This window comes from Mus caroli, unplaced genomic scaffold (assembly GCF_978045245.1).
Source record: "Mus caroli unplaced genomic scaffold, Mus_caroli_1 scaffold_8, whole genome shotgun sequence".
NCBI lineage: Eukaryota > Metazoa > Chordata > Mammalia > Rodentia > Muridae > Mus > Mus caroli.
Window position 1 is genome coordinate 22394600 of NW_028227263.1, and position 267282 is coordinate 22661881.

The window sequence follows — 267282 nt, forward strand, 5'->3', positions numbered from 1 at the left end:
AGGACCCATGTCACAGGAACCTACGGTTATCTGAGTCATCGATGACCAGACATGTTGGCTATTTCACAACTCCTTTCAGCCAGGAATCTGCTGGACATTCAGCAGGTCACTAAGACATTAGTAACAATGGGCCATGTTCCTAGCATCTTCTTCATCTTTCCAACAGTAGTAAAGCAATAAAAATGGCATCCATTGATGAGGGCTTAATCCATGGCAGCCATTGATGAGGGCCTAATCTGAAGACCACCTTGTCTTACATTATATGTATGATTATGATTCTCCATTTCTCCTTTTTCATTCTTGTTTTTCCTGTGTCCTGTTACTCAAGTTAGATAATGTCTACAAAGGGAGAACTCAGGGCTTGAGGTAATAGCTCAGTGGTTGAAGGCATGCCAAGGTTCAGTCATTAGTACAGGAAAAAAAGAAAAGGAAAAGAGAAACTGAAGGGTCAATGAACATAAAGATGCAATATTTTCATGTGGGAAAAATCAAATAAAGCAATATAAATAATCTTTTCAATGTTAGATTGGTAGACTCTAGCAAGGATCAACCAATACTGAAACTGGGAAATGGGAATCAGCAGACTTTGAAACACAACCTTGCAATATTTACTAACTATGTGCACATACATATGCACAGGCCCAACAAATGTCAGATTTGGAAAGTTACAGAAATAAAACTCCCATGAGTTGGGGTAACAGCTAGTGGCTAAGCACTTAACCACCCAAGTGTGAGGGTCACAGTTCAGATCTCCATGCTGGCTAGCCACAGCAGCCTACCTGAAATCCCAGTGCTCAGAAGACAGGGGCATCTGTGGAGTAAGCTGACCAGCAGGATGGATGCACTGGCCAGCTTTAGCTCCAACTCAGAGAGCCTGCCTCAGCGAGTATGAGGGAGTGATGGAGGAAGGCTCCCAGTGTCAAGCCCTCCACATTTGCCTGCACACACATGCACCCACATCCATTCAAGCACACACATAAACACATACATTTATGCATGCAACTGATAGAACCTAGTGGGGAAACTCCCACTCAATTCCCGATTTGGTGTGCACCCAAAAAATTACGAAGGACCATCTTGATGTAATTACATGAGGTCGTTTAATGATGGAGCTCCGGACCGACAAGCATCCCACACAGGAGATAACGGATGTCGGCCCCGAGGCTCGGAAGCTAGGGGTGTGGAATTCAGCATAGCGACACACTATTGGCTTATTCAAGCATCAGCAGAAAAATTACATGTACATGCAGGGTGTCAGAGTTCTGTGAGTTGTTGACTCAGTTCAGATAGCCCTGTTATGTCTTCACATTCCTCTTTATCTTTAAGGTTAAGCTGTTCCCAGGTTTGTTTTTCTTTTTTCTTAGCCCCAGGCAGCCTCTAGGCTCACAAACAACCAGCAATTTCTGAGTACTTTATATGACTTACAGGTCTTGAAATTTCATCTTTCTTTCACAACCTGTGTGTAAAAGGATATTCTCTTGGACAGTGATGACATTGTTACTTATGTATTCTGTGTTTATAGAACAACATAGGGCACAGTTGGGGTGTGACAATTCTGAAAACAGTTGAACATGGCTATCTACTCCAGGAACCTGACTACTGTTGGTTCCTTAATGCCCCTGAGTTCCACTCGCCCTTTGAATCTTTGGACAGACTGTTTCTTCCACCTACATTGCTCCCTGACTCTGGCAAAAGCCTGTTCCTTTTCCAAGTCTCAACTATATTTAATAAATATTAACAGCTTTATTGAGCTCTCATGAGATACTGCACGCAACTATGATAACATTTTGATGAGAGAAGCATGAGGAGAGGTGTGGATCCAACATGCATCGGTTAATGAGAAAACAAATCTCAAAAAGAAGAAAAAGAAGGTAGATACAAGAGGATACACCCCAAACGCTGCAGGGTTCAGCAATGAGCAAAGTCGGCCATCATGTTAGCTTTGGGAGGTCACCAGGCTAAAAAGCACATAGACACTGTGTTACAGTGTGGACGCTGCCATGGTGTGTTCACTGTGTGATAGCTGGCAGTGCTGAGGCAGCAGGATTTCTGTGTGCGTTACACTTTAGTAAAAAGTTAAAAATAAACCAAGTCTGAATTTAGATATGTGTTGTTTCTATTTTGGTCATGTTGCTCTAGACATAAAGAAGGAGTCCAGAGGTGAATTTATAGCCCTACGGAATAGAATACAGAATTCAGTGTTGAAGCCATTGGAGGCAATATTTTATCGCTGTAAATAAGGAAATAATGCACAGTGAAAAACCATCTTTTAAGATCAGAAACCATAAGCCAGGTGTGGTGGCTCACACCTGCTAGTCCAACAGTCAAGAGGCTAATATACGAGAATCACCAAAAGTTTCCTCCTGGTATGGAGGGTCCGTTCCCTGCTCCCTCAAAAAAAAAAAAAAAAAAGAGTAGAAAACCAGGACCCTTTGTTACTGCAGCCATCAGACTGTTACCAATAGTAATGCTGGTTAATAGTCAGCAGTCCTGTCCAGGATGGACAGAGAGCGGTTGGCAAGAACCGACCTATTTACTCTTCATGCCTGTCCTGTGTGAGGTAAGCCAAAGTTCAAAGACTGTGACTCACTAAAGATCAGATGCAAACGCCAGGTCGGAACAACTTTGCTGCCCCTAAACAACTTACTTTGTTTACCCAAAGAAAGTCTTACTCTCAAACCCCTGGCAGGCCTTGAACTCATGACCTTCCTGCCTCTGTCTCCTAAGTGCTAGGATTACAAGTATGAGTCACTATGCCAGCTTCTAAATTCATTTTGTTCTCTTCCTTCTCCATAATCTCCAAGTTCTGCAGAAAACAGATGTAATGAGAAAAATCCACTTTTTCTCAAAAGCACCATTTAATATTTTAGCCCAGTAATAGAAGAAAAGGTTAGTTAGTGAGCTAAGGGATAAGAAAAGTTAGCAAACAGAAAAAAAAAAGTTAGGTTTTAAAGTTTTTTTTTCCAAAAGAGTAATTAATCATATTTTAAATTTTTTTCTCTCATATATTTTATCCTGACTGCAGGACATCCTCTCCTCCCAGTCACTCCCCACTCCCTGAACCCCATCCACTTCTCCATTTCCCTTCGAAAGAGCCCAGATCTCCAAACAGGGATATCAACCAAACATGGCATATCAATAAGACTAGGCACTTCCCCTTGTATTAAGGCTGGATGAAGCAACCCCGTGGGAGGATCCCAAAAGCAGGCAACAGAGTCAGAGACAGCCCACACCCACTAATATAAGTCCCACAAGAAGACCAAGCTACACAACTATAACATATATACAGAAGGCCTAGCTCGGGCTCCTGTGAGCCCCTATGAACCCAGGTTAGTTGATTCTGTGGATTTTCTGGGGGTTTCCTTAATCCCTCTGGTTCCTTTAGTACTTCCTCCCCTTCTTTCACAGGATTCTCCTAACTCCGCCTAATGTTTGGCTGTGCGTCTCTGCATCTGCATCTGTTTCCACCAGCTGCTGGATGGAGCCTCTGATGACGATTTCTGATGATGAGGCTCCTGTTGGCAAATATAGCAGAAGATCATTAGGAATCGTTTCATTGACTTTTTTTTCCTGGTCATGTTTGGTTCTATCCTGGGTGATTGAGCTACCCAGCCTCTGGTTTCTGACCCTCCAGGCAGTGTCACCAGTGGGCTTGGTCTCATGGTGTAGGTCTCAAGATCGACTGTCATTAGTTGACCATCTCCCCCCCCCCAATTTTTACACCCCCTTTACCACAGCGCATCTTGTAGGCAGGACAAATTGCAGGTCAAAGATTTTGAATCTGGGTTGGTGTTACAGGCTTTTTTGTTTAAAAATAATAGACTAAGGACCTATAAATTCATGAACAACACATAGACAACATTCCTGGCCTGTCTATCCTATGGACCATAGACCACAAACATCCCAAAGAGTTATAGATGTGACTCAACAAAAGGTTGAAAACTGGCTTAAAGCATTGCTAGTTTTTATTTTCAATTGCTTTAGTAACTTTGTTATCAGGTTTTGAGTATGGGTTTTGTAGATAACAACACAGGCTCTCACTGTCAAGGGCTAACTAACACAGGTTGGGGTATATTGTGGAAGGACTCCTTGCTGCTGTTGCTTGTCTTATTTTGTTTTGGTTTGGTTTTTCTGCTCTAAGGTCTGTGTGAGTTCAGGCTAGCTTCAAACCCATTTTGTAGCATAGGATGATCTTGAACTCTGGATTCTTTTGCCTCTGCATCCCAAATAGAGGGATTAGAGACAAGTGTTACTAAGCCCAGCTTTCTGTTGTTATTTTTCCCTTTAGTGTGTATGTGTAAGTGGTGTGCACACATGAATGCGTGCACGTGTGTGTGCTTGCTTGCATGCTTTGTGTGTGTGTGTGTGTGAGAGAGAGAGAGATCCCAAAGTTAACATTGGTTGTCCTCCTCCATCACTCTCACTTTATTTAATGAAGTGAGGTTTCTCAACTGAGCACAAAATTTGCTGATTGGTTAGTCTGGTTAGTCTATCTATCCGGCTTGCCTAGGGTAGACTCCTTGTCTCTATCTCCACACTGCTGGGGTTACAAGTGGCTGCCACACCTTTCTGACCTCACTTTTCTGACTTCATGTGCTTGTTCAGCAGACATGAACTCTGGCGAGCACTTTACCCATTGAACCATCTCCCCAGTCCTAGACTTGTTTTTAAACTGAAAGGTGAAAAGGCTCCCTGAATTTAAGAATCACTGCTTGGTATAAAAGCTGGGTGAGGTGGTGGTTGCCTATAAGTCCAGCACTTGGGAGGCAGAAACAGGACTGTAACAGCAGGGGCATTCTGAGCTACATGGGAAGTTCAAGGCTAGCCTGGGCTACATGAGACCCTGTTGCAACAATCAATCAATCAATCAATCAATCAATAAATAAATAAATAAATCAACAAACAAACTGAAATTGAGCTTAATCTTAGCATTCAGGAGTCAGAGGCAGGTGGATCTCTTTGAGTTCCAGGCTAATCTAGTCTACATAGCAAGTTCCAGGCCAATTAGGGCTACATAGTGAGACCCTGTCTCAAAAAATTTGAAATTGAGCCAGGTCTTATAGCACAAGGTTATAACCCCAGCTCTTGGGAAGTAGAGATAAGAGGATCCTAAGTTCAATGTCAGCCTTGGCTACAAAACAATTTCAATGTCAACCTGAGCTACAGGAAAGAAAGCCTAGAAGGAAAATAATCACAAACCCCAAACCAGGGCTGGTGAGAGGACTCATTAGATAAGGGCCCTGGCCAACAAGCTTGACAGCTTGGCCTTGGGACCTCACAGTGGATGGAGAGAACTGACCCCCAAGGTTATCCCCTGACCTCTGCATGCATGCAGACTCGTGCCCACAAACGAACTTTAAAAACAAGTAAATGTGAACCACACACATACAAAGGAAACTAAGGGCCTGAGTTTGACCCATCCGCCCAGAAGCTGGCTAGAGAAAAGCACTTCATCAAAGCAGAGAGAGCCAGCTGTGGAGAAGGAGCCAGCCATCCCAGCATAGATGCGGGAGGGGGAGGAGGCTGAAGCTAGCCAGGGCTCCAGAGTGCACACAAGTCCCAAAAACACAAAGCAAAAAGGGAGGAGGAGCATAAACAGAATAAAACAATTACACTTTTCTGGTTTTGTTTCTATTTTTCTGATTTGTTTCCTTTTTTCTTTTTTTTTTCTTTTTTTTCTTTTTTTTTTTTTTTTTTTTTTTTTTTGGACAGAGGAACATGGACAATTAAATGGAAATTTGAATTTCCGAACTAATGTGTCCAATTGTAGCATCTTCAAGCGGTGTTGCTTTTCCAGAAACACAGAAATGTCAAGTATAATGTCAAGCATTTGATTGGTTATTTAAAAACAAAACCATAGCATCATACATCTGCTCCCCCAACCCCCACCACACATGCCTTCCTTTCCCTACACCAAATACTCCCTACAATCTCCAGAAAGTCTGTTGTGTGTTAAAGTTCTCAGATGCACATCTGCATGTTGATGAGGAAATGATCACAGGTGCCTCCTGGTGCCCCTCCTTCCTTCTCCACCTCCCAGCGCCCTAAGCAAGGCCCCAGCACAGAACTGCATACACAGCACACCGATTGCCTGGCCCTTAGCCTTAAAGGGCATTATGCAACAGGCTACTTTTAGGAGTGTGTTTTTTGTGCTATAAACTGCCCGTGATTCATTGAAAATTAACAAAGACCAGGAAGGCACCTAGGAGGGTATAGGTGAGGGTGTGGGTGTCTGTGGGTGTGTGGACGTGTGTGCTGTTCACACTTAGGAAGAGACAGCTCTGCACTGTGGGAGACCTGCCTGTGCCTGTGCATGGATGATGTTCAACTGCCACTCTGGTGTCTTTCAACAAGATCCAGCAGTGTCTCCCAGTTACAAAAGTTTTTTTTTTTTTTTTTTTTTTTTTTAAGATAATCAAGAGAAGGCAGAAGGCACGTGTGTGGGTACATGCCTTTAGTTCCAGCACTTGAGGCAGAGGCAGAGGCAGGGGCAGGGGCAGGGGCAGGGGCAGGGGCAGGGGCAGGGGCAGGGGCAGGGGCAGGGGCAGGGGCAGGGGCAGGGGCAGGGGCAGGGGCAGGGGCAGGGGCAGGGGCAGGGGCAGGGGCAGGGGCAGAGGCAGAGGCAGAGGCAGAGGCAGAGGCAGAGGCAGAGGCAGAGGCAGAGGCAGAGGCAGGCAGATCTTTTCTCTATGAATTCAAGGCAAGCTTTGTCTACATAGTGAGTTCCAGAACATCCAGGGATACATAATGAGATTATATCTTGGAAAAAAAACCTAAATAAAACCATGTATTATTTTTATTTTTATTTTTAGGATGTGGATATAGCTTGATAGTAGATCTTTTACCTAACATACAAACGATCCTGGTTCCCAGGACTAGACACACACACACATATATATATACACCACACACTCACACAAGCATGCATACATTTATCTCATTGCATGCAGTAAAATACTTGTTTAGAATATAGAGAGCTGCCTCTTGCCGATGGCTTCTCTTTCTGATACCCACAGGCCAATGACTAAACCTCTCTCTGTTAGTAGTGCTGACGTCCCCACGCAGATCCCAGCATCCAGGGATGACCTCAGTGTTCACACAGAGATTGTTCCTGCTGGGCAATGGGGCCAGAAGATAGATCTAAGCTACACTGACACGTCCATCAAATCTTGAGAAAAGTTGAGGTTAGCATTTTGTTAAAGGCACAGAACAAAAAAGGAGCCCTTCTTCCCAGCCCCAGCTAGAATGGCTTATTTTATCATTATATGATATAAAATGCATCATTCTAACTTATTTGTTGTTTGTTTGTTTGTCTGTTTGTTTGTCTGAGAAAAAGTTTTGCTCTGCAGCGTAGGCCAGCCTAGAACTCAAGATGTAACTCAGGCTGACCTGGAACTCACCGATGCTTCTATCTCTACCTCTCAAAATTTGAGATTAAAGGAGTAAGCCAGAATACTGGTAGAAAAATATTTCTTTTTTTTTCTTTTTTTGTCTCTCTGTGTTTAAGATTTTAATTAATGAATTAATTAATTAATTAATTAATGGCTTGTTTGTTGGTGTGGCTCCATGCACATGCTTGAATGTACTATTGCACGCCTGTGGAAGTCCGTGGACAACAGGCTTGGCAGTAATTGCTTTCACCCACTGGGCACTCTTGCCAGCCTTCGTGGATGTATATTTTGAGCTAGGGTCTCATATAGTCCAAGTTAGCCTTGAACTCTCTACATAACCAAAGTTAGTCTTGAACTTCTGGTCCTCCTGGCTTCACCTCCCAAGGGCTATGGTTACAGGTGTAGGCCATCACAGCCAGTGGACATTTTAACCATCTTTAATGCTATGTTTGACAGCATTAAGGACATTTCCTCTTATACAACCATTGCCATTATCCACCTCCCCAAACCATCCCATGTTGTAAAACCTGAATCATGCAACACATTTAATATACCATCAAACAATTTCCCATTCTCCCCTGCAAGCCCCCAGAAGACACAGTTCTTTGTGTCTTTACAAACCCGACTGCTCTAAGTACCTCATCAAAATGGAATCGTATTTGTTCCCAGGGCTCATCCGTGCCTCAGGCCTCATAATTCCATTCTCTTTATGACCACTGTAATCCACTGTACCATATATGCTGAATACTGCCCTTGGGTGTCAGTCCCCTGCCTAAGCTTCCCTGGGGGTTACAGTTGGGCCCCACCACACCTGTTCATAATTGTGTTTGGTCTCTTTCTTCCAGTATAAATGGCTGTGATCCTTAGCAGTCTTGCCTTTTCTCTTACATTCTCTCTCCTGCTCCACCTCTGTGATGGGTATTGGTTAAGACCTAACTCATCCCTCCTTTCATAATAGCCTCTTGATTCTGCTTGGGGAAACCACCCTTCCTCCACCCTCAGGTCACATGGATTGGGTAGCACTCCCACCCATTGCCACCAATGTTCAGCTCCCTGAAACGATGTCTTCCCCAACCCTTTGAGGCATAGGACCTTGCTCTGCAGACATGTCAGCTCCCAGGTCACACTCACTGGTTCAGGGATTTCTGGTCAATGGAAAGTGCCCTCTCTCTGTGGCCTGCTGAGAGAGACGGTGCAGACCAGAAGCTTCTGGAAGATATCATCGTCTCTGTGACAGAAAAGCAGAAGAAGGATAGGGCTACTCAGGGGAAAACAGACTTGGTCGCCCGTATGCACCTTGGGTCTAACCATCTGTTCTGCTTGGGTCCCTTCCTTAAGTCGCTTCAAGCTGGGGGTTTCTTTTGGCAAAAAGAGAAAAAGGAAAACCTGTGCTTGCTGCCTCCACTCTTCTTCCAAAGCTACCACTGGCTTTTCAGACTTCGGAATTTCTAGGAGCCCTTGGGTCAGACACATCAGAGTGAGGAGGCATGCACCTGGTCTCCTGGACCACCGACATTGCTCATGGGTAAAGGGCAGGGCTACAGTTAGTCATCCTTCAGCACACCTATCTATCCAGGAAAGAGATGAGTAACTATCTCAGGAGTTTATAGACAGCACAGTCAACATAAATGATTGTTTTGTGAGGCAGAAGGTGAGAGCAAAAGCCACACTCAGAGAAACTGCCTTGGACTTAGTGACACCACCAGTGACCTGCCCCAGGGTCAACAGACAGGCCGGACATCCTTCTTTGTCACCCATTCAGGAATCTTGGCAATGTGAATCATTCTCCAGCATCCTTTCAGAGATGCAGATGTCCCCTGTGAGAATTAAGAAGCGGATGATCCACAAGTCTGTCCAGGGCCTTAGTAACTGAGACCAAGAAAGGAAGGACGAGTGGCAGGGTCCCACCAGAAGCCCAAGTAGTGCACACAGTAGTGTAGTGGCCTCTGACTGCAGAGGCAGTCACTGTAGGTGGGCCAAGATTTTACCAACAAGAATGGAAGTGATACTGGTTTTCAAGAAGAGCAGGACTCCAGGCAGCAATAAGGAGTGATGGGGAAAAGGGTCAAGGGTTTGTCTGAGTAACTGTGTAGTCAGTCTGGAGCCAGCTTGTTGAGAGCCAGACTCTGAAAGGAAGTAAAGAGCCACTGTGGAATGGGGTTGAAGGCTAAACTAGACAAGTCAGGGGGCAGTAGCTCAGTCAGTAAGATACTTGCAGTACAAGAAGGAGGTCCAGAGCTTGACACCCAGTGCCCCTATTTAAAACACAAAAGCAAAAACAACACCAAAATAAAGCTAGGCACAGCCTCTAATCCCAGTGCTAGGGAGGTGGAGATAGGAGGAACCCTGGAGCTCACCAGCTAGCTCATTTAAATCAACAAGTTCCAATTTCCTTGAGTGACCCTGCTTTCGTAAAGAAGGTGGAGATGCTGGAAAGACAATGACTCAGTGGCCAAAAGTGGTTGTTGTTCTTGCAGAGATCTGTTTCCCAGCATGCATATGGCAGCTCATGACCACATGTAACTCCAGTTCCACGGGGTCCCCAACCCGCTGTGGGTACCAGCATGTACATGGCACATGCATATACTCAGTCAAAACCCTCATACACATAAAATGAAAGTAAATTGTTAAAAAGAATAAAATGAAGAGAGACTAAGGAAGACACACTCAATGTTGACATCTGGTCTCTACACACACTCATGCACATGCATGATCACACACATAGATTCACAATGATTACACAAGTGTGTATGTCTGGGTGGGGGGGGGCGTGTACCTGGATGCCAACGGGTAATCTCTGCAGGAGGCAGGTTATCTAAGTATTAGTTTTATTTGATACAGGACAGAGTCAAGGTTCAAAGAAGTAAAGGGCAGACTATGTGGCCAGACCATGTACCTGTGAATAGTGGAGCTGGAAATGACCAAGTTGGCCCCCAAAGCCAGTACCTAGTACCTTTCAATTGTCTAACTGATGACACTTTTCAAAGGCCATTTTGCAATCCGCTTCCCTTGGAAGACCATTTATTTCCATCAGTACGGTGGGGGGAAGGGAAGGAGAGAGAGAGAGAAAAAGAGAGAGAGAGAGAGAGAGAGAGAGAGAGAGAACAGTAGTTCTCAATTTCATGATGCCCAGGAAATACAAACAACCCTATCAACCTGAATGAAAACAACAGAAGACCTTTGACGGATAAATGCTATCAGGCAAAGATAAGGCATGCGTTGTGTTTCAAGGACTTCTTGATTTAAAGCCAGCATGAATAATACTGTTTCTTGATAGCTGGTAAGTTTTTTTTTTTTTTAGATGAGTCCTTTTAGACTCAAGAATATGCGTAGAAATCACTGGCTTTGTAGATAGTGGCTAAACTTACCTATATAGTGGCAGAAAGCTGAGCTGTCCGTTTAAAAATAAATAAATAAAACAAAGTTGAAATTGAATCTTACCTTTCTTTAAATTCACTTTACATCCCGATCACAGCCCCTCTCCCTCCTATCTTCCCATTCCCACCCTTACAAATCCCTCTCCTTATTGCTCCCTCCCCTTCTCCTCAGAGTAGAGGAACCCCCCCTTGGGTACCACCCCACCCTCAAAATAAATGCTAAGTGGGCCAAAGGTCAGCCTGTGAGGGGAAGCATGGCAGCACTAAAATAAATCATGGAGGGCATCCTATAAAAGTGATGATTTGGCATGACCTGAGCATGTACACTCTCGTGACTGGAGCCTGAACACTCTCGTAAAGAAGTCCAAAGAAACCCATCAGTTCTCAGGAGATCCAAAACAGAACTTGTAAACCAGAAGAGTCATCATCAGAAACAAGGTCAAACACTGGGGAAAAGTACAGTCCGTAAAGGCTCAGCGTTGTGAAGAGATGACCTCAAGGAAAAGCAGTCTCCGTTTAATTAGCATCACAGTGAAAGCAGAAGGTGAGAGTTTTAGTGAAAATTGTTTCATGACATAAAGGCCACTTGGGAGTATTTGAGTAGTGTTTCTTTCAGGGGCTGGGGAGATGGCTCAAATACTGAAGCATTTGTCTCACACTCATGAGGACTTGAGTTCAGAGCCCCAGGACTCATGTAAAAAGCCAGGTGTACCAGGACTCATCCAGTGCTGAGGAGATGAGGACTGAAGGATCATGGGATTTTCCGGGCAACTAGTCTGACTGAGTCAGTCAGCGCCAAGGTCAATGAGAGACCGACCGTGTGTGTCTCAAAAGGTATGGTGGAGGATGATGGAGGAAACATCTGAGGAGGACCCCTGGCTCTCACATCCACTGATGCACATGTGTAGTGTGTGAACACACACACACACACACACACATACATACATATGGAGTTACAGGCTGTCGTGAGTCACCTGACATGGGTGCTAGAAAGGAACTCAACTAAACTTTTCTTCTGGAAAAGTAATGTGTATTCTTAACCACTAAGCCATCAAGAGAGAAAAAATTAACCAGTTGGACATTCTCTTCTCTTCTCTTCTCTTCTCTTCTCTTCTCTTCTCTTCTCTTCTCTTCTCTTCTCTTCTCTTCTCTTCTCTTCTCTTCTCTTCTCTTTTCCTTCCTTTTTGTTCCTCTTCCTCTTCCCTTTCCCTCCCTTCCTCTCTCCCTCCCTGCCTCCCTGCCTCCATCCCTCCTTCCCTTCTTGTGTCTTGTAGCCTAGACTGGCCTTGCTATGTTGTTGAAGATGACCTTAAAGTTCTGACCCTTCTGCCTCTGATTCCCAAATCCTAGGATTACAAACATGTACCACCATGCTCACTTTATGCAACTTGGTATTTAATGTAATTTTTACATGGTGATAGAAATACAGAAAATATATTTACAAACCTTAGCGGAAAACACATACTCATTAGGAGAGAGTTAAAGGAACATATGTGAGAGTGGAAGCCACCCATCCCCTATCACAGTGACTATTTCTCAATCCCCCGTGACAGCTTCAGAGATATCTGCTGCACTGCTGGGTGTGAAACAAAAAAAGCAAAGTTACTGAAATCAGCAACTGTTGACTGCATTCTGCTACTTCCCAATTAAGAAATGTCATACAAGGGACTGAAGAGATGGCTCAGTGACTGGGAGCCCTGGCTGTCATACAAGGGACTGAAGAGATGGCTCAGAGACTGGGAGCCCTGGCTTGTCATACAAGGGACTGAAGAGATGGCTCAGTGACTGGGAGCCCTGGCTGCCCTTGCAGAGACTCTGGATTCAGTTTCCAGCCCCCACCAGGAAGTTCCCAACTGTCTGTAACTCCAATTCCAGAGGCTCTAATGCCCTGTTCTGGCTTCTATGGGCACTGGATAAACATGTGTAGTTACATATATGCAAGCAAACATTCATACACATAAAACAAAAATAAGTATCTTTTTTTAAAAAACAAAGAAAAAGAGAGAGAGAGAAGGAAGGAAAGAAAGAAAGAAAGAAAGAAAGAAAGAAAGAAAGAAAGAAAGAAAGAAAGAAAGAAAGAAAGAAAGAAAGAAAGAAAGAAAGGAAGGAAGGAAGGAAGGAAGGAAGGAAGGAAGAAAGGAAGAAAGAAAGAAAGAAAGAAAGAAAGAAAGAGAAAGAAAGAAAGAAAGAAAGAAAGAAAGAAAGAAAGGAAGGAAGGAAGGAAGGAAGGAAGGAAGGAAGGAAGGAAGGAAGGAAGGAAGGAAGGAAGGAAAGAAAGAGTACACCGTTGAAGAAAATGAGTGGATGTAATGTGTGGATTGCCAAGATCATCCAAATATTCTGACGAATAAAAACATAACAGGAATGCAGGCTTTCTGTTCATTTTGATTTTGAGAAGGTCCTCTCTATGTAGTCCTGAGCATCTAGAAGCTCACTATTTAGACCAGACTAGCCCAGAACTCAGGGCTCCCCCTGAGTATGAGGATTAAAGGCATGAGCCATCACGCCTGGCCCTGAGTGCAGGGTTTAAAGACAAGCTGATTCTCATCCCATCAGGTTGACAGTATAGACTGGCCATCACAGTGGCCTAATATTAAAAATTAAGCTGACACTTCCTGTTTTCTTTTGGACCCCAGGACAAGGGGCTGAGGTGCATACTTTGCATATCAAAGCAGACCTGGCCTCCAGGTTCTCCCAGAATCCCTCAGACCCTACCTGGCATGCCCTGCCCCCAACCCTTCCTCCAAAGAGTCTTCCCTGTATAATCCAGACATTTTGGTCTCTTCTCTCTCCTTCTCTCTCTTCTCCTTTTCTCTCTCTGCACTCATACCTTCTCTCTCTCTCTCCCTCCCCCTTCTCCTCATGGAAACTTCCCTGTCTGAGAGTTCTGAATCTTGATCATGGGCAGCCAGTGGAGGCTCTCTTCTGCACTGGACAGAGCTTGAGCACTAGGAGTCCTCAAAGCATACACAGTGACACACTTCCTCCAACAAGGCCACACCTCCTAATAGTGCCACTTCCCATAGGCCAAGCATATTCAAACCACCACATCCCCTCTAAGAAGTCTTTAGATATTATGTCCACTCATCTGTATCACCACACAGCAGACACATCTCTTTATATTCTTGGGAAGGATGTTCTTAGGGAGGGTTGTAATAACTAACCCCCCTCAAAACCAGTCCTCCCACCACCACTTTTTACTGAAAGCCATTTTTTTTTTCATGCAATATATTCAGATTATGGCTTTACCTCCCTCAAATCCACCAAGAGTCTCCCCGTCTCCCCTCTCATTTGGAGTCACACCCTCCCTGTTTCTCCTTAGAAAACAGACAGGCATCTAAAGATTAGTAATAAAAAAGATAAAAGAAAAAGAAACTGGAATAGGACAAAACAAACAAATAAACAGAAAAAAGTAACCAAAGGAAAAACACAAGAGGCTGGGCAGTGGTGGCGGCACGCCTTTAATTCCAGCACTTGGGAGGCAGAGGCAGGCAGATTTCTGAGTTTGAGGCCAGCCTGGTCTACAGAGTGAGCTCCAGGACAGCCAGGGCTAACCCTGTCTCAAAATAAATAAATAAATAAATAAATAAATAAATAAATAAATAAATTAAATTAAATAAAAAGTACAAGAAACACACACAGACACAGGGATACACATAAGGATCCCATAAAAACAGAGAACCTGAAGCCATAGTACATACACAGAGAACCTGTAAAGTTAAAGGAAGAGGAGGAGGAGGAAGAGGAGGAGGAAGAGAAAGAGGAGCAGTCGTAGAAGGAGAAGAAGGAAGGAAGGAGGGAGGGAGGGAGAGAAGGAAGGAAGGAAGGAAGGAAGGAAGGAAGGAAGGAAGGAAGGAAGGAAGGAGGGAGGGAGGGAGGGAGGGAGGGAGGGAGGGAGGGAGGGAAGGAAGGAAGGAAGGAAGGAAGGAAGGAAGGAAGGAAGGAAGGAAGGAAGGAAGGAAGGAAGGAAGGAAGGAAGGAAGGAAAAAGAAAAGAAAATGAAAAATAACATCCTGCCAAAAAGTTATGAGAACAAAGAAGAGCTGGAGAGATGGCTCAGCGGTTAAGAACACCTGACTGCTCTTCCAAGGGTCTTGAGTTCAAATCCCAGCAACCACATGGTGGCTCACAATCATCCATAATGAGATCTGACACCCTCTTCTGGTGTGTCTGAAGACAGCTACAGTATACTTAGATATTATAATAAATAAATCTTTTGGCCAGAGCGAGCAGGGCTGACCTGAGTGAGCAACTTTCATTCCTAGCAACCACATGATGGCTCACAACCATCAGTACAGCCACAGTGTATCCATATACATAAAATAAATAAATAAATCAGAGAGAGAGAGAGAGAGAGAGAGAGAGAGAGAGAGAGAGAGAGAGAGAGAGAGAGAGAGAGAACAAAGAACCTCCCAAGATGCCACTGAGTTCTTTTTGTGTTGGCCATCTACTCATGGTCATGATGCTTACTCTTAAGAGTGGTTTACATCTCCAGTGAGACTCCCTTCAAGAAAACGTATTTCATTTTTGAGTGGTTTGAGCCAGTAGTAAGACCCCATCTAGTGCAGACCTGTGCAGGCCCTGAGCACGCTGCCACAGTCTCTGTGAGTTCATGTGTGTGTTGATCCTGCTGTGTTTAGAGAGCCTTATTTCCTTAGTGTGCTCCATGCCCTCTGGCTCCTACACTTTTTGTACCTCGTGTTTCCTGAGCCCTGAGGGGAGGGATTTGATGGAGACATCTCATTTACAACCGAGTATTTGAAGGTTTCTTGTTCTCTGTACATTGTCTGGCTATGGGTCTCTGTATTTGTTCCTATCTAGCACAGGAGGAACATTCTCTGATGATTGCTGAGTGGGACACTAATAATATGGATACAGCAGAGTGTAGTTAGGACTCTTTTATTTATGTTCTTTTAGAACAGTAGTATTTGGTTTCCCCCTAGGTCCCTGGCCCATCTGGCTTCAGGTTCCTGGCCATCAGAGCAGTGTCAGAGATGGTATGGTGGTCCAAGTGAGAATGGCCTACATAGGCTCATATATTTTAATGCTCAATCACCAAGGAGAAGAATTGTTTAAAAGGATTAGAAGGATTAGGAGAATTAGGATTGTTAGAGAAAATTTCACTGGGGGTGAGCTTTGAGGTTTCAAAAGCCCATGATGGGTCCAGAGTATCTCTGCCTGTGAATCAGGATGTAAATCTCTTAGCTTTAGGGCCATGTCTGCCTACAGGCCACCATGCTTCCTGCCATGATAATGAACTAACCCTGTGAAACTATAAGCAAGGTGCTAGTTAAATGCCTTCCTTTATAAGAGTTGCCTTGGTCATGATTTCTCTTCACAGCAATCAAACAGTGACTAAGACAAATGGGTTCCATCTCATGGAGTGGGCCTTAAATCCAATCAGATACTGGCTAGTTACTCTAACAAACGTTGTGCCACTATTGCATTAGCACATGACCCAGGAAGGTCATCACTGTAGAACAAAGGTTTGCGGCTGGGCTTGTGTTTACCTTTCTCCTTTGGTAGTGTGCTGAGTACCTTCCAGTACCATGAACACTAGTCAGTAGGGGTGAAGGCTCTAGGTAGATAGCAGCTTGATTTCTATATGTTCAATGAATTTTGTAGGTGTTGTCTTCAGCTATGGGGTCTTACTGTCAGCACGTGGAGAGCAACCAATAACTTTGGCAATAGTGTGGGTTGTTTGGAGATTTCCATGGGGCCCCTTTGACCAATAATTTAATTAGAGATAATCCATTCCTGTCACCGGAAAGCTTCATTTGGTGATAAGAAATGTCCACTTGGGGCTCCATCTCTCCCACTATTTAGCAGTTTCATTAAGATTGTGTGTGTGTCTGTGTGTGTGTATACATATATATATATGTGCATATATATACATATATATACACATGTATACATTTTAGGAAGATTCTACTGTATTAGATTTCCACACAAGGGTCAAATGACCCCTAGTTTTAGCTGACCCTCCCCATATCCCATCCCTTTTCTCCATATTTGACATCCCATTCCTGCCCCTTCACCTTATTCATCGATAACTATCCATTCTGTGTCCCCTTCATTACAGAGATCCATCCTGTAGGCATAATAATTTTTGTGCATTGTATAAAGGTTATCCCTGTGTCATTCAAATGCTGATTTTTCTGCCCTCATAACTTGTTTCAATCCAGACAGGCCATTGTAATACTTAGGTCAAGAATCTCCTGTCTCAAGTTTGTATAAAGAATGCTAATCATTTATTCTCTGCCTTGTCATTAAAAGCTGATCATCCAATGGCTGAGCATAAGAGAGAACAGGGTGGGACTTCCACCAGCCAGGGGAGGGAGAGAGAAAGACAGATTGAGCCACAAGGAGGGAGGAAAGTAGATATCATGAGAGATCAGCTGGAGCATGGAAGGCCCTAAATGCAAGTGTTATGGGGATTTGGGGTGGTAGGTAGCCAGATTAGTTTAGAGGATTAAAGGAGATCAAATGATTGTCCAGGTATTATAGTAAAGCTTGATTAAATAAATCTTGGTCTCTCTGTGTCTTTATTGGGGAATTAGCAAGGATAAAGAAAAAACAGCTGCTGTATTAATTTACTGCATACATTTGTATTAAATATTATTACTATTACACCAATCCTCCCCCTCTATTCCTTTATTCTATGCCTACCTAACCTCTGTGATTATATGGACTATAGTTTGCATACTGAAGACTTAAGAGCTAATTTCCACATATAAGCAAATACATGCCATAATTGCCTTCTGGGTCTAGGTTACCTCACTCAAGATCCTTTCATTCCTAACTCCACTCACTTACCTGGCAATTTCATGATTCCATGTTTTAATAGCTGAGTGGTATTTCATTGTGTAAATGTACCATTTTTTTCTCTATTGATCTGCTGATGGACATCTAGGCTATTACCAATGTGTGGCTATTATTAATAAAGCAGCAATGAACATGGCTGAGCAAGTGTCTCAGCACAGGATGAAATGCCCTTTGTGTACATGCCCAAGAGAGGTAGAGCTGAATCTTGGGATAAATGTATTTCCAGATTCCTGAGGAAGCACCACACTGACTTCCACAGTGGCTGTACAGGTTTCCACTCCCACTGGCAATGAATGGGTGTTCCATATACTCTTCATCCACTGTCATTTGTTTATTGATCATGGCAATTCTGATTGGTAGAAGACAAAAATCTTAAAAATAGTTTTGATTTGGACTTCTTTGATAACTAAGAATGGTGAGCACTTCTCTATGAGCTTCTCAGCCATTTGAGTTTCCTTTTGAGAGTCCTCTGCTTAGATCTATATCCCACTTTGAATTGGGTTGTTTGTTTTCTTGATGTCCAGTTCGTTTGTTTTGTTTGTTTTTTAGTTCTCTGTATATTTCAGACATGAGTCACCTATCAGATGTGCAGTTGGTAAAAAAAAGTATTTCCCTATGTTGTAGCGTGCTGTTTGGTCTGAATGACAGTGCCCTTTGCTCTACAGAAGGTTTTCAGCTTCATGAGGTCCCATTTATTAATTGCTGTTCTTAGTGCCTGTGCTGTCAGTGTACGGTTCAGGAAATCTTTTTTTCTGTGCCAATGAGTTCAAGCCTGTTCCCTACTTACTCTTCTGTCAGATCCAGGGTGTCTGGACCTATTTTGAGGTCTTTTATCCATTTGGAAATGAGTTTGTGCAGGGTGATGAGTATGGATATATTTGGATTCTTCTCCATGTAGCCATCCAGTTTAACCATCACTATTTGTTGAAAATGCTGTCTTTTCCAGTATGTATTTCTGATTTCTATATTTCAAAAAAATCAAGTGTCTATGGGTGTGTGGACTTATGTCTGTGTCTTTAATGATTTCAAATTAAATGTTTCTGTTGTGTTATGCCAACACCATGCTGTTTTTATTACTATAGATCTTTAGTACAAATTGAGACGGGGACAGGTGGTTCTTTTATTATTCGGGAGTGTTTTAGCTAGCCTGGTCGTGTGTGTGTGTGTGTGTGTGTGTGTGTGTGTGTTTCCATATGAAGCTGAAAATTGTCTTTTAAATCTCCATGAAGAATTGTGTTGGAATTTTGATTGTAGATTGCTTTTGATAGGATTTTCACTATATTAATCCTCAATCCATGAGCATGGGAGAGCTTTCATCTTCTAATATCCTCTTCAATTGTTTTATTCAGCATCTTAAAGTTTTGATCATACAAAGTCTTTCACTTGCTTGGTTATAGTTACCCAAGATATTTTTGATGGGATTGTGAAAGGTGTTTTCCTGATTTCTTTCTCAGTCTGCTTAGCATTTGTATATATGAAGACTACTGATTTTTATATGTTAATATTGTATTATGCTACTTTGCTAAAAGAGTTTGCCAGCTGTAGAAGTTTCCTACTGGAATTTTTGGGCCCACTTATATGTACTATCATACCATCTACAAATAAAGATACTTCAACTTCTTCCCTTCCTATCTTTATCCCCTTGATCTCCTTCAGTTGTCTTACCACTCTAGGATTTCTAGTAGTCACACACACATTCATAAATATATCCAATAATGGTTGCCCATGAATGGAAGGTCCAAGAATCCAAATTGTGTGGCTAGATGCCTCAGCTTGTCTTTAGTATACACTGGAATCCTGAAGAAGTAAACTAATGCCAGTGAAGGAATGCTCTTGCCTTCCTTTCCAAGTCGGCAAGGAAATAACACTACCTTCTTCAATATCCGATAGGCTTCTGGCAGAAGGCACGGCCCAGATTAGAGGTGAGTCTTCTACCTCAAAAGATCTTAAGGGATGGGACTTCAAATTATGTAAAAATCCTTCACAGGTGTGGCCCATTTCTTGGCTTTAGTTAACTTCAGATGTAGTCAAGTTGACAATCAAGAACAGCCATCACCAATAGGTATGGAGAGAGTGGACAATTTGTCTTGTTCCTGATTTTAGTGGAAATTCTTTAAGTTTGTGTCCAATTAGAATGATTTGGCTGAGGGCTTGCTGTGAATTGCCTTTTTTATTTTGTGCTATGTCCCTTGTATTCATAGTCTTTCCAGGACTCTTACCATGAAGTTCTGTTAGATTTTGTCAAAGGCCTTTTATGTATCTAATGAGATGATCATGTGGTTTTTATCTTTTAGTATCTTTATGTGGTGAATTCCATTTTTGACTTACACATGTTGATCTTGGCATCTCTGAGATGAAGCCTATTTGATCACGGGAATGATCTTTTTGATGTGTTCTTGGATTTAGTTTACAAGTATTTTACTGAGAATTTTTGGCATCTATGTTCATAAGGAAAATTGATCTGCAATTTTTTTTCTTGGTTGAGCCTTTATGTGGTTTAGGTATCAAAATAACTTTGACCTTAAAAAAAAAAAAAACTAGGTAATATTCAGTCTGTTTCTATTTTGTGGAATAATTTGAGGAGTATTGGCATTAATTCTTCTTTGACTATCTGGTAGAATTCTGTGCTAAAACCATCTGGTCCTGGGATTTTTTGTGGTCAGGAGACTTTTAATTACTGCTTCTATTTCACTGAGGGTAACAGGTCTACTTAACTTGCTTATTTGTTCTTGCTTTAACTTTGGTAGGTAGGAAATATCAAGATATATCCATTTCCTTTGGATTTTCCAATTTGGTGGAATACAAGTTTTTAGAGTATGTCTTTATGATTCTCTGGATTTCCTTCATGTCTGTTGTTATGCTGCCCTTGTTATCTCTAACTTAGTTAATTTGGCTTTGAGTTAGGCTTTCTTATTTTTCTCAAAGAACCAGTTTTGTTTTGTTGATTCTTTGTATTTTTGTTTCTATTTTATTGATTTTAGCCCTTATTTTGATAATTTCTTGTCATTTACTCCTTTGATGTGCTATTTATCCTTCTCATTTTAGAACTTTCATACATGCCATTAAATTACATGCGGTTGCTTTCATTATTTTACGTAGTCACTTAGTGCTATGAACTTGTTTCTTAGACGCACCTTCATCGTGCCCCATAAGTTTGGGTATGTTTTATTTTCACTTTCATTCCATTCTAAGAAGTTTTTAATTGCTTTCTTAATGTCTGTCTTGATCCATTTTTCATCCAATAGAGGGTTGTTCCATTTCCACGAGTTTGTAGGCTTTCTGTTGTTTCTGCTGTTATTAATCCATTTAAGCATAACATCCATATAAGGTGTTATTTCAGTTTTTTCGTATTTGTTGAGACTTGCTTTGTGTTAACATATGTGTTCAATTTGGGAGAAAATTCCATGATCTGCTGAGAAAGTATATTCTTCGTGTTTCGGTGAAATATTCTGTAAATATTTCTTAGATCCATTTGGTTTATGATGTCAGCTAGCTCCAGCATTTCTGTTTAGTTTTTGTCTGGACAACCTGTATATTTATGAGAGTTTGGTATCACTATGTGATGCTCAATATGTGATCTAGCTGTGGTAATTTTTTTTTTACGACTTTGAGTGTCCTAGTGCAAACACTAATGCATAGATCTTTAGGCTAGCTTAGTCTAAAGTCTAGACTAGCTTAATGCATAGACCTTTAGATGTCCTTTTTGTGGATTCTTCCTTTAACAAGTATGTAGTGTCCTTCCCTATCTCTTTTGATTAATTTTGGTTTGAAGTCTATTTTGTATTTAAATGGCTACACTGGCTTGTTGGTTTTTTTTTGGGGGGGGGGGTATGTGGTCATTTGCTTGGGATATCATTTTTCCATTCTTCTGCCCTACGGTGATAACTACCCTTGATGTTGAGGTGTGTTTCTTGGATGCATAGAAGGATGGTTCTTGTTTTTTTAATCAAGTCTGCCAGACTGTGTGGTTTTGGGGGGGAATTGAGACTATTGCTGTTGAGAATTATCAATGAGCAGTGTTTGTTGGTTCCCACTGCTCTGGTGTGCCCTCTTTTGACACAGACACACACACATACACACACAATTTTATTTGGCTAAGAAATCCATTTCTTTTACTTTGTCTTCAATGTTTGAGAGTCTCTTCCATTTCTTATATTCTATTGGTAAGGCTTGCCTGAAAGGTTCCTGTTGAGCTCCAAAGATTTTATTTCCAGATTTCCCTCAGTTTGGACCTTCTTTATTATTGAGTCAATTTCCACTTTTATGTCTTGAACATTTTTTTTTCCATTTCATTCTACTGTTTGATGGTGTTTTCACAGAGTTCATTAATGGATTTATTCATATCCTCTTTAAGGTCCCTGAGCATTATTTTGAAGTCCCTGTCTTGTGTTTTAGCTATAATGACATTTCTCCAGGCCTAGTGTAGTAGGGTTGCTGGGCTCTAGTGGAGACATATTGTTCTGGCTGTTATTGTGTTTTTTGCACTGCTGTCTAGTCATCTGGGTTTGGGATGATTGTAATTCTAGGTACTACTAGCTTATCTTGAGTTTGTTGGGTGGGAGCTTCCATTGCTTTTTCTGTTTCTTAGGAGAGTGTGATGGCTGTGGGTTGCCTGGTAGAAAATGCTTTTGAGATCCTGCCAGGAGTGACATTGGGAGTTCTGGGTAGAATGTCTTTCTAGGTATTGGGAGCTGACACTAAGGAATGGGGATGGGCTAGAACCAAAGTTTAAGAGGGTCTACAGGAAGGAGGAAAGCTGAGTATGCCACCAGTGTCTTCATCTTCATAGATCCTTGGGAATGGGAGAAGAGAGGAAGGAGAGATCAGAGCAGGTGGTCTGCTACAAATCTGGGAATAATACTGGGGGTTGGAATTGGAGAGGAGAGGGCTTTTAAAGTGCCAAATGGCCCAAATATGTGTGCTCTCGCAGGGCACTTGTGGCTCCCTTGCAGCTTCCCAGAGGAAACATGTACATGGGAAGCACACCCCTAATAGTCACGTGTAACTAACCGGGTCGCTCTGACAGTTACATTAGAAACATCCTTCACTTGCTCACCCTCACCTGGACCACCTCCAACTCTAACACAGTACCTCTTGCACTGCAGGGCTTGTTCATGTTTGTATGCTATCCCAGGAAGGATGGTGTCTTGTAGGCTTAGAGTGTTTATTTAAAATACCTACTTTTTTTGTTTTTGTTTTTTTGTTTTGTTTTGTTTTGAAGACAGGGTTTCTCTGTGTAGCCCTGGCTGTCCTGGAACTTACTCTGTAGACCAGTCTGGCCTCGAACTCAGAAATCCACCTGCCTCTGCCTCCCGAGTGCTGGGATTAGAGGCATGCGCCACCACGCCCGGCAAAATACCTACTTTTAATATTGGTTGTTAAATGCTTTAACCTCCCTTCTTGCCCACCACCCACCAGAGGTAGTGTGAAAGAAAGGTTATTAGAATACAGGGGAAGTAAATGTTTAGAAATTGTTCTTTTTGAACAAATCCCATCTGCTTTGTCAGGAAATCAGCAGTTTAGTTCACAGGTGTCAGCAGCAGAACCTTAATACACTTGAAAACTCTTCATGGATATACCAGCTGTCCAGTTCAGTGTCAGGATAGCAGCAGCAGCAGCTCACACCTAGCAGAAACAGCCAGACCTCAGCTGAGTCTGCAAGAGTTGGCAGGAGGATTAGGACCAGAAGGGACGCCAAGAGAAGTTTTTGGCCAAGCCTCTCTCAATGACTAAGCAGCTTTCTCATTTGGAGATTCCCTTTCTGTTCAGGCTGTCTCAGCAAACCTACTCCCACTAACGCACACTGCAAGAGGAGCACACCCCAAGTCTCCATGGAGTACTGCCCCAAGGTTCCCCACAGAGCTGCAGGGGGCTATGACCTCAGCTAAGAGCTGTGTCAGCTTCCCCGTGGCCGTCCCTGTTCAGGCAGTTCCAGTGCTGGGGGGCCCTGATCTGCAGCACGACTGTATTAATCTCATTAGTGCTGCTGGCTTCATCACAATCCCTCCCGGAGACTGGAAACAGCACACATTTATCTCCTTGTAGTTCTGGAGATCAGAAAGAGGAAATCAGTAACTTTAGGCCTAAGGTCAAGTTTTCTGTGGAGGTGGGGCAGGTGTGTGTGTGTGTGGGGGGGGGGGTCTCCTGGCCTTTTTAAAGATTTAATCCTTATTAGTTTTAGTGATACATGTACATGCACTCCCATTTGTGGGTGTATGCATGTGAGTGCAGAGGCCCACAGAGAACAGGCCTTAGAGACCCCTGGAATTGGAGTAATAGGAGCCACCCAATATGAGTTCTGGGAACTGGATTTGGGTTCTCTGCAAGAACAGTAAGTGCTTTTAACCTCTGAGCCATCTTTTCAGCCTCCTGGCCTTTTTAGTGTCTAGAAGTTGTTTTTATTGCTTATTCTTTGGCCTCCCACATCTTTGAAATCTACCTCTCCACAATCTCTGTTCTGTCGCTGCCCCTCGTCTGGCTTATGTGGACCTTGTGGTTGAATCAGAGCCCCAGACGATCTCTTGAGACCCTTACCTTAATCTCATTGACAAAATGCCTATTTGCACAAGTGACATATGGCCGGGTTTCAAGGAGTTAGGGTCCTTTAGGGAGGCATTATCCAACCTGCTAGAACGGAGGAGGCAAGTAAGCAGGCCAGCCTGGCAAAGGCGGCAGCAAGAGGAGCCTCCACAGAGGAGCTCCAGCATCCGTAGCAGGTCAAGGGCTAAGGGTCACAGCCTGTGAGGTGTTGCAATAAAGAGCACAGGGAGGAGTAAATTCCCAAATGGATTCTGACTCACGGGGTAAACCAAGGTCCAAGTTAAGACTCAGGATGCAGGATTTTAGCTGCCATGGATTTGAACCCTGGCCCACCCCAGAGAGCAAAGAATGTCACTGGACAGATGCAGCAGAGTCCGACACAAATGGCAAGTGAGATTTATTTAAACAATGATACTGACAGGAACAGGATCTGGTATGACCACCTTTGTAACCACAGGTTCCAGATGTGCAGCAGGACCAACAAAGGCCGTGAGGCTGCACATCTCTCAGGAGGCCCTGGCACTCCCTCAGCTAGAGCCTTCACCTTCCACCTCAGCACGAGCCTTCAGCAGATCAATAGGTTATCTCCCTCAAACCTAAGGGGGAAACAGAGATGCTGTCAGACGCTGTGGCAGAGTAAAAGAACCAGGGAGCGTGCACACTGGCCCCGGGCACCAGAACGACTCACTGCTGGACCTCACTCTCTTCCTGTGTGAGGCAAGATCGTAGAAGGAAGTGAAAAGTCAGGCCAGCTTTTGTTTATGGGTGGCTTAAAACAGATTTAGAAAGCATTTCATAACACTTTATGAGCTCTCTGCAGTAAATGTCCAAAATTTACTAACTGCTGAACTTTGAACAAACACAAAGAGGGTTCTTCACCTTGTGCTGACACACCAAAGATGCCTGACCTCAGAAGGTTTACTATCCCGACCTGGGTGTGGTGTGCACACCTGTAAACCCAGCACTCGGGAGGCTGAAGCACAAGAACCAGTTTGAGGTCAGCCTGCACTTCAGAGTGAGCCCACCCTGTTCCCAAAGCACAACAAAAACAACCACCCAAACAACAGTTAGCTTAAACTCATTAGCAACCTCTCTTTCCAAACGCTTGGGGGGGCTAAGTACATCTGACCTAGCCTTAGGATAGAATTTAATACACTCGTTACAGTTATGTTCATTGAGAAGGCTCCTGTCACACGATTACACTGAAAAGATGCAGGGCTCCGGCAGCACAAGGGCAGGGTGCAGGCCAGGAGTGTCCCACCCTTCTCATGGCTCCATCAAGTCAGGTGAAGCACAGCTGGAATTCTGGGAGGAATGCCAAGTTTAAGGTAAGGCTGCACTGACATGTCTTAAAACAATCAAAGAAAAATGGCAATTAATTTTTATAAATGTCAACAGATAACTAAACAGCAGTGTCTAGAGACCAGGAGAGGAGCACCACTGGAGGCCACCTGAGGCCAGGCCATGGGGCCTGCTGTGCTCTGCTTTTCCTAAGCTTCCCAAGTCCCAAGTACAACTTCCTTTATACTTAGGAGAGGTTCTGATATAAAACACAGCAATAAAGGGCTTTCCATCCAAACCACATTGGTGGGACTCCATGGGAAGTTAGGGGCCCAAGAAGGCTGTACAGTCACTGCCTGCCTGTCAGGGGTTCCTCAGGTCACATCTGTGGGAGGTACCAGGGACCTGGAATCTGATGTGGTCTCGCTGGACTATTCTGAAAAATCAGTCACTGGGAAGCAAAAACAACAGTGGCAAGAGTCTGCAGAAGCTGGGTCGAAACATGGAGAGTCAGGTGCCAAGGTGCCTGTCTAACCATGGTCTTCCCTGCCTCTGTCAGGGAACTACACCTTAACCCTAGACAAGGAGAGAGAAACTTCCCGGGAAGCTGAGCAGGTCCATTTATCTATCTATCTATCTATCTATCTATCTATCTATCTATCTATCTATCTATCTATCTTCATGTGTGTTTGTTTGTTTATTTATTTATTTACTTACTTACTTTTATGTGTTTTGCCTGCACATGTGTCTATGTGAGGGCAACAGATTATCTGAAACTGAAGCTACAGACAGTTGTGAGCTGCCATTTGGGGGCTAGGAATTGAACTCAGGACCTCTGGTAGAGCAGTCAGTGCTCTTAACCACTGAGCCATTTCTCCAGCCCCTGAGTGGGTCTTTTGGACACCAAATGATCCACATGTTAGTATCTAGTAAACCGGGCTCTGAGCTTGTGGAGGGTAAATAAATGCTGGTTATTTATATTACAATTATTACTTTAACTCCTCAAGGTTTTCAACTTTCCTAACTGCAGAAACCCCTTAGCTGGTGGGACAAGGGCTGGCTGGTTATTTGGGGAATTGCAGTTTAAAGGAGTCACCTAATCTGTGCTATTAAAACCTGAAGGAGGAAACCATGGCTTCTCTGGACACACTGTGTGCACGCATAGGCATTTCTCTAGTTCTCTGAACCTGACCTTCCAGGAGAGGAAGGCGACCCTGCCTTCAGGCCCAAGCGAGAGAAACCCGATTGATCTCTTACCCAGCTCCTGGCCGCCTCGGGTGGCCCAGCACAGGCAGTAATGGCGCATGAGCTGCTCCAGGAGCTCCATCTCATCCAGGAACTCGAGGGATTCTATTCTGTGCAGGAATCACAGAGTTAGAAAGGAAGCCGCTGACCCACAGTCCTGACGCCTTCATGACACTACATGGAAAGGAGCTGGGTACAAACTGTGCACGCTGTGGCTAAGACGAAGGGAGGGGTGACATGGCTCAGCAGTTAAGAGCACTGCTGCTCTTCCAGGGGATCCAGGTTCAATTTTCAGCACCCACCCAATGGAGACTCACACTGTCCTAACTCTAGTTCCAGGAAATCTGGTGCCCTCTCTGGCCTCTGGGGACAGGCACCAGGCACACACTGCATGTGTGCAAAACACTCATACGTGTGAAAATAAATATATTTTCAAAAAGAAGAAAGAGGGCTGGACTTTTAGTGCAGGGGAACAGCACACACTTGTGCAAGCTACAGACACATGCACTTCTTTCTTTTCTTGAAGAAAGAAGAAGGAGGGTAAGGAAGGAGTGGGGGGGGGCAAGGGAGGCTAAGAGGAGAAAGGAAGAGGAGGAAGGATTATTTATCTCAAAAGTCAAGACAAACAAACCAGAAAGATATGCTCATGGAAAAGGACCAATTTCTTTGCCCTATAAAGAGCTAAAACTTCAGTATGAAAAACTATTACAATAATTTAAAAGATGAAGAAGAAAGATCATTCCAATAGAAAAGAAAAACAAATATAAATAAAGACACAAGATAGTTGTCTTAGGGGTACATTGCTGTGATGAAACCGTATGACCGAAGCAAGGTGAGGAGGAAAAGGTCTATTCAGCTCACACTTGCACATCACTGTTCATCATCATGGTGAGTCAGGGCAGGAACCTGGAGGCAGAGCTGATGCAGAGCCACAGAGGGTGCTTCTGACTCAACTGCTTCCCAGGCCTTTCTCAGCCTGCCCCCACCCCTCCCCACCAACCCCACATCCATCAATCACTAATTAAGAAATGCTCTACAGCTGGATCTCTTGAAGGCACTTTCTCAGTTCCCTGCTCTCAGGCTGACATAAAAGTAGCCATCAGGATAGTTTTCAACTCTCAGACAGACTAAGGCTGAAAGCTGGACAGAGAAGAAAAGGCACGTTGTCAACTGCTAGTGAGATGACAAAGCAAGACTGCCTTCCTGGAGGGCACTTTGGCCTCTTTCACATGAAGAACATCCTCTGACCCCGCCTCTTAAGAATTTACCCTGTGTCACAGATACATGGCTAAGGACATGTCTACAGCACCACAGCTCCAGCCTAGGAACAAGCAAAAACTGAACTACAGAGGACCGTCTGAATGAACTAAAACAGGCTCATACATCAGGTCTCTAAGCCAAGCTAGGAACCAGTGCTTGTCTCTGTGGGTTAGCAGGGCAACACGGGGTAACTTCCAAGACTAGCGCTGAGCTTTACAGAAGCTGTTAGCACAGAATGTGTGCTTAGTATACAACCATTTGGGGGACATGGAGTAACCTGGAAGATGCAAGCAAAGCTAGAAAAGGGAGTTGTCTTAAGAGGTAGGTAGTAAACAAATGGGCAGTGAGCGACAGACAGGCTTCCCTTTGGTTTTTACTCTGTAATTCTTTGTTAATTTGAAAAATCAGATACATAGTATGACTTTACCAAAAAAGCATTTTAAATGTGAATAAATATATACAGAAACATGTACAAACAAAATGGCAATATTCCTTGTACTCTCTCCACAGGAATATGGTCACATTGTGAGGGAAACCGAGGCAAAAACAGAGTATCAGAATGACATACACAAGGGCCCACACCCCTCCTGTGTGCAACAGCCTCTGCTAGGAATCTCCGCAGGGCACTCTGTGTGTGCACGTGCATGTGTCTGTAGCTGTGTGCTCATCCCTATCACGGCCCGTGAGCCTAAGGACCACATCTGGAGGGAGAGCGACTCTCCACAATGTACTGTGCTTGCTTCCCAAGCACTCTTACTTAGAGGCATCCCACGTGGTTTGAGTAAGATAAACCTGAAGGCCCAGCTGTTAGGGGATTTGTGCCCAGGGCAGTGCTGCTGAGAAGTAGTGGAGCCTTTAAAGGACTTAGCAGGAGGAAGAGACTGGTGGCTTGTCCCCAAATAGAACTGTGAGGTTCTAGTCCCTTTTTCGTCCTCCCTTTTGTTGCAAAGTCATGAGGTCATGTAACTTTTGCTCTAACATGTTCCTGTCATCATCATGTGACCTCACAACAGGTCAAAAGTAATGAACGCTTCCCACCAGTCGCAAACTTGATGCCTCTAAAAGTCTGAGAAAAATAAATATTTTCACTTTATACAGCGCTGTCTCAAGAATTTGTTATTAGTAACAGAAAGCTAAGTAGTGTAGAAGATTGGTAAGACATGTAAGTACGACATGCTTTGCTGCTGCCACAGACCTGACTGCTGGACAGCCTTTGGAGTTGCTGTACTGGAGGAGTGCAGGAAGTGTAGAGAGGCAGGCCAGGGCGAGGCTGGGATGCTGGTAAAGAGCAGACATTAGGGCAATGCCAGGGAAGTTTATGGTGGAAAGGAACTGGACATGAGACCAGCCTTGTCACACTGTGACAAACAAACTGACTGCATCCTGTGTGGACTGAGATGAAAAAGAACAGACTGGTTTGTCTGGTGCAAAGCACGTGGTCCATAGCAGCAGGACTGTTCACAGTGAGACTCAGAGCCAAAGCACTAGAGTGGAAAGGTTGGAAAGAATGCAGCCCAGCCTGGAAAAAGACTGCTTTGCAGGCCGGGGTGGAGCTGCTTCCTGCTCTTCAAGTTGTCAGCACTCACTCACTCCAGAGGACACCTAAATCCCAGCACCCGAGCTGGGCAGCTCACAACTGCCTGTAAAAATAGCTCCAGGGGATCTATGTACTCGTCTGGCCTCACAAACACCCCCACAAGTGTAGCATATGTAACAGACACATACACAAAATTAAAAGTTTTTAAATGGTCAAGTTAATTTTTATTGTCAACCGGTCACAACTAAGAGTCGCCTGAGAAGAACGAACCTTAGAGAAATTGCCTAGATCAGATGGCCCTGTGGGCATGTCTATAGGACACTGTCTCCACTGCTCACTGACGTAGGAGGACCCAGACTACTATGAGAAGTACCACCCCTAGGCAGGTGGTCCTGGGCTACATAAGAAGGGGAGCTGAGCATGGACCCGTGATAGAATGAGCCAGTAAGCAACATCCCTCTGTGGTTTCTGCTTTAGTTCTTGAGTTGCTGCCTTGACTGCCTTCAAGGATGGATTACAACCTGGAAGTGTAAGCCAAATAAACTCTTTTTCTCTCCAAGTTGCTTTTGGTTTGAGCGTTTAATCACAGGAACAGAAAAATAACGAATACCAACACCAACCAACAAAGATATAGCCTGGACAGAAAAGAGACAGGATAGGTTGGCCCACGGTACAGTTACTAGAACCTGAATAAAGAAACCGTTTTCCAGGAATCACAGGAAGGACACTGCAGGACCACTCAGGTCCTTCCCAGATAGCACAGCCCCAATCAATTCAGGTGCAAACGCATCTCCTCTCGAAGACTTTCCAGATGACGATGGGCACCCTGCCTGCCGACAGTTGCCTGGCCATGAGAAGACAGTGTGCTCTGCTACATACATTAATACAGTCCCAAAGTGATGGCCAGCTAGCTGTGGGATGACTCTCCACACTGGGAAGCAAAACACCCCTTCTCTAAGTTGATTTCAGATGTGTCAGTGCAACAGATGCCGACTAACAGAACAGCCAGGGCAAATAAAGTTCCAGAAAAGAGAGTGCAGAGCCTAATGGAGCTTCCAGAATGGAACAGCGATCACTGACAGACTACAGCACAACTATGAGGCTGTTCACTAGCACGTGGGCCCCCAAGAACGGGAGTGCTCAGGGCCTGTTTTGATCCCATATCCCTCGTGCAGATAAAACCCGTGTGACACCCAGAGTTAAGAAACCTGTTCAGGGTAAACAGAGCAAAGCCCATCTCCTGTCTCTGTTAGGGTGACATGTTGCTGTCTGTAAAAGGCTATGGCTGCATGGGACAAAGGAATGCCTGGAAGAAAGTTACCCTCCCTGTGGCTGATGTTCACCACGGATTCCCCGATGACAGTCTAGAATGAAATTTGCCAAAGCAACTGCATTATAAACGCCAGACCAGGGAATGTTCAAAACATTGCCTTGATGTGTATCCAGTGGAAGCCAGCCTCACAAGAAAGCAGTTTCCACGAGAATCCAGAAAGCACCAGCCTACAAGACTACATTCCCAAGGTATCGCTGCCTAGATAACTGATACTTAGACACAAGAAAAAAGAAAAAGTTAAACTTTTTAAAATGTCAGTAAGTTCTGAGCAAGAGCAAGGTCAAAGGTTCTTGATGTTGTAATAGACCCCAAACTGTATGTAGCTCTGGGTCTCCAAAGGAAAGGGGAAAGGACAGAGAGAAAGCACAGAGTAAGAAATGAACGAAGTAGGCACCAACACAGATGATGTAACCTCGCACTGTTAATGGAGACACTAAAACAAATAAAACACAAGACCATTTTACAACTTCTTCAAAATTACCATAGTCCCAGTTAGTCTTCTGTACATTCATATGCAAGCCTATGTACATGTAAACAGGATGTGAAGACCTCAATATGTTGATACTACAAATATAAATATGATTCATTAAGCTTTAAAAGGGGAGTGTGACTTCTGTGACCACGGTGTACAGTATGACCTCACTGATTTAGAAGCCCGAAGTTTATGTATCAGTAAATATGTGTGTAGACACCATTGGAGAATAAGCCCAACTTGTTAATGAGCACTAAGTACAGTGTGGCTGCAGAAGACCAGCCCTCAGCATGAAATGGTGTTAGAACAGTGAATATAACTTTCTTTCATTACAAAGGAAGAGTCCGTTTAAAGGTGTCATCTAAACCCATTAAGGGATGCCATTTATAAAGATGACTTTCCTTGAAGTCATGGCAGCAGCATCTTCTCTCAAAGACAGGGATTACACAAAGACAGGGATTACATAGTTTCCACAGCAGAGGCGGCTCTGAAAAATTTCTGGGTGTAACTGCTTATTTAGGTTCGAATCATTTGCTTTGACAAAGGTGCTATCTCAGCCAGTGGCTAATGAGTTACTCTTACAAGCTCCTACCAATGTTTACCTTATTTCAAAATAAGTCTGGTTAAGGTTATCTTTGTGTTCACGTTAAAGAACAGTCAGCCTTTGACTCGCAATCGTCAGGAGCCTGGGCTCGGCACTCACATACCTGTTTACCTCTGCCCGAGGTAGCCCACTGTACAGCTCCATCATGTTCACTGCAGACGCTGTCTCCCACCCATTCAACAGCAGCCGTTCCTTCTGGAAGGGGTAGAGACACACGGAGGACTCAAATCGCTGTGAGAGGCGTCCTGCTTTTCATCTCTCTTCTCAGGTTTTCATGTTTTGTATGAACATACAATGTTTTCATAGGGAAATCCACCAGAGTGTAGAGACACCAAAGACATGCTCTTCCATCAACAACTGGTGTTTGTTTGGTTGGCCGAATGACTAGCTGCTGCTTTCAGAGTCTTGCCATGTAGACCAGGCTGGTTTTGGAACTTGCTAGTCTCAAACGTGATCTTTTTGCCTCAATCTACCAAGCAGTAGGATTACAGGTGTGCGCTTCTACATTCAGCTTAAGTAACATGCCATTTAGTAGTCATGTGACAAAGTTTACTTAAAGTGAAAGGTATCGGCCATTATCTCCAGCAAATAAATGATTGTTTTTAAAAAAGGGACTCCTACAGATTAATCAGATACACAGCTATGCTAACCATCTATAAAGTGTAGATCATGGAGAGATGCCAAATCAAACACACCACCTGTAAAACATGGCTTTAACCTGCCAGGGGAGACTGACGCTGGTCTGAGAGTCAGGCGTATGAGGAGCTATGCTGACTTGTGAGAAGGGAGCACGGTGACATGGTCCACACTAGGAGGTTCTTTGACAAGTATTTAGGATGAAACCATGACTAACCAGTATATGTCTAAAATACTCTTGACACCTCCAACAAACAACACTGTGGGCGAGACCATGAGCTATTTATTACCGGCAAAACAGTGATAATCACTGAAAAGGTATGGCTGCTTACTGCACTGTTCCTTCTACTTTTATGCTTGGGTGAAATTTTGTAAAATACTAAGTCAAGTGTACAAAAGATCTGCATAGCAAAAATAATGCACCGTAGGAAATGTTAACTTGTATTTTCATATCAAGGAGACAGGGAGGACTTGAGGCTTCCTACATAGGCACCCTCTGTGCCTGATCACAGACACAACAGGGCTTCTCGGGGTACACCTGCCACCGAGTGTCCTGCTTTGCTGGCTGAGGGAATGCTCTGACCTGTGACTCCAGTGATTTGCAGGTTTCCACTCCTGCCAGGTCACAACTTCGCCTCCGGAGGTTTTCAATCATGATCTGCCCAAACCGGTCGTCCATGTTGACCTGAGACGGGGAAAAGCTGGTTAGCCACAACCTTAAAGATCTGCCCTAAATAAGCAGAGCACAACGTCCGGTCAAGGCTGACATCTGGTAATACACACAGGAGCAGCCCGAGAAGGTGTGGGACACGTGACACAAAGCTGAGCTGGTGCACCCTACAAAGGGCAGCACACACACTTCCGTGCCCACCTAGTACAACAATCCTATTGCTGGCAGAGGCTCACATACATGTGCCAAGATGCAATGCTACCTGGAACTGGAAGAATATGGAAAGAGAGACCTATTAAGTTCCATCAATTCTATTACTTTCATAAAATGACATACCATACGGCTTCCATGACTTTAAGATACTCTCTTGAGAAGCAGAGTACAGGACTGAAGAGCACTCGCAGGTAAAGTCGCTTGTTGCCAAGCTTGACCACCTGAGTTCAATTCCCAGGACCCACACGGTAGAAGAGGACAACTCCCAACTCCCACAGGCTGTGTCTCCCCCCACCCCCAACATTCACCACATACATGCACAAACATATACAATAAATAAATGTAAAGAATAATTTTGTAAGAAGAAGCAAGGCTTAGAGAAATGAACAGAATGTTCCTACCTGTCTCCCCTGCATTTAAAAACATAAAACACATCAGGCAGCACTGTGTCCCTGACAGAAGACTAAGACCTAGGGTCAGAGAGAGATTTGCTTGTCTTGTTATATAACCAGTCTTATATTCCTGAGACTGTCTCTTGCCTAAATGGGCCTTAAACAGGTGTTTTTTCTGCCTCAGTCTCCAGAGAGCCAGAAGAAATGGTGTTACTGTGGGCAATCATAGCATAAACACCAATCCTCTGTCAGGTACAATTAACTTATGTACGTGCACATATGTTGGAAGACATGATGTCACTGTATGCTGTCATAGTACACACAGCAGTCCTTGTTCACATGCAAGCGAACACAAAGGAATCACTTTACCTATAAGACCCACCCCTGAGGCAGACTGTCAGCAATGCTATCCTCCCTCATTTGCGTCAGGACAGAAGGCGTCAGAAGAAGAGAGCACAATCTTCATTTTATGAATGACGGCTTGAATCCTGCCTTGACAACAGCTGTGACCCTGAGAAGACTGGACGGCTTAACTGTCAGGGGAGACTAACACCAGCCTTATGGATTTCTATGGTAACGAAACAAGCAAATACATGGAAAACTGACCCAGTGGTACCCAGCACAGAGTCCTCGGAAAGCACAGTGCACTGTTATCACGCAGTTACCAACATGGCTTTGTCGCTGTAAACAATTAACCAGGAAACCACACAGACAACTAATCTACACTGTTGATTCAAGTTAAACTCCTACTGACAAAGGGAGAATGGTGGGAGCTAAACCAGCTGACAGACAGCTGAGCTGGTGCCATCGAACCGGGCCTAGTCCCAGGCGTGCTCCTGAGTGAGAAGCCTTGAGTCTGAATCAACCTGGCATCTCCCAGAGTGTGCTAGATAAATGCTCTGGACAGAGCAGAGGCAAGGCCAGTGAAAGCACACACAGGACATATGGCAGTCACTCTCCATGCATGTATGCCATAGAAGCAGACCATGCCCTGGCTGCAATCGTATTAAGAGAGAAGCTGAGGGGCTGGCTTCCGTGGCCAATGCTCCTGGACACATGGCAGCAGTTGTAGATGGGAAGGAAGAAAGTCAGCTAACCAAGAACCAACGACTCCAGAACTGGAGAGGGAAAGGAAGAAGCAATTCCTAGTCTAGCCTAGACCTGTTTATACTTGTGTTGCTCTTACATACAATGAAATAAAAAGGAAATGATGAAGTGGACGAGGTAGGGCTATCCAGTGAGATCCCATTAAAAAGAGAGATTTTTTTTTAAAGCCAGTTACTGTGGTATGCATTTGGTATCCCAACACTTGGAAGTAGAATGATTACCCAGGGATGAGTCTAGCTTGGTTCTACATAGCAAGCTCCCAGCTAGAAATTCTGAAACTCTGTCTCAAAACTAAGTAAGTAAATAATGGCAACAGCTAGCATGCATTGTGTGTAGCATCTCAAGGATTTCTTCAACAGCAGAGAACTGTGGTAGAGATGCAGCTTCATGGTGAAGTCTTCTACGCAAGCATGAACATCTGAGTTCCATGCTCAGGACCAATTTCAAAAGCCAGTCTGGCCACCCGACACTATAATCCAGTACTTGGGGGTTAGAGACAGGAAGATCGCTAGAGCTATACGGCCATTCAACCTAGCCAATGAGCTGCAGGTTCCAGGTTCCATGAAAGAACCATTTCAAGGGAACGAGGCAGAGGGCAACAGGGGCCTCCACATGGTGGATATGGGTGTGTAACCTCGCCCGTATCCCCAGCAGTAAACAACTAGCGCTCAGAAGAATCTGAACAGCACACACTTACTAGCTGAGGGGCAGTGGCCCAGGTGTAAACATACACACTAACTCTTGTGTTCCTCACACTAGGAAGCAGGGGCATTACTACTCTCAGGCAAGGAAACAGAGGCACAGAGAGTATGTACCCACAGAAGACTGGGGCTCAAGCTGGATCCTTTCAAAGCTCCGAAAGGGCCTTTTCTGTAGCCACTGGAGCAATGTCAGTGATTACTGACTATAGGAATAGAGCACTTTATACTTACAGTCCTGTATACCAGACTTCTCTTACAAAATTAGGAGCTCTTGCCACGCTAGGTCGAATGCCCACATGAAACTCCTGTGGCTGGACCTAAGGAGTGGCCACTCCAGGCCCCTCAGTTCCCAACCTCCACACCATCACACAGTCAATGTCTTCTGTTCACCTTCCTGCCTGCCTGTCTATAAGGGCCTTGAAGCTTGCTCTTCCTTCTAATATGGCCGAAATTATTTCAAACCATGTTCTTCAAGTTTGTTAATAATATATGATAAAATAAAAATTTGAAAACTTTCCTGGAGAATCACGGTCCAAAATCTCTGCTAAAAGCTGGGGGTTAGTCGGGAAAGCAGGAGAACAGGGCTGCTAGAACAGACGGGTGAAGCACACGTGTGGCTGTAACAGAAGGAACTGAACAAGGACTGAGGCAAAGCTCCTCTGGAAGCCCACATGGAAGCCGCCTCTCAGGCAACTTACCTGCTCATAGTTTATGAACATGGCTGTCTCAAAGCTGCTGGCTGCCCACTTTAGGAGGTTGGCTGACTGCTCTGGAGTCATGTAAACCAGCACACATTCAGTTATCAGGAGTGTTGGCAATCTTAAGGAAAAACAAAGGAGGTAAATGTGTTTTCATCAAGATATCAACTTATGCAAACATCACAGAGCTGGTGTGTCATAGCCAAGAAATCCAGAATCAGCACGCGGCTTGATCCATGTCCAGTACAAGTGTCGAGACACAACTATGGAAAGGAGAACAAGGAGCTATGGTCTGTCTATCTTAGGAAAATAAGTTCCGGACATGGGGCAGACTGTAGAAAGGAAGACAGGTCTGCTGCTGCTGTGTGCCTACTGTCCATGGGCAACAGAACCCTGTAGTCTCTCCCATCACGAGAGATTATTCTCCTAGCCTGGAACTGGGGCTGTGTAGACCTCTGTTCTTGTCAAAGGGCAGCAGCAAACAGACAGTGTGGAGATCACACACACACTGAGCATGACCTGTTCCTACAATGGAATCCTGACAAAAATGAACGAACTCCAAAAAGCCAGGGAATGGGAAGAAAATGAACTGCCAGCTAGCCCATCTGCTGGTCACTCAAGTGGGACCTGGAGCTATCAGCAGTCTTGGCCAAGAAAGAACTGCAACTCACAGAATCCTTAGCAACATGTGAACTGTTTGAAACCTCTGAGCTGATATACACAGAGATTACTATGTTCATTAACAGAATCTAATCCCATTAAGTGAAGGTTTGCCATAAGGAGATGAAAAACAATGGCTAAGAGTATAATTCAGTGGTTCAGAGCTTGCCTAGCATGTATGAGGCCCTAGGTTCCAACCCAAAACCAAATACAAAATAATTGATTTAAAAAGCTGAGCACACTGTCATTTCAAATGGTTATATTCTTCGAGAAACTGTTAGTATGCATTGATCTACCAGATACAAAGTAACAATACTTTATGACACAGGAAAAACAATACATTTCTAGAGTTACCCAGGAAGTATAATTCTTTTTGTAATATATTTTGTACAATTCCACACACATATGCCTTGCATATTGGGTACCCTCACCCACTCTGTTACCCCTCCCCTTCCCCACTTCCAACAAATCTCTTTCACTTCACCTTTATTCATTTTGTTTTAAGTCCACCAAGATTCACTAGGGCCACCTGTGTGAGCATGGGTTTCGAGCTATCTGCTGGAACCTGATGTGCTCAGCAGCACAGCTACAACTATAAACAACCATCACTCCTTTTCCAAAATCCATCGATAGCCAGTAGTTGGGGTAAAGGGTAGGGCTCTGTGAGCCCCTCCTCCTTCCTTGACGGGTTGTTGAGAGAGGGAGTCAGTCCTGTGTGGAGCAGTGCAGGACACCAGCTGGTGTGAATCAATGGTGTGTCAGGTCTGGCGGGACAGCATTTCCTAGCCCTTTACCCTTTCGTCTGGCTCTTACACTCTTCCCAGCCCCTCATCTATAATGCATCCTACGCCTTAGCAGGGTGGTATGAGTGGCTTGTTTAGGGTGAGCCCACATCGTCACACTGCCAAACACTCCTTGTGTTTCTAGAACATCTCCACTTGCCTTTTCTAAGTTCATTCACATTCCTTCTCAGACTCCTTTGCGAGATCCTCATTTCCTCCCTTTACCCTAAATAACAAGATTCTCATGACTGACAATTTCTCTCAAATTAAGTGGCTTCCTTTTGTCTTTAACTTTAGATTATTGAACAAATAAACTACATGAACTCAGATGGTTAAAAAAAAAAAGAAGAAACTGATTTTAAAAAAAGAACATAGTGCATCTTTTAAATGTATTACAACAAAACGTGTAATAATGTCTATAAACTGAGATTAGAAGTTATTTGTAGCTTTTCCTCTAAGAACCATAAGCAATGACTAAAATTATAGAAATATAATAGCAGTTTAAGTCCTTCTGTTTGTTTTTTGAGACAGCCTCACTTTGAAGACCAGGCTGGTGATCAGTTCCTGAGGCTCCAGCCTAAGGCTGGCACTGCAGCATACACCACCACACTAAGGCTGGCACTGCAGCATACACCACCACACTAAGGCTGGCACTGCAGCATACACCACCACACTGAGGCTGGCACTGCAGCATACACCACCACACTAAGGCTGGCACTGCAGCATACACCACCACACTAAGGCTGGCACTGCAGCAATACACCACCACACTGAGGCTGGCACTGCAGCATACACTACCACACTAAGGCTAGCACTGCAGCATATACCACCACACTAAGGCTGGCACTGCAGACATATACCACCACACTGAGGCTGGCACTGCAGACATACACATCATACTAAGGTTGGCACTACAGTATATACTACCACACCTGGCCATTTCTCACACTTTTGTTTTCAGTACTAAGAATTAAAACTAGGGGTGTGTGTACACTAGGCAAGTACTCTATCTTTGGGCTATATCTCCAGTCCCATTTCTCAGATTTTTAAAAGTCAGTTATCATTGATATAAACTTGTAACATGGCTTGTTGGGTTCTGATATCCCAGTACTCAGAAGAGAAACTGTAGAAACACAGACATATGAAATCAGCTGCTCACAGTCACATCCTAGTACACTACCAGAACCCCTATTCGTACAGCGGGACACAGCACCTCTGCTCATAACTGCCATTGGTGAGAGAAAAATGGTGTCCACAACAGCCTAGCACCGACCTGATAGCACCAACCAGCCACTGTGTTCCCCTGGATTCCATTTTGGCCTTTTAAACAGTGAAATGATCTATACCTTCACTTGGCTAAGACACAACACCCATTGCTCATTACAATACTGGCCAGTCACCAGATATGTGCAGGGTGTGTACATGTGTGTGTGCGTGTGTGTGTGTGTGTGTGTGTGCTCGAGCCCGCGCGCACACATCAGATGCCTTCATCTCCTACTCTGACCGTATTGCTTCTCACAGAAGCAGAAGCTCATCGATTCGGCTGGCTGGCCAGTGGGCAACCAGGATCTACCTGTTTCCTCCCCAGCACACTGGTCCATCCATATATATATGTGCTGAAAGACCTCAGACCACTGAGCCATGTCCCCAGCTCCACCAGACATCTTAAACTCAGTGCAGCTGAATGACAGTGCAGAAGGGAAAAGAGCGAATCCAGGAGACAGAAGTAAGCCTGTACTGCAAACACGGTGAATATCAGAAAGCAAAACCACCTTTTTTCCAATTTGACAATACAACCTAAGTCTAAAACCTTCAGTTACATGGAACAGGGATAAAGCTCAGGCTAGGCTGGTATCCCATGGACTACTGCTAATACTCCAGCAGTGCACACACTAGACATGGCGGTGAATGCCTGCAATCTCAGCACTGGGGAGGTAGAGAAAGGAGGATCAGAAGTTCATGGTCACCCTTGGTGGCATACTAAGTTCAAGGCCACCCTAGAGTAAATAAAGACCATGTCACAAAACAAAGTAAGACAAACAAGAACAAAACCACATACTAGAAAGATTACAAAAAGTGAGAAAATGTGATATTACCATATCTCATCTAATAAGTTAATGACCAAAGAAAAACAGCCCCAAGCTTTAAAAAAAAATCCTTATTTATACTTATTTATGTGAATGTGTGAGGTGGTCAGAGGACAAGGTGTGGGAGTCAGCTCGCCTCTCCCACCGTATGAGGGTCCTAAGGATCAAACTCAGACTGCAGGCTCAGTGGCAGACATCACACAGTGCAAAGACAACCATTGTCATTTAAGCTATGACAGAAGGGAAAGGCTTCCCAGCAAAGTTTTGTAGTTTTAAGTTGTGCTGTTAGTGTTGTCAGCTTGACAGATTCTAGAATCATCATGGAAACAGGCATCTGATAATGCCTGTGGGGAATGACTTGACTGAGCTAAGCTTGGGTTCAGGGCTGCATAAGCAGAGACAGGGGGGTGAGACAAAGTGCATCCATCCCTCGGCTTCCTGACTGTGCGTGTGATGCCAGCCACGCAGGCAGCTGCTTCCAGCTCCTGCTGTCCTGACTTCCTGCTATCATAGACAATACCCTGATCTGTGAGATGAAACAAACACTCTCTCCCTTGAGTTGCTTTATTTGTGTTGTAGTATTTAATCACAGTGTAAAGAAACTAAGAAATACATTTGAGTTGTTTGAAATCTAAGTTAAAAATGGTTAGAGCCTAGAGACTGCCATATCCAGGGATCCATCCCATAATTAGCCTCCAAACGATGACACCATTGCATACACTAGCAAGTGTTTGCTGAAAGGGCCCTGATATAGCTGTCTCTTGTGAGACTAGGCCTGGGCCTAGCAAACACATAAGTGGATGCTCACAGTCAGCTATTGGATGGATCACAGGGCCCCCAATGGAGGAGCTAGAGAAAGTATCCAAGGAGCTAAAGGGATCTGCAACCCTATAAGTGGAACAACAGTATGAACTAACCAGTACCCCGGAGCTCTTGACTCTAGCTGCATATGTATCAAAAGATGGCCTAGTCGGCCATCACTGGAAAGAGAAGCCCATTGGACACGCAAACTTTATATGCCCCAGTACAGGGGAACGCCAGGGCCAAAAAATGGGAATGGATGGGTAGGGGGGTGGGGGGAGGGTATGGGGGACTTTTGGGATAGCATTGGAAATGTAATTGAGGAAAATACGTAATAAAAAAATGGTTAGAGCCAAATGTAATGGCACACATCCATGATCTAGCACAAGAGAGCCTGGGGTTACATGGGGAAGCCTGGCATCACAAAACAAAAACAAAAATGAAATATAAAACAAAGACCACTTAAAACTATTGGTGGTGGTAGTGGGGGTTCTAGACAGGATGTCTCTACATAGCCCCTGGCTTCCCTGGAACTTACTCTATAGAGCAGGCTGGTCTCAAACTCAGAGATGTGCCTGCCTCTGCCTCCCCAGTGCTGAGATTAAAGCCATGTGCCACCACCACCCAGCTACTTAAAACTATTTTTTTAAAAAAGATTTTATTTATTTATTTATTCTACGTATATGAGGACACTACTGCTCTCTTCAGACACACCAGAAGAGGGTATTGGATCCCATTACAGATGATTGTGAGCCACCATGTGGTTGTTGGGAATTGAACTCAGGATCTCTGGAAGAGCTCTTAACTGCTGAGCCAGCTCTCCAGCCCCTTAAAACTACATTTAAGGTACTCATTAACATTAAAAACATGATTCACATTTAAGGTACTCATTAACATTAAAAACACGATTAACTTTTAAGGTACTCATTAACATTAAAAACAGGATTAACATTTGATTTTTTTTTTTTTAAAGACAAGCTCTCACTTACTGTATGCTATGTAGCCCCAGCTGCCCTCCAACTCATAGTGACTCACCTGCCTCAGCCTCCCAAGTACTGGGATTGCCAGCATGAGCCATGAGGCTCAGTTCAGGATCACTACTTTTCAAAAACAGATGGAAAAGAAAGCACTGAAAAGATAAGGAAGCCACCTGGGAAATCAGCACAGCTCTCAAACTTGTTGTAACACTGCTCTTCACCTTTGGTATTAAGTTCCAAAAGGGAGGCCAATTTCCCCATCGTCAGCTCGCTCACGAGCCGGTAATTCCCTGCTCTGTCCCACCACTGCAGAAGCCACAGGTCCCTAGAGCTGAAGTCAGACTGAGGCGTGGCTTACTCCATAAGTGACCAGTGCACACTTCTTTCTGTTCTCCCACCCTCACACGCATTTCTTCATCAAATCTTCAAATCCATTTGGTGATACAGTATTTATCCCATTTCATAATGTAGAAAAGAACTAAGGACAAATAAATTTTAAAAATGTATTTTAAAGGACCATTGTCAAATAACTAGTTCATTAAAAGGTTGGCACTATGCTCCAGGCGCTATGCTTACAGGATAAGAGGGTACCACAGTAGTCTAGGAGCATCCGATTCCATCCCCTGTGACTCTCTCTAAGCACAAGCCTAAGGAAACCAGTGTCCTTGAATCAATACGTTATATTCAGCCGAAGGAGACTATGCTACATGCTACAATTGGAGATCCATGGAGTGGAAGACCCAGGCATGCCCTCAGACTTCCCCGACTGTGTTCTCTCTCCACTCTGAAACACACGAGAGCCAGCTCATAAAGAAAAGGTTACTTCAGCAGACAGTGTTTGTTAGAGGTTTCCATTCAAGACTGGTAGACCCTGTTGCTTTGAATTCATGCCCAGGCTCCAGGTGGCCAGGAACAAATAGCAGAATAGGGTACATACACTTCATAACCAGGGACAGAGAAAGGGACGACTATGGCTCCAATATCCTTCAGGAACCTGCACCCAATGTAATTCCTACCAAGTTCCCTTCCTAAAGGTCCCACCTCCTCTTAAAGGCACCATGGCCTGGGAACCAACAGTGCTCTCTGAATACTCAGTGAGACAAAGACAAACAAAGACCCCAGGATAGCACTACGTCATCAGAGCCATCTCTTGCATGGGAGTGGACCTACAAGTCCTACTGAGGAGAACAGTGCTGCTAAGTGAAGGTTGAATATGTCAAGAAGAGCTCCAATATGCAAGGACACTAGCTCCCACATTGGGCAGATGAGTTGGAAAGCCACGGAGACTCGGTGTTCCCCGTTCTCCCATCCATCTCCAGAGTTCACCACATTTCATATCCATTCCTACCCTCCTCCCACTTAGGTCCCCTCTGCTCGTTTCTTTAACCTTCCGCAATTGATGTTTTCCCTTGTTTAGTCTTTTAAACAACATTCCCTTCACCACAGCATCCCTTTAAATGTGCTGCTGGGTGCTAACTTCAGATGGTGACTACCCAATGTCATCCTCATCTGTGCAGTCTGACTTTGATTTGGTTCCAAGGCCACACACCACTCCCCTCTTCTCTACAAAGGGCAATCTCAGAAACTTGGCATGGAGGACCCTTCTTTTCACCCGTAAGCCATTTCTGCAATCTAAGTGTGTCCTTCTGAAAGCACAGTGATCCAGAGGTGTGGCTTTATGTACATGGTCTCACAGTGTGAGTGCTATTCTGCAACTTGATTTTTACTTTATCTGGATTTTGAGTTCTCTCCATGTGGACTTGAGTCATGTACTTTCTATTTCATTCATCCAGGTACCTTCTAGCGAGTCTTTCCAATTTCCTGCAGTGAACACCCACCTTCAGCATGAAGTACCTTCTCTGGAAAACACACTCTAAGTGGGACTTCTGCATCACACAGTACAACTCTGCTAGCTACTTCCCACTACTCCTCACCATGGCTTGTAGCCCGTCCACTCCCACTTGGTGAGTCACTGCAGCCTACTCCCTACCACCCACGTCCTCACCAACTTCATACAGTCAGACTGACACATTCCTGCCACTTTGGTCAGAGAATACCAGACTTTATCTGATGGCTATGGTGGTCTGACAGCCCTGTATGATGGGCATACCTTATACATCCTGACGTCCTGTGGCAGTCACTATCTATCTATCTTTGGCCACTTTTCATGAGTGTTGGTCACAGCTCTTTCTTTGCATGTTATTGTTATAGGCTCTCGCACACTTACTTTATTATATTAGGGCCAGAATTTTAAAAAGGAATCACTGGTGAAAAGCATACTTAAGGAAAGGACTGTTTAGAAATCTCAGAAAACTACATAAGTAGCAACGACACAATACAGCATAAAGAGACCTCGCATGAAACACAAACACATAAGGTTAAAAAAAAAATCTCACTGTGTATTCATGTTACATTTCTTTAGTTTCTCTTCCAGCTCAGAAAGGTCTCGGAGATCTGCTCCAATGATGGCATATCTTTTTGAATCCAGCATGTGACTATCTGCAAATGCAAAACATAAAATGCTCATTGCAACACAAGCCAATGACATCACTCTTTTAACGGACATGGCTTTTGTTTTTTAAAGGTTACTTTAAATCTTAAATCTTTTTATGTGTATGAGTGTTATGCCTGTATGTACAGCTGCATATTAATGCATGCCTGGGGTCCCCGAGGCTAGAGGAGTGCATCAGATCCCCTGGAACTGAAGCTGCAGGTGGCTGAGGCTCCATGCGGATGCTGGGAATCAAACCTAGGTCCTCGGGAAGAGTAGCAAGTGCTCTGACTGCAGAGCCATCTCTCTAACCTAGGTATGGCTTTTTCAAAATTAGAGTAACAAGGCTGATGAGAATGACTCAGCAGTTAACAGCACTGACTACATTTCCAAAGTTCCTGAGTTCAAATCCCAGAAACCACATGGTGGCTCACTCAACCATCTGTGATGAGATCTAATACCCTCTTCTGGCATGTCTAAAGACAGCAACAGTGTAATTACATATGATAATAAATAAATCTTAAAAAAAAATTAAAGTAACTTTAATACAAATATTGTGGTGCAATCCTAACACTTGGGGAGGCAGAGTCAGGTGGCTCTCTGTGAATTTAAGGCCAATCTGGTCAACATAGCAAGTTCCAGGACAGCCAGGGCTACAAAAGAAACCCTATCTCAAAAAACCAAACATAATAATAATAGTAGTAGTAATAATAATAATAATGATAATATTGAAACAGAAAAATCTAGGTTCAGTGAAAGTCCCTGCATTACTGCAATGAGGTGGAAAGCAATAGAAGAGGACTCCTTCCTCTTCTGGTCTCCTATGGGCACATGCACACACACACACACACACACACACACACACACACACACACACACACACTTGCACACGAATGCACACATAAATCACATGAGAGTGAAAATTAGCCCAAGTTACAACTTCTAACAATGTGGGTTTTTTTTTTTCTTTTATGCTTAAGCTCAAGTAACACACTTCTTTCTCACATGCAGGTACTTAAGAAAATAGGACCACTTAGTACCTATTTTACAAACTGTGTTTCCAACCTAATAACAGTATTGAAGATATCATTCTTTTTGTTTTGATTTGTTTTCTCAAGATGAGGTCTTAATATGTTGCTCAAACTGATTCCTCCAACCTCAGCTTGTCCATCTGGGACTACACACCTGAACCACTATGTCCAGCTGGGACTACACACCTGCACCACTATGTCCAGCTGGGACCACACACCTGCACCACTGTGTCCAACTGGGACCACACACCTGCACCACTATGTCCAACTGGGACTACACACCTGCACCACTATGTTCAGCTGGGACTACACACCTGCACCACTATGTCCAGCTCAGGGCACCATTTTCTATATTGTTTTCCTAGCAAGCCACTAAAAGAAAAACACAATCTCTCACTGCTGAACATATGAGATCACCAAGCAAAACACCTTGTATTTGGCCAATCCCTTACTATGGACACCTGGTATTGCCAAATTTTCTCCATCTGAGACACTGCAATGAACATCCCGATAGTACACTGATGAAATACCTGTCAGTCATTTCTTCAAGGCAGAGGATTGTGAGTGGAATTACGAAGTCAACGACTAGGCCTCCTTAACTACTGATACCCATTGGTGAGTGGCTCTCCAAACACTACACCATCTGTAATGTGTCATGTTTAAAAGAAAGTAGTTTATGTAGCAATACATTTTCAAGATGAGTAAGATCATGAATTTTCAGGCATGCCAGAGGTAAGATGGAATGGTATCTGCAGTGATTCTCAAGCTTCAGGACCCAGAGCCATGATTGTGTAGACCCTGCCACTGCCTCCTACATCTCTAGCATACTCCCAGGGACTCTGATGTTGTCAGTCTGGACACTATACTCATGGAACCATGGATTCGAACACAATGACACTGGCCTTCGAAGATCATCAGTGTAGTCGTGATGCCTCAGTGTGCCCTTACAAACTCTTTCAATTATCCAATGACTGGGATAATCCAATACCCTGGGAGTATGCTAGAGATGTAGGAGACTACAGTGGCAGGGTCTACACAATCGTGGCTCTGGGTCCTGAAGCTGAGAAGCACTGCAGTTTGTTTGTTTTAACAGGGCCTTGCTGTTTAACTCCGACTGGCCTTGCACTCACAGCAATTCTCCCACTGTTTGAGTGCCAAGATGACTGGTGTCTGTCACTGTGCCTGGACCAATTATTTCTCTACCGCAGGCCTTATTTACTATTTCCTCGGTGGTACAGAAAATGTAAGAAGGTGACAAGCAACAGTCATCCTGAGCCACTGCTACTGATTCAAGTTCTGGCTCTAAGACCCCTTACCAACAGGTGCAGAAAGTGGCAGAGTGCCTGCCTGCCTGCCTGCCTGCCATGTATAAAACCTTGTATTCAATCCCCAGGACTAAAGAAAAGCAGCACTATAGCATGGAAGCAGGCCCCCTTATCATCTTTATCGGTTCATTTGGCTGAAGAAAATACATTGAAAAGAAAAAAAAAAAAAACAAAAATAAAAACAAAACAAAACCCACCTTCTGGGAGTCCCTTAGATGTCAGGAAAGCAATAAAGGACAAACAGGGAACTCAGAGTCAGCCCCAGGGCACCACAACACTGTATCAAGAAAATAATATAAAGAATACAAAAGCACTTGTCTGGCTTATAACAGAAACAAACAATCCCCATGTGCCTGTGTGCCTTCTTAAAAGCAATACATTGATAGCAAGCAAGTTTTTAATGAGTTCTTCCCTTTCCAACAAAAACTTGAAGAACACAACAGAATCCTGAGGCATACAGTTCTCTAATATAATGGAAATAATATAATGCAGTGGTGGAAAGGGGCAACCAAGTGGTTTGGGAGAGACTTGTCTTACTAGGACCAGTATCAAACAGCAAACGTGCACAGGGACAGTAGCTGGGAATGCACGCAGTGATCTGAGGCTCTCAGGCCCAGCCTGTAACAAGGAGGCATTCCACACAACAGGCAGGAAGCCCTGGACAACATGACCTTGAGCCTTTGATGTGACAGAATCTGACGACTAGAACAGCATGCACTAGCACCATATACAGTTTCCCTAAGTCCAAGCTGTTCCAGCTGTTTAGATATACAAGGTCCATTTTCTGTCCTCAGAGAGAGCCTCTTTATTGTCACAGGGAGCACAATGGACCTACAGGAGACAAGGGCTCAGAGCAAGTTCCAAGGAAGTTTTATTATTATTCTGAGAAGACAGACACGTTTATGAAATCCAGCCCTGGCTAGGACCCTCAGATTGAGCTGAAAGCCCTGCCTCCTGAAGCCTCCCCAAGGTGATGGAAGGATTTCCCATAACCACAGAGACGCGCTCCTCCCCTCTAGGTTTCCTGGTAAGGAAACGTGGAGGAAGGTTTATAGGTTTTGTGCGATGTTTATTGAGGGCTTTCTGAAATAGCAGACAAATCCAGGTTTGGAAAGCCAATTAACATTGATTTAAAACCTGTATATTGGATAGTGGGGTGCAATCCTGGAATCCTAGCACTTGGAGGTAGAGGCAAGAGGCCTGAGAACTGAAGGACAGCCTCAGTTACATAGTAAGTTTGGGCCAACCTGGACTTCATGAGATTCTGTTGTTGGGGAAAAAAATGATAAATGACACCTGTGTGTTACTACAGGCAGTTCTGTACCCAGCATTCCTTTAGAGGACATGTTGCTAAGAGAACTGACCAAGGAGAAGTTTAACAACTAATACAAAGTAACAACGAAGAGCTGGCTAATACAGAGCCAAATGAGAGACAATTATGCAAATCCTCATTACATAAGCATAGCCATTCTTTAGTACAAGCAGTGGTTCTCAGCCAGAGCAACTTCACTAGAGAGCTTGGAGCAGTATCTAAAGCCTGTCATGACTGAGGGATGTACTGTGGAAGTATCCAAGATGAGCAGGGTCAGACCCTTAAACATCAATAATGAACACGAGACCCTTACATAGAGAGAAGCACAAGAACCCAAGATCTACTACTAAGTAGTAAATTGTTAAAAGCCCCTAAATAACAAATAGTCCCAGCTACTCAGAAGGCTGAGGCAAAAGAATTGCTTGAACCCTGGAATTTGACACCAACCTGGACAACATGGAGAGACCCACCTTAAACAAACCAAATTTTTACGTGGTCCTAAATATTCTGTGATTGAGGAATCACAGCACATTGTGATCTATGCAGATCACAAACTAAAACCCAAAAGCAAAACCTTCTTTGAATGGAAGAATTTCAACCATGGTCACATTTCAACTTGGCCACTGTCAACCTTATAGCTCTGGGTGAGTAACATAACCACATGACTACATTTCTCTTAACCATAAATGTAGACAATGCTGATCTCAAATGATTATATTTAGTATTGAAAATGTTAACCTGATGACCTTGAGGTGCATCGAGGTACCCTGGGTGGCACAGCCAACTCCCAGGGATGAAGCAGAATGTTTTGAGTTTCTGCAGGAAATGGATACTTAACATCAGACAAATAAAAGCAAAACACAGTTTCAACAGCACATCTCTTTGAATTCCTCCAATGTTACCATCCCCTCGGGAAGTTAAGCTCTCATACATAAAAAGCAAACCATGAATGTTGATGTAGACATAGGTGGTACCCAACCTGATTCCAAGGTGAAGTACACAGGTCTCATCAGTAATAGCAGTTAAAGACTGAAACAGTCACACATAACGAAGTGGTGTACATCTGGAATCCTACTACTTGGGAGGCTGAGGTCGAAGGAATCAAACTTTGAGGCAGCCTCGACTGTACAGCATGGCTAAATGTCTAAATGACTAAATACTGCTTGTCCAACTTGTCCATTGCCTTCAACTGACTAATAAATTGTTAAATTAATGCTTAAGTTTGAACCCAATTAATTAGTAAACTGACATGTGGGAGATGTCTTTTGGCCTAGAGTACTGTGGAGTTACTGAGACCTTCAAGGCACTGTTTTAAACAGATAGGGTCAGCCTGACCTAGCACAATACCTGGGGACACACAGGAGGCCTTTAGCAAACACAAGAGCCCAGATAAGAAGTTCTACCCAAATGAACTCAATTAAAGAGACAAGTCATGCTGTGAGCCAAACAGATGGCAGATGCTTTGGGCCACATGGTTTGCAGTGGTTTGTTACAGAGCAAAGGGTAACTGATAGAGGCTGTGGTCATCTGCCTTCTAAAGCTACAGTTCGGGGAAAGACATGAGCAAAGCAGAGGTCTAAAAATAACACTCACACACGTGTGCAGAGTGACTCAATAGTACTGGTATTTTTCAAGTAAGCATTTCAAAAAACACTTATCTGAATTGAACTCATCCAATCCAACCCATTATTCCTTCAATTAAAGACTAATTTATTATTTTTAAAGATTACAAACTGCTCTTTTTAGATAAGAAATTTTCCCAGAACACTTGAGTTTTGTTTTTTATTTTTATTTTGTTTTAAGGTAATAGGGACTCTGTCCCAGGAGGATTTCTTAATCACATGCAAGATTAATTTACCCATCTGCCCATTCATCTGATAATTTGTTGGCACTATGTACAGAGCACTGAGCCAATTCTCAGAATACAAGAATAACCAAGAATGTCGTGTGAACTAGGCATGGCATCGCCTGTGACCCCCAGCACTACGGAGAAGTGGGCAGAAGAAACCCAAGTTCTAGGCTAGCCCAAGCTACCTAGCAGGGTCCTGAAGAAAAAACAAAAACCAGCCGGCAATAAGCTCCTATCATCATGGGGCTCATTCTCCAACAGCAAAGATGAAAACCGAACCCAGCCAAGCAGGGTAACACATGGACAGTGTGTACAATGGGAGGTGGCTCTACATCACACATTTGCACATTGTTGATCAAAGTGATGCAAAGCTCAAGGGTGGTCATGACATCCTAACATGACACCAATTAACCAAGTACATAGATGACTGTTACAGAAAAGTGAATAGCCACAACAGGTCCAGTCGATCTCCACGGGAGACAAAGGCTGGCAGCCATACACACCTCTGTGGAAACTTTAGTAGACGCTAGTAACAGGGAATATAGCCGCACCATTGCAATTGTACACAGAAGGAGGTCTGTTGGGCCTGAAGACTACTGTGTTGATCAACCGAGAAGGCCACCCTCTGAATATGTTCTCTCACCCGTATGCCTATTAAAACCTTGACCTCTGAACACAATGGAAAATGTTGATAGAGATCTACAGACAGACAGACAGACAAAATACCCACCACAATCTGTAAAACTTAGTGCTGAGAGAATGTGTAAGAAACAGTTATAATTGCACAGGGCTCTGGGATATGGCTAAGTAGTAACGGGCATGACAGGCACGTAGAAGATCCTAGGTGACGGCAGGAGCTGAGCAGATTAGTATAAAAGAATGGACTGCATTTACAGTGAGAATGAATATTATAGTGAGAATATTACAGAATGAAGGGGCCCCTGCCTCAGACAACTAAGCGTGTTATGACCTTGACCGTACCCACCGCTCACAGGGCTCACAGGCTATACTTACCCATTTGAAGCGTGTCCTCTGGGTGTAACTCCATGATGGGTCTGAATAAAAGCGGCTTGCTTCTACAGGAAGACGGAAAAAAGGAGAAAAGGGAGTCAGCAAATACACCAGTGAACTTACTGCCAAAATGCAGCCGTCTGTCACTAACTGTGGACACAGGTCCAGGGTGTCTGCGGGGGTCTTTAGATCTGCACAGACATTAATTACCATTACACGTCCCTAACTGGTCATGATGCTGAAGTCATTTCTGATTCTGAAGCACTTTTGTTTCAGACTTCTGGATGAGGGAATTTTGGTATACTGCTAATGTCAGCACAAGGGCCACTTCAGAAATCTTTCACTTGACCTGCATTTGGCCCTTCGTGCACAGTAGCAGTTCTATCCACACAGGCAGCAGGTTAGGATAGTCATTCTGTCATCTGTCATTCAAATCACACACTGATCCTGAAATAATTCAATTTAAAAATAACTAAAAGACTAACACAAAGTTTCTAAGTGTTCCAGGATTTTCCAGCTACCTCCAATTTCTTGCTTGCTCTTAAACAAAATTGTACCTTATGATCCTGGCTGTTTTTTGTCATAGAGGTACAAAGAACTGACTCTTAAAGCCAACCCAGCAAATGAAAAACAGTCAGAAACTAGAGACCTGCATGGCTATGCGTGGCTATGCACAGGTAAAACCTGTTTTTCTTTCCAGGAAACCACTTTGAGCTTCAGTTTTACCCAGGGCCGTTCACTCCTAGGTCAGCCAGGGTAATAATGAGCTCAGCAGAACCACACAGTTCTGAGTCCCTGTTCACCATCTGAAATGCCTACTTAATATAAAATGTATTTAATATTTAGAAAAACTGCAAAACTCATTGTGGACCACAGAAAAGGCTGAAAAACGCTCCCCATGTGTAAGGATGCAGCAGCAAAACTGAAAGTTTTCATGTCTAGGGGATTTTACAACATAATAGTAAGGCTTTTATTTAAATATCTACTTATAGTGGGGCAGAAGTATTAAAACAAAAACAAACAAACAAACAAACAAACTCTTAAATCCTGACAGAGGGCTTTCAAAGCAGGGTTTTGATCTCAGTTCTAGCCAGGTGACCCTGAGTGAGTCAACTTGTCTGAGCAGAAGACTCCTCTCCAGAAGAGGGCTCTGGGGACTCAGCTCCCGAGTCCATGAGGACTGGGCCAGCCAAGAAAATATGAGACAGCAAGAGGCAGAGAAAAGCGCACCAGCCACAGCTCTGCAAGCCCTGAGAGGAGCCCTCGCCGCGCTTCACATACTCAGAGCAAAGGGAAATCACTGTGTTAATTCAGGGCCCCATGATAAAGCAGTAATCACCAAGAATTTTCAGAGTTTTCAGCTATGCTCTGCATAGGTCGATTTTTAGCATTCAGAGAAGTTAGACTAATGAATAAGGAGGGCCGTGCAGAGGATGCACTGACTGTTAAAGACTGCACTCATGCTGGACTCATGGTCCCAGAGCAAGAAAGGAAACAGAAAGGCAGCATTCTCTTCTGACACACCAAGAGCTGAGTCTCCAACTGGCATCCTGTTCCTCCAACAAAGCCACACTTACTTGATGGTGAGCAGCTTTCTTGTGACTATCATTGGAAAGTCGACTTCAAAATATTTATTTGGGAGAAGACCTTCATCCTGGAGAAAAACACACAGAATCATTCCTTAGCTCACAGACACTATATGCAGCAAGCACTAAGCACTTACCAAACTGCAATAGGGGTACTTAGGGATTTTAGGTCAGGAGGCTCATATGGTCAGAAATCTTCTAGTTTATTTTTATTTGTGTGTACGAATGTCTGCTGAGCCTGTGTGTATGTCTGCACAACATGTCTGTACCTGCTGCCCTCATCGGTCATGAAATCCTGTGGAATTAAAGATGGTTGTAAACTGCCATGTGGGTGCTGAGACTTGAACTTGTGTCCTCTGCAAGAACAAGTGCTCTTAATTGATAAGTGTACTGGCTAGTTTTGTGTCAACTTGACACAGCTGGAGTTATGACAGAGAAAGGAGCTTCAGTTGAGGAAATGCCTCCATGAAATCCAACTGTAAGGCATTTTCTCAATTAGTGATCAAGGGGGAAAGGCCCCTTGTGGGTGGGACCATCTCTGGGCTGGTAGTCTTGGTTCTATAAGAGAGCAGGCTGAGCAAGCCAGGGGGAGGCAAGCCAGTAAAGAACATCCCTCCATGGCCTCTGCATCAGCTCCTGCTTCCTGACCTGTTTGAGTTCCAGTCCTGACTTCCTTGGTGATAAACAGCAGTATGGAATTGTAAGCTGAATAAACCCTTTCCTCCCCAACTTGCTTCTTGGTCCTGATGTTTGTGCAGGAATAGAAATCCTGACTAAGACAATAAGCCATCTCTTCACCCTCAAAGGCATTTTTCAAATTTCTATGGTCTCAATAAGAATGTACCTGACGGGAGCAAGAATGAATACAGAGGCTGGGAAACAGCTCTGTTAGTGAAGTGCTTGTCTTAGGAGTGTGAGAATCTGAGTGTAATTCTAAAACTCAAGTAAAACTGCCAAGCATGGTGGTGTGAGTTTGTAATCCCAGGGCCCAGGAGACAGAGAGGAGGATCACTGGGGCTCTTTGGCCAGTTAGTCTAGCCTACTTGTTGGGCTCTAAGCCAATGAGAAACTCCGTCTCAAAGGAGCTGGATAATGCTCCTAAGGACCACACCCATGGTTGTCCTTTGGCCTCCATGTGTGTTTGAATACACATGTATATACATATACATATACATATACAAATACATATACATATACACACATATGTGTGTGTGTTTGTATGCACATATACATGTATCACTGCCACCCTGACTGATACACACACACACACACACACACACAAAACACATGCATTAGCAAAAGAATAGAAGCAGGAAAAACTAAGAGGTTTTGTATCTATCCAGGTAAGATCTGTAGAGCTTGAAGTGGGATAGTGGGGAGGAGCTGAGAGTTGTCTAAACACAGCACATACAGTGCCCAGGGTTTTAGGATCATTTTCTTGCTGTTAAAAGAAAGTCTGGTGAAGAGTGGCACTTGAGTCCCAGCTCAACCATTTATCTGAATGGGCCAAGAGGTCATCTCTTAAAAAGTGATAAAGAGCTGGAGAGATTCCAGGCATATATGTGGTGCACAGACACACATGTAGGCAAAGCGCCCATACAAATACATTTTAAACAATTTTAAGCAAAGATTCTGCTAACTCTCATGTGGTTGAAATGAGTTAATCCATGAAGAGCAAACTCTGAGAAGGGCCTGACTGTACCAAATTCTATGTCTATGCCTTTATTATTTATAAACACAGGCAGAAAGATGTGGGATCCGACATTAATTTCTCACTATGAACTACAGTAACAGGTGTGAAAATGTAGAGAGAAACATAAGACATGTGTGCACACCACACAACTCCACTCCTTTCTTCTGTGTTTCCTAGCATGGTGGGAGACTAGACCCCTCCCACTACTATTCGTCCTCACCTTTCTCCATCCAAATGGTGCTCCAATCATTCACTCACTCAACCCTGCTGACTGTTCTCAGATCTGTCCATTCCTCTTCAGCTGTGCCCTCTCACCCTGACTATAACAACACGGCTTCCTGGTCTTTCTACTGCACACTACACTACCTCCACAGCTCTTCATGCTGAGATTCAAGGGGAGCAAGGCCCATCCAGCCTTTCTCCTTCGTGCCTGTGCCATCCCCTGCCACCTACACTTATATTCCAGAAGAACAGACCTGTCTGCATACCTAAAAGGACGTGCAAGAGACCAGACATCCTGAATCTGGTGATGCCTTCTCGGGTGCCAGATGCAGTAAGGGAGAGGAGACTCCAGGACAGGGGATCCCTTCTTTCTGCCTTGAGCAACCGCAAACATGAGAACCAATCATGGAGACAGTTATAAGAGATAAAGACCAGGTGTGGAGGTATAAATGAGTCTGAGGGGCCAAACACAGCAAAGACAACCTCGTGGGGACAGAGCCACCACAACTGTATGCTCACAGAAAGTAATCCCTCTAACTAACATGGAGATAGGTGCAGCTCAGTAGTAGAGCACTTGCCTAACATGCAAGAAGCTCTGGGTTCCACCCTTAGTATCACAAAAACAAAACAAGAGCCCTCTACTCAAAGGACACACACGTTACAGGCCATCCGCAACTCTAACAGACAGCAACAATGGAAGCCCACGCATGCGGCCAGTCAGCTGTCTGTCCTCTCCCGCAGGATGCTGGCCTCTTTCAAGGGCTAGTCCAGGCACTTCCTCTCCTGAGCTGTCCAGCTTCCTTCCCAGTTGGGGGGAAATGACTATGGCATGTCATGCTTCACTCACTGAGGTTCTGACTCTCTGGACCATCAGCACTGCAAGCCTAAAGAGCTCCCAGCTAATGAGCTGGCACATAGGCCCCCTGAGTCAGGCTTAAACAGGGGCAGCCTGGTATGCACAGAAGCCACCATGGCTGACCAGTTCACACACTGCCAAGTCAATGCCTCTTCCTTCTACAGGGCTCAAGAGACATCAAGAAGCTGAGGTACTGCAAAGGGCTTCTTCACCTTTCAACCCATACTCCTTCTATCACAGGCCCAGCTTTCCTGTCTCGGTGAAACCCCAGCTATACAAAGGGTCTTGCTCCCGAGATCACACAGAAGGAACAGAAAGCCCATAGTAATGGCTTCAGTTCTGCAGATACAGAAACAGATCTCAGAAGACACTTGTCCCAGCCCCTCTTGCTTCATCTGTGAAACCCTCATAGACTCATGCTGATGTCTGTCACATAAAAGTCCTCACAAATGCTAGTCATCTTATCCTAGAGAATGTGAAGGTTCCTCAGGTAAAACAAAAGCTGGGAGCTCCGATGACCAAAGTCCTTATCAGGTAAACAGATTAGGGACCCAAAGATCTAAGCAGGTTGGATTATGTACATACATTCCTATCTCTCTTATTCTACACTTTCAAACAGTCTGGGGGAATGTACATACCCATTACTGCACATGGCTGACCTCACAGAGAAGTCAAGAAATCTGCACAAACTTACAAAGAGAACATGTAACATAGAGGACACGAAACAGTAAAAACCAAGCCACGGAGTCAAGGCAGAACACCAGCAGAATCCTATTTCCCCTCGTGAGCACCACCAGACCTGCCTCTCTGCCCCTAACAGGGCAGCCACAGACCCAGCGAGAACAACTACAACAGGCTTTATGTCACATCCTGTTCATCTCACACATCTCTGAATCTTACCCAGAATGACACTACGTGGTCAACTGATCTGAGTTCCTATCAAAATTAAACAATTCATAGATTTGTTCTCAGTGATTGTAGTAGAAAATTCCCCTTCCTAACATTTATCAACACATATAGAAGAAAATATATGAATTTTTAGTAGAATTTTTAGTGTAATGTAATTTGAAAAACACTCTATCTGGTCCCTGTTGAACAACACAAAGGGTTGAACGTGTGCAGAGGTAATGGCAGGAGGCGTCTAAGCAGGTGGAACTGGATGAGAAAATCTGCCACTGAATTTTTTAATGTTTTTTGTTTATTTTACTTATATGCATGTGTATATATCCAAGAGTGTGCATGCATGATCTCTTTAGTATGTGCATATATGTGGAGTCAGAGGACCACCTCAAGGGCCATTTCTCTCAGGTACATTCTACTTTTTACTTGAAGCAGGACATCCCATAAGCTTGGAAAGCCCCCAAGTAGTGCAGGCTAGCTGGCCCAAGGCTTCCAGGGACCCGCCTGTCTCTGCCCCCAGCTCACCAGTGCTGGGATCACAGGAGCAAACTACTAGGCCCAGTTTATTCCTATGGATCCTGGGGGCAGAACTCAGGTCTCTGTGCTTTACCAGCTGAGACAGTCCCCTCTTTAAATATATTTTAAAAATTTTAAACTAGGTAATCATCATCAAAAAAATTAAGCTGGAGCAACTGTAGGAGGAGAGCCTTTAATTACCTTTAATTTCCAGAAGGTGGTGTCCATCCCAGCCCCAAGGTTGAGAATTTGGCAATGGCATTCTGTCTTCCGGAGAAAAGCTTTAATAAGCTGACTGACACCATGAACTCGGGCAAAATATCCTTGAAGAGAGTTCCAGAGAAACAAGCTGTCACTCAGGGATGGCCTTCCCTCAGGACCCTTGCCATTCAAATCTCTCAGCATTGCTCACAGAGACTATCTGCAAAGATCCACCTTTCGAGGCCAAGAGCCCCCTACATTACCCACAGATGAATTAAGATAACATGGTCAGTTTTCACTGGGGCAAAAAGTAAGCCATGTTGCTGCCTTGACGAAATTACTTAAAAGCCTAACAGTTGTTACTAAACACTATAAACGGCACGAGAGTTTACCCTCATGCAGGCAGATAGCGAACGGCTAAAGATGCATGGTATTTTTGTTCCGTTTGGTGTTTTGGTTCTTTTGAGACGAGGTATTATTGTGTGGCCCAGATGGATTTAAAAATCACCATTTTCCTGCTTGAACCTTCAGAGTACTGGAAATAGAAGCATGCCCCACCATACTTTGCTTATAAAGAGGTTTTATTTGCGAGTGTGTGTTTACACACCTTTCAGTGCTAGGGACTGAACCCTTTGTACATGCTAAGCAAGCACTCTATGACTGAGTCACATCTGCAGCCATTAATAGGGTCTTATATAAATGGGAGAATTAGACAACAAAGTTTCAGCAATATCATTTTTATGATCGAACATTTTATAGTGTGCCATATTGGTGAGGAAGCTGGGAACTAGGCCCTTTCCTGTTCTTTGTAAAGAGCACACCCTGGAAGGCTCTCTAAGAATTAATCTGTAAACCTTCAGGGCCATGGGTTGAGATGGCAGGGAGGCAGGTAGCCACTTACCTCTGTTAATTTCGGGGGCCTTCCTCTCTTTAGACTGCCTTACAAGATGCTCGATGTACGGATCATGCCAGTAGCCAATGCTCACCGCAAACCTGGAAAAGTAGAAAAGGCAGGGAGTGAGCATGGAGTTTTCAGCCCTCGGGGCCACTGTCCAGTTCTTAACAACCAGAAAGGGTCTGGAAGAAACCAACGATTTCAAAGGCCGATATACACACATGGACTGCCTAACAGCCCTCTAAGACCCATCTAACATGGCCACACTCACGTGACACCACCCCACACACCTCTCATCACCTCTCATTTCCTCCCCAGGACCCTAAAGAAGCCAGCCTCAGCTCCCCCTCACAGGACCTGTGAGCATCTGTTCACTACGTAAACACTCAGGCCACGCACCTGGAGATTTTATCGAGTGTAACACAAAGTTTCCTAACTGCTATCCCAAACCCCACACTCCTTAATAACCAAGTCAAGACTTAAGGGTGCGTGCAGTACATCTCCAAGCTAGTTTAAGCTCCTAGAAGCAGACATTCCATCTTTTCTTTATATCTACCAATAAGACTTCTTTTTCTTATTTGGTTTTGATTTTGAGACAAGGTCTCACTTCATATCCTGGCTGGTCTCAGCACCTGAATTCGCCCTGCCCCACCCTCCCAAGGGCTGAGGTTACAGATGTGTGCTACCACTCTAAGTAACAAGGTTGACTCTACTTGCTATTGTGTACAAGCTTGTCTCTCACTGATGCCTGCACATGTGTGGATACCATGAGAAAGCTAAACAGTGCCTATAGCTCAGAGGTAGACCCAGTCAGGGTGGCACACACCTTTAATGCCAGCATTTGGGAGGGAAGGCAGATGGACCTCTGAGGACTCGAGGCCAACCTGATCTATAGAGTGAGCCAGGGCTATGTAGTGAAATCCTGTACCCGAAAGCCAAACATAAAACAAAGCAACACAGCTCAGCGGAAACATTCTTACCTAAGGTACTACATTCAATCCCAATACCACAAAATAAATAAAAACAAAACAAAAAAAAATTATAATAGTATAGTTTTCAATGATATGTGACTTGCTACTATCAAATTTAATTTGAACAGTGTGCAAATCTTCATTTTTTTAAATATAAAAAAAGAGCTCAAAATAGAAAATATCATGTATTACAAATAGGAAGCATGAAGAAGTTTGGGAATTTGTGTTGAGTTAGAGTCCTCGCTGTAGAGATCTGAGTTTTCAGGAAATTGTGCAGTGCCATCTAGTGGCAAAGGCGTATCTTCAGCTGAAGAACAGTTCTTTCCAATCCTTAGAGGGAAGGGGGAGGAAGGGAGTGTTCTCAACAGAGTTGCTAACCTCAGGTCCTCACCATTTGACAGGAGCCAGCTCAACCCCAGTAGGGGAGGAAGGAAAAGAAGACTACTTGAAGGAAGATGAGCATCAGAATCTGGGGTTCACAGCCATCCATTTGGGATTAACTAAGCAAACTGGTACACCAACACAAAGAAATGCCAACTGGTCTCCAGTGCCCAGAATCCATGACTTGGGGTAGGTCTTTTTAAAGAAAACAAAATGCCACTCTACTCTCTGAAGTTTCTTTCATCTGACTTGAACAAGAAGGCATCAAACAACAGTTTCAAACAGCAATTCAGGTCTACGTTCTATAGCCCTGGGTGTGGGGGGTTGGGAGGGCAACTGCCCAGCCTTGCCAACAAATGCCTACTGTATCTAACTGTACAGGTGACAGCAACCCTTACTGACAGACTCCATGACACACACACAAAGGATACACGGTATCTGACTCCACAGGAGAAAAATACGTGTCACAGAATTGAACGGTTGCCTTCCCCACGAGAGACACCTAAGCCTGACTATCAGGTAAACCTAAAAGGCAAGGAGTCACCCAGGAGAAATACCAGAAGCCCGTTCCTTACAAAGCACTTATAGTATCACAAAATAAAGAACTCTCAAAAATTAGGAAGAAATTCCTAGAGGTAAAAATGGATGAAAACACAGATTTGGGGGACAATTCACAAAAGAAATAAAAACTAACTAATAAACATAAAAACTCGGCCTTAATAACAATTCTTAAAGGCGAAAGAAAAGCTCAAATAAAGCACCATTTTTCTTGTCAAACTGGCACCAAATCTACTTCTGAGCAGAGCTTGGATTGGAGGACGAGGAAACAGTGCTCAAGCACGGCTGCCAGGTGGTGGCAGGCACAGCAGTGCCACAGGTGCGGCGCCAACAGGAATATAAAGCATGGGATACGTGCATACGCGACGAGCTGACAGTCCCACGTCATCCTAATAACCATGAATGGGTACAAAGACAATTCCATGTGCAAGATGTCCCAACTTTGTTAGGAACTAATCCACAGGTACCCAAGATGCCCCAATAGATACCAATCGCTTGAAATGCTATTAGCAGCAGTTAATACCACCACACCACCCATGATGCTAAGCATCAACTCTGCTTGCTGGTTCTACTATGCTTCTCTCTCTCTCTCTCTCTCTCTCTCTCTCTCTCTCTCTCTCTCTCTCTCTCAATCTGTGTGTGTGTGTGTGTGTGTGTGTGTAGATATGTACATAACACATAGATTTGATTGCAAAGACTGTTCTCAGTACCAAGCTTCCAGCCTGGGTGTGAACTGCTTGTAGTCTCCAAAGCCTCTTACTGCCTCCAATTGTAATTTTATTGCTGCCCTTTCACGTCTTTCAGTTTCCCTTTTACTGTCCATGGCCTGAGCGTTTCTTCTTGCTTTATGAATGGAAAGCAGAAGCAGCCTCTTCCGGGTCACAGGCCGCCCCTAACTAAGCATTTACTGAGGTCTGAGTGGATCTGCTGACCTAACTTGTTGAAGCACGCAAGAAACCCACCCCAAATGTGGGAGACGCCACGCCTCTGGCTGGGGGCCTGGACAGAATTAGAGGAGGGAAAGGAAGAGCTATGTGAGCACCTGTGTTCCCCTCTCTGCTTCCTGGTCTGCCAGGGCCAGAGCATTTCTCCTCCATCACAGGCTCCTGCCACCAGGACGTTTCTGCTCAGGCTTCTGGAGCAAAGAAATGATGGCCTGAATGTACCCTCCCAACACTGGGAGCCGCCCTTACGTTATCTACACTAGGCAATCTGGTCACAGCAATGGAAAAGGAGTCCGTGCACTGTTGAAAGCAGTCACTGAACACCGAGAAATGGTACCAACACTCAGAGCAGGGTGCAACAAGAGCTCACCCAGAAAGGTCCCTTGGTCCAATGTCTCCAACTTACCAAACCATGAGTCAGTACTCATGGATGCTATGACAGTCTATCTCCATTGTCAATTTGATCGGATCAACACTGAAGCAACTCTCTCTGTAAGGGAGTTTCTAGCCTGGGTTAACTGATGCGTAGGCAGCACAAGTCTGTGGCTGGAATTTTAAACTGGATAAAAAGCACCAGTGTCCATCTCTCTGCTGCCCGCCTGGCTCCTGTCCTGATGGACTCATTTCCCTCTATGCCACTGTTCACTGCACTTTTACAGTAAGCTTTATAACTAAGGTTAGTGTGAGATACCAAGCACTGTAAGCTTTCCAATTTTGACCTTTTCAAAACACTTTGAATCTTTTTTTCCCTTTATATTTCCATATATATTTCAGAATGAACCTGTTATTTCTTCAAAAAAAAAAAAAAAAAAAAAGAAAAGAAAAAAGATAGACTGAATTTAGACCAGAGTGCAATGACTCTATATATCAACTTGAATAGAACAGAAATCCATTTTTTGTTTTATTCTGTTTCTGAGGCAGGGACCCAGGCTGTCCCTAAACTCACTATATAGCTATAAATGGCCTTTTAAACTCTTAATCCTTCTGCCTCCGCTTCAGACATGCTGTGATTACAGGTGTGCACAACCCCATACTTGGCTCAGATGTCTTAGCAATGCCCTACCTCCAATGTGAGAAAGTACATCTACAATTAAACCTTTAATCTCACGAAGCAAAGCAGGTCTCTGTGTGGAGAGGTTTCATATCTCTCATTAGATTTATTCCTATCATGAGTAGTTTATCTTTTGCCCTATCACAAATGATATTCCAGTGTTTTATTTTCCTGTATGTAGATACATGCACACAGAACATGTTTGCCTAACAAAAGATTCTACCTAGGGGCTCAGAGGTTAAAAGCATTGACTGCTCTTCTGAAGGTCCTGAGTTCAAATCCCAGCAAGCACATGGTGGCTCACAACCATCTGTAATGAGATGTCCTCTTCTGGTACATCTGAAGACAGCTACAGTGTAGTTATTTATAATAATAATAAAATCTTTGGGCCAGAGCGAGCAGGGCAGGAGCAATCAGGGTTGACCGGAGCAAGTGGGGCTGACCAAAGGGAGCAGAGGTCCTAAATTCAATTCCCAGCAACCACATGATGGCTCACAACCAGCTGTACAGCTACAGTGTACTCATATACATGAAATAAATCAATAAACCTTAAAAAAGATTCTACCTAGAATCTTTAATGACCTCCAACAAATGAACATCAATAAAAACAGGCAAAAGATTTTAACACAGTAGGCAAAAGACCAAGGAACAGCAATGAATGCATGAAAACGAGTTTGATGGCCATTGGTCACCAGCAGAATGTAATTTAAAACCATAATAAGATGCATTTCACATACAGTGGCAATGCCACATGCGACTGGAGTTCTGCTGCATCACTGGAGGGCTTGTAAACACACAAACCAGGAGGGAGACCAGTGTGCCTGTTGAAGATGAACCCACCTATGACTGGGTTTGACAACTGTAACAAATTGGTAACTAACTCTGAGTCACCCATAATGCATCAGTGTGGCATGAAGAAGAGAAATAAAACGACTTCCCCTTGGAGTCCTTTGAGTCCAGGTTCAAATTCCCTACTTTGTTCTCCCTGTGTCTTCTGCCCTCTGTCTGTCTGTGGCATGAGTTTAAATCTGTGCCTGCCTGAAAGCTGTCTTGTAAATCCGTCCCTGGATCTGTGTGTTCTACATGTACCTGTGTCTTTGTGTATGAGTCTGTCCCTCACAAAGAGCTTTGTTCTGTATTTACTGAACAGCACAGAGTGCATCACGTGGGGAAGGGATGGGAGACTTGACAGAAATCTTTAACCAAGTTTTACAAGAGGTTAAGTCACTGGTTCCAATTGATCCCACCTGACCAGATAACAAACATTATCAACCAGCGTCCATCAACGGGTGCTTTCAACCTTTCTGCAGATCTTAGGGAACTGCTCTCAGCCTTTGTGTCTGCTGCTCTCAGCTAACAACGCCCGTGCATTCCTCCGGTCGGTCAGAGAAATGGAAGAGCACAGAACTGAAACCTGCAGCTATGCACTAGCTAGGGCTGTAAAAGCTGACTTTAAGAGAATCTAGGGCAAGTCAGGTTGATTGTTACATTGTTCTCCTAAAGGCAGGTTAAACAAACAGTTTGAGTACACAGTAGGCTATCAGTCTTAAGTGACCTCAAAGTGTATTGTTAACTCTGGCTGTGAGGTCTAGCCAAAGTTTCGGTAACTTAGAATGAATGCTTACATTACCTATCTCTTAAGATATTTTCAGAATATTGCATTGCTACCACGGGGCAACTACGAAACAAAAAGAACACAAGAGAAGTGAAAGACAGAAAAAAGTGCTGACCAAAGCCTATTTACAATGGCCCATACAGGAACAAGAACAAGTAAATGAACAAATCAGACAACAGATACAGGATTGGCCGACTTCTGACCAAATACTCAGCCAAGCTCCTGAGCCTACTTTGTTGACTACAGCTTAGCCATAGGCTTTAATTGCTAACAGCTTAAGGACCCATCTGTAGGATGACCCTAAGCCATCTTAGGGTAAATGTCTAAGAAAATCTGAGACTGCAAAAGGATGTTACTGTTTGTTCCAGGCAACACCTGAGCAGGGCCCTGTCTGTCTCCCAGCCCCTGAGGTAGGGCAAGAACCTAACTTCACCAACACTAGTTAGCATTATCGGGAGATTTTACATGAGCCACTCTTGTCTTCTAAGGATTTGTAAATTGTCAACACCCTAGCCCCATTGAGCTCCTGCACACTTCCGTTGTCTCACTCTTCAGCCTGTCATTTCTATTGAACAAGAAGTTCCGTTCAGTTTGCACTGGATTGAGTTGGAGTGGACTGCGGGAGCTTTACTGATTAAAATCCACTTTATTATCTGGGTCTGTGTATCTCTGTTGATATGCACATGAATAAACCTCAAAGAATACACTGGATACAAAAACATGCTGGAACAAACCTTTAATCCCAGTACTCCGTGAGTCTGAGGTCAGCCTAATCTGTACAGCAAATTCCAGCCAACCAGGGTTTCACAGTGAAACCCTATGTCAAAACAGAAAAAATAAATAATATGTATTATATGATTTATTAAAGAATGTAGAAGGGCTGGGAATACAGCTCTTATCTCCCTGACGGTGGCACACACCTTAAATCCAGCATTCGGGAGGCTGAGGCAGATGGATTTCTGTGAGTGTGAGGCCAGCATGGTCTATATAGAAAGCTCCAGGACAACATGACTACCTGGAGAGATCCTGTTTCAAAACAACAACAAAAAAAAAGAAGTTTACTCAGTAGGCTCTCCCAGAGGAGACTGCTCCCTCGATGGAAGGGGGCTCGAGGCATACAGCTTCTGTCAACATCTGCTTTCACTCTTCCTTTCCAAAGCATGGCCAATCAAACGAACCAGGAGAGCTCTATAAACGTCCCTTATCCGAAGAAACAAGGAATGGGACCCTGGATAAAAGACAACTACGGAACTTTTAAGTCCATGATTTCAGTCATCAAAATGAGCAAAAGCAACTTCAGCTGCAAAATGAGGTGGACGCCACTGGTGCACTACAGCACTGTGAGGCGGACGCCACTGGTGCACTACAGCACTGTGAGGTGGACGCCACTGGTGCACTACAGCGCATGAAGACTGAGTACACAGGCAAAGTGTGCTTAAGTCAGAGCGGTCAGTACAAAGGGGTAGAGTTAGCCCTGCACCTTTGTAACATAGATAATGTAACCTTTCTTCAAATCATAGAAGTGCAGAAAGAAACTGTTACAGTGTGGCCTTCCTTAAGGGTTAGTCAGAAAGTAAAGACTGCACTAGGTGGCTCACTTGAGAAAGTGCCGGCCATGCACAACAGGACCTGAGTTGAGAGTCCCCAGAGCCCATAGAGTCAGGCACACTGGTGTATGCCTGTGACTCCACCATGGTATAGGGCAGAGACAGGTGGATTCCTGCCACTCACTGGCCAGAGCTTAACTGACCAATGAGGTCCAGATTCCATGAGACTCCGTCTCAAAAGTAAAGATGGAGAGTGATCACGGAAAGACACCTGACATTCACATGCTTCCATAAATGCATGTGTGCACGCATATACAAACATACATGTGAACACACACACATGCACACAGCTAGCAAGTGTCAGACACAGTAGCCTAAACACTAATAACTTCCATTACTATGAAATACACCAAACAATTTAACCGAAATTTAAACACACATCAGCCTTACAGAAAATACTTCATCAAATGTTGAGGGAAGAGCTGGGCGGTGGTGGCGCACGCCTTTAATCCCAGCACTTGGGAGGCAGAGGCAGGCGGATTTCTGAGTTTGAGGCCAGCCTGGTCTACAGAGTGAGTTCCAGGACAGCCAGGGCTACACGAAGAAACCCTGTCTCAAAAAACAAAACAAAACAAAACAAAAATGTAGAGGGAAAATTTACAGTCCTTGGTGTTCAAAGTCTTACAAGTCAACAATAGGAATATAAATAACCAACAGTAAGGATGTGGCTCAGCACAGCACTTGCCTAGTACCAATCCAAGGCCCTGGGTTCAACCCCTACACTGTGAAAACAAAACCAAAAAAAAGCAGAAAACAGGAGAATGTCAACCCAGGAGAAAGATGAAGTGGCGAGCATCCATGTAAACCCAACAGCCAGCTTAAAAATGGACATCCTAACTGGTAACTGTGAATTAAAATAAGAGCTACTACCCGTTACAAATTAACAAGAGAGAATATTTTCTACCTGGTAGTTGATAAACAACTTAAGAAACTGAGAATATTCCATAATTCATAACATGTTCACTTTGGGTAGGAATGTAAACTCATCCAATCTCTCTCTGTATGACTCTGTCAACTTCACCGCAGGGGTCACCACTGGAAAACATATGGAGAAGTGGTGGTGGCCACAATATAATTTTATTCCTCCTTCCTATTTGTGATGGTTTGTATATTCTTGGGCCAGGGAATGGCACCATTTGGAGGTGTGGCCTTGTTGGAATAGGTGTGACCTGGTTGGTGTAGGTGTGTCACTGTGGGTGTGGGCTTAATACTCTCACTCTAAGTCAGTCTTCCACTAGCAGCCTTTGGATGAAGACGTAGAACTCTCAGCTCTGCCTGCACCATGCCTGCCTGGATACTGCCATGCTCCCACCTTGATGATAATGGATTGAACCTCTGAACCTGTAAGCCAGCCCCAATTAAATGTTGTTTTTATAAGACTTGCCTTGGTCATGGTGTCTGCTCACAGCAGTGAAACCCTAACTAAGACACTATTCTTTAAAAATTTGATGACTATGACTGTTTTGTCTGCATGTATGTCTGTATATTTATGCCCTAGTACACTGAGAGGCCAAAAAAGACTGTCAGATACCCGGGAACTGGAGTTAGAGGTGGTTATGAGCTGCCAGGTGGGTGCTGGACAACTGAGCCCAGGTCCTCTTGAAGAGCCACCAGTGGTCTTATCTGTGGAGCCATCTCCTGGCTACATAGTACGACTTAAATAGCAACACTAGAACAGTTTTAATACACTCGGAAGAAGATATACAGTAGAGTCCGCACAGACGCGGAGTAGAATGAGACAGACTGCTGTGAAACCACAGGGACAAAGTGTCCCCTGTGAGGGAGGGAATGCTTACCACTGTCCTTTTAAAGTTCTGGAGCTGGAGAGATGGCTTAGCTTCCAGAGGACCTGGGTTCAATTCCTAGCACCCACATGGCAGCTCACAACTATCTATAATTCCATTTCCAGAGATCTACATGCAGATACACATGCAGACAAAACACCAATGCATGTAAAATAAAAAAAAAATCATTAAAAAAATTTAAAACTTAAAAAATAAACAATTAAGCTTTGGAACCAGTGAGCTAGCTCAGCAGCTAAAGGTGCTTGCTGCCAAGTGCTTACATCCTGAGATCAATCCCCATGCAGAAAGGGAACTGACGCCCACAGATTATCCTATGTATTCAACTGTAACAATGTATGAATGCACATATACAAACAAGCAGACAAACAAATGTAAATTTAAAAAAGAAAACAGAAACTCAGTCTGGTAAGGTGCAAAAGGTGGCCTGGTAAGGTGTGTATGCATTCCCAGAGAGGCAGGAGGTAATAAACTTGAAGCCACCTGGGAGATAGAGAAATAAATCAGAAACAGGAAGGAAGAAAAGAAGGGAGGGAGGAAGGGAAGGAGGAAGGGAGGGAAGGAAGGAAAGAAAGAGGTGGATCGGTAGGCGGAAACATGGCATAATTTTCTTCATTTACAAGCAAGTTTAGAAGCTCATTTATTGACTAGAATGGTCCACTTCTACAATAGTTTATTTTCTCTTGAAATGGAAAGCAGAACCAGCTTTGAAAATATTTTAGATCAAAATCTCTACCTTGCTCTTTGGTGCACAGCTCTAAAGATATAATCAGTACACCAGAAAGGCTGGCGCCAAAGCCCTCAGGGCAAATCTAACTTTGCCTAGAAATGACCATATGGCCTGCTCCTGTGTCACTTGTGTTGAGAAATCATTACGTTCTATAATAGCTCAGAGGAATGTCAGTCTCAGGCCTGGTCTGGTTTCTGTAATACACTGACCACTCACAGGACTTCACCCATCAGGAATATAATCCTTAATGCCACTTGGATTCAGTTTCTCATTTGACAAATGTTCACTGTGTGTTTATAACGGGCACCCCTGCTCTGTGGTGAATCACTCTCCTGGAAGATACAAACATTAAGCAATGAGGTTTTGAATGATGTCTGAGCTGCTGACCACAAGAATACACTTGGGTGCTAGACAATTGACAGAGGCATGTGCCTGTGGGTATGGGGAACAGATCAAGTACTGAGTGAATGTGTCTGCTGATATGGGCGCAGCCATGTCATGCACCTTAATGCCTCAGACCCATGGTAACGGCAAGGCCTTCACCAGGTCAGGCTCGGAGTAACAGCTAAACCTTTTCCTAGTCCTCGTACAAATGCTGGCAGCGTGTGCAGAAAGTCTCAGCCGCTGCCTCCTCCTCCGGGGTGACTGCATCCTGAGACTCCTCTCCTACAGAGATCAGCTAACTTGACTTCTTGTTCAGCAGCACATAACAAAGCACATTGAGTGTCTGAGTCAGGGTTTCTATTCCTGAACAAACATCAGGACCAAGAAGCAAGTTGGGAGGAAAGGGTTTATTCAGCTTACTTATTCCATACTGCTGTTCATCACCAAGGAAGTCAGGACTGGAACTCAAGCAGGTCAGGAAGCAGGAGCTGATACAGAGGCCATGGGGGGGGATGTTTCTTACTGGCTTGCTTCCACTGGCTTGCTCAGCCTGCTCTCTTATAGAACCAAGACTACCAGCCCAGGGATGGCATCACCCATAAGGGGCCCTTCCCCCTTGATCACTAATTGAGAAAATGCCCCACAGCTGGATCTCTCTGTGATAACCCCAGCCTGTGTCAAGCTGACACATAAAACCAGCCAGTACACTGAGTTTCTAGGCTGCTGGTGCATCTCCTTCAGAAGCATGGCCCATCCAATTCCACCTTTTTCAGTATGTATCTGTACATGTCGTTTCTTCATTCCATTCACCCCAATCAGGTCAATCCCAAAGCCATGCAGGTCATGTTATGTATCGAGGTGTCTGAGGGAGCCCCATCCCACCTGAGCTAAGCCAAACAACCTAGAATAATCTTAAGAGTCCTCGGCCATCAGTCAGCACTTCTATCAGCCGCTCCACCTTCCACATCATGAATGGGATGGCTTTGCAGTCCTGCCCCATGACCACCCTGCCCTGAATACCAGCAGCTCTCGCTTAAGATATTCCTGGCGGTAACAGTCTTCGTCTCCCTGCTTCCATCCTTGCTTCCTACCGTCTGTTCTCAGCCTTTAAAAACCCAGGCTACTTCATTCTCCCCCTCAAAATCCTCTAATGGCTCCTAACTCATAAGAGAAAAGCTACAAGAGGAGGTGGAAAGTTGCCTGTGGTTAGGAGCACTTGGGCTCTTCCAGAGGACCCAGTTTTGATTCCCATCACTCACAACCATCTGTAACTCCAGTCCCACAGGATCCAATGCCCACTTCTGACCTTAGTGGTCACCTGGCGTGCATGTGGTACACATACATTCTGGCAAAGCACTCAGACACATACAATAATATTAAGGATCGATTAAGTTCCAAGAACCTATTATGCACAGCCTCTTCTCCCTCCCAATCACTCTGTATTGCTGCATATAAAACAAGTCCAGCAGGCGTGGGACCATTTCCGCTCTATTTTCTGCCTGGGATTCTGTTTCCTCAGATGTCTCCAGGGCGCACTCCCTCAGCTTCTGCAAGTGTTTGCTGCAGATGTATCTTCTCAGTGGGACCTTCTCTGACCTTTCCACCTTGAAATCATATCTGGCATGACACATATGTGGCTTGCTTCCTGTCTGGTTTCTAAGAGCTCCATTTGATTTGTTTACTTCTATAGCTAAAGTCTAGAACACCACTTCCATAAACAAAGCAGGCACTCAGGAAAGAATTCTGAGCCCGGCGTGGTGGCGCACACCTTTAATCCCAGCACTCGGGAGGCAGAGGCAGGGGGATTTCTGAGCTCGAGGCCAGCCTGGTCTACAAAGTGAGTTCCAGGACAGCCAGGACTACACAGAGAAACCCTGTCTCGGAAAAAAAAAAAATTCTGGGTGAATGTAAGTACAAGTCTATAAACTGACATGAAACCAACTAATCTGAAGCAGAGGGACCAGCATGCTTGATGGCTCTGAGGAAGGAGAGCTGAGAGGGAGGCCGAGTAGTAGGGTGAAGTGATACTGGGGACCTATATCAGAACAAGCAGGACCCTGCAAAACTGGGTAAGGCCATTGTCAACAGGAAACTATTAAACCATGGAGGGACACAATCCAGACAGCTTTTTACAACTTCCGGCTTCACTATGACTTAAGGAGTAGAAGAAAGAATGACTGAGGAAGCCCAGGAGGCAGAGGAGTGCCTTAACTCTGATCATACCTAACCTCACCTTGCACCAGGAAACCAGGAGCAAAGGTGGAAGGAAAGAAGGAAGTAGATTCCAGAAATACTTTAAGGGGAAAAACAATGGATCTAGGTAACAGACCACATAAGTGGAAGACTTGTAAGACCACGTCTCCCTGTTTTACCTGTGACCTAGTGACCGATGGAGTAGGGTCAGGAGAGGAAGACCGTGTCTGGGTAATCTTTAGCAGGCTAGGTTAGCAGTAGAGCATCTGAGGTCATTCTGAGACATCTGAGTAGGTATTTTTAATTAGGTGGCAATCCAATGGAGAGTGACCAGATCCTAAAAAGCCACCGTGGATCAAACATCACATTGTATGTAGAGTTGTACCTGTGGATAATAGGGATCTGGAAGATGTTCAAGTGACAGGACAATATTTGTGATTATTAAAAAAAAAAAAATTTACACGCCTTTAATCCCAGCACTTGGGAGGCAGAAACAGGCGGATTTCTGAGTTCGAGGCCAGCCTGGTCTACAGAGTGAGTTCCAGGACAGCCAGGACTATACAGAGAAACCCTGTCTCAAAACAAAACAAAACAAAACAAAAAAAACAAAAAAAGATTAAAAAATTTTTTTATAAAATGTAAAAAGTCACCCTGAGCAGAGTAAGGATCTGTATGAAGAGACTGAGTGAGGGGGAAGAGAACAGGGCTGGAGCAGAGAGAAAGCTCCCTTTCCACTGCCCATCTCCTGCACAGCCAGTAGAGGAGTGCTGCTAGACCCTGTCCGTCCACTACTTAACATCCCCGAGGATGACGCCGCCTTCTGCCTTCTATGGGTCTTGCCTTCATCCCTCTGCAGACTCTCCTGCTGCCCAGTGCCCACCTCTGTCAAGTTCCCCTAACACACTGCTCTGCCTCTGTCAATGTTTCTGGTCATGCCTGGCAGCCTCTGTGCATGTTGTGAAGATTCACTCTTCTACTGTGCACAGAAAGCAGCCTTGGCCTCTAGGAACTAGCTAGTTAGCATGAGCTAGCCCTTCGTTTGGGGGCAGCTGGCTTGGTACCTACAGTGAGGCCATGATGTTTTCCTGCTGGGTATAAACAATTTTGCAGAACACTAGCATAAGGCATTCTGCAGGAATGACAAGGGATGCAGATTATATGCACTGCTAAATTCTAAACACAGGTTAAAAACAAGATCCCTGTCTTAGCTTGCTTTCTATCTCTGTGATAAAGCACTATGACTACAGCAACTCAGGAAGGAAGGGGTTTATTTGGCTTACATGCCCTAATCACAGTCTAGCATGACTACAAGTCAGGGCAGGCACCAAAGCAGAAGCCCTGGCTTCCTGGCTTGCTCCCCATGGCTTACTCAGCCTGCTCTCTTAGACAACTCAGGGCCACCTTTCCCCCCCACCCCCCCCATGCCGCCCCCCAGGAAGTACTGTCACTTGGCCACAGTGGCCAGGGCCCTCCCACATTAATCATTAATCCAAAAAATGCTCCACAGACTTGTCTGCAAGTCACTCTCATGGAGACTTTTTCTCATTTGAAGTTCCCTCTCCCCAGATGACCTGAGCTTGTGTCAAACTGACAAACACTAAGTAGCACAGGCATTGTGTCACCCACAAAGATACCAAGCCCCCTCTCTTCTAGCTGACAAGTGACTGGGTTTCTATTGCCCCTTCAATCCTTCTCTAGACAAACATTCTAACTTCCTGAGTGTGCCTCGCCAACAGAGCTGCCTGGCCTCGGCTATTAGCGTTTGATCCACAGCACAGCTGTTTCATGGACCCTCCTACGAACAACCCAGCTGAAGCACACATCCTAAGATGTATTTTCTGCAACCTCTTATTGAGAGACTCCAGCTATTAAATCATCTTTTCTAGCTACAAGTGTGTTCTACCGGACAGAGACAAATGTCCTCCAGGAAAGGACTGTTAAGGTTCTTACAGGAACACAAATGCAGCTCCACTTGAAGGCTTCTGTGCCCTCTGTCAACAAGTATCCTGGATGGAAACAGAAGTCAAGTTTGCAAGTAGATAAAGTATGGAATTCAGTCCCAGCTGCTCACAGCGTAGGAGATATGAAGACAGGAGTTCAAGACCTGTCTAAGCTACACATTGAAACCTCATCTCAAAAACAAACAAACCAGGTGCTAGGGCAATGGCTTAGTAGGTAAACTGCTTTGACACACAAGCATAAGAATCCGAATTTTAACCCCTAGGACCTAGGATGAACATTAAAGCCTACCACGAGTGTCTGTAAGCCCAGCTTTCCTAGGAAACAAAGCAGTTCCTGGGCAAGTAAAGCAGATGACCTGGATTTAGATCCCCAGCACTCACGTAAAAAGCCAGAAACTGTGCAGCTGCCACCCCAGGCTGGGGGTAAGGCTGAGATAAGTAGACCCTGGAGCTCACTAGCAAGAGAATCTAGCTGAATCTGTGAGCTCTAGACTCAGTGAAAAACTCTTCCTTAAAAAAATAAGATAGAGTACAACAGCTTAAAACACTTGACACATGTGTGTGCATGCACCAGTACACGTGTATATGCACGCATGTGCATGTGTACAGACATATACACACAAACAGAATTAAAAAAAAAAAAAAAAAGTAAGAATGAGTTGTCCAGAGAAGCAGTTAGGGGTACAGACCAGGCTGGCAGACACAAATTCACAGTAGTATCAAGTTGCCCTACTGTGTGTCTACCACAAGTATTCTAGGAGGAAATAGAAACTAGAAGTTGTGCCATTTCTCTGAGATTCACCATACCCTGCTGGACCACACCTTCTTGCTATTGTCTACCCTCTGACTACTTACCTAATTTAAAGAGGTCTATTACCAAAGGACAAGACAGATGTGGGCAATGCCAACTCAATTGCTGAATGATGGACTATGAACTCTACGCTCTGACTGGACAGGAAAAGCCATGGTTCTGAGCAAGTCGACTGAATTCTAATAACTGACTAAGCAACTGCAAAGGAGGAAGATGGTTATGCACCAAGACGGAGACCTAGGGTACTATGGTGGGAAAGGGTGGTCACAAAGGAATGAGGGTATATAGGCAAACTGAGTGCTTACAGGACACTGAGTTTACTCAGGGGCTATGTCAAGAACTAAGGAGGGTGCTTGTTTCAGCAGCAGATAATCTAAAATTGCAGTGACACAGAGGTTAGCACGGTCTTTGTGCAAGGATGGTACAAAAATTTTACAGTGTTCCATATCTTGCATCAGTTCCTACAAAGGTTGTCTAACAGGGGCCAGCTGTGGGGTTTGGAAAGGGTACCCAAGGCCCATGCCTAGAAAGAAAGAAATAAGGAAGACCAGAGGAGGTGAAGCATACACGCAAGCCTTCAAGGAGCTGATTAACTCAGAAAGGGTAAACAACAGCCATTGGGGGAGGGGTCCTGCTGGATAGAACGAACCTCAAAAATGGGAAAAGGAAACAAAACAATTTGAAGAACACACATCTCAAACACCTGATCCTTGGGGATCCTACATATGAGAAAGAAGACGACTACAAGAAAAGGCCATTGTAGGGAAGCATCGAAGTTCAGGTACAGGGAAGGAAGGAATGGTCACAAGGAGGCTGATGAACTGGAGGGACTTACAGAATATGGAGCACCCATCTGAGAGGACACCGTGCAGGTGTGGTGGACCCTGGGTCACTGTAAACAAAGAGCAGAGTGACCCAGAGCACAGCATGGTGAGCGTAATGAGAAGACAAGGAGAGGAGGTGAGTCTGAGTCATGTTACTATAACAAAATAACGGAGCTCAGTACCTTAAAAAGCAAAGAGGTTCATCTGGCAAATGAGTCTGGTGACTAGAAGTTCAAACAGCAAGGCACCAACTTGACTGTGTCATGTTAGAGTGAAAACGTGGATGGGAGAGAAGACATATAAAAAGAGAGCAAGAGAACTTTTCGTGACAGCCCCCTCACAGCAATCAACCAAGTCTCAAAGAATGAAAATTCCCTCCCTCAAGAAACAATATCCAGGATTGGAGAGATGGCTCGACAGTTATGATCTCAGCACACACACAAAAAGCCAAGCCTGGCCTTGCACGTGCCTGTAATCCCAGTGTGGGGTGGGTCAACTGACAGGACAGGCAGGTTGTAAACCTAACGGAAAAATGGAAGCTCCAGGTTCTGCAAGAGACCCTGCCTTGGAGGAATAAGGTCTAATGAAAGGACACCTATGATATCCTTTTCCAGCCGCCACATGGGTGTGCACAGGATCATGAACCTACACACACACACACACACACACACCAACACTTAACCAACACACAAAATTCACACACATATATACCAAGAAAGAAAAAGAAAACAAAGAAATACATCAAACCTTTTTAAAGGCCTCCTCAACAGTTCTCACAGGCACCATCTACCAACAGTGACACATCAGGAACCAAGTAATTACAAACCTTATGTGTCAAAGCAGGCCCCGACTCTGATGACAGAAGAGTGGCAATGATAACCAGTTTGAAGCATCTGCTGCAGCCACTGCTGAAAACACTCCACACTCAATCCTCACCACAGCCTCCGAACACAGACAACCTCACCACTGTTCCAGGACTCTGTACCAATGGAGGGGGCAAACCAACACACAGTGACAGAACTGCAGGTACCCTGGGGACCAGTGGACTTCTTAAATGTTGTCTTATGGATTTGATGCTATAACTCACAGTGGCAGGAACCAGCCAGACCCACTGCTAATACAAGCTCAGCAACTTCAACCAGATAATATTCTGACGGGAAGGAAATCCAAACTACTACTAGTGAGCTATTGACAGCTTCACTTTGTAGTAATCCTGTAGTAACAACCGTGTATCAATTATCACACTTAATCCTCACATACGAAAGGCATGCTAACTTTATGATTCCCATTTTAAAAAAAGAAAGGAAGACTCAGCAGAGAAGGATAACTTGCTCATGTGCCCCACTGGCAAGCATCTAGTGATACCACAACCTTCGACAAGACTGAGAAGTTTTATGTGATACAATGAAGATGTTGGTCTCACAGGCAAGATGGCTTAGGAAGAAGGTGTTTGCAACCAAATGTGATGCTCTGAGTTCAATACCCAGGCCCGACAGGGTAAAAGAAGAGAAATGACCTGCCCTACACTGCCTGCTGACACATATATACAAAGTGAATAAATGTAATTTGAAAAAAAGTTGTTCAAGAATGCCTATTACAGTATCACAGAAACCAAGAGACACAGAATACTCACGTATAGCTTAAGGATTAATTTATAGGGCTGAAGAAATGGCTCTGTGGTTAATGGTTAAGATTAAGTACTGAACCCTAAGTTCAATTCCCAGCACATATAACTGCCTATAACCCCAACTCTAGAGGACCTGCCAACACAATGTGCACCCACGAAGACACAAATATACATCTGGCAGATGGTGGTGGCACACACCTTTAGTCCCAGCACCCAAGAGGCAGAGGCAGGCAGACCTCTGTGAATTGGAGGCCAGCTTGGTCTACAGAGCAAGTTCCAAGACAACCAGGGCTACACAGAGAAACCCTGTGTAGAAAAACAAAACAAGGAAAAAAAAAAAACCTCAACAACAACAAAACAAAAAACAGAAACAACAACAACAAAACCCAAACCAGATCCTCAGAGACAAGGATCCAGTGCAAAAAGCTCTGAATGCAAACCACAGCCTCCAGCCACACCCACTCGCTGCCCACTACTCTAAAGGATCTACTGATGGTGGATAGGAGAGAGCATCACTGAATCTTCAAAACCACTTAAGAGACCAGATCGCTGCCACCCGCCACGCCACACCTGCTTCTGTCTGTCTCTGTCTCTGTCTCTTTCTCACACACACTTTTACTGTGTGATGTACGCGGGCGCACCTGCACATGCAGATGTACACAGCTATGCATGCACATGCTCGGTCCTGAGGTTGATATCAGGTGTCTTCCTCTATCACTGTCCACCTTATATTTTGAAACAGGGTTTCTCATTGAACCTGGAACTTGCCAATTTCGCTAGACCAAGTTGGTCAGGGAGCTCCAGGGAACCCCTTGTTCCCAATCCCCAGGATGGGGGTTACAGGCATATGAGCTCAGATCACAATGGTTGCACAGCAAGCGCTTTCCCAACTAAGCTCTCTCCCTAGCCTCCCCAGCCCCTACTTCAGAGACAAGAAATCTAAGGCAAAAAAAAAAAAAAAAGTTACGGGGCTGGGGAGATGGCTCAGTGGGTAAGAACACTTTCTGTACAAGCCTGAGGACCTGAGTTGGATCCCCAGCACAATAAAAAAGAAGGGCGTGGCTTTTCACACACCTGCAACCCGTGATGGGGGCTGGGGGCAGGAAGAATGCTGAGGTCTCTAAGGTTTGCTCCTTACCTAACCAGTCTGGCTGAAAAGGTGAGAGATCCTATCTCAAGGGAACAAGGCAGAACGATAGAGCAGGACACTCAACATCCTCCTTTAGCATGCACAGGTATTCACCCATATATGCATGCCCCCACCACACACACACACACACACACACACACACACACACACATTAGGAACTTGCCCAAGTTTATATAGCTTGGGCAGTCTGGCTCCAGGACTGATGCTTAAAATCCCATTGCTTAGTTTCTAAGACCCTACAAAGAGTGCAACACTTCATCCCAAAACTTGTATTCCCCACACCATAACACCTCTCTGGCCCCCAGCCCACGCCTCTCTCCAGGGCATTGTCCTAATTGTCCCAAAGCCCACACTCCTCCCTAGTTCTGAACATTATCCTACTTCCTTGTCTCAGGCTTTTTCTTGCCGGTTTAAACATCCCTGGATAAATTTCAAACTCTAAAGACACTGCTGCATCTCCAAGAGCCCAACACTGAAGTATGAGTTTACTGCTCCTCCCAATGAGGCTGTGAGTCTAGTATGTCAACACCATGTCTGTTTTGCTCCTTTAAGTATTTGCAATCACTGAAAGCAAACCCTACTAATTAGCTCAAAGTAAGGCACAGTGTACTATCCCAATAGCTTTGTTGCAGGAATGAAGGACATGCAAGCTTTGTGTTTTCTTGTGCACTGACAAGACCCACCACCACCTACTATAACTCCATAAAGACTGTGGCCTATGTATAGTGCTGATTCTACAAACACAGCGGGCGCTGGGACCTGCAATCTACCCCTCCCTCATAGACTTGAGTTTCAGGTGCACAATGGGGAATAATGACCAATTTCAACAGGATTGTAACCTACCAAGCAAAGTTCCATTTCTAACCCAGCAAAGCTGTAGTTATTACTTGCAACACACCCTGTCTTTCCTGAAGGCTAAGATCTAGCAAGCTTTGTTCAGCGACTTACTCCCTGTCGTGGTACCCCGGGTTCACACACATTCGTTAATTGTGACTTAAATGAACCCCTCCCTGCTCCGTGCACTTCCCAGGTGTGAAGCCAGGGCCGTTCCAGATGAGTGCGACAGCCCCATCCCAGTGTCCTAGCGTATGCCTTGGTCAGTGGCCCTCTAGCCACCTAGGCTCGGGACACCAGCTCCCATCCCAAACCCAGCGTCCCCAGGCACCTCTTGCAGAGAGAAGCATCTTCGCAGGTGCCGCGCACTCCCTCGTCGTCCAAGTCACAGCTCGACGAGCAGGAAGAGAACGAGGACTCCCTCGAGCTGGAAGCCATGTGCGTGGGATGTTCTGGGGTGCGGCACCCACCAGGGACATGGAAACGGGGAAACAAGCAGTGGGGAAAGAGGCAAGAAACAGGCACGGACTAAAGCTGCAAAGATAAGGCGCGATAGGCGGGCGCTGTTCAGTGACGACGCCCCCGCACCGCCCACCCACCTTTCAGCTGATTGGCTCCCGGGACATGACGTTTGTCAGACCAAGTTCCTCGTCTAGTCAGACCATTGGAGGATTCTTTAGGCTCCGCCCTCACAACCCGGAAGTTTCTAAAGAGCCCGGACATGGTGGTGGTGCCGCAATCCTTTCTGGGAAATGTAGTCTTAGTGGCTTCTTGTCGCTCAGTAACTTTTACAAATAGTCAATTCAGGACTGAAGGGCAGAGAGTCTACCCAAAAGAAGCAAGTTTAATGTATTAAATTTCTGTCTCCATTTAGATCATTCAACAATGTAACAAACTTCTAGTGGGGGAATCAACACTGTGTCAGGTCCTGTGCTAATCAATGCCTTTGAGATGTTAGGAAGTGACTAGGAACATAGCTTAGAGCGCTCGCCTGGGAGTAGGGTTCTCAGCAAGAAACGGAGGAAAAAGTTGTGAAAGAGAGAGTTGTGAAGAACAGAATGGAAAACTTTGTAACCATGAGAGTAAATTAGGGATGGGGTTACAAATTCCTTGAACTCTGTTTCAGAATCAACAGATGTAATCAAAATAGTCTGCGGGACTGAGGAACAAGTGAATAGTAATCAAGGTTTAGGTGACATGAATGGGGAAGGTGGGGGAAGAGAAACCAGTGAAAGGACAGAGGGAGTTCAGTTTCTCAAATGAGTAAATATGTTTCATAATTGTGCGTGTGCAGTGTACTTTACAGGTATTCCATAATGGATCACTATAAAACTCTAAATAAAATTGAAGGGTTATTTTCTATTTTGTTTGTTGTTTGGGAGAGAGGAAGGGATAAGCTCTAGCTTTATGAAGTCTAAATCATACCCATAAAAATTCTGTGGCGATAGGGCAGTGATAAACACTTGTCCACCCTTTCCAGGGTTTTGGGGTCTGAGCTCAGAAACACACACACACACAAAGAGAAACACACAAAGAGAGAGAGAGAGAGAGAGAGAGAGAGAGAGAGAGAGAGAGAGAGTTTGGGAAGCGAGAGCAATAGGATCCTTTGAGCCTAGTGTTGGAGGTCAGCTTGGATAATATAGCAAGACTATATTTCAAATTAAAAATAAAAAAACTAGATGAGTTCTCCTATAATGAAGCCTGGCTTTTAACTCAATGTGTAGCCAAAAATGGCCTTAAACTTCTAATTCAATGACCTTGAACTTCTGGTGCCTACACTTCTCCAGTGCTGGGATTGTAGGTATGTGTAACCACATGTAATTTGTAGACTATTGAGGCTCAAACCCTGAGTTTTGTGCAATCTAGAAAATATTCTACCAACTGAGCTAATACTGACTCAATTCCTTAAAGAGGAAAACAACAAATCAACATATATATGTTCATATAGTTTATTTTATTTATTATTCACTGGAGACACAGTAACCACTAATACTTCAGGGAGAGATGGGAAAGGAATAACTGGGGTTCTGAAATGTCGTTGAAGCTAATCTTGAGGGGTTATGATAAAATACCCTGACAAAAGCAACTTAAAGGGCAATATGCTTTATTTTGGCTTGCAGTTTATTTTAGTTATTTTTCTACGGTTGTGAAAAGATACCATGACCAAGGCAGCTTATATAAGAAATCATTTAATCAGGGGCTTGCTTACATTTTCAGAGGGCCACTTCATGACTATCAGAATGGTGAACAGGGCAGCACGTAGACAGGCTTGGATAATATAGCCTGAGAATTGGAGGTGGGTGGAGGAGAAGGGATGGAGGGAAAGAGAGTGAATGACAGAGAAGGGGGAGGGAGAGAGGGAGGGAAGAGGAAGAGGAAGAGGAGGGAGAGTAAGTGATAGAGAGGCAGGGGGTTTGAAACCCCAAAGCCCACCCCCAGTGACACAGTGTCTTCAACAAGGCCACACCTCTTAATCCTTCCCAGAACTGTTCTATCATTTATAGGCCGAGCATTCAAATACATGAGCCTATGGAGTTTCTTTTGTTAAAACCACCACATAGTTCCCGGGGGATAAATGTCAGGGAAGACATGAAAGTAGGTGAGGAAGACATGTTGGCAGGGCCAGGAGACTTACTGGTCACACTGAATCCATGATTAGTAAGCAGAAAGCAATGGGTGCATGCTGTGCCTCAGCTCCTTTTTTTTCCACTTATACACCCCAGGATCCTAGCCAGAGAATAGTGCCACCAGTAGTGCATGGGTCTTCCTCCTTCAAATAATATTATCAGGAAAATGATCTATAGGCATCCTCAGGAGCCCATCTCCCAAGAAACTCTAGATTCTGCCAAGCTGGCATTTAACACTAACCATCACAGGGAAATAACATATCTTTCCCTGAAGTAGTCCTCTGCAAAGCAACTCACAGGCTTAGCATCTCCATGTGGCACTCACTCTACACCCCCTGTGGATGTCCATAGGTAATAAATATGTCAACAGCAGGTTGTATGGGATGTCATCCCATAATGATCTGTCTCTCTGAATGGCCCTTCAGTCACAATTAGCTTTATCTTGGAAGGGACAGGCTACCCAGGGTACCTGAACAACTCGGACTGCCTTGAATAAGACCTGCCAACAAAAAACTCTAGACTTTCTCCAAAATAAAATCGACAGGTACTCCTGTTGCTATTATCAGAGACCCCTTCAGTGACTTAGTGGTAACAATTCATGTTTTCTGGAGTTTCCAGGTGACCCATGATGATTATAAGTTGTCTATGGGATTCTAATGCAACAAATCACTTCTTTGGCCATGCACCCCTGCCATTAGAGTGGTATGCAGTCCCAAGTTTTATTTGGAATGCCAACTCTAACTATATGAAAGTTCATCAAGTTTTAAACTTTGGGTCTGATTAATCTTTGTGCATGATGCTTTCATTTGTACATTTAAAAAATAATATTAATAAAATTAAAAACAAGGCACAAAAGTCAGCAAAACTGGCCAAACTCTGGGCAGCCACACGAGCATACATTTGGTGTGGTTTTTTCTTCTTCTAAAGAACATTTAATTGGGGCTGGCTTGCAAGTACAGAGATTCAGTCCAGTATCATCAAGGCAAGAACATGGCAGCATCTATTCATGTATGGTAAGAAAGGTCTGAGAGTCCTACCTCTTCATCTTAAGGCTGCTAATGGAAAACTAAATTTCAGGCAGCTAGGGTGAGGGTCTTATAGCCCACACACACACAGTGACACATCTACTCTAAAAGGGCCACACTTTCTAATAGTGCCACTCACTGGACTGAGCATATACAAACCATAACATTCCATTCCCTGGCCCCCCATAGGCTTGTTCAAACATATGAATCTATGGGGGCCATACCTAAACATAGCATAATGCAAAATACATTTTGTCCAACTTCCAAAGTCCCCATAGTCTATAGTAGTCTCAACAACATTAAAAGTCCAAAGTTCTAAGTCTCTTCTGAGATTCAACCAATAAATTAACTGTAATTTCCAAAGCAAGATAGGGAACCAGCTGGGCAAACTCTATACTCTGCATCTCCATGGCTGATGTCAAAGCAGTTTTCAGATCTCTAACTCCTTTTTCATCTGTGTTGCCTGCAACAGACTGCTTTCTCATGGCCTGGTTCCACTCCTTCTTTTCAGGAAGGAGTGTTGTTGCTTTCCTCAGCAGGTATCCCCCTGCTCCGGCATCTTTAATATCTTGGGAGCTCCAAGTCAACTTCATAGCTTCTTGTTCTAATGTCTGGAATCCATACATGATCTCCTGGGCTACTACAAAGGGCTGCCATCACTTTTCCAGCTCTGCCCTATGTAGCACTCTAAACGCAGTTTGACCCACTCTACTGCTGCTGCTGTTCTTGGTGATCATCCCATGGTACTGGCTTCTACAATATTGGGGTCTTCCACTACAACTAGTCTTCACCAATAACCTCTCATAGGCTCTCTTCATGGTGCCAAGCCTCAACTCCTTTGCCTGACCCCTTCAATCCAGGGCCATAAGCTGCAACTGAAGCTGCACTTTCACCAATGGCCTTCCATAGCCTCTCACAGTGCCAAGCCTCAGCTGTTCTTCATGACCCCTTCATGCTTTCGAAACCAGTGCCACCTGAGTGACTCTTACACATTACCAAGTCCAGCTGCAGCATAAGGTACAACCTTGGTTGGCTATCTCTGGAATACAGCTTCTTTGTGCTCTCAGAAAACACTACCCAGATTTCACCTCAGTGATGTTGGTCTCCTCTTTGTCACCACTAATTTCTTAGCTCCAGCTCCAGCTAACCAGCATCAATTGTTCCAGTAGTCTCCTTCTCCTCTGGACAATCAAGTAAGAGACTCACGACTGAAGCTGCTGAGTTTTCCTGCTTGCTGGAGCTGGAACATGGCCTCCTCATTCTATTACAATCACTGCACTTGATGGTTCTTAAATGGCAAGTTTGTTGCTCACAGTTTTAGAGCCTGGGAAGTTCCTGCTCCTGTTTGGTGTCTGATGAGCTAAGTTCTTGCTGCTCAGGCTGTGCTCAATCAGAGACACATTCTCTTCATTTGCAAGTGAAGTGTCCTGCTTGAACAATCAAATGATTGTTCTCTTCTTCCTTTTACGTTAGTTCCTATATCCAGATACTGAACATTTTCTACTTGAAAAACATCAGAATGTGTTTGAGTCTCGTCTCTTTTATGTAGCTGAATTATGATCTGTTCTACTTTGTTTTGTGACTTTTTTTTTTTTGAGAAAGGGTCTCATATAGTCCAGGCTGGTTTCTAATTCTGTATATAGCCAAGAATAACTGAATTCACAACCCTTCTCTTTCTACCTTCCAATTGTTAGATCTGTATTACTATAGCCAGTTTGTACAGTGCTGAGGATTGAGCCCAGGGCCCCTGGGATACTTGGCAAGCACTCTACCAACTGAGCTGCTTCTTGAATTTTCCCTGAAAAGAATTGGGAATAGGGAAGGTAGTTGTTTGCCAGTGCTGGTTTTTAAATTAACCCCTGCCCGTCTCTTAAAAACTGAAGCAGGAACATCTTATACTGCTTTTTAGGTTCAGGAGTTTTCACTGATGTTGCTCTTTCTCCTTAAGCAGATCTTTCTAACATGTGGCTGAGACTCAGTGGTTTGACACATGTTAGACACACTATGTTGACACATAGTTCTGTGACAACATGTAGCATTTTAGGTTTAGCCACAGGCTTACCCTGCTCTGTTGTTCCCTAAGGTGTTCCATCTTTTCCAGGTAGTTCATCTGTGGATTCGAGGAATCTTTTCTCATCCTATGCTTTAAGTGTTCTTGTTTTCTTTGGTGTATGTATTGCATTCCTTTGGAAACTCTGAACTTCCCTTAGGCTTTTCAGATTTCCCTTTTTCTTCCACCGAATCACTTTGGTCTATCACACAAGCCTGTACTTTCAAAGGTCTACATCTAAGACTTTGTTTCTTTTGAATGGAAACAGAGACACATCTTCCTGTGTCAAACTCTATGTTACTTTCTATAGGGAATACTTTATTTAAATCTTTAACTGCATCTTCAAGTTCTTCAATTTTGGGGCTTGACTCTTCTTTTTGTTTGTAGGTAGGCCAGTTTTAAAAAATTAAGTGTGTGTATGTGTGATGAGAGTAGGTCAGAGAGTAACTTGCTGCAGTCAGGTCTCTGCTTCTACCATGCGAGTCCCAGGGATGGAAGTCAGTTTGTGAAGTTTGGCAGCTAGAACCCAACTTGTGCTCTAGACTGGTGTTTAGCATGGTCTGAGGTTTAGAGATTGGTGACTTTAATTCCTGAGCCACTTGGCTGAAACATGATTTCTAACTCTTCTGTCTTTGGTTCGGTGTCACTGAGGTTTTCTGGATGCCTGTGGTTGACAATTAAGTTTGATGGTTGACAGTTCCCTGGCTTCTGTTCTGTTTAAGTTCTTTATGTTGGTAGATTTCACTTTCCACCTACTAGCTCTTCCTTCTACACGGCAAGTCTGAGCAACACTCCACAAGGATCAGCTTCACACTCACGTCTTAAAACTTTGACTTGTCCATGTTGTGACCAAATTGACATTAAAATCCACGTCATCCACTTGGTGAGCTAGCGTATGATTGGAACCAGAACTGAATGAAGTTTGTACAATGTTCCCCGATATGATGACAACATCTGTTTTGCATTGTTCTTTTACTGCTTCCTATAGCCCAGGCTGACCTGGAATTTGTGATCCTTCTGTGTCAGCCTCCTGAGTAGCTGGATTTTCAGGCCTATGTCACCACTGTCTAGTTTCATGGTAGCATCTGAATGTAGTGACTCAATGGCTGACTCAGGTTTGGCAAATGGTCTTGAAGTCCTGTCTGTCTTGCTTTAATAAATCTTGTTGGATGGGGTGCCACAAGCCTGTAATTCTAGCATTTGGCCGGTGGAGGCAGGAGGATCAGTAATTTAAGGCCATCCTCAGCTATGAGACTCCTCAAAAAAACCCCAAACCAAAACAAAGCCTTATCTCAACACTTCCCGTTGTAATTAATGTTGGTGACTTGCAGTTTGCTGCCTGACTCGAGGGTCCACACTTATGTTGTAATCGCTACAGATTTTTAAATTTCTTGCTCTTTGAGTTCAAGATGCATCCTGCATTAGTTATTTTGCTCTCTGTTGTAAGAAAATGCAGGACAAGAAGCAATGTGAGGGAGGAAGGATTTAACCCAGCTTCCAGTTCTAGGAAGGGATGTTTACCATGATGGGGAAGGCACTGCAATAGACAGTTTTTTGAGGCAGCTCGCAGCAAGACCACACTGCCTCCACGCTCAGAAAGCAGAAGACGACGAAAGCTCCTAACTCAGCTAGTTTTCTGCGGTCTGGGGCCACAGATGATGGAATGCTGTGGCCCACATTTAGAGTGGATCTTCCCACGTCAATTAACCAGATGTAGATACTTCTTCACAGACACACACAGAGATTTGTTTCTAAGGTGATTCTAGATTCTGTCACGTTGACACTTTAAACCATCACACAGCCTGTAAAGGATGCCTTAGCCCACAGGACACAGGGAATGTTGTGTATGTGGAGCCAAGGCTGCCAAGTCAGGAGGACATGGCTGCAGGTCATAAAACTAACTTGGTTCAGTTGGACGAAAGGGTTCAGCAATGCGAAATGATCCCACCAAGTTCCCCAGCCTGTTACTGTAGGGCTGGGAATCAGAACCTTGTGGTCATTTATGGCAACGGGGACTCAGAGGCCCATCAGTGCAGGGGCCTAGGGAAGACCAGTTTCCTTTGGCTGGGGAGTCTGGGGGTCCTCATCTGATTGACCCTACTCTTTTGGCCTTTCCCATGGACCAGTTCAAGTACTGAGGGCGCGGAGCTGGTTCACCCCATAATAGATCTGCTTCAGCTCACTCCTGCTAGGTTAGGATATACCCTGGTCTGACCCGCCGCTATAGGTTAGGTCCACTCGCTCAGCTTAACCTCATCTTCTTTCAGTTCGCCTTCACTTGACCGAGCATCACTCGGCTAGGACTACTATTCCACTCGGCTTGGCCGGACTCTTCTCCCCCCCCCCCCCAACCCCCTTCCCCGGCTGGCCTGGCTCCGGGTCCGACTGGACAAGACCCCATCCCTGTGTTCCGCCTTGCCGGACCGGACCAGGATCTGCGAGGCTCACTTGCGTTCTAGTTGTCACCACTAGAGTAGGTAGCTAAGTTTGACTCTGCTCCGCCCATCCCGCCCAGCTCTAATTAAGAACCGCTGTGTCCAGGTGCCGGGCTGGGTTAGTCTCCGCTCTTCTTAGCAGAGCCACGCTCGTCCGTCTCCGATTGGCTCAACTCCATCCCTCTCCGCTCACCGATTGGTTCGGCTCCACTCTTAAGTTCGCCCAGCTCTGCTCCGTCCAGCTACGCTTGACTTCTCTGGTTTCGGCCCGGCCGGACCAAGCTCGGCTCCACCTATCTAGTTTCGACCCTGTTCGGCTCCGCTCCACCCACCTCGGCGCGGCCTCAATGGTCCCCGCCCTGAACCACTTAACTCCACCCATATTGGGTCCGTCCGCACCTGTTCCACCTCTCTGGTTTCGGCCTCTTTCGGCTCCGCTCGGCCCCACTCGTGGTAGGGGCGGGCGGCGACGCTGGAAGTGACGCGGCGAGGGGCGGGGCCGAATTGTAGCCTCCGTCACCGCCTCCGGGGCCGGGAAGCGATGTAGGTAGGACCCGCCAGACGGTCCCCAGTTCTCCTCGGCCCGAGCCCCGCGGCCTGCCGCCGCCGCCGCCACCGCCGCCGCCATGAAGAAGCAATTCAACCGCATGAAGCAGCTGGCCAATCAGACTGTGGGCAGGCGAGTGCGCGGGGCGCGCCGGCGGGGGGCGCGCGGGGGGCGGGCCGGTCCTGCGCGCGAGGAGCCGGGGAGCGGGGAGAGCCGGGCGCGGCCGGGCCTTGGGCCCCGCGGGGCGGGGGTCTGCGCCTAGCTACGGCTTGGGCGCTGCCCATTGTCCTGGCCGGAGGAGCATCGTCCTCGGGAGACTCACGAGGGTCTTTACTCCTCCCTGTCCCCGCCAGCCGGAGCTCGCCGCCTGGTGCGAAAACTCCGTAAACTTGTGTGCCTCTCGCAGTGCCAGGCGCGCACTTTTGGGCTGGTGTTCTCAGGCTCTCCCCGCTGATCCGCTGTTGCAGCCTTCCTCCGAGAAGAGCTTGCTGGTCACTGGGAACCCAAGGGGTCTTAGGCTACTGTGGCTTGCCCAGTTAAGTTCAGCCCCCCTCCCCTCTGTGAACGAATCGAGAAATGCAGTCTCAAAATCCAGGGAATTTGCTGTGAGTTCTTGAGGTCTAGAGGTTTGGAAAGCGAAAAGGATGCCTTTTCTCATCTCACCTTGGATGTGGTATTTTCTGACAGTGAGTGCTTGACAAGAAACTGATTTTTTTTTAATGAAAGAATACAGGAGGGACAGTAGATGAGTAGGCTGTAGAACAGGAACGATTTGCGGTTTTTAGAGCTTTCAGGAGGCTGCTGTCATGTGCTGTGCTATCTGGAACAAATATTTCAAGGTCTTGAAGGGCGGATAGCTTTGCCGAACCAATTTGCTGGTTATTCTGCACGAAGATAGGTGGGTTTTTCACAGCTCTCGCTCTTACCCTCCTCCCTTAGCAGTTAAGGACAGTTTGGTTTGGTTGAAGCACGTGAGACACTTCTTTTTTTATGTGTACGAAAATACTTTTACTTCCTCTTGGGTTTTCTAAATTTGCTTTTTACAATGTTTCATTTCCCCCAACCTTTTGCTAAGTTTTATTATTGAGTTTCTTAAAAAAAAAAAAATAGAAGGGAAGAAAAAAATCCCTCTATCATGTAATCTTGGTATCCTCTATCCAGACTCAGTCCCTGCCCCTTAAACCCACACATGCCTAGTTTTTTGTTGCGTGTAGAGTTAGAGAAAGACGAGGGTCAAGGCAAGTAATCCTAATGGCATGAACAAGAAATATGATGAGAAATGATAATTTTCTTGTGAGTCTTGTACTCCTTGCAGATATGCATGGCAGAATCAAAACTTAGTGGCTGCCACAATGCCTTTGTTAGATTGTTATTGATTAGGTTTTGTCCTGTGTGGGACAAGGGAAAGTTGCCGGTTTTATGCAAAGTCTTGAGAGCTTTCTGCCTTGAAAGCTGGTTAGGGTTTTGTGGGCCCCTGCTTCTTAGCCTCTCTTCCTACTTTTACATTCTGGCCAGACTTGCCCACTTTCAGTTCCCACAGGAGGCCTATGTTTCTTATATGTTATCCTCTTCCTGGAATTCCCATAAGCCTTTCTTACCACACCTAGCTGATAGGTAACCTCTTTCTTGCTCTTCACTTCTCTCAGTCTCCATGTCCTTAGAAGATCCTTGATGTCTTGGATGGACACCGTCTTGATTCCATTCGCTACCTGCTTTCTATCATCAAACTGCCTCTTTACCTGGGTGTGTTGGCTATTTGAGCACCCAGAGAGTCTTTTCTATGAGTCTTTGATTCCCAGGGTCTGTGTGTGTGACTCCCATCCCAGGACAGATGACCTGTCAAAATTGTCAATTCTGGGACTCCAGCTTGTCCCACTTTGCCTGGTGCTGCGGAATTAAGTTTGGGAAAATATGAACAGGATGGAGTGGTAATGATTCATACTGGGACAGTAATTCTGGCCCTGACCTTTGACTCTGTTTGAAAGTCTTTATTGCTGGATGCCAGGGGAAGCTGCAGCTATTACAGAGCTGTAAGGGTGTGGTAGCCTTGAGACTAAAGTCAGAACATCTGTTTTTACTGGGGAGAAAATCTGTTGCTCTCATGTCGTTGATTTCCTAGATAACTCCCCCCCCCCCACTGTGTGTGTGTGTGTGCGGAGCACGAGTTTCCCCTATTTAAGTAACCCTAAGAGGGGAGGAAGAAAAATGGAGGATAGAACTGAGAATTATTATTCAGTGAGCCAGCTGGTTGGTACGCTCGCATCAGAAGCAGATCGTGGGTGTATTTGGGTAAAGAAGAATGCTTTTTTGGCACAGATTTCTCCCAACTGTGATCTGGATAGAGAAGGAGTTTATCTATGTAATGGACTACAGTTATCAGTTTGTGGAGTTCTAGGTGCTATCTTGCCGTGAGGAATTTCTATAGGATGGGATGCTCGTGAATAATTCCACCGAGAAGTTTCATGGACCTGGCATGGTTGAGGATTAGTAATGCCTAGAAAGAATGAGCTACCATGATGCACTTTGTGTGCAGAGGGTGGATGAGTCTGTGGGCAAGGCTTATGGGGTGGTCTCACAATGTGGACACCCTAATAAAGAGCAGTGGGGTGGATGTTTTTGTCACCTGCTCTTTGTTGAGTCTCATATTCAGTGAGCACTGAGTGAGGCTACACTGTACACCACTGTGCGCTATTAAAGAATCAAAGACCAATACAAACGAGATCTCTGCCCTGGAGCTTCTCACTAGATACACGGAGGAGATAGGCAAACCCCAAGTAATTATAAACATAAAATAAGCACTTCCAGAAGGATGGCAGTGCACGGAGGAGAACCTGCCTGCCACTGGGTGGAGATGCTCAGAACAGCTGCTCTTGGGAGGTGTGAGCAGAGCCTGTGCTCTCTTTCCCTCTCCACACTTCTTTCAGACTTGCTGATACGAATTAGGTCTCTTCTGGTGAAGAAAAAAAAAAAAAAAACGTAATTCAAGGTACCCGAGCAGAAAAGAATTTGTTGGCCTGTGAGCAGGAGTCTAAGCATAGGACTGCTTTTGTTTGAGACAATCTCACTGTATAGCCCAGAATTCCCAGTCCTCCTGCCCCAGCCTTCCCAGTGCTGGATCTGAGGGCATTCTGGATGGTTCACTCTTTAGACAAACCGTGTTCACAGATTTCCATTATCCTCAGTGCAAGTCTCAGAGGAAAAGAATACTGTGTGACTGTGGCCAAAGTCCCGGGATTGGCTCTTGTTTCTGGGTCACATGCCTTTCATGGGAAATGAAATGGACTCAACCCCACCCAAATAGAGAGTGGAGGAGTGCTGGTTCCCTACGGTAAACTGGGCACTATTAGCAGCAGAAGGAGAATGGGCAGACACCGATTAGGCAAGCAAAAAAAAAAACCCTGCTGAGCTTTTGCAGTCTGGCTGTGGAAAAGGAGAAGCGTTCTCTCACTCGTGGCTTCAGATAATCTAGAAAGGGCAGATGGTGCAGCAGGGAGTCGGGGTGATGGTGGGCAAGTGTTGTCTGGATAGAGGAGACTGGACAGGAGGATAAGAAGTGTGAAGTTAGGAACTGCTGTGGGTCAGGAGTACATCCCTGGCAGAGAGTCTGCCCTGACAGGAGTTGTTCTGAGTGCTTTCATTTGGCAAGTCAAGGTCCAGGGAAGGACCGCAGAGAACCTGAAGGGCCATGTTCTAATAATGGGTCCCAACCTCTGGAGTTTTCAGGAAGTTGCCTAAAATGTAAGTTTAAGGGAACATTAGCTGATATTTAACTCAAGCATGCACAGCAGTATTACAACATTACACTACACAAAAATTTTTGAGGCTAGATGTGGTCTGTGGCTGTGTTGGCAACTGCTTATCTGAGAGGACCTGGAAGTTTCCACTTCCTGATTCCTTCTTTACCTGTCCCCACGGTGCCATTGGTTCTCTGGCTCTGTGGAGAGCTCATTCTCACTGCTGAGATCTTTCATAGGGACACAGTAGTCATCTCATCTTTCTACAGTGGCGTCTTACCAAGGGCTGCGCCTCAGCACCTGGCCTGCTTCTCACCCACGGTGACTACCATTGATATTTTATGAAGAAGGACAAATGATTTGCCAGGCTGGCACATCTACTCGGTGACCCACACAGGACATGGTGTGGGCCTTCCGCCTCTGCAGCCCATATATTTCTAACCACAGAACTCTTCACCAGGAAAGGTGGCGTGTTTATGAACAAATGTCTTGAACATCTTCCGTGATCATTAAGCTGATGCACTTCTCATAAGGAACTCACAGCATTCTCCGGGCAGCTCTGGGGTGGTGCTGTTTATTCCTGATTGAACAATAAGGAAGCCAGAGATCAGAGAGGTCACAGAGCTGGAACATGACAGAGTTGTGGATCCAAACCAGGTTCTGACCTTGAAGCAGACATGTATGGTATTTAATTCATCTTTAGTGCTGCCTCCATCAAATCTTGGGAGCTGTGAGTTCGGTGTTACTGTAATAGTGGACTTGCTACCTGAGGCTGTGTTTCCTCAGGGGACCTGGGCGGTATCTAGATGCCTTTCAAAGCTTTGCTTAGGACAGGTGCTCTACCACAGAGCCACATTCCAGCCTTCTTGATGGTCATAATTTGGGTAGGTGGGGCGGGAGTTGCTGCTGGCATCTTTTGCTGACATGCATGCTGAACAGTGCCAACAACAAAGAATTATACATACAGCACCAGCCACATTTGTGCCGAGGTTTAGAATCCTGAGTTAGTCCTCTTTAAATCATATATTCTCTGGACATATGAGTGGTCACAGCCAAACATGCACTGTTGGCTTGCAGGTCACAGATGTATTCTTTTTGTATTATTCGATGCTTGTACATTTATTGTTACTTTAAAAATTTAGTACTTGTCATCTGAAAAATATGGACCTCATGCTTCTTCTAGAAGAATCTTAGAAATTCTGTCAGGATCTGATATCCCTGTCCAGTACAGGTCCTGAAGCAAGCCACAGCTTTCCCATTGGGGATGGTCATCGGCTCCCTGTGTGTGCAGTCCATGGCTAATGGGTTTTATCTCTTTATATCCCTTGCTGACCTCTTCCTGATCATCGAGATCTAAGGACTCTGTCTAGGAGCAGAGGTAGCTGTCCATTACAGCAGTAGGAGTTTGCAGTCGAAGTGCATGGCTGCCCGCTGATGTCACAGTACCATGATGTACCTCTGGTACCATGTTGTATAAAACTTCTCGTGAGGCAGCATTCATTACCTGGGCATGCCTGTCACATACCAGCTCTTTGCTTTGCCTGTGGGAACACTGTATAGTCCTCACTGACTTAACAAGCGTCTTCCCACACGTGGGGTTTGTGCTACCTTTCCCCAGAGATCTCTGAACAAAGCACCTGAGGAAAGCGAGGTCCCAAGCCCAGTGGCTTCCATCTAGCCTCTGATACAGCAGGCTAGGGAAAGGATCTCTATCTGAGCATCTTAGGCTTTCTGAGGCCACCTTGGGTGGGTGGCAGGTTGTAGAATTCTAGAATCTCAAACAGCTTATTTACAGGTATATAAAAATCCACACACACACCCCTACCCTGGTGCCAGAGAATTAAAAAACCAGCCACAGAAGGATGCAGTCACCTAGCATCATCTTTATTTATGAAGGTAACATGGGACACTGTTATGAATCATCTGGTGACAGAAGTTCTGGTGCTGGGGAGAGCCCTTCATGGTTTGTTGTTGTAAGGAAGGGTGCACCATGCCAGACTATGGAATATTTTGAATGCATCATTCTAACGTAGGTGGATACCATGGTAGCCAAGTAAAAATCCATTGAAACAAGTTATTGCACTCCATCTACTTACTGTTCATGTAATTTCCTGAAGGCAGAAAGACCCGTGGTTCCAGATGTGAAGCCCCTGAGATCTTTGTTTTGATGACAGGGTCTTGCTGTATAGGCCAGGGTGGCCTTGAACTCTGGTTCTTCCTGTCTAGCCTCCCATGTGCTTTGATGACAAGGATGTGTCAGCTCCAGATGAGTTTCAGAATTCAGAACTTTTCAGGTTCTAGAGAAGCAGTGTGTGTATTTGCCGGCGTTACAGGTAACCTGCAACTGAATCTGCCTAACAGCTTCACACCCAGCATGCTATTTCCGTGGCAAAACATGTGCATATAATTACCCCAAAGGATACATAAAAATGTAGCTATCCATGCACAGTGTGTTATTGCCATCACAGGCCAACTTTATAGTCAGTGGGCTTCAAGCTTATTTCTATATTTGTCCTTCCCACCCCCCAGTAACAAGGATTGTGGATCTATTTTCATTTTAGTAATGTACCTATATGATTGTCTATAAATCTTTTATTTGAAATAATGTCTCCCATACTCCAAGAGATTGAAACTATGTATGAGCAAGACTCTCACACTCAAGTGGCAGGACAGATAAAGAATTGAGGTGAGAGGCGGGTGTGAGGCTGGGGAGTGGTGGGGGCTGTTGAACACATCCATTTACAGGGGGGCTGCTTACAGCTCTAGCCACTTGTTGCCTTGGAGAGTATGCATATGGTTTAACCACACTCCCTGTTTTTAAAAGGAGAGACACACATACACACACATCCATATGTTGTGTAAGTGTATGTGCCTGTGCATGTCTATGTGCACCACATGCATGCATGCGTCTGTGGAGGTCAGAACAGGCAACAGATCCCCTGGAGCTGGAGTTACCGATGGCAGTGAGTCATCACGTGGGTTCTGGGAACTGAACCCAGGCCCTTTGCAAGAACAGCAAGTGTTGTAACCAGCTGAGCCATCTCTGCAGCCCCACAGCTCCCATGTCTAATGATGCTCCAGAAGGCTGATTTTCCTGCAAAGTTTTATGATACTTAAATGTTAGCAACAAAAATGAAAAAAAAAAAATCCATCCATGTAGGCCAAAGAAAACATATCTGCAAACTTTATCTGGCCTTGGGCTGTCTGCCTTGACCTCTAGCTCAGAGACTAATGCTCGTGGCATGACAGGTTGTTGCCTGTGGAGTTAGGATTAGGCTACTTCTTAAGATGCAGATGGCTAATTTGTTTTGTCATTATTTGTTTTGTTTTGTTTTGTTTTTTACATATGCTATTTTTTGCATACACAGTAGCTTATACTAAGAAGAAAAATAAGTTGGTAGGAATTTTATTTTAGAACTGCCTTACTTTCTAGCCAATTGGAGAGTTCCCTTTTAATCTACTACTACCAACTGAGCTTAAAGTTATTTACCTTAGAAAAGGAAATGGAAGCCTTCCTTTAAAAAGAGCGCTGGAGAGATGGCTCATACCTTAAGATTATTTGTGCTCTTCCAGAGGACTGGGTTCCCAGCATCAGAATGTCCACTCACAGCTGTCTGTAATTCAAGTTCCAGAGGGTCCAGGGCGGCCTTCTGGCCTTCAGAGGCACAGCACATACATGATGTACATGCATATGTTTAGGCAAAGCAGTCCTACACATAAAATAAAAATAGATAAATCTTTAAAGTCGGGGAGCCCCCTCCTGACTTTTTTGAGACAGGGTTTCTCTATGTCCTGGAACTCTGTATGTACACCAGAATGGCCTCAAACTCACAGAGATCAGCCTGCCTCTGCCTTCCAAGTGCTGGGACTAAAGGCTGGCCCCACCATTACCAACAAGAGGAGCCCTGTTCTTAAAAAGGATGACTTAAAGACGGTTGTGCTATGCTACTCATTCCTTCCCAGACCTTAATGGTTGTACGTTGCACACTCCTTGTATATTTGTTCCTGGACACCTACAGATGTGAAAATTCTCAAATGCTCAGGTCTCATATAAAATGTCATAGTGTGTGCACGTAGCCATTGAAGTTGTTCTGTATACTTTAAATCATCTCTAGGTCGCTTACCATAACTAATATATTGTAAATACTGTATAAGTGTTATGCTGTATATTTTAGGGAATACTGATAAAGGAAAAAATCTGTTCAGATCAGAAGCAATTTCCTCCCCAAATATTTCTTACGCAGGTTGGTTGAATCTGAGGATGGGAATACAGGGGAAGGCCAACTGTATAGGGACCAGGAAGCACTGTTGGTCTCTTCTCTTCCCAAACCACTCCCCTAGGTGATCTCAGCCCAGTAATTCTCGCCTCTTGGGAGATGGTTTGCAGTTTTATGCTCTGGTCCTGGCATGACTCCACTCCTAGGTGATACCCCCATCTTAGTCTTGAACATCTCTCACTAAGTGTGCTGCAGACATTGAACTCATGGCCTTCATCCTTAAATTTGCCTCATGTTCTTCACTTCCCTAAACCATGGATCACTAGACTTTTGCTTATGGTGTGAATCTTACCCATCTTGTTTTGTCAAAGGCTTTTTGCAACTAACACCATCACATACTACAGTAGTAGGGTTGAATAATTAGAAAGGTGACCTGGGTGGCCCATAGAACCCCAAGAGTTGACAGTGAGTTTGCTGGGCTAGGGATATAGCTCACTAGTGGAGTACTTGTGAGTTCTAGGGTTCTGTCCCCAACAACCATAAAACAGAACAAAAATTTATTTTCCTTTCCCATGGATGCAAATGTCACCAGCTGGGGTTCCCCCAGCCATTTTACAAGTCCTGTTTCTCCCCCACATTTTGAATCCTGCTGTCACCATCCCCAGCTTTCTCTTATCCTTTCATGTGCTGTCTGTTCTTGATGGACGTCCGTCTTTCCTGTCACCTTAGTCAGCCTCTCAGTTGTCACCTGGACGGAAGATTGTCTTACAGCTTGTTTTGCTCACGGAGCACAGCAGTGAATTGTGTGGAGTAGCGTGTTCTGGACTAATATGAGTCTAAGAGAAATTCTAGGAGATAGGACAGAGCTGTGGAAAACCTGTGTCAAATGAAGTGAGATCATGTTTGACGTGAAAGCAGTGTCCAGTCCCCTTTCCATCAGCTATAAGGGTTGGTGACCCTGGGTCACACCCTGTTGTTAATTGCAAGTTTGTGGTTGTATTGTTATTGGGTAGTAATTGTCCTAAGAAGTCTCTCTCTTCCACTCCCTTCCCACAGTTTTCCTTTTTAGGTGTCTGCCTTATCAGAGATGCCTTCTGGTCCATTTGATCTCTCCTTTAATGTTTCATTAGCATTTCTTCTCTAGTTTCTCACATTCTTTCACATGAGCTGGTCAGACATTTGCTTCATAGATGCTTGAACCCATAAGTCCTGGAGCACGTCAAGAGGGACTCAGGTGAACACAAATATTCATTCAGCAAACGTTGAGAGGTGCGTGGAGATTCTCCCAACTAATTGTCACCTGTCAGTGTAGACATTAGAAATTCACCAGCTTGGATTTCACACGGTCATCGGATACTTGCAGATATATGGGCTGAAGTGCAGCCAGACCTGGGGGAATACACCGAGTATTCCACTCATGGCACCTGGGACTGCTAGGATTCAAGGTGTTCTGTGTAGCACAGGGGTCTCTGACATGTGCTGGGGGGGGTGGGGGGGAGCAGGGGAATGTGTTCAGTTAGGGCTTCTCTAGATACAGAGAACATGGGCATCACATGACAAACTGCTGGAGCCACTAGGTGACAACAGAGTTACAACAGGACAGAAATAACCGTAGGGGACATGGCACTCTGTATTTCCTATCCTTTACTTTAATATCTTCTTCTGTTTATAAATCAGACAGACAGCCGGGTCTGCTTCTTAGGGGACAATCCTCTCCAGCCTTCTGAACAGGGCACAGCCCTCCAGCCTTCTTGGTGGGGACGGCCCTCTCCAGCACTTTCATTTTCAGGTCACTTGTATGGAGGATGGTGGTTGGCATGCACTATCAGCCAGTATAGAGTTTAGCTTGCAGAAATGTTAGAATTGGTGTGCCTAATTTTTTTTACTTGGTATTAACTGATAAGCATCTTTCCTCCAAAGAGAAATTTGGTTGCACATTGAAATTCTGTTGTGTTATTGTATTTATCATCCACTTATAATTTTTTTTATATTTTTTCATTAAAAATTCCTTGGTAATCATACATGAGTATAATGGATTTTGGGTCATTTTTACTCCCATTACCCTTCCTTATCTTTCTTCCTCTCCCGATGAACCCCCTCTTTTCAATAAGCCCCACCCCTACTTTCATGACTTTTGTTTATGACCCCTGAGTTTAGTTATGGAAAGGAAACAGGTAATAAAGAATGATACCCCTCCACTAGCAGCCATTAACTGCCCACAGTCCTTCAATGGTGGGGGGTGGGGACTCATAAACTGTTTTGAGCAGGTTTATATGTCTCTTATTCAGACCATTGTAGTGTTTGCATTTTGGGCATTAAGACTTACTAATGTACCAGTGGCATCCCCTGAATTCCCAGATATCAAGATTAAAATACAGTCGTTAACCACTACCACCCACTGCTAGAGACAGCAGTATTGGTGGCTTTTGCCTATTTGCAGCCTGTCATTAATTTTCTTTTCCAATTCGAAGAGATCAATCATGATTTCCATGATTTGCAGACTGCCACAATCAGATTTGGGGGTCCTGTGTGGAAGGAAGCTAAGAAAGTGAAGATGCTTTGGGCTTGAAGTCTGGGAGCAGGTGTGTCTCGGATGTGTTGGGAGAGTAGTTAGGAAGCTGTGGCACTAGGCTTAGAGGGGAGGCCAGACAGACCTAAGTGATGGCACCTAGGCTAAGGGGAACCAGGACTACAGTGACCAAGCTGCAGAAGAAGCCCAGGAAGAACTGAGGACGAGTCACGGTTGGCCGCTCATTGCTGAAATAGGCTACAGAGTGACTCTCCATTTGGGTTGTGTTTATAATACTCTCTCCTATGTGTTCTTGTGTCTTCCGCCTTCCCTCTGTGCTCCCACTGCTTCAGATCTGCAAACGTGTGAGTGCCAGTTCTGCACTGTCTCAGTAACTGATGGTTCTAGTCTGGTGTATAGATTTTTAATCAGCAATTATCCAGTCCTTTTTATGTGATCAGGTTTTTTTAATTTTAGGCTCCCCCCATTTTTGTTTAAAAGGGGTATTGAGATTGCTTTTTTTCTAACTTCAAGAGAAAACTTATAATTATGATTGTTTGGAGACTCATTCATTAAAATATTAATTGGGCCAGGTGAGGTGGCACATGCCAGAATCCCAGAACATGGGGGCCAGGAAAAGGAAGATGGTGAATTCCAGGCAGCCTAAGCTACATAGTGACAGCTTGATTGAAAAATAAGATAAATAAATTGGTAGTAATTATTTTTTAGGTACCTTCATGTTAGGCCCTATTAGTACAAAAGTAAATTAATTTATTTGCCATGAGTGCATGGTTTGGTTTGTCTGATTTAGTTATCTGTGGGGGAGCCTCAGGGAGATTTGGTAGATGCAGATCTTCTGGGGCCATAGGGAGATTGGGCACAGCATTTCTTTTTTTTTTTTTTTTTTTTTTTTTTTAAAGATTTATTTATTATATGTAAGTACACTGTAGCTGTCTTCAGACACTCCAGAAGAGGGCGCCAGATCTCGTTACGGATGGTTGTGAGCCACCATGTGGTTGCTGGGATTTGAACTCTGGACCTTTGGAAGAGCAGTCGGGTGCTCTTACCCACTGAGCCATCTCACCAGCCCCCACAGCATTTCTTTTTATGTACATCGATTTTTATGTGTCTCCCAAGTGTTTTCCTATTCTTGAGAACCTAACTACTTTTATTGGTTAACCTGGGTGATATTAATGTGTTGTGTATAGTTGACTAGTTACAACTGGTCATTTTACTATATTTTTGGTTTATTAGTGTGTGTGTGTGTGTGTGTGTGTGTATACACTATCTATGTCTGTTGTTCTACTTTTTTATTCTGTTTCATTCTTCCTCCTTTTTTCCTTTCTTCTCCTCTCTCCTCCCCTCCTTTTGGAAGCAGAGTTGCTGCTCCCCAGGCTGGCTTTGAGCTGCACTCCCTGCATGATCCTTGTGTCTCACTTTTCAGAGTGGTTGAGACCATAGAACATATCATTGTGCAGTGACCTCTTCCCATGATTTCTATTCTACTGTTCAGACTCCAAGATATGTGTTGCTGTATCCTTATTGGCGGTATTCTTGTGTGGCAGGCCTGTGAAGACCTGGCTGTTTAGAAACATGATGAGGAATGCTTGAATCCTGTCTTACTTGAGGTTTCTGTTGCTACAACAAAACACCACACACACACACACACACAAAAAAAAAGCAAGTCGGGGAGGAAAAGGTTTATTTAGCTTAGACTTCCACATCACAGATCATCATTGATGGAAGCCAGGACAGGGAACTCAGACAGGATAGGAACCTGGAGGTAGGAGCTGATGCACAGGCTATGGAGGGTGCTGCCTACTGGTTTGCTTATCATGGCTTGCTTGGCTGACTTTTTATGGAACCCAGGGCTACCAGCTCACAATGGACTGGGTGGGACTTCCCACATCAGTCACTATGAAAGTGCTGTATAGGCTTGCCCACACCTGATCTTATGAAGGAATTTTCTTAATTGAGATTTCCTCCTCTTTAGATGATCTTAGTTTGTGCTATGCTGACATGAAACTATCCAGCATAAATCCTGTCAAAATGCAAGTAAGTGTTATACTCTGGGTTACAGTGAAGTCTGTGCCTTAGTTAGGGTTTACTTCTGTGAACAGACACCATGACCAAGGCAACTCTTGTAAGGACAACATTTAATTGGGGCTGGCTTACAGGTTCAGAGGTTCAATCCATGATCATCAAGTCAGGAACATGGCAGCATCCAGGCAGGCATGGTGCAGGAGGAGCTGAGAGTTCTACATCTTCATCTGAAGGCTGCTAGCAGAATACCGACTTCCAGGGAGCTAGGATGAGGGTCTTAAGCCCACAACCACAGTGACATATCTACTCCAACAGGGCCACACCTTCTAATAGTGCCACTCCCTGGGCAGAGCATAAACAAACCAAACAGTCTACAAACAGTATTCCTCTCTATTCCGAAGCACAACATGTAGTGTGTCTCTTGAGTCTGTGTTATAAGGTTGGCAAGTGAGAATTTTTGCAGAAGAACGCAAACCGGTCCTTTAATGATACTTTCAGAGCTGATTGGTTTTGACCATTGGCCAACACGTTGACAGTCAGTTGCTTATACTGGAATGAGGTGTTTTCATGAGTATAATCTGAGAAGGAACATGGCAAATATGCTTCTCAAATGTTGCTTAGAGTTGAGGAGGAACCATTATAGTCTGGTGCTGAAACAGGTGAAGGTGAGGCTTGTAAACTAGGAGAAAGGACATCCTTCTTGAAGGTGACAGGATCTCAACCCTCGGAAGAGTGAAAATGGCAATGTGACCTGCTAGGGAGGCCAAGCTGGGCTGACAGGTTTGCCTCTTTTTTATTTTTATTTTTTTCCTTCTTGAACGTTCCTCACATCCCAGGTAATCCTCATCTGAGCTCTCTAGCAACCATTCCCTGATGGCTGCTTGGAATATGGAAGATAGGGAGGGTGACTGACTGTGTACTCCTTTTACTTGTGTATGTATAGGGATGGGGGTGGGAGGCAAGGCCTCCCTGGATAGCCCAGGATAGCCCAGGATTGACTATGTAGCCCATGATGGCCTAGAACTCATGACAGCCATTCTGCTTCAGCCTTCCAGGTGTTTGGATGGCCTCATAGTCAGCTGGGAACTATGCATTTCTTTTAGGAGTCCCATGGGTGAAGTCCATTTTACATGGGCCCTCGGTTCTGTGTGGCTGCCTGGCAGGTTGCTGGGTTTTTACTACTCTGACTCAGTTTCAGAGAAGGAACTGAAAGAGGCAATGGTAGGTGGATTATCGGCGGCAGTATGGGCATGTTGCTCTTAAGGAAGTGCTTAGCAAGTCAAGAGGCAGCAGACTTAATTGTAGGCTCTGACTCTTAAAGAATAGAAGCTTTGCTGAAGATTTTAGGTGGAGGTCATAACAGTCCTCGGGCCAGAACTCCTCCCTCTGTCCAAGAGGATCTGGCTGTAATTTCATAGGCTCTAGAGGCATCAAGGCCAAGGCCGAGAACACTGAGGTGAGGAGACCTCACTTCCAGTCTGGCAGCTCAGCAAATCCAGCAGTTCTCCACTAGAGCTCCATGCATGGCTACTCTCTAGAGAGATGCTAGCAGTGTTTGCGTGTGCTCTTTCACTACTCTTTAGAACACTCGCTTGCGTGTTAAATGTGAGCTCCCCAAGCAGAAGTGTTCTCTCAGGGATGAGAACTCATAGTCATCAAATTATTTCCTCACAGAATCAGCTTTCTATGCACTTAGTTGTTCTTAAAGGCCAGCCTGTGGGGTGTAGTGAGAGCCCAAAGAGCTGAGGCGCCACAGTGCTGATCTCACACCTTGCCAGTGAGCATACTCTCTTGCGCTGTCTATCTCCCTCTGTCGTATTCCCTCCCCTCTCTTCTCCCTCTTCTCTCTTCCTCCCTCCCTCCCTCCCTCTCTTCCTTTCCCTCCTTCCCTCTTCCTACCCTGCCTCCTTTTTCTCTCTCACCTCAGCTTGGTCAACCCCTGTGTTGTGCTCCAAAGGCTTCTGACACAGCAGTAAAACACACCCCGGTATGTTTAAGACATTGGCACATAGGAAAGAGGTATAAGACATCGAGGAAATAGCATATGACAACAGGTGAGTTAGCATCGTGGGCCAGTCAGGTTAGATATCACCTCACCATCATATGCCAAAGTAAATCCTAGCTGGATCAAGAGTTTTATACAGTGGCTGGGGTCAGTTCAGTGTTAGAACACTTACCTAGCATGCTTGAAGACACTGGTTCCATGTCCAGTATAAGAAAAAATACCATAAAAATTAATAGAAACAAAAGCAGCTTATCATAGAAAGTATTTGTGGCTTGGCATAGAAGTGCAGAGAAAGAGCAATAGATAACCTGAAGGTTTGAGCAATTAAATTTTGGGCAGAGCTCAAAACTGCCTAGGAGCTCAAGGCCTTAGGTTTGGTTCCTCGGCACCACAAAATAAGTAATCTTGTCTGTTGTGGTTTCATAACGAATGCTGTGTTGTATGCTATTTGGAAAAAAGCAGTTGCCACAACTGAGGGCTCTCACCCCAGTGTGTGAAGCTCTCACTTTGAAGAACACTGGCATGATGAGCAGATAAAACAACATTCATGACTGCACGCAGATGACTAGGACTGGATGAGACTCTTCTTTTTTCTTTCTTTTTTTGGTTGTTTGTTTCATTGAGATGGGATCTTGCTGTGTAGTTCTGGGTGGCCTGAAGTGAGTCTGTGTAGACCAGGCTGGCCTCAGACTCACAGCTCTGTCCACCTCTGCCTCCCCAGTGCTAGGATTAAAGGTGTGGCCACCGTGCCTGGCTGTGATTGTTTTTAGAAATGCAAAACTTTAAGATGCAATTTTTCACCTGCAAAATTGTGTGCAAGATAATGGTGTGCTGCTGTTGGAGGCTGGAAGGGTGTGCCGCACACTACTGCTGGGGATGGGAATGGATTTTTACAGTACTAGAAATGTCATGCTGCTCTGACCACAGTCTATCCCTTCTTTTTTTTTTTTTTTAAGGTCATGCTTTTTATTTTTCTTTGCTCAGATGGATTTTTCCACATGAAGGTGGGATTTCCTTTTTTTTTAATTTTTAATATTTTTATTACATATTTTCCTCAATTACATTTCCAATGCTATCCCAAAAGTCCCCCATAGCGCCCCCCACTTCCCTACCAACCCATTCCCATTCTTTTGGCCCTGGCATTCCCCTATATTGGGGCATATAAAGTTTGCAAGTCCAATGGGCCTCTCTTTCCAGTGATGGCCGACTAGGCCATCTTTCAATACATATGCAGCTAGAGACAAGAGCTCCGGGGTTCTGGTTAGTACATCATGTTGTTCCAACAATAGGGTTGCAGATCCCTTTAGCTCCTTGGGTACTTTCTCTAGCTTCTCCATTGGGAGCCCTGTGATACATCCAATAGCTGACTGTGAACATCCACTCCTGTGTTTGCTAGGCCCCGGCATCGTCTCACAAGAGACAGCTATATTTGGGTCCTTTCAGCAAAATCTTGCTAGTGTATGCAATGGTGTCAGCGTTTAGAAGCTGATTATGGGATGGATCCCTGGATACGGCAGTCTCTAAATGGTCCATCCTTTCATCACAGCTACGAACTTTGTCTCTGTAACTCCTTCCCTGGGTGTTTTGTTCCCAATTCTAAGAAGGTGCACAGTGTCCACACTTTGGTCTTCATTCTTCTTGAGTTTCATGCGTTTAGCAAATTGTATCTTATATCTTGGGTATCCTAAGTTTTGGGCTAACATCCACTTATCAGTGAATACATATTGTGTGAGTTCTTTTGTGATTGTGTTACTTCACTCAAGATGATGCCCTCCAGGTCCATCCATTTGGCTAGGAATTTCATAAATTCATTCTTTTTAATAGCTGAGTAGTACTCCATTGTGTAAATGTACCATAATTTCTGTATCCATTCCTCTGTTGAGGGACATCTGGGTTCTTTCCAGCTTCTGGCTATTATAAATAGGGCTGCTATGAACATAGTGGAGCATGTGTCCTTTTTACCAGTTGGGACATCTTCTGGATATATGCCCAGGAGAGGTATTGCTGGATCCTCCGGTAGTACTATGTCCAATTTTCTGAGGAACCGCCAGACTGATTTCCAGAGTGGTTGTACAAGCTTGCAATCCCACCAACAATGGAGGAGTGTTCCTATTTCTCCACATCCTCGCCAGCATCTGCTGTCACCTGAATTTTTGATCTTAGCCATTCTGACTGGTGTGAGGTAGAATCTCAGGGTTGTTTTGATGGGAATGGATTTTTACAGTACTAGAAATGTCATGCTGCTCTGACCACAGTCTATCCCTTCTTAGAGTCCCCTTCCTTCAGAGCGTCTGGTGTGACTGAGTCAGTCACGCCACTTCCTCTTGGACATCGCTTTCAAGACTTATTCCATCTGGCCCTTCCTTTCATCTCTCCTGCAAAATGCCTGACTTTGGCTTCTCTCTTGTACCTGGGATGTGGGGTTGTAGTGCAGAAAGAGTCCAGTTGTGCAGGTTGGCACTGCCAAACCTTACCACCTCCAACTCCTTTGGGCCTTAGTCCAGCTTTCCCATGGTTGGCTCTGGTTCTCAGTCCATCTTCCTGAGTACCTTTGCCAGACTTTCACTTTTATCATGGCAGGCATACCCCCTCCCCTTGATTACCTTCCCAGTTTTCAGAGAAGACTGGAGGTGCTTGCTTCTGCTGGTCTCGTGGTCTAGCTGACAGGCATTCTTTTTGGTTTCAGCAGGTGTGTCTTTATCCTTCCCCTCCCAGCCCTGACCACTCCTCTGCTCTGCCTGCCCTGCCCCCTCTCCTGCACCGAACTCTGTCTTCTCAGTTGATAACAGTTTTCTCCTCCCTTCTTGGTAATGACTTCTTGTCAGTGGCCTGCATCTTGACCTTTGATACCCATTTGGCTTATTTTTGTATCCACGGGACATAGCCTAGAGAAGGCACCCAAGAAATACTATTTTAATGAATGAATCCCAAACCAATTGAAGTTGAAATTTAAAATTTTTATTTATTTTGGTTTTTTGAGACAGGGTTACTCTGTGTACCCTTGTCTGTCCTGGAACTGACTTAATAGACCAGGCAGACCTATCCTCCTGCTTCTGGCTCCCAAGTGCTAGGATTAAAGGAGTGTGCCACCATGACCCCATTTACTTATTTATTTTTATTTCATGTGTATGACTATTGCCTGCACGTGTGTCATGTAGCATATATGTGCTGTTGCCCATGAAGGCCAGAAGATGGTGCCAGATCCTCTGGAACTGGAGTTACAGATGATTGTGGGCTGCCCTGTGCATGCTGGGAACCAAACCCAGGTCCTCTGGACAAGCACTCAGTGCCCTTAACTTCTGAGCCATCTCCCCGGCCCAGAAATGAAATCTTTCAATCAGTTTTCTAGGCACTAGAAAGGAAGTGATAGCAATGCTCACTTCTAGACAGGAAAAGGCATTGAAGTACGTTTTAAGGGTCGCAGCTATCTTCTCCGTCCCATGTACTATCCTTCATCCCAGCCTCAGCTCACATCCATTGCTGACTTCAACTCTCCTGCCATCTGCCACTCAGCCTTGGTTTCTTAACAGCTCTCTCCTGGCATCTTCCCTTCCTTCTGCAGGGATTCTTTCTCTGTCCCCTGCTGTGACTCTCCCTTGTCTGCATGGACGTGCCCAATGGCCTGTCTGCAGGTCCCCGGAACTCAGCATTTCCAGGGCTGGTCTCATTCACCCCATTAGATCTCTGAGATGCTTTCTCAGAATGAAGACTTCTGTGTCCAGCAGGTATTCAGTAGATGCTCTTAGTGGTTGTGTGAGGTTCCTATTTCCCACTTAAAAGGGCTGCTCATCACCATGGGGTCTGTTCCTGCTCAATCCATAGTTGCAGCATTTTCCTTCCCCCTCTGCAAAATGCAAACCTATTTGCTTAGGCCCTCTCCTTCTCACCCGAGTCTCCTCTTTTTTGTGGCTTTTGATATTTTCTTCCTTGGCCTCTATCTTAGTCAGGCTTTACTATTGCTGTGATGAAACACCATGACCAAAGCATCTTGGAGAGGAAAGGGTCTATTTGGCTTACACTTGCACATCACTGTTCATCATCAAAGGAAGTCAGGACAGAAACTCAAACAGGGCAGGAGCCTGGAGGCAGGAGCTAATACATGGAGGCCATGGAGGAGTGTTGCTTACTGGCTTGCTCAGCCTGCTTTCTTAAAGAACCCACCTGCCTAGGAGTGACACCACCCATAATGGAGTGGGCTCTCCCACACCAATCACTAATTCAGAAAATGTCCTATAGACTTGCCTGTGGCCCAGTCTTATGGACAGGGGAGCAGAGGCAGAGGCAGGTGGGTTTCTATATAGTGAGTTCCAGGACAGCCTTCTCTCAGACGACCCTAACTTGTGTCAAGATGACATAAAACCATCTGGCACAGCCTTTAATATGTGATCTCTCACTTCTTCCACACAGTTGCCTGGAGAACTTTCTGGAAGAACAGCTACAGTAATGATAGCTAATACTTGATTTTTACTAGATGTCAGCACTGTTTCAAGTTTAGTCAAGTAGCAGCCTGTTTAGACTCAGCAAACCCTGGGAAATGATTGTCTAGTCCCTTTCTACCAGTTAGATAGGAGCACAGGATGCGGACCTGGTACATCTGTTTTTTCCTGGTTTTAGGAAGCAGGCACTTTGCTCATCTCTCTCTTTGAATCTTTCAAGTCTGTAAGGTAGACATTCTTCCTGGCGTCATTTTCTAATAGACACAGGTACAGAGATACCAAGTAATTTGTTCATGGTTTCTCAGGTCTTTGGTGGTGGCTAGATTTGGCTCCAGGCTTAACTGTTAGACATTCCTCCATCCCAAGGAGCTAGTATATTCCTGGGAAGAGGCTTCCAGATAAATTTATGGGTGTTTTAGGTTCTTTCTTCAGGTTTCTGGATTAGTTGTAAACATTTGGAGTCTAGTGGGAAGAAGCCATGTTCCTACTCAGCATGATCAGGGACCAGAACTGTGCCAGAACACTTGAACAATTGCAAGAGAAAACTAATATCCCATTTGAACGGCATCCAGATAACTCATGGGGGAACGATACATTTTCCCAGTAATCCTGAAGGTGAAGCCCTCCAGGCCCTGCCTCTCTCTCCTCCCAGTTCATCAATTGACTTCATAAACTGATGTTAGTTTGTTTGTTTGGTAGGATCTCTGTGTAGCCTTGACTGTCCTGGAACTCACTACATAGAAATCCATCTGTCTCTGCTTCTGTCTCCCTAGGATTAAAAGTACACACCACCACTCCCAGCTACAAATTGATTTTTGACAGTCTTAGGCATATAATGACCACAGTGGCATGTAGCAGCTGCACAGCACATTGAAGTTCTGTCTTCACCTCCTGGTACATCTCTGAAACTCAGTGAGGAGCGAAATGAATGTCGGGCATTGGGAAACACACCACTTCAGTGGTTCTCAACCTTCCAAATGCTGGGGCCCTTTAATATACTTCATGTTGTGGTGACCCCAACCACACAGTTATCCCATTGCTACATCTTAACTGTAATTTTGCTACAGTTATGAATTGTAAAATGTAAGTATCTTTGTTTTTTGATGGTCTTAGGTGACCCCCAGAGAGTCTCAACCACAGGTTGAGAGCCACAGCATTAGTTTGACGTGATTGGCTACACAGGTTTAGTTTTTCTCCCCTGTTTAAATCCATTAAATGTTATGAGACATCTAAAAAGATGATTTATGTCTTTTTTTTTTTTTCTGTGCGTTGGTGTTGTTGCCTGCATGTGTCTGTATGAGGAAGTTGGATCCCCGGAACTGGAGTTATAGACAGTTGTGAGCTGCCTTGTGGGTGCTGGGAATTGAACCCTGGTCCTATGAAAGAACAGCCAGTGCTCTTAACCACTGAACCATCTCTCCAGCTCTGACTTTTTTTTTTAAGTCTTAGGGGGAAAAAAAAAAAGGAATGGAAGCCATTTAGCAAAAGTTCCAGGTGTGCCTATTAAGTGGGTCACTAGACAAGGTATCAAGTACAGTTTGCTCATTCATTCTCTGCTAGATCAGGACAGTAGGACATTAGAGTAAGCTTCAGAAATGCCATTATATCTAGCCTTTAACAGAAAGAGGGCAAACAGAATGCAGAGTTCACAGAAATTAAAATCTATCTCACTGTGACATGTTCAGAAGCAGAAGTCAAATGTGGTCAGAAAATAAAGCAAGTGTTTATATTTTCTGCTGTCCCAGGACCCAGGGCTCGAAATTTACACAATCCTACCAAACTGCGGGCTACAGCAATTACCTTGAGTAAGACACACTGGTTCTCTCCCAGACACACCTTTTGAACTGTAATGCTGAGGGCAGGGTTGCCTCCCCTTCTCTCAGGGATGTTTGGGAGTATGTGCAGACATTCTTTCTGTGACTGCAGTGGAGGAGGAGAGAATAGAACACATTGTCACTCATTGCTACGTGGGTAGAGGCCAGGATGCTATGAAATACTCCACAGTGCTCAGGTCAGCCCCCACAGGAAGGAATTACCTACATCAAAATGTCAGGAGAGTCAGGTTTGAGAAACATTAAAATCTTAAAGAATCTAGCCGGCTAGCAGCCCAAGTTCCTGTATCCCAGGACCTCGCTAGACACCAGAGAAGTCCCAGTTTTAAGGGTTGGAAAGCGGTAATCTTTCAGAAGCCATTCTATTCGGAAAGTCTCCTGAAAAGTAGACAGAAATCTTTAAACTCTTAAATTGTTCCTTGCGTATCTGCTTGAGTAGTGGGGCTGAAAGCCTGGTATCAGGTCTGCCAGCCTGGAGCAGGAATCCCCTCTAGATCTCGCCACTGGGTGGGTGGGTGCAGCTTCTTTGGAATCGGCTTGTGTCGTAAGAGCTCTTTGCTATTCTTCCCTAGGAGACTCCCTCCTGGCTTCTCTTCATCTGCCTTTTCCTCCCCACTTCTGGGGTAAATGGGGCCTCCTGGAGATGACCTTTTGGTCACTGTCTCTCTAAATACAACATTTTTTATCCAGTACTTCAGGATGCTGTTCTGTTGTCCCTTGGTCTTAGTGTTTCTGCAAGTCAGCCATGATTCTTTTTCTTGTTCCCGGTATGTCCTTTCCTCCTTCTGTTTACTTTTAAGATTTATTCCATGTCTTTGATTTCAACAACAGTTTTTCTTGATGAATATAGAGAAAATACTGATGTTTTTCTCTTATTATCCAGCTTGGGGTTCTATGGTCTTGTTGGATCTTTAGCTTAATATCATTCATTTAAAAGATCTGTCTACTTGTGCCTGTCTGTCTGTCTGGCTGGCTGCCTGCCTGCCTGCCTGTCTGTCTTGTGACCCTGTGTGGGTGGTTGGAGCGTTAAGAGATCATCAGGTGTTCTCTAGCACCCTCCACCTATCCCCAAGAGGCAGTTTCTCCCTGAGCCTGGCTTTGTGTTCCTCTGCTAAGCTGGAAGTCAGCAAGCCCCGGCAGTCCTCCTTTGCCTCCTCCCACTCAGAGCTGGGGTTACGAGCCTAAATGGGATACCCAACTTGTTACTTGGGTGCTAGCATCTGACCTCCACTGCTGGCGATTGGGTAGCAGGTGCTCTTACCTGCTGTGTAATAATTTGTTCATGGTTGCTCAGGTCTTTGTTGGTGGCTGAAATTGGCTCCAGGCATAACTCTTAGACATATATGCCCCTACCCTAAAGAGCCAGTACATTCCTGGAAGGGGTCTTCCAGATAAATTTGTGTGTGTTGTAGGTTCTATTTGCAGGGTTCTGTAGGAGTTGTAAGAGTCAGGGCCTGGTCTCTCCAGCCTCTGCTTGGTTTGTTTTTAGAGAATTCTTAGGTGTTGACTCTACACGCTCCTTCTGTCCCTGCTTCCTCATTTCCCCACCTGGGATTAATAGCGTGCCATGTTAGACTTTTGATTTGTATCCTTTAGATCCCGGGTCCTTTGTTCCACTTCTCCCCCCTGTGTTTTACTTGGGAGAATTCCTGGACATTTCCAGATCCCTCATCTGCTCGTGTGTGCTGTTTGTTTGTTTTTCGTTTTGCTAACCTCTTTTATACATTTGCCATATTGTTTTAAAGTTCCTGCATGTCAGCTTGAGCCAGTACCTTTGCTGTCTCAGAGTTCAGTTGGATTGGCTGTCATAATGACCCCTTCTGGGTTTTTACTAGTTGTTTGTGAGCAAATGTTTGAGGAAGGTGAGAATGGCATGCCCCTTCTGCTCGGCTGCTAGTGTGTTCACTTAGCTTGCAGTTGTTTGGGTCTTGGCTTTGTTGTTGCTTAACATAAGTTTCCTCTGGGCGGGTCTTATATACCATGGCTCTGCTGCCTTGCCCCGGAACTTAGCAGGCCTGTGTCCATGCATCAAGGGCTCTCTTAGCTCCCCTGTCCTTCTGAGGAGGACTACTGCCTGATACTCACTTTAAGGTCCAGAGACACACAGTGCTTCTCTCAGTTCCCATTGTTCTTCAGCAGGCTCTGTATTCCTTTGCCACAGTTGTCCTAGAGGAACTGATGTATGTTAACATTGCCCATCTACTCAGTGGTCTACTGCATCTACCTCTGCACAGGATAAGGCCAGGATAAGAGATTTCTCTGGATAGGACATTGTCTTGTTCTCTGACTTTGGCAGGCCCATATGTTAAACCTGAAAAGCATGAGAGAAAGACCAGTTCCATGTTTTTGAGTAAAATTTGAAGCAAGTTTTAATTAAATGCTAGCCAGGATGGTAGACTGTAGCCAAGACCATTCTGGAATTGCCAGCAAATGGTGAGGAGTCACATTTTGCAGAGGCTTATAAAGGCTACGTCTTTCCCACAAGGTCCAATCAGGGGCCAGCATACATCCTGACGTACTTCCTGCCTACATAACCTCCCATCTACATCTGATCAAGCACATGTGGTGCAGTTAGGTCAAACAAGCTTGTTTAGGGGAGTGAAAACCTAAAACATTCGCCGCCAGCATTTCAGTAAGTGTCTGTCCTTGGGCAAGGGGCTTACAGGGTAGAGGCACTTTTGTTTTATGGCTCTCTTAGCCATAAAATTAAAACTTAAAACATAACTTCTGCTTATATACACACCTCGGCTTAGGTACCAGCCGTGTCACTTTCACTATATCCAACATTAATATCTACAGCTCTCCGGTTAGATTAGATCTCAGAAGTCACTTCTTTCAGAAAGCCTTTTCCATATCCAGAATCTGTGTTCAAGGTTCTTCCTGTTTCTTAATTTTCTCTACAAGAGGTTTTTATTTTTCTGTACAGACAATTGAACCTAGGGCCTTGTATAAGCTAGGCAAGTACTCCTCCACTGTGCCACATCACCTGTTGTGCAAGTTAGTGAACTTGTCTGTGCCTAGGAGTCTCATCTGTGAGTTGGGTATAGTAGTAGTATCACTCCCAAGGCTACTCTGGGGCACAGTAGGTGAGTATATTAGATGGTTTATAGCAGGGTCTTTTAGACCCCACTGCTGAAACCTAGGCAGGTTATTTCCCTGTGCCTCAGTTTCCTCATCTATAGAGTGGGATAATAAAACCTTCATTACAGTGTTATTTTGGGTTTAGTGGAATTATTTCTGACAGAACACCTGGATCTCATAGAGCCCCAATAATGGGCTCAGTAGGCTGTGATGTCAGGGAACCCAGTGTGCTGCGACTGCCCTGGCGGAGTGCTCACTGCCTAGAAGAAAAGACTTCATTTTCCTCGATAGTCTGTCAGGACAGGGGCCATGTCTCTTACTCATGAAGCGCTCATAGAAGGAAACTAAACAAATAGTTACTCCGTGACTGAATCATGAGAAGGTTGTGTGGTTGAAGTCAGTGCCGCTGCATGGCCCCACTCAGTTTCCATTAATTATTCTGTAGATCCTTTTGAGAACAAGCCATGGGTTTGAAATGAGTTTTCTGTTTTCAGTGTCTGTAGCAGTATTCATCTACCGAGCACTACCCGACCTTTAGAAAAAGTGAGTAAGATTTATAGTGTTCCACACCCAGGGTCTTCCTGTTCACCCGCTCAGCACAGCCTCACCCAGTTTTCCAAGTGAACAGATTTTCCTTTCATTTTGTGAGCATGTTCCTCTTGGAACCTTCTGGGTTGCTTCTGATTTGTGGTCATTGTAGAAACCTGGATGAGCTCAGCTATTCAGGTTCTCAGTACTGCTCCTGTCTTGAAATGTTTGTGGAGACAGTCTGCATTTTCAAAGAAGGTTTGGGTATTCTCTTTTTGGCTGTCTAATTGAAGCATTCTTAGTGTGGGAATGATCGTGCAAATATAAAGAAAATGGGGGCTGGATGGTAAAGAGATGCATTTCTAGGGCCTATGATTAGTTTGTGGTGGCATCAGCAGCAGAATCTGTCATGAGAATACAAGAAGACTTTGTCTGGTGCTGAGGTTTTTTCTTGAGGCTCAGAGGCTGGTCACATTCTAGAGGTTGTCAACTCAGAAAGTAAGGATTGGCTGTAAAGGTTCCTATCATCCTATTAGTGTATTGAGAGTATCTTCATAAAAGATGATAATGTCACATGTTAAGTTTTTAAACTTTCTCTTGTCGTACTGGGGTAGCTATGAGGAGATTGTACGTGGTAAGCAAGTGCTCTGCCACCGAGCCACACCCCAAATCCTGACACCGTTCTGAATGATAACATCAGTCTAGTATTAAATGGGAAGCTCTCTTGATAGGCATTCTAGGTTCCCAAGGCTTTCAGTTTATAAACACTGGTCCTCCTCCCCACTGATCTTTCTGAAGGGTTTCCTGAGTGAGTAGTGTGTAGACAGTGATTTTGCTACACTAACTAGCCTGTTGAAATGGCCACTTACCATTAGCTTTGTGTCTCTGTTTTTGAATGTGCCGTGGCAGCTGAGAGGCCTGAGTCAGTCCCTACCTCTGTTCTTGTATACCACAGTCAGAGTTTTCATTTGAAAGCTCAACTCTGAGTCCTTATGGCAAAGATCTCATGGTATTCCTCAAAGATGGCAGGGATCTTAGCCAGGACCCTGCCCTGTCCTGCCTTGCTGAATCCAGACACTTCCAGGAGGCTTTGTCCATACCCTTTCCTAGACCCTAGATCTGAAGTTGCAGGATTGCTTGGGAAGCCTGTCCTGGCCACATAGATCATTACTCTCCTGTGAATAGGGTTGTTTGTGTAGTTTTCTGTCTTTTCCTATGAGCTTCTCAGGGGTGGGGTGTGACTCCCCTCTGCCTCTTTTTCCCTCTCCCCAGTTCTTGACATTTAGTGTACTCCATAAATAATGGGTGAACTAGTGGTGATCCAAGATCTTAGTGCCTTCAGGCAAGTTCATTCTGGGCCTGGTACTTGAGGTAGAGGCCGGCTCTGGTCCTGTGAGCACTCCTCTGGGAACTGCCTCCCGTAGCTGAGTGTTTTGCAGCTCCAGATGCTGAGCCTTTCATAGAATCCTGGAATCCCATCTCTCAGTGTCCTGTTTATTGTGTACCAGTAATTCTCCCTGGTGGCTCCTGTCCTACAGGTGTCATCACAGACTTGGTTTTCCTGGAAAGCTGTTCTGCCCCTGCCCTCTCTTGAAGGTTGTCCTTTGTGACCTTGAGGTTTCTTTGAACAGTACCTTATTCCCAAGAGAAACTAGAATGGCTTGTTAACTTGGGAAAGGTCATCTTTGAATAAGATGCGGTTTTTATCTGATGAGTGTTTGAATTTGTTGTACTTCGGAACAGCTCACACTCCCATAGACCATCACTGAATGCCCGTATCATTGTAAATGAGAGAAGTAATCACAAAGGTGGTGTTGGGGATGGAGAGATGATGGCTCAGTGATTAGGAGCACTGACTGCTTTTCCAGAGGTCCTGGGTTCAGTTCCCATGTGGTTACATGTTAGCACACAAGTTTCCTTAACTCCAGTTTCAGGGGATTCAGTGCCCAATTCTGGCTCTTCAGGAACCAGGCATACATGTGATGTACATGTATACATACATGCAGCCAAAATACACATATACATAAAATAAAAATAAATACATATGAAAAGATGAAAGAGTTGAATTTCTAAGTAACCAGTATGGTGGTATTACTATTTTTATTTCTGTTGGTAGTTATAATGACTTCCATTTTACACTGGAGTAGACACACAAAGTCCAGGGCATTTGGCTTTACAGACCTACTTCCTGGTTCCTGTCACACCCTAAATCCATCTCTTTCCCTGAAATGAAACTCAGGCTCTTATCACTGAGTGGCTTCTAGAAGCAAAGATGGCAAGAGTAGTTCCAACCATGAGTCACACATTTGAGATGTTCTCCAGGCAGCACTGAGCTGGGAAGAGTGCTCTCTGTCTAGTATGTGAGAGGCTTTACGCTAGCCTTGTACCTGCCAGCTGTTCGCTGCAGGTTCCCACTGCTCTGCCCTAGTGACTCTGCTGTCCCTAAGACTTCCACTACCATGTCGCCCCAGGCCAGCTGTGCTTAGGGATCAGCTGCAGAGCTTTTTCTGTAAAGGAATGGAGCAGGGGAGGCAGAAGGCTGTGGAGAAGATACCGGACACTGACCTCTGGCCTCCACATGTGCTCAAAAGTGCTATACACACATGCACATGCATACATGCCATAAACTTTTAATCATGTGCTGCCAACTCCCAGTGGTTCTGTGTTGGGTCCAGGCATGGAGATATTGAGTCATGTTTTCCTTAGGACAGGGGCACTGCTCAGAAGTGAATTGTGATTTCATCTTTGTGGGCCATTATGGAGTGTACTTACACATATAGATGATACACTTGCCGTGTGATATGGCCTGCTTTTCTGTTGTGCAGCATATAGTGGAGATTAAATAAATCCCAAGAGAAAATGATCAGAGCCAGACAGTCAGATGTAGGAAGCTATTGCCATAGTAAATAAAGAAGTACCTCTCTCGCTCTTGCTCTTGCTCTCTTTTTTAGGACAAGGTCTCTTTATTACATAGCCTTGGCTGTCCTGGAACTTACTGCATGGGCCAGGCTGGCCTCTAACTCATCAGTCCTCCTAACTCTGCCTCTGGGATTAAAGGTGCATGCCACCCGACTTGTGAAGTACATTCTAAAATAACAGTGAAAAGTGTAGCTGTGATGATTAGAGTTAATTACAACTCGACACATTTAGAATTACCTAGGAAGAGAATCTCAATGAGGAATTGTCAGCACTGGGTTGGCCTGTGAGCGTGTCTGTAGAGGATAGTCTTAAATTAATTGGTATGGGAAGACCCAGCTCAGTGAGGGCACCACCATTCCTTTGGCTTGGGATCCCTGGCTGTGTAAGAATGAAGAAACAGAGCTGAGTGTAGTCACATGAGCATGTGTGCATTCATTTCTCTCTGACTGTGGGTGTTATGTGATTGGCTGCCTTGAATCCCCCTAATGATGGACTGTAACCTGGGATTATAAACTAATATAAGTCTCTAATCTGCTCCCATTGAGTTGCTTTTGGTCAAGGTATTTTATCACAGCAACAGAAATGAAACTAGAACAAGTAGTAAATACGGAAAGTGGTAACCATTGTCTTTAATCATTATTTAGTACTAGATACCCTGAACATAATTGTCTGTGCTGTTTTCCTGTGGTGGGCAGCAAGGTTGTCTTTACAGCAGCATCTCTACAAATGTGTGAGAAATGCACCGTGCTCCCAGTGCACTGTCCTTTGCTGATGGAGTTTTTAGCTGCATCTTATGGGACTGCTTACCTGTGCATGAGTTTGGTCCATCAGTGATTACAGCGCCATTAGGGGACACTTGTTCTACATGTCCAACTCACTTCTAGTAGATTTTTCATCATCCCATGTAAGATCCCTCATTCCCTTTTACAGTGAAACCTGATAACCATTCCACTCAGCCAGCCATGCCAGAAGTGATAGCAACTCAGGCTCGGCTCACAGCCACTGTTTTTATCTTTAGTATTATTCTTTTCATCACTGTTCTTTGGGCCTGGAGTAGTTCACTAAAAACAGTAGGCCCCTCCCAGAGCTGCCATTTCCATCAGCTGAGCGACAAAGCTGCTTTGTGAGCTGAATTAGGAACTGAGTTATCATCTGGACCCTGACTTCTGTGCAACTCGCTTTCCAAAGGCAAGATGTAGTAGCACTGAGTTAACTTAGAGAGCATTTCAATTTGTGCTCTTTTGGCACTGTGTGTCTGTGTGTGTGTGTCTGTCTGTCTGTCTGTCTGTTCGTCTATCCGTGTAGATAGAACCTAAAGCCTCTCACATCTCTTATATGCTCGGCAGTTATTCAGCCACTGAGCCCCACCCAGACTGCTGGCGACTTTCTATGTGGTTTTCAGCTCTTCCTGGCCTCTTGTTGCCTTGCATAGCAATAAAAAGGTCCGCTTCCTGTAACTTCTCCCATAGGCCATGGTGTTCTATGCCTTTTCTGCCTTAACAGTAACTTGAATGTTCGGCTTTTGTTGTTGTTGTTGTTGATTTTACCTGTTTCTGATTTCAAAAAGAAACTTTGCAGTCTGAAACTCCTCCAGGTCCAAGCAGGTGAACACAGAGCACGTAAGTGGGCTAGGGGATGTGGGACTTCCGGAAGTCTGTACGAGGACGCCACTGAGAGAAGTGCAGTGTGCTGCTGGTGGAGAAGTTTCCTTGGACCCTGCCATAGGCAAAAAGTTTTGGTGGAGCTTTGAGACTTAGGCCACGTGGTTAGAGTAGGGCCAGCAAAAGATTCCACTTCATGTGCCAGAGGGAAAGGCCAGCCAGCAAGCAGAAGGCTGTGGGCATGCTCACGTATGTGAGAGAACGATAAAGTGTGACTGCTGGGCTTAGTCACTGACCAGGATTCAATAATCATCCAAAAAGATTGAGTTAAGATTGATAAGGCTTCATGTTTGTTAAAATAAAACTAAATAGATGAACTCCATCTTAGAGAAAGAAGCTGGATAAACTCTAGGTTTGGAGTTCAGAGTGTAGAATGCTTAGCTGTCTCTGCTTGTGCCGTTGCTTAAATACTGTATATGATCTTTTCCAGGACAAGCACCCTTTCCTTTCACATGTCTTGCATGGGAATCCCCTCCCCCCAGATGACCCCTTTAGAGGTCTGTGAACTCAGGACTTTGTAAACTATTCAGTGGAATGTGAAACAAATCGTTTGATGTACAAAGTATGAGAGGGGCCTTTATTTTTAAAAATCCAATTAAGTAGATTTCAGATTCCTTTTTAGCAGCTCAAGAAGACAACAGAGCTGGTGAGAGAAAATAGTAAGAGCTCACCCAGGCCTGCAGCTCTTTGGGTCTTGGAAGCATTTCTAACAGGATCACACAAACTTGAATTTCTAGGGACAGAGATCCCCTTCTAGTCTGTAAGCCTGCCTCTGTCACTTCCCTGTGGATACAGTCATGATGTGTGCAGTCTCCAGCTGGGGAGAACACTGGGGTTTCCTGACCAGCTGAGGCTTCCCTGTTTTGTTTCTAGGTAACTAGAATTAAAATCAGTTTATTAAAAATTATTTCAACTTTCTGTGTTGTTGTTACATATCAAGTGATGTGTGGGCAGGACTGTGATCTTACATGTGAGTATATAAACCGAAGGCAGCTGTGTGGTCTTAGACATAGGATGGCATTAGTGTTTGGCATCAGTGTTGATGCCCCATCTATATGCTTGTTTACCCCAGATACCGTAGCAAGGGTAGAATTATGAGCCTCTACACTGAAAAGGAAAAACTTTTAAAGGTGAAGTCTTGGGCCATAGTCAAATTCATCCCTGTGCTATCTATGGCTACTTCCAGTGGAGCTGAGCAACCAACCGTAGCACAGTGTAGGCTGCAAGCCTGGAACATTTCTTCCTTGGTCTTTCCAGAAGAAAACTAGCCGAACCTTCCTTATAGAGATCTGTGCTCATTTCAGTTCTGTCCTGAGGTTTGTTTATGAAGAGAGACCAAACTGAAGATAGTCTACTGTCTCTGTGTGTGCCTGAGGGATGGGGAGGGGGGAGGAGACACACACACTTTCTCATTGGTTCTGTCACCACTAACTATCCCTGAGATGTGCCTCTGCTTCAGGGCTGGATCGGCTCAGCCACCACCATTCAGTATAGTTAGTAGGCGCATCTTGAATATAATGCAAAATATTGAGAAAGGAAATGTGGTGGATACTCTCCTTATATACTAGTCCACAGAATGATGCTGAAAGGCTAGCTTTCGAGGTCTCTGCCGTGCCTGGTCAGAGCTGCTGATATGGACCAGGTTAGCATGCACTTTCCATAAAGACCCTGATAGTGAGTTCCTGGAGCTCTGATGATTGTTAGGGGTAGATCTTAGCTCTACCCCTAACAGTCGTTGGTAGTGGCAGTGCTAGGCCTGGCAGTACTCCAATAGACTTTATTTATAGACTGTGTTTGTTTATCCTAGCTTCATTTCTGAGACAGTGAGAAAACACCCTGACCAAAAGCAGCTTGGTGGAGGAAAAGGTTTAGTTAGTTTGACATTCCAGATGATAGTCTATCCTTGAGGAGAAGTTAAGCTGGGAGTTTAGTGGGTGATCATTCCAAATGCACAGTCTAGAGCAGGTAGAGACAGATGTCCCATGTTGTCTGCTCATTGCTGCCACTTTTGCTCTAAGCTTGTTTCTTCCTCGTATGTGGTCCAGGATCTCCTGCCTAGGGAATAGCACTGCCCACAACTGGCTGGGTTCTTCGGTATCAATCAACCAAAATAATCACCCACAGACAGGCCCACACATCAGCCTGATCCAGACAGTTCCTCAACTGAGGCTTTCTCGGGTGATTTCAAGTTGTGGCAAGTTAAAGTTTTAACAGTGACCATCACAAACATACACACGTGCACACACATGCATATGCATGCATGCATGTATGTATACACAAGTGTGAGCATGCACACACACACACACCTGATCGCACGCGCTGACATTTGAATTTCAAGTGCTATAAAACATTATTCCTCTTTTAAAAAACTATTTAAAAATTATAAAAACTCTCTTCTCTGACCGGCTTTGGCTTGCAGATGTAGTTTGCTGAACCCTTGGATAAACAAGGGTAAGGCTGCAGGATGAATTATGCTGGGTTTGAATCAGTCTCTGCCTCTGATAGTGTGGCCATAGGCAAGTTACCTTCCACAGCCTTACTTTGCTCATCTGGTAGAAGCTCCTACCTCATAGAGTTGATGTAAGAATTGAGGGAGAGACCAGCTGAGACAGCTCTTCTGTGCCTAAGATACACCAGCTGTCTTAGCTGTGGTGTCTCAGCTCTCAGTAGGGCTCTTACAGGTCTCCTACAGCCCTGGCAGAACGGTTTGTGATATGGGTGTTGATACCCTGGACCTGTCTTTAGTCATAGTCAAGTAGACTCCACAGAAAGGGAGGCTTGGGAAGCACTGCCTTAATTTCATGTAGTGGCCATCAGTGTGTTTAAACAGGTAGTGGCACATACAGGTATTTACAAGGTAGGCCATGAAAGCAGTGAGCTAGGCCTGAGGGTTCTGACCTATGAGGATGCTCCTCAGGTATGTCTGCCTGTCAGACCTGTGTGGATGATTCTATATTTGTGTGAATGTATCACTGAGGTCGGGTTCTTCAGCCTTGGCACTGTTCATATTTAGGACCTGAGGCTGGCAAAAGGATGCTTGCTATCCCTACAGGTGTTTTCAGAACTTGTGCATGTATGACTTTGTAGTGGCCAAGAGGGGAGCCAAGGCTCCACGTAGATAAAAGGAGCAGTGACACTGGGTTTTTAGGTAGCCATGGAAGGAGGGAGTCACTGATAGTCCTGATAGGAAGCTGTGGCTGGGAAGAAAGCACAGGGTGTACATTGCATGCTGCTGTCCTGCACAGTACAGGAAAGGACCAAGGAATGCGGGTGGCTTCCAGGAGCTGGGGAAGGAAGGAAGTGGATTCTCCTCCGAGTGTCCGGAAAAGAGCCTGGCAGTGCTGACCCTCAGTTTCTGCCCAGCGAGTGCTGCTTTGAACTTTCGACCTCTAGAATTGCAAGCTAATAATGCATTTGTATTCTCTAAACCCTCAGTGCGTGGCAGGGTGTTGAGCAGCAGTGGGAGCTAATGCCGCTGGACACTCAGCCCCTGGTCGGCACTGGTGAGGAGAAAACAAGTCCACACTAGATGTCCCTGGGCGGTTGGAGTGGTGGTAAGGGGACAGTCACCTCTGGTTGGGAATCACTAGTTTAGATTTCGAGGGACACAGGGAAGGATGTGTAAGTTGATAACAGTAGCTTCACCTGCAGTGTGGAGTGACAGGAGCGAGGGATGACTTTCCCTCCTCTCTAATCTAGGAGTTAAACGTCTATAGTAATATAGGTGCATTTACTCTTTTGGTTTTTGTTTTTGTTTTCTGATATATGATCTTACTGAGGCCGAGGCTGGATGACTTTGAACTCCTGACTTCCTGCCTCCCCCAGTGAGCACTAGATACAGGCCTACACTACCATACTCATTTCTTTCCTCCTCATTTTTAAACACATTCATTTTGAAAAATACTGCCCTAGTTGTGTGTTAGTGGCCGTGGGTTTTGCTGTGTCACAGCCGCTCTTCTGCCTCTTTACATTGGAATTGTTTTACTGTCTCTTTTGAAGTAAAAGTCAAGTTTTGGTGGCACCCGTCCGTCACACAGTGAGGATCTCCCCAGTCCCTGCTGCATGGCAGGTAAATTCTGCATTCGGTGCTCAGGAGGAGGGATGGCTGCTTGCTCTCAGATGCTAGAGTGCCTCAGTCTGGCCAGCAGTGGTCACTGACGGCAGCAACAGCTTACTATGATGGTGTGGACTTCTGGGTTTCTAGTCTGACCAGGAAGCCCTGGGGGTCCCGTGGCAGATGTTCTAGGCACCTGTTTATGTAGTAGTGATCATCTTGGAGACTGCATGGGCGTTTACAACAGTGGCATTTGTTGTGCAGGTGCCACCATGACAGTAGCTTTGCTGTAAGTCAACCCACGAGTCAGTCCATGGGAGGATTGTCAAACCAGCTAGAGCTTTCCCTTTGAGGCTACTGTGCACTACAAAACTCTGCTTTTCTAAGTTGAATGGTTCAGTTTGGAAGTACTAGGGGCTGGAGAGATGGCTCAGCGGTTAAAAACACTGGCTGTTCTTCCAGAGGTTCTGAGTTCAGCACCTACATGGTGGCTCACAACCAGTTTGGAAATACTTATGTTTTCTCCTTGCCCAGTAAGTAGGCTGAAAGAAACATAAGCGGATGGCTGAATGTCCCCAGACCTCGTCCAGGGACAGGGAAGCATGTGAAGGGAGCCACAGTGCTGCTCTGAGGACTTGAGAGTTCCAGGAAGACATCTTAGGGCTTTAGAAAAACTACAAGAAAAATCCTACCTGGGGAGGTGGTATGAGGTTGGGGTGGGATAGGGCTAAACAGATTAGAACACTTGATGAACAAGCTTGAGCTTGATTTGAATTCCTAGCACTCATGTAAGTATGTAACTCCTGCAACAGGGCACAGAGACCTACAGATTCCTGGAGTTTAACTGCCAGCCACCCCAACCAAAGCAGTGACCTCCAGGTTGAGTAAGAGACCCAATCTCAGAGTGATAGAGGACGCCTGCCTGATGGCCTTTCTGACTTCCATATATGTACGTGTACATGTGTGTGCACACATGCCTGCCTCTTTGTCTCTCTCTTCTCTTGCTTCCATATACATATATGTGTGCATAAATGCATATCTCTCTCTGTCTCTCTCAAATAAATAAATAAATAAATAAATAAATAAATAAATAAATGAAAGCAAATATTCTGTGTGGAGTAAGCCATATGTCAATGCTTTGAGGGACTGCAAAGTGGCCTGCATAGGAAACAACAAGCCCCAGAGTGACATGGCAAGTGGGCGGGTCCTTCCTGATGCTATTGTTCTCCTAATTAGGCACAGGAAACTTTGGAGTGTACTTTGAAGCACAGAACATTGGACACAAAGAGGCTCTAAGGGTACAGAGTTGAACTCTGTAGCAAGATGTCTGGCTCGAAACTCTTGCTTAGCAAATGTTTTACAAGTGGCTTGATTTCTACCATTGTTTTTTATTCCCACCTTTAGGTATCTTCATTCAATCCATTGTCCTAATCTTTGTTCTAACAAGTTGAAACTGGAGACAGCCAGTCAATTAACCGTCTACATTCACCTTGTGGAAAGCACTGTAGTCAATAACATACTACAGCTTAGGAACTTCAGCAAGCTTTTCTACTGGGTTTCCTCCCTTACAGAGTGTGTGCCTCGGCCGCTATTCTGAAGAACTGCCAGCCTTTCCTTGGTAGGAATTTTACACCTCTGGTAAAGATGAGTACTTTAAAAATAGTTACTAAAAATAGAAAGGAGACTGTTAGGAAATAGGAAGGAGCCATGAAGAGGGTGAGAGGCTCTATCTTGGGGTAGTATAAATAAAGTTTAAGTATCTTACACACACATGTGATGATGTTAGCAATAAACACAAGTGAGCAGCAGTTGAGCTTAAAAAGTGGTGAACCAAGCCGGGCGTGGTGGCACACGCCTTTAATCCCAGCACTCGGGAGGCAGAGGCAGGCGGATTTCTGAGTTCGAGGCCAGCCTGGTCTACAAAGTGAGTTCCAGGACAGCCAGGGCTATACAGAGAAACCCTGTCTCGAAAAAAAAACAAAAAAAAAACAAAAAAACAAACAAAAAAAAGTGGTGAACCATCACAGTGAAGAGGGCAGGCTGGGTCACTGGAACTGTATCTGGTGGTGAGGACAGTAGTAATTCTCAACACAGGCCAGCAGAGACTCTGTAGAAAGAGCTATCCATTTGCCAATTACAATTCATAACCGGAATTTAGCAGTTTAAAACAATGTTTCCTAGTTTGTAGCTAATTTTTAATAATTTCAGTATCCCCAGTATCTGATTAAGATCCACAGTGATTTATTTTCTAAAAGCAGTTATGTGAATGTAATAAGAAATATCCACAAAGGCAATACAGGCAGAATCTTTTTTTTTTTTTAATTTATTTATTTTTGGTTTTTCAAGACAGGGTTTCTCTGTATAGCTCTGGCTGTCCTGGAACTCACTCTATAGACCAGGCTGGCCTCGAACTCAGAAATCCACCTGCCTCTGCCTCCCAAGTGCTGGGATTAAAGGCGTGCGCCACCACTGCCCAGCCTGCAGATTCATTTTTAAACAGTATTCTATTAACAGTTTAATGTAATGTGGTTATTATATTTCATGGCTTCTAGTACCTTTACAGAGCAGATGTTTCTTAATTCAGTCATTCGTTTTAAATTTATTTTTATTTTATGTGTGTGAGTGTTTTTGCATGTATGTATATCTGTGTATCATGTGCATGCCTGGTACCTGAGAAGGTCAGAAAAGGGCATCGGATCCCTTGGAACTGGAGTTTTAGGTGGTTATGGGGGAACTGAACCCAGACCTCAGTTCTTAACCTCAGAGCCATCTCCACAGTCCCACCTCTAAATTTGAAGCAAATGATTAATTTAAAGCAAAAGTTAATTTGGGGAAGGATGCTAATATTTTAGATTTCCTTTCTATCTTGGATACTTTGAGAGTGTAAGTATTTTGATGCTCTTTTAGCTTTTGAAGAGATGAATAGTTACGCCATTTGCCTTAAGTAACAGGTAATTCTAACAATGTAAGGCTCATGGTGTAGAAATGTAAGTAACAGGCTGTTTTTACACTGTTGGGTGGGTGGGCTGTTGAGATGGCTCAGTCTTTAAAGCACTTGCCATGCAAGCAAGCATGAGGTCCTGAGGTCCTGAGTTTGATTTCCCCGTATGGAAAAAGCCAGTGTGGTGGCTCACACCCAGTGCTGTGGAGGTGGGGATGGCAGGCCAGCCAGTCTGGCAGAATTGGATAGCTCCCATCCCAGAAAATAAGGTAGAGGTCAAAGAGCACACCTGACCTCTACCTCTGCCCCCTCACATACAATTTGGGTGAGGGTTACAGTTTATTGATAAATTGTTTGTCTAATTGCAAAACCCTGAATCTGATCCATAACACAACACACACAGAGACACACATACACACACAGGATAGGCAGACAGACAGACGACAGTCAGTCTGTCTACATGCACTGTATACGTGTAGTTATAGTATGTTCCCTAGTAGCAGCTAGCAAGGAATTATAGCTATTTTTTTTTCTGACCACTACTAAATATCTATGTTTGTAAACAATATGTATAAGCTGTTATTCTTTGACTTGTAGAACGTCTCCCTACTTCTATTCCACCGTTCTTCCAATACAGTCATGGTATCATTTTTGGCTGTATTACTATTTGATATCTAAGTTATTAAAACTACTTATTTGCAGCTCAGTATAGAAGTGTGTTATGACTGTCTATGGACCTTTAGTTTTTAGTTTGGTTTTTTTTTTTTTAGGTTATTACTTGCTTTGAGTTTATATTTGCTTAATTTTACTTGTGGCTATTATATTACTGTGTTTACAAACTTACAAAAGGCCAGTATGATAGTATACCTCTATAGTTCAGCGCTTATGAGACGGAAGCAGAAGAACCAAAAACTCAGACTCATACTTAACTACATAATAAGGCCAGCCTGGCTACATGAGATTCTGTCTCAAAACAAAACAATGTAAACAACCGAAGATTTAAAAGGCAATAATCTGAACTGTTTGTGGTGGTTGCATTATATTTGTTTTCCTGGTTTTCTCCTTTCAGTCCTAGGAGTCGATTGTAGGCCTTACACATGCCGTGTTTTATTTCTGAGCTATATCCAGCCCTAATACTCTACCTCAAGGCACCCATAGGAGGTCTGTGAACAGGAATTGGGAGGAACTGCACAGTCAGTTCTCCTGGACCAGCTAAAGCATCCCTTGGAGCTACCTCTCATGCCCACAGTGGGACTGTAGAACACATTCCCTCTGCTTGTAGTGTGTTAAGTTTTCTCTGTCTTAAGCTGACAGGTTTGTTCTTCACCTTTGTTCTCTTCTTGTAGATTTATGAGGATGTTTAACAGGCCTTGGGACTAAGCAGCTTCAGAGTTGAAGTAGGTACAGACAGAAGCATATGAGGCCCTGTGCTGATTTCTGGGCCCTGATTAGACAGGAAAAAGAAAAGGTTATTCAATCCTCCAGGATGGACGGAGGGTTGTGACTCTCCATGAGAGGCGTGGAGGGCTCTGGGTGCCTTAATGTGTTTGTGAGTCCCTCAAGAGTAACCCCAGGCTTCCTTCTGGAGTGTGAGTTTCATCTCCTGGTCAGTGGGCCCCTGCCACACTTCCCTGGCTCACATGATCACCAGTGTTGGCACATCAGTGTCCACACTACTCAAGGCAAGACTAAGAGGGCAGTGTCAGCTGCTGCTGTGGAATTCTCTCACAGAGTTCCGAGTTCCACTTCTGCTGACTGGGGCCTTGGCTCCCCCAACCTCTGCTCCTCTCGGTTGAAGAGGCCTGGTCTGTGCTAGGATCTGGCGAGCTGGATCTGGTGAGTGAGCCATTCCCCTAGGTATCTCCAGTTTAACTGGGGCACTGTGTGACACCTGGTGTTGGCATTTTGTGTAGCAGTGCCATTTTGATAACCATGCCCCCACTGTAAGCGTAGGCTAGATGGCCAGACACTTCTCTCCCTTGCCCACAGGTGGTGCCGCGCTGAGCTGGGGTGTCCAGGTCATTCTAAGGGTCCCCTTCACTTTTTGGCCAAACAGCTTTTTCTTCTCTTGTATTAGTTCAGGGTTAAGATTACGCAGCCCTGCATTCTACCATAGTTTGTTAAAAAGTCATTTCTTCTAGGTGTGTGGCACATACCTTTAAACTCCCCCCCTCCCCCAGTATTTGGGAGGCAGAGGCAGGTGGATCTCAAAATTTGAGACCAATGTGGTCTACATAATAAGTTATAGGCCAGATAGTGTTACACAGTGAGATCCTGTCTTCAGGAGGTCCTCGGGTTCTAGTTCATTTGGGGCCTCTCCTAACTATTCAGCTTTTCTCTCTCCTTAAAACTCTCCTTGTTCATTTTTAATGGAAATTTGGTAGATATCACAAACAACTTCTCAAATCACTACTTGAACCACAAGTCCAAAATAACACTTGGGACTTTAGTAATTTAGGGTTTTATATGTCAATAAGTACCCTATGAACACAGAGAAAAGCATTCTCCACTTGTGACCACGTACTTGGCACTTGAGGACAGGGTGGGTTGTGAGATGGCTCAGTGGGTAACGTGCTTGCTATGAGATTGTGAGGACAGACCTCAGGTCCCCAGCACTCAGGTGAAAAAGCAGGGAAGTGTGGTGGCCTCACATGGGATCCTCAACACAAGATGGCTAGCTAGATTAGCGGGGTTGGTAAGCTCTGGCTTCAAGTGGCAGTCTCTGCTTCAGTGTATAAGATGGGGAGCAACTGAGGAAGACACCAGGCATCAACCTCTGGGTTTCACATGCATACCTACCTACATACATGTATGTGCACCTGTGCACATGTGAGAACACTCTTGGGAACATATACACACATGCACAAACACTCATACACATGCACACACACATGTACATACACACACATGCATGCATGCTGCATCCATGTTAAGCAAATAAGGAAGAAAGAGTTATTTTAGCTCCTGGCTCCAGAGGTTTTGATCCACGGTTGCTTGGCTCTGTCATTTTACACCGTGGTTGCACAGAATGTCATTGGAAAACAAATAAGCCTGGTCATTTCATGGTCCAAACCACAAGAGACAGGGAATCTCATCCAAGGGTATGCCGAATGACCTACCTTCTCCAACCCAGCCCGATCTACTGAAGGGCCACCTTCCTAATAATGGCAAACACCCTTTAGCAATTGGGTCTCTGGGCAGTTTTCTTCAGCTTTGTACTCCAGCAGCCTAGACTTGCCCTGCTTCCGATAGCTGGCCACATCCTGTTCTCTGTGAAGTTCAGCAAATCTAGTAGTTGATCTAAGCACTGCAAAGAGAAAGATGGGAAATACCTTTCTTTCCATTTAAAATTAAAGAAAGGAAAAAACAATTTAAAGAAAGGAATGTTTCCTGCTATGGTGTGATGCCTAAGTTTCACATATTTAGGGCCAGTTTTTCTCCATAAGTCTGGCTGTGAAAACTTAGCTGTGATCATTTCAGGATCTGAAGTTAAGCCTTCAGAAAGGAGTTGTTTCTCAAAGCATGGCCTGTGTAGACCTCTGTAATTCAGGATCGTACTCCATACACGGAGTCAGTCTAGAATGCTGTGTGGCCAGCCCTGGAGAAAGACTGTGAGTGACCCTGCATAGCAGGCTCCAGGCTGAGGGCCACTGTCCTGTACCATGGGCTCCTGTTTTAGCTGCTGTTCACCCTGTTTGTTTTCCTTTGGTTTTGCTTACATTCCCCTGTGATGTAAATCTCCTTTTGCCTGTATGGTTAAAAACTCCCCAGTTAGCCATTTGTAAGATTCACAGATGACTTCTGCACATCTAATTCTGAACTTCATGTTTCTTATAGAGCTGAGAAGACAGAAGTCCTCAGTGAAGATCTGCTACAGGTAACAAAATATATCTCCCCCTAACTAGGGATCCCATCCCAAGCTCCATGCGTGCTGGGCGAATGTTCTACAACGAGGCCTCACTGCATTGCCCAGGCTGGCCTTGAACTTGCTCTGTAGCCCTTCCAAGCCTTGAACTCACAGTCTTCCTGCTCTAGCCCTCCCTGAGCTGGACTTTCACATCTGTGCCTCTAGTTGTCTTAAAACAATAGCTCTAAAGATGTGGACTGAAAACAAATAGTAAATCTGGGGTTGGCCCCAACTCTGGTAAAGCGCCCTCTACCACACATGAGCTCTGGGTTCAGACCCCAACACGGGAGACCACACAGGACAGATATGGGCACTAGGGTGGGGCAGACACAGGAACCTTGGAGCTTGTAAGGCATTTCACTTCCTCTGTCCTTGGTGGAACAGCATAACTGAATTAGCATGGGTCTGTGTGGGGGAAAGAGACTCATGGGATGGGATTGTCAGAGGAAGGGGATCTGAAACTTTCTGTCACGTTATGTAGTACAGATGTCGCTAGTCCTGCTCTCAAGTGCCAGGTGCTGGCTGGGTGGGGTCTGGTCAGTCCCCAGCACCGTGGCCTGCTTACAGGCCCTGGGCAGGTTGGCACTCTGATACACTGCTGTGATGCTACCCTTGCTGAGACAGGTCCTGCCCACTGCTCAGAGGCCCCAGTGGCTCCAGCCTAGAGCTCTGACATCTCTCCTGCTCATGCAGTTTCTCCCTAACCCTGGGCTGCTTGGGTCTTTGGAAGCTTAGGCTTCTAGTAATGGGGCAAATGTCACACAACAACCCAGAGGCCTGGGACACTTTGTGGCCTCAGCTCAGACCTTGCTTCCTTTTCCTGCCAGGGCCACTCTGCTCCGTCTGTCATGAAGTTTCCCTGACTTTGGTCTTAGAGAAGACACTGGGCCTTTATATACTTCATCTCTGCTCGTGTCCCCACCCACTGCAAAAGGCTGAGGGAGAGCGAACCCGGCTGCACGGAGCCTTTGTTAAGCAGTGTGGCCGGCCGGCCTGCCTGCCTGCCTGCCTGCCTGCCTGCCTGCCTGCCTGCCTGCCTGCCTGCCTTGTGCTTTCTTAACCTATACAGCAGTCTGTCTAGTCAAGTGCAGCTCTAAAGACCAAAAGTTTGGCCCTAGGACTCTGTCCATTCCTTCCTGTGGAAAAGGGAGCTGGCATAAGTCAGAAAAGGGTTTCCCTCTATCGCAGCCTGCCAACTGTCTTGAGTTGCGTCAGCCACCTGCAGGCAGAATGTAGTCACTTTGGTTTCCATAGACAGATTTGTTCTAGATAAACAAACAGTGCAGTGTTGGAATTTAGCTTGCACACATCCTTTCGATAGCATCTATCTTTCTTTATTTATTTATTTATTCATTCATTCATTCATTTGCTTACTGTTGTGGTGCTGAAAACCAAACCCAGGCCTTTGCACATAGTAGGAAAGTGGTCTGCTGCCCCCGAGCTTCATCCAGCCTCATCTGTACTGTAACTCCCTCTCTGATCTTCACGGTGTCGAGCACAATATTAGTACCATGTGCATGGTCCTCATGCTGGGTTGTTTAGGGAACAGTAACGAAAAGTGTGCATGTAACGTGCTCTTACAAGTTACGGATGCCCGAAACCATGGATATGGGGGTGGTTGATCTGGGTTTTGGCGCTGGGGATTGAACCAAGAGCAGTCTAAGCTTGTATTCTGCTTTGAGCCACACATACAGTCCAGTATATTTTTAAAAGCTTTTTTTAATTTTTTTTTTTTTAAGGCAGGCAGATTCTAAGTTCAGGGCCAGCCTACAAAATAAAAAAAGATTTGTTAAGGAATTGCAGTCTTGACACTTCTTTGTTTGGGGCACATATTTTAAATTCACTTTCTTCCTGAATACTGTTTATGCACTTTAGCTTCAGCTAGGTTTTCATGTGTTTTATGCCACCTGCCCCAATACTTACATGATCACATTTAATCTTTGACTTTCTGAGATGAGACCCTTGTAGTTGGAGGAGAGCTGTCTATATTGCCTGTGGGGTGTGAAAGCCTTGCCCCCTCTGGGACACCCTAATTTGATGATGCAAACTTTTCTTTGCTGTTATAAGTGCCACCACAGATTTCTCTCCCTCTCCCTCTCCCTCTCCCTCTCCCTCTCCCTCTCCCTCTCCCTCTCCCTCTCCCTCTCCCTCTCCCTCTCCCTCTCCCTCTCCCTCTCCCTCTCCCTCTCCCTCTCCCTCTCCCTCTCCCTCTCCCTCTCCCTCTCTTCTCCTTGTTTCTAAAAACAACAACACTCCCTGCAACAGTGGTTCCTGGGGCTACCTCTACTGCCAGGGCTAACCCTGTGGCCTCCCTCGGGTTGAGTTAATCCCCAATGCCTCAGTTTCCACTAGACTCCAGTGAGGATGCTGCCAGTCTGCCCCATGGGGAGAGACAAATGGGAGAATGGACCAAATGGTGGTGAGTCCTGACAGTGGAGCCTGAGAGAAAGGTTTGTTTCATTCTGCTCTGGTCTCTACTGCAGGCCACCAGGTTCATGTTGCTGGCCTGTCTCTGAGGTGATGCTACCTCTCTCATCTCTCTCTGCCAGAGCTGCCTTTTATTTTACTGGCATAGTGTTGCACCAGGAGACTATGAACTGCAGCAGAGACCAGAATGTCTTTTCTGTTGCTTTTCTAGTATTAGGCATACTTGGTACTTGCCTAGCATAAGTCAAAAGTAGAGACCTTCTGATCCTGTGAGAGACACTGGGCCAGGCACTTCGGGGGCCAGTGAACAAAACAGACAGGGCTCTTGTCCTCCTGGAGCTGACGTGTTGATGAAAAGTCCCGGGATCCTGGGTAATCATTTGCTCTAATGGCACATGGAGACTGTTCTAGTTTTCTAATGCTCTGCAATGAGGCCACTGTAGATGGGGAAGTGCTCCCAAGTATCAACTTACCTGATGATCATAGTTCTGATGACTGGGGTTTGGATCTGAAGAGCCGCTCCTGTGTCCAGGTACCTTTGAGAAACAGGCACAAAGCAACTAAGGGTCAAAATGTATTCTGCTTTGAATTTGCTGATTTTTCATTAAAATAGAAAGCATCCCTGAGGGCTTGCTCTCACTCTTCATGAGTCATCAGAGCACACATTTTTGGCATTCCTTCCTGTAACAAGCAGCCCTCTTTGCCATAAACAGCTATATCTCAACAGCCTTATTTTGGGAGGCTATTCAAGATGTGTGGGTCCCTAGGCCAGTATTCCCTACTGCTGGGTATTCATTCTGCTGTGGGGGCCTCTCTAAAACAGAAACAAAAACCTACCCAAACTTAACATGGAAGAAGGTTTTTATGCTATCTTGTGCTACTTGTGACGTTGTTTGGGTTGTGCTGCGTGTATTTTGGGTCTGTTTCTCTGTGTGAGGAAGACCCAGTTGCCTGGGAGTTGCCTGGGCTTCTGCTGTCCCTCTTGACTTGTCCCATGTGCAGTAGGTAGGAGTTGGTTTGATTGGACCGGACCTTTGCCGGTGCTCTAGCCAGTGAGCTGACTGCCACTACTCTGCCTCATAGATACAGGCACAGTTGTCCCTTAGCCTGAACAGATTTCCCTTTGGAGGGGTCTAGACTATTCAGTGCAAGGAGCTTAGCTGTGTGCTCTCCTGGAGGTGACAGGTTGGGGAGTGGAGGGCTACTTGCTTCAAGTAGGCAGAGGCCAGAGCTGCCACTGAACACCGCAGTGTACAGGGTAACTCTTATAACCCAGACTGTCGAGTGTCAGCAGTGAGAACCGTGCTGTGAGTGACTAGATGCTGTCTGTCCACACCCAAGAGCTGAGCAGTTGCACTGCAGCTTGCTCCCTCCATGCTCTCACCACACATGGAAGAAGCTGGATTTCTTCTTAAGCCCTGAAAATGGCTCTTCTGTCTCTTCTTTGGCAGATTGAACGTCGCCTGGACACTGTGCGTTCAATGTGCCACCATTCACATAAGCGTTTGATAGCCTGCTTCCAAGGTCAGCATGGCACTGATGCCGAGAGGAGACATGTGAGTATCAGATTCGTCTCCGCCTCAGCCACATCACTAAGGCACATCCTGAAGCTAGGGTTTGCTGCTTTGTTAATCACCAGACAGCAAGTAAGAGCTAGTATGCAAATAGCTGTATCACCCTTTTGAGTTCCCACAGTTAACTACAGGGCACCTGACCACAAAGTTTTCCCTCCATTGCATAATAGTTAAGATTCTGCAGTTGTGTAAATCTAGTAGGCATTTGCATACACCTATGTGTCCAGGAATGCTTGCTTTGGTCTTTCCCTCTGAGACAGATGTCATTGATTCTGTCCCCACTGTTCCTGTTCTAGCCTGGCTTCTGCTCTGCTGACCTTCCACCCTTATCTTAGTCCTCCTGTAGCTGTCCTGCTGATTAACCCTGTGGTTCTCATTGTGGGTGTCTTTAAATTCCTCACCCCTGCCTCATCTCTACTTCTCCTTAAGGTGAGACCTGGTTGTCATAAATACCTGAGCTGTCTGGGCTCTCATCCTGTTTCCCTTCTGAGCCACATTTCCTGCCTCTAGTTTCCGTCCTTCCTAGTCAGTCCTCAGTCTGATTGCCAAGAGTCAGTTGTCAAGGTGAGAAGATGCTGCATGTTCTGTGGTGCTGGTGGCAGAGCTGGGCACAAGGAGGTGCCCCCAAAAAACTGGTGGGACCTCTTAAGGAGCTCTCCAGGCTGCCAGTGCCTGGAATACAGTTCAAACTCTTAGCATAACGTAAACTCTTTGTATCTTATCCCTTTTTACCCCAGCAGGGTTCTTTGTTCCTTGCTTCCTCTCATTCCCACTGTGGTCCAGACACATAATACCCAGCAGTCCCTAAATATAACACTGTTCCTTAAGAAGCCATGTCCTGTTGTTTCTGTTGTTTGCTTTGAGATACTGCTCCACTGTCACACCTCTTCATTAAAAACAAGCTGAATTTGTATCAAATACCTACTGTGTTTGAGTGCGAGATAAAGAGTGCGCATGGCCCGGTTTGGGGATGGGTGCCACCAGTGGATAATTATACAGCTGCATGGTGAAGGAAACCATGCATAGGATGCTGTGAGAGGGAGGGCTGAGAACAGAGAACAAAATCATGTGGGCTTCCTGGAGGAGGGCTCAGTGCCTGCGCTGTAGATAGGAGAGTCACTGGTGGTGGGAACATGCCAGCAGTAGGAGCAAGGGCTTCATCCTAGTTTCTGAAATGTCTGATGACTTAGTTTTCCTTTAAAACCTCAAGCAAATGTGTCAAAGAAAAGGCTCTGAAGAGAGACAAGAAGAGTTGCCATGACAGTGTTGAGAAAGATTAGGCGTCCTCAGGAGAGCATATGACATGCAAAGGGGCTCCAAGAAACACAGGTAGTGCTCCCAAGGGCACAGCAATAGCTCTACCCCATGGGAAGAAGCAAGAAGGGGTGGGAAGAGAGACAGAGCAGCAGCTTTCTCAGCTCTGAGAGCCTCCATGCACTAGAGTAGGTCTTTAAGAGAGCCCAGCTGGCCTGTCTGTGTAGTTGGCACATATGTCACCAGTGGAAAGCTTTTCAGCTCCTCCTTATGATGGAAGAGCTCTTCACCCAGGAGCCGGGTCTTTCCTTGTGGAGTTTCAGTGTGGACAAGCTCATTTGTTTAGTAGGCTTTCCTTGTTTATATATGCCTGGAAACAGGGTCAAGGCTATCAGGGGTGAAAACCACAACTGAGATCATGAGTGGCACTCATTAAAATAGGTTCCTTGTGATTTCCCCACAGAGACTCATGGAGTTCTAGAATTGCAGGGAGTCTCTCTCAATTACTGTGTCTATCTTACATTTCATCTCTGAAAGGAGCTTTCCTGGGCTGTGACCTACCCTCAGTTATGCTCAGATCTTTCTGTTCTGAAAGCATGACAGCCAGCCGTGGTCTCCTTCTGAGCGCTGGGAATGAAACCCAGGTCCTCGGGAGAGTAGCAAGTGCTTCTAACTGCTGAGCCATCTCTCCAGCCTGATGGATCACGTTAATTCAGAGTGTACAAAAGAACACAAGTGAAGTTTGTCCCAGACCCTCTCCCTCCAAAGCCACCACTGTTGGTACTTTCCTAGATAGAAGTCCCCCAAGTGGCACAAGCCGCGCATGCAAGCAAGTCAGGTAGGGTCTGACATAAGAGTCCTTTTCACTGAGGAGGCAGAATGACATGGTTTTTGAGAATGAAAGCACCGTGTTGCGAGCACCGGGTCATTAGAAGTATCCTCACTGTTACTCTTCACCGTGGACTCCGAGATAACGCCAGCCACTGGTATATAGGTGCTGCCTAGCATTGCTCATTCGTACCAAGCTCTGCACTTCTGCCCTCTTTGAGGCTCTAAGCCAGTCACTTCACCTCTGAGTCTGAGTTCCCTGGTTAGATGATCCTGTTGTTGGTTAAGAACAAATCTCTGATGGGAAAATGATTGGCTTCCTGCTTTAAAACACCACAAAACTTGCTTAGTATTTTTAGGTGTTTAAAACTACATTTTAGGATTATAGCCAAATCAAGACTCAGTTTAAGAATGTTCTAGCCAACATTTTGCAGTTGAGCATTTTATTACAATTATTTATAATGATTTTTAGAGAGCATAGTATATTCATGAAACACAGTCTGAAACTCTGGAATCCAGAGGCTGGGGCTCTAGCCCTGGGAGAGTGTTGGCCTGGCATGCACAAAGCCCTGGTTTAAGTCCCCAACACCACACAGACCAAGTGTGACAGGACCTGCCCATAATTCTAGCACTCAGAATGTGGAAACCGTAAAGTCACCCTTGACTACAAATGGTGAGTTCAAGGCCAGCTTGGGATACATGAGACCCTGTCTCAAGAACACACATGGCTGGCAGGATGACTCAGCACGGGTAAAGGTGTTTGCCATCATGCTTGATGACCTGAGCTGAATTCCAGAAGCCTACGGGGTAGGAGGAGAGAACTGACCCACAAGTTGTACTCTGGCTTCCACATTTGCAGTGGTATAGGTGCTCTCTGCCCCAGTAAATGAATTATTTTTAATAGTTTTAAGTTTTAATTAAAAATTAAAACAAAATCTAAAATCCAAAATTGTCTGAATATTGGAAGCTTTTTGAATGCAGACTTTGGACCATTACATATTTTGGATTTTCAAGTTAGGGATACTCAGTAAAGACAGTGCACCTATTCCAAAGTCTAAAAATCTGAAACACTCGTCCCAAGATTTCACACAAGCTTTCTTAGCCTCTGTTCACCTGGTTAATTAGTAACAACCTCAGCAGCAGCAGGAGCAGCTGTTGGGCCCCTGGGGAGCACACCCTGTGTTGGGAGACACCCCACCACCACCATGTGCATGAGGCACCTGAAGTTCATTTAGTTAAAGGACAGCCACAGGGACAGTCCTCTTCCTGGTGCAATTGCCTGGAGGGCAAGGGTACCCAGAGTGACCTGGAGCAGACCAGTGAGAATGACTGAGAAGCTACACATACGAATCGACCTTGTCTTTGCCTTCTAGAAAAAGCTTCCTCTGACAGCTCTTGCCCAGAACATGCAGGAGGCTTCAGCCCAGCTGGAAGAGTCTCTCTTGGGGTAAGTGGTGCTTCTGGAGAGCCCTTGGCCTGGAGCCTGGGGAAGTGGGTAGCTGTGGTATCTGGCAGCCACCAGGGCAATTGGGAGCACAATAGTGTGGAGGCTCTTGCATCAGGGAGCAGCTTAGACCTTGGGGACAGATACCTGAAGGCTGTGATGCCAGGGAGGAACGTCTCTACTAAGAGCTTAGCCAGGCACAAGGGTCAGTATGTGTTCCTCTATGCTTGGACATGAACGTGCACACCCCACATGCCAGTGTGTAGGCTCAGAGTTAGTACTGACCAGTCCTTCAGTGTCCCTCACTACCAGTGTGGCCACCAAAGCATGGAAGGTAGTGTTTTCTAATGAGTACATTTCCTGAATTATATGAACTTCAAAGTATTAGGCCTAATTTACTTTCTTTTTAAATATATTTTTATTTAATTGACCTATATATAATTGTATATTTATGAATCTAAGATATGATGTATAATGATTGTATCTAGGTAATTGGAATGCTTATCACACACACACACACACACTCACACATTAAGGTTTTTCTCTGAAACCCACACAGGTTTCCATCTTTGCTTCCTTGTACTAAGTCATTTTCCTCAATGACATCACAACAGTGATGCTGTGTACTAGCCCATTGCTGAATGCTCTCTAAGTACTAGCTCTCTTAGCCTTTAAAACAACCTAGGCATTGGGCAGGACGAATCCTTGTGTTCATACTTGAGTCAGGGAAAAGGGTTAGGGAGCTGCCTGAGCACAGAGCCTTCTTCAGATTCTTCAGCTTGGCTCTGATAGGACAGCCACCTCTCACCACACCACACCCTCTCCATGGAGAACTGGAGGGGCGCTGTGGAAAAGAAGGTCTAGAGGGTGGGCAGAGCCTGTGGAGTCACACATTTGCGCATGTATTTGGGGTTACATCAGCTGAGTGCTTAAAGAAAATGAGAAGGAAGTCTGCTGTTCAGTAGCACAGTGCTTGTGGCACGGAAGTGTTAGTCAGCCTCCTCATCTGCCCTTGAGAACCCTGTTTTTATGATGCTGGGGAGGAACCCACATCTGTGCATGGGAAGCTGGAGACCCAGGTTCTGTGTTGACTCCGAGAAAGCACCTCTAAGGCTAGACTCACTCAGATACAAAACCACATGTAAGGAGTGACCTTTGCACATGGTAAGGTGTTTCTGGGTATTTTGAGAACACTCCTCTCACCTAACTTGAGGACCTAATTCTTGTTTAAGTTATGATCTCACTGTTCACACTTTATTTCCTCCCACATTTTGTACATACCAGAGGCAGTCCATCCCTCCTTCCCTTCAGCTTCCTGTTCGCAGGTTGGAACCTAGGGCCTCGTATGCTCTATGTCTTCAGTGAACCACCTTTCTGTCTCCATTCATTTCATTTTATAAGCCCAAAGCTGGACTTGTATTTTAGGTGATAGCACACATGCAAAGCATTGTAAAGGTTTTGTTGAGTAGTGCTCTGCTGTGTTCCTGTCATGGCAGAGTGCAACTACACATGACAACTTGGCTGTTGTTTGGTATCTTGTCCCTAAAGGAAGATGCTGGAGACCTGTGGGGACGCTGAGAACCAGCTAGCTCTTGAACTCTCACAACATGAAGTCTTTGTGGAGAAGGAGATCATGGACCCTCTCTATGGCATAGCAGAGGTGGGTGCTTGTGCTGCCCAGCCTGGCAGAGACCAGGTAGTACACAGCTAGAGTGTTCCCATAGGACACTGATCAGCAGGTAGTACACAGCCAGAGTGTTCCCATAGGACACTGATCAGCAGGTAGTACACAGCCAGAGTGTTCCCATAGGACACTGATCAGCAGGTAGTACACAGCTAGAGTGTTCCCATAGGACACTGATCAGCAGGTAGCACACAGCTAGAGTGTTCCCATAGGACACTGATCAGCAGGTAGCACACAGCTAGAGTGTTCCCATAGGACACTGATCAGCAGGTAGCACACAGCTAGAGTGTTCCCATAGGACACTGATCAGCAGGTAGTACACAGCCAGAGTGTTCCCATAGGACACTGATCAGCAGGTAGTACACAGCCAGAGTGTTCCCATAGGACACTGATCAGCAGGTAGTACACAGCCAGAGTGTTCCCATAGGACACTGATCAGCAGGTAGTACACAGCCAGAGTGTTCCCATAGGACACTGATCAGCAGGTAGCACACAGCTAGAGTGTTCCCATAGGACACTGATCAGCAGGTAGTACACAGCCAGAGTGTTCCCATAGGACACTGATCAGCAGGTAGTACACAGCTAGAGTGTTCCCATAGGACACTGATCAGCAGGTAGCACACAGCTAGAGTGTTCCCATAGGACACTGATCAGCAGGTAGCACACAGCTAGAGTGTTCCCATAGGACACTGATCAGCAGGTAGCACACAGCCAGAGTGTTCCCATAGGACACTGATCAGCAGGTAGTACACAGCCAGAGTGTTCCCATAGGACACTGATCAGCAGGTAGTACACAGCTAGAGTGTTCCCATAGGACACTGATCAGCAGGTAGTACACAGCTAGAGTGTTCCCATAGGACACTGATCAGCAGGTAGTACACAGCTAGAGTGTTCCCATAGGACACTGATCAGCAGGTAGTACACAGCCAGAGTGTTCCCATAGGACACTGATCAGCAGGTAGTACACAGCCAGAGTGTTCCCATAGGACACTGATCAGCAGGTAGTACACAGCCAGAGTGTTCCCATAGGACACTGATCAGCAGGTAGTACACAGCCAGAGTGTTCCCATAGGACACTGATCAGCAGGTAGTACACAGCCAGAGTGTTCCCATAGGACACTGATCAGCAGGTAGTACACAGCCAGAGTGTTCCCATAGGACACTGATCAGCAGGTAGTACACAGCCAGAGTGTTCCCATAGGACACTGATCAGCAGGTAGTACACAGCCAGAGTGTTCCCATAGGACACTGATCAGCAGGTAGTACACAGCTAGAGTGTTCCCATAGGACACTGATCAGCAGGTAGTACACAGCTAGAGTGTTCCCATAGGACACTGATCAGCAGGCAGTACACAGCTAGAGTGTTCCCATAGGACACTGATCAGCAGGTAGTACACAGCCAGAGTGTTCCCATAGGACACTAATCAGCCGCTTTAATGTAAACCTATTTGGGGAAGTAAAGGAAGTTTGTGTCTAAAAAAAAACTTTTGTAAAGAGGTAATTGCTCTTTGAAGAATTCAGCTAAAATGTCCAGGGTTATCTCTTGTGGTCTGCTTTTCCTTCCAGGTGGAGATTCCCAATATCCAGAAGCAAAGGAAGCAGCTTGCTAGACTGGTGTTGGACTGGGATTCGGTCAGAGCGAGGTAAGGTGGTAAGAGAGTAGAGAAGAATGCAGAATTTTGTCCTATGATCTGCATTCAAGCCTGTGAGAGTCAAGCCCTGACCAGACCTCAGCCTGTGCATGCCCTTTAACCCTATTCCTTCCAAGTGTGTCCGGGGGCATGCTGCTAGAGCATCCTGAACTAAGTGAGCCACCAAGGAAAGAGAACAGAGAGAAGCACTAGGAAATGGATAACTAGGAAAGAGGTGGGGCTGACAGTTCCACGATCACAGTTCTCAAAATGTTGGAGTTGAGGGATGATAGAGCTGTGGTCCTACCAGCTTATAAGAACCTCACCAGATAGCTGTCTCAGTATGAGGCTATGCCAGTGCCTGGCAAATACAGAAGTGGATGCTCACAGTCATCTATAAGATGGAACACAGGGCCCCCAATGGAAAAGCTAGAGAATGTACCCAAGGAGCTGAAGGGGTCTGCATCCCTATAGGTGGAACAACAATATGAACTAACCAGGACCCCCGGAGCTTGTGTCTCTAGCTGCATATGTATCAAAAGATGGCCTAGTCAGCCATCACTGGGAAGAGAGGCCCCTTGGTATTGCAAACTTTATATGCCCCAGTACAGGGGAATGTTGGGGCCAAGAAGCAGGAGTGGGTGGGTTGGGGAGCAGGGCAGGGGGAGGGTATAGGGAACTTTAGGGATAGCATTTGAAATTTGAAATGTATATAAAGAAAACATCTAATAAAAAGAAATAAAGCACATGTAATATTCAAAAAACAAACAAACAAACAAACAAAACAACAAAGAAAAAACCTCACCGGGTCTTAAACCGTCCATGGTCAAGAAAGGGAAGGACTCATGGGACCCCAGAGAACCAGTGCCACAGGCTGTCGGTCCATTCGAGGAATGTTACAGTGGAGCCCCTATGATCCCGGCAGGCCTGCTGCCCCAGCTCTGCCCTTTTTGGCCAGAATGCACATGCTTTATCCTATCGTGTGTGGGAACAGAAACAGAAAGGACCTATAGCCCAGTCCTTTCTCTTACTGCATCACAGTGGCCAGCAAACCCCTATAAAAGGCCAGGCAGTGAGTATGGTTAACTTGCACCCCAGATTTGTTCAATGTAACCCACCTCACTCTCCTGTCACAACACGAAGCAGCTGTGTGACATGAAGCAGCTGTGGCCCAAAGTAAGCATTTGCCTGCCTGTCAATCAGAGAACCCAGATTCCATCCCCAGCACTGCGGCAATGACTGAGTTAGTATGTGAGAGGCAGTGCAGGCATGCTCCAGTGAAACCTCACAGACAGACCCAGTCTTGGTGACTTCCTCTGGGCCCATGGTTCTGTGGGGTGAGAGGATCTCTGCCGCAGCACAGTGCCCTGGAGAGCAGTTCCTGCTCTGGAGCCCGGCCTGTGGCGCTGCTGCGACACCACCGAGCCATCTCTGAATCAGCACCCACTCACAGGGGCGTGGGTGAAGGAGAAAAAAATGTCAGCCCGTTAAATGTATAAATCAGTGGCTCAGTATTCGGTTTAACACTCTGGTTTAAGAAATGATAAGAGGTACAGTTGTCAAGCCAGTGTGACATCTGGCATGCCAGGCGTCAGTCTTTATATACTGTTTGATTCTCCAACCGATCCCCCTCTGTTTCCTCCTCTTTATTTTCAGCAAATACTGCTTGCTTCCCACTTAGCACAGAGGTCCCTTGCAGTCAACTGGAAAGGCCAGGATGGAGCTGGTACAAACACCCTGTGCTTCTGTGAAGAGAACTGTTTCATAGACAGGCTGGGACCCCATTTGCTGGCTGTATGAATGACTCCATATCCTAGAGAGAGCAGGTGCTGGGACTAGTACCTGACAGAGGCTTCTGCTGTGTGCTTGTATAAATGTGTGTCTAGAACCCTGCATGACAGGCAGACCAGGGAGTATGCCCTAATACTTGCATTTTTCTTAGAAGAAATAATGTGAACTGGTTAATTTGGTGAGGGCGTGTGTTCCCCTCACTGTGCTTGGTTAAACAAACTACAGATATGTATCAGGCGTCATCCTCTCAAACACAGGATATCCAGCATGGACTCTTACCATATGTCCAGAATCATACTTGCTAAGTTAACCAAAGAAGTGGGTGTTGGAGAGACTGCAGTGGTTGCATGTTCCTTGTTTGCTTGTTCTTGTTCCTGTGGCTCTGTTCTCCTTGAAGGAAAGTGGTATTTAATGCAGTGAGCACCTGTTGTATGTGCACTGCAAGACTGTGCCTATCCCTTTTTGCTTTTGCTGTTTTGAGATAGGGTCTTACATATAGCTCTGGCTGTCCTGGAACTGGCTATGTAAATCAAGGTGACTTCAAACTCAGAGATCAGCTTGCCCTGCCTCCTGAGTCCTGTGTGCCGCCACCATGCTCACCTGCTCGACCCCTCCTTTACTTTCTGTCCTATTTCTACAAGGTAGACAGTGTCCGTCAGCTTCACCTAAAGATGAGACAACTAGGCAGTAATCAGACTCCAGGTCACACAGCTCCGTAACATGGAGCTGCTCTTCATATAGATGTCACACTCCGAATTCTGTGTTCTTAGACTCAGCACCAGCTGTTTGCTTCTTGGGAAACGTTCTGTGCCTCACACTCAGAGTGGGGAAAAGGTGGCAACTGCGGGACAGGCAACAGGCTACTAGTTTTTATGCTGCGTCTGCATAGTATCTGTGTTTACATTTTCAGTGAGTCCAGACATCTGCATTTAAACAGAAGCATATTTGAAAAACAAAACTAATGTTACATATGCATTATTCTCATTTGTCCCACCACTATTGCTATGTGTATCTGAAGTGTTGCCATAGCTGCAGTGAAATACTAGCTTTTACTGCTAGAAGCAGTCTTAGGTCTTAAGAGATAGAAAGGTGCATCCAGATCAAGCCAGGAGGAGGATGCTTCATAGCAATAATTCCACAATTGGGCCCTGAAAATCAGGTTTCTCAGGGGTCCCATTGTGTTCTGGCAGTGGTGTTTGCATGACACAAGGTGTGCTTGGTTATGTATGCTATCCCCAGTACTGCAGGATTCCTGCCTTGTGGAGAAACTAGTACCTGTCTTTGCCTACTTCTATTCTAAAGCCTAAACATAAGTGTAAAAAGGAGGAAAAAAAAAAAAAAAGGCCTCCTGGATTCGAATCAGCTCCCATCCCAAGGGAGTAGGAGTTTCGCAGCTCCTCCTCAGTCTGCTCTTTCTGTTTTGCAGATTTAACCAAGCACACAAGTCTTCAGGAACCAACTTTCAGGGGCTTCCATCCAAAATAGATACCTTAAAGGAAGAGATGGATGAAGCTGGGAATAAAGTTGAACAGTGCAAGGTATGGGAACCCCTGTCTGGGTAGACTTTCACCTGCCTGCTATGTCCTGTACAGTGAGTAAAAAGCCAGTTATAAGTTTGCCAGTGTTTTGCCTACTTCTTATCAGAATCTTATGAATGATATTGAAGAGTAGTTTTGTTTTCTAATACTATAGATTGGTTTATAATCAAAAAATAACAGTTTTAAAAATTCAAGTGGGGGGCTGGAGAGATGGCTCAGTGGTTAAGAGCACTGACTGCTCTTCCTAGAGGTCCCGAGTTGAATTCCCAGCAACCACATGGTGGCTCACAACCATCTGTAATGGGATCCGATATACTCTTCTGGTGTGTCTGAAGACAGAGCAGTATAATAGTTTTCTAGTTATAAACATCATATCATCATATGATATCATATCAATCAGTCATAGTTACTTTAGTAAGGAAAGGGTTTTGTTATTTTGGTTTGGTTTTGGTTTTTGGGTTTTGAGACAGGGTCTTGTTTTATAACCCTGGCTATCCTAGGACTCACTGTATAGATCAGGCTAGCCTTCAAACTCACAAAGATCTCTGCCTGCCTCTTAATCCCAAATACTACTATTAAAATCGTGCTTTACCATGCCAGGCAGGAAGGATTTTTCTTTTACATTTCTACAACAGTTGGCTTATAAGTTCCATACTGATCAGATGGTTGAATGATACTCTTCTCCTCAGGTTAACTGTGTAGATAGATGAACACTTACTCAGGTGCTTCAGGAAGTGGTTAAGAAGCAAGCCCTCGGGGAATCCTGGGATCTTTAACTCTTTTTTTCCTGCTGATCCTTGGTTTTTCCAAAAATGTTCTTTTCCTCTTAGATGTGTTGGGCCTCTTTTGGTTTGTTCAGACCATATTATAATCCCTCCCTTATGATAGCAATTAATGCTCTCAAAACTGTTATTAAATACTGAATATAGTTGGTAAGAAGGGAAACATACCTCACAGAATTGCATCGTAGTTTTTGTGTTCATAAAGGATCGTGTATAGCTTAGAAAGCACAATGCTGGCCGGGGATGCACAGAGCTCTGGGCTTAGTCCCAGAACCACACAGGCTGGGAGTATTAATGCTAACGCTTGAGAACTGGGAAGCAAGAGGATCAGACGTTCAAGGGCACGTTTGGCTACAGGCTTGAGGCCACCGTAGGCTACATGAAACTAACTCAGAGAGAGAATCAAAAAATATATGGAAAAATCATATTTAAATGACACTAGTAGAGGCTAGAGAGACGGCTCAGTGGTTAAGAGCACTTACTGTTCTTCCAGAGAACCCAGGTTCAAATTCCAGCACCTTCATGGCAGATCACAACTGTTTGTAACTCCAAAATCAGACTGACATCCACACACATACATGCAGGAAACCACAAATACATATAAAAATAAATAAGTAAAAATTTTTAAAAAAAAAATAAGTAAATGACACTAGCAGTTTGGTATGTTTAGAGTGGCACATGTCCATGAACACAACCAAGGGGAGGCACTTGTCTCTGGGGCCCTGGAGACGAGGGGAGAGTGCCTTACAGACAGTGTTCTTTCCTAAACTCAGCCCAGGCCACACACACTGCTCAGTTCTTTCTTTGTACTGATGACTGAACTCACTGAAATCTTCCCCTTTGTTGGCATAGCATTCCTTAGAGACACTGTTCTCAAGTGAGTTGGGCATGGCAGTAGACGCCTTTAGTCCCAGCTCTCCAGAGTCAAAGGAGGAGGAGTTTGAAGCCAGCCTGGTCTACATAGTGAGTCCCAAGGCAGCTGAGCTACATAGTCAGATCCTGTCTCCAAAGAAGGGGGGGGGGGGGAGAGGAAAGGGAAGGAAAAGAAAGGAAGGAAGAAGAAAAAGAAGAAAGATGCGCCATGCACAGTGGGTTTCTTTTTTTGTTTGTTTGTTTTGTTTTGTTTTTCGAGACAGGGTTTCTCTGCGTAGCCCTGGCTGTCCTGGAACTCACTCTGTAGACCAGGCTGGCCTCAAACTCAGAAATCCACCTGCCTCTGCCTCCCGAGTGCTGGGAGGTGTGCGCCACTACCGCCCGGCGCACAGTGGGTTTCTAGTTCTCCCTTAACTCAACAAATTCCATGCTTACAGCTTTCTGACATAACTCCCACATCCCAACACTCTGGACAGCACAGTTGTCCCCAACTTTAGTTTCTGTTTTGTATTTGACTGTTCTTTTTTTTTTCCCCCTCTTTTTTTGTTAAGAGCAAGGTGAGAGGTTATGAAATCCACTTTCTTGTTTTCTCATTTATTCTAAAAAGATATTTGCTGTTCCTAATGTGCATTTCTGAATAAGAGAGTACTCATGTTACTTTGTGTACCTTGGTAGGAAAAATAGAAGATAGTATATTAAAAAGCTTACTCGAGATATATGCATAGTTTTCTAATATATATGTTTCCTGTATAAGATGTCTATACACACGTTTTAAAATGTGTATATTCAAATGCCGAATCTGTCCCTTAAATTTATGTCCAAATGGTACAAGCCCATCCCAGCTACTTGAGAGGGTAAGGCAAAAAGATTACAAGTTCAGGGCCAGCCTAGGACACTTTGTCTAAAAGTAAAAAGTAGAACATGGGCTCGGTGGTAGAGATCTAACCTAGAACACTCAAGGCCTGAGATTCAACCCAGTACTGCAAGATACTAGCAATTTTTACATAATTGATTAGTTTAGGTTAGTTCACATATTTAAGAAATGTCAGCAGGAAGTGAAGTCTTTGTTCTGTCTTTCTCTCTTTGCTCAGCATACACTGCTGCTAACAGAAAACTACAGTCTCTAGTACCCTGCTCTTTTTCCATACACACTTTCACATGTATATGATAAGAGGAGTATGACCTTTTCCCTCCTTTTTGTTACCCAGAGCCAAGTAGTAGTAAATGACAAACCATGTTCAGTACTTTGGCTTTCTAAAAGTATGCCAGTATGTATCTTACTATCTTTTTTTTTCCTATTATGGTAGTAAAATCCTCTAGCAAAAGCAACTTAAGGGAGAGAGGGCTTATTCCGTCCTTTTCAAGGTATAGTCTGTCATGGTGTCAAAGTCAAGGTGGCAGGCGTTTGAAGCTAGTAATCCCTTGCATCCTCGTTAGGAGCAGAGAATGAAGACTTGCTACCTAGATGACCCTCTAACCCCGGACATGTTGCCTCCCACTCTTAGGGTGGGTCTCTCACCTCAGCCTAGTGAACCTAATCCTTCAGGATACCTTTGCGTGCTGGTCCTTCCCTCCTACTTGTCTGAGGCAGATTCTGTTGTTTACTACTGTGTACCCAAAGCTAGCTGGCCACAAGCGTCCGGAGATTCTTCTCTCTAGGCTACCATCTTGCTGTAGGAATGCGGAACCTACAGATGTATGCACAGTGCCCACTTGCCCTCAGTCCTCATACTTGTGTGGCCGTGTCCCTGTCAGAAAGCTTTCTGTGTTTCAGTGTGCACAGTTGTCACTTGGTCAGCAGGCATTTCACCTTTGGCTCTCGTCCTCCCTTTCGTTTATGTAGGAAACCCCAGAGGTTGTTCTCAGGGACTAGTTTCACATTACTGATGCATCTTCTCCCCAGGATCAACTTGCAGCAGACATGTACAACTTCATGGCCAAAGAAGGGGAGTATGGCAAGTTCTTCGTGACGGTAAGCACCTTCCCTTGGCTGAACCCTAACACGTTATAAAAGCTGAATCATTCAAGCTTTATAAATGAGTTCATTTTCAGTTTTGCTCAACCACTATGTCTGTGTCCATTCAATGCTAACGTTACTTTTGTTTTTGAATGTGGGTCTGTTCTCAGTTATTAGAAGCCCAAGCAGATTACCATAGAAAAGCATTAGCAGTCTTAGAAAAGGCCCTTCCCGAAATGCGCGCCCATCAAGGTAATGTAACCCTTGCGTCTGTTGACGCCTCCTCTCGCTCTGCCCCCTCTGCCTCTGTTCTCTTCACCCTGGCTCCTTTGCATGCCTCTCCTTGGGTCAAAGCCTCTCTGCTTAGCATTTCCCAGTATAATTTCATCTTTCTTGCTGCATTCTCTAATTTCTTCCAACTCAAATTAACACACTAATGGAGCATTGCACTCCCAACACTTTCCATTGAAGAGAAATAGCCTCTCTGCTTCTTCCACAGGTTTGCCCTCTAATTACCCTTTCCAGTCAGTCCCACAGGGAGCATCCATCTCTTCTAGAGACAGTATTCCAGACTTAGCAAGGAAGGATTTGACAGGCCAGCCCTTGATTCCATATCAGTCACTGTGATTGGATCACAAGGCCATAGCGGCCTCTCTCTAACCTTCCATGGTTATAGTCCCTGCTCTTACCAGCTCCGCTGAAGCACATAGCCCTTTTGTCTACCAGTGCTGTTTACTTTTAAGTTGGATATTTAAAGCCTCCCCAGTCTCAGCTCTTGCTATTGCTGCTCTGTAGTATATCATTAGAATAGTTATCAGCAGACGTGGGCAAAAGTTGTTGACTCTGTCTTCTTTGGGTTGGACTGCATTTGTCCCTTGGTGTCTGTGAGGGGTTGGACTGCATTTGTCCCTTGGTGTCTGTGAGGGGTTGGACTGCATTTGTCCCTTGGTGTCTGTGAGGGGTTGGACTGCATTTGTCCCTTGGTGTCTGTGAGGGGCTGGCTTTCCAGAACAAAAGTCCCAGACTTCCAAGTCCCTTATGTAAAGCAACGTAATGTTTGTCAACACCCTCCACACACACACACATGTATATTTTTAATCTCTAAATGACTTTTAATGTCTATTATAATAACTCAAGTGCTACATGAAGTTCTTAGCTTGCATTGTTTGGGAAATAATAACAAGAAAATGAAGGTCTCCACATACTCAGTACAGATGAGCCTTTTCCAGTGTCTTTTCTTTCTCTTTTTCCCTGCAGTTCTGGGATGGAACACAAGGTCTTGTATCTATGAGGCAGGTGCTCTGTATTCCCACAGCCTTTCCAGATACTTTTAGTCTGCAGTTGTTGACTGGTTGTCTACAGTTAGAGAGAGCTGACTCTAGTTTTGTTTGGTGTATAGAGCTGACATTTGGCGCTTACGTTCCCTGTAGGGCTTGTAAAGCAAGGGGATCTGACTGGGTGATGAGTGTGGCAAGGTGGGCAGATTTGTGTGTTCACCACCATGTGGGCAGCTGGTCCACTAGAGAATTCCATGCCTTGACCTAAGTTTCAGGAAGCCCTGATGAGTTACTCTGTGTGCCTGGATGCATTGCACTGTAGAGTTAGAGTTCCTCTGGCCTGACTGACTGAGTAGGGTCTTGAGCAGTCGCAAGTGTAGTGCAGTGCCTGCCTCATCACTGGGCCATTCTTTGCATGACAGGCTGCCCTTGTTTCCTAAATCACCCAGTTTCCCAGTTCCTGGATGATAGATTGTGGCTCAGCAGCAAGTGCTCATCTTTCCAAGGGACAAACTGTTGCTGTCAAGTTCAGAGCATTGAGGACATGTGTCTGTGATATGGCCACTGCTGGTGGGGCCCTGTATGGGACAAGATGCACCTGTCATTCTCGTCTTTGAATGGTGAGAGCGTGTTGGGGAGAGTTGAATGTTAACATAAGCAAGAAGTTGGAGTTCTTAGTCACCCTCATTCAGTGTTCTTCCCCAGAGAAACAGAAAGTCATGGGAGCAAAGAGGAGTTTAGTCTGGAAGAGGGACCACTGGGGTGTGAGAAGTGTATCTATGTGCTGTCTTTCTCAGACCACACCCACTCTGGCTGCAGGCTGTCTTCCTGCCTCCGCCTGTCTGCGTACTTACCTCTCTTTTCTTTTCTGTTTTTTTAGATTTATTTATTATATATAAGTACACTGTAGCTGTCTTCAGACACCAGAAGAGGATGTCAGATCCCATTATGGATGCTTGTGAGCCACCATGTGGTTGCTGGTATTTGAACTCAGGACCTTTGGAAGAGCAGTCAGTGCTCTTAGCTGCTGAGCCATCTCTCCAGCTCACCTCTCTTTTAGCCCTGCCTTGTCTTTGGTACCTGTCTCTCAGAAAGTCTCAGCATATCAGAAAAATATCCACTGGGGCCGTCCTGTCCCCGTGCTTGGGGACCACAGTCTACCTTGAGTCGGCTGCTGGCTCAGCCCTTCCTGTGCTGCACTCATGCTCATCTAATTCAGGCTCCCCCGGTTTCTGAGGGACGCTGAGTGACTTTTCACCTTCTTGTCTACCTTTCCACCCTTAGCCCTTTGCAGTTTTGCTTCTGTGCCCACTCAGCTAGTAAAGGAAATTACAATTCTCTAAAGAGCAGCAACCTGTTTTTTCCAAATATTGGTGTTAGACGCAGCCCAGGCCAGCACTCTGCTGATGCTCTCTTCCTCATTCAGTTAGGATCCGAGTCTGAGTCAGTCTCCCCAGCGCTGAGTCAGCATTTTCTGAGTCCATCCTCACTCTTCTGCTCCCCTCCCTCCCTCCCTCATCCCTTTTCTCTGGAAATCCCTCATCCTGCTGCCTTCCCCAGCACCAGCAGCACCGCATTAGAACCAGTTGGTTCCCTGGGTCTGGGCTTCCATGCACTTGACAGACCTCAGACAGCATGAGAGGCCTCCTGCCCCAGCTGCCTTTCCCTGCTTGTCTTCCAGTGCTGCCTTTCTTCACATGAGCTGTGAAGCACTTGTCTCCCGACATCCCTGTGGCTAGGTTCTGGGTAGTTGGCCCTGAGCTCCACTGTCCTTCCCTTCCCTACCAGCCGCTCCCCCTCCCTGTTGAGATTATTCAAGGTCTATGATTGAACTCATAACTGTCTGTCAAGATACTTTGCCCCTCCCCCAACACACACTCTCATTTCCATGTGTCTCAGTGCTGTTCCCAGCCAACTCCCTCATATGTGCTTGTCTGCTTCTTGATGCCTATGAGTCCTGCCTTGCTCACTTCCTTTGAGAAGCCTTCTCTAACCACTGCTGCCAGCACTGAGTACTTTGTCTCTGAATTGCTGTCACATTGATGGTCTATACCAGAAGTCGCAAACAGCCATAGCTCATTAAGATTTACTTTAAAAATTAGTTGCCACCATTGAAAAACCAGACACTTTTTAATAGTGCTGACCTCTGGCTTCTCTTGGATGTTTCAAAGATCTCAGCACAGCATACTTCCCCCTGCGGAAACCTCATCCAGCTCTCAGAGTGCTGCAGCCTTATGTTCTCCAGCCTGGTCCACAGACTTGTCACCCCCAACAACTGTGTTTGCGACCCTTGTCTATACCATTGATCGCCACATCTTAGCAGTCTGTCCTGGCTCGCCAATGGCTGTTCTATGTTCATGTGTGTGTGTGTGTGTTATGTGTTCATCACAGTCCAGTTGCTCTTATTGTGAAAGTGGGGAGTCCTTAAGAGTTTTGTGTGCCTGCTGTGTGACACATATAGGCCTTTTGCTTAAAGGCCAGCTCTGGAGCTGGAACTTGCCTTTGGAGTTATGTATAGGCCTGAAGCTCTCACATGTTCCCTCTGTGGTTATCACTTCAGAGTGAGTGGTAAGCCATACTCTGCTTGGTGTTATGAGAACATTCCAAGAGAAGACTGGAGCATGGTCATCTCTCAGTGATACCAGGGGCTCCGCTCTTGTCTTCTCATGGGGGAGTGAGAGACACAAAAAGCTTAAGCAGAAGTTTATTTAGCAAGACAAGCACTACAGAGAGAAACTGCAGTGGGCTGCCCCAAAGGCTGAAAGCAGCACAGGGGGCCCTGTGTCACTGATTTTAAAGTCTTCATAAATGCTTATGAGGTGGGTGCATATTTATGCAGAGAGCTAGTCATTTTCTCACCCCGAATCCTAGTAGACTGGATCTCCCTTTAGGGTTCTTTGTGTGGTTTTCTGGACAGGCTCGCAGAGGGGCAGAGGGGCAGGCAGACCTTTTGTTGGTTCATGAGTGCAGGAGATGTCCCAGCCTCCTGGTGTTCACTGTAGCAGTAATACTGACCCCTGTGCAGCTTCAAGGACATTTCACCATGGGGCATTCTGCCTTGTCAGACACAGCCACCAAAACGCTGCCGTAGTTTCCTTGGTTACCTCACATCTAACTCCCTGTTGAGATTATTCAGAGTCTATAATTGAACTCATAACTGTCTTAAAAATTAAGAGTTTTTTTAAGCATGAGGGCAGGGACCATGGTTTTATAGTGGACTGCACAAACAGCAAACAGGACTCTGCCTCCCAGCTTGTGTTTATTTTCTGTTTGACATCAGCATCTCAGAGTTGGACATGTTGTAGAGGCAATTAGGTGCAAACCCAAGTACCCACCATGTATCCACGAAGAGAATGATCACAAGCTATTTTGAGCAAGGTTGACCATAATCGCTTTAGGTAAAAGGGACAGAGTAGTCTAGGTAAGGTCTCGACTTCAAGAGAACTATTACCTGCTTGTTACCACAAGGACAGGTCCTTCAGATAGTTTCCTTTCCTGTTAGAAAGTTCCTTGGGTCAAGGGTAGGACATGGCTGGGGGGTGAAGAGCTGAGAGTGGCAGATCCTGAGGTCCATGTCTGTCCACTGTCTTCTGTCCCTACACCTTTCTCTCATCTTCCCACACTCCCCCTTGCTGTCATTTTAAACTTTTCATTATTTTTTGGCCTGTGGATCCATGGCATTTGTTTTTCTTTCTTCCTCTCTGAATGGGTGTAAGGAGCACCACACTGCACAGGGAGGTGAGGGAGGAAAGCACCCCTGGACAGCCCTGTCCAGATCCAGCCCTCTAACAGCTGTGTGGTGACAGGAGGGCCGTCCGTCCGTCCGTCAGACTGGGGAGGATCTCTACTCTTCTTTAGCTGAGCAGGATCATGTATTGGTTTCTGTGCACTTCCCAGGAAACACTAGATCTCTGCAGTATCCACAGGCGGGCCAGACCATCCAAGCAACTCGTTAGCTAATTTAGCATGTCTGTGTTCCAAATTCTCCCTACTACTTTATTGTACACATTCTGCGGAGCTGCCTCAGATCTGTAGTGTAAGAAGCAGGGCCTGTGGCCTAAAAGTCATAAGAAACACTGCTGCCGCCATCAGGACAGCCTTTAACCTAAGCTACTTGTGAACCCCAGATACCTCAGTTTTTCTATTTAGGGTTTTTTATTTAACTGGATATAGGTTGGTGGGCAGTATTGTGTGTTACAGGGTGGCACCTGCTTTGTGTTCACATTGTCTTCATTTGGTCTTGACACCCCTGTTTGGAATGCCAAGGATTTTCCTGCTTTCATGTGATGGAGTCTTTTTCTTGTCCTCTACCCATGAGGCAGGCTAGGGTCAATTTGCAAGGCTAGAGTCAATTTCTTTTTGGTAAAGCCAGTGTGCTCAGATGTAGCCTGCATTTTAATGCAAGACCTCTGGCTCCACATGTGTTGGTAGCATGTAGGAGCATCCAAGGCCAGCATCAGCATCAACTCTGGACAAGCTGCACCATGTGGCATGCTTAGGGCCTGTCTTAGTCAGGGTTTCTATTCCTACACAAACATCATGACCAAGAAGAGAGTTGGGGAGGAAAGGGTTTATTCAGGTTACACTTCCATGTTGCTGTTCATCACCAAAGGAAGTCAGGACTGGTACTCAAGCAGGTCAGGAAGCAGGAGCTGATGCAGAAGCCATGGAGGGATGTTCCTTACTGGCTTGCTTCCCCTGACTTGCTCAGCTTGCTTTCTCATAGAACCTAAGACTACCCCCCCCCAGAGATGGTCCCACCCACAAGGGGCTCTCCCACCTTGATCACTAATTGAGAAAATGCCTTACAGCTGGATCTCATGGAGGCATTTCCTCACCTATAGCTCCTTTCTCTGTGATAATTCCAGCTTGTGTCAAGTTGACATAAACCACCCAGTATAGGGCCTCTATCCACCAGTGACTGTCCCAGATTGACACATCTGTGCTCCCACAGTTGCTAAATAACAAAAGCTCACCAGATGTCTGGGTGTTTCTCTTCTCCCTGAGTCTCAGCCACCCTTAGTCTTCCAGGGAGTCCTTGGGTGCTATGGAAAGGAAATATCCAGAATTCATAAGCTGTCCAAATGTCTTACCAACTGTTTACTCCTGTAGATAAGTGGGCAGAGAAGCCAGCCTTCGGCACACCTCTGGAGGAACACCTGAAGAGGAGTGGGCGTGAGATCGCCCTCCCTATTGAGGCCTGTGTCATGTTGTTGCTGGAGACTGGCATGAAGGAGGAGGTGAGGGGCACCCCAGATCCTACCTGCCAAATCCTTTGATCTTTCCTCTGTCCAGATCACCACCATCACACATTTTCATTTAACAGCCACTGTGGAGGTATAGACCAGTGGCTTTCAAACCTTTGTCCCCCATGACCCACATATTCCAATGAGTCTGTGGACCTTTATTCAATAACTAAAGCGGGGCCTCAGAACAATGGGTACTTGTTCTGCTTGCAGTGCACTCTGACCTTTAATCATCCCTCTCTTTCCTTTCAAGCTCTGTTTATGATTTGGGACAATGCTCTGGTGGCCAAGAGTGTCCATGGTCTCTTGTTCATGACAGTCTTGAATTGTGTGCACTGTGCAGTGGTCTTAATGGGTACATTTATGTATTGTATAAGATCTATACCAAAAATACCCACGTGAACCAAGCAGGGCAGCTCTTAGTCCTATCTACATAGAGGTAAGCATGCAAGGATTTCATGCTAGGACACAGCCGGATCCAAAATGCAATATTGTTTATCCTCTAAAGAATCTTTTGTTACCGTCTCAGATACACAGAACAGAGCTCTGGAGGTGAACAACACAGCAAAACTTTCACAGATACAATGTTGGCATCTAATCCAGCCCAAATCAAGAACATCTAGAAACTCTCATGATGGCTTCTGGTGCCCAAACTCAACTTTTAATAGCTCCAGTGCATGCTTCTCCACTGGGTCTGCTCTTGCTTTCTGGGAGAGCAGTGTCACTGTTGGTTGTCCCTGGCACTGCCACCACCCCTCCTCATCCGCAGTGAAGAGTCACTGTGTGTGTAAAGTGTCGAGAAGCCTGCTGCTTTATTGCCTAAGCCTAAGTCTCCTCAGTTCTGGCCCACTGTCCTTTACTTGCTTCTCTTGGTTGGCTCTCCATGTCCACATTTATGTCAGTGAACGTGACGTGCAATCTGGTCTGCTTTCCCTGAGATGTAAGCTTTCTAAAATAACTAAATTTATAAAATACGCAGTAGTCAGTACTCAGTGCTGTGAAAGAGAAAGCTTTCAATAGATCAAGAACTGACATTAAGAAGGTCTGTGTCCTGCCTGTCACCATATACTAGGTGCATACACACTCTTCATTCCTTGGAATGGGGTTGTGAAATGGGCAGTGTGGCTCTCACAAGCAAGATGAAGTTCCCCAGGGTGAGACTCAGCTCTGACTGGCTACTGGCGTTTTGTTTCTGTAGGGCCTTTTTCGGATTGGAGCTGGAGCCTCCAAGTTGAAGAAGCTGAAAGCTGCTCTCGACTGCTCCACATCGCACCTGGATGAATTCTATTCTGATCCCCATGCTGTCGCAGGTGAGCTCCAAGGACTGTCTGCAAGTCCTAGCTCAGGTCACCAGCTGAAAGAACAGTTGTCAAGTGAGGAATGAGCGGTCCAATGAAAGACTCCGCTGATTAAGTCTCCTAACACACTGTGTGTACGCCTGTGCATGTGTACCTGTCTTCTCTCTGAGTTTTCTCCTTCCCCCCACTCCTTGTTACAAGCAAAGGTGAAGCTAGCATGCATGTATTTATTGTGGAGATTACTTGAAATCTCCTTTCTGTCTCACATATGGCCTGTTTGCCTGGAGAAAGTGTGTATGTTAGCCGAATTACCTTACAGCTAACTTTATTTTCTGTGGCTCCCTCAGTGTATTTTTGCAAGGAACTGAATTTCTTTTCTGAGGTTTCATTCTCTTAAGCATGGCTTCCCAATTATAATTTGTTTTGTTCAACTTGGAAGATTGTACATGAGACACTCTCATTTGTAAACCGCTGCAGCTAACTCAGCATGTGTTCATGGTTTCAGGTGCTTTAAAGTCCTATCTGCGGGAGTTGCCTGAGCCCTTAATGACTTTCAGTCTGTATGAAGAATGGACACAAGTTGCAAGGTAACTATAAGTGTTGAGAGTCTTAAAAGTCCATGAATTGTAAATGAAGAAAATAATCCAATGAAAAAAAGTGACACTGTGCCCTACTTGTAAGTAACTGTACTGTCAGTAGTCATCATAATAGGACACTGAGCTAGCATGTGTAGGGATATGGCCCTGTCCTACCTGCATCTAGAGGGAACACGCTCAGTATTGTTAGCATAGAAAGCTGGTGTGGCTTCATCAGCATTAGCGGGTTGGCTAGTTCAAACCCCACCGTGGTGAAAATAGTTGTGCAAGTGAGGCTTTGTGGGGTAAGTGTCTGTGCTGCTGCTTGGAGGCTCAGCTGTTGAGAAATAGGACAGGGGCCTTACTTGCTGTAATAGTGTTTTCCTGGTGTCCACTGTGTGCTAGAGTGAGCACATTGTCCCCCACCACTACCATTCTTTCCCCCCCCCCATCTTATTTATTTATTTGTTTACATTCCAAACACTGTTCCCTCTCCCTGTCCCTCCCTCACTGAGCCCCTTACCCCCGTCCTCCCTCCCTTTCTGAGACGGTAAGACCCACCTGGGTATCCCCCCAGCCTGGCACATCAAGTCTCTGCCAGATTAGATGTATCCTCTTCCTCTGAGGCCAAACAGAACAGCCATGGAGACTGAGCTACCTGACTGCTACATATGTGTCTGGGGCCTTGTTCCAGCCTGTGTATGTTCTTTAGTTGATGGCTCAGATTCTGAGAGCTCCCAGGGGTCCAGATTTGTTGACTCTGTTGGTCTTCGTGTGGAGTTCCCATCTACTTCTGAGTCTTAGATCCTTTCCCCAAATCTTCCATAGGTGTCCCTGACCTCCATCCAATGTTTGGCTGTGGGTGTCTGCTTCTGCTTCTGTCCACTGCTGGGTGGACAGTTATGAGCATAACTCAGCACAGTTATGCTAGGCTCCTGTCTGCAAGCATAACAGAGTACCATTAATAATGTCAGAGATTGGTATTTGCCCGTGGGATAGGTTTCGAGTTGGGCTGGTTATAGGTTGGCCTTTCCTTTGGTCTCTGCTCCATCCCTACATTTCTTTTAGACAGGACAATTTTTGGGTCAAAAGTTTAGTGGGTGGGTTGGTGTCCCTATCCTTCCACTGGGGTCCTGCGTGACTACAAGAGGTGGTCTCTGCAGGTTCCATGTCCCTACTGTTAGGCATCTCAGCTAAGGTCACCCACATTGACTGCTGGGAGCCTCCCCTATCCCAGGTTTCTGGGACTTCCTAGAGATTCTCCCTTATCCCCTACCCCCTACCCCAGCAGCTGCAGATTTCCATCATTCTCCTGGCCCACTAGGTCTCTCTCCTGTCTCTCCCCACACCTGATCCTGTCTCCCCATTTCCCTCCTCCTCCCTTACCCCCCCCCCAAGTTTTCTCCCTCCCTCTGCCTCCTGTGGCCTTTTTATTTCCCCTTGTAAGTGTTACTCAAGCATCCTAGCTTCGTTCTTAATAAGCATCAAGCATCCAGAACAGGCACATGTTCTTGTTACTTCATTATACAGATACAGGAACTGGGAGCAAGACCAAGCATTTGTCAGAGCTAGCATCCATATGGAGACTGAGCTTCTCCGAAGGCTCCGCCCATTGTTTGATCTTTTCCTCACTACCTCTTCCTCCCCCCCCCCCCCCCATCCCCAGCTTCCATGTGGTGGGTAACAAGGCAGTGTGTTTCAAATGCTATCAGCTTCTCCTTGGCCAGTCCAGTGATCTTGTTACCTTCTCAATTCTCTCTTAATTGTCTAATTCTTCAGTCCTGGGCAAGGAAGGACCAGTCTCCACTCCACTGTTGCCCCTCCCCTTTAGTTCATCCTTTGTGGGATCACAGTGCTGCTTTTCAGGGATCTGCAGGCACTGTGGGCTGAGACGTTCTTCCTTGTAGGTGCTGGGGTTTTAAGTTCAAAGATAAGTTCTCAGGCAGTCCTGGGTCTGAGTTAAAGGAATCAAGGATCAGCATCAGTGGAATTTCTTGTGTAGAGTATCTATCCTCTGGATTTCTCTAAAAGTCTTGTTTAAGTTGGAAGCATCTGCCTGCTGGCAGGTAGGTACTGTAGTTGAGAAATGCCAGCTTGGGCCTCCATCCTATTGGCTCAGTGGCTGGCCTCTAAGGTGTTTTCAGGTGCCCCCTGTTCTACAGCATATCAGCATTCATGGGCAGCTGCTTCACTCTGTGTGGAGAACAGAGTGGCCACTCGATGGGTTCTTTTCTTTCCGTCTAGTGTTTATGGGGGTTGCCAACAAAGCTGTATAGAAACAGAGCTCTTATAATTCACACAGGAATTCGCTCAAACAGCAAGAAAGACCTGAGGTCTGGGCCTCTGGGAGCTTGACAGCTGCTCTCTGACTAGGCTGTGTTTATGTTAAGGAAAGCTAGACCTCATAATGCTCCTAATTTAATATAAATCCATACATTTACGGATTCCTAGACAGAATTTTGAGTGGCATCTTCTGTGCCGAGCTTGGGGCAGGTTCACAGGGTTCTGCCTCTCGAGCTCATTCAACAGAATCAATGTTAGGTGACATGGAATACCCACTCCCTGTCAGGTAGTGTGAAGCTGGAATTTGACTCCAAACCTGCTGATTTTGAAGATGAGTGCTATCTTCCAGTTTTGAAAACAGACAAGTGTCATTGTTTATAAAGAACATATGTTTGCTTTCTGCTCTAAGAAACATGTGGCCGTTAGCTTAAAGGAGGGCAGGCTTATTGTGGCTTGGATTCAGAAGTTCAGGTCCTGCTGCTTTAGTCTGTGGCCTCCTAACACCTCCCCTACCATCCAAGTCCTCCACCTAAGCCCTACCCCAGAAAGGATCTCCTGAAAGCACCACATACTGAAAACCAAGCCTTTAGCACATGAGCCTGTAAGAGATATTTCAGCTCTGAGCTATAATAGCACATTAATATGGGTAGTAATAATGTGTGCTTTTATATACTCTTGTGTATATTTTTTTCCTAGTGTGCAGGATCAAGACAAAAAACTTCAATATTTATGGACAACATGTCAGAAGTTGCCGCCACAAAATTTTGTTAACTTTAGGTATGTATTTGAGTTTGTTTTTCTGTTGCTGTGATAAACATAATTAAAAGCTGCTTAGGGTGGGAAAAGGTATATTTGGCTTACAGGTTATAGTCTGTCATTGAGGGAAGCCATGGCAGAAACTCAGGGCGAGAACCTGGAGGCATAAGAACCAACGACTATGGAAGACACTTGTTTTCTGGCTTAGTCCCAGGCTTACTACTTAGCTCTCTTACACAGCCTGGCCCAACCTACCCAGGGATGGTACTATCTAGGGATGGTACTATCTACAATAGGTTAGGCCCTCCTACATCAATCGTGAATCAAGAAAAATCACCACAGGCATAGCCACAGGCTAGTTCGATAGATGCACTGCCTAAGTTGAGGGTCCCTCTTGCCAGGTGTGTCAAGTTGACATCAGATTAACCATCACAGTGTGTATGGTTCTCTAAAGGAAGTTTCGGTGACCCTGGAGTGGATATGGTTCCTCCGAGGTGACCCTGACTCTAGCAGGCTTGGCACATTCAGAAGGCTTTGCACAGTAATATGGAGCTGCTGGGATGGGATGGGCGTGCATGCACTGCTGATCATTAATATGTGGGGGATGTTGGTAAATAGAAATGTAGATTCTCTGATCATTTTGACCCTGCAGCTGTTAGCAAAAACATTGCTGTGGAAAGCTTTGGTGGATGTATGATGTTGTATTTGGAATCCAAGCTCTCCTGGCCGTGAATGCAGTTAATAAGTAGTTACTGTGCCCATTCATAGAAAATAGTGCCCACGTCACTGTACAGTGGAGGTGAACTTCAGTATGTTATTAAAAATGTCTCTAAGAAAACCTCTCATGGGACCAACTTCTAGGACTTCTCTTTCCCTTGGATTTCTGTGCTTGGAAGAAGCACAGATGAAGGGCAGCCCCAGGGAATTGTCAGTTAAAACCAAGCAAAGGCTTCAGCAAGGTGACTCTGTAAGCAGAGGCCCTCACCTTACTGCTGAGCCTGAGAAGCTACGCTGAGAATTAACTCCTGCAAGATGTGTCCTTCTGTCTTCTCCCTCTGTCCCCACTTCTCTTTCTCTCTGAACACATTGGAATGAATGTAATTAAAATTTAAAAACAAACTCTTAAAATCAGACTTTTTTTTCCTTAAGCAATTCATTTAAAATCCAGTCTCCAGGTGATTTGTATGACATGTTTCCTGACCATAAACTTGGTCTTGGCCTTTATCTCAGCCACATCAGATACTGCCTGTGCACATGTAAGGACTGGCTCGTCCTTGTGAGTTAACTCTTCCCTGTGACAACCCTCATTGATTACAAGCCTGGCTCAGAAGGGCAGGTTATTAAACTCTGTCTGTGTGATGTGCTGGGAACTCAGTTACAGAACTTAGTGTGTTGAGGTTTGATCTTTCAGCTTGCATCTTTTTCTCTGTAACTTTTACTAATTATCTTTTAAATAATGGACATTCTGATGGTTTCAAGCTCAAAAGATACACACTGAAAAACCTCTTGTCTCTAGCCACCTCATTTGTCTGAGATAGGATATGGACAATTTCTTCAGTGTCTATCTACAAGAGCTTCTATGTGAATGTGTGTGTGCGTGTGTGTATGTGTGTGAGTATGTGTGTGTGTGTGTGTGTGAAAGTATGTGAGTGTGTGTGTGTGTGTGTGTGTGAGTATGTGAGTGTGTGTGTGTGTGCTCACATGCATGTATGTGCACGTGCACATGAAGTGCATTCATACATATTTTTCTCCCATTGCCCACTTTTTAAAAATAATATTTTTACTCTTTGAGAATTTCGTATGTATACAGCACATTGTGATTCTGTCTACCCCATTTACAGCCCATCTTCCCCTGCACCCTTTGATTCTAGCCAGATGATGTGTATGTTTTATATGTCATTCTCCTTTGCCTGCTTGGCGCCATATCTTTGCTTAATACATCTTGGAGATTTTTCTGAATCACAACATGATTTTTTTGGTCACATAGATCAAGATAGACTATAATTTGCCTAACTAGTTCCTTGTTAATAGGTAACTTGGTTATTCATGTTTCATTTTTATACTACTTATACATAACAACACGTGTCTATGTAATAAATCAAATATTTTCATAATTAAAATGAAGGTTTTCAGATACAGTTTCTTGAGGAGTTAGAGAGAGGACTGAAGGAGCTGAAGGAGTTTGCCACCCCTTAGGAAGAACAGCAATAGTAACCAACCAGACCCCCCACACACACACCCCAGAGCTCCCAGGGACTAAACCACCAACCAAAGAGTACACATGGAGGGTCCCATGGCTTCATCTGCATATGTAGCAGAGGACGGCCTTGTTGGACATGAATGGGAGGAGAGGCCCTTGGTCCTGTGAAGGCTCGATGCCCCAGTGTAGGGGAATGCCAGGGTGGGGAGGTGGGAGTGGGTGGGTGGGTAATCACCCTCATAGAAGCAGGGGAGGGGGATGGGACAGAGGGTTTCCAGAGGGGAAACTGGAAAAGGGGATAACATTTGAAATGTAAATAAAGAAAATATCCAAAAAAAAAAGAAAAAAAAAACCTACCTTTTTATTAAACATATATTGGGCCCACTATTAATCAGGTTAATTAATGTAGGGGCAAAATAAATAGATTATAAAGGGAAAATGTAGAAATAGGTAAGGTTAAATCAGTATGGTGATGTTGGACCTGCTTTCTCCTTCCAACCCTTCGATTTCTGTTTTGAATAAAGTGCATGAGGAGTGTGGGCAGCACTCCAGTCAGTGCCAGCCTGTCGGAAGTGCCTGAGCCATGTGTGGCCCGCACAGAGGCAGCGGAGGGGACAGGCCACAGTGCTCCAGAGATGCTTCTGCCCTTCTGTTTTGTCTTACAGGTATTTAATCAAGTTCCTTGCAAAGCTTGCCCAGACCAGTGATGTTAATAAAATGACTCCTAGCAACATAGCCATTGTCCTGGGCCCTAACCTCCTGTGGGCCAAACAAGAAGGGTAAGTGGCTCTTCCCACCTCATGCCTAAGCTTCTCCTTCCTGGTGGTTAGCATGGGTAGGGACAGATTTCAAGGGACATACTCAAGTGCAGGTGACTTCCCATCCAGCTCATGTTTGGAAGCCACAGCTGTGCACTAGGTGTTAACTCCTGCGTGGATGACACAGAAACACAGGAGATATTATTATCCCTAGCTAAGAGAGCCTCCACTCCTGAGTTCTGAGTAGACAGGCAGCTTGGCAGCCCCTGTATGATGACAAGCTCGACACACATCTCAGTGTGTGTACCACAGGGATAGACCCATGCCCCAAGCCCTTAAGTGTCTGTAGCTATGCCTAAGAATTTAACTGGCATAAGCAAATTGACAAGAGAAAAACCTGTAGGTTTTTGCAAGTCCATGGGAAAATGAAGGCACAAAGAGACATTTGTAAAGAGACAAATGCTGCTCTAGCTGGGCAGTGTATGTGAGCATGTGGCAAGATGGCCTTGGGCTGGGCAGTTGAGTGTAGACATGTTAGGAAAACCAGGACTGTCCAACAGTTTATTTATTTGTAGAGACTGTCCTCATCATCCTGCCATGGCAGAAAAGAGTGTTTCTGTTCTGCAGTGTGGGGAAGGTGTCTTTCACAAGGTCACCTCCTGCCCTCAGGAGCCCCCTCTGCCCTCTGCTAGCTTCACATGCTTTTACCTCAGCATAGCTCTGTCCCACTGGGCACACATTGGGGTGTGCTGTTGTACTCCTTCTGGGCTGACAGTGTAGGTAAGAGGGGGTGACAGCCTGAGGAGGCTGTGGAGCACCCTTCTCTGGGAGTAACACTTTCTAACTTTAGTGAAGGAGTAGTTTCCTGCCCTTGGCACTGAAACTAGAGAAGACACCCCGTAGTGAGGCACAGCTTAGATTCTGCCCTTTGAGGACAGTATGCATGGCCCTGGAAGATGCCTTGACAGACAGAGGTAGGCTGTGAAGGTCCTTGTATATATGGCTGACTTGTTTGGAACTTACTCTCCTGGGTCCTATGGGAGTCATCAAGGCATTAATGGATATTAATCATCCATTATTAATATAAAATGCCTCTCATATGAACGACTGTGTTTCAAACATCTGTTTCCCAGATCATGGTCTTGTTTTGTGGGGTTGTAGAGCTATTGAGAAGTGGGGCCTGCTGTTGGAGGCAGGTTTTTAGGGGTTGTCTTTGAAGATGATGCCTGGCCCCTGCTTTACCTCCATAAGAAAATCCTTCAGAAAACTATCCTGCTGCTGTGACAGTTCTTTCACCTGTATGGTAGAAACATGAGCCCAAACAAATCTTTGCTTCCTTGAGTCAGTTTGCCATAGCAGTGTGAAAGTCACTAATACTGTCCTAAGCAGAATGGCTTCGCACTGTTGCCTTTAGGAAGCCTGTGCTGGCACTGAGCCGTGTGTGTTAACTTGAAGAGGTAGGCACAGGGGATCAGCTGGGCAGCAAGTGCTCATCTGAGGATGCTGAGTCTGATAAGAACCAGTAATTTGCCCAGGGCTGCGTGGCAGGCCAGTGGTGGGTTATAAGCACAGGCCACAAAGTCCATATCCTTACCTGTCACTCCTTCATTGCTGCTGACCAGCTTTAACGAATCAGTCATTCAATTGCTTGTGTATGCCCAGTTTTGTTTCAGAAAATATTTGCAAGCATACAATGTCATAAAGCAAAGTTACAGTTCAGTAGGAAGATGGGCTAAGTGCATAGATCATATAGCAAATAAACCCCTGACCAAAGATACCCACATAGGAAGTTATACAAGTTTTTAGTTATGGGGACAAGAAGAATCTTCAAAGGAAACAGATAAAATTCAAAAATCAGTATGGATTAGCTGATTAAAAATCAAAATATTTAACAGTAGTAGATTCAGTTTTTATAATGCCCAGAAATTTGTCAGGAAGCACCATAGATCAAAGCTAGGAAGAAGATGCTCCAAAAGTCTGTGAGATGCCCGAAAGAAAGCTTTCTGAATCAACAGCAGTGTGTTTTTTAAGTGGGCATGGGAGCTGATCCGAATCCTCACATGTGGAAGGATAGAAGGGCACTTTGCCAGGAAAGCTTGTGTCATGCTGGAATGTGAAGGAGCTAGACGGTCTGCTGAGGCACAGTGACACTAGGACCAGGGAGATTGGTTTGAGGCCATCAGAGCTGAATGTGAAGGCTCCTAGGAATCCAGTGATTTCTAAATCACGTCCCTTGTGCCTTAGACTTCATGATGTGACAGATACATGAGAGAACAGCTTAAAAGTAGGAAGTGTTTATGTAGGCCTCAGAGGTGTCATCTGGCTACGTGGCTGTGAGCATCTGACAAGGCAGATGAGCCAGAGAGAAAAGGGCCAGAGATCTTTAAAGGTCTTTAGAGGCACGGCCAGTAAAATTCCTTCCCACAGATGTGAAGCAGCATCTGTCCCTTCTTCCAAGGTCCCAACCAAAACCTGAGGCATGATTCTGCCAAAGTTCAGTGGGGAACCAATGAATTATTTGGTTTCCTTATAGAAACTTGGGTGGGGGTGATTATAGGGCTGTGGCCACTCCCCTGCAGCCAGCTGCTTTAGAAGAGGGCAAAGTCCCCCAAAGCCACATAGATAAAGCTCCAGCTCTAGTCTCACTCAGCCTGAATGCTGCATCCCTCACCCCTCACCAGGCCACTTCAGGCAGCTCCACTCTGCGGAGGAAGGATTGATAATACTGGGCAATTCTTCCTCTTGGGCTGTTACTGGCAAACTCATAGGATAGGGCCTTATGGGTTATCTTTTTGTATCTGTTGTAAATATTTTATCCATTAGCAATTATCAGATGCCCTGACAGCTTGCAGAAATGTGAGGCTGCCAAGGTGAAGCATTTTAATTGTGTGAACTTCTTGCAGAACGCTGGCTGAAATAGCGGCTGCCACATCGGTCCACGTGGTTGCAGTGATTGAGCCCATCATCCAGCATGCAGATTGGTTCTTCCCTGGAGGTACTCATGGTTCCAGGTTTACGGATGCTGAAGCTGTGTGACAGTAGTATACCACATTTTTTAAAGGAAGAAAACATGTTGCTGGTTATCTTCCTCACACTTCACTTCAGATTTTGTTCATGTACATTCATATTTTGATATGGTGATAATTATATTATTTTCCAATACCCTTAGTTTCACTAAAATATGCTTGCATAGTATGTATTGAATTCTGGCTAGTTGCTATGGTTGTATACTGTCTGCTCTGAAGGAACTTGGATTCCCCGAAAAGGCAACCATATAAACAGATCAGTTATAAAATTATCAAATGGCAGATTAGAATGTTGGACAGAGAAAGATTTGACAAGCTTAGTTGCTGAGAAAAGAGAGCCAAGGTCTGCTTTTTAGGAGTGATGCTGCCAGCACAGGGGCCCCTCACTTACCACAGGTTTTGTGGTGAGCGTAGACAGTTGTTTGGACTATCAAAAGTAGAAAATAAAGCAGGCAAGGCTAGGGCTGGTTGGAGCTGGTTTGTGAAGGTCAGAGGATTAGGATTTTATTCTGTAGCTAGTGAATTTTCCAGTTCTCTTGTTGTGATCATGGGATCCACAGAGGTTCCCATGGCCTCCTCCTCAGGAGCTGGTTGTATGGATGTTGCGTCCCCAGGTGTTGCCCCTGCTTTTCTCAGTGCATCCCAGCTGCCTCGTGCACTGCAGTGTGAGCTCCTGATGCCTGATGCAGGGCTGGGCTCAGTTCTTTTCTGTCTTCCTGTCCTCGAATCATTAATTGCTGATGCTTAGCAAAGATGGGTAGGAGAGAGATCTATTGTCCTTGAGCTCCTCCTGTGGACTACCGAGGCTCTCCTCCCACTGGGGCATTGGAGACCCCCCCCCCCGCCCCCGTGCCAAGTCTCACATTTGTTTCTCTTCTGACAGAGGTAGAATTCAATGTATCAGAAGCATTTGTGCCACTTGCTACCCCGAATTCTAATCACTCATCCCATACTGGAAATGACTCTGACTCGGGGACTCTGGAGAGGAAGCGACCTGCCAGCATGGCAGTGATGGAAGGGGACTTGGTGAAGAAGGAGAGGTACGTGCAGAGCTGGTCACTTCCACAGAAATAATAGGTGTCATGTAGGAGGACACTCGACCATGCGTTTGGTACTGGCTTAATGGCCCCCTATGTGACCGTGACCTACAGAGTCTAGATAATTCAAGAACCACATTGTCCCACTCTACAGGCATTAATCTGTGCACAAAGTAGGGGGCGTAGCCTGTCTGTTAACATCTGCGCCTTGTGCACCAGCCTTTACTTGATGGCCTGTTTGTGCCCCACAGTAAAAAGAGTGCTGTCACACACACTAAATCCACTTACATGTGTCTTGAGTATTAAGGAAACATAATTAATGTGTGGATTTTTGGCTGAGGATCATATGAAGACAACCACATTTCCCAGTGAGCTGTGGAGAAACATATTTTTGGCCTTGATACATTTGCTAACTGCTGAGAGAAGCCCCAGAATTTGACAGTCCTGGATGGGAGAAAATGTATGTTTTAAACTTAGAGGCAGTATATTTCCATCCTATTGTCTATGGGCAATTTATGAGATGTTCGGTGCTAATTAAGACTATGATTCCTGCCTTCAGCGGGCAGTGCAGCCCTTAAGTGAGGACAATGCTAGCAACTTACAGCTTCTCCAAGTAAGAGCCGTGTGAAGCAGCTCGCTGCCCTCATACCCTGGCAGACTGCTCACTGTGGGCTTCTCTTGTTCAGAGAAAGCTTTGCTTCCATAGAGGCTTTCCCTGAGATTCACCGTCATCCTTTGTAATTGACTGCTGTGACCTCACTCAGTCCTTATCATCGTCCCCTCGGTTAGAGCAGTTACTCTTCTGAATTTAAGTCACATGAGGCGTTATTAGTCTCATCAGCCCGTGACACACCATTCTTAGCTGTCTGCTCTGCTTATTCTCCGGAAAACATCAGTTAATGGGGTCCAGGCTCTCAATTTTCCAGACTTAAGAAAAGAAAATTAGGGGGCTGGAGAGGTGGCTCAGTGGTTAAGAGCACTGACTGCTCTTCCAGAGGTCCTGAGTTCAAATCCCAGCAACCACATGGTGGCTCACAACCATCTATAATGAGATCTGACACCGTCTTCTGCTATGTCTGAAGACAGCTACAGTGTACTTACATATAATAATAAATAAATCTTTTAAAAAAAAAAAAAGAAAAGAAAATTAGGTTTGGCAGTGCATACCCTAATGCTCTGAATGAAGAGTGTGTTCCTTCTGGCCCATCCTCCAGACGCCATCCTACCAGAAACCAACTGTTTTTTCCAGCTATCCATAGCTTTCAGCCAAATGCACACATACACACAATTGCGTCTGTGTCTCCTGCAAGCTCAGAGGCAGTGGTGTGGCCTTGCACAGCCACTGGTGTGCTTCTGGATGTGGCTTCCACCTCCTTCTCACATTTGAGATGGGAACTAAGTGTCACTCAACATGAGGCTGCCTGCTCGCTCTCAGCTGCACACACCCACCTGATCACGGGCATCTGTTGATCAGTATGTGAGGTGTTGGCTTTGCTAGGGTTCAAAGCCAGATCCAGGTGCTTGCTTTGGTAACTGGGATGACCACTGACATGTCTTGCCACTTACCTGCATGCTGGGCAATGTGGGCGGCTTCCCTTCCGTGGTTTTAACGGTGAGAACCTGCGGGCTTCTGTCTCTCTAGTCGGCATGTGTGGTGTGTTGACTGTTTCTTCTCTCTGTGTAGCTTTGGTGTGAAGCTAATGGACTTCCAGGCCCACCGGCGGGGTGGCACTCTAAATAGAAAGCACATAGCCCCCGCTTTCCAGCCGCCACTCCCGCCCACGGATGGCAACGCCTTGGCTCCAGCAGGCCCAGAGCCCCCTTCTCAGAGCTCTAGGGCTGACAGCAGCTCAGGGGGTGGGCCTGTCTCCTCTTCCGCGGGCATATTGGAGCAGGGGCTGAGCCCAGGTGACAGCAGGTAAGGAGCCCACTTTTGCTGGCAGACAAGGCTGGATGCCCCTGCCTACTTCCAAGTGGCCGTCTTTGGCATGGTGGCAGAGAGCAAACCAACGTTGCTTTCACTCCTTTGGTTAGTGGGGGAGAGAGATTGCAAATTGCTTGTTTGCTTTTCTGTTTTCAAAAGAAAGCAGCACTTGTTGGTGTGCTTTGGTGCTGGAAAGTAGAGACTAACAGGTGTCTAATGGTGTGCTCAGCCTCTGCCTGTTGAGTGTGTAGCTCTCAGTGTTCACGTACTCTTTGCCTGGGCGCTAGCTGAGTCGCAGGATTCTTGCCATTTGTCATCCGTTTGCTCGTTTAATAATTACATTCAGTTGCACAGAGTTGCCGGATAGCTGCTGGTGCACCAGGCTGCCAGCACACGGGGTGACCAAGGGTCCCTCCACCCCTTAGGCACATGAGTCCAAGGAAGAAAATAAGGTGGCATGTGTTCTGAAAAGGCTTGTTCATTTGCTTGAACTTCTGACACGATGCTGGGAGCTGGGCTTCACAGTGGATTACCTTACGAGGCCTTCAGGTTGGAGATTTCTGCTCTGTACCCAGAGGCCACTGCAGGACTGATCTCTGCTTCAGATCTGGTGGCTCTGCAGGAGATGAGCCCTGCCCAAGTGCTGATGTTTCAATTGTCATTGTTTTAATCTTTGTCTTTGGACAGCCACACAGTGCCACATGGTCACAAATGCACAAATGTGCATATATGTGCAGTAAATGTGCACACAGCAAAGCCTGTTTACCCATGTGTGGTTTATCACACAGATGGGTTTTCCTTGCAGAACTCTGATTGCATCTTTTTGGTGGTTAGCCCGTAATCCCAGTTACTTGGAAGGAAGAATAATTACAAGTTCAAGGCCAGTCTGGGTAACAGTGAGACCTTGTCTCAAAGTAAAAACTAAAGCATAGGGCTGAGGATGTAGCTCAGGTTGGAGCACTTGCATGGTATGTCAGTAGACGTCAGAGAGAGCACAGGACTCTTGTTTTATTGCCATAGCTGGACTCAGTGCTTATGTTCATCCATGAGTCCTGTAATCTAGGGAAGTCATCTTTCAGTCAAGAAGTCTTGGCTCTGCTTTAGGAATGTGCTGTCAGTGACCACTCCAACATGCGGGCCTTGGTTTTAGAGTAAATGGTTTTTGTTTGTCCAAGTGATAAGCCAATTTCCTTATGACATTCAGTTTGTTTAACCAAAGCTGAATATTTAAGGAAGTAGTCAGTCGTCTGCAGAAAGAGGAGTGTGTGTCAGCTGTCAGTCTGCCTTCTAGTTTCTATACTTGAATATCTCTGTGCATCTGCCCTTTGGTGACCTTGACAAAATGTAATCTTTGGTATAGAAAGCTGTGAAGCAGGAAGTAGGAGGCCTGAGTCGGCTGTCAGCTTTAGGCTGTCATCGGGCAGCTCGTCCAGGTAACTGATGGCAGAGTTGCCTTATGTTTGTTCCTTTCGTACGACAGCGAGGAAAAGGTCCCCAAGCCTCATTTGCTTAAAATAACACCCAATCTAAGGACCTGCAAAACCAAACAGGAGGCTCTGTGGATGCTCTGAAATGCTTGGCAAAGTAGCCAAAACTTAGTCTGTTACAGGGAATCTCAAAATGCCTAGTCTCTGAGTAAGATCTACTTATCTGCCCAATCCGAGCTTTTTAAAATGTCAGATAATCTTCATCTCTCTGGGTTCTTATATACACAGACCCAGCTGACTATGTTTCCGATGATTTCTCAAACTCTTTCTGTAGGGCTGGAGAGATGGCTCAGTGCTTAAAATACCCGATGCTCTTCCAGAGGACCAGAATTCAATCCCCAGCACCCACAGGCCTGCAACCCCCTGTAACTCTAGTCCTCCTCTGACGTCTGCGCACACCTGCACACATGAAGCACACACACAGATCTTAAAAACAAAACCCCATTGTGTTAGACCCTGTTTTGTTTTGTCTGCCATTCTCCAGACGGTACAGCATGCCCGGCATTCGGTAGCTTCTCCACTGTCTTGGTTGTTATGAGAGGTGACTTACGGTGCCCAGGAAGGTGTTGACAGTCAGGTTCTAATGCCATTTTGAATACAGGGCTGCCACAGCCTTGACTTTTGGTATCTGTAAGAAGTCCTGGAACTTCAAATTCCCAGCCCCCCTACAAGGATGAACTAGATTTTATGTGCTTAGCTTTTACCAGGGAATGCCTGACCTCTGACTTCTAACTTCACGTTTACCCTTCTCAGTCCTCCAAAACCCAAAGACTGTGTGTCTGCAGCTGTCCCTGCAGCAGGAAGAAACAGCAACCAGATGACCACGGTCCCAAACCAGGCTCAGACAGGTGGCAACTCCCATCAGCTCTCAGTAAGCACACCTCACAGTGCAGCTGGTCCCAGCCCACACACTCTGCGTCGGGGTAAGTGTCCCACATTCCTTGTGCTTGGGGAAAGTATAAGAACTTCTGGGAGCTACTGCAAAGGGTCAGGAGGGAAGACTCTGAGAAGTCCTTTTCATGCCTGTTAACAAGTAACAAGCAGGAAAATCAGTCATCAAAGAGAAAAAAGCATTGACGAAAACTGAAAGCATAGAGAAAGAAACGCCAGAACTGTAAAGGTCAACCAGCAGAAAGTGAATTCTGCAGTCACTTCTGGGCTTCTAGGAAGTTGGTGTTCCAAGCCGTTGCTGTTTAGGAACCGCCTCTGATACTAAACTTTGTGAGCCAGACTTGCAGGGTCAGGGTTTTCTGGGTTTGGAGTAATATAATCTAAACAGCTCCCACCTGTCTCCTTTGCTCTCCTCAACCCAGCAGCCAGGGCTGTTGCTCTAAAACACAAAGAAGCCATGTCACCAATCCCATCTCTCCCACAGGCACAAGGCATTTCTGTCATGCCACTCTCTGATGTTTTTGTCAGAGCATTTATTTTTCTTTCTTCTGTAATTATTCCCAACCCCTGTGCCATGGTGCACATATAGGATCAAAAGACAGCCTTGGGTTTTGTCCTCCCCTTCCACCTGTTTTCCCACTGCATTCTGGGTCAGCTGCCCAGGGCAATTCTGGGGATTCTCTCGAGTCCACCTCCCATCTCCATTGGAGGAGCATCCCAGGTGTGCTCCCATGCCTGGCTTTCCATGGGTGCTGCTCCTCACGCTCGCATACCAAGTGCTTTACCTGCCTGAGGCATTGTGTCCTACTGCTGAGTGTCTTTCTTGACCTGAATTTGTAAATTTGTTTAGTTCATTATCATTCTTCCCAAGATCTTAGTGAGCTTCTCTCTCTCTCTCTTTTTTTTCCCCTGAGACAGGGTTTCTCTGTGTAGCCCTGGCTATCCTGGAACTTACTTGTAGACCAGGCTAGCCTCAAACTCAGAAATCTGTCTGCCTCTGCCTCCCAAGTGCTGGGATTAAAGGCGTGTGCCACCAATGCCCGGCCTTATTTGTCTATTGCTTAACATTTTACCCACATGTGTGCCTGCCAGAGATGGCACTCAGTAAGCTCATGAGGTCTAGAGCTCTGGGTGCCTCAGAGATCTGGAAAAACTGGGACTAACTTTATTCCTACCTTAGTCAGTATTGTATTGCTGTGAGGAGACACCATGTTAAAGACAGCTCTTACAGAAGAAAGCATTTCACTGAGGGGTTTGTCTACAGTTTCAGAGGGTTACGTTAGTCCATGAGTGTCCTGCACGGAAGCAGACAGGTGCTGCTGGAGCAGTAGCTGAGAAAGAGCTTTACATCCTGCTCTGTAGGAAGCAGGCAAGCAGACCCTGGGTCTGGGGTGGGCCTTGCAAGCCTCAGAGCCAACTCTATTGACAAGGCCACATCTCCTATTCCTACAAACTTCCACTAACTGCCACAATCCCCGACTCTGAACCCTTGTTGATTTCTGGAGGTGTTTTTTTGGTTGTCAAAAAGGGCAGGAGGTGACAACAGTTAGGAAACAAAGGCAAGTATTCTATAAGCAATGGTGGTGTGCAGCACAGCTGCTAGTGCTGCTCAAGTGGAGAGACCATGGTCTAGAGAGGGTCGTGTTCCAACAAAGATGCATGAGGAAAGCCACACCTCTTACTGCGGGTCCAGCCAGTTAAAGTCCATGTGGACCAGGTTGCCCTGGGTTCCCTACTGTGTTTACTAATGTGTGAAAGATCCTCGCCTCAAAGTGTCTCATCATTTTGGTTGCTTGAGAAACAGTGAATTTAACATAGAAAGGGCACATGTATTCGGGAACGTGCCAAGTTTGTATTCTTTTCCATCTCTCTGAAATTAAGCCTGGGGAAAGACAGTCCTTTACCATTGGAAAACTTCCAGGTAGGAATGAGGAGGATATGGATACAGTGCTGCCGAGAAGTCACACGAAGACTGTCTGACTTACAAAGGGATTTATAGTCCTGGAGGCTGGGAAGTCCAAGGGTCACTTGGTGTCCATCTCATGGTGAGACCTTATGCTGCTTCAACTCCTGATGCAAAGCAGAAGTTAAAGGAGCCCCTTTAACTGGCTGTAGGAGAGCCAGAGAGCCAAAGGCAGGAACGATTCATGAGACTTCCTTCAGGCCTCCCACTAGGCCTTGCCTCCCACTGAGAGTTGCATTTCCAACACACAAAACTCGGAGCAGGGAACTTAAATCACACCACTGAGCACGTAACAGTAGTACAGACTTCTGCACACGTGCTTCCAGGAGTGCACAGTGACCCTCGGGGAGAGGTGGGCTAAGAGAAGAGTAGACACGAGCTGCAGACTTTGGAGAAGCTGGAGCGCGCTCTCCAGGATCAGCACTTAGAGCAGCTCATGGCAGACTGTGAGGCCTCTTCTCTACTAGTGTAGATGACAAGTGTGTCCAGCCCAGGAGATGCTGACACTCAGCCGCGTGGGCTGCAAGGGCTCCAGGAACAGGACTCAGGCCACCCCCTTGCTTGCTCTGCACCCTTTCTTTCTGGCCATGCTCTAGTCATTAGATTCTCATGAGTCCTGACCCCATGCTATAATGGGGACGTGAGAGGCACTTACTGATGGCCTGTGGGAGGCATCAGGCTCTAGTAAGAATGGGGAGCGGCTTGAAAGGGTTGTTCAGCTTTCACCACAAAACCAGCTGAACAATCGAGCTGCCTGGGATGGGGCAGGGAGAGGGCAGGCAGGCAGGCCACAGGCGGTGTCATCAGAAAGGACCAGAGTCTGTTGCAGTGACCACAGGAGAGGAATCCAGGAGATCTGACCTATATCCTTGATGCCATGTGAGGGCATTGTAGAAGATGAAAAAGACCCTGAACTCCACAGTATGTGTTTTGGCTTTAGCCTAAAGGTATACACTGCTTACAGGATGCTAACTTGACCTTTTCCAATGTGTCCTACATGTAAATAGGGGAAATAAATATACAAGGAGGGGCAAAAAATGAAGGAGCGTTGTATTAAATTCACTGTTGGATTTTTTTTTTTTTTTTGAGACAGGATCTCACTGTGTAGCCCAGGCTAGCCTCACACACTCAAAGTATTCCAACCTCAGCCTCCTGAGCACTAGGATTACAAACGCGCGCCCCTCCCCCTTCTCTGTAGCATTTGTGCTCTTTCTAAAGCACTCTGCAAACACTAATGAACATTAATCCACGTTTTAAGCAGGAAGGCAAGCTGAGTTCTGGTATGGTCACAGGCCCTATTGCTCTCCTGCCCTGTACGCTCCATCTGTCCTGTCTGCAGTCCTCCCTGCAGTCCAGCTCAGCTGTAGCTCAGCTATAGCTCTACTTTTGGAGAGATGGCTCCCCAGAACCCACAAGGCCCTACAGGACAAGTTTTATTCTGCCTGCCTGCACCTCAGCATCCCAACCCCTCTGTCCTGGCCCCAGACACGCCCTGTGTTTCTCCATCCCGGCTGCCCTGTGTGCTGTTCTTTGGCTTCCTCCCCTGAGTCTTCTACATTGTAAATGTCAGGCGTGAGTTCATCTCCAGTGTGAGTTTACAGTTAGTGCTGCTTAGAGCAGAAAAGCAGCCTTCTCCCCTCCCCTTCCTTTTCTCTTCTTTTTCTTCTTTTTCTTCCTCCTCCTCTTCCTCACAGCTTACATCAGCCAGAGTGTGGCTAATATTCCAAAGAGCTTTTCCTTTGTAAGCTGACTGTTGTTTCTGTAGGGAAAGATTTTATGAGTCAGTGGGCTCAGAGTTCTAGGCCAGTAATTCAGAGCAAACACCATGTAACCCCTCTTGCTGGGCCCTGTGAGTAGGAAGAAAACAGTGTGGGAAGGAAGAAGAGGAAAAGGAATTCTGGGAGACCACATGAGATGGGTTTGAATCTGTTCCATCACCTCTTAGCTATGCAATTGTTAGAAAATAACCTGCCAGGTTGCACTCTGGGTCAGTCCCACAGTGACCTAGTGAGATGGACAGATGGAAATAGAGGCCTGGTTTGCAGATGAGTGGTGCCTGCTTATTTTTGTCCTCTGGTTCCTCCTGTCTCGGGTTCTCAGTGTGACCTCAGGAGGGATGGAAATGTGTTCAAAATGCTCCTCTTTGCCCCCATCATCCTCTCTTTACCACCAGATTCTGTTCAGATCTAAGATGGCCGCAGAGCAAGGATTGTGATTCATCTCATTTTAGGGAAACAGATGCAGGCTTGTTTGTAATTGATTCTATCTAGAATGTATCCAGAATTGGTAGAATTTCCATGAGTCAAAACCAAAGTCAGTCTGAGGGGAGGATGTAGCCCAGTGGTAGAATGCATGCCTAGCATGGAGGGACCCTAGGTTCAGTCCCCAGTGGCTACCCTCCCCCACACCGACCTCAGACCCTGCAGGAAATGCTTGGGCAACTGTGAATGGAGGTGGGCTGCCTCTGTTCTTCCCTCCTGGATTTGTTCCCATACTTTTAAGTCAAAGTGCATAGGGACTCTGGAAAAGAGCCACAAAGCAACCCTCTATTTTCTGTTTTGTGTGGGTGTGTAGCCTCTCTTAAACTGAGTTCTCTTCCTTTTGAACTTGTAAAATGGCAGGTCACTAAAGACCTGTATATATACCATGCACTTAACTTCTTACATAAATTGCTTATATTGGACTACTTTAAGTTTACAATTCTGTTCCCACTATGCCTGCTACCCCATTGTTACTGTCTGGCTTTATCACCCCACATTTGTCATAGCCGAAACACCGGTGTCATTGTCATTAATTCCACACTGGATTTAGCTCTTCCATTTGTCCAGAATTCCCATCTTGCCTTCCACTTCCTGCCCAAGAGACACCTTAGCACAAGAGTTCTCCTGGCAGCCCGGCGGTGGTGGCGCACGCCTTTAATCCCAGCACTCGGGAGGCAGAGGCAGGCGGATTTCTGAGTTCGAGGCCAGCCTGGTCTACAAAGTGAGTTCCAGGACAGCCAGGGCTATACAGAGAAACCCTGTCTTGAAAAACCAAAAAAAAAAGAGTTCTCCTGGCTCCTTAGCGTCCTCAGGTTGGGAAGGGTTCTGTTTTTCCTTGGTTTCTGTGGCTTTCTGTTTGCCAAATGTTCTTGGGAGTGGACGGGTCTAGAGCTAGGGGCCCATACAGCAGGCCCTCTCCTGATATGTCTGTACCCCTCTCACAACCACACCCAGTCCTAACCCCTGCTCTCACTGACCCTGTCTTTCTCTTCTGTGCAGCTGTGAAGAAACCTGCCCCCGCACCCCCCAAACCAGGAAACCTACCTCCTGGCCACCCTGGAGGACAGAGCTCTCCTGGCACAGGCACATCCCCAAAGCCAAGCGCCCGAAGCCCATCACCGCCTCAGCAGCAGCAGCAGCAACAGCAGCAACAGCAGCAGCAGCAGACCCCAGGCATGCGCCGCTGCTCCAGCAGCCTGCCTCCCATCCAGGCGCCCAGCCACCCACCACCACAGCCTCCAACACAGCCTCGGTTGGGTGAACAGGGACCAGAGCCGGGCCCCACGCCTCCTCAAACCCCCACACCACCTAGCACCCCACCCCTGGCCAAACAGAATCCATCACAAAGTGAGACCACACAGCTGCACGGAACCCTCCCAAGACCACGGCCAGTACCCAAGCCCCGAAACCGGCCTAGCGTGCCACCACCCCCACATCCACCTGGCACCCACACGGGGGATGGTGGCCTTACACCCTCAGTGCCCACAGCCTCCAGAATCATTACTGGTGAGTAGCAAGTGCGCTGTGTTCACTTGGGCCTCCCTTGAGGGCAGTCAACACCAAGCCAGATCGGGCATGTACATGCTGGGGGCACAGCCACACTTCTTCCCTTGAGCCGTGTGTGGCTGCTTTTCTATCAAGACAGCACAGATCATAAGGCCTGTAGCATTCTTCTGGGTGTAAGAGATCTTCATTTACATACTGTAAAGGCAAATGCCTTTAAGTCCAGGTGGAAGGTGTGGTACAGCATGGACATGGAGTTCACAGGGAGTCCTTCTCAAAAGCTGGGCATAGTGGACAATACCTGGGGACAGGAGCCTCATCCACAAAGCAAGTTCCAGGCCACGCTGGACTTATTCTAGAAGTAAAAATGCACAAAGTGCAGGATTTCAGAAAGCATCGTCTGTGCTAAATCGAATGCTCTGCGAAGGCAGATCTTCTGAGCAGATCATATCACTGTGCTAGCCTCACATGGCTTAGGGGGAGTGAGTGGAGATTTTCCCATCATTCCCATGGGTCTGCCCTAGGCATGAGGTTGATTGTACATTGTAGAGCTGTCTTGTGGGATGTTTTAATAGATAGTCCTATAAAGCATGATCATCTTATTTAATCAAAGGAAGAATGTTTCCACCTGGGTACTAGACTTCTTATTAAGTTTGAAAAATAATGGGTTCTTTGTGTTTTTAATGGTCATGTGGGCTATGCATCATTTCTTATCAGCAGCTTGCTTTTAATTACTGCAACCTTGCTGTGGGTTGTCCTATATGGGAGCATGCTAGTAGAAGCCACTGAGCTGTTCCTCTGGCTCTCCAGCCCTCACAAGTGACTTCTCAGAGATGATAATCCAATGCTAAACCCAAAGTAATAAGTTAACTAACTACAAAAAGATTTTTTTTCCAGGACTATAATGTATAGTTTAACGTATGTTACCCGTAGTTAATAACTGTTTCTATGACAGCAGGCTGTTTGTTTGAATAGCACAAAGCCACATTGGTTTCTTTGCTGTGTGTTTCCCACTAGATGCCCTTCCCGGTTCCCTCACAGGTGGGGAAGGTTTCCAGAACTAAGGTCTGTAACTCCAGCAGCTTGACCTGCAGCTGCAAGCGCCCCCGCTTAGCCATGTCCTGTGTGTGCTTTTGACTTTGTGCTCAGAGTGGCCATCAGTCAGCCATCCATCCTGTAGCGTATAGTTGTGCCTTTTGTCCCATCAGAAGAATGTTGAGCTTTGGATTTGCTCCAAATCTAAGACATGGCTGTCATAGGATGAGCTCTCAGTGTGGAGCCCTCAGATAAGATGCTGTACTGTTCCATTTTTTTCTTTGGGTAAGCCCCTCCCAGTGTTCCATTCTCCTCAGTGCTTATCACTGGCTCATCAGGATCCTGGTCTCAGAAGAGGACCAGGGCACCAGCAACACAGAAAATTAGGCATCCCTGTGCTTTGTGCTTTAATTTTTAATTTTGTATCCTAAGTGCAAGGTAACTGCATGGAGCTTCTTAATTGATGTCTAAAACTCTCAGCCCCTCCAAACTTCCCAGATAATCCTCCTGAGTTCCCTTTATGCCCTCTGCATCCAGCATGCTTACATTTTGCTTTCCTAAGCCGTATGAGCTTTTAAAAGACACATGGAGGCTCACCTGAACATACATTTGGGCATTTATTGAGCAGCAAAAGGCTCCCATAGGGCACAGTTGCTTTATTCAGTTCAAGCTTGAAATGGTGGAGGACACAGACATTCATCCGCTTTCCTCAGGACCTGGTAATTAATCCGTTAGTTGAGTGACTAAACCTTAGTTAAGGCTGAGCCTTTTAACACTTTAATACTTAGGACACCAAAATTTTCCTCAGTTCTTTTAACTAGATTAGAGAACTCTGCAAACCAGGTATATTCCTGTTTTATAATACCATGGACACCCACACCCATAGTATTGCCATATATGTGTGTTTATTGCCAAAAGATTGTCTTAATTGATTTATCATTCACTACACTTTATAGTGAGGTAAAATTTTACTTTTAAAAATTATCTTAATTCAAAAAAAAAATTATCTAAGATGTTACCTGGTTTTTTAAATCTTTGCTATAAATTTTCTTAGCACAAGAAATCCAGGGTCCCTGTAATTTCCTTTATATTGTAGCATTAACCTGAAGTATCTTAAGGCCCCCCAGCCTACACACACTTGGAAATGTATAGAAGGCCAGCATGTGGAATTTAGGAATCTCCTAGCATGGATCATGCTGTTAGTGTCTCCTCTTAGATAGAGTCCTAGGATTTTCAAGATAAAGTACACAGCACAGACGTTTATTGTGGCATGCTTTAACTTGGGAAACTTTGGAAAGATTCCTGAAACCATCTCACCATTTGCATCATTTAACTTAAAGCTTCGGGTGTTAGGAATTGAGTGAATGCTTGTGGGCAGGGCACACTGCCAAGCGACTTGGTAGCTCCCTCCCTTCTTCCAAGCTCAGTCTCAGAGCTCTGGAGAAGGGAGGGATTCTGGACCATCCTAAATGTCAAGCTCTCATTGTAACTCTGTAAAGCAGAAGGATTTTAGCAAAGAGTATTCTAATTTAAACATTTTATTAAATAATTTAGATGTATGACCTGCCATATTCAGTAAGAACTGAAATTGGAATGATTAATGGTAAGGAAAAGGCAACTGATTGGCCAAAGCATTTTTGCTACTTTATGATCGTATTTGTGCACTAATGGCTGCCACTAACCAAGTCACCCTAACCTTGCCTGCCTGCACCCCTACTAATAGTGCATGTACTAAGGAGAGCTCGCTGTGTCCATGCCTGCTCCTCATTGTTCATGGACTTTAACAGGTGGTCACTGGGCTGGCCTTGTTACTCCTTCATTTGCATTCCTTCCTCTTCTAGCAGGCTTGAGATGTAGTAGACAGAGCATGTGCTATAGCATGGGGAAGGCACAACCTGGTTGATGTGTCAAGGGCCCACATTAGGCACAACGAGTAAAGGGATTAAATCAGATGAAATAAGAAAGGCTCTAACGGCCCATAAATAGCAGTGGGTGAGCGAAGGATAGTTATCTGTTACCATGTAACATGCCAGACTAGGCCTTGTAGGACCCAGAGAGAGACAAGAGGTCACAGGCACCACTTAGGTATTGAGATCTTTATTTTCTAGTTGCAGACGTTTGCTTCTAGCCTGCCTTTGAAGGCTGTCTCGCCCTGTTTTCTGAAGGCAGGGAAGTACGAGATCTCACTTGCCCTGTGTGAATTTTATCCCAGCATTAGGCTTTTCCGATGCATTCAGTGCCACCTCCCACATAGGAATACAGACCCACTATTTCATCAGATACCTGTGCTATTACTACTTGTAGCTGGACATTTACTGCGTTTCTGCTTCTAATTGCAGTTTCATATGTAGATGGCATATTCATGGGAAGTCAGACATTCAGTGAGATTGAATCCCACCTTTAGCTAGAGCAGTGGTTCTCAACCTGTGAATTGCAGCACCAAAAAAACCATCAAAAAAACCCACAAGTTTTTACATCACAGTTGATAGTAGTAGCAGAATTACAGTTATGAAGTAGCAATGAAAATAATTTTATGATTGAGGGTCACCACAAGATGAAGGACTGTAAAGGGTCCCAGTAGTAGGAAGGTTGAGAACCGCTGGTCATTCTGTTGTTCACAGACCAGACTTGCTAAGGAATCCAGGGCTTTCAGACCTGAGAGAGGCTGGGTGGGTGACAGTGATGTTCGGGGCTTTACTTTGCATTGGGTTGCTTTCCAGGATGTGTTTAGATTTGGTGCTTATATGAGTTGATATCAAAATAGCATTTTTGAAGAAAAGGGTTGCAACCTAAAGCACATAATCAAAATTATTGGAGTGAAAATTCTTCTAGACCCATACCTTAAACTCTATAGAGTGCCAGTCCTGCCCCTTGGAAGCCTGTTCCAAGAAAGAATGAGTTCCATTTGTCAGGATCCCAGGTCCATCTCACTGTCCTCCCTGTGCCTTGAGGCCAAGCAAGGCCTGTTACCTGATGCTCTTTTCTGCGTTTCTTGTTATCATCTTTAAATTATCTTTAATACGAACGTCTTGGAGATGTGTAGAATCATTAAAAGCGGAAAAAAGAAGGCTTGAGGGTGTCTTCTAAAATGACACTTTCTTACTGCAGTGAACCAGGTGTTCACTTCAGCCATTACCTCCTCAGACAGTGTCTTCTCCTTTGGGAGCTCACAGAGGATGCACATGGTCCTCTGGGAGGTGGAACACACAGTGCAGTCCAGAGAGACCAGACATGCTGTCTTTGCTTTGTGTATGACCTGTGCTGGCATGTCACCTTGATATAGTGGTGCCCCTGATCTCCACAGTGGAGCTAATGCTGGTATAGTGTGTACAGCAGCTCACTGACGTGGTCTGACAGTTGCTGTGGAATGCACGTGTCTTCATTTTGCAGTAGATGCATAGCTGTCCTTCCAGAAACTGACCCTGCACACAGTGCAGCCTATCTTCCCATCTTACCACTCTCTGCACACGCTCCATTGTTTGCTGTCACAAAACAGTTTCTTATTCTTAGGAGAATAAGAGAGACTGGGGAGGACAGATTAGACAGACAGGAGGCAGAGGAGAGCCATGTCCCTTATACCTCACCACATTGGTTTTGTTCTAAATGTATTATTGTTTTCATCATAAGTAGAGAATTTCAGAAAAGTACAAATTAAGAAATGATATATATGCGAGGCAGTAGTGACACATTTAATCCCAGCACTTGGGAGGTAGAAGCAGGCAGATCTCTGAGTTCAAGGCAAGCCTGGTCTACAGAGCAAGTTCCAGAATACCCAGGCTACACAGAGAAGCCCTATCTTTAAAAAAAGAAAGTAATTTTTAAAAAATGTATCTAGATTGATTTAGGAAAAGAAGAGCCAGTTTGTCCTCTGTGACAGCTGGCACACGAGCAGAGGTGTCAACAAGTAGACATCTGGTTACTAGGCATTTTCATTCTGCATGCTCATGTCTGTTCCTTAGTCCATGTGAACTCCCTGGGCTAGCAGTGGCATCTGTGGTAGGTAGGGTTATAGGGGCAGAGACTGAGTCTGCGATGATTTTCTTGTTCACTGCTGCCTTGAGTCATGGCCACCTCTCTGCCTTAGGCTATGAAAAGGGAGGGTTGGCAAGGTGTTTGCACTAGCCCACTGTTTATCTGTCCATCTACTACCTAGCTTTATAGGGTCTGCTTTGTACCAGTCATGGCTGTAAGCACTGAACAAGACAGATATGCCCTTGCTCTGTGTGAGCCACAACTCTGAGATGGCCTTAATTCTGTGTACACAGGCCGCTTTTGATTGTCTGTGAACCATGAGATTCGGACCCATTCTGTTTATTTTTGAGTTCCTATAAATCTGGAGTGTCTGGAATGATGCTGAGCGCCTGGACCCTTTAACTCCTTGGCACCTCCATAATCTAAACATTTCCCCTAGTTAGGGTACAAGGACAAGTTTCTTGACCTAGGAAAAAGTAAACCTACAGCTCAGAACTATACGGAGAGAGACCAGGAGGGGCTCTGAGGAGGGGAAGAAACCAGTCTCCTGCCTTACATAGGGGTTTCGACAAGGCCCCGTCTGTCTCGTTTACTAGTGTATCCTCAGCAGCAGAGCAGGAATGAGCATGTGGTAGTCTAGAAGAGAGCTGTGGTGAATGAGGAGGGTCTTGTGAGCATGGAAGGGAGGGGCTTACGGCCTGTATATTTTCCATAGTACTGAAGGAATTTTCAATCAACCGAAGAAGATATAAAAAGAGATTTCAGTGTATTCGTATTAGAAAAATAGTATTTAGAGATGTGGTGGTCTACTGAAGTTGTTCACAAAAGGTGACTGTATCCCACGGGGAACACTTAACAGTTCCTGGAGACATTTCAGGTTCTCTCTCTGGAGGTCAGTATGCTGTATGCCACCAGCATTTTGTTGGTAAAAGCTGCCAGACTACCCAGTATCCTACAGTGCCGAGGACAGTCCCTACAACTCAGAATAACTCAATCTAAGCTTTGATTCAGTGCAGGTTGAGGTCACAGCTTTATCACCCAGAGGTAAATGCCTGCAGCCTCAGAAAAGAGTTCTTCCCAGGGCAATCGTCCCCAGCAACATAGAAGCTGTTAGGAACGCTCAGTGCAATGGAGGCCTAGGTGAGAGTAGAATTGCCCTCACTCAAAGCAAGCATCCTTCAAGGGTCACATCCCTCCAGCTGCCCAGTCTCTCTGGATTCTCAGTAGGCTGTGGTAGGCAACTGCTGCCTAGGGTCTCAAGGCCTTGAAACCTTTGGAAAGGGCTGTGTTTGTGCATGGGCTGTCTTGGATCTTCTAGCCTCCTCCTCAGTGCATTGGTGGCATTTGGACCTCACTCTTACTAATGTCTCTTCATGTTTTTTGTCCAGACACCAATTCTAGGGTTTCTGAATCACTTCGCAGCATCTTTCCTGAAATCCATTCAGACTTGGCAAGCAAAGAAGTGCCTGGCCACATCCTGCTGGACATAGACAATGACACAGAAAGTACTGCATTGTGAAGAAAGCCACTTGCCAGCCTTTGGCCCTCCATCCCAGTGAACGGAACTGGGTCAGGCAAGCCTCTGTCTCTGCAGACCAAACAGTGAGAAGCTTTTAGTGGGGGAAGGAAGGTCTGACTACGAGGGACTAGACTCCCACGGCCCAAGGAGAAGGTGAGGGCCAGTCCTCAAAGCTGAATGACCTGTGTCGTAAAGAAGTTGGCTTGCTTTATCTAGGATGAAAATCATGCCAAAAATGATCAGGACAAAGAAATACCGACAGCAAAAGGAGTATTACTGCCGAGAGGTGTATGGGAAGCTTTTGCCAGAGCTGTCAGCTCAGACAGCTCTGATTGTGACTAAGAAGAGACTTACCTATCTATTTAATAAAACATTAATTATGCAAGTTGCCTACTTCCTGCTACTTGGACTTTGGTTCTCACATACCAGAAGGAGCTTCCATTCCTTCAGATTTGCTGCAGAATCATTTTGTATTAAATACAGTCTGTCTCCTCCAACCCCCAGAACCTCGAGCATTGGCGACTGCTGGCTCTGTCGCCTCAGCAGAATGGATGCAAGTTGTGCCTTGTGGATTGCCAGAATATGGAGAGAAATATACCGTTCTTTTTTTTAAAAAAGAAAAAAACAAACTATAATTGCTACTTGATAAAGAGCGAATGTTATTCTAGTTTCATGTTTAATTTGAATTAAATATATTCTGTGGTTTATATGAAAACTTGCTAATTCTTAGAGGCAAATTCTTGGATATATACATTTGTGTTTGTGCATATATGTGCATGTGTGAGCTTGCCTGTGTGTTTGTCTATAGGAATTTGAAACAATAGAGAGATGCTAGCATGGTAGTTTCAGCACTTGGGAGGCAGAGGGCTATAAGTTCAAGACCAGACTGGGATACACAGCAAGTCTCTGGGAATGGGAGTGGCGAAGCAGGTGGAGTGACAGGCAGAAGGACCAGGTGTTTAAGGTCATCCTTAACTACATAGTGAGTTGTGGGCCAGCATACACTCTATGAGGCCATGTCTTAGACTGCCCAGCTGTGACCAGCTGCCTGGACCCGTACAGACCATCCATGGTTAAGGCCTCTTTTCAGGTTGCAGTCTTGTATCTCTTTCTAGTCTGTTGAGAAAGACTTGGACTCAGAGAAGCTGATGCCCAGTGACTTTCAGGGCTGTGTGTGTGTGTTCATTGAGAACTATGACTTCCAGCAACCTGAACGTTCCCCTGTCCTGTCTAAGAGTAAGACCCTTAGAGGAGCAGCGTAGGACCTAAGTGAGGCAGTCAGTCTAGACGGCTGTTCTCCTTGTGCCCCCTCCCTACCTAGGGTGCTTTTCTAGATAACAGAGAAGTAGACACTGACATTGGTAGATGCCTGGGACTTTGATTGTTAGAGGTCTGTGATCTCCTCTGGCTTAGAAGACATTGTGACTGGGCACAGGATCTGCCTGCTTGGAATCCCAGCACTCAGGAGGCTGAGGCAAGAGCATTGTGAGCTCAAGCCTCTCTGAGCTGCAACTATCTCACGAACTAGACCAAAAATATGTCACTATGTGTATGTGTTGTTATGTATACACACATTTGTACATCTAAGCAAGATCAAGTATCTCTTCACTCAATGTTCCCTGTACCTCCAAAGCACTTTAAAGTCCTTTATTTGTTAATTACACTGAAGACGTGCACCTGGAAACATTCTCCCTGCCTTTCAAATTTATGTCTGGGCTAAAGAGATGGCTCAGAGGTTAAGAGCACTTGTTCATCTTGCAGAGGACCTGGGTTCAATTCCCAGCACCTGCATAGTGGTTCACAACCATCTCTAACTCCATTTCCAGAGGATCCAATGTCCTCTTCTGACCTCTGTGAATACCAAAGACCCATGTGATACACATACAGGAATACAGAGAAGACACACACACACAAAAATTTATTTTAGTTTTTTTATTAAATTATTTATTTACATTCCAAATGTTGTCCCTCTTCCCTATCCCCCCTCCCAAAGTTCTTCACCCCATCCGCCCTCCCCTCTGCCTCTGAAAGGCTGTTCCCCCACCTCCCTTTTCTGGGGCATCAAGTATCTCCAGGATTAGGTACATCCTTTCTCACTATAAAAAAAAAATAAGTATTTAAAATGTATGTCTGCTGAAGGCTTCCTCTTGCCTTGTTTTTCACTACACTACAGAACCAAGCTGTGGAGAGATTGTTACAGGTTGTACTTAGAGCTCCACCCCTTTTCTAAAGAGCTAGGCATGAGCATTGCCTGCAGGGCCCTGAAGATAACCCCACTGATGCCAGGGCTGTCACTGAGAGAAGAGCTGGGGCTGGAGATGAGAGTTCATACTCACTGTCCCTGCCTGTGGCTCATGCCTGGTGTCGGTGGTGCTAAAGTATACCACACTTACTGTTTGCTTGGGTGGGACCCTGTCTAAATTTTGACTGCCCAGTTCTTAGAAGAAATGAAAATTTTGATTCCACGATGTCAAAAAAATACGAAACTGAAGCTGCCACCCATCCTCACTGAGGGCCAGGCTTATGTGGCACTGAGTGGCTCAGCTCTTAAGGACCACAATCATTATACAATGACTCTCACACGATGCAGAACCAAGAGTGGCACCTGGTTCCCCTTCCCTCTTTAAGGACTTATCATGTGCCCCTTTGTGACACTACATGTGTCCGAGTGTTTTCCCCTGCCTGACATCATGGTGGCATCTCTGGCAATCCAGAAGGTTGATGGTCTCCAGAAAGATGCTTCTAGAATCTGCCTTTCAGATGGTTTCCCTCTCTTTTCCACGGTTTCTCAGAAGCTCTGGGACTGTGTGCTCAGAGTGCCCTGTGGCTACACATTAACACTAGGATCACGGATCCATTCCTCTTCGCACCCCTGTTGCCCGCTTAGCCTTCTAAAAGGAACCTGCTTTTGATCCCACACAGTGAGGAGTTGGCCCCTGGCTGCTCTGCACATTGGAAGGGGTTGTACGCTCTGGACACTCAAGAGTTAGAAGTAGTTAGCGTGATCTGCACCCTGAAACTGGTGGGAATGGACCCCTCTTCTTGGGGCTCCACCTCCCAGTGTGAGCTCATTGGAAGGTCTTAAGGCAAAGCTTCCCCTGGTTGCTTGTGTGTAGTCTGTTCTCAACATTCCTTCCATGCTGTAGAGCATCCATCCTGTCCCTTTACACTAGAGCCTGCACGGACTCTCAGACACAGCCTTCACTAGCAGATGCTTCAAGCTCCACTTTTTTTTTCGTAACATTGGTGGAGCTAAGAAGAAGAAGTGAACTGGCATGGTGCAATCAAACAGTATTAACTGTCCACATTGTGGAGACTGTACCTCTCTGGCTAGTGTGGATTTATACAGCTTTGTACATTTGCGAGCCCCTTAGGCAGGAGGCAGGGGCATCTCTCCTGGCACAGTGCTTAGGAGCTCTGAGTGACAACCAACGGTTACTGTGCATGCCAGAGAAAACCAGCCTGTGAATAAAGAAATCTATAATTGTGTTAAGAGATGGGTGCAAAGGCTGGAGGGGTGCACACACTTGGTTGCCAAAAGTCTCCACTTATCTTGAGGCTGTTTTGTGTTTCCTGTACTACGTCCTCACAGTAAATTGCTTTATTTTGTTTATTGACCCTTTGCATAAAGTTTGCAGGTTTGTTTCTGTTACAGCCAACCAAAAGCCTCATCATACTCGCTAGTCTGAGGAAGCCAACTGCTTCTCGTCCGGCAGCCATGGCCTGTGCACCCCACACAGGCAACAGGCAAACACACCTCCTTCCGCTCCCAACAACTCCAGTGTTCACCATCACACCTATGCCTGCCAGCGATGGTTCTCTGACAAGTGATCACACACCTCACAGCTTCCATGGGTCAGGGTCTGGGGAAAGCTCAGCTAGGGCCTCTGCTAGGATCTCCTAGGGCTGCAGTGAAGGTCTGGTAGGAGCTGTGATTTCATCTGGAGGCTGTGCTGGGAAGGGAAGATCCAAGCTGTCAAACTCCATTTCTGTGTGTTTGTGGCCACAAGGTCTGAGGCCCTTCCCGATTCTGGCCATCCTTTGGAGGTGACTGTTCCTGGTGTCTGCAGGAGTCCCTTATGTCCCTTCAGTGGCTGCTTCATCAAGCAAGCCAGGAAGTCTCCATAGTGAGTCAACTTACAAGACTCTCTAAATCTTTTTTTTTTTTTAATCTAGATTTTATTTATTCTATCAGTGGTTTGCCTGCATGTGTGCCTGGTGCTCACAGAGGTCAGAAGAGGGTATTGCATCCCCTGGAACTGGAGTTACAGATGTGAGCTACCATGTGGGTTCTGGAAACTAAAACTGGCCCTTCTACAAGCACAAGTGTTCTTAACTGCTGGGCTGTCTCTCCAGCCCAAGGCTCTTTTTTCATTACGTAATGTTTTGTGTGTATACAGGTGAGTGTGGGCATGAAGACCAGAAGCTAGCTCTCATGTTCCTCAGATGCTGTCCTCCTTGTTTATTAAGACAAGGTCTCTCTCATGGGCCTGAAGCTCTCTGGAGAGGATAGGCTGGCTGGCTGGCTGGCCAGTGAGCCCCAGAATCTACTTGTCTCCCTAGAACTAGGATTGTAAGTGTTTACCTCAAGCCTGGCCTTTTATTCAGGTTCTGGGGCTCCAACTCGTCACCTTACCAACTGAACTGTATCCTCAGCTCAAGAGAATCATATACAATCTAATCATTACATATAAGACATTACAGTGACATCCCATGAACATCACCCATGTTCTGTGGGTTACATGCAAGTCACATGTTCTTCCCACGTTCAAGGGAAGAGAACCAGGCAGAAAGGCTCACTGACTTCAGTTCCATCCACAGTATGTTAAAGGTCATCACAGATGACACACGTAAGGTTACTTGATAAGGGGAACAACTCCTCAGGTTTGTTTCCATTCTTTCTGCCTGGATCAGAATTCATTCTCTGCACACAAATTATTCTTGTACAGAAAAAAAAAATATGACTTTGGCATTTCATGTAGAAACATTTTTCATGCAAAGACCCTTAGAATTGAAGCCAGGGACTTAAAATTCATTTTGTCCTCCAGGCAAATGTTGGTGGGTTACTCTTCTGCATAGCCCTACTTACACTCTGAGGAGCTAACATGAACAATAGAAACGGGTGTTTAGGTGGGGAGCAGGAAGAGAACATGAGGGTGTCCGTACCTTAGGGAGCTCAGAGCTCAAGTGGACAGTCCATAAAGAAGGGATGGCTGCGGGCGGAGCTGTGAGGTGGCACTAGGGAAAGGAGGCTGGAGTGGTAGGAAGGTGGAGCGCCAGTTGAGAGACAGACTTAACAGAGTTGGAATCTAAGAGGTGGTGAAGACAGTGGGTGATAGAATGGAGTCAACGGGGTGGTGGTGGTGAGGGGTGGGATCGGGGAAGATGGACTCAGCAGGGAGTAAGACTGGAGCAGAAGGTGGTTCTGGGAAGATGGACTCAGCAGGGAGTAAGACTGGAGCAGAAGGTGGTTCTGGGTAAAGAGCATCCGCTGCTCCTCTGAGTACCCAGGCTGTGTTCTCCGTGCTCACATGGCGGCCAGCAACCTTTTGTTCTTGGTGGAAGAGGTGGTTTCACATACACACACACAAGGTAAAACGTTCAGACACATAAAAATAAACCTTTAAAAACGTCTAGGCTTGAGAAGCAGAGGCAGGCAGATCTGTCTGAGTTCAAGGCCAGTCTGGTCAACAAAGCAAGTTCCAGGTGAGTCCTAGTAAGACCTTATCTCACCAAAAATAACCCAAAAAAGTGCTGAGGAGAGGGGAGTGAGGCTAGAACTGGGGGTAGCAAGCAGCGCAGTCAGAGGCTGGCACAGTCAGAGACTGCCACAGTCAGCAGCTGGGCATGGAGGCTGGTAACAAGTTTATAAACTTTCCCAAGGAGAGTGAGCTGAAGAGCTAGAGGAGGTCTGTACTTCAGATCTCTGCAACCCTGTGTTGTAGAGGAAATTGGACCTGGGGTGAGGTGAGACTGGAATCAGGGAGACCCCTTTAGGAGAACTGGTACAGACATTGGACCAAGTAAAGGACAGTGAGAGGTGGGCAGTTGGCTGCTTTTCCTGAGAGGCAAAAGCGGCATAATCTGCTGCCTGCCTGCTTCCTTCCGAGACCTGAGAGTTGACTCAGAATGGCCCAGTTATAAGGAGGACTCGGAAGGCCCCCTCTGCAGAAGCAGCAAGGGCTCCTAGTTTCTGAGCCATCTCTTCAGCCACTAAGCTAGAACTGGAGAAGTGCACACAGTTCCCTCATGTCCTCATGTCTTAATTCTTCTTATTGTATTTTGAGGCAGGGTTTCAAGTAGCCCTAGCAAGGTGGCCTTGACCCAGAATTCCTGGTCCTCTGCTTCTACCTCCCAGGTACTGGGATTGGGGCCGTGGGCCACCCTCTCTCTCTCTCTCTCTCTCTCTCTCTCTCTCTCTCTCTCTCTCTTTCTCTCCACTCCCCGTGTGTGTGTGTGTGTGTGTGTGTGTGTGTGTGTGTGTGTGTGTGTGTGTGTGACAGAGTCTTACCCAAACTGGTAGCCCAAACTGGCCTCAAACTTGCACTTGATCTTAGTCAAAAGGCCGAGCAGCCATGGCCTCAAACTTGCAGTCCTCCTAATTCAGAAGCAGCTGGGGTTATAGGCACATGCCACCACACAGCCCCTGATTTTCACAGTGTGAGCGGTTTCAGGGCACTGCCCACAGATCTGCTTCTCACAGACTGTAAGGAGGAGCAAGTACCACAGTGAGGAAAGCCCCAGGGCCATCCACCCACTCCTTCTAGAATGAAAACACCGATTGGCTTGTCAGCAGCACCTCAGAAGCTCTACTGTAAACAGACACAGCTTTATTGTCATTTCCTGGCTCACCCTGAGTTACGCGAAGTATCCCCAAAGGAAGATGGCGCAGCTGATGCACACAATGCAGTTGACGTCGAGCAGGGTTTTCACCAAGGGCTTTTCTTCCAAGGAAACTATGACAGGTTCCGCTTTGCTTGGGGGCTCCTCTTTGTTCTTTTCCATCCCACAGAGCCACAAGATAGCCCTCACCACCTTGGAATGCCTGGGAGACACACCATCTAGAAAGAGCCCAGCAAAGGAAGGTCACAGGGGAACCGACTCTCCCTAAGAGGAAGAAGAGGATCAGCCACATGTGTCCATGAGCTGAGATACGGCACTCATGTTCTTCTGGAAGGTGCAGTTGGCCTTCCATATTTGGTAGTTTAACCAAACATGAATCAGGAATATCCAGAGAAGTACAGACCTTTTCATCATTCTTCCCTAAATAATCCACATAATGACTGTGTATGCAGCACTGACGTTGGATGGGGTGTTCTGGATAATCTAGAGCCGAGTTGCATATACAGGGGGATGTACATAGGTTATGTGCAAGGACTGTGGCATTTCCATGTGCACATGTGTGGGCCTGCGTGTGAGCCAGAGGACAACCTTAGTCATCATTCTTCAGGAGTTGTCTTTTTTTTTAGACAGTCTTCCACTGGCCTGGCGCTTCCCGAGTATGTGGAGCTGCTGGCCCTTGAGCCCTAGGGATGGTCTGGCTCTCCCTTCCGGATGCTAGGATTCTGAGCGCATGCTACCATGTTCCTACTGCTTTCCCCTGGGCATCAGATCCAGGTCTTCATGCTTGCAAGGCAAGTACTTTACTGACAGCTGCCTTCCCAGCCTCTCCTTTGCCAGTTTATACCACGGGCCTGAGCATTCATACCTTTGGTGCCCACGTGGACCATGGGATCCATTTCTCTCAGGCACCGAGGAACAGCTGTATCTATCAGATCTTACGTCTGGAAGATATCACTGTCTTCAGATGAAGAGATCAAGGCTTACCCTAACTTTAGCAAAGCCATATAACTGGAAAGTAGTGGCTGTGTTTGGGCTTAGGACCCAGATCTGTTCCCCTCTGCATCACAGTGCCCTCCAGGAAGATGAAGGACTTTGGGCACTTTGGGAGGATGCTGTCTCTCTGTGTGGCACTCAGGCTACACACTCTGCTGCTCCCAAAAGTCCAGACAGCTCATCCACCTGAGTCAGGGAAGCCAGTTTATACATTGAATATGATGGCAGTGACTTCACTTCCACAGAGAAATGTGCTCTCTGTTAAGGCCTAGATGAAATGTTAAGGTCCAGGTAAAAGGTAAAGGCCTAGGTAACTGTTACCTGGCTGGCCTGCCAGTTCCTGCTGCTACTAATGTCATAGGGAAACTTTCTCACACATTGTTACTGTTGTTATTAAGAAACTGTCTCATAGCCGGGCGTGATGGCACATGCCTTTAATCCCAGCACTCGGGAGGCAGAGGCAGGCGGATTTCTGAGTTCGAGGCCAGCCTGGTCTACAAAGTGAGTTCCAGGACAGCCAGGGCTACACAGAGAAACCCTGTCTCGAAAAACCAAAAAAAAAAAAAAAAAAAAAAAAGAAACTTTCTCATGCCCAAGTTGATTGCATGTTCGGTTATATTCTGTGCCCTTGGAAAACAATCACAACATAAGTCAGTTAGAACTGCTTTGTGTAGTTAGCTACAATAAGCTTGGACCAGAACCAGCCAGCCAGCAGCACTTCCTATACCTGTAATATGACCCTTTACAGTATTTGTTTTTGTAAGCTGCCCAACATTAGAGACACCTGCACCAGTATAAGAAACTATTTGGAGTAAGACTTCCATTTTGAGTAGGGGTCCAGTAAAGTTAAAGTTCTCAAGACCTCCCTGGGAAGTGACATCCTACTTGGCAGAAAGAGATGTGTGCCTGGGTAACTGACATCCTAGTTGGCAAGTTAAGACATGACTGTTAGACAAGTCCCATCCTGGTAGACAAGTTAAGACATAAATATTAGACAAGACAAATCCCCTGCCACAGTTGAACGCCCCAACCAATGAGAGCAGGATAAGTGTACAACAAAGACATGATCCTAAGGAAATCCCTCTATCCCTAAATCCTGATTGGTGGATAACTTGGCACAGATATTTGTGGATTTTAGGCTTATAAGTCCAGTAAGATCTTCACTAAGTGTCACAGTTCAACTCCCAAGTCTGTACCACAGCCCTGATGGATCAGTCCTGGAGAGGATGCTTGCTTTATAAACTATCCATGTCTGACTGAGACCAGTGTTTGCATGGTTTGTGAGGCAACTCCTAGACCACAACACTCACCTAGTTTTTAAAACATGTGACCTGGAGTTTCTCATTTTATAGGCTGAGCATGCTTAAGGCCTTTGGTTCAGTCCCTAGTACTAGAAAAAAAAATTCCAAGGGTGGGGGGAGGGGAATCTTCAGAGTTTCTTACCTTGAGTTGACACAGGTCAGTATCTATGGCTTTATATATATATATATATATATATATATATATATATATATATATATATATATATGACAACCTGAATCGTCACATCATGAGAGAGAACTTTGCCATGTCAGCATGGAGGTCTTATGTCACCAGATTTTCCCACTGTTCGTGAAATGGATATAGACTCTCATATGAAATCTCCAAATTTTAAAACATTAACTCACATCTTTGTAAGGTGAATTAAGCTGAAATCAGTGATTCAAGGATGACTGTAGTGTTCCAGCCTACAGTGTGGGGTTACATGGAGTCTCGGTAAGCTCTGGGTTTGCTGTTACTGTGTCTCTGAAGAGTCCCCTCTAGTTGGTGGAAAAACCAGGCATCAAAGCCAGGGGCTGCTGAAATCCCTGACCTTCTCCCTTTCTAGACTGTGATCTGGCAGAATCCCCCGGAACACACAGTGCTTCTTAAGCTCTATAACTGAGACCAGAGGCAACTAACTCACCGCCACAGGCTTTGGTCGTACTTTCTTGAACTGTCTCCAGCTGGATACTGGTGCCGGGGGCCTCTGTAGTCCCATTCTGAGAAAGGGTTAGAGACAGGGGGGTTTCTGGTGGTGCTGAGTCCTTCTGGGCCACAGGTTCATGACGAGTGAACCAAGTCAGGCGGCTGACCTGAGAAGCAGAGGCGACCATGAGACACAGGTGGAAGCTGCCATTGTTCCTTATTTTTTCCAACCCTGCACCCACCTCAGCTCTCATGTTGGACACTGTTCATCATGTCCTCCAAGCAGCGTCGGTTCCCCGATTCCTCAGAACCAACGACCACACCTCTTGCTTGCTCCCCTGTCTTCTGACAGCCCTCCTCTCTAACTGTCCTAGCCCTAGGGTACAGCCCTGTGAGCCACGTGTTGGCCCTTTAGCTTAGTCTTTCTTCTGGTTCAAGGACAAGGTTGCACCTGAGCTGACAGGAACTACTAAGAACCAGGAATGTTTGTGGCTTTACACAATGGCAGTTCTAAAAAAAAATAATATAAATAAATAAATAAAGGTAGGGGGTTGGGGGGTGTGGCCCTAGGAACTCCCTGGCTCCCCATATAGCAGAATTGAAAAATGGGGTCCAAGTTCTGAGTTCTACATAGCTATGTCCCTAAAGCCCTACCCCAGACTTTCTGAACATTTCCATTGTCTTGCTTAAGCCTGGAGTTCCATATTCTGTTCTTTTGATGAGTCTCAAGAGGCTAGGCCTGTGAGCCCAAATGTACCATCTCTTTGGAGGGTGTCTCTGTGAACCAGCTCACAGTGACCACAGTGATGAGGGTGGTAAAAGACAGAATCATGGAGAAGTAGAGGTAGTGGACATCCTTCACGACAGCTGGGCGGTCATCAGGCTGGTCACACCGAGGCTGTGCGTAGACAAAGTCCAGGATCAGCCTGACCAGTCCTAGCAGCAAGCCCAAGATCAGGCCTGAGAAGGCACCCTGCAAACCAAAGGAAAGTCATCTTAGGGATGCTGAGGTCAGCAAAAGTTCAAGGCGCCGTCTCAGGGGCTGGTCTTTCTTGTGATGCTCACTGTATTGCAAAGCTGTGGAGTTATGAACCTGTCAAACTTCTCCAAATGCAGTCAGCCTTTGGTATCCTGAAGGATCAATTCCAGGCCCCATGGATAACAAACTTCTCAGGTGCTCAAATCCCTTGTGTAGAATGGTATAGTGTTTGAACATGACCTATGCATATTCACTTATGTATGTTAAATCATCTTTAGGTTATGTATAACAGCCAGCACAATGTGAATATCATGTAAATAGCTGCTATATTATATCATTTATATGATAATGTAAGAAAAATATCTGCACTTGCTCAGTAGAGACATGGAATTTTTTTCTTGCAAATATTTTTATCCTGCTGTTGGTTAAATCTGATTTAACCCACAGGTGCAGATGCCCGGCTATAATGAACTGATTACATATGCACACTCATTCCCTTCTAATCTGGCTTCCCAGTCAATGGCAAGAGTGTGTCAGGAAGCCAGGTGTGGTAATGAACGCCTGTAAGCCCCATACTCAGGAGATGTAGGCGGGAAGATTGCGGATTTGAAGCCAACCTGAGCATAATGGCTACTTTTGTCCAGGTGACATAACTTAAGACCACCTGGGTAGGGAAGCTCAGTGAGGGGCTGCCTGGACCAGGTCTGTCTGTGGGCCTGTGCACGCATCCTCCTCCCTACTTTTGACTGGATGTTATGTGATCACCTGCATCAGCCAAGTCCTTGCTACCTTAACTGCACCAGAATAATGGACTGTGACCTGGAAATGGAGGCTCAGTTCTCCCCTAAGTTTTTTGTCAGGATATTTTAACACAGAAATAGAAATACATAGTGAGGCCCTAGCCGGGCGTGGTGGCGCACGCCTTTAATCCCAGCACTCGGGAGGCAGAGGCAGGCGGATTTCTGAGTTCAAGGCCAGCCTGGTCTACAAAGTGAGTGCCAGGACAGCCAGGGCTACACAGAGAAACCCTGTCTCGAAAAACAAAAAAAAAAAAAACAAAAAAAAAACATAGTGAGGCCCTGAGTTAAAAGAACAAACACAGGAGGCACTTCCGAGAATACCTATCTAGTCTTTTCCCGGCCTGTGGCTTCCCATCCAGGGTTCTCGCTCCCTGGTGACAAGGCTAGCCCACACAGGTCCCTGCCAGACCACTCCCCCTCCATTTCTCCCAGCGCTTGTGGACAGCACCGGGTGTTGTGTCGCTAGTCCAGAGTTACCTTTTCATTGGTACGCTTCCAGAAACATCCCATGATGAAGACCATGGCCACGGGTGGCTGCAGGTAGGAGCTGATGGATTGAATGTAGATGAAAAGCTGCCCTCCCTGGCTGGCCTGCACAATGGGGATCCAGAGGATGGAGACCAGCACCAGGGCAAACACAAATATCCTGTGAGAAGAGAGGAAAGCAGGCCTGGCTTCTCCGAACACCCGCTTTCCTCTCTTTATTGTGCAGCTTCGCGGAGCTGTAAGATCTGTAAGACATGAGACCTGTCCCCCGCCCCCGACTCCCCCCACCTAAGAGTACGATGCAGTATCCTTTGCTGAATTTGCACAGTACCATCAGCCCTGCACAGGCATCCTGCCTAAATATCCCCTTCCCATTTTACAGTTTATTCCAGCTGCCGCTAAGTAACTGGGCATGCCTGCTCCTCCATGTTAGCCTTCCCTGGAGCTCCTACAAGTGCCCTCGGCCACTCAGCATTTGATCTTCAGCTGCTGCCTCGGCTGTGTAATGGTCTCTGAGGTCCATCCATATTTCATACTCCCCTCCTTTTCAGAGACAGGGACAGCACACACCCAGGCTGACCTTGAATCCTCCTGCCTCAGCCTCCCAAGGGCTGGGATTTCAAGTGTGTGCTAACTCCTCAGGATATTTCATTGATTTAAAAAAGAAAACCATCAAGGCTAGAGAGATGGCTCAGTGGTTAAAAGCTTAGGCTGCTCTTCCAAAGGACCTGGGTTCAAGTCCCAGCTCCCACATGGCAGCTCACAACTGTCTGTAACTACAATTCGAGGGGATCCAGTGCCCTATTCTGGCCCTCAAGGGCACAAGGCACACACATGGTACACAAACATGGTACACAAACATACATGCAGGCAAAAACACTCATACACACTAAATGAATCTTTAAAAAGAATTGATTTTGTAGGCAGAGCATTTAGGGTGTATAAACCTCATGTGGAAGTCAGAGAATTTATAGGAATTGGCTCTCTTCTTCCACCATGGGGTGGGTGCCTGGGTATCGTACCCAGGCCATCAAGCTTGGCAGTAAGTATCCTCACTTGCTGAGCTATTTTACCAGACCATTTCACCGCATCTTGTGAGCGTATGTGCCATGAACACACCATTCTCTCCCTTTGCTTGTCCTTCACCAGCTGATGACAGCAGAACCGCCCCCTGCCCTTTGCTACTGTAAACTACTTGGATAAACATCTGAATACGGGTCTCTGGACATATGTCCTCAAATCTAAGAATACAAACTTTTAAGTGATTTGGTAAGTTTATGCTTAACGTTGTAAGGGCCCATCGGGTTGTTTTTAAGTGGAATCAGTCATAGTCCCATGTGTACTGCATAGGAACCCTGTCTTCCTGCATCACCTTTCCAGGTACTGGGGTGACAGGCGTGAACCACCATGCCTGGCTGTTCCTGGCATTCTAGTGGGAAACAGTGGTGCCAAGCGTAGTAAATGATGCTGAACGTCTTGTTACAGGCTCGTTGTTACATCTTTCTTGGTGAAAAGCCTATTCAATTGTTTTGGTGGTTGGTCATACTATGTTCTAAGAGTGCTTCGTATTTTCTAGATTACAAGTTCTTTTTTTTTTAAAGATTTTATTTATTTTATGGATGTGAGTCACTCTGTAGCTGTACAGATGGTTGTGAGCCTTCATCTGGTTGTTGGGAATTGAATTTAGGACCTCTGCTCGCTCTGGCCCAAAGATTTATTTATTATTATAAATAAGTACACTGTAGCTGTCTTCAGACCCACCAGAAGGAGGTGCCAGATCTCATTACGGGTGGTTGTGAGCCACCATGTGGTTGCTGGGATTTGAACTCAGGACCTTCAGAAGAGCAGTCAGTGCTCTTCCGCACTGAGCCATCTCGCCAGCCCGATTACAAGTTCTTAAGCATGTAATGTGGCTTGCAAACATTTTCTCCAGTCTGTGGCTAATCTTTATATCCCTTTAATGGTATCCTTTCAAGTGACCAAGTCCAGCACATATCTGGCTTTTCTTTAATGGGTTAACATTTGGGGTCAAGTCTAAGGACTCTTTCCCTGAACCACAGCTGAGACAGCCCTATGCATGCAACTCGTATGTGACAGGGCTTCAGGGAGCAGCTTATCTATGTCTGTTTTATATCCCATTGTCATGATGCCCATTTCTGCTCTCCTACTGGACTTCAGGACTTGCAAGAGTCTTGGAATAGAAATTATCCCTGACTCAGCTTCAGAGCACCCCACTGTGTTACCCAGAACCTCCTACTACCCCTCAGGTCCTAATGCAGATTGGTGCTTCCCCTCTGAATGTCTGGGTTCTCCTCATTCCCAGTCAGGACACTCACTCCTAAGGGCTTTAACTGTCTCTCTGACTTGGTCTCCACTCCTAGCATTATCCCAGCAGATGCAAATCTTTTAGTGCTATGTTCTGGAACTGCAGGATTGTTTTTCAAATACTGGAACATTATATTAAACGACTATTCTAATACCAGAACACAACCGGTGTGCACAGGACATCCCTTGAGTAAATGACTAACTCCTGCCAAGGTCCTGCGACTCAGCAGCAGCAGCTGAGACCAAGGCAGCTTGGGTACATTGACTTTACCTGGCCCTTCATTGCTAGGTATTTGACTTTACCTAGTCCCTTCATTGCTAGGTATTTGGACTTTTCACTGCCCAGAGTCCTACCCTATAAGGCCTTACCTGCCCACAATCATGAGCTCCCTTTCAGATGCCCGTGGCCGGATGTGGTTCCACAGGTCCATGGTGAAGATGGTGCTGGCACTGTTAAAGATGGAGGTGAGGGAGGACATGAGAGCCGCCACCATCACAGCCATCATGAGCCCACGGAGTCCTGGGGGGCAGAAGGGAGGTCTATAGGCCTTGGGCTTTCTGATGGCCACATCTGTCTTCGCTTGGGACTCTATTACCCCAGGCCCAAAGCTAGCTGATCCTGATGGCTCAGCTCTGAGGAGGTAGACCTTCTATTGGCATAGTCAGACAAAACTTTGTGGTCCTGCCAACTTCTGGCCTTTGGGGTGCCCATCGCTCTCCGTGTCATCCATACCTCAGATTATCACCCAGACAGTATCCTTCTTTCTGGGTGGTCCGGGGGACTGAGTATAGGGGTGAGGGGACTTTACCTGTGGGCAAAAGTTCCAGCACAAGTTTGGGGTACGCGATGTCTGAACAGCCAGAGGGGTTGCTACAGACCCGCTGGCAGATGTCGGGATGCGCACAGGCTACTTGATCTACGGAGGAAATGTAAGCCCACAGTGAGACAGACAGGTCCTGAGCCCAGGCCCAGCTACAGTGTGCCAGAACCAGGCCAGCCCTAGAAGGGTCTATGAGCTTATAGCCAAGAGAACTAGGAAGGAGCCTCAACTCTAAGCTGTGGCCATGCCCCTTCAGCTTTCTGCCAATCTGTAGAACTGGCATGATGCCATACTACTTCATAATATTTAGCCTTGACCGTTGTCTGCAAAAGCATCTTTGTTTTGTAAGATTAGAACAAGGCTGGCAAGATGGTGCTGACCGTGCCGGCAACCTGTTTGATCCCTGGGTTCCCAGTGGTGGAAGGAGAGAACAAAAGCTCACGTTGCCTCTGACCTCCACACGGATGTCATGACACACACACACATTCACAGAAACATACTTACCCCATCCCAGCTCCCACATACATAGTTCATAAGTGGACGAAGGGCCAGCAAGCCTGAGGACCTTCATTTAATCTCAAGGTGCCATATTACAGAAGGAGAGAACAGAGTCCTGCAAGTTGACCTCTGACCTCACACAGGTGACATGGCACACTTGGATGCAAACGTGTGCACACACAAATGCATACACACACAAATGCACACAAACACTCACACAAATGATTTTTAAAAATAGGTCAATGGATAAAAATTTAAGACACATTAAAAATGTAACACCCTTCAGTCCTTCTTAGAAGGAGAACAAAATACTCACGGGAGCAAATATGGAGATAAAGTTAGAGCAGAGACGGAAGGAAAGGCCATCCAGAGACTGTCTTACCTGGGGATTCATCCCATATACAGTTATCAAACCCAGACAGTATTGTGGATGTCAAGAAGTGCTTGCTGAAAGGAGCCTGATATGGCTGCCTCCTGAGAGGCCCTACCAGAGCCTTACAAATACAGAGATGGATGTTCCAGCCAACCATTGAACTGAGTGTGGGGTCCCCAGCAGAGGAGTTAGAAAAAGAACAGAAGGAGATGAAGAAGAATGCAACCCCACAAGAACAACAACAATATCAACCAGCCAGTCCCCCAAGAGTTCCCAGGGACTAAGCCATCAACAAAGGAGTACTCATGGCTCCAGCTGCACACGTTGCAGAGGATGGCCTTGTCATGCATCAATGAGAGGAGAGGTCCTTGGTCCTATGAAGGCTCAATAGGTGCCCCAGTGTAAGAGAATCGAGGGTGGGGAGGTGGGAGTGGGTAGGTGGGTGGAGGAACACTCTCATAGAAGCAGGAAGAGGGAGGATGGATTAGGGGATTCGGGGACAGGGGACCAGGAAAGGGGATAACATTTGAAATGTAAATAAAGAAAATATCCAATAAAAAAATTTAGCACCTAAGGATGATCACACAGAACATAGTAAGAACATATCGCTACTGTTACTGGACGCCAAATAGACTGTGATACCTACTATCCAGTCATAGGAAGAATCATACCTCAGACTTCATCTCCTCAGCTGCCAGGATGGGGGACAGCTATTCACAGCTACAGTGAAGTCCCTCCGTGTTACTTTTTAAAAAATACTTAGTTTTTTCTTCTCAGGTGTTGGGTCTAGATCTCAGGGCTTTGTACACACTGGGCATGCAGTCCACTACTGAGCTGCACTCTAGTCCTGTCAGTGCAGTCCTGTCAGTGCTTTTAAGTACCCCCCCCCCCATCCATCCTGCTTTTCTCAGCTACTCATACGGTTCAGTTACTGCTGCTCATTAGCTTTAGATTCAAGCTCTCCGTGAGTTTCAAACCCTGAATATCTTTCCTCTCTTTTCTCATCTTTTTTTTTTTTTAAATACTTTATCTTTAGCTGTGTGGTGGTGACACAAGCCTTTAATCCCAACACGAAGGAGGCAGAGGAGACAGGCAGATTTCTCGAGTTCAGGGCCAGCCTGGTCTACAGAGAAAATTCTAGTGGTTTCCAGGACAGCCAGAGCTACGCAGAGAAACCCTGTCTTGAAAAACCAAACCAAACAAACAACCAAACAACAACAACAAAAACCTTTATCTTGAAATTATATGTCCATGGCTGTGTCTGTAAATGGGCTGTGCACATGATTACAAGAGCCCACAAAGAGGCTTTGGGTCCCCTGGAACTGGAGTTCCAGGGGGCTGTGAGTGGCCTAGCCTGGGTGCTGGGAACTGAGCTCGGGTCCTCTGGTAGTATATGATGAGCTCTTCACTGTGAGCCATCTTTCCAGCCCTACCCTTTTGCTCCCCCCTCCCCCCAATCCTTTCCTCTCCTGAGAAGTTCTCTAGTGTCTCCAGTGTAAAATTGCCCACCCATCCTGGTTCTCTAGTTTGTCTCAGTGACGCACCTCTGCTGTGGCTAGGGTGTGGTTTGAGTTCACGTGTAGAGTTTGGGTCCTCAGTGTGGCAATATCTGGAGGTCCTTTAAAAGGTGAGATTTAGTAGGAAGTCCTTAGATCACTGGGATGTGTCCCTCAGAAGGGTTAAGATTGGGCTGGGGAGATGGCTCAGTCAGTAAGATGCTTGCTGAGCAAACATGGGGCCCTGAGAAACTGGGCACAGTGACACACACTGGTGATGCCAGCCCAGGAGTGAGGAGGGGTGGGGAGGCAGATAGGAGGATTCCTGGAGTTCGCTGGCATCCTGATCAGATCAGACCAGGTTCACTGAAAGACCCTGTCTTTAATAAAAGTAAAGTAGACAGAAATTGAGGAAGACACTCAATATCAACTTTCACATGTACCTGAACACATATATATTGTGTCTGCATATACACACACACAACCATATATACCCATAGGCCATATGCATGCACATCACAACCCTCAGAAAAATCAAGGACTTGTGGCTTTAGAGGAAACCACTCTAGAGAAGAAAACACTCAACAGCCTCACTGCTGGGGCACAGAAACCTCCCACTGCTGAAGTTCAAACCTGTGTGCTTCATTCTGCCCTGGGAAAGTTCCCTTCTCTATGCAGATGGGGAAGGAGGAGGGTCCTCTCACAGACATTTAACCAAGGGCTTTTCCTAAAAATGCAACCTTCAAACACAAACTTACAGAGCATGTTCAGTGGGGAGCAGTGTTCTTCCCACAGTGTGTCCAGGCCCAGGAGAGTGGCCTGCTGATAAAGTGCTTGCTGCGCAAGCATGGAGACTGAGCTGGGGTACCTGGCACCCATGCAAAGCTGAGCGCAGTGCAGGTCTGTAAAGCAAGTGCTGAGGAGATGAAGATGGGCAGAGCTCAATGCCCCCTGGTCTAGCTGAGTCAGCGAGCTCCAGGATCCGTAAGATGGGTTCAAACAGTGAGGTGGAGTGACAGAGATCAGCCATTCACACACAGAGAAAGAGAGAGAGACAGAGACACAGAGAGAAAGATAGATAGAGTGAGACAGAGAGACACAGAGAGAGAACAGATAGAGGGGGATGGAGCGCGGGGCAGGAGGGGGAGAGGGAGGCAGAGAGGGAGTTAGAATGTTCACATTGATGAAATTAGTTGGTTCGACTAAGTTTTAAATGACCCCAGCGGCCCTGTGATAACACACCATTCCATAACATTACTTTCCTGTTAATTAATAGCTCTTTATATATAACATGTCTGCTTGACAGAGACCTCATTCCCACCCATCTTACAGATGAGAAAACAAAGGAGAGAGGTGAAATGATGTGATTGAGGCCACATAGCTCCTAAGAGGCAGAGCTGAGGCTCAAGCACAGGCAGTCCAGGACAGCCCAGGTTAGTGATGTGCCTATCACTAGCTCCTGACACCACAGCACCCCAGAGGCCCCTGGCCACAGCAGCCTATTAAATACAGTTTATCCCTGTGTATAAACTTCTTGACTGCATTTAAATAAAAAGACCTAGCCAAAAAAACCTAGCAATACAGGTGCAAACCTGTAATTCCAGCACTTGAAAAGCAGATGTGGGTTCAAGGCCAGCCTAGACCATATAAGATTCTGCCTCAAAAAGAAGACCTTATGGTTTGTGTGGTGGCGGTTGTATGTGTATGCATGCGTGTGCGTGTGCATGTGTGTGTGTGTGTGTGTGTGTGCATGCATGTGCGTGTGCATGTGCATGTGTGCCTGTGTGTGCATGTGTGTGTTCCTATAGAGTTACTTATGCCCCCTGATATTTATTGTCACAGGAGGGGTCCCATCAGGCCAAAGTTACCAGAATACTGAGCTCAAACCACAAAGGACCAGCACGTGACCTGTCTTGGGGGAATAAGCACATGGAACCACCATGACCTCAGAGTAGTTTGTGGCATGACGAATGAATGCAGACGACCTCAAGCATCCACACCAGTGGGTCTCGTCTGCGGAGTCAGTGTTGGGGAGCAGTGTGAAGTCAGTAGATAGATCACGAGACCATTTCCCAGAGCCTGAGACTTGCAGAGGGACTGCTGACCTCTGCCCCTCTGCTCCTCACCTGGGAAGAGGACTCTGCTGACCATCCCAGGGAACACCATCAGGAAAAGAGGAAGCACTTTCAGGTACGCAGCCATCAGGGAGCCGCCTTTGGCATGAGACAGGTTCTTGGCAGCCAGACTCCGCTGAACAATCACCTGGAACATAGTGAAGGTGGTCGGAGGCTGCATAGCTCCTCAGTAGGAGTGGTGGGACTGAGATCTGGGTCCTTGCTTAGGAGAAAGCATCTCTCTTCATCTTTATCCCCTGGTCTGACTGCCCCCTCCCTATTATATCCAGAGTTAGACTTTGTCAATTACAGTTCACTCCAGAATTAACCCACCTTTTCGGCTACCATAGTTAGGTAAAAGAATGTACTCAAGACAGTCCAATTAAATCTGTCAGTAGAACAACTTCATACACACACACACACACACACACATTTTTTTCACATATATACACAAATACATATATATGAATGTATTGTGTATATTATATAAAACATGCATATATACCTGTATATGAATACACACACACATATGCAAAGGAGGGGTCGGAGAGATGGTTTAGCAGTTAAGAGCACTGGCTGCCCTTGCAGAGGATCCATTGTCAGTTTCTAGCACCCACATGGTGGCTCACAAGCATGTGTCACTCAGTCCCAGGGTATCTGAAGCCCTCTTCTCACTTACAGGAACCAGGTTCACACATAGAACACCAGCATACATCCTGGCCAACATTCATAGACCCACAGTAAAAATAAATAAATGCTTAGGAGGCAAAGGAAAGATGTACTCTACCAAGATAGCCCCAGTGGGATTGCTATGACCCAGTAGGCTGCACCTGGACATCTCATAGGTAGGGCTCTTGGAGGATGACATCACCTTGATGATGTCACCTCATAGAGGTGGAGTTACGCAGCCTGGGTTCAAGCTTGTCTCCTCACCACCTGGCTGTGTGAACCTGGGAACCCAGTGTCACCTCTCTGTGCCTTAAGTATTCTCACTGACCAAATGAACAGCTTTGAAATTAGGTAGAAGTATTTGGAGAACTCAGGATAGAGTCTGACACATAGATAATTATCTCTCATAGATAATAATTGCCATAATTTGCATGATAGGTTTTTTTCTTTTTGTTCTGCTTTTGCTGTTGTTGGTTTTTTTAAAAAAATATCCTTTTTGTGCTAAAATAACTATTTTCCTAACTAACTGGAGACCTCACTCAGCACCTTGAACAAGAAGAATGTGCAAGGGCAGGGTTTATCCCCCTCTGGACCATTCCCCTAAGCTTTGCTAGACTTCACAGTACAACGTGCACAAATTTAGGACAAAAGTAAGACTATGTTGAGGCCCATTTCTCTGAAGGAGCTTCGAGACTCCATCAGACAGACACCAGAGGTGTTACAGTGTCAGGATGGTGATAATTATAAAATGTTTGCTAATGCTATGACTGCAGAAATAGTGACAGAAACTGAGCCAGGGGACAAGTGTTGGGGCCCAAGGGATACATCCCCTCTGAGCTCAAAAGCCCTGGTCATGACTAGGACAATCTCAGTCTGTGGCTTTTCAATTCTAAGCTGATGGAAGTTGTGGCCATTGAGTGATAGAAGTTGTGGCCATTGAGTGATGGAAGTTGTGGCCATTGAGTGATTCGTTTTATTTTTGATCCTGTGTGCTCTCAGATTTCTTTCGTCTCACTGTACTTTTTAAAAAGTGGCACCCTTAACCTCTCACAGGACATGCTTATCTGTCATCTTTCTGTGTCCCAGACACAAAAGGGCAGAGTACCTTCATATGGGCTCTAGATTCCTAAGTGTCAGGAGTGTCTGGGCTATTTGTTGAACAAATTTATTTCCTTATTTTCTTATAATGGAACTTATGACTGTCTCTTTTCAGACATCAAGCAGTGTTTTACACACACACACCTTTGTGACCAGCAGCTCTAGATCCACCATTAGCATTTATAAGAGCAAGAACCAAAGCAACTGATAGAGGAGAGGATGGAAGAAATGGAGGATATATATGGGGAAACAGAGAACAGTATACAGCAAAGTCACACCGCGGACGTCAGCCACCCCAACGCATCTGAGAGGCCTTCAGCCAGCTCCCATACCTGATCTGTACACCAATACCAGAGAGATGGGATGGACATGCCAAACAGGATCCCAGGCCAGGGGAGATCAGACGTCAATGGATCTCGGAAGATGTGGAAGGCATCTTCTCGGGGTAGCCCACAGCTGCTGTTCTCACTCCGGTTACTAGCCAGGGCTAAGAAGTACTGGTCCTTCAGGCCTTCCATTCCACCAACAGCTGCAAAACCTAGGGAGCAGAGGAAGCCTAAGATTGCCAGAACCCCATGGAGTACATAGCAAGGTAGAGACAGATGGTGGCCTAGTTAGAGCAGAACTCCAGAGGAACAGTGTCCCTTTAAGGGTTCTTAGTCTGTCCTTTTTCTCTTGTCTTCATACCTGCTGTAGATTGCTTCCCAGAATAGTTTTCTGTTAAGTTTATCTGTTTACACAGAGACTTGGGTGTGCGGGCGAACGGGTGTATTTGTGTGCACATGCCATAGTGGAATGTCAGGGTTAGATCAGAGGGCAACTTGTGAGAGTCAGTGTTCTCCTGCCACTGCGTGAATGCCAGGGATAAAACTCAGGTATAAGGCCTGATGGCAAGTGCCTTTATTCTCAGAGTCACCTCACTGACTGACTACTATCCCTGAATTCACAGTATAAAGCATATATATATATATATATATATATATATATATATATATATATATGTAGCAATCCATCAATAGGTCTCTGATGTTAAATAATAAAATAGTAGATCTTAGAATGGCTTGGTTATGAAACTGGGAACATACACACAAAGGTATTCAAAGAGCAAGGAGCTGGGAAGATGGCTCAGAGGGTAAAGTGTTTGCTTCACACACACAAGGCCTGAGTTTGGATCCCTGGCATCCACATAAGAGCCAGGCGACATAGTGATCATCTGTAACCACACCATTGGGATAGCAAAAGAAGAGGGGTGGATCCCGAGGGCTTGATACTCTAGCTAATGGGTAAGCCCCAGGTCCAGAGGGAGATCCCTGTCTCAAACAATAAGTTAGAAAAAGATGGAGGAAGACATCTGACATCAACTCCTGCCCTCCACGTGTGTGCTCATGAACAAGCACACCCATAGACACGTGTACAAACACCACACACACACACACAATCAGCAACAACTCTAATTCAATTAAAAAAAAAAAAACTTGGGCTACCTTATGATATCAAAGTCATAGGTCCTGCTAATATCGCTGTAGTTTGTGATCCACCTTTAAAACTGGGAAATGTTGAGAGGCTCACCTGCCACAAATGGCCACACAGCTTGGCCTGGATGAAGACACCAGAGGCCCCTCTGCCTTGTGGCCCACTTGCAGGGGGAGCCACTATGAAGTGCAAGTATGTGGTGGAGAGTTGGGAAAGGAACAGTTTGAACATTATGAAGAAAGGTGGAAATGGAATCGGAGGGTAGTGAGGGGCAGCCTGGTGTGAGTAGCCTCTGCTGCCACCTGAAACCACGGTAATGTCCCAGCTGGTGCTATGGGCCATGTTTGTGTCCCTCGCCATGCAGCAGCAGGGGTCTGTGCCAATGTCTGTGGCCCACGTTACCACCAAAAGCCATGTAGATATCCCTGCTTTAGGCTGCTGCCTGGGACCATGTTAATGTTCAAGGGCTGTGCAGAACTGGCCCCACTCATCAGCAGCTGTGGCACTTGGGGGAGAGTGTGCCCCATACCTTACCTGGGTGGCATAGTAGAGTGGTCCTGGTAGCAGGATGGGGACAAAAGGTGAGCCGCCCAAGGGTGTGAATACAGAAGAGCTGGCACCACCCTTTGTCTGGAGAGATGGCTCAGCAGTTAAGAGCACTTGCTTGAGTGCTTAAGAGGAATGGTGTTCAATACCCAGCACCGACATAGAGGCTCACAACCATCTGTAACTCTGGTCCCGGGGCCTCCAATGCCTCAGCAGATGCTGCACGTGCACAAGCTCATATGCAGTCATGCAAGCACACTCACATGCATGCACCCCCTACCCCATCTCCACTGCCACACACACACACACAGACATGCAGGCATACATGCAGACAAAATACCCAAGCACATAAAAGAAGTTAAAAAGTTTTTGAGGGCCGGGCGTGGTGGCGCACGCCTTTAATCCCAGCACTGGGGAGGCAGAGGCAGGCGGATTTCTGAGTTCGAGGCCAGCCTGGTCTACAAAGTGAGTGCCAGGACAGCCAGGGCTACACAGAGAAACCCTGTCTCGAAAAACCAAAAAAAAAGAAAAAAAAAAGTTTTTGAGGAGCCGGGCGTGGTGGCGCACACTTTTAATCCCAGCACTCGGGAGGCAGAGGCAGGCGGATTTCTGAGTTCGAGGCCAGCCTGGTCTACAAAGTGAGTTCCAGGACAGCCAAGACTACACAGAGAAACCCTGTCTCGAAAAACCAAAAAAAAAAAAGTTTTTGAGGAGCAAGTGAACCTGAACAGACAAACCACAGCAGATAGCGCAGTTGAGTACAGAATTGAATCAGGAGTGGGCTCAAGCTTCCTAAGTTCATGAATCATTTGTTGATTATTGAAGTACCAACCGTGGCCCAGAGGGAAGGCGGGGCCTAGGATTCTGTCTGATTGAAGGACAGACCCTGACTTGGCAGATCAGGCTTGGGGCTGGGATTCCTTTGATGAGCTCCGGGGTGACACTGAGGTTGCTGGCCATGGACCACACTCTGGTAGCACCAGTGTAAGAGCTATCAGCATATCAAATAAAACTCTACTTGGATAAAAAATAATGGTTTCTGAGTTTTAATCTTCATCTACTCAACCCCTTCCAGATAATTTTTCCAGGTCATTAAGCAGCCAGTCATATCAGTATCTGTAAACAATAATGTCATCTCTTTGATTTCAGTAAATGTAGCTTATATTTCATATGGCATCAAGTAATAAAAATAGCCTTTTCCTGATTCTACTAGGACAGTTTGTAGTATCAAATATTCTGGTTTCTTCTTTAGAAAACAGACTACTAAGGTTTTCTATTTTTTCTTGAATCAAATTTAATAAGTCACAGACTATATATGAGCAAGGAATGGTGGCTGTCTCTCAACCTGGCTATTTCCTGTCATCTGGCTGATTCCTGCTGCAACGATGTAAACTTCTTTTCCATAAGGCCCTCCCTCCCCACAATGACAGACTGAAATCTCTGAAATGGTGAGCCAATGCAGATCTTTCGTGTTTCTAAGTTCTTCGTGTCAATTATTCTATTACAGCTATGGAAAAACTAACAGACATAAAAACAAAACAAAAAACAAAAACCCTCTGCAAGACCAGACTCCATCACAGCACAGGTAATGCCCAAGACATTTGAAGTGGAAGTGTACAAAAGAGCTATCAAAAAAAAAAAAATCTACACTCAGCTTAGCCCCTAACCAGATTGGCCCCTCATTAATGACCTGGCCAAAGAGCTATGCTCATATCCAAACATAAATTCAATTTACTCAACATCAAAGGAAATAATGAGATGCCCAAGAAAGAAAGAAAAATGACCTACCGTTTTGAAACAAAGTGATAAAGGCAAACTGAGAGTTGACCCAGATGTTGCAACTGTCAGACAGGAAATGAAAAATAACCGTGATTAATAGGTTATATAGGCTGCAGTGCGAATGTGGGCAATATTCATGACTAGAGGGACAATCTCAGCAGAGATACACCAGGAAGGGCTAAATGGGGCTGGGGTGCAATTTGGTGGTAGAGTATACATTTAGCAAGCATAAGGAGGTTGGTTTGTTCCCCAGTAACAGAAAAATGAAAGAGAATGATGAAAGAGAGAGAGGGGAAGGAGGGAAAGAGAAGGAAGAAAAGATGAAAGGATATAATGGAGATAATACAGAGATAACAAATCGCTCTTCCATCAGCAGACAACACAGCCAAAGAAGCCATCAGCAAGCTGGAAAACATGCAAATAGAGATAACTCATGCTAAAATAGAAAGAAGAGGCTGTGAGGTGTGACATAGGGGGTTTGGTAAGACTTGGAACTAACCGGGTGTGGTGGTGCACACCTTTAATACCAGCAGTGACCCTAGCCCTGAGAAGCAGAGACAGAGGCCAGCGTGATCTACAGATCAAGTTCCAGAACATCCAGGAAGAGGAGAAGAAGGAGAATGAGGGAGAGGAGGAGGAGGGGGAGGAGGGAGGAGAAGGAGGGAGGGGAGGAGGAAGAAGAGAAGGGAGAGGAGGAGGAGGAAGAGGAGAAGAAGAAGAGATAGGGAGACAAGAGGAGAGATGAGAAGTCAAACATGCCATTAAATAACAGTTCCGCAAATCTCAAGAGTCTCAATGAGGATGAACACAACCCGCATTTACATATCCTATTAGAAATGCTGCAACGGAAGAGTAGAGGAACCAGGCACAGGGGCTTAGAAGTTCAGCGCCGGCCTCAGCCACACTGTGAGAAAAAAGAAGCAAAAGGCGTTAAAAGTTAACGATAAAAAAAGAGATAATGCCGAAACCTTCAAGGCAGCCAAAGGAGGGATGAGGTGGGTCTCGGTACATGGAGATACACGGAGGTACACGGAGATACACGGAGGTACACAGAGGAGAAGTGAGAACAGCAGACCTCCCCACTGTGGTGCAGAAGGCAGGAGAGACCCTGCCAATGTACTGGAAAATCAAGTCACAACCAAGATCATTATATACAGTCAAGGCGGTTTTCAAAAGTGATCAACAAACAGGGGTGCTTTCAGACATACAAAAATGTACTCCGACAGGGAGAGAAAACAGAAAGGAAGAACTTTGTTTTTCTTCACCAGGGTGCAAAGCAGTCTGACTGACTAAAAGCTAGCAAGTGATCTTTGTTGTTTGAAGCATGAAGCACATGTATGGCTCAGTGGTTCTTTCTTTGAAATATCATTTGAAAGTTGAAGGTGTCATATGTCCAAAACACAGCCCGTGCCCTGCACAGTGCTAAAAGCCAAATTCTTCCTGTGTCTTTGAAAGGACCCGATCTCGGGCTTCTCCACAAACATCATCAGTTTCACTGCCAGAGGCAAGATGGCTTCAGTTTAAAGTCTGAAGCCGCTTGCCTAGACCCAAGTCCTCGTGTTTTGTTTGTTTTCTAATATTCTGTCTCTTTATGTTTCCCTGGCTGATGAAGTAGTTGTACGTGACAAGCCACCTGAAATGCCCGCGTGTAGGAGGCAGAGATTGAATCTCCATAGCAACCTAGCTGTACTAGAATTGCTGGGTTTATATGGAAACTTGAAGACACAAGACACCGAAGGTCAACCTTGGACCTCCACAGGCAAGTACACACACCCCTACCTGTGTGCTCCCACACAAGCAAATATGCATACATACATGCATGCACCACACACACGGAGGATAACGAAGATCTCCCATGTCACTGTATCGCATTTTACGTGGACGTGAGTCCAAATGTCATGTGCTTTGACATGTTATGTGACACTGGGGTGACAGGAAAGCACTGTTCTGCTGTTTACTCTTCCGTGTCCAAATCTCAAAAGGTCAAAAACATCACTGTCTGTCAGAGTTTGACACCTCCCTTCCTTTCATTGATTTATGTTAATCGTCTATCCACACCAGTATCAGAAAAAAAGCTTATCCACTCGTCACTTTAAAAAATAGTCAGTTTGCCGGGCGTGGTGGCGCACGCCTTTAATCCCAGCACTCGGGAGGCAGAGGCAGGTGGATTTCTGAGTTCGAGGCCAGCCCGGTCTACAGAGTGAGTTCCAGGACAGCCAAGGAAACAGAGAAACCCTGGCTCGAAAAACCAAAAAAAAAAAAAATAGTCAGTTTAATCTCTATCCACTACAACGTGGTCAGCTCTGAAACTGTATACACACAAGCAACAAAACAAGACTCGGCAGGTTGTACTTATATACTTCTATACGCATAATAACAGTACTCAAAGAAAGAGAGACCATCAATGTGAGAGGGAGTAAGGGGAGCCATATAGGAAAGGTTGGAGGAAGGAAAGGGAGAGGAGAAGGTGACATAATTATATTTTAATTTAAAAAATTTTTAAAAAGAAAAATAGTAAAACCCAGAGCTGGGGGTATGGCTTGCTGGTGCCCATGTGAGAGGTGCGTGGATCCAGATTCTTGGGGGAGGGGCAGACAAGTGATTCCAGAGCTGAGCAGCCCAGCCAGTATAGGCAAACCAGTGAGCTCTGGGCTCAATGAGAGACTGTCTCAAAACATTAAGGTGGAGCAGGTTAACTAACTGAAGAAGAAACCTGATGTTGCACACGCACTCACAAACATACAGGTGATCTCCTGCCTCCGCTCCCCCTCCCACCTCTCTGTCGCATGTGCGACGCGTGCGCGCACACACACAATCACACTCACACACACACACACACACACACACACACACGGGAATAGGAAGGAGCAGGTAGGAACTAAATATGCTTCCTGATCTCTGCGTTTGCTTATCACAGTGATGAAAAGAGAGCTCCCCACTTACTGTAGCCCATGAGGATGAAGGCTCCTATAAGCATGATAACAGTCTGCAGAGCATCTGTATAGATAACAGCAGCCAGACCTCCTGTAGGGAAGAGCAGAGGTTAGGGTCAGGCACTCCCACAGGACCCAGAGTAACCCTCTGGTCCCTCTGTGCGGCAAACATTTCACAGTGTTGCTTCATCTTCAGCTCCCAGTGACTTGCAGTGATCAAAAGAATAGGGTGGACGTGCTTGCATGGGACTCCACATCTTCCCTCTAGGAACCCTGGGACTTTGTTGCCCTGAGAACAGTACTCTTTAAGAGGCCTCAGGTGGACTGGAGAGATGGTTCAGCAGTTAAGAGCACTGACTGCTTTTCCAAAGGTCATGAGTTCAAATCCCAGCAACCACATGGTGGCTCACAACCACCTATAATGAGATCTCTTTGGGTGTGTCTGAAGACAGCTACAGTGTACTTAAATAAATAAATAAACCTAAAAAAAAAAAAAGGTTTTAAGAAGGTACCACACCAGAGGACAAACTGCTGGGCAATTAGGGAAACATGTAGAAGGGCGTGGCATCCTTAACATCCCCTTCCTGAGCATCAGTAATGGAGCCTTCTCCCGAGTGATGGGAGACCTGGCTTACAATCCCACCCAAACTCTCTGCTGTTCTCTCAAGTGAGGCAGAAGTCACGAGAGCTCATAGTTTAGTGCTCGGAGTCCATCTTGTTTCTATACCACAGTTTGGTACCCACTGAGCCCTTCTTTTTTCCATACTGAGGCATACCATTCTATTCAATTGGTCACTGAATATCTGGTGACACCAGGCTCTGGGTACCCACCAAGAGGCAAGTTCCTGCCCTCATAGAAACTCCAGCCAAACAGAGGAGACAGTCTCCTTCATTCAAGGAACTCAATGAACTGGCCGAGACAAAGACGAAATGAACACGACAATTAGCTCACTCCCCTCCAGCTCTGAGCACATGGCTTCCAGTAGTCTCTCTGCATTAGGGGCCTCTGTGTGCATTGAGTTGTGTCCCCTTCCTCTCTGAGTAGGGTGGTGTTCTGTGACACTTGGAGCAAGTTTTGTTTTCTTTCTTTTTCCTGCAGAGTACTAGTCCCTTCCCTGCCTCCTAGCCGGCTCCTCAGAGTGAGCGGCTGCAGTCATGTTCTGAGGTAAGCCTTCAAATAGCAGCCCTGAAGCTCAGTGGATAGGACACATTGTCATTGTCACAGACGCTCTAGCTATTCTGTGGAGGGGGGGTGTGTGCTCTCATCCCACAGGCTCTACAGAGTCTCTCCAGTCCTCCTCTCTGCTCAGAACTCTCCACACTTCTCATGTCATTTAAATTTGGTTGTGAGATCACCTTTGAGAACCCTTGACTGAGTATCCTATGTTTTTCAAAGAGACCTCCCTTTTAAAAGCTCCTTTAAAAGAGCTTCCCCAGCTCCTTAGTCACCCTTGATAGCATTTATCAATATACTCTGAGATTGACAATTGAGTTCTTTGTTCATGATTTGTTTCTCCATAGCCACTAGAAGTTCTGTGTGTGTGTGTGTGTGTGTGTGTGTGTGTAAAAGTTTTGGGTTATGTTGTTAATTTGGTTTCAGTAGTTTTCTCTTGGTATGGGGGAGGTGTTCTGGAGAGACAAGATCTCTGTATGGCCCAGGCTGGTCTTAAACTCTTGCCCCAGACCCCCAAGTTCTGGAATTATAGGCCTGAGCCAACACAACCAGCTTTATAATAGAGACTTTTGTTTCACAGGTCTATTTCTATACCAGTTTTCTATGGCAAATGGCACACAGGTGATTGACACGACACACGTGAGTATGTGTATGTGCACATACATTTGTGGAATGAATTGCACCAAGAGGAGGCAAACAAGGGTGAAGCCAGAGTAGATAAACAGGTGACTAGTCAAAACACAGCTATTTGAAAGCCTCCTACTTGAGCACAAATTTAAAAGGAAAATATAGAGCTGTCTAAACTTAGGGCCTTAAACTTAGGATCCTCGTGCCTCAGCCTCCTGGGTGTTGGGATGACAGACATGATCCCATCTGCCTTATCTGGCTTATCTGTGGTGCATTTAAATAATCCCTCATCTTATTGAATAGCCTTCTTCCCTTTGCATAATGATTTTATAAATGTGATTATTCAGGACAGTGGAGTGAGTGTGAGATTTAGTAAGTAAATGGTCCTAGCCATGGTGTGTCACAGAAGCTGTATCAGGAATAAGTGGGTAGCCCACAGCCCTGCCTACCAACTCTCTAAGTATCACCCATGCCCCATGATACCTGCAACAGTGTACAGAGCTGTGATTGCCAGCAGCCCTACTATGGCCAGGTACAGATCCAGATGCAAGGACTGCTGAATGAAGATGGCCCCTGCATACATGTCCACCTGTAGGATGGGAAGTTGAAGAGTTTATGGACAGGTAGATGGACTAGGGAGTAGGGGGGTAGATGGATGGATGAGGAGTGTGTGGAGGAGGGAGTGTGTAGATTGATAGATGAGTCAGAGAATGGGTGGAAGAGGGACTGAATGGGTGAATGGAGGAGGAAGTGAATAGGTGGACTCATGAAGGAGTGGATGGATGGATGGATGGATGGATGGATGGATGGATGGATGGATGACAGAGTGGGCAGACAGATGGATAGATGGATGGATGGATGAATGGATGGATGCATGCATGGATAGATGGATGAAGGAGTGGATGGATGGATGGATAGATGGATGGATGCATGGATGGATGGATGAAGGAGTGGATGGATGGATGCATGCATGCATGCATGCATGCATGCATGCATGCATGGATGAAGGAGTGGGTAGATGAATGGATGCATGGATGGATGGAGTGGATGGATGGAGTGGATGGATGGATGGATGGATGGGTGGATGCATGCATGAATGGATGCATGGATAGATGGATGAAGGAGTGGATGGATGGATGGATGGATGGATGGATGGATGGATGGATGGATGGAAGCATGGATGAATGGATGAATGGATAGATGGATGGAGTGGATGGATGCATGGATGCATGGATGGATGGATGGGTGGATGGGTGGATGGATGGGTGTTTGGATGCATGCATGGATGGATGGATGCATGGATAGATGGATGAAGGAGTGGATGGATGGGTGGATGGATGCATGCATGCATGCATGGATGCATGCATGGATGCATGCATGGATGGATGCATGGATAGATGGATGAAGGAGTGGATGGATGGATGGATGAATGGGCAGATGGATGGATGGACAGATGGATGGATGGACGAGGAAGTAGGTGGATGCATGGGACAGGGAGTGGGTGAGTGATTGAAGAGGAGAGTGGATTATGATGGGCATTCCCAGCAACTCCCCATGACCAGGCTCTCTCCCAAACTCTAACAAATACAGAAAAGCTACACACATTATTTCCTCATGCATCTCATCCTAAGATGAAGGGAGGGGGCTCAAAATGAAGCCCCGTGGGCAGTTAAGTTTGAGAGACCTGCCCTACACTCTGGCAACAACCTCATGGCCACTCCACTTCTGCTCTCTTCCTACCTGCCCTCCTCCACACTGTGACCTGTGTGTTCCAGCCAGGGTGATCTCGTTCACCTGTGTGGCTCTCACATCATCCATAGTAGGCAAGCGAGAGCTGCACACGAGGCCCTTCGATGCTGGCCAGTTGGTAACCTCGTATTCTTTATTCACTCTGTATCTCTAGGACTTTGGGCTCTGCCTCTTAACACATCATAATTTCATGCATCTTCCAGCTTTAGCTTGTGTTAGTCTAGCCATCGGGAATGGTGACACTCCTCTTTCCAACTGGTGGACTGTGCCTAAGACGACACTCACCTTGTGCCAGACTATAAGGAAGCATTCTAAAAAGAGTGCCTTGAGTCTGCAGCCAGGACACAGTCAGTTGCTGCTGTTTGTACTAGATGGGATATCTTCTGCCCCTGCAGGACAGACATCCATGTAGGACAAAAGTATCACCACCCCCAGGGGTGACATCTTGAGCTGATCCTGCTGAGCAGTCCAGCCTGGAGGCTACAGTGCATGTGGTGTTTGCCACCTTCCTGGAGACTAGCCCATCCAAAGGTCAGCATGAGGCATGCCCAGGCATTCCCCAGCACATCTGATTAAGATCTGCCCACTCTTTTATTTCTGGAGGAAGGTCACAGGGCAAGGAAGTGGGGGTGGTTCTTGGATCTCTGTTCATGCTGAGATGTCACCAAACAAACTTTGGCAGACCTAGGGAGGGATTCCTTGCCTCTGCCTGTCCTTTATTCATGATTCTTCTGCCTCCTCCCCTCTCTCTATTCCCTCTAACATCAAACCTGCCCCAGAGAGAAGTGATATGGAAGAAATGCCTTGCATGCACTCGGTTAGCCTCTCACCGTGCCGTAGGAGCATGGCTAGGCTGTGTATCCACCTTACCGAAATCTTGGTGAAGATGTAGATGAACAGGTAGAGCACAGCCAGGGTGATGGAGATCCTGTTGCCCCCAAAGCGCCGCCTTAGATATTCTGGCATCGTGGTTACCTGGGGGTTGAAACCTCTTGTAGCCCCCAGGTGGCCTTGGGCATTTGCCTCCTCAGCTTGGCTACCAGCCCTGCCCATCTCTCCCATGCCCACTGAAGTCAGAAGCACAGAGTATCTTTTTGGCTTCTCCATGGGAAACAATGAGGAAGAGGACTTGGGGAGGGGCAGACTGTGGAGGCATTTGGGTCTAGACAGGGTTCTGTACCTAACTATTGTGTTTCAGGTGTGTGTTCATGTGTGTGTGTGTGTGTGTGTGTGTGTGTGTGTGTGTGTGTGTGTGTACACGTGTGTGCACACATAACGACTGCATGCCACAGCACAAATGTGGAAGTCAGAGGACAGCTTGCACAAGTTGAATCTCTCCTTCCATCATGTGGGTTTGAGGATCAAATTCAAGTTGCCAGGCTTGGCAGCAAGCACCTTTCCCAGCTGAGCCATGTCACTACCCCAGACATGAGGCGGGATGTTTTCCATCCAAGTTTAGATGTAGGCTGAATTTCTGTAACGTGTTTTTTTCTATTTAAGCAAACCTGCCTTTTTACTTAACTTTATACTAAAAAACTTTTGGTTTTTTACTAAATGCTTTTGGTTTTTCGAGGGGGAGATTTCAAGATAGGCTCTCTCTATGTGTCCCTTACTGTCCTAGAACCCACTTTGTAGACCTTCAACTCAGCCTGCCTCTGCCTCTCAAGTGCTAGAAGCACAACCATGCCCAGAGATATTAAAAAAAACAAAAAAACAAAAACCAAAAAACAAAAAAAAACAAAAAACAGTGCTAGAAATTGAATTCTGGGCCTCTTGCACATTAAGTAAGTATTCTACTTCTGAGCTACACTCCAACCCTTGAAAATGAAGTTTAAATGGCTACTATAAGTAGAAAACCAGTCCCAAATTTAAGGAAACCCAGAAAAATGAATAGATTGAGCAGCAGGCATTGTCTGATCTCCTTTAGCAACTTCCTGTTGCAGAGAGCCGCTCATGGGACAGAGAGATCCATGAGCGGATGGCAGTACTAACTGGACACGGCAGGGGAGGACAGGGTTGGGGAAGGAGACAATTGACAGCATGCAGTTATAAGGGACACACTGAGGCAACCCAGGGTGTGGAATTGGAGGGGACATGTGGTATATGATCATGTTGTATACATGTAGGAAATTCTCAAAAGAATAATTTTTTAAAAACAGAGAGGAGCAAGAGATAACATTGCTGAAGTACTAAGGGCATCTAAGCTGCACATGAGACTTTGCCCTCTGTCCCATGATAAGATGAGCATGCCCCATAGCATAGCACATAAACACACACAGTGCTTGCATGTCATTAAAACAAAACAAAACAAAACAAAGCTCACTTAAAAAATTAAGGGGGAAAAATCCACCAAGCAAGATGGTTTATGTTTACAATCCCAGCATTCAGGAGGCTGAAGCTGGAAGATTAAGAGTTTAAGGTTATTCAGTAAGACCCTGTTGCAAAATAAAATAAAATAAAATAAAATAAAATAAAATAAAATAAAATAAAGAGAAAAATTAAAAACCCTGAAAGACAATGGAAAGATAAGTTTTGTTCCATGGAACAGTGTAGTTGGTCCCACAACCAACACTGAAATTATTACAGGAATCCCTGTCTGCCCATCCTCCAATGAGAAGCAAGGAATTCTGGGAACAAAATGTGCAGACTTGAGAAACGGTGAGCAGAGAACATCTTCATCCAAGAGGCCCTGAGTTCTGAGCACTCCCAGACCTCTGGGATGGGAGGCTGAGGCCAAAGCAGTCATGAGCACATGGGATGTCCCAGGGACTGGGGTTGTCCATGTCTCTGAGAATCATGATTTGGCCTGTAGTTTTTAAAGGCTATGGGATGTCCCTCTCAATCACTCTGGGACCTGGGACTGGCAGACATTCCTCTACAAGGTCACAGATGTCAGGTGAGGAAGGATGGGTGATGATGACAATCACAGGGTGCATGTCTACATTTGGAGAGGCTGTGCTGTGGTTTGGACTCACAGCATGTTCCAAAAACTCACATGGGCAGGGCTTAGTCCCCAGTTGATGGCTCTAGTCAGAGAAGTCTTTGGATCCTGGGCCTCTGACCTAGTAATGGATTAATCTATTGATGAATTCATAACTTGCTGACATTATCAGAAGATGGAGGGAGCTAGACTGCTGCCCTGGCTGGAGTCACGGCAGACCTGCGTTGACTGTCACCAGCCCTTTCCTGACTCTCTGCTTCCTGGATGCCATGAAGTGAGTGGTTTTTTCCACCATGCTTTTCCCTCCACGATGTTTCTGCCTTGCCATGGGTCTAAAGCAAGGGAGCCAACTAACAGAACTCTCTGGAAATGTGAAAACAAGCCCCTCCCCTTGTTTAATCTCTAGGACTATTGTCACAGTGCAGACAAATGACTAATGTGGGCTGAGTGCCCAGACATGCTTCAAGAACAAGTCTTGGTAGTGATCCCAGCATCTGAGAGACTGAGGCAGGAGGATTATGAGTTTGAAGCCAGCCTGGACTACCTGGTGAAACCAGTCTGACAAAAGTTAAACTGGTAAATTCATAGTAGAATCTGATGGAATATCCTAGACAGTAGGAGTGTTTCTAGTAAGATGAGTTAAATGTTGACACATATTTGAATTCTTCATGTTAAAATATTGCCAAAAATAAATATAGCAATAGATATGTTAGTAGGATTAATAAAGCTTTGTTATCCATCTCGTCTCAAAAGGCAGGTTGGGATGCTGACTCTCATGGATGTCCTGCCTGAGTCCTCTTATTTGCTGCAAGGATGTTCAGCAGGAAGTTTCTGGAAGTATTTTATGCTGAGCTCTGACACTGTCAGGAATACTGCACAGAAAGGTTGAAGCAAGCCTTGTACACTGTGGGAGCTGAGACCTAATCAGAGAGCACAATGGGTGCCCCAGTCCATCCAGATAAAGTGCCAGAAAAGGCAACCACTATCTAATCTGTGAATGATAGACAGCTGCATCTGGCCTTGGTTCCTGAGCTCCATTGGCTGCTGGCATTGACTATCAGTTGATCCTGGGGTCAATCTAGGAGAACTGCAGCTTCTACCTACAGGAAGTTTCTAATTATTAAAAGACAGAGGAGGAGGAGCAGGAAGGAGGGAACAAAGGAGAGTGTGCATCATTAACACACTACACAATAAGCCTTCGTATCTCCAAGGTATCCCTTATTCTACAGCCCAGGCCATTCAGGAAACAGCCCAGTGAGTCAGAGGATCTAGACCACAATACTCCTCCACATGTAGATTCAGTGCTAAAGGGCCAGGGGACCAAATAGGTACCATCCCTCTTGTTGGTGTTGACTGAATGGGCAGAAGTAAATACAGCAGCCAGATGTGATGGCACACACCCATAATCCTGACATGGAGATCACAAATTCTAGGTCAGCTTAGGCCACATACCGAGACTGTCCCAAAAGTTAACTAAAACAAGGTAACCCTTAGAGATTACCACTCCAGCTCCCAGGGCCCTGGCTGACAGTAGCTCTGCATTAGGTTATACTCTCTGTCTCTCTTGATGGTGGAGGCTTTAGAGGGAACCTCAGAAACTCTCTCCAGATGAGATCCAGTCTGCCCTGCATCCATGTCCATGGGAAACCCTCACTACTGTGAAATCAATGGTACCTGATTATACCCCCACCTGAGGCTTAATGCATGGTCTTCACTAGACAGATACACAGAGGAAATGACAGACGAGCATGTGGTTGCTTGGTAGGCACCAGAAGGCTATGGCTCAGTTTCCATGTTCATGAGCAAAGCTAGTCTCTAAGGATGGGAAGTATTTAGTGCTGTCCTCGAACATGGTAAATATGCAGTAACACCTAAGCGCTGAAGAGGTGCTCAGTCTGTAGCCTGCAGTGATATCTAAGGGCTGGGGAGGTGCCCAGTCTATGCTGCTGTGCTCAAAAAGGGTTATAGTTTGATCCCCAGAACCCATGGGAAAACCTGGGTGTGGTAGCACGCTTAGAAATCCAGTGCTGGGGCTGGAGAGATAGCTCAGTGGGTAAGAGCATTGGCTGTTCTTCCAGAGGTCCTGAGTTCAATTCCCAGCAACCACGTAGCGGTTCACACTATCTATAGAGCGATCTGATGCCCTCTTATGGACTGCAGATGCATATGCAGTAGAGCACTCATACATAAATTAAAATAAGGAAAAATAAATATAAATAAATAAATAAAGTAATTGCTGAGGATGCAAAGACAGGAGGATCCTAGCCAGGCAGCCTAGAGCCCAGTGAGAGTTCCTCTCTTAAAAAACAAGGTTTGGCTTCTGAGAAACAAGGCCCCAGGCTGAACTCCAGCCTGGAAGTGCATGCGCATAAGCAGGCATGTTCAGTTCACCCACATGTGCATGTATACACACATATGTGCACACACAAGTAATAATAATAAATTCTCAGTGGATAGCAGCAAATGGAGAAGTTCTAGAAGACAGTATACAGAAAAAATATCTTTATGACCTTGGAGTAGGTAAGGACTTTTGTTGTTATAATTGGAGAGGTCTTACTCTATAGGTCAGCCTGGAACTCAGGTAGCCTAGGATTGCCTCAAACTCATGGCAATCCTCCTGCCTCAGCCTCCTGAATGGTAATATAACAGGCATGAACCACTTCACTTCACATCTAACTAGGAAAAGACATTTTAAAATGAGACATTGAAAGGAAAAGTGAGCCAGGCATGGTGGCGCACGCCTTTAAACCCAGCACTTGGGAGGCAGAGGCAGGCGGATTTCTGAGTTGGAGGCCAGCCTGATCTACAAAGTGAGTTCCAGGACAGCCAGGGCTACAGAAAAACCCTGTCTCAAAAAAAAAAAAAAAAAAAAGAAAAGAAAAAAGAAAAAAAGAAAAAAAGAAAAGAAAAAGAAAAAGAAAAAAGGAAAAGTGATAAACGGGATTGTGGTAAAACTGAAATCTGTTTATGGAGAAACTCCAGTAATTAAGTGATTAGGTGAATCTTTAGTGGTAGAATACCTTCCTGGCCTCATATCACACACACACACACACACACACACACACACACACACACACAGAGAGAGAGAGAGAGAGAGAGAGAGAGAGAGAGAGAGAGAGAGAGCCTCTGACTAGAAAACACATCTGTAACTCCTAAGTTACCCAACAGTTTTTTTCCAGAACTGATTTTGCAAATTCCAGAATTTATACCCTGTAAGAAAGTGTCATTAGCATCATGGTCCTCCACAGTCCAATAGAACAAACTAAAAGCCCACAAATCACAGAATGGTTAGTACAAGATCTGAAGACACTCTACACAACCCTACACCACAACAGATTCTCATCTCACCTCACTACACAGCTAAAGATAGCCAGCTGCATACATCCCAATTCCATGCACACACAGCTTTGGGGAGTCAGATCAACTGCATAAAATTCCACTGCATAGGGAAACTATAACACTGAGCCAGGAAGTGAGCGGCCATGACTAAAGAGGAAGAAGTATCCAGAAGAGGTTTACATCCGGACATGGGTGTTCACCTTACAACACAACACATTCGTGCTTTATGGCTTGACTCTCTGTTTACTGTGTGCTGCCACACCCACCTTTACGTCCTATTAAAAGCAAACTGGGTGGTGGTCTGCGTTCTCACTACTGTGGCACCCAATGTGGGCTCACTCTCCTTTGGCACCACCCAAAGGATGTCTTTTTGCAATAATCCCAGGAATTTTATTTTCTTTTTCCAATTTTGTGGTTAATGGCATGGAACCCAGGGTCTGTGCGCACGGGCTAACAAAGTATCACTGGCCTGCACCACAGCCCAATATTATCTTGTTATAGGACAGTAAGAGTGTACAGCTCTATTCACATTGTCCCTTTTCCTGGCTTTATGTACCATAGCAAGGATGCCCCCTCTGCCTTGGAAGGCACCGTGGCTATTGACAGTTTATCTACTACAAACAGTTATAGCAGCCTGAATTATCTCAGATCTCTCTCACTCCCCACTCCCCGTAGCCAACCTCCCAGCATGCAACATTGCTGTCTGCTTGCCAGAGAAAATGGGACCCGTCATCTGAGAACACCTGCCTATCCCTCCTGCAACTCTGACGAACAGCCTGCATCTCGCCACCCTTTCTCCTTCCCTGTCTGATCAGTTAAAACCTACTGCTTAGCAGGTGCTTGCAGACCGAATCAGACAACCAAGGTCAACCCTCCCAGACTCATGTAAGGAAAGAACAAGTTCCTGAAAGTGTCCTCAGACCTCCACAGTGTCTGTGGCACACATGAACATGTGCACACGTGCAAGCTCGAGTGCACACGCACACATGCACACACACACACACATCACTCTTGGTGTATCTGAGATATTTTCCATTTTCCCTATTTTGCATGACTTCATGAGCAGGCCCAGGCCCCCTGCTCATCCAAGCCTCCTTTAGACTCCTGGTAATCTCCACAGGGGAGCCATGAATCCCACTCGGTCACTTTTTAACTTTTCATAGTTTCTAATCCCCTAACTCCCCCTACTTTGTCTATTTTTAAATGTTCATATTACAAAGTTAAGTTCAGTCATTGCTCAGCGGGTGGCTATGATGCCTTTCGACCTGATACAGACAAAGGTCTGAGGAACATGAGGGACAAGCAGCTGACAGTGGCATCAAAAAACCTTTGCACACTGCTTTCTACCAAGTCTAAGCCAAGGCTGTGGTTCTGTGGTAGCAGCTCTAAATTCCATCTCTAGCAGACTCTGACAAAGACCTAAGTAGATATCTCATCTGTCCAATTCTTTGTTGCCATGCCATCTCAGACAGAAATAGCTCAGCCACTGTGTCACGCACATGTACACAGATGTATATGTGTGTGTGTGCTTTAGCTACAGTAAGTTTACCTTTGGGTTCTGGCATTGAAAAGATCTTTTTGATCAGTCTCTGAGTACTGCATGTGTACAGTGGATATTGGGTCTGCATGGGAGGAGGGTCCTTTTTTTCTCACTTCTGCAGCATCTGGTCCCAGTGGCAGACTTGGTGGCTGTCTGGTGGATATCCATAGTGGGAGGTGCGCTGGCCTTCCCACAGCTGTTCCCATGCCATATTGCCCACCCCACTTCACACTCACCTGGCCAGCAATGTAGATAGGAAGGAAGATCCAGGCCAGCATCAGCACAGAAAACAAGCCCTGTCCAAAAACAAAAACAAAAACAAAACAAACAAAAAAAAAAAACCCCACAGTCAGAGCTGCCCCACACATGGGATGGAGCCATTTCCTGCACCTTGAGCCAGTCTAGCCTGCACTGCACCCCTGATTAGTCCCTTCCTTGCTGAGCGGGTTGCTTTCCCTGACCTTTATGCTTCCATTTTTTAAATGTCAAGAGACTAACAGCATAGGGAGGAGTTCTTGAATTCTCAGCTTCTTAGAGGCGAGACAGGAAGTTCATTTTAGCTAAGGAGTTTGAGACCAGTCTGAGCAGCATAGTGAGACCCTCAACAAAACAAAACAAAAATCCCAAACAAGCAAACAAACAAGAAAAAAAAGAGAGAGGAAAAAGAATAAAAGACTTGGGACGTGTAGTTCTGTCTCCTAATACCATTGTCCTCTCTGGTCCATTCTGCACCCCACTTCTCTTCCCCTGCAGTGGGAAGCTGTACTAACAGGGAGCTGAGGCTTCTGGGAGAGTTACCACAGGAAGAGCCCCCTTCCCCCTTACGAATTAGCCATAAGAGAACCTCACTAGACTGCTTCAGGAGAATCAGTGGAACTGAATGAGCATTAATTCCATGCCAGGCACTGCTCTGCAGCCTTCACAATCAGGAGTTCATTCATCCTCCACACCAGCCCCTCATGTACACAGGAGGTTCAGAAAAGTCAAGCAATTTGACCATGGTCAAACAGCGTGCGAGTGTGACTGCTGAGACCTCCTGGATCTAGCCTGTAGGGGACTCTTACCATGTGAGTGTGTATGTGACATATCTGTCTGTGGCTGTCACAGGGTAAGCACTTACAAATATTTGTTATTATGAACAACACAAGTACCCCTCGGAAAAGCTACTCTGTGAGATGCCTCCAATGGAGAGGAGCATGAAGAATCCATCTATCTCTGTGTCTCCCGGGACATGGAGGACAGACAGTACTGAGCATTTCATTCCAGTGATGGCTAACTGATGCCTAACATATATGGCTATGCCTTTTGACACCTGCTGCCTGTCGCTTCCTACATAGTCAAGGAAGGATCCTGAGTCCTCATCCTCTTGAATTTGGGGGTTATGGCCCTATAGGTTCCCACCAAGCAGATGCAGAGAGACACAAATAACTTTTGTTGGCCAGGAGCACCTTTGAAGCCTCCTGTTTGCTTAACTAAAAGAAACCATTCACTTTAAAGTACCAAGTGAGTATTCTCACGCATCCCCTGCTTTCTACTGCAGAACAGAGGGGAGATGTCTGCGTCACGGGAAAACTCACATTAAGCTCATAGGCAGCAACAGAAATGCCCACAGCAGCACCAGACCCAGCGAGGCCAATGAAGTGTCCACTTCCAACATTGCTGGCGAACAAGGATGCACCCACCTGTGGGGAGATGAATGGGAGAGATCCTGGAGCTGGGCCTGGAAAAACGTCCCGACTCCCAGTTCTGACCGGTCTTGAAAAGGACTAAGACAGGTGGGGAAATAGATTGTGAGACCATTCTATCCTCTGTGCCTTATGTGTGCAGTGCACAACTTGAGAAAGTGTCTGCCTCATCCATGGTTGTTTACAGGATCAAAATCAGCTCTGCTTCCAGCTCAGCAATGTGTGTGTGTGTGTGTGTGTGTGTGTGTGTGTGTGTGTGTGTGTGCATGTGTATGCATGTGTGTGTGCGTGCATGCACGTGCATATGTGTGTATGCATGCATGTGTGCCTGTATGTGTATGTGCATGTGTATGCATGTGTGTGTGCATGCGCGTGCATATGTGTGTATGCATGCATGTGTGCCTGTGTGTGTATGTGTGTGTATGCATGCGTGTATTCATGTGTGTATACCTGTGTGAGTGTGTTCATGTGTTTGACAGTGTCTGTAGATCCACTTAAAGAGGAATAGCTAACTGGACTGTTGTATTTATTATCTGCGCTCTTGGTTCCATGGATGGCTTCCATTTTCATGCCGACATACAGCTCAGCGTGCACTCCTCAGGTCAGGTGTTGAATGGGACATCCAGGCTTGAGCCCAGACAGAGCAGCAATCTACTGTAGCCATGGCAACTGATACAGTCATGAGCTTGAAGTGCAATCAGGGATAAAACAGTTGCCAGGGATACTACCAGGGAGGGAGGCAGATGTCCTTCACATGCTGACCTGGACCTAGAGGGGGGTGAGCAGTCTGGAGTGGGGTTCTTGTGAAGCTGAAAGTGTTAGAGACCTTCAAGAAAGAGAGAGGCTAAAGCAGATAAATGTCAGATGATGGATGGATGGATGGATGGATGGATGGATGGATGGATGGATGGATGGATGGATATGTGACAGATGGCGTATGTACATTGATTGCTAGACAGATGACAGGGAGAAAGTTTGAGAAACTAGGTTATCTGGCCATAGCAATATTGGTAAATTGAACCTCTGTAAGTATCCTGCAGGTGGGATGACAGGTTCTTTTTGTGTAAATAAGTTTGAATTGGAGCAAGTTTTTCTCTAGTTTTCACTCCGCTTGAAGACAACATGGAGTAAAACAATGTCAGAGCTTGAAGAGTCTTTGAGAAATGACTTAAAACATACAGCTTTGCAGTGCTTTCATGGGAACCAGAGCCTTGTGCACCCTAGACAAGCATCTACCACAGAACTCCATCCCAGCCTAAGAAGAGATAAATTAAACTAGAGACCACTTACTGGCCACCACACCATGTCCCCTCCAGCCAGGAAGTAGCCTTTCACTGTGTCTCGTTTGGTCCTCACTGTGGACTGCAAAGAAGAGGGCTGGATGAGGACAATGCTATGCTCAGCCTGTAAGTAGATCTTAAACATACCCTATGGAAGGATATCCAGACTCATCCTTTGTAAGTGAATGCCAACAATACCCTGAGATATCCTTTTCCCATGTCAGGTTGGAAAAATGAAAGCAATACATTGCTACTGAGGGTGGTACATAGGCTGGCATATATCACTGTTGAGAGTGCAGACTAAAACTAGCTAAAAGAGGGCATTCTGATGTCAGCTGCCATATTACAAATGTGTGTTGCCTTGTAACCTGACAAATCTACTGTAGGAAAAGTAGCCTGCATTAGCCTGACTTCAGAACAATGGATGTGCACAGTTGACCCATTATAGCGCTGTGGTAAGAAATGGGAGATTAAGGGCTGGAGAGATGGCTCAGTGGTTAAGAGCACTGACAACTCTTCCGAAGGTCTTGAGTTCAAATCCCAGCAACCACATGGTGGCTCACAACCATCCATAATGAGATCTGACGCCCTCTTCTGGTGCATCTGAAGACAGCTACAGTGTACTTAAGATATAATAATAAATTAATCTTTTAAAAATAATAAAAAATAAATTAAAAAAATGAAATGGGAGAACAAAAGCCCAGGTGACCCTCAGCACAGGTCACTGCCTAAGTCACACTGGAAGCATCTGCAGGAACCCCCTGAAACTATTAAGACAATGAAAATGTTTCCATGTACTGATATCTAGGAGACAGGACTGGTTGGAAATGGCAAGGTTAGAACAAAGAGGACAGTGCACACACATGTGCACACACACATGTATACATACACACATGTACACACACTATACACATACTACACACACAAACACAATACACTACACACACATCTACACACATGTACACACACTACACAACACAAACACATAAGACACACTACACATATGCACACACATGTATATACACTACACACATACACACACTACACACACATGTATACACACATGTTAGTGTTTTCTCTGTCTCTTGTTCTCTCTCTCACTCATACACACACTACAACACACACACACCAATATTTGCTCTGTCTCTCCCACATATACAATGTTCTCTCTCTCTCTCTCTCTCTCTCTCTCTCTCTCTCTCTCTCTCTCTCTCTCTCATACACATACACATACACATACTAACATTTGCTCCATTTCTCTGTCTCTGTCTCCTCTGTCTCTCTGTCTCCTCTCTCTCTCTCTGTCTCTCTCTGTGTCTCTTTCTCTGTCTCTCTCATGCACACACACACACACACAAATGTTTGCTGTCTGGGCACAACATTGCACACCTGTAATTCCAGTAATTCCAGCATTCCAGAGGCTAAGGCAGGAGGCCTACAAGTTTGAAGCCAGACTGGGCTATGCAGCAAGACATATAATTTGTTTTGATTTGCCTTTAAACCTGGAAAACTATATTAATAAACAGTATGTCCAAAGCTCATGAGTTAATAATTGTGGTCACCTCTGAAGGAAATCCTCATAGTGGACTTTATATGATATTTATTAAGCTACTATTAGTTTTGAACCATGTGACTCTAACTATATTACTGTGAAAAAGCATATATATGATATGTGATATATAAGATAAATCATATATATGAGAGCATAGTTTTCAAAGTTAAAAAAATAAGGAGTCTGGCTCATAATTTAGTATTAGATTAAAGAATCTAAATTTTTAGGGCCTAGGTTTCCTTTATCTGTAAATTGGGTTTAAATCTTCCTTGAGGGGCTGGCTGGAGAGAATGCTAAGTGGCTAAGAGTGTTTACAGTTTTTGCAGAGGACCAGATTTGGGTTCCCAGCACCTGCATAGATGACCCACAACCATCTGTAACTTCAACTCACATCCTCTTCCGGTCTCTTCTTCTGACTTCTGTGGGCATGCACACATGATCATATATCTACACACACACACACACACACACGCACACACAAAGTAACAAAATACTGCTTTTCTAAAAAATATCTTCCTTACAAATTACATAGAATTACATAACTTATGCCTAACACAGTGCATTTAAAAAATTCAGGGTCCCCCTATTCTAGCAATGTGCTCTACACTGACTTGTACCTCAGGCATCCCACATATTTTGGGGGAACTTTTAGAGACAAGGTCTCACTGTGTGTCCCTGGCTGTCCTGGAACTTGCTATATAGGCCAGTCTGGCTTCAAACTCATAACGATCACCTACCTGCACATATTTTAAGTCTTAATTGCTATAGTTCATTTCTTCCCTTCTTGGTATCTTGTTTTCCCAAAGGATAGGATTTACGCAGGGGTTTTAACCAGATATTTTCTCCTTGTCCCATCTCTCACCTCATCTTCCGGCTTACCCATAATCCAACAGCCAGAACAAAGAGGAAGTACAGAACTAGGACAGCGATGTCTGCAGGCTCCATGCTCTTTTGGGGAAAGGCCTCCAGGGAGTCAGACTGTGGAGGCTGAGGGCTGGTGGTGGTACTCTCCATGGTGCTGAATGAGCCGCTCACTCCTGGGGAGAGCAAAGCAATGTTAGATTCCTTTCTTCCCTTAATCTTGACTTGTAGCTGCCCCCCCCCTCCCCGCCATGGAGCAAGTGAGAGACCGACAGACAGACAGACAGACAGACAGACAGACAGACAGGCAGGCAGGCAGGCAGGCAGGCAGGCAGGCAGGCAGACAGACAGGCAGAGACAGAGACAGACACAAACAGACAGACACAGACAGACAGAGACAGAGACAGAGACAGAGACAGAGACACAGACACAGACACAGACACAGACACAGACACAGACACAGACACAGACAGACACAGACAGACACAGACACAGACACAGACAGACAGAGACAGAGAAACAGAGAGATACCTAGATGGAGATCTGGTGGAGACAGAGCTTTAGGAAGTCAGATCCATCCCTCTGACCATCCACTCTTTCACCTACTCAGAAAATACACAGAAGCTCACAGCACTGCAGTTGATTTGGTTGGTTGGTTTTGGTTTAACGATTCAACTATTCACTCAGCAAAGGTAAAGAAGAAAAAACTCAAAGAGTGCAGACAACAGCAAGCACGTTAGTAATCCCAGCAATTTGGAGGATTGCTGAATGTGAGGCCAGCCTGGGCTACATAGCAAGACCCTGTCAGGAAGAGAAAATTGAAAAGAAAGTTCCAGCATATTTTTAGTCCTGGTCTAGTTTCTGTGACAGACACATGTTGTTGCTATGACAAACACCCTGACCAAAAGCAACTTGGAGTGGAAAAGGTTTATCTCATCATATATGTTACAGTCCATCTCTAAGCCAAGTCAGGAACTCAGTGCAAAAACCGAAGCAGAGGCCATGAAGGAACATTGCTTACTCGCTTGTTCTCTGGCTACGTTGAGTTGCCTTTCTCATAGAGCCCAGCCTACTTCCCAGGGATGGCACAGCCCACAGTAGACTGGATCGAACCACACTAGTTAGCAGTTAAGAACAGGCCTCACAGATATGACCGCAGGTTAACTTGATGGAAGTGGTCCCTCAAGTGAGATTCCCTCTTCCCAGGTATCTCAGTTTCCTTCCTATTGCTGTAATAACCACCAGAACCAAATGCAACTTGGTCAGGAAAGGGTTTATTTGGCTTACACTGCCCTATCACAGCATATCCTTGTGGGGAGTCAGGACAGGAACCCATGCAGGGACCTGGAAACAGGAACTGATGTGAAGGCCAGAGGAATGCTGCTCACTAGCTTGTTCCCCATGGCTTACTCAGCCTGCTCTCTTATACCACCCAGGAGCCTCTGTGTAGGCTGGCACTGCCCAGGGTGAGCTCGACCCTTCCACGTCAATCAGTAAATCAGGAAAATGTCCCACAGACTCGCCCCCAGGTCAATCTGAGGAAGGCAATTCCTCAAGGCAAAGACCCTCTTCCCCTATGTCATGACTTTGTGTTGAACGGATGAAAAGGAGTAATAACTGAAAAAGAATTAAAAACTACTCAGTATACCCTTCTGCTTAGTGGGCACGTGGCCAGAGGAAAATAAGAGAAGTCAGTCTTGTTCTAATGCTGCAGCCTTCCATAAATTGCTTATATTCAATATGCACACAGCACTGCTGCCTTCCCGGTGTCCCTCTAAAGTGTTTTTCTGCTGAATTCCGTGAACAGTCGGGCCAGAAGGGAGAACTGCATCGCTAGGATGAAGCTCGTGAGATTTTTGATGAAATTGAGTCATGAAACTGTAACCATTGAATTGAAGAATGGGACACAAGTCCATGGAATAATCACAGGTGTAGATGTCAGCATGAACACACACCTTAAAGCTGTGAAAATGACCCTGAAGAACAGAGAACCTGTACAGTTGGAAACATTGAGTATTCGGGGCAATAACATTCGGTATTTTATTCTACCAGACAGCTTACCTCTAGATACACTACTTGTGGATGTTGAACCTAAGGTGAAATCTAAGAAAAGAGAAGCTGTTGCAGGAAGAGGCCGAGGCCGGGGTAGAGGAAGAGGACGTGGTCGTGGCAGAGGAAGAGGGGGTCCTAGGCGATAATGTCTCTCAAGATTACTGTTTCAAATTGATAAGGAATTTGGGGATATCCTTTGTACAGGTTTTGTTTGTTTGTCAGTTTTTAATAAACATAAGTGTAGGGAAAAAAATAAAGTGTTTTTCTACACAGCAAAGTGGACTCTGTTGTTATCATTCTTGTTTTGTAGAAGGAGTTAAGACAGAAATGCTAAGTAGGGGGGTTGGAGAGATGGCTCAGTGGTTGAGAACGCTGACTGCTCGTCCAGAGGTCCTGGGTTCAGATCCCAGCAACCACATGGTGGTTCATGGCCATCTGTGATGAGATCTGACACCCTCTTCTGGTGTGGCTTGGGACAGCTACAGTGTACTTACATATAATAAATAAATAAATCTTAAAAAGAAAGAAAGAGGGCTGGTGAGATGGCTCAGTGGGTAAGAGCACCCAACTGCTCTTCCGAAGGTCCGGAGTTCAAATCCCAGCAACCACATGGTGGCTCACAACCATCCGTAACGAGATCTGACTCCCTCTTCTGGAGTGTCTGAAGACAGCTACAGTGTACTTACATATAATCAATAAATAAATCTTTAAAAAAGAAAGAAAGAAAGAAAGAAAGAAAGAAAGAAAGAAAGAAAGAAAGAAAGAAAGAAAGAAAGAAAGAAAGAAAGGCTAAGTAGCTTTTCCAGGTAACACAATTCAAGTGGAAGGGTTGGGCTTGAACCTGAACAACTTGCTCCAGAATCCATGCTTTGAGCTATCATTAGAAACCACTTCTCTGAAGACTGCATTTCTATGGGCAATTTAAGAGAGTCCTATGGTAGGCTGAATAATGGCCCAAAAGATATTAATATCTAATATCCAGAACCTGTGAGTGTATGGTTGTATGATTGTATGCTAGCCAGGTGATCCCTGGTGCAGCTGGGAGCTTCTTCTTTTTTTTTTTTTTTAAAGATTTATTTATTTATTATATGTAAGTACACTGTAGCTGTCTTCAGACACTCCAGGAGAGGGCGCCAGATCTCGTTACGGATGGTTGTGAGCCACCATGTGGTTGCTGGGATTTGAACTCTGGACCTTCGGAAGCCTTCGGAAGAGCAGTCGGGTGCTCTTACCCACTGAGCCATCTCACCAGCCCGCAGCTGGGAGCTTCTAATGCAACCACAAATGGCAAAGAATTGGAAGGGCCAGAGAAGTGATAGCGTAAGATGGGTCAGCTCAGCACTGCTGGCCTTGAGCATGGGATGATGGGCCCTGAACCAAGGAATACAAGTGGCTTATAGAAGCTGACAAAGCAAATGAGCAGAATCTGACCCAGGGCCTCCAGAAAGAACTCAGCTCTGCTGATGCCTGAGTGTGGGGTAGAGGGTATTCAAGTCATGAGTATGTGCCTATGTGTATGGTAGAGGGTGTGAGTGTTGGGGTCCTCTAGAGTCACAGAACTTATGGAATGTCTCTGTATAGTAATGGAATTTGTTGGGATGACTTACAGTCTGCAATCTGACTCACCCAACAATGGACAGCTGTGAATGGGAAGTCCAAGAGTCTAGTTCCACGAGGCTAGGTGTTTCAGCTGGCCCTCTGTATAAACCGCAATCCTGAAGAGGTAGGCTTCCAGTGGGCGTGCTGGCAAAATAAGTGCAAGCAAATGAAGAACAAGCCCTTCCTTCTATTGTCCTTATGCAAGCCTCCATCAGAAGGTATGGCCTAGATTAAAGGTATATACCTCCACTCCTGGACCTAAGCTTTTCTTGTCTTGGAACTTGCTCTGTCCCAGGCTGGCCTTAGACTCAGAGATCTGCTTGTCTCTGTCTCCTGGAATTATAGGCTTGTACCACCTTTCCTGGGCCTGAGATTTTCATGGCCACTATGCCTCAAGATCTGAATCAAAAGCATGCATCATGCAACACTTACAGGACCAAAAGCCTGTGCCTTCCAGCCTCAAGGTCTGGATCACATGTGTGCCCTCCATTTTCAGATTGTCGTTCATTCCAGATGTAGTCAAGTTGACAACCAGGAGTAGCATCATAATCCACCCCTTGTCACTTGACACAAATCGTCATATCTCATGTCCAAATGAAAGCAATAACCAATATTCCATCCTCTAATGTGCATATGTATCATTTACAAATGAGTCCAAAGTAGTTGCTACCTCTTGCCCATTTTGTCCAATCAGCATAATGTTGTCTATACAGTACACCAGTGTGAATTTTGTAGGAAAGACAGATGATCAAGATCCCTTCTATGCTGGGCAGTGGTGACGCACACCTTTAATCCCAGCACTTGGGAGGCAGAGGCAGGCAGATGTCTGAGTTTGAGGCTAGCCTGGTCTACAGAGTGAGTTCCAGGACAGCCAGGGCTACACGGAGAAACTCTGTCTTGAAAAAAAAAATCCCTTTTAACTAAGTCATACTAAGTCATGACACAGGGCAGGAGAGTTAATATATCCTTAAGGCAAAACTGTAAAAGTATACTGCTGGCCTTGTCAACTGTAAGCAAATTGCTTCTGGTGGTCTTTATGAATAGGTACTAAGAAGGCATTTGCTAGATCAATAGCTACATACCAGGTACCAGAAGATGTGTTAATTTGTTCAAGTAAGGAAACTGCATCTGGTACAGCAGCTGCAATAGGAGTTACTACGTGATTTAATTTAAATTTAATTTAATTTTAATTTAGCTATCGTTCTTCATGATCCGTCTGTCTTCTGCACTGGACAGATAGGAGAGTAAAAGGGAGATGTGGTGGGAACCATCAGCCCTGCGTCTTTTAAGTCTTTGATGGTGGCATTTGCTTCTGCAATTCCTCTAGGAATGCGATACTGATTTTGATTCACTATTTTCTTTGGCAGAGGCAACTCTAAAGGCTTCCATTTAGCCTTTCCAACCATAATAGCCCTCACTCCACAGGTCAGGGAACCAATGTGAAAATTCTGCCAACTTCTAATTATATGTATCCCAACTATATATTCTAGAACTGGAGAAATAACCACAAGATGAGTTTAGGGAATCTACTGGACCTACAGTGAGTCTTTGGACATCAGTCAAAACTCCATGAATCACCTGGCTTCCATAAGGCCCTACTTTAACTGGAGGGCCACAATGTTTCTTGGGATCTCCCAGAATCAGTATCAATTCAGAGCTAGTATCCAATAGAGCCCAGAAAGTCTGATTTTCCCCGGTATAGAGTTACCCTTGTAAAAGACTATAGGTCCCTCTGGGGAAGAACAGGAGAAAGGTAAGCAGCAAAACTTTTAGGAGTCTTATAAAGATCCTTCCTCATGGGAATCCAGTCACCCCTTCATTCAAGGGGTTCTGGGTCTGCAAACTGGCTCAAGTCTGGGAATTGATTCACTGGCTGAGTTTACATTTTGCTATGATCCAATGTAGCCTTTCTTTCATTTGAGAAATTTTCTGCTTATACAGATTAAACAGAAGTGCAGTAGGCTTCGTATCTATTTCATGCCTGGAAACACCATGAGTACTTAGCCAATACCAAAGATCCATATGAGTCATGCTATTATAAAACTGACCTCGCCTGTGCTGACCATTATGAGTTAGGTGATTATAAATGTTGTTTTATCTACACTGGCCATTATAATAATTATGATCTCCTTGCCTCTGGAGATTCAGTGTTGATGCCTGGCCCCTGCTACCTCAGGGCAATTATATCCATTGCATTTAGTTCATCCAATTGACCAGCAGCATCTTCAACCCTAAGGGGTGGCACAAGGAAAAGGGTGAAAACAAGACTCTTCAAATGTGCTGGTGCCTCCATTTTTATAGGGTTAATGAAGAACATGTCTTCTGGGCCTTCCCGTTGTGGAGGATTAGGTTTTACACAGCAAATCCACTCTAGTATTGCAATTTCCCTGAGCCTTAAAATTCCCTCATCAGCATAAGGATGAGCCGAGGGATATGAGGCATCTCTAACTCCTTTTCAGTAGACCATCTTTTGATAAATGCTTCAGCTAACCGTTCAAACAAATATTGGACACCTTTTTTTTTTTTAACTGTGCGAGAATCTCCATTCAGATGATTTATATCAATAAAATCAGGCTGATTTATTATTATTATTATCCCACACCCTTAAAATCCATTCCCACATAAGTTCCCCAGACTTCTGCTTGAATGAATTATCAAACTCAATGTGGTGGTTTGAATATGCTTGGCTCAGGAAGTGGCACTATTAGGAGGTGTGGCCCTTTTGGAGGAAGTGTTACTGTGGGGTGGGGAATCGGCTTTGAGACCCTCCTCCCAGCTGCTTGAGAGACAGTCCTGTCCTGGTTGCCTTCAGATCAAGGTGTAGAGGGCTGAAGAGATGGTTTAGAGACTAGGAGCACTGACTGCTCTTCCAGAGGTCCTGAGTTTGATTCCTAGCCACCACGTGGTGGCTCACAACCATCTGTAATGAGATCTGATGCCTTCTTCTGGTGTGTCTGATGACAGCTACAGTGAATGCCCCACTCCCACCAAAAGAAAAAAGAAAAAAGAAAATAAAAGATGTAGAACTCTCAGCTCTTCCAGCATCATGCCTGCCTGCCTGCTAGGATGCTGCTTTGATTCTCACTTGAACCCTTGAACCTGTAATCCAGTCCCAATTAATTACTGTCCCTTATAAGAGTTGCCTTGGTCAGGCAGTGGTGGCACATGCCTCTAATCCCAGGACTTGGGAGGCAAAGGCAGGCAGATTTCTGAGTTCGAGGCCAGTCTTGTCTACAGAGTGAGTTCCAGGACAGCCAGCTGGGGCTATACAGAAAAACACTGTCTTGAAAAACAAAGAAAAAGAAAAAGAAAAAGAAAAAGAAAAAGGAAAAGGAAAAGGAAAAGGAAAAGGAAAAGGAAAAGGAAAAGGAAAAGGAAAAGGAAAAGGAAAAGGAAAAGGAAAAGGAGAGAAGAGAAGAGAAGAGAAGAGAAGAGAAGAGAAGAGAAGAGAAGAGAAGAGAAGAGAAGAGAAGAGAAGAGAAGAGAAGAGAAGAGAAGAGAAGAGAGAAAAAGAGAAGAAAAGAAAGGAGTGGCCTACACTCATCAAGCTCCTTAATAATGTAGCACACTAAGCCGGGCGTGGTGGCGCGCGCCTTTAATCCCAGCACTCGGGAGGCAGAGGCAGGCGGATTTCTGAGTTCAAGGCCAGCCTGGTCTACAGCGTGAGTTCCAGGACAGCCAGGGCTATACAGAGAAACCCTGTCTCGAAAAAACTAAAAAAAAAAAAAAAAAAAAAAAAAAATAATGTAGCACACTTTCTCATTCCTTTATCAGTTTACACAGAAATGCTAAGAGCGACCAATCAGCAAAATAATTTTCCTGATTTCCCCCAAACTGCAGAAAGTTTCACTTAAGCCGTTGCCTTCAGAACTGGTAGATAAATATAATCAAAGTCATTTGCTTCTTTAAGTTTGAAATATAGTTTCCACCATGGGCTTTCAATATTCTCTGAGCTCCTAGCGGAGAGGTGACTGGAGAGGGTTCAGGAGCTAAAGGTGCTGGTGAATTAGAAGGTGCTAGAAAAGGCAGGACCCCCCCCCCAGTGGAAGGATAAGGACACCAACCCACTTACAAAACTTTCAACATGCCGGGCGTGGTGGCGCACGCCTTTAATCCCAGCACTCGGGAGGCAGAGGCAGGCGGATTTCTGAGTTCGAGGCCAGCCTGGTCTACAAAGTGAGCTCCAGGACAGCCAGGGCTATACAGAGAAACCCTGTCTCGTAAAAACCAAAAAAAAAAAAAAAAAAAACAAAAACTTTCAACACAAAATTTGTCCTGTCTACAAGAAATGCAGGGACAAAGATGAAGCAGAGATCGAGGGAATGACCAACTTGAGACCTATCCCAAGGGCAAGCACCAACTCCTGACACTATTTATGATACTCTCTTATGCTTACAAACACGAGCCTAGCATGACTGTCCTCTGAGAGGCTCCACCCAGCAGCTGGCTGAAACAGATACAGGGACCCACAGCCAAAAACTGGAAGGAGCTTGGGGACTCTTATGGAAGAGTTGGGGAAAGAACTGAGGACCTCAAAGCAGATAGGAACTCCACAGGAAGACCAACAGAGTCAACTAACCTGGATCCTTGGGGCCTCTCAAAGACTCAACCACCAAACAAAGAACATACAGAGGCTGGACCAAGGCCCCCTGCGCATGTGAAGCAGATGTGCATCTCAGTCTCCATGTGGGTCCCAAACAACTGGAATGGGGGCTGTCCCTAAAGATGTTGTTGCCTGTCTGTGCAATCCATTCCATTCCCCTACTGGCTGCCTTGTCTGACCTTAGCGGGAGAGGATGTGCCTAACCCTGTACAGACTTGATTAGCCAGGGTTGGGGGGATACTCTGGAGGAGAACACCCTCTCAGAGGAGAAGGGGGTGACCAGGAAGGGGGCAGCAATTGGGATGTAAAATGAATAAATAAATAAATAAATAAATAAATAAATAAATAAATAAATAGATGGGAAAAAAAGAGAGAAGGTGCTGCCAAATTATAAAGCCTACTTCAGATTCTTAAAAGATTCATCCTTATACTTCTGCTCCCTTAGAACCACTCCAAGTACCAACTTCTGTATTAGTCAGCGTTCTCTAGAGTCACAGAACTTATGGAATGTCTCTATATATTAAGGGAATTTGTTGGAATGACTTACAGTCTGCAGTCTGGGTGTTTCAGCTGGTCTTCTGTATAAACTGTAATCCTGAAGAAGTAGGCTCCAACAGATGTGCTTGCTGGCTAGTAGGTACAAACAGGCAAAGGAGAATGATCAATTCTTCCATTGTCTTTATGTAGGCCTCCAGCAGAAGGTGTGGCCCAAATTAAAGGTGTGTACCATCATGCCTGGACCTAAATTTTTCTTATCTTGAAACTTGGTCTCTCCCAGGCTAACCTTGAATTCAGAGATCTTGTCTCTGTCTCCTGGGATTAAAGCCATGTACCTCCTTGCCTGAGCCCAAGATTTTCATGGCCGATATGCCTCAAGATCCAGATCAAAAGCATGCGTCATCCAACACTTACAGGATCAAAAGCCTGTGTCTTCCAGTCTCAAGTTCTGGATCACAGGTGTGCCCTCCATTTCTAGATTGTCGTTCATTCCAGATGTAGTGAGGTTGACAACCAGGAATAGCCATCACAGTGTGTAATCTGTGGGTGTGCCTGTGTATGTGACACTGCACAGGCCTGGAGGGGTATGCAGAACTCAACATCAGGAATCTTATTTTCCGGCTCTCCACCTTATGTTTTGACGTAAGGTCTCTCATTGAACCGGGAGCTCAGCCAGAGCCTAGAGTGGCTTTCCAGAGAGCCCAGGGGTCTGCCTTCTCTGTCCTTCTCAGAGCTGGTGTTATGGGCAGGCACCACACAGCTGTTTACTGGAATCTGAGCTCAGATTCTCACGCTTGCACAGCATGTACTTTCCACATTGAGCTACTTCCTCAGCCGTCTCCTGACACCTGGATTTGATCTCAGTCAAACCCATCTGGTGCCGGGCAGTGGTGGCGCACGCCTTTAATCCCAGCACTTGGGAGGCAGAGGCAGGCGGGTTTCTGAGTTTGAGGCCAGCCTGGTCTACAGAGCGAGTTCCAGGACAGTCAGGGCTACACAGAGAAACCCTGTCTCAGGGGGAAAAACAAAAAAACAAAAAACCCCATCTGTCACTCTGAACTGCAGAGTGTTCGGAGTGAACTCTAAGTGCCTCCAAATCTGGGATAATTGGCTGCCGCAATAATGAGAAACTAGCAAAACTCCTTCGGTGGTTCTGACTGGGGTATGGATATAATTACATCACCCCCTATCAGCCGAGGGATCGGGAATAGTCAGCCCCACTATCCATACTGTGCAGCTCAATACTGAGACAGACCCCCCCCCAGACAATATTCTGTGATGGTCTGTGTAGGTCTGCGTGGTATAAATGCAGAGACTAAAACAAATCAGAACCTTTAAGGATTCATGCTCTGGGAGCTGGGATAATCAGTGAAGTGCTCTCTGCATGAACTTGATCCTCTGTCCCCAGGGAAAAACAAAACAACACGAAAAGTCTGGCCATAGTGATATGATCGGGAGGCAGCAACAGGAGGATCTTTGAGGTTTGCTGGCCATTCAGGCTAGCCTAATAGCCACAGGTCCCTCTGAGACACTATCTCAAAAACAAACAAACAAAAAAACAATGCTGATGGTTTCTAAGGAACTACTGAACTTGATCCAAATTGACTTCGGGCGAATAAACATGCACACATATTTGCAACACCCATGAACTTGTATAAATACCAAAGGAAGGAAGGGGTGAGAGAAGGGAGGGAGGGAAGGAGGAGGGAGGGAGGGAGGGGGAGGGGGATGGAGAGAAAGTAAAAAGAATTCCAGCTATGGAGGCACATGGCTGCCCTGTCCCTTATCAGCTCTGAGAAGCTGAACAAGCTGTGCAATGCTGCACATAGGGCACAATACAAGTTTGTGGTTACCTGCCAGGGGCTTTCACTCCATCCCACAGCTAATCTTCAATTTGCAAACCCTATAGCTGAGCCCCCTGAGTACAGAGATCACAAGTCTGTGCCACCAAGACTAGCTGCCTGTTTGACAGCAAGTGTAGATCCTTGAATGTCATCATTGCACAAATACAGTCACCACCACGGTCGGTATCTCCTGTTTCTTTTCTTTCGTTCTCTTTCTTTCTTTCTTTCTTTCTTTCTTTCTTTCTTTCTTTCTTTCTTTCTTTCTTTCTTTCTTTCTTTCTTTCTTTGTTGAGACAGGGTTTCTCTGTATAGCCCTGGTTGTCCTGGAACTCACTTTGTAGACCAGGCTGGCCTCGAACTCAGAAATCCACCTGCTTCTGCCTCCCAAGTGCTGGGATTAAAGGCGTGCACCACCACCACCCAGCCTCCTGTTTCTTTACTATGTGTTTACTATTTCCTGCAAGGTGGGTGAGGAAAGGAGTGCCTCAGCTTATGTGGAGGAATTCAGAAGATAGGCTGTGCTAGACATGCTGTCTACCTGCTGAGACAGGCCCCAGTACTGTAAAATGAAACCAAAAGAGAAGCAGCCCTTGCTTCATTGCCATGATCAGCCTCAGCCACAGGCAGCTTGGGGAGGAGAGGGTTCGTTAGGCTTACATATCTTGGGTCATGGACCACTGAGGGAAGTCAAGTCAGAATCTCAAGCAGAGGCTATGGAGGGATGCTGTTTACTGGGTTGTTCCTCCTGTCTTCTCTGCTTGCTTTCCTATACACCCTAGGGCCATCTGCCCAGGCACCACTCACAGTAGGGTCAGGTCCTCCCTCATCAGTCATCAGTTAAGAAGACGCTCCCAGTCTTGTCCTAGAGGCCAGCTTTACAGGGACATTTACTCAATTGAGGTTCCCTTTTCCCAGATGACTCCAGCTTGTGACAAGTGAATGAAAAACTGCCCAGTGAAGGAAGGAAAGAAGGAAGGAAGGAAGGAAGGAAGGAAGGAAGGAAGGAAGGAAGGAAGGAAAGAAGGAAGGAAGGAAGGAAGGAAGGAAGGAAGGAAAGAAGGAAGGAAGGAAAGAAGGAAGGAAGGAAGGAAAGAAGGAAGGAAGGAAGGAAAGAAGGAAGGAAGGAAGGAAGGAAGGAAAGAAGGAAGGAAGGAAGGAAAGAAGGAAGGAAGGAAGGAAAGAAGGAAGGAAGGAAGGAAAGAAGGAAGGAAGGAAAGAAGGAAGGAAGGAAGGAAAGAAGGTAGGCAAATATTTAAATTTATAAACTGAACTATCATTATGATATACCATGCTTCCAATTTAAGAAAGAGTCCTAAGGAAAATAATTTAGATGATACCGTGAATAGTAAAAACAAGGACATGACTAAGTGTAGTGGTACATGCCTTCAATCCCAGGAATTGAGAGGCAGAGACAGGAGGATCTCTATGAGTTCAAGGTCAACCTGGTCTATGTAGTTAGTTTCAGGAAAGCCAAGGCTATGTAGAGAGACCCTGTTTCATAAAACAAAAAACAAAACAAATCCACTAGTGTCTTCCATAAATTGGAGAAGGTTCTAGACTCATATACTTACAAGCATGGTTTTTGCCCCCATGACTATCTGGAGTGTCTGAAAGCCTTAGCTATGAGGTAGTTCTGTCCATCGTGGCATTTGTGCATCTGGACAAACTAGGTGTCCCATGGCACAAATAGTCATGGTCAAAATCTCTCACATTCTGAAAGATCAATATCCCCAGTGCACATCTTTGCCCCAGGTTAAATAATGCAATTAAAGAATTTTTAATAAAGAAGTGGAGGGCCTGGGCATGCAGCCTGGTGGCGGAGCACTTGTCTTGTGTGCATGAGGGCCCAGGTTCCATTCCCAGCTCTGCAGTAAAATGCTGATAATCACAATGAAGTAGCTTGAGCAGTTGAGGGCAGAGTGCTCAAGTAGCAGTCGGAGATGGCCAAGGAGTGTGAAGGCCAGGGCTCTGCCTGGGCAAAGTACAGGGTGGCTTCAAGGCTGGTTGGTCTGTTACTGCAGCTGTAACCAAACACCTTAGCCTGCATAAAATGTAAAGGGTTATTTTATGTGTACATGTATGTGCCTAAGTGTATGTGCATCGGGTCCATGCAAGTGCCTGCAGAGCCAGAAGAAGATGTCAGATCCTTTGACACTGGAGTTACAGGCAATTGTGACCTGCCTGACATGAGTGGTGTAAACTGAACCCAGGCCCTTTGCAAGAGTAGCAAGTGGTATTCATGACGGAGTCACCTCTGCAGCCCCTGGATAATTTATCAATAACATGAATCTATTGGCCGAAGTTCTAGAGAAGTCCCAGATCAAGGTGATAACAGGTTTGCTGCTATCTGGTGAAAGCTGGTCCTCATTAAATGATGCTTTTTCTGAGTCCTCCCAGGGTAGAAGCAACAAGCCGCTTCCAGAAAGCTTGTTAGAAGGGAACTAATCCAGCCTGATGGCTTTGCTATAGGATCCAAGCACTCCCAGAGGCCCCGCCTCTTACCACTTTTGTGCTGGGGTTTGGGTTGTAACCTATGAACTCTTTTTTTTTTTTTTTTGTCGTTTTTCGAGACAGGGTTTCTCTGTGTAGCCCTGGCTGTCCTGGCACTCACTTTGTAGACCAGGCTGGCCTCGAACTCAGAAATCCGCCTGCCTCTGCCTTCGGAGTGCTGGGATTAAAGGCGTGCGCCACCACGCCCGGCTACCTATGAACTCTAAAGGAGACACACAAAATCTAACCACAGCACAGGGAGAGGATCAGAGAAAGCATCTGCAGCTTGCTTATAAAACTTGATGAGGGCTGCCGAGATGGTTCAGTGGTTAAGAGTGTCGACTGCTCTCCCGAAGATCCTGAGTTCAAATCCCAGCAACCACATGGTGGCTCACAACCATCCGTAACGAGATCTGATGCCCTCTTCTGGAGTGTCTGAAGACAGCTACAGTGTACTTACATATAATAAATAAATAAATCTTAAAAAAAAAAAAAAAAAACTTGATGATAGGATAAGTGGGACAGGGACATTTGAAAGCAATGTTCTGCTTCTGTTTGGAGCCGCACAGAGACCGTGGTGGCTTGATCACCTGAGCAGCTCACTCTTGGTCCTTAGAGTGTGCTATTGACTTTTTGGATCTAAGCACCTGAGCAGGGGTGGGCAGTGATGAGGTTGTGTGTTTGTGTGTGTGTGTGTGTGTGTGTGTGTGTGTGCACGCGGGCGCACGCGCCACGTAGCCCAGGTGGACCCTAAACCTGTTCTGATCCTCCTGCATCCAGCTCTCATCTACAGAGATGACAGGCATGCACCAGCATGTCCAGCCTGCTTATTTACATGTTAGATTGTCTGGTTTATTGTTATTGGGTGTGTATGTATCACACTTGTGTGTACAGATACATGTGTTTATGCATGTGTGGAGTTACAGGTCTTTGTAGAATGCCTGGCTTGTTACGTGGGTGCTGAGAGTCAGACTCCAGTCCTTATGAGTGCAGCAAGCACTCTTAACCAAGAATGGGCTTCACTACCACACTCTCCCGTACATAGACTGTGTGCCTTGCTCACATCACTCGGCCACCCTCATCCCCCTCCTACTGGCTTCCTTCTTTCCCTCAACTTCCCCTTCAGCTTTCCTGTCACATATAAGAAAACGTGAGGCGTTTTGTCTCTCTGTGTATGCGAGAACACGTGCAATGACCACCTTTCTGTCTCTGCCGTTTTTGCTTAACACGATGATCTCCAGCTCCATCTACCTACCGATCTGCATATGTTATCCTTTCTTTCCTTATGTCTGAGTAAAACTCCCCTTTCTGTCCTTTTATGACTTATTTTTATTTATGTATATCTGTCTATGGTATGTGCACATGAGTGCAGGTTAAACCGGGAGTCAGACTCTGGAGTTGGGGTTCCAGTCATTGTGAGCTGTGCCACATGGGTGCTGGGAACTAAAGGTGGACCCTGTGGAAGAGCAGTGCATGCTCGTATCTGTGGAGTCATCTCTTCAGTCCCCAGATTCCATTTTCACTATCTCTTCATCGTTGGTGGGCATCAAGGTTGGCTCCATGTTGTGGCTGTTGTGAGCATGCAGCAGTAAACATGACATGCTGGTGAGTCTGTGGAATGTTGACTTTGAGCCTTCCTGCACATGCCAGCAGGACAGCACACGGTTCTTGAGGAATAGGTATGCTGATGCCCGTAGTGGCCGCACCAGCTTTGGCTCCCAACAGCAACCAGAGTTCCCCTTTGGTGTATCATCACCAGCATCTGTGGACACTTGCTTTATTCGATGGGGATTTAACATATGAGATGGAATCTTAAATGAGTTTTGATTTTCATTTCCTTCTAGTTGCAGGATGCTGGATATTTATTCAAGTATTTATTGGCCATTTCTCTCTATTTTGGCAGACACCATACAGGAAGAGGTACAGTGGACAAGTAAGCTCCCTGGAGATGGCCCACCATCTTGCTGGACTACAATGGGTGCACTCTGAAAAGGCGTGGCCCCAGAGACTTAGTCCCAGGATTGCTTCCTGCTACTGATGTGCTTTCTGATGTTTGACATTGCCATACTCCTTATTCATCTGGCTTGGTGTGACTGGACACCGGGAGACCCTCACTGCCTACAGCCTGGTGTGATTACCTCCTGGGTGACAGCCCACTGTGTTGGACAAGTGTCCTAAAGATCAATATGAAGATGAAAGTTCTTGAGATCATGCTGTTCAGATGAACTAATGATTTTATGGAATTCCTGGTTTGACTTAAAGAGTTTTGGGAAGTTAAGGTAGTTGGTGGAAGGTTTAAAGTCAGAATCAAGAGTAGGATGTCCCATTCTCATAGAAGGGCAAGAACTGCGTGAGTTAGAGAAAGGAGCACAGAGAGCGCCCGTTCGTGCGTTACAAGCATGCAATTGTAGTAGCGAGAAAAATAGGCTGGGGACAAGTTAATGATCAAAGAAAGCATTCACTCCAGGTTGGGCCTGAGTTACTTGGTCTTGTGATCGAGGGATATAGTAACAGGTTTTCGGTGTGCACCAGGAAATAAGAAGGTTGTAAATAAGGCGTAAACAATTCCATTATGAATATAAAAACAGAGAACAGTTAGCCACTCTAGACGTCAAAAATAAGATGTAAGACAAATGACCTGTTCCTTAGTTAAATACAGATTGTCTTAGCCAAGTATGGGAAGAAATTTGTTACTATAGCCTTGGCCTATTTAAACTTCATTATCTATGACAAGAGAATTACTGCTTTATGCACTTTATGCACCGTAAGGTGAGCTAGTGGAAAGAAAGATAAGATTTGTTTAGTTAGATATACTTTTCAAAGAATACATAATAATCCTGTTGCAATTTCCTTTTGTGTAATGATTTTCATCTGTTTTTGAAGAATGATTTTGTGATGGTTGTTTTTAGAAAATGTATAACTTGTGGCTATGAGGTAATTTTCTTCCTAAATAAGAAAACTTTGTCTTGAGGGCTATGTATACAAAGGGCTAAGAGGAAAAAGAAAACACTGGAGCCCGCTTTTGCTTCAGCCACTCTTGGTGTGTGACTCCCGTAAGCGGCTATCAGCACTGACCCCATCCCACTCATGACACCACACCTGGCAGCCTGACTCAGTTTACCCTATGGTCTCATAGCTGGCCCTTGGCACTATTTTAGATAACTGTCTTCTTAGTTTATTTTGCCTGTTCACTGGCTGGATGATTGTAGCATTTTGTATTTAATTTTTTGCAGCTCTTTATATACTCTGGGTACTAATATCCTGTCATTTTCCCTATTCTCGAGGCTGTCTCTTCTCTCTGGCGGTTTGCTTTGCTTTGCAGAAGCTTCTCGATTATACACAGTCTCACACGTTGATGCCTGCTATACATCCCGCACTGAGGGAAGGCTTCCCCACCTTTTTTTATTGGATATTTTATTTATTTACATTTTAAATGTTATCTGCTTTCCTGATATCCCCCCATGCTCAGTCCAATGGTTGGTTGGGAGAATCCCCCTCTGTATTTGTCAGGCTCTGGCAGAGCCTCTCAGGAGACAGCTATATCAGGCTCCTGTCAGCAAGCATTTCTTGGCATCCAAAATAATGTCTGCATTTGGTAACTGTATACGGATGGATCCCCAGGTGGGGCTATCTCTGGATGACCTTTCCTTCAGTCTCTGCTCCATACTTTGTCTCCATATTTGCTCCTGTGTGTATTTTGTTACCTCTTCTTAAAATGACCAAAGCACCCACACTTTGGTCTTTTTAATTCTTGAGCTTCATCTCTGAACTCAAGCTGTACTACAATAGTGATTAAAAACTGCATGGTATTGGTACAGAGACAGGAAGGAAGATCAATGGAATAGAATTGAAGAACCAGAAATGAATCTACACACCTGTGTGTCACTTAATCTTTGACACAGGAGCTAAAACCATCCAGTGGAAAGAAGACAGAATTTTCAACAAATAGTGCCGATTCAACTGGTGGTCAGCATGTAGAAGAATGCACATTGATCCATTCTTTTTTTTGTGGGGGGGGGAAGGGGGGAGGGTCTTGAGAAAGGGTTTCTCTGTAGCTCTGGCTGTCCTGGAACTCACTTTGAAGACCGGGCTGGCCTCCAACTCAGAAATCCGCCTGCCTCTGCCTCCCAAGTGCTGGGATCAAAGGCATGTGCCACCATGCCTGGCTAAATTGATCCATTCTTATTTCCTTGTACAAAGCTCAAGTCTAACTGGATCAAGGACCTCCACATAAAACCAGAGACACTGAAACTAATAGAAGAGAAAGTGGGGAAGAGTCTCGAATACATGGACACGGGAAAAGTTCCTGAATAGGAAGGACACCAGTGGCTTATGCTCTAAGATCAAGAATTGATAAATGGGACGCATAAAATTGCAAAGCTTCTGTAAGGCAAAGGACACTGTCAATAGGACAAAACAGCAACCAATGATTGGGAAAAGATCTTTACCAATCCTACATCCAATAGAGGGCTAATATCCAATATATACAAAGAACTCAAGAAATTAGACTCCAGACAATCAAATAACCCTATTAAAAAATGAGGTGCCGGGGCTGGAGAGATGGCTTAGAGGTTAAGAGCACTGACTGCTCTCCCAGAGGTCCTGAGTTCAATTCCCAGCAACCACAAGGTGGCACACAGCCATCCATAATGAGATCTGACATCCTCTTCTGGAGTGTCAGAAGACAGCTACAGTGTACTTACACATATAATAAATAAATAAATCTTTTAAAAAAAAATGAGGTGCCAGGCCATGGTGGCACAAACCTTTAATCCCAGCACTTGGGAGGTAGAGGCAGGTGGATTTGATATTAAGGCCAGCCTAGTCTACAGAATGAGTTCCAGGATAGCCAAGGCTACACAGAGAAACCCTGTCTCGCCTGTCTTGAAAAAAACAAACAAGCAAAAAAACCTCAGGTGCAGCAGATGCTGGCAATGATGTGGAGAAAGAGGAACACTCTTCCACTGCAAGCTGGTACAACCACTCTGGAAATCAGTCTGATGGTTCCTCAGAAAATTGGACATTGTATTATTTGAGGACCCAGCTATATCACTCCTGGGCATATATCCAAAAGATGCTCCAACATATAACAAGGATACATGCTCCACTATGTTCATAGCAGCCTTGTTTATAATAGCCAGAAGCTGGAAAGAACCCAGATGTCCTTCAACAGAGGAATGGATAAAGAAAATGTGGTACATTTACACAATGGAGTACTACTCAGCTATTAAAAACAATGATTTTGTGAAGTTCTTAGGCAAATGGATGGAACTAGAAAATATCATCCTGAGTGAGGTAACCCAATCACAAAAGAACACATATGGTATGTACTCACTGATAAGTGGATATTAGCCCAAAAGCTCAAAATACACAAGATACAATTCACAGAGGAGGGGCTTTTAAAAAGGCCTGGCCGGGGTTGGAGAGATGGCTCAGCAGTTAAGAACACTGGCTGCTCTTAACTCTGTAACCTCTGAAAACAGCTACAGCATACTCATATAAATAAAATAAATCTTTAAAAAAAAAAAAAAAAAAAGCTCTGGCCAGCTCCTACCTAGTTTCATGCCTTACATTCAGGTCTTTGACCCATTTTCTTTTCTTTATTTCTTTTATTCTTTTTAAAGATTTATTTATTTATTTATTTATTTAATGTATAAGAGTACACTGTAGCTGTCTTCAGACACCAGAAGAAGGCATCCGATTCCATTACAGATGGTTGTGAGCCACCATGTGGTTGCTGGGAATTGAACTCAGGACCTCTGGAAGAGCAGCCAGTGCTCTTAACCTCTGAGCCATCTCTCCAGCCCTTGAGCCATTTTCAATCTCATTTTTTGTGTAAGGTAATCAAGGGGAATCTTGTTTAACCAGGCAGTTATTTTGGATTCCATGGGCATTATGGGATGCTGAGCGGCATCTCTGGTTAGTATCCCCTACATGCCAGGAGCATCCTGCAGGTTGTGAGAGCTAAAGTAGCCCCTTTATTGTAGGCTCTTTGGTGAGAAGCCACAGGTGCTACCGAGACCTGCAAGCCCCTCTCGAGGCAGGTGCAGCCCTGTCTTTCCCCAGGCAGGACCTTGCTCTTAGTCCTGATGCAATAGCACTCCCAGCTTCTCAGATCTGGGACAGGAGACTGAGGAAGAGAAAGCAAGGGCAAGTGCCAATATAAGCTCTTATAGGGAAACAAGGAAAGGGAGGAAGGCATTGAAAGGCAGGCATTGTGTTTCATGGCCTATGAAACAGGAGGAGCAGGCAAGCTCCAGTCCAGCTCTGCCCTCCCCCTGAGGCCCAGGCAGGGCTGGAATTTACAGCCCCTGGTTTCTGTGGGCAGGGATAATGATACCTGAGCCCAGGTGTTATGTGACCAGAGAGAGGCTCTAGAATGGGGATGGGAGGTGGTAGATTCCAGCTCTGACTCTGGAGGCTCGGGGAGGAAGGGAGCTCCATGGGCCTTGGGTGCTTGTCTTAAGGTTCAGAACCCCACTGGGTAGGACATGCTCTCTCTGCCTTTAAAGATGAGGAAGTTATGGGTCCTAGAGGTGTAGCATCCTGTCTGAGGTCACATAAGTGGTGAGACAGCCTGAGGCCCAGCTTGGCAGACCCACTGCCTCAGAAACAGGGAACTCTGTGGAAAGACAGAATGCAATTCAGGTAGAGATAGTTGCTGTACCTGAGAAAAGTGGTGGATGGATCTAGAATATCTCAGAAAAGGAAAAGAAGCAAGAAGGGAGGAAGGACCGCGGCCTTCGCTTTGAACCCTCGGGGCCATCGGGTGTCCCCAGCCCCGCCCCCCACCGGGCTTCTTTCTGCCCATTGCCTGCCAGGCACTGAGGGGCCCACACATAAGCAAGTCTTTCATCACTGCGGGGGGCGGGGGGAGGCTGGCACAGCTTCTAAGTGATTCAGAGACGTTGGAGCCGGGAAGCTGCTTCTTCACGGTGGGGACAGGAGTTGAGCCACAGATGCTGGGGACCCAGGCCTGCCTCCCTGCACCTGCCTTGACCCACAGCCCACAGTACAACTGTGACCTTAGTGGCAAATAGCTTGGGTGCAGAGTGTGTGGTGTACTCCCCGCAGACTCTCGGTACCTTCGGCTCCTGGGTGAGAAACAAGGCACCGGGATGCCAAAGTGAAGCCGGGTCAGGCCCTGGATGTGCCCATCAAGGCCACAGGTGCTATTGGAACACAGGACAGAAGGTCGCTGTGTCCGAGCAGCTGTCTGTTCCGCTTTCCTCCCTTTGACTGCTTTTTTATACATAATAGGTTATATATATATGTGCTGGGACTTAGGACTCAGTAAAGTATTTTTTAGGCACTGTCTATGTGGCAGGTTCTGTGTTATGCCCTGGACATGCAGTAGGACATAAAAATCTTGCTTATTTTTTTTTTACATGCATGTGCCTGGATAGATGCATGTGCACATGTGTATCACGTGCGTGCATGAGCTCAGGAGAGAGCGCTGGACCCTCTGGCACCAGTTATAGGATGGTATGAGGCACTGTGTGGTACTGAACCCAAGGCCTTCAGAAGAGCAGCCAGGGCTCTTAACCATTGAGCCATCTCTCTAGCCCATTTAGTAGGTGCCAGTTGTGTGCCAGGCTCTGTGTTAGGCCCTGGAAGTCCAAAGGAACATTCATTAGTTATCATCTATGTGCCAGGTTCTACATAGTGAGCTCTATCTGACTTTGAGGGCTCAGTAGAGCAAGTATCTATTAGGCACTAGCTGTATGCCAAGCTCGCCACATTTAGGGAGGCAGCCTCCCTCCCATTCTCATGATTTTTCACCCCAGTCCCTTGCCATGCCGTGGCTGCCCAAAACCATCCAACAAAATGAGCTTCCCTCATTTCTCTGTGCCTTTTGCACAGAGCACCATGATTATCTGAACCCGGCCTGCCTCCGAGGGCCAAGTGATGGGTGGGCCCTTCGATCCCCTTCTCAAAGCCCCTGCCAGCTCCCTTCCGGAGGGGTGGGGTGGAGGGCAGCCAGTCCTGACAAAGGCTTTCTTTGCAAGCAGAACAGGCTGCCCTTGAGGTTGCCTAGTGGCCAGAGCACAAAAGGAAGCTCAGTCAAGCAGGGACAGCTCTCACCCTTCCCTTCTGGTCGTTCACAGAACGATTGTGCTAAGGGAGATGTGAAAATTTTCCACACCACAGTGCAAGGGCAAGCCAAACCAAACCAGGAAAGCAAGCTAAATCAGGGCCACCTGCGGCCGACTATATTCGCTCCAGGCTTTTGTTTTGTTTTATTCTGTTTTTTGGTCTCAGTCTGGCTCCTGTGTGTGCCTGCTGATGAGAGTCACATTCTTTACAACTAATGTGTGTTCCAAACCTTTCACAAGGGGTGGGAGAGAAGTGTTACCTACATCCTATTGCTTGTAGCTTAATGCCTTCCTGTGTATGTTAGAGACACTCCCAACACGAAGTGTCAAATTTGATGCTTCTGCCAAGATGCTGGCAAGTTTCCCAGGAAGAAGGCAAAAAAACCCAACAACAACAACAACAAAACCCCGACATGTGGGGAGGCAGGAAGTGGTTGCCTTGCACCAGTAGAAAATGACAACTACTATCTAATTATAAATTTTAACTATGGGCAAAAGACTCCCTGGGAAATAGATGTATTGCTGTAAGCTGACTGTGCAGACTTCAGAACCTCAGCACACTGGCTCAGATCTCACCTGTTTCCTCTATCTGTGACCTGGAGCAACAACTTCTCGCAGGCTGTTTCCCCATCTATAAAATGGGGGTGGCAGTCAGGTGTCCACTGCAGTGAACAAGTGAGCCGGGTCACATGGTTTGGAATAGGATGCTTGACAGGTTCACATCCTTCAAATACGAGCAGCGGCGAAGAAAGAAAGGAGTGTGGACTTTGTGGCCAGGGAGACCTGGATGCTTGTGAGTGAATCTCATTTGCAACTCAGCATTACAAGGTCAGACCTCTAGCAACCTCCACTTAACCGGAAAACACCTCTGGTAAATGACTGAACGAGGCCCCAGCCCAGGTTCAACTCTCTGACTTCTCCCCACCATGAGGTAGAGAGAACCTTTAGCAGAAGCCCAGAAGTGACACCAAGCTTTGAGCTGTGCTCACTCACACCCTCCTCCCTGTGCCTCAGCAGGAACCTGCCACTTCATAGGCACAAGCTGGCCCTGTATCTGGCCTGGTCTAAGGAGGTTGGTGGTGGACCAGCCTAGCTAGGGGGAGAGGGTCCACTGCAAGGGCAGGAAAACTGAGAGGGCCTAGGGCTGCTGGAAGGAGCTTACCAGCCTCTTGATGCTTAGAAAAGAAGAGGGCTGATGGAGGCTGGAGAAATGGCTTAGTGGTTAAGAGGCAGATTTCTGAGTTTGAGGACAGCCAGGGCTATACAGAAAAACCCTGTCTTGAAAAAACAAAAAACAAAAAACAAAACAAAGCAAAACAAAACAAAACAGCACTGTCTGCTCTACCAGAGGTCCTGAGTTCAATTCCTAGCAACCTTTACATGGTGGCTCACAAACATCTGTAATAGGATTTGATGCCCTTTTCTGGTGTGCATGAAGACAGTATACTCATATACTTAAAATAAATAAATCTTAAAGAAAAAGGCTGGGGCTGGTGAGATGGCTCAGTGGGTAAGAGCACCCGACTGCTCTTCCGAAGGTCCAGAGTTCAAATCCCAGCAACCACATGGTGGCTCACAACCATCCATAACGAGATCTGGCGCCCTCTTCTGGAGTGTCTGAAGACAGCTACAGTGTACTTACATATAATAAATAAATAAATCTTTAAAAAAAAAAAAAAGAAAAAGAAAAAGGCTGATGGACAGACTCATCCCGGCTCATTAGAAAAAAACAAAACAAAACAAAAAAAGACCCACAGTTCTGGTGGTAAGGGAAGAATTTCAAAGTATGGGAGAGCAAGGCAATTTTCCCTAATGGGCTACAGGGGGTAAAAGATGGGAATACTGGGAACTGGATGAGTCTTCTCTATCTACCTATCCCATTCTAGGATGACCCTATTCCGAAATACCAGAGAACAGGAGTCACAAGATCATCTATTTAACCCAGACATGTTCATTCAAAGGCCAACATGGCATCTCTCACAGATGCCCACAGATGTCCAAAATTACCAAGTACAGGCCAGATATCAAGCTCTTCAGCAGATGGCAGGTGCCTCGGACACTCTGGCCATGACACTAACTGAAGCCCAAGGCATCCTTAAATCACATCCACCCACAACCCCAGTTATCTACTGGTTTATTCGTCCATCTTTCCATGTGTCTACCCACCCAAGAATCCATCTGTCCCTCCATTTATCCATCCATCCATCCATCCATCCATCCATCCATCTGTACATCCATATATCCATCTGTCTACCCAGCCATCCTTCCACATGTCTACCCCTAAGAATCCATCCATCCATCCATCCATCCATCATCCATTCATCTGTCCATCCATGATCCACCTATATATCCAGCCAGACATCTAACAAGCACTATCTGAGCATCCACTGTGCCAACCACTATATCTAAGAACCAAAGATGTCATAGCATGCAAGCATCTATCAAATAATTGACCATGTCTTTCTCAGTTCCCCAAATCTATTCACCTGCAGTTCTATTTTCCTCTACTTCCCAAACATGCCTTGAACCTGTCCGTGTTCCTTAAATCACCTTCATCCTAACTAAACACCTTCACCCATGTCCAGCCTGATCAAGGAGCTACTCCCTTCCTGCCTGAGGCCTCCTTAGATTCCTCCTTAGATTTCTCCCTGTTATGGAAGCCAGAGAGGAATCTGAACACAAATCAACTCACTTGCTTGTTTCCATCCATCCTTTGAAAGCTTGCTACGAGCTCAGGGTCCTTGGCTTCCATTCCCTGTCCCACCTATAGATCCCATCTGCCCTCTCCCGGCCTCGTTCTAAGTCAGGACCCTTTCCTATCAAATGGCATTTTGCTCACAGTTTAATGAAACCTAGCACGTGGTTGGTAGAACTCTCCTGTAATTCCTTGTCTCACAGTAATGTGAGCAGAAGGAAGGCAGAGATAACTAGTCTGTCTTATCTTGTGCCCCCAAAGCAGACACTCCATAAACACCAGTCTTCCAAACATCCCAGAAGGGCAGCCCTTGTCAAATGCAGAGTTCCAGAATCAACTATCAACCATCCTTCAGAGCCGACCATCAGCTTTGCCCTGTTCACTGGTGTCACCTTGAACAAGTTGTTCAGTGGCCTTAAGAGATATCTGTTTACCCACCCTCCCTAGCAGCTGTGCAGTTGGAAGAGATCCAGCCCCTTAGGTGGGCTGTGCAGGTAAGGCGTGTCTTTGCCTTGCTAATTAACAGCAGCAGGATAGCCCTTCCAGAGTCCTGTGACCTGCGCTGCTTTCCCCTTCCTTATCGCTGCAGACTCTCCTCTGCCACACCTGAAGGCTGGGCCAGGCTGACCTCCAAATTCTCATCTGACAAATAAAGAACCTGCAGCTTCTGTGCCTCAAGGTTCCTGAGTAGAAGTGCTGAGACCCCTGGCCTACGCTGTCAGCTGCTGACACCACCCCAAACCACACTCTGTAGGCCAGGAGCAAACGAAACTTCTCAGATTCCCATGAAGTTCACAGACGAGAGCTAGGCCAGAGTGGTTATCCAGTCCTCGGATCCAAGGAGCTTCCCAGATTAGACAGTGGGTGTCTCAGGGAGGAGGGATCTTACCTTCTTCAGGATGCAGGCTCTACTGCCCTAGGGTCTCGGGAACTTCAGAGGCCGAAGGCAGTGGCTGTGAGAAGGGAGACCCCTGGGATGTCCTGTCCTTTGCAGCAGGGAGCAGCAGAGGACAGCAGAGGCCCTACCTCCTTGCCTGCTGCTGAGAAAGGTTCCACACAGGTCAAACTCCAAACTCCAGCCTCAGCTGCAGCAGCAGTTTAAAGAAGCCTGGATGATCTCTCCAGAACCCTTGAACTCTGAGCAGGCCCCGTGAGGAAAGGGGCCTGCCCTGCCCTCATTGGGCCTTGGCCAGTGCCCTTACCTGGCAGGGGGCCCATGGCCTGGAGAGGCAGGGGAGACTGGAGCCTGGGTCCTGTGCTGCCTCGCTCACTCACTCTCCCTCCCGCCTGCCTCCCCTCCACTCTGGGAGCAGGCAGCCTTAAGACAGCTGGAGGAGCAGGGGGAGAAGGGGGTGCAGGAGATAAAAAGGGACACGCCCAGAAGAGCAGCAGCCCCAGTGCAGCAGCAGCAGCTGTGTTTCATCTCCTCAGACCAAGGCAGGACAGACACACAGCATCCAGACTAACTGTCAGGAGGAAACAAGCCCTGGACAGAGCTCCCACAGCTCAGGACTCTAGGGCAGGCAGGGGAAGAGCTATGAGATTTCCAGCTGCTCAGGTCTGCAAACAGTTTCATTTCATTCCTAGCATTTGAAGGCTGCTACGCTGAAGTCACTGTCAGTGTTGCTGGGTGAAAAATCACTTAGGAGACACCTCAGAGTGTGTCTGTCAGGGTGTTTCCAGAGAGGTTTATCCAGGGGAATCTACCCTGAATGTGGGCAGCAGCATCCTATGGGATGGGTTAAAAGGAAAACAGAAGAGGAGGACTGTGCAAGCCCAAGAACCTGAGTTTGGATCCCCAGTACCATGTGATGTCTGTAACCCCAGCACTAGGGGCTTGGGGCCAGGAGGATGCCATGCTCACTGACCAGCCCATCTACCAATCAATACACTTCAATTTCAGTGACTGTCTCAAAAATGAGGAGGCAGAGGGGTGTAGAGGCACATGTCTTAATCCCAGCATTCCGGTGGCAGAGGCAAGAGGCAGAGGCAGAGGCAGAGGCAGAGGCAGAGGCAGAGGCAGAGGCAGAGGCAGAGGCAGAGGCAGAGGCAGAGGCAGAGGCAGAGGCAGAGGCAGAGGCAGAGGCAGAGGCAGAGGCAGAGGCAGAGGCAGAGGCAGAGGCAGAGGCAGAGGCAGAGGCAGAGGCAGAGGCAGAGGCAGAGGCAGAGGCAGAGGCAGGCAGAGCTCTGTGAGTTTGAGGCCAGCCTGATCTACATAGTGAGTTCTAGTACAGCCAGAGCTAAAGTAACATTCCATCTTGAAAATAATATCATCATTATCATCACCATCATCATCATCATCATCATCATGTAGTAAATGATAAAGGAAGGCTCCTAAATTCAGCCTCTGGTCTCCACATATGTAAATGAGTGAGTGCACCCACACACATTGCACAACACACACACACACACACACACACACACACACGAGTGAGCTGAGCACATTCACCCCTCCCTGCCTTGGTGCCTCATGCTGCTGCTGCTTTCTGTACCTACTTTGTCACCACAGCCTGACTTGCTTTAGTTTGAGACTCCACTCTGAATTTCCCACATTTCTAGAATAAAATAAAGATCGGGCCATAGACTCTGCAATGGTCCCAAGGTCAGAGCCTGCCAGAGAGAAGGATTTGAAGAAGAAGAAGAAGAAGAAGAAGAAGAAGAAGAAGAAGAAGAAGAAGAAGAAGAAGAAGAAGAAGAAGACAACGATGACACCAGAAGCTAGGACCATGTGGCCTGCAGCTGGAGGACGCAGCACAATAACAGAAGTAGGTTGTTGTGGATGACACTCTGCAGCCCCAATCTAGTCCTGATCTCTTTGGACACCTCTTGGGGACCTGGAGGCAGATTCCAGGAGCTTTCAGAGGGAGCCTGTAGGGCTAGCAAAACAGGGTAGGGGGAGCTGCCACCCACAGCGGAACATGCACTCCAGTGAAGGGGGAGAGTCAGCCATGACCCAGCCCCAATGGTGTCACAACATAGGAACCTTTTCAGTTCTACAGAGCTTATGGTGGCCATATGTGAGGGCCAGAGGTGGCCCACTGGGCTATGGCTGTCACCTCTGACGGTTGCTCTAAGCACCTGAGTGGGGGAGAGGGTACGGGGTTGGGGGGGGGTGAGGGGGATGTGTGTGTGTATGTGTGTGCGTGCTCGCTCTCTTGCATGCATGTGTTTAGTACCTGTCTTTCTTTACTTCCATCTCCTGCCCTTGTCCCTCCTGCTGCTTCTCTTTAGGATGTGTCCTGATGGTCCCCTCTACTCTCTTGTCATATCCATAGGTCTATATTTTTTTTAAAGCTGAATGCTGTGTATGAGAGAAAACGTGTGCTATTGGTCTTTCTGAGTCTGGCTTATTTGGCTTTGGCAATTGTTTGGGGGTAACCCCTAATGCCCTTTTCTAACTGCTGACCTAGCTATCCCCAGGGGTACACTGCAAATACTTGCTGTTTCTCATGGCCATGCGCTCCCCTCATGGATGCTTCTTTCTCTCTCCTCCTATTCTTCTTCCTCCTCTTTCTTTCTGCCACCCCAGATCAGGTAAATCAAAACCCTCCTACCTCTAATCCCTCCAGTGGATTAGAAATGGCTGTGGCCATTTTTATTTAACCAGTAGTTTTAAATTAAGGAATTAGATTTGCACAACAAAAGCGGGTAACAAGAGGATGCATGTGTAGACCTAGAACTTACAGAATTTAGCATTACAATGCAGAGCAGTGGACCAAACCTCTAGACCTTGCAAGCATATCACTGTAGCATGGGTCCACAGGAATGATAATGGTTAAAAGGTGGTTCACAGGAAGAGCTAGCCTGCAGACAGGTGAGCCTTGGCTCCCAGGCTCTCCCTGATTGGCCAGGACCTGCCAGTTTCATGGAGAATTCCAAACCTTATTTTTCTCTCTTTTTGTGGCTTCAGAGAGGAAACTCCACACTCTGGCCCCTCTGATCTTTTACCCCAGACTTGTGCTGCTGGAATTTTTGGATCCCTGCTATCTCCATTTGTTTGTTGCTCTTGTTATTGCGGTAGCTTATTTTCAGAGCCTGGATAATTTATAAAGCTAAGGGTTTACTGTGTTTATAGTTCTGGAGGTTGGGGTTGCCTTCATCTACAGCAACTGCAGGCGAGTACAAAGGTTCAGAGCGAATATCTGAAGTGTCTGAGCACTGATTTTTTGCGTCTGAAATGCAGGGTGCTAACAGTATCCAGACGGTTGGTTCATCAAGGGGATGCCTTGAGATGCTGCCTATAACATTCGTCCCAGTTCAAGGATCATTTCCCTTTTCTTCTCTTTAACTCAGGCGTGTTCTGTGGAGTTCTCCAGTGGCAGACAGAGTGCAGGGCAGCCATGAGAATCCAGCTGTCTGCGCTGAAGCTGTGACTTAAGGAAATGTGCAGAGTCCAGTGTTGTTGTGCACACTAGGGGATGCTGAGGCAGGCTGTTCAAAGCCAGCCTGGGTTCCATAATGACAGAATAGAAAGAGAAAAGAAAGACTGCAAACACTAAGGACACTGATTTGAACAGGGAAGTCTAACTCATTTCAATAAATACACAGGGAGGGGGTGTTGTTATCTTAGGACTGGTTTCCTAAGTGTCTAATAACTCTGGAAATAGTTTACCTAACATAAATTCCTGCATGCAAGGGTAGCTCACAACCAGAATATTTGACTGCAAAAGCTCTCTGGAATCTTTCAAAGTGAGCCGCCCCCCCCAGCCAAGAGGTCTGAGAACCACTGCACCATGCAGCGTTTCTGTCCTGTGAACTCTCTGAAACACATCCTGCCTAAACCCAGAGCTGTGGGGTATGTGTGAAAAGGTGGCGGCAGGACTCGGTCAGTGAAGTGCTTGCCCTGTGAGTACCAGAAAGAACCCAAGTGCAATCCCCAGCACCCACATAAAAGCCAGATGCAGCAGTGTGCGCCTGTAATCCCAGGACTAAAGGGTGGGACAGAGGCAAATTGGCAAGCTTCAGGTTTAGTGAGAGACCCTGTCTCAAAATGTAAGGTGGCAAGGAATCTAGGAAGACACCTAACATGGACCTCAGGGCTTCACATGCCCACACATACACACACACACACACCAACAGTGTCTTCTGATGAGGGCAGACCTTGGGATGCCTGTAAGGGCAGCAGGCGCTGCATTAATGCAGGTGTTTGTATCTCCATTAACCAGAAAGGGCATTGCAAAGGAGGCTGTTAAAGCACACGACCCCTTTAACTTCATCACTAAGCACTCCAACCTCAGGGGTTGAGGTTAAAGCTCAACACTGGCAGGGGTTGAGGTCTGAGGTGGAATGTGACCACCCTGGAAGTTTTATCAGAGTGGAACAGGATCCAGGGAAGCTGAGCGCTGCGCTTTGTATCTGAATCTGTGGAAAACTTTATCCTCAGGGCCAGAGGTTCAAGGCATTTGGAGGTGAGACCTGGGGAAAAGTGATCAGGATTGAGGATGTCGGTTCTGGATCCGTGGTTATCTCTTGAGTGCGTGTATTGTAAAAGCACCCCTCCCCCCTTCACTGCCCCTCCCCCTTCCTCCAAAAGTTTCATTTTCATGGGAGTGATCTAGAAACAAGAGCTACAACTAAGGAGGGGGGGGGGGGGGACTATGTGTGACAATGCACAGGGAAACTGACCCGACATAAGGAACTCCATTCAGTAACCTGTGATCCATGGAGCTGAGACTGGGCTGACACAGGTAACTGCGGTGTGTTATGTTGAAAGGGTGAGCTAAGGGTTCAACAGAGAATTCCTTGTTTCCCACCTGTAACTCCCAATGCTGCACAGAGATGCTGGACCAGACCACTGGGAGGATTGTAGCCAGTAGGAAAGAGGTCTCACACTGTGCCCATGACTTTGGGCCAGACACAAGATGGCTTAACCTTTTGAGTGCTTGCCACCCTCACCATGTGGTACTCTGGGCTCCCTTAAGATTCTGTGTTCCTAGGGGCTGGAGAGACAGCTCAGTGATTAAGAGTACTGACTGGTGGTATCCCAGCACTTGGGAGGCAGAGGCAGTTGGATTTCTGAGTTCCAAGCCAGCCTGGTCTACAGAGTGAGTTCCCGGACAGCCAGGGCTACACAGAGAAACCCTGTCTCGAAAAAACAAAACAAAACAAACAAAACAAAAAAACAAAACTGACTTCAAGAGGTCCTGAGTTCCACTCCCAGCAACCACGTGGTGGCTCACAACCATCTGTAATGGATCTGATGCCCTCTTCTGGTATATCTGAAGAGAGCGACAGTGTACTCACATAAATAAATATATCTTTTAAAAAAAAATGAAAAAGAATCTTAGAGTTTCATCCAGCAAGCTGTTTTTTTTTGTTTTTGTTTTTGTTTTTGTTTTTGTTTTTGTTTTTTGCTAGATGTAATCCTTCCAGTTGGACTCCCAGCCTCTGGAACTATGGGGAGATAAAGCTTTATGCTTTATACATTACCCAGGCTCTCAGATTCAGTTACGGCAACAGAAAACAAACTAAGATATCAGCACAACAAAACTCGAACTATCACAAGTCTGGAGCGCAGGGTGTTTTTGCTGAATGTTTGGCATGGGGTTGAGTCGACATGGGGCCAGCTGCACGGCCCTCGTAGCTGGGGTCTGTGGCCAGTGTTCAATTAAACCTTGTAGGTAGGATGTCACCTGCTCTCAATCTATGTCTAAACCCATCCATTAAGCCAGAGCCTTGGAATGTCATCTTCCTTTAGTGGCTAGACCTTGAGCTGGGGACCAGGTCTTTCTTCAACACACAAGCCACTTCACATCCACACTGGAATAGCCTCGTGTTACTGCAGCACCGGGTTTGGCCCTAGCAGGTCCACCCAAAGCTCACCGAGGGAATGGCCTATGGTGAGTACAGGGCATGTTTTTAAATGAAGCTTCTGCCATCTTTCTCTAGAAGGACAGAGTGACTCCATCCTCGGCCTAGGAAGGATGGACACAATATCCTAGGATGTCATGGTCCCTCCACTTTGATTCTGGCTCCTGTGATTCAGCTGGTGTGTGACCTGGATAGGTTGTTTTGCCTCCTCAACCTTGATGCACATCTGTAAGAGATGCACATCTGTAAGAAAAAGGAGGCAGCAAGACATGTGGGGCTGAAGGCTCAAGCGAACACAAGCCAAGCTGCCGAGCTTTGCTCTGTGAGAAACAAAGACGCTCTCTGCTTATTGTTTGCTTTCATGACCGTTTTCAGGACTACTGGTGTTGCTGGCTCATAACCAGGCTCCACTCCTGAACTTCTCAGGTACATTCACTCGCAGTTCAAAGCACCTAGCTCCAGCCCTATCACCACATCCCATAGGAAGCTGTGTTAAGGTCTAGAAGGCAGAGATGGGACCCTCAACGGTGCTTTGGGAAGCATCACTTGCCTTTGTGGCGCCTGTTGACACCACAGTCACCCAGAGTCTGTGCCTTTTCTACCCTTGGCTGGAAGAAGAATTGGGTTGTTGCAAACACTCATAGGTCATGAGTTATACCATGTCCTCCTCTGCTGCTGGTTTTGTGTGTTTGGTTTGAGACACCGGCTCATTAAGCTGCTCAGGTAGAACTTGCAGTGCTGCCTAAGGTGGCTTTGAATGTGTCCTCCTCCTGGCTTTAGCCTCCTGATGAAAAATGCCCATTAACATACCAGGGCCAGCGCCCTCTGAATGCTGCAGTGCTCGCCATTATAACCTTCATCTCATAACAAGCAGTGAGATGTGTGTCCTCTCCTTGGCTCTCCCCGTGCTGACAGTGGAAGGCGGGGCCAGCCTGGCTTCCTTCTGTTCCTACAGACTACTGCTTCCTGAAAATGCCAAGCAGAGGTCAGTCACCAGCCTTTGGCTAACCCTGCCTCGACCACCTCAAGGAGGTGCCCACTCCCTAAATCATTACTGAAATCCTTTACTGTGTGATAACTTCTTTGCTGGAATGTGTCTCAAATGGCACCCTGCTGTCTGCAGGAGGACCTGGACAGGGCCACGTGGGTGAGGTTACTTTCCCACAGGCTCGCTCCATCTCATTAATTGTACACAAAAGTGTACAGTTCTACTTTTTTTTTTTTTTTTTTTTTTTTTTGGTTTTTTTGGTTTTTCAAGACAGGGTTTCTCTGTGTAGCCCTGGTTGTCCTGGAACTCACTCTGTAGACCAGGCTGGCCTCGAACTCAGAAATCCGCCTGCCTCTGCCTCCCGAGTGCTGGGATTAAAGGCGTGCGCCACCACGCCCAGCCAGTTCTACTTTTGAACAGCATAAAAAGTTAATACGTATCTAAGGGGAAAGAGCCTCTGGGTCTATCTAGCAGTTTTCTCTTTCAAAAAAAAAAAAAAAAAAGGTTTTCGAAGAAACAAGCAAAACATTGTTTTGCCCACGGATGACCGGGCATTGCATCGGGGGCCCAGGTGTCTTTATTAGTTAGCACAGGCAAGCAAGTGCCTCAGTTCAAAGTAGTTAGAAGCATATAGGTTGGCTCACGTGGCTCCAAATTCACAGCTTAGGGTCTGACCTACTACTCCAGCCACTCAGTGTGGCATCTCAGATAGGCTTCGTCTTGTCTTTACTCTCTAACAAACATTTTCTCCATTAGGATCTTGAAAAACTCAGCTGATGTCCTCAAGGGTTCAAGGTCAGGGGGAAACAGATATTCTTTAACAGATTTGACAAGCCTTGACTTCCTCGGCCAGTCTCTCTTTGGTTCCCATTTGGTTGCATGCTCAACTAGGGAGGGACAGAGTGAGTTTGTCCACGCATCCACTTGTTTCTGGAAGGGAACTGGTTTGGAGTTTCTAGAAAGGAGCAGATGTGCTGGACAGACAAGTCCACAGACCCACCGCCTCTTGTAGCTGTCTTGGATAAGGATTAACTGGGAAGCGCATGGTCTGGTGTGACTCGGACCTGCTCCCCGTGTGTCTCCATGAAATCCCCAGCATCTTGGATCCCATCTGAGGCAGGGATGCAGTTTATCCTTTGTCAACTTACCTTGACCCCTTTCCAATTACACAACCCTGCCCTGAGACCAAATTGCACCTAGCAGCCCCGCAGGTGTGCCACAGTCTCACTGTTCGTGAGAGCTTTCCCCAGTGGAATGTACTCACGCTTGGTGTGGACCTTGGGAACCAAGGCTGTACAGCACCTCAGTGACTCCCTCTCCCCTGGATGTGACAGGAGAGTGACAGTGTAATACTTTGGTCCCAGTAGATGAAGCAAACCCATGTGAATCCCCAAGGAGAGCGAGTAAGGCACCCCTGGACCACTTACAGTGGCAATCAGAGACAGACTGCAGCAGTCCAGTTCTCTGTGCTTGAACCTCCTTCTCTTGAAGGCTTCAATGCTGACCCAAGCTTGTAGTTCTCTGGCCTATAGTAGCAGCATCCTCTGATCTCATCCCAGACCTTGCAAATCAAGCTCTATATTTGAACAAAACCCCCGAGTGCAGTGGTTCTCAACCTCCCTAATTCTGTGATCTTTTAATACGGTTCCTCATGTTGTGGTGACCCCAACCATAAGATTGTTTATTTGTTTGTTTATTTATTTTTAGATTTATTTATTTTATGTATGTGAGTATACTTTGCTCTCTTCAGACACACCAGAAGAGGGCATCAGATCCATTACAGATGATTGTGAGCCACCATGTGGTTGCTGGGAATTGAACTCAGGCCCTCTGGAAGAGCAGTCAGTGCTCTTAACCACTAAGCCATCTCTCCAGCCCCATAACATTATTTTTTTGCTACTTCATAACTAAAATTTTGCTACTGTTATGAATCATGTTTTTAGGTAAATCTGTTTTTCAGTGGTCTCAGATGACCCCTGGAAAAAGTCGTTTAACCCCCTTGCAAAGGGGTCATGACCCACAGGTTGAGAACAGCTGCTCTAGTTTTGTCCATGGACATTAAAGTTTGAGAAGAGATGTTTGCAGATGCTCATGGTGGGCGGTCACATCCACAGTGAGGAGATGACCAGAGATGTGAGGCCTCTGTGCTCTCCAGGCAGGAGATTTATAAGAGAATCATCAGTGAAGTATAAATTTGGGATTTTAAATTTGAAGTAGGGTTACGTGGAAAAGCCAGTTGAGCCCTCTTCTAACCGAGGTTGGTAAAGTGAGTTTTTTATGGTTTTTGTTTTGTTTTATTTTGTTTTTTGTTTTTTGTTTTTTTCCCCAGAAGACTGTTTCTGTGCGCCCCCCTGTGGCTGCCTTCTCCACTTACATGTAAGGCCGTTCCCAGAGATTCTTTAGTCATGGGCAAGCACAACTCACACCTTGATCCCCCGCACTCACAAGCACACACATGCACACATATCAAGCAGTTGTTACCTAATTTCAAGGTAAAAACAATAAAAATGAAAAACAAGACCAGCAAGATGTCTCAGTAAAGGCTCCTGCCACCAAGCCTGGTGACCTGAGTTTGATCTTTCACCTCTACATAGAAGGAGAGGACTGATTTCCTCAAGCTGTCCCAACTCACAGACACAATCAATCAATCAATCAATCAATCAATTGGTAAATAGAAAATAAATATAGATACATAAATTAAATAGGTTAATTTTTTTTTTTTTTTTTTTTTTTGGTTTTTCGAGACAGGGTTTCTCTGTATAGCCCTGGCTGTCCTGGAACTCCCTTTGTAGACCAGGCTGGCCTCGAACTCAGAAATCCGCCTGCCTCTGCCTCCCGAGTGCTGGGATTAAAGGCGTGCGCCACCAACGCCCGGCTAAATAGGTTAATTAATTAAAGGGCCAAATGAAATAATAGATAAATGATGTTATCATACCACTGAAAATACAAGCCTGGAGGACCCATGTACCCACAAAACCACAAAATAACAGCCATTGTCCTGTCTAGGCCTGGGAATAGGGAAAGCTTGACACTTTGGGGGAAAACCTTAATTCTTAATTCTTTGTGGGGTGGGTTATTCTTTTAATTTGGCAATGATTATACAATGCCTTTTTTTCCCCTACCTGCTTTTTGGAGTATCAATAAAAGACTGGAACAAGAAAAAGGTGGGAGAGCATGAGGAGAGCGAGTGGAGAGCGAGTGAGGTGTGCATGAAGTGAGTGGAGAGTGGGTAGAGAGAGTGTGACTGAGAGTGTGAGAAGTGTGTGTATGCCTGTGAGTGAAAGGAGAGTGCATGTGGTGTGTGTGAGGTATGTGTGAAGAGTGTGTGTGTGTGTGTGTGTGTGTGTATGAGAGAGAGAGAGATGCACAGAGGTGCGTAGGAGTTCAAGAAAAGAAAGGCTCACAGGAGAAAAGCAAGTGCGCAGGAGAATGCAGAGTGTGTGCAGCCTCAAGCTGCGAGCAAGTGAGTGAGACAGAAAGAGAGAGAGAGAAACTTTAAGCCTTGAAAACTTGCCTGTCAGTTTGCACCCGAAAAGTAGTCTGTGTCTTTGTATTATGTACCTTCCAGCTATCCCTGATCCCAGTTGAGAACTCCAATCCTGTGTCGAAGACAGGTATGTGTATATAAGTGTATGTGTGTGTGTTCATGTGCCCATGTGCACTGTGTGACACAGTTTTGGCCTTCTGCCAACTCTGTGTAGCTAGCATCTCTTTGTGGACTATGACAATAACAGTTAACTCAGGTTATTTCTCAGGGACTTAAAGATCACTCTTGTCAAAGCCACTGACCCTTGACTTGGGCCTTCTGATAGTGACGTTTTTAACTTCTCAGGTCCCAAAATTCTATCCCTGGGATATGCTGACACTGCTAGTTCCTAAACAGAAATTCTGTGAAGATCTGTGGTGGGCCCTGCATGCAGAAGGCATGGGCAGCTTTGCCTGGTAACCTTCAGTCACCAGCTTCTGTCTCCTATATACACTGAGGGCTTATTCTGGGGAGATGCACTGGAGAGTGGGGGCTCCTGCTTCCACACTTGGCCTATTGGCCAACAAATGCTTGCAAAACCTGTTTGGGCTACTGGAATACTGCATAGTAGGCAAAATTAGCTGGCTCAAGTGGTATTATTACTGGGGGAGGGGCATTGTCTTCCTCTTTTTAAAGACCACTGGTGGCCGGGCGTTGGTGGCGCACGCCTTTAATCCCAGCACTTGGGAGGCAGAGACAGGTGGATTTCTGAGTTCGAGGCCAGCCTGGTCTACAAAGTGAGTTCCAGGACAGCCAGGGCTACACAGAGAAACCCTGTCTCGAAAAACCAAAAAAAAACAAAAAAACAAAAACAAACAAACAAAAAAAGACCACTGGTTACACTAGGGGCAGTGAAGCAAACACAGCCAAGTTTCTACCTGAGAGCAGAACTTTATTTATTTCATTTATTGATTAAAGAACTTTTTATGTTATGTGTCAATCATGTGCAGGCATGCATGTTGGGCCATGTGAGGTGCCCTCCCGTTCAGGGCAGGGTTTCTCTATTTCTTCTTCTTTTTTATAGTTTACATTTAATTTTATATGCATTGATGTTTTGCCTGCATGCGTGTCTGTGTGAGAGTGTCGGATCCCCTGGTACTGGAGTTACAGACGGCTGTGAGCTGTCATCTGGGTGCTGGGCATTGAACCTGTCTCCTCCGGAAAAGCAGCCAAGGCAGTGGTCTTAACCACTGAGCCATCTTTCCAGCCCTGAGGGTTTCTCACTGAACCTGGAATTTGATGTTTTCAGCCAGGCTGGTGGTCACTGAGTCCAGTGAGCCTCCTGTCTCCACGCCCTGTAGCCCTGGGGTTACAGTTGCATGTGGCCATGCCTGGCTGTGTTTACACAGGTGCTGGGGGTTTGAACTCAGATCCTCATGCTTGCATTGCAAGCTCAGGTTCTCCCTTTGCCATGTCCCCCTCCTCAGAAAGAACTTTTTTACAAGAAAAACAAAGCCTGTGAACAAGGATGCCTTAGTTAGGTTCTCCTCCTGTGAGCAGACACCACGACCAAAGCAACTCTTATAAGGACAACATGTAATTGGGCATATTCAAACCACCACAAAGGTTGAGTCGTGGTTCAGTGATAGAGAACAGCATGTACAAGGAAGGTCCTGAGCACTATCACATACATCACAATGTGGTGCCTCCATTGCAGTTGTGGGTACTGGGATGTGGGGAGAAGGATATGTCCACACTTCTCTTGGACAGTTGATACTTCACAGAAACCCTGTCCTTGACAGCCCCAGAGGGGAAGCCCTGCAATGCCAACACAGTGAACACAGCGTATTCTAGACAGTCAGAGAGGTTGCTGCCAGGGCATGAAAAAGAACAAGGCTTTCATCCACGCTGCAACCTGGAAGAACTTCAAAACTATACAGGCAGACCCAGCAGCCTAGAGATTGACCAACTCCAGTTATAGAAAGATCCAGAACAGACAGGTGGAGTCTGTCTGAGTCACTCCTGACAGCACTCAGGAGGCAGAGGCAGGAAAACCAAGAATTACAACCCAGGGCTGGAGAGATGGCTCAGTGGTTAAGAGCACTGACTGCTCTTCCAGAGGTCCTGAGTTCAATTCCCAGCAACCACATAGTGGTTAGCAGCCATCTATAATGGGATCTGATGCCTTATTCTGGTGTGTCTGAAGAGAGCAATGGTGGTGTACTCACATATATAAAATAATAAATAAATCTTTAACTGGGCAGTGGTGGCACACACCTTTAATCCCAGAACTTGGGAGGCAGAGGCAGGTGGATTTCTGAGTTTGAGGCCAGCCTGGTTTACAGAGTAAGTTCCAGGACAGCCAGGGCTACACATAGAAACCCTGTCTCAAAAAAAAAAAAAAAAAAAAAAAAGAAAAAGAATTAGAACCCAGCCCAGGATACATAGTGACACGTTGTCTGTTGGGGTGGCTCAATGCTAGTGCACTTCCTTAGCTGCATGCTCAGGACTTGGTGAGGTAGGGTTCTACTCCAGCCCAAGACCCAGCCAACTGGTTGCCCAGAGCAGGGAAGGGCAGTTTGTGGAGCAAATGGGGGAGATCTAGCAAACAGTGGTGAGCCAGTGAGCTTGTCAGTGGGGCCCGCTGGACTCTGAGCACGCTCCATGCTTTGGTTTTACAGAGCCGTGGCACCCCTGAGCACAACCAGCCGCCTCTGACCCAGGAGTCAATTATGGCGTGGGAACTCTGTCAATGGAATGATTAGGCTCTTTCTAATAAAAGGCTTCTTGGAGAAGGGTGCTAGCTTTGTTTGTTTGTTTGTTTTTGAAACAGGGTTTCTCTGTGCAGCCTTGGCGGTCCTGGAACTCATTCTGTAGATCAGGTTGGCCTCGAACTCACAGAGACCCAACTGTCTCTGCCTCCCAAGTGCTGGGGTTAAAGGCTTGAGCCACCACTGCCCCGCTGGGCGGCTGCTGCTTCTTTCTCCTTCTTTTTCCTTCCCTTCCCCTCCCTTTCCCTCTCCCCGCTCCCTCTCCTTCCTTCTCCTCCTTCCCCTTCTCCTTCTCTTCAATCTTTTTGTAAGCTTGTATTAATATTAATTGATTTTTTTTTGTTCTCTCTCTCTCTCTCTGTATGGGGGGGGGGTGCGTGCCTTCGTGTTTGACTTTGAGGAACCTGCTCATGTGTTTGTAGAGGCTGGCAAGTGTAAAATTTGCCGGTGGACTATGGGCTGACTGGAGATTCTGAAAAAGCTGATAGCCATTCCTTCACTGGCTATCTACTACCGAGGTCCCCAGCGCTGAGGTAGCTCGCTGTTCTGTTCGGTGAATCTCTGATTTTGTGTGACCCCACCTACATTATGGAGCACAACCTTCAGTTTGTTCATCAGACCCAATCAGAGCCTCATAGAAACATCCAGAACAATAGTAATTATATACTTGCAATGCCATAGTTCAACCGACCTGAAATATAAAATTAGCCTTGGAGGAGTCTATCTCATTGATGTTGAACCTCCTCTTCCTTAGCAGGAAGATTCTTGTTTCCACCTCCTCCCCGCGACTTCCGCCTTTCAGAACTCCCTTTTGCCCTTCCCCACCCGAGGTCCCTCTACTCCTCTTGGTGTGTATTCGAACGGTCTAGCTGCTTCTTTCAAGGGTACACATGCGCAGTGGTGCAGTTCCTGGCCCCCATCTCATTCCCCACCTCCAACTCCCATTGGTTTCCAACCTAGCTTCCTTATGCAACTCCACCCCTGAGCTCCAGACAAAAGCAAGGCTTCCTGCCCTCGGGTGATGTCCCGCAGCCGCCCAACTGTTCTAGACCGCCCTCTCCTTGCTTGCCTGCCACCTCAATCTTCTTTCTGTTGCTGACACAACATATCTAAAGCTGTATAACTTATAAAAAATAATAGAGTTATTTAGCTCACGGTTTTGGAGGCTGGGAGTTCCAGGAACATGGCGCCGCCTTGTATTTGGCATCTGGCAAGGGTCTTCTTGCTGGGTCTTAACGCAGAGTCAGAGCAAGCTTTCTGGAGAGAGCTTACATTTATCGCACAGTCACATTCCATACCCAATAATCCATTAAGGCATGGATGGATTGATTTTTTTTTTCATTTTTCCAAAGGCTCTAAGTACCATTAACGTATGAGAGTGAGCATCAAGTTTCTAGCATGTAATGAATGGGAGGATAGAGCCAGGCCGCCCCAGGAGATGCCCATCTTTTTATACCCAGTGCATTAATGGTAGTCTCTACCCAGAGAAGTAATGCATTCCTGTAACCCCAGCACCCAAGAAGCTGAAGCCAGAGGATTGTGTGTTTGAAGTTAGCCTGGGCTACACAGTAAGAACCTATCTCAAAAGTACAAAAAGGGGATTGGGGGCGTCCCTAACCATATCCCCTTTATCTCCTGTCTCCTCTCTCCGGGGTGTGGGGTTGTCTCTGGAATGTGTAGGTTACCTTGTGTGTAGAGCTTGCTGGCCATAGCTCCTCCCAGTCTCTCGCACAGGGAGCTGTGTTGGCACCACACCAGGAAATCTGAAGCCAGGTAGAAAAGCCCTGAGTGCATGAACAGGGTGCGGTCAGAGGTCCGCTATAGAAACAGATCACACAAGACTTCCAGGGCACGGTAAGATCTGGTCTTTTCTCGAAGGCTTGATAGCTGGAAGTCCCACTGAGTCATTCTCATTGCATTTGGAGCTTATAGATGGCATACTGGCCTTGGCAAGATTGCACCGGATTTATCCACACAGCAGAGCACTGAGGGTGCAGACAGCTGTGAGTTGCTGTGTATACTGGACTGTCTTGTACGCTGCCGAGTGCCTGGTGCTGGGTGCCAGGGTCATGGTACATACTCCTGCTGCCCAGGCCAGGTGCATGCTAAGTTTAACAGCATTCACATTCTCTTTGTTGATAAGGAGTGGAGCTCATGGCTCTCTCCATTAACGGGGTCTACAAATGTGGCCACAACATCTCAGTATTGACGGGGACAAATTTGCCCTAGTTGAGAGGGAAACTGAACTTAGAAAGGGTTCCCCAAAGTAGCACCTGCAGTGGGATCAGGAGGCAACCAGCCACACATCTGGCATTAAGTGGTACAGGCAAGAGCAAATGTCCTGAGGTAGGAGACAACCTTGCAGTCCTGGCTCCTGAGCTGGGCTGTGGAGACTGGCTCTCCCCAGTTGCTGAAGAAAGTCACAGAAAGGTTGTAATCGCAGCCGTGACCAGCTTGAACAGAGGAACAAAGGTCAGATTTCATTTTGACTGAGGTGGTGGCTCTGTGGGCCAGTGAGCAAGACACTGTCTGAAGCCATGTTCTTAGCTCTGGCAACTTACTGGAGGAAAATTGTCTGTTTATGAAAATGCAAGGAGCTGAGTGTTATGCAGAAACAGAGAGATGCTGAGGCAAAGAGGATGCTGTGGGTGGATGTGGCAGGATGCTGACATGGCCCTGTCAGAAACGCTTGAGAGGAAAACAGGTGGGCTGGATTGGGCCAGCGCTCGCTCGCTCAGAGGTGCAAGCGGCCCGCTGAGACTTTCACCCTAGGTAGCTCCAATTCCGAAACCTCCTTAACCAGGAACCAGAGGAAGCGCCCAAGGTCAGGAACTGCCAAGTGTAAGAGCTCTGCCCTGGTCTGCTCCCTCACCCTTGGACTCTCTCGGTTTCACTTTGGAGATTTTTATCTATGTTTAAAGATTCACTGCTATCTGTGGGTGTGACTGGCTGCATGTATATAAGAGCTCTATGTGCTTGCCTGGTGCCCTTGGAGGCCGGAAGAGGGTGTAGGTCCCCTGGGACTGTAGTTACAGCTGCCACGTGAGGGAATTGAACTTGGGTCCTCTGAAAGAGCAGCTGGTGCTCTTACCTGCTGAACCGTTACTTCAGCCCTACTTAGGGATTTCTAAAATTTGGTTCACCTCAAAAATCAAGACTCAATTTAAGAATATTTATTTGGGGGCTGAAGAGCTAGATCAGTGGTTGAGAGCACTGGCTGCTCTTCCAGAGGACCTGGGCTCTCAGTGCCACATGGCAACTCACTACCACCTGTAACTCTAGTCCTACAAGACTTGACTCTCGCTGGGCGTGGTGGCTCACGCCTTTAATCCCAGCACTCTGGAGGCAGAGGCAGGTGGATCTCTGAGTTCGAGGCCAGCCTGGTCTACAGAGTGAGTTCCAGGACAGCCAAGGCTATACAGAGAAACCTTGTCTCAAAAAACCAAAAAAAAAAAAAAAAAAAAAAACCAAAAAAAAAAAATAAATAAATAAAGACTTGACTCTCTCTTCTGCCTTTCTTGGGCATTGAATGTGGAGCACATACATACATTCAGGCAAAACACACATACACATACATTTAAAAGGAAAAAAAATTTTTATTTTTTTTCTAGTGCTTTGGGCGCTAGGCAAGTGAACTACTTCTCAATTTCTCAACTGCATCCCTGCTGGGGTGGTGTCTGAGTGTGTGCGTATGAGTGTGTATATAAGTGTGAGTGTGTGCACATGAGTGTGTGTATAAGTGTGAGTATGTGCGCATGAGTGCGCATAGGTGTGTGTATGAGTGTATGCATATGAGTGTGTGTGCGTATGAGGGTGCATATGAATGGGGGGGGTCTATAGAGCCAGAGCAACTGTTGGTGTCTCCCTCTGTCACTATTACCTTACTTCTTTTATCTATCACTCTGTGGGTGTGTGGTGGGAGTGGGGTACTTGAGTGGAGATCAGGGGACCACTTTGTGGCCCTGGTTACCTCCTTCCACCTTTATGTGACCTCCAAAGACCGAACAACTCAAGTCATCAGTTTTTGAAACGAGGTCCCCCACCTCCATGAGCCAATTTGCCAGCCCCTTCACCTTACTTCTTGAGACAGTGACTCTCGCTGAGCCTCTGCTAGATTGGCTGACTAGACATGTCCCCAGAATCCCATCTGTGCCACTCAGTGCTGGGATAACTCCGGTGCCTGACCCACTTCTTAGATGAGTACTGGGGAACTGAACTTGGGTCTTCATGCTTATACAACAAGTAGTTTGGCCCCTAAGTCATCTCCTCATCCCCCAGTTTACAGTTTTTAACAGAAACTTTCTTTTTTTTTTTGTAGATCCATACATAGCCGTAAGAAATAAAGAGAAACTCGTGGATCCCCAAGTTTTCCTTGATGGTCACAGCTATTACTGTACGTCACAACTTTAAGTTGCATCTAAGAAAATCCACTGCCCACAACCAGAAGGTCACAAGTGTGTGTGTGTGTATGTGTGTTATATACATGCCAGGTGATGTGACAAAATTGTTGGTGTACACTGCATTATTGACTAAAGCAATCAAGACACCAAGCATCCTGTGACTACTAGGATCTGTTATGGAGCCAACAATCTGGCTGCTCATAGCACACCAGTAATGTGAGAAATAAGGGCTGGGCCTTGAGGCTACACCTTGCAGGAAGCACCAGATGAAAAGATGGAACCCAGGCGCTGGCTCCACACTTGCCGTAGCAGTAGTAAGGCCCTGAAACCTTGGGCCCTATGAAATGAGACACAGGTCAGGGCACAGGCAATCGTCTTAGGCGGACAGGAATGAGAAGCATGGCCCCTGCCTAAGCGCCCTGGCCTGACCAGCTCCAGCCACCTTCCTGTTGTTCCCTTGCTCCCATCTGAGCATTGCCGAGCCCCTCCAAGTCCACCTCGCTCTCAGCTGTTTTTTGTCCATGTGTGACTGCTGCAGTGCTGTCCGGGTATCTGCTCAGAGCCCAACCCTTAAAAGGAAATGTACCTTTCTCTCTCTCCAGGAATAAGGGAACGATTCGAGCTTTCTTTTGCAAAGAAGTTAGGGTTTTTGTTGTTGTTGTTTTTCAATAACCAAACTCTTTAAAACCTAGGTGACTGGGACTGGAGCCATGGCTCAACAGCGAGGAGCACGGACTGCTCTTGCAGAGGACCTGCGTTCAATCCCCAACGCACACATGGAGGTTGATAATCACATGTTAACTCCAGTTCTAGGGAATCCAATACTCACTCCTAGCCTCCACAGGCATGGTACACAAATACACAGGCAAAATACCCATACACACAAAATGTTAAATTTTAACACCGCCTCCCCCCAATAAAAAAGATGACTGGAAACAACCCACAGGCCCACATAGTGCATGCACATTGGTCCAGAGGTCGTCTTGATAAGGTTCTAAGTAAAGCTCTCCCTTTCTGCCCTGAGTGCCACGTCACATGGCTTTCCTGCCTGTGGATCGGCTTCTGTTGCCAGAACAAGATATCCCAGGCTTGGACTTGGATAGGCTTGCAAGCGCAAGGTTGTCAGCCCTAGACAGTTAGCTACAACTCCTGCCCTGCAATCTGGCAAGTATTTTGTATCACCCCCAGGCCCTATCTTTTTGACAAGGGTTTCTCTGTGTAACCCTGGCTATCCTGGAACTTGCTCTGAAGACCAAGGTGGCCTCAATTCAGAGGACCATCTGCCTCTGCCTCCAGAGCACCAGGATTAAAGGGATGTACCACTATGAGCTATGGTCAGCTTCTTTTGTTTTGAGACAGGGTTTCTCTGTGTAGCCCTGGCTGTCCTGGAACTCACTCTGTAGACCCGGCTGGTCTCGAAATCAGAAATCCACCTGCCTCTGTCTCCCAAGTGTTGGGATTAAAGGTGTGTGCCACCACTGCCTGGCATTATGGTCAGTTTAAGTAGGCCTGTGGGTCCTGGCAGAGGCTGTCAGGGGGACAGTGTATTGTGAGCGTAACGGAGAGCAGCGAGCACACCCAATGTCTTCCTCTGGCATGGATGTGAGCACCACACATAGATGTAAGAAAATAAAGGCCAGGGGCTGGAGAGATGGCTCAGAGATTAAGAGTACTGGCTGCTCTTCCAGAGGCCCCCAGTTCAATTCCCAGCAACCACATGGCTCTCAACCATCTGTAATGGGACCTGATGCCCTCTTCTGGTGTGTCTGAAGAAATCGACAGGG

At 45.8% G+C, this 267282-nt stretch overlaps 3 protein-coding genes, 1 non-coding gene and 1 pseudogene across 16 annotated transcripts; 3 read left to right on the forward strand and 2 right to left on the reverse strand.

Annotated features, from left to right (window-relative positions):
• Positions 1-24506: 24506 nt before the first annotated feature.
• On the reverse strand, positions 24507-77497 carry Lcmt1 (leucine carboxyl methyltransferase 1). The gene is made up of 11 exons (XM_021167664.2): positions 77252-77497; positions 57484-57575; positions 56583-56704; positions 52186-52262; positions 50612-50673; positions 43986-44088; positions 36283-36403; positions 33085-33186; positions 31969-32060; positions 26672-26769; positions 24507-24729 (listed from the first exon to the last, which is right to left on the reverse strand). The coding sequence occupies exons 1-11, from the start codon at positions 77356-77358 to the stop codon at positions 24707-24709; spliced, it is 999 nt and encodes a 332-aa protein (XP_021023323.1). The 5' UTR covers positions 77359-77497; the 3' UTR covers positions 24507-24706.
• LOC147002860 (U6 spliceosomal RNA) lies at positions 72835-72937 on the forward strand. Its single transcript, XR_015048096.1, has one exon. It is a non-coding gene; the product is annotated as a U6 spliceosomal RNA (small nuclear RNA).
• Positions 77498-85523: 8026 nt separating the features above from the next.
• Arhgap17 (Rho GTPase activating protein 17) lies at positions 85524-179369 on the forward strand. 9 transcript variants are annotated; one of them, XR_015047816.1, is made up of 22 exons: positions 85525-85736; positions 125402-125441; positions 129350-129454; positions 132928-133001; positions 134547-134658; positions 136249-136325; positions 139531-139642; positions 143201-143269; positions 143425-143506; positions 149644-149771; positions 150976-151087; positions 151581-151662; positions 154630-154710; positions 157555-157668; positions 160551-160642; positions 161557-161713; positions 163395-163628; positions 165875-166044; positions 171236-171742; positions 172757-172804; positions 174329-174377; positions 178135-178149. XR_015047816.1 is itself a non-coding variant. In XM_021166493.3 (21 exons), exons 1-20 carry the CDS (start codon positions 85684-85686, stop codon positions 172801-172803), a joined length of 2448 nt encoding a protein of 815 aa, XP_021022152.1. In that variant the 5' UTR covers positions 85525-85683; the 3' UTR covers position 172804; positions 178135-179367. The 9 variants fall into 9 exon arrangements, 8 of the variants coding, with proteins under 8 accessions (XP_021022154.1, XP_021022152.1, XP_021022153.1 ...); XM_021166493.3 differs by lacking the exon at positions 174329-174377 and having other exon boundaries at positions 178135-179367; XM_029479221.2 differs by lacking the exon at positions 172757-172804 and having other exon boundaries at positions 85526-85736; positions 178135-178218.
• A 5711-nt stretch (positions 179370-185080) lies between these two features.
• On the reverse strand, positions 185081-248276 carry Slc5a11 (solute carrier family 5 member 11). Of its 5 annotated transcripts, XM_029480115.2 has the most exons (19): positions 247953-248276; positions 231988-232070; positions 226865-226981; positions 223718-223788; positions 223205-223362; positions 220784-220855; positions 219386-219490; positions 218045-218104; positions 210859-210963; positions 208723-208828; positions 206449-206529; positions 200040-200245; positions 197953-198088; positions 193448-193555; positions 193008-193158; positions 190305-190473; positions 188806-189021; positions 188047-188215; positions 185081-185326 (listed from the first exon to the last, which is right to left on the reverse strand). In XM_029480115.2, exons 5-19 carry the CDS (start codon positions 223337-223339, stop codon positions 185124-185126), a joined length of 2022 nt encoding a protein of 673 aa, XP_029335975.1. In that variant the 5' UTR covers positions 223340-223362; positions 223718-223788; positions 226865-226981; positions 231988-232070; positions 247953-248276; the 3' UTR covers positions 185081-185123. The 5 variants fall into 5 exon arrangements, with proteins under 5 accessions (XP_029335975.1, XP_085697467.1, XP_029335974.1 ...); XM_085841341.1 differs by lacking the exon at positions 223718-223788 and having other exon boundaries at positions 231988-232066; positions 247953-248275; XM_029480114.2 differs by lacking the exon at positions 223718-223788 and having other exon boundaries at positions 247953-248275.
• On the forward strand, positions 224983-225479 carry LOC110297588 (small nuclear ribonucleoprotein Sm D1 pseudogene; annotated as a pseudogene).
• Positions 248277-267282: the final 19006 nt, after the last annotated feature.

What these genes read in the sequence shown, in the direction of transcription:
- Lcmt1 (XM_021167664.2), bottom strand. Translation starts at nt 77,358, where the DNA reads ATGGCTTCCAGCTCGAGGGAGTCCTCGTTCTCTTCCTGCTCGTCGAGC. An exon ending in GATGCTTCTCTCTGCAAGAG is followed by an intron (nt 57,576 to 77,251) that starts GTGCCTGGGGAC and finishes CTACTTTTCCAG; the next exon opens with GTTTGCGGTGAGCATTGGCT. An exon ending in AGAAAGCTGCTCACCATCAA is followed by an intron (nt 50,674 to 52,185) that starts GTAAGTGTGGCT and finishes GTCTTCCTGTAG; the next exon opens with AAGCAAGCCGCTTTTATTCA.
- Arhgap17 (XM_021166492.3), top strand. Translation starts at nt 85,684, where the DNA reads ATGAAGAAGCAATTCAACCGCATGAAGCAGCTGGCCAATCAGACTGTG. An exon ending in TGATCCCCATGCTGTCGCAG is followed by an intron (nt 151,088 to 151,580) that starts GTGAGCTCCAAG and finishes TCATGGTTTCAG; the next exon opens with GTGCTTTAAAGTCCTATCTG. An exon ending in AGATTGGTTCTTCCCTGGAG is followed by an intron (nt 160,643 to 161,556) that starts GTACTCATGGTT and finishes CTCTTCTGACAG; the next exon opens with AGGTAGAATTCAATGTATCA.
- Slc5a11 (XM_029480115.2), bottom strand. Translation starts at nt 223,339, where the DNA reads ATGGAGAGTACCACCACCAGCCCTCAGCCTCCACAGTCTGACTCCCTG. An exon ending in CTTCATCCTCATGGGCTACA is followed by an intron (nt 200,246 to 206,448) that starts GTAAGTGGGGAG and finishes TCTGCTCCCTAG; the next exon opens with GTTTTGCAGCTGTTGGTGGA. An exon ending in GAGCTCATGATTGTGGGCAG is followed by an intron (nt 190,474 to 193,007) that starts GTAAGGCCTTAT and finishes CTCTTCTCACAG; the next exon opens with GATATTTGTGTTTGCCCTGG.